General features: G+C 40.7%; 3 protein-coding genes and 1 long non-coding RNA gene across 84 annotated transcripts in view; 2 read left to right on the top strand and 2 right to left on the bottom strand.

Annotated features, from left to right (window-relative positions):
- Positions 1-23,546: 23,546 nt before the first annotated feature.
- Positions 23,547-26,515, bottom strand: LOC310751285. Its single transcript, XR_014542445.1, has 2 exons — positions 26,378-26,515; positions 23,547-24,214 (listed from the first exon to the last, which is right to left on the bottom strand). It is a non-coding gene; the product is annotated as an uncharacterized lncRNA (long non-coding RNA).
- PLEKHA7 (pleckstrin homology domain containing A7) lies at positions 26,153-185,653 on the top strand. 37 transcript variants are annotated; one of them, XR_014542206.1, is made up of 31 exons: positions 26,153-26,429; positions 26,591-26,667; positions 27,007-27,064; positions 112,000-112,083; positions 121,286-121,397; positions 124,703-124,807; positions 126,632-126,704; positions 127,608-127,708; positions 138,111-138,289; positions 138,585-139,061; positions 143,814-144,336; positions 145,349-145,435; positions 145,821-145,940; positions 147,096-147,149; positions 151,998-152,078; positions 155,131-155,199; positions 155,300-155,380; positions 156,002-156,151; positions 157,931-158,032; positions 160,569-160,677; positions 161,168-161,406; positions 161,976-162,164; positions 162,350-162,467; positions 163,322-163,401; positions 163,990-164,190; positions 171,278-171,430; positions 173,578-173,711; positions 176,839-176,978; positions 179,763-179,865; positions 181,815-182,435; positions 182,547-185,653. XR_014542206.1 is itself a non-coding variant. In XM_083589227.1 (30 exons), exons 1-29 carry the CDS (start codon positions 26,344-26,346, stop codon positions 179,852-179,854), a joined length of 4,074 nt encoding a protein of 1,357 aa, XP_083445353.1. In that variant the 5' UTR covers positions 26,153-26,343; the 3' UTR covers positions 179,855-179,865; positions 181,815-185,653. The 37 variants fall into 37 exon arrangements, 34 of the variants coding, with proteins under 34 accessions (XP_083445353.1, XP_083445374.1, XP_083445381.1 ...); XM_083589227.1 differs by having other exon boundaries at positions 181,815-185,653; XM_083589248.1 differs by having other exon boundaries at positions 173,578-173,705; positions 181,815-185,653.
- A 9,043-nt stretch (positions 185,654-194,696) lies between these two features.
- Positions 194,697-201,105, bottom strand: LOC310751220 (small acidic protein). 2 transcript variants are annotated; one of them, XM_083590433.1, is made up of 5 exons: positions 200,873-201,105; positions 198,493-198,576; positions 197,203-197,263; positions 196,432-196,541; positions 194,697-195,233 (listed from the first exon to the last, which is right to left on the bottom strand). In XM_083590433.1, the coding sequence occupies exons 1-5, from the start codon at positions 200,936-200,938 to the stop codon at positions 195,030-195,032; spliced, it is 525 nt and encodes a 174-aa protein (XP_083446559.1). In that variant the 5' UTR covers positions 200,939-201,105; the 3' UTR covers positions 194,697-195,029. The 2 variants fall into 2 exon arrangements, with proteins under 2 accessions (XP_083446559.1, XP_083446560.1); XM_083590434.1 differs by having other exon boundaries at positions 198,493-198,595; positions 200,873-201,060.
- A 15,728-nt stretch (positions 201,106-216,833) lies between these two features.
- The window catches only part of SOX6 (SRY-box transcription factor 6), a 443,885-nt gene continuing 372,360 nt past the window's right edge, over positions 216,834-288,358 (top strand). For 13 of the 44 annotated variants that reach the window (XM_083589548.1, XM_083589517.1, XM_083589508.1 and 10 more), the window contains exon 1: positions 237,416-238,276. The gene's annotated coding sequence lies outside the window, so the exon portion shown is untranslated. Of the gene's footprint in view, positions 216,885-229,897; positions 230,079-236,144; positions 236,886-237,114; positions 237,342-237,414; positions 238,277-240,735; positions 241,178-288,358 lie in introns of those variants that run through there. The other 31 variants (XM_083589550.1, XM_083589545.1, XM_083589526.1 and 28 more) reach the window with 19 other exon arrangements.

Consider the following 288,358-nt stretch of genomic DNA (forward strand, 5'->3'; position numbering starts at 1 on the left):
GCCAAGCCTTGACATTAAATACTATATGATATACTGGCATAGCAAAATACATCAAGGTTATTATGGACACTGCTCTGATAAAAAGAGAAGTCATTTAGTGTCTCAGTCTGTGTCATAGTCCTGGTTCTACCCATTCCACCCAGGGGATAAGATTTATCTGCAGAAACATGCTTGGTCTGCATTCACAACACTGCAGTTGCAAAACGACATGCCACTAGCGTCTGATTCTTCTTTTGCACGGACTCACTTCTGTTTCTTCCAGTGTAGATTGGGGGGGGGGGGCGTACCTGCTTCTTGGGAGAAAAAGCTATGGTTTTCCCAGTAGTGATGTATGGAAGTGAGAGCTGGACCATAAAGAAGGCTGATCACCGAAGAATTGATGCTTTTGAATTCTGGTGCTGGAGGAGGCTCTTGCGAGTCCCATGGACTGCAAGAAGATCAAACCTTTCCATTCTTAAGGAATGCTCACTGGAAGGACAGATCGTGAAGCTGAGGCTCCAATACTTTGGCCACCTCATGAGAAGAGAAGACTCCCTGGAAAAGACCCTGATGTTGGGAAAGATGGAGGGCACAAGGAGAAGGGGACGACAGAAGACGAGATGGTTGGACAGTGTTCTCGAAGCTACAAACATGAGTTTGACCAAGCTGCGGGAGGCAGTGGAAGACAGGAGTGCCTGGCATGCTCTGGTCCATGGGGTCACGAAGAGTCGGACACGACTAAACGACTAAACAACAACAACAAACCAACCTAAACTGGGCTATACTTACAGAATCTAACCTCAAATATGTACTATCCTATTATCAAGGTATTCAGTAGAAAGTCTATAATGTATATGGACACTGTCAAGAGCAGCACTAAATGTACATAGAAGAGAACTGTAAAGAGGCACGTTATTTTTTCATGCAGCTACAGGTGAAAGTGTTCCCAGAGGCTATTAGCATAGATTTTCGCAAATCACCATGAATTCATGTTGTGTATTCTTGCAGGTAAACTGACTTTAATTTCAATAAATTGGCTTGACTAAGTAAAAATAGCAGGTGGTATCCTTTGCTAACCTTGAGGCTGATTAGCATGGAAACTGTGTAGCTATCTCCAAAGTAGGCTGATACCCAAAATCAATTTGCATAAATACAGTTTCAACAGGAATCTCAAGACTATCTTGCTGAAATGTTCAGTTCCAACGTTATACTAACTTACAGTATGTTGTACATTAAACTCTTTATCATATTTACAGCTAGAATTGGGGTTATGTTGCCCCTCCAATTCAGATTCACACTGTAAAAGGGACACAAATGCATCAATTTTTATCGTATTTATGTGCCATCTTTTCTCAGGCAGTGTTTCACACCCACCCACATCAAGTAATCATCATACCCACATGGTGTGGTAGATTAGGGTGACAGCCCTCTTCAGGCATTCTGATGCTCTGATGTTCAGTAAACATGTGCGGGAAGCTGTGACCGACTGCACACGCTAGCTTTGTCCACATCATTGTTCCTATCGCCCTATACAAGTTGGAGGGCAAACTTGTATGTGAGGTCCTGCTGTGCTTGTGGACACCCTCTGTACATTTTACAACCCTGATTTTCAAGCATTCTAAAACACAGCCCTTTCTCATATGCCTATTGAACATGATGTCAGAATTCCTGAAGAGGGCTATAGTGAGTAGCCCAAGGTTACCCATTCCGCTTCATAGCCAAATGGAGACATGAACCCAGGACTCTCTGGTCTAAGAACAACACTATCCTTTACTGCATACTGTAGCATAGCAGCAGCAGCAGCAACAACAACAATGGTATGCTTCTCAGGCAGTTCCTTACATTGCTCCCTGGAGGCATGTCCACACACATCAGCATTCTGTGACACTGATTTAAGGTATTTCTAGATGGCTGCTTGTAAATTACACTGTGTACACAGTTACTCAGATATCCAGGCATTGGATCTTCTACCACCAAGTTGCATTAATGGCCTGCTATGCCGTAAAACTTAAATGTGTATTTGTATTGTACATATGTGTATAATCTGGAACATTTGCAGGAATTGTAATATTGTAAGCTTTGTATTTTGGACAGAAGGTTAATGGGACTGCTTAAAGTTCCTTAGCTCAAGCATGCCAGGTATATACTGTGTTAGGGAAATTCCAGGTAAATGTTCCACAGTGGCAAGGAAATGCAAGGACCTTCCAGAGATGAGAACCCTTTTAGCAAATAAACACTCCAGATCCCCACACCCTGCTGTCACCCAGCTAAAGATGATGCAGTCTATGTCTGTGCCTGTAAAAAAACAACAACCAAGGGACTGTGGTTTTGAGATGCTGTGGGCCAAATCAAACCTTTGCTTAAATTACCGATGCACAGACAGGTGATCCTTACAGGCAACACTGTCATTGGGGACTTTTTCACTGGCTCCTGTTAGCACTTATATCTTCCATTTATGGCATTAATAGATACGTGCTGTTATGCTAATTCTAGTACAGTATAAGAGATTATACACATTATTGGAATAAAAATTATACTAGAATAGATTAAATTATGATTTCTGATACTTTAAAAGGGAATCTAACAAAAGCTGATATTGGACTTCTAACAGTATCAGATCACTAATAAACATGAGCAACACCACAACTAAACTGTAATAATATCAAAATACCAATCTGCACTTAAACTCAGAACTTCTCTAGAACTCAATAACAATAGAAAGATAGAAAAAGATATAAAATAACTCTTTGAAAGTCATAACCAGTAACAGTACACTCCTGCCTTATTATGGGATACGTCAAAAGCAGTTCTTGGAAATACTTTCATATCAGAACAAAGCAGGAAAAATAAAAATAAAATACACGTACAACCACAACTTTTAAAAGAAATTGCAGAACTTGAAGCAAGGCATAAAAGAACTAATAGCAACAGAGTAAAAACTATTCTAACAAGGAAAAGAGTTGAATTAGACTATTTTTAAACCTATAAAATTGCAGGATCTTTGCAGTTCTTAAACCAAAAATACTATGAACATAGAATTAAAAATTCCAAAATGTTGGCACATCACCTTCAAAAAATTACATTGAAGTAATTACATTGTATCCTTAAAATACCAAATAAAACTAAAACTTATTTCACACTTCTTTGTGTGCCCAGGGCAAATGTAAAATTCCCAGCATGCTACGACTCTCTCTCTCTCTCTCTCTCTCTCTCACACACACACACACACACACGAGCACATAGACATGTTGTGCCCCTTGCAGTGACCCACAAGTGTCCTAGTTTTTCCAAGCATTAGCCACTTATATCTGAAGACAGTGATCTGTCCTAATTTCAATAACACATTGCATTTTTATACGGTGGTGTTTTTTTATCTGTGACTTTTAATGCATGATATGAGCAGCCAAAGTAAACAAGATAAGTAAGCGAGGGAGGTAGCATTCATTTCAACAGCCATGGGGTGAGGAGCAACAGGACCTAAACTGCACAGACCAAAGGTGAAAATGGTATTGGGCAGATGAAGCTGAGTGGAATGAAATGATCTGTCATTTGGCTCTGCACCACTGAAGCTGTAATCAGAAGTCACAACTAGAATTTCTTTTGAGATATGTGGAGACTTCAGTAAAGCAAAACCCAAGCAAGACAACTAGCTGAAGCTGGTTCCTAGGCTGTTGCACTCCTTGCAACATGAACAATGCAGCTTCCAGAATTGACATAAATATTTTTACCTATTTCCATGTACACATAAATTCCCATGAGATGGCATGCTTGTCAGATGAGGGTAAAAGTGATTCCAAAACTGCTGGGCCACAGAAAGAGATGAAATACGGCTTGAAGAATGAAGACACTATATTGGGTACATGCACCACTCTGCAGTGAGCAGAATGTGGAGAACTCATCTAACAGTGATACACTTCTCTGTGTCTGTATATATAGGATTTCTTGATTCAAACTATGCTACAGCTGACAAGCAGGCAGTGGGCAGGGGCCTCTCAGAAGTATCAGCATTACTCAGGAAACCTTCCAACTCTAAACCCTTACGGTCTCAACAAAAGGAAAGGCAGGATGTCAGGAGACATAATGAGCTGAGCTATCCTGCAAATACAAGGAGACTAACCCACGGTCTGGGAGCTGAGAAAGTGTGTGTGTGTGTGTGTGTGTGTGTGTGTGTGTGTGTGTGTGTATACTGTATGTATGTGTGTGTATTGGGGAACTCTGAGCTAAAAGTACACATGTGACACAAGAGGAGGGTTGATGGAGGCTTCTCATAGCATGCCAGCAGTTTGGCAACACTTCAAACAATTCAATTTCTTGCAACATCAAAAGCAAATTTCCAAATGCAGGCATAGGAAAATGTTTGTTAGCCAACAATTTAAAAGACTTAAGCTTTTTGCCATTACATTATTTTGCACGGAGGCCTCTTGTCCCATTTAGCGTCAAACTGAACAGTGCTGACAGCCCAAGCTGGGGCATACCAGGAGATCAGCTAATTACTGGAATAATGGAACTCTGCCTGATCCCCTGACTGCAGCTCCTTTATATTGATGCAAACGCCTCATATGTTTCAGAAAGCACCTGGTACACACAGTGAGAAAACTAGAACTGTAGCTATGCAGTGGGCACCAGGTAAAGTTAATGGGATGTATACAATAGTGCCCTCCAATAAAAGGAAGGTGTTCTTCCATTCACAGGAGATTCTTTGATTTTGCTGAGATTTCTTCTAACCTAAGGAGCTAATTTCCCCTCTTCTGCATTCTGCACCAACTTCTACACTGTTCTAGCGGGTCCTCAACCCTCCTGAGCAGAATTCAGGGAGTGGAGAAGGCTGGAAATGGCTTTGTTGCTTCTGCTATTAAATAAAGAGACTCCCATTTGCAGAAGGAACTATTAGCGCCAGATTCAACGAAGTTGCTGCGCTAGCAGAAGCCAGTGCCTTGAGTCCCACCAGCTAGCCCAAGGGAATTTCCTCTCCCCTTTATGCCCCAGTGCCCTGCCCAAATCTGCTCAGGATGGTCAGGAGAACCACCTAGAATAGCACATGCAGGGAGAAGAGGGGAGAGTTTTCCACCTGGCAAGCAGAAATGCTTGCGCTGATGGAAGGATCACCTTAGCAACTGGCCAGTAGTTATGTATGCTGTATGTTTGAGCCCTCTTCTAATTCCTGGCTCCAGCATGGATTCAATTTCTGGAATAGCTTCCTGGTGAGGTAATGGTCCTCTAAGTGTGGGCCATTAAGGTAGCAAAGAAAGTGATTCTGTGCCAGACAGCAACTGGGTGGGCCCCACTCCTTCAACTTGCTGGTAGTAAGAAAGAGAAGATTTGAGTGATTTGAGCTAGAAGCTGGCTAGGCTGCAGGCACTCACCCATTTTATTCTCACAACAGCTCTGTGAGATGGTGACTGGCCCAAAGTTGCCCAGTGAGCGTCATGACTTAGTGGGTAAACAGATGGCATTACAGTGGTACCTCAGGTTAAGAACTTAATTCGTTCCGGAGGTCCATTCTTAATGTGAAACTGTTCTTAACCTGAGGTACCACTTTAGCTAGTGGGGCCTCCCGCTGCCGCTGTGCTGCCGCTGCACGATTTCTGTTCTCATCCTGAAGCAAAGTTCTTAACAAAAGGTACTATTTCTGAGTTAGCGGAGTCTGTAACCTGAAGTGTCTGTAACCTGAAGCATCTGTAACCCGAGGTAGCACTGTATTTGTGGGGGTCCACAGCAATAAGAATATCTGACAACTAATCCTATGGCACAGGACCCATTCTGCCAAACAGTTTTTGTTATTAAGGGTATATACATAAACTAGAAGCCTACAGCCTAATAACGGACTTGTTATGTCCATTAAATACATGAAATCAGCCCCACCTACATTGCTTTTTAGTCCTAAGGGTTGCCAAGTCACAATGACGTAGCAGTGGTAAAAGTCATAATGGTCAGAATTCAGCAGTCGGTATCTAGGCTCTAGACCAAGCTTCCTCAACCTCAGCCCTCCAGATGTTTAGAGACTACAATTCCCATCATCCCTGACCACTGGTCCTGCTAGCTAGGGGTCATGGGAGTTGTAGGCCAAAAACATCGGGAGGGCCGAGGTTGAGGAAGCCTGCTCTAGACCTAACAGTTACTTCCATTAACCACCCTAGTTTTTTGACCTGGATATCAAAAGGGAGGTTTCTGTCTCTCTCCTTGGCCTTACTCCCATGGCTTTTGCTTTCATATGAAATTTTGGGGATTCACATTTTTGTTGGACATTTCCTCAATCTCTCAGCAATCACCTATCCCTCAGGTATCCACTATCAAATCAATTTCCTATTCTTTATATTCCTGCAGCCTCCTTATCTCTGGATTTCCTGACATTCCCAACATTTCAGGTTCTCTTCCAATTCTCAGCCTGCCCCCGTGGGAGGTGTTAATTCCAGGCACAGTGACATTTGCCATTTCCTCACAGATGCTGGACTGCAAATATCAGCCACCATGCTATTCCGTTCCACCATATCAGCTTAGTAAATCAGTGTCACAGGCTTCACCACCACAAACATAAACTTATTTATACAACCTTACCACAGTCTACTCTCTTGGCAAGGTCATTCTTAGCTGATGTATGACAAGAGTGCAATGAAGAGAAAGTCTTTGCCAAAAGAATGCAATGATTTAATCCACGGGATGTTTCTATGTTTCTATCTCTCTCCATCTCTGATCAAGCATGTTGGTTTGGGACCTGAATTCAACTAGTTATAGGGCTCTAAATGCAAATGCACTACAATATATTAATGGTTTTTGCTATTTAAAGTGAATTTTGAATAGTACCTGAGAAAACCTCACCTGCACATCTATACTAGTAAATAGTAAATACTGTTGCCGTTTTTATTTGGTAAAGTATCTGAGCTAAATCCAAACTCTTTGTATATTAATTGACAATTATATTGTTTTGCTTGGTCCATCATCATTTCTAACACTACCAGTTTAATTATAATCTGTGCCTTCTGTTTCCCTTACAACTGTAGTCAACATGCCAAAAGGATTGTTGTGAATATGGCAATGCATTCCATTAGAGTTCTGTTTCTTATATGCCTTTTCAGTCACAAAATAGGATTATGTATAATCTTCTCAACAGCTTTATATTTTCATGATGTGCTTGTATCTTTTCTTTGTCCTGTGTTTTGTGTATAATTATGCAGAGATCTGTCTAAGGCATTTCAAATTGTCAAGCTGGCAAATGTTTGCTCTAAGTGGCTTTGGATTCCTCCTGGAATTCCAAAGAGATTTATTTGAATTGGTCCTTTGCAGTATGCCTTGCATGTTAATTCCATGCAGCAATCATTTGGCAGCAGTGCACTAGATATTTATGTCAATTAGAGGGTTTTTATTAGATTAAAAATGTCACCAGATGCAAGTCAAAATGTTTTGCAGAGCTATTTTAATAATGCACTAGCTAACTTGGTAAATATCCCACAGATTGTCTATTCTTTTATTGCTGAATTTCCCTTGCTCCCAACACAAGAATGCCATTATTCTGCTCAGATTTGCCAGCTAGCTATTGAAAGTTGCATTTGAGGTTTTGAAAAAAATTACCCTGTGCATGGAGTATTATTTGTTTTGTTTCCTATTTTCAATTTTCTTTTCCTAGACCAAAATGAGAACAGGGTGATAACAACTGAGATACTACAGGCCTGCTACCTCATGGGTACTCTGTGCCTCCTGAAAACTCTTGTGTGAACCCCCTACCCCAGCTACTCATCCTAGAAGTGCCCCAGAAGGGACTATATAAATTTTGGCACATTATTCTTTATATATAAAGCACCTAATGTTGTCTAGGGGCTGTATAAAACCAGATCACAAAAGCAGGTGCCATGTGCAGGCATATAACAGAAAACAGTGTGCTACTTGGACAGAGCCCCCAAGTGTCCCTTTTTTCCATGGACATTCTTGATTTGATCCCAGAATGTTCTGCTTTTCATTAAAAGGTAAAGGTAAAGGATGCCTAACAGTTAAGTCCAGTCTCGAACGACTCTGGGGTTGCGGCGCTCATCTCGCTTTACTGGCCGAGGGAGCCGACATTTGTCTGCAGACAGTTTTTCAGGTCATGCATGACTAAGCCACTTCTGATGAACCAGAGCAGTGCACGGAAATGCCATTTACCTTCCCGCCAGAGCGGTACCTATTTATCTACTTGCACTTTGACATGCTTTTGAATTGCTAGGTTGGCAGGAGCTGGGACCGAGCAACAGGAGCTCACTCCATCACGGGGATTTGAACCGCCAACCTTCCAATTGGCAAGCCCCCTAGGCCCTTAGGACGTCCCTATTTTCATTGTAGAAATGTTGAAGGGTATGCTTGGAAGGAAAGTGTAAAGAAAGCTCTAAGGGGATGGTGGGGAGGATCAGGCAGGATAAGAGAGCAAAATGAGATAAGTGTAGCAGACTAATATAGGCTGTAGTAGACTGATTAGTTATAGAGGGCCTAATTAATGCAAGTAGTCACAGGGGCATAGCAAGGGGGGTGCGGTAGGTGTGACAAAATGGCAGGCGGCACTCACCGCAGGGCCTGCAGCATGCCAGAGCCACGCGTCTCAGGCACCTGCAGACTCCACGCTGGCTGCCCACTGCCTCCCCCCCCCCCCACAGCTGTAAGGCGGGTGAGGCCTCCCATGGGCACTGTGCGCCCTGTCCCATCCCTTCCTAAGGCTGCCCCGCCCCTATGGCGGTTTGCCCCACTCCTGGGCACTCCACCCCAGGTGCCCGAAAGGCTTCCTCCACCGCTGGTCACACACACTCTCACACACTAGATCAGGGGTCAGCAAACTCTTTCAGCAGGGGGGCCAGTCCACTGTCCCTCAGACCTTGTGGGGGGCCGGACTATATTTTTTTTGGGGGGATGAACGAATTCCTATGTCCCATAAATAACCCAGAGATGCATTTTAAATAAAAGGACACATTCTACTCATGTAAAAACATGCTGATTCCCGGACTGTCCGCGGGCTGGATTTAGAAGGCGATTGGGCCAGATTTGGCCCCCAGGCATTAGTTTGCGTACCCATAGACTAGATACAAGGATTTTGTAATCACTTCTCACTTGGGATGATATTGCACACCATGCCCCCACTAAATACACCATGAGCACTTCCCAGGACTAAATGGGATAGCAACTGTTTTATGGCAGCCAGAATGTCTCCCCTCCCTCCTTCCATAAGCAGCTTTCTTTGGAAGGCTCCTGGAACTGAGAGGGAGGGCAAGGCAGATGCAAGTAGCATATTTTCTCATGAAATTCCTTCTGGATCACACTCTTTCTGCATTGCTGAGATCCCTTGGCTACTGCCTGAGAGGCAGTCCCATATGGCAAATGGTCCCAACCAGACTGATGGTTCATGAGTGTTAGCAAGAGTGGTATGCCCTTGAGCTGTCCTTTGCCTTTCTCCCTGCTGCCTGCATCTGTGCCAAGCATATTTATGTGTTGCTTCTGCAAATGTGTGCATCCGCAACATGGCTTTGGAAAAAGTGATAGAAAAATTAGCCACCCTGAAATACATCAAACAGCACTGCTGAAATGGAAAAAGCCTGACTACCCTTTTTCATTGATTAGTATATGGAATAGAAAGAAGTGAAGCAGAACATTACTGCTTGTGTTACTTGTCAATCATACCAGAGTCCTTATACATTGACCATAACACTGGCAGAGGTTTACTTCCTACTGAGCAATTGGGCAGAATATTTCAGGCAGGCCCTGCTCACAGCTACAGACCTAATTAATGTTCTCCTAGCAAAAACAGCAGCTTGAAAGAACACTGTAAAAAGCAGGCTTTGTGCATGCCTGTAGTATAAAACCACACATGATTTTATCTGAGTAATAGAATACTATTAATAAATCTATAGGTCTAATTTTTGAACTAATTCAGTGAACATCATTAAATAAAATTAGTCCATTCTAAGCACTGGATCCAACTCATAGTCATTGGTTTTTATGACATTTGAGTTCCCACTATCCACTATCTTTCTTATACAGCTCACTCCTTTCAATCTGTTTCTGCTTTGTATACAATATCACAAGCTTTCTGTATATCAAGGCTTCCTAATAAGGAAAAATAAATTTATTGTCAACAGTAAATAAAATTGTGATGTAAACAAATTCCTCCCTCTTCATCTATAATAGTTACCAATCCTTCTTCGCACCCAAATGTATCATTCAATCAACATATAAATATATGTGAATCACATTCACAGTGGAGTATTTCAACACTTTTAAAAGAGTACTGTTACATTTATATGTGTATAATAACAGTCACGTCTTTCTTTTATCATTTGTTATGCTGTGAAAATACATATATGCAGTACAAAAGTACTATGGCACAATTAGTTAATATGATTGAATTCAGCAACTGCTCATTACTGTATATAATACATTCATATTAAAATGTATCTGTAAAGCTGTAATAGCTCTTTGATGGAAGTACATCATCTACTGCATAAGCCTAATGTTCAGTGGTGTCTCTAAGCAGATAAAACTATAAATGCTGAAATGGAGATAATCCTGAGAAGAGCTGGGAATTTCAGGGTAAACAAAATAAAGTACCAGCATTACGATGCTCATTTTTAGAAATGACAATGTAAAATGATTAAAATTCCAAAGAATATTTCAGCTAACACGCTCTCATGTAATGTAATAGTCACAAAGGGATGTGCCACACCATACGCTTTCAAGTCGTCCACTGCCCTGCTGCAATGTCTAGGATCAGATAATCACAACGTGTATTTTCCTGCTCTTGTTTCACATCATTCACTGTGTCTAGTGGAGTGGGGGAAATACATTTGTGTAAAACTCCATGGCTCCATTCCTGGGCCTAGCCATGAGGATTGGTTTCACCCCCAGGACCACCAATAGTTGTCCTGCACCCCTGGATTCACTTGGGTCCCCATCCCTGAGCCCCATGCAGGTACCATAATTTTGCAGTGATGTGTAATCCATTGTTCTTCCCTTGTGTGGCTTACATTTACTTCTGTGCCACACATGACTCTCATAACATGCCTAAGGTGGTATATCCTGTCCTGCCACAGGTTTGGATTGCCCTTCCTCTGGAATCAGAAAAATAGGGGGGGAGTTTTTAATAGGCCAGCCCACATAACTTGGAATCTAATCCTCATTTATTAGCTTATTTGTTTTGTGCATTTGTATCCTGCCTATTATAAAATCAAATTCACAATTACAAGTAAAAATATATGTGTCAACAAGCAATCAAGAAAACAAACAAACACATAGCAGTAAAAAACATGTCATAAACTTAATAAACTTCTTTGCCAACTCTTAAAGCCCAACCTATGTGCTTTAATGTGATATTCCCACTCTTCGCCCTATAAAAAGTAAATGAAACTTGACATAAGGGAAGACAGGGGGATGTACCTGGTGAGATGTGGACATTTATGGAGCTTCTAGTGGGGCAGTGCTAAAAACCCTCAGTCTGGAAATAATTTTAGAAACAAATGAAAGGGCATATCTGATACACAGCAAATTACACCTATTTCCTTTCCCAGGTTGCTTAGTGACAAATAGACCCACTATAGCCAGAGTGGGTATTAATATAATGCATTTCCTGCCCACCTTTACTATGCACCTATCCACAATACACTTGATATGTAGCTGTAATGGCTTCTTCTAACTCATAGCATCAGAGGATGTATTTGGATGGTAGCTTCCTATCACTTTCCCTCTCTCTCTCCCTCTGTGTGTGTGTGTGTGTGTGTTTTGGGGATAAGCTTTAGTCTATGCATTTACTGCAGCCTAAAGTGTAAATGTGCAGATAAAGTAAGGAGACCAGCATGGGATGGAGTGTGAGTGTGGGGACTGCCTGAAAAAGATGTAAGCTAGGTAATATACCTTTGTCCCAAACAGGATATTCTCAGACTGTGACATGACCTTCCCTACAGACTGTGATCAAGACAGGTGTGGGTGCCTCTCAGTCACTACCTTCTGATCATCTTCAGAATGTGTTTAGATTGGTATAAAAGGTAAAGGTCAAGGGACCCCTGACCATTAGGTCCAGTCGCGGACAACTCTGGGGTTGCAGCACTCATCTCGCTTTACTGGCCGAGGGAGCCGACATTTATCTGCAGTTTTTCCGGGTCATGTGGCCAGCATACTGAGCCACTTCTGGTGAACCAGAGCAGTGCATGGAAACGCCATTTACCTTCCTGGTGGAGCAGTACCTATTTATCTACTTGCACTTCGTGCTTTTGAACTGCTAGGTTGGCAGAGGCAGGGAGCGAGCAACGGGAGCTCACTCTGCTGCGGGGATTTGAACCACCGACCTTCTGATCGGCAATCCCTAGGCTCTGTGGTTTAACCCACAGCGCCACCTGCACCCCTTATTAGATTGGTATAGTGCACCTTTATACTTTTAGCAGAGCAATGCAGGCAGATGCGACTATGTTTGTTATATCTGCAGTAGGCCTGCATATGAACATCATTCAACTATACCTACATAGCTATTTCACCAGTTATAGTATGAATTCAAGCCTTACTTATATTATCTAGTAGAAGTCTACTTTGCTACTTTGCTATTCTTTATTAAGCTGTTATTTCTTCAATAGTTAGTCTGAACAGAATAATGTATAGTGTTATTTGATTGCCTGGATGTTTTCCTAATGGCCTGGAATCTCACCAGCCTTTCAAAAGTGACACTGCCCAGTTAGAAGGATGGGGCAGAGCACATTTTAGAGCCATTTTTAGCAGTTTGAATTCGGTCAGAATCTGGTAGTTTTTGAGTTAGGAATTCTGTTCTACAAGAATAGCTGTAAGTGTGTGAGTCAGAAGATTAGCTATAGGATGAGGGGAAAACACTTTGTAGGCTATTTTACACTACATGCACCTGCATAATAGAAAGGTAAAGAGGAAATCTTATCCTGTTACTACCTTGGCAAGAGGGATCAATGTCATGAGTCCTGCAGTGTTGTCAGGATTGGGCTTCGGTTGGAAGCTCTGATGGGGGAAGAAGAACAAGGAGAGGAATGAATTGTGGGCACTGGGGGGGTGCCCTCCCATTTCCACTTTGACTTTAGCCATCTTGGAATGGGGAACAAGGATGCCAGCTCTCTCTCCTGACCTTCCTGCAGAGTGGACAGCTGAGGGGAAAGGCTGAACGGAAGATGGCAGTGACTGAACAGGAAGCTGAACAGGAGGGTGCAGTCATGTCGCATGGAAGTTGCCACCTTTGCAGATGGGAACAGACTCATCCGCCCTGACAGAGCATGCACTTCCATTTGAATATTCCCAAGTGGTGGAAGAGTTTCATGAGCGAGCATGCCTTGCCTCATCTTTAAAAGCTTGGTGGTAGGGAAAGGGAAACTTGTAGAAACATATTTGTTACTTCCATCCGGTCCTTAACTTCTTGCCCTGCTCCTCAACTGTGACTCCTGAGCACTGTGTCTGCTGCCGAGCCTGTACTGTTACTTGCCAAAATAAATATCTCTTTCTTATAACTGGCATCCCAGTCACCAAGCTGTACTAGTGACTTGTGCCACTATAGCTGAAGCATGATTTTAAGCCCTGCCAGTCAGGAAATCCTGACCCTCTTTCTTTTGAACACTAGATGTAGCCAGTTGTTGAGCTGCAACTGAGCCTTGGCTTTCTTTTGTTAGGCAGGAGCCTGAACAATCAGGTCCCTTGTTGTTGTATTCCAGAGACAGGCCCCCGAAAAGTGGGAGTAATTCAGAAGTTCCAGTGTGGTGTTTCAGTTAGCATAATCATAAAATGCCCTTGAGCCTACAAAAGTGTATGTTTATTTGGACATTGGACCATACTTCCAAATAAATGGTTTTGCATTGCTGGCTCTATCTGTTTTTGCACTTTGGCTGTGTCTCATACACTACATGTCCACTGTAAACCTGATAGAGGTGACTTATTTTTCAAAGATGTATGTGTTTCAGCTTTCTAAAATACTTGCCAAGCACATAAAGAATATTGGAAAAACAGGATTAGAAAGGGAAAACAAATATCATGTAATTATTGTTGAGTAAGCACAACACTAATTTTGTGAAGCATAAGCCCATAAGTGATACATTGTATGTTGGGCAATACCCCCACATAATAATGATTTGATGGTATTTAGTGGCTAAACTAAATGTGCAGCCATTTTATTTGAGAAACAAATAATGTAAAAGACATCTGTTCAGTTGATAGTACAAGGGAAGAGTAATTATTGCTAAGCCTTCTAAAGCACAAATGGAATTAGCTTTATTAAATTTCCACTTGATTATTATCATTGTAACTGAATGAATCAATATGCAAAACCAAATTAAAATAAACCCAAGGAGACGCAGAAGAAATATAATATTTGATAGTGATTCTGAAGAAGTCACACAAAGCGGCAAATATAGGCAATTTGTGAGATCGTCTCTGTTTAGCAATTTCAATAAGCTGTTAAAGAACTGTGAATATGTTGTCAGGGTAGATTAAGGCTTTTTAAATATAAATCAATGACCAAAATAATTTCCAATAAGTTGTTTTGAAAAAATACAAATAAATGTAGGAGATTAGAAGGTTATTGCTTCATTCTAGTAATTTGTTACGGAAGTGAGGCAACATACTGAGCTCCTATGAGTCTCCATTAATTTCTATGGTGGAAGAAGATGGGCATGTACTGTACCTCATTGACTGCTGGATACACTATTGGCCTTGTCTGCTCAATCTTCCAGAGCCTGTCTTCTCATGCAAGGGGTAGTCCCTAACTCACTAAGGGTTTGAGATAAATCGGCTACCCTCACCTGGCTTAGTTGGCCAGTCAAAGCCATTTCCTGGGGGTGTGCCTGCTGTCACATGCTGACAGCTTCTCAGATCCACAGGTGAGAGTTGAGTGCAGGTTGGGGACCCTAGGTGGACAAACTACCCCAGAAGGAGCACAATGTGTCCCCCACCAGAGGCCCCCCTCCCCTAATGCCCCATACACCCCATTTGTCAAAATACTTCAAGATACATCAGCAAGGGAACAATGTAGTCAAAAATAGCTGTTCATTTGGAAGTTGTTTTCGTGTATGTGTGCATGCATCTGTGGATTGGTAAGTACAGTGGTACCTTGGGTTACATACACTTCAGGTTAAATATGCTTCAGGTTACAGACTCTGCTAACCCAGAAATAGTGCTTCAGGTTAAGAACAGAAATCGTGCTCCTGCGGCGCGGTAGCAGCTGCAGGAGGCCCAATTAGCTAAAGTGGTGCTTCAGGTTAAGAACAGTTTCAGGTTAAGAACGGACCTCCGGAACAAATTAAGTACTTAACCCGAGGTACCACTGTACTATATTGGTAAGTACAATATGCTTTTTAATTATATATGTGAGATTCAGGTCTTCCAGAAGCTATAAGTATGCATATATTTTAAAAGATTAACCTGCACTATTTAAGTAGGGTAAAATACCATTTTAATTCAAATAAAACAATACAAAATTTCTCTAGGACCCAGTGTTCGTATTAATAACCCTATTTATTATGTTGTCTGCATTGTCAATCAGCTTGACAAACCTCTGTTTTTTAAAAGTAGGAATGAAAGGTGAAATATATGTATAAGTGCTTTAAATTACAGAATAGAGTTCTGCACCCCACTGACTTATTCTATTGTACAAAATGCTCACACATAGAATCTATTTTAAACCTGTTTTATGGAAAAATAAGCTGCAGTTTGAAGAAGAAAGTTTAATATGATGTTTTGGAAGTTTCTCTTTAACTCCACCTTCGTCAATTGATTCACCAGCTTCTGTACCCATTCACACACATACCAGACTCGTCATTTACACACTGCTCCACACAATTGTCTGAAGACCGCCCAGATGCCCCATTCCCACACCCAGCTTAAGAGGTGACCTTCCTTGCAGTATTTCTGCCTCCTAACTTCTCTGCATCCTTTATGAAGAACAGGTGAAAGTTCTATCTACCTCTTTGACCTTATATTATTATTATTGAGCATTCCATACCACTACAAAAATTCATGTTATCAATAGTGTGGAGACTTACTGTATTTCTCTGACCTCAGTGGTATCACAGTCACTTCAATGGTATTGAAATATCTTAAGAAGTGGTTGACCAGGAAAATGTCAAAGACTTCAGACTGCATTTACCTCATGTTTTATAATTCTTTTTGTGGTGTCTATGACCTTTTAGAACAACAAAAAATACTAGTGTGCATTCAAAGCAGGGCTTGCCAACCTTTTGGGACCACTGGACACATTTCAAATTTTTAGAAAATCCTAAGAACTCTAGTTATAAAATAGCTGTCATGTAGGGTGGGGTGAGGGGAGCCAGAATGGCATAACACAACATGGCTGCTATAGGAGTCCTGCTAGTTCTGGTTGTGGAGCTCACAAAATATCATCTCCACCCACTGTCTAATAACAAAAGGGAACATTTCTCAGTACTCAGAAAATAACACAAGGCGACTACACTCACCCTCTCTCTCCTTCTCGCACACACAGAGACACACTCACCACAGACATACCGAAGGCAGATAGAGTATGCATCTTTTGTATACACACACTTCACATATGCACAGCTGCACATACATCTCTCCCTCTTTGTCTGTCGAAATGCATCTCTGTTTGTCACAGACCACACAAATAGCTGCCCTTCTCTCTCCCCTGCCACCTCACATATATCTCTCCCGCTCTCTCACATAAAAACCACACATTCATTCATAGATGCCTCTCCCCCCTCCCTTCTGCGCTCTCTCTCACTCTCTCACACACACACTCTACACATCACTACACACAACATGACACATGGCACAACACTACACTACACAGAAAGAGCATCTCCCCCGTTCTTTGCCCAAGTGCATCTTTCCCCATCAAACACACACACAGCCACCTCATCAGGTGAACAAGTGCTTGTTGCCAGGTTCACATGGCTGGCGGGCAACAAATAAGCCAATGGGGGACCAATAGATGAGTGAGGAAGCCAGCCCTGTCACTTCTTCCATCCTCTCCCCAAATGCTTCAAAACTAAACACAGTGCGAGGAGGCAGGCTCTTCTAAGTTCCAGCAATTGCTCTGCACTGTTCTGCATTTAAAGAAAAGTTGTTGTTTTCATAATATTTGGCATCCCACCTCTTCCAAGTTAAGGGAGCCTACTGAGGGTGCAGTGCCAAAAGGGACCCACAGGCTTTAGTTCCAGGAAACTTATCTATAACAAAAAGAATAGTTCGTTGTGGTACAGTAGACTGGGCTATGCCACAGTGGTGCTTGTTCACCAGCAGTGCTTTACTACAGCAGACCATTTCTGCCCAGGAAATCCCACATCTTGTAAACAGCACAGGAATGTGGCTGGCTATGATGGTCAGAGTGATAGATAGATATAGAACCGCCAACGGGAAGGGGAGGGGGTTGGCTACATATATACCAACTTTGTCATTCTCTCCTCAAGACGGATCCCGAAAAGGAGCTGCTCTAGGCACCCTGTGAACACAAGCCAGGAGAAGAGAAACCCCAGCCAGCCCTGGAGGGGCAAGAAGGCAGCGTCTCCTTGTTGTCTGGTGTAATCAGTCGCTTATAGTCACTTTGAACTGTTTGCCCTTGTTTCTATCTTTTAAAGTTATGTATGATATAATCACCTTTTAATTACTAGTTTTTAAATCCCTTACCTCTTTGAAGTCTTATGTGTTCAGTTTATACTGGTCTGTGACCGAAATAAAGTTTGATACTGATACTGGTGTGAACAGCAATGCAAGGAGACAGCCTGCAACCTTTCATCTTCTGGGCAAAAAGTAAGCTAAAAAGTGAGGCAGACATAGAATTGAACTTTTTTTTCCTTTTGGGTTTTCTCTCTTCCTGTTGTGTTGCCTCCCAACTTACTTATTAAAGAGCAAAGGTTGTGCTCTTGCTGGGGACTTGGCAAAAGTTTCTTTTACTATCCACACACTGCGGGACCTCAAAGGTTTGGTTGCCAAAGTAACTTCAGGAATTCCCCTTGGAGTGGACTCCTCCTCTGTACTTTGAGGCTGCTGGCACACCTGCACTTTTACAAATCGATTGTGTCCGAAAGTAAATTATTTTTGAAATAGTTATTTTTTTTAAACCAAGAGTTCTGAATTCCTAAGCATTTGCATGTATGTTTCATGGAGCTTCATATACATTCAAGGTTGAGGGATCACAAAGGATCTAATTTTGCTTACATTATAAACACTGTTTTTGTGGCATTTCCACATATTTTCATTTGAATACACTGCAACCCCTCTAGGCTGACCAATGTGTGGCCTCATCAGTCAGATTGCATAGCATGTTGGTGCTGTATTTATGATGAATATCCCTGATAATATTGTTATGACTTTGGAGGGGGGAAGGCTGTATGCCTGCCCCCCCTTTTAATTCCTGGATACAGCACAGATTAATTTCATGGAAAAGTAATGGCTCTTTAAGTATGGGTCATTAAGGTAACAAAGGAAGTGGCACTGTGCCAGATAGTGTTTGGGTGCCCCCCCCCAGCTTGCTGGTAGTTAGAAAGTCAAAGGCCAGAGTTGATAGCTGAGTGTGTGTAAGGCAGCAGGCTGGGAAGGTAGAGGCAGTGTTATGCCTGATTTGTGTTGGAATCCAAGGCTGTGGCTATGGAAAAAGCAATACCCTATTGTGGTGCTGATGCTGTGAGGCCCTCCATCGTAGCTCAGTTTGTGTGTGTGTGTGTGTGTGTGTGTGTATCCGTAAATCAACAATATATCCTAAAGACATCACAGTCTCCACTGTCCCTCATTCCAAATAAAAGCCCTGGAACCCCTGGATTTTTTCACTGCTCAGATGGGGGGGGGGGCTGCAATAATATCTTAAGCTTCTTATGTCTCCTTCAGATAAACTACAAAAACATCTTATGTATGTGTATTTTTTCCAAATATTTGAGGGGGGAAATAAATTTTTAAAACCTTAGAACCCCTCTCCCTGCAGTAACCTACTTCCATCTACTGTACAATCCTATGCATTTTCATGTTTTCAATGAGGTGTCCACCCTAGTAAGTGTGCTTAAGATTGTAGCCTAATCCTAGACATGTCTGCTCTGACTTAAGTCCTGTGGAGTTCAATGGGACTTACACCCAAGTAAATGGGTGTAGGATTGAAATTTAAGGTGATAATCCTACACATACTTAACTGGGAGTAAATCCTGTTGAACTCAGTTGGACTTCTGAACAGACGTGCATCAGATTGTGTTAATCTTAGGTTATTAGCTGAAGATATGCATCTTTAGATAATTGTGTAACCATGGCATATTCCTCAGAGTGTTTAATTCTGCCCAGTATTTCAAAGGATCCAATATATATACAAATAAATGGCAAAATTTTGTTATTGGGGTAGCCTCTTTATGTTCTTAAATTAGCCTTTGCTTTGTATAAATTTGATAAAAGATTTTGACTCTTTCTTCTTTTGTATATGTAGGCACAAAGGCAGTTCTTATAGTGTCTCTCCTGAAGGTGATTGTTTAGTTTATTAACCTCCACTCCCTTTTGCAAAGTTATTACAGATATATGAATAGAAGCTGTGACCAAACTATACGCCCCACGTTTATTAATATTTCCATTCAATGCACTGAATGGAAGTCGAAGGAAGCAGTCTACAATGGAGAAAAAGGAGAAATTTCTGTAATGAACATGAAAGGTATTATTTACCAGTTAATTTGCATGCAATTGTTTGTTGTCTGATACTACACAAAGACTAGGTGCAGGAATGGCACCCTGCTATCAGGCTTCTTCATGTTAATCTTTGAACCTCAAGGGAAGAAGTACTAACTTTCCCATATGTCTCACAATGTCCTTCCTCTATTCATTGATCTGCTCTTCCTACTCCATTATCATTCTCCTTTTAAAAACACTTTTAGACTAATTCTGTGCATATGTGTTAACTATGGTCACCAACAAGGGAGAGGGGAAATGGAATTTTGTAGCTGGCCCCCTGAACAGAAACCAACACATACACTGCAAGTACGAACGTCTCATATATCTCTGTAACATCCGATGTGGAACTATTTCATATTCCCCATCATGTGCAGGTATGAGTGGCTTGTGCTTCCTGTTCTACCTGTATTGCTTATGATCAAAGTGACTCCAGGCATACTGTTCACATCATGTCCCTCATAGTACTCTGAAAAACTGGACTAATTTTTATTTGCTTTTGTAACTCAATGCCAGAACTCACCATGGACGCCTCCCTTTGTTCTCTTATAATGGCAATGGCGGCCACCTGAGAGGTGTCAGAACTGAGTTCCGCTGAGTTCCAGCTGAAAGAAATCCCTGCTGCAGCTCATTTGGAGATCTCTGGATGCTGATATGTAGTAATGACAAGTGGGGTCCTATCAGGACCAGATTTTGGTTTGATGAGGCCCTACGCTACTGGAGGTAATGGGGCCCTTTATATGTCCAGCTGTCCTTTGTCAACAACAAATTATGGTAATTTATGGACCTAATAGGTATCTAAATCCATTTGCACATATCAAAATATGTATTTTATCAAAGTAATTGTTGAACTGAAATACAATTAAGAAGTATATTAATAGTGAAAAACAATTAAGAAGAAATATTAATAGTGAAATACAATTAAGAAGTATATTAATAGTGAAATACAATTAAGAAAAAGTATATTTTGGGCCCCCCCAAGAGAGTGGGGCCCTAAGCTATAGCTTGTTTAGCTTACACATAAATCCGGCACTGGGTCCTATAGCAAAATGTTTCAGTGTTGAGTGCTTCTTTAAAGGTACTATCTAGCCACACAATTCCATCCCCTCCCTAGGGTTTCCTTCACCACAGTAGTAAGTCAGCGTTCAGGACCCATGAGCAGGCTCAGTTCTCATTAGCCTGTTTGAGTGTTTGCCATTGCCTCTTCCCACATTTTGGTTTTTCTCCCAGCCACATTGATGTCTATGGGCTGCTCTCTTTTCTAACCTTGGGGACGTTTTAAAACAGTGTGGAGTAGGAAATGATCTATCCAGATGATGAGATATTTCTTTCTATCCCTTTTTATGTCTCTGTGTTGTTTCCTCCCTTTCCAGCCACTCCACTCCATCTCCCCCTCCTGCCCACTTTTTTGTTTTTCACTCAGTTTCTCAAAATTCTTGGTTTTCATTGGGCTCTTTTCTGCTTATGTCCTCTTAAAGTTTTTTTTTAAATAACTTCTGCAATCCTTGGGTTACTCTGAGTCTGCTGACTGTTCTCTCTTGTGTGCAGTGTTGGCTATACAAGCACAAGCAAGGAAATTTTTTGAATTGGTATTAAAAAGAATATTTATTTTTATATATTAAGGATATTTCCAACCCACCCTTTCACACAATGGATCCCAGGATGGAGCACATTACATGATTATAAAACACAATCCAAAATGTATGTATTTTTATTGTTTTTGTTTTTTATTGTTCTGTTTTTTCTGTTTTATATAAATTCCTAAACTTTAATAAATATATTATAAAAAAAACACAAAACAAAATGTGATGAAAATACATTACTGCTGAAAAGCCATCCTTATGGTTGCCTATAATTAAAAATATATAACAGAATGAGCTCTGCAAGAGAGGATAAAATTAATGTTAAAATGGTTTCTTCAGCTATGTTCGAAGCAAGAGGAAGAACAAGCAAGTGATAGGTCCTCTGGGTGGAGAAGACGGAGAAATGTTACTAGGCGACAGAGAGAAGGGGAACTGCGCAACATATACTTTGGAAGACATTCTACATTTGTAGGGCAGCCACTGAGAATACTTCATTAGGCATTTTTCTGTTCATGTTTGGAGCTGTTAATATTTATAACTAGGAAGTGTTCTATAGGACAAAAATATTGTCTTGTATTATCTCTGTGGAACAATAGGAAGACACTACAGAGGCCGCTAAAGATAGCTTATATGGTACAGCACTACATTCTACAATTTCACTACTTGTTGTTGTTTAGTCGTTTAGTCGTGTCCGACTCTTCATGACCCCATGGACCAGAGCACGCCAGGCACTTCTGTGTTCCACTGCCTCCTACAGTTTAGTCAAACTCATGCTGATAGCTTTGAGAACACTATCCAACCATCTCGCCCTCTGTCGTCCCCTTCTCCTTGTGCCCTCCATCTTTCCCAACATCAGGCTCTTTTCCAGGGAGTCTTCTCTTCTCATGAGGTGGCCAAAGTATTGGAGCCTCAGCTTCAGCATCTGTCTTTCCAGTGAGCACTCAGGGCTGATTTCCTTCAGAATGGATAGGTTTGATCTTCTTGCAGTCCATGGGACTCTCAAGAGTCTCCTCCAGCACCATAATTCAAAAGCATCTATTCTTCGGCGATCAGCCTTCTTTATGGTCCCGCTCTCACTTCCATACTACTCATTTCACTACTACCACCTCAAAATTCCTCATTCTTGTACTACATTGAACAGTTTCATTACTGCTAGTTTTCACAATGATTCCATATGATCAATGGACTACAATTTCATTTTCTGTTCTCTAGACAAATATTCTAAATATGCTGTTTACAGAGAGAAAACTGTAAATAAATTAATAGGAAAGGACTAGAGATTAAACCTTGAAGGTTATGTAACTGAATAATATATCATTACAGTCTTCTCTTTCTTAAAGTTACCACCTGAGGTTAAAAAACACTACTGATTCAAAATGTCAATACCAATATAAGAAGCTATTACCTCTGTGCGGGTGCAAACAGCATTTTAATGGACGTGTTAAGGTTCCAGAATCAATATTGGCAAGTAATTATCTGTGGCAGGATGAGTAGCATTCAGTGTGTTGTTTTTTGTTTTTGAAAGTTCGGAATTGCTTACACACCAGATCCTGAACTGTATTATAACTTTAAAAATCCATTTCTTTTGCACTTCCGAAGATATATTCCAACAACAATGACAAAAACCCTTAAGGGAGATCCACAAGAAGGCCCGATGTTTGTATCCGCATGCATAAGTAAATCCAGAGGACATACAAGCCCCTAGAACTAGGAGAACTGCAGGAGTGAAAAGGGCCTCAACATGTGAGTCAGTGATAAGTAGTGGGGGAAAGTAGGGAGGGGAGCATGGGCATGGCTAGGATTTTTGTTATGGGGGCAGGCCTTTTGTTTTGGGGGGAGCAGAACCTCAGTTAGCTATGCATTTTTTTATTGATGGGGGGCAGCTGCCCTTCCATGTCCCTCCTTGGCTACGCCCATGGAGGGAAGAGCAATGGAAGCAGAAAGTGAATTGGTCAATTGTAGGGAAGGTGAAGAAAATACTACAGGGTGTCATTGTTTTAATTAGGAGATTTAAAGGCTAAGGCCTGAGCCAGTTGCGACATTATGAATTCAGGGTATGCTCATGAAGCAATATAAGGTCAAGGTTTTAGACTTGAAGTTACTCCAAAGACAACAATATAATTACTGCATATTTTAAATTTATAGTAAGGAGAAGAACAGCCATCATCTGAACTTGGTTGTATACTGCTGGTACTCTAAGCTAAGAATTAATTGTAGAAGCTGAAATAATTGGAACGGTTCATTTTTGAGCACCAACACATACTGTATAGGCAATATTGAAGTAAATGAGAGCCGGTACAGACTGAAGCAATAAAAGCTTTGCACAGGTTGGACAAGTGACTTAGGATATGTCTACAGAGAGCTTCCATATTTAAAGGAATTTTCTTAATCTTTGAAGTATTGAAATGACAGTCATGATTTTATACACACAGATGGAGGGCCTGTATTTTGCAAAAAATACACTTGGAGGTTGTGTACAGTGTTTCTCTGTTTCTATGCAGGCTGTACAGATTAACCTTCAGGAACAGCTTTGTATTTCTTTTCATTTTGTTAAAAAGGAAGAAATATTGAGGAGTTTTCTTTTGACAATAACAAACAGGAACACAATTGCTGGAAAAAGTAGAGATTTGCCCTGCTACTTTCTACAATATCACTGTTCTATTGACATAAAATAGAATTTCAGTAACTAGAAATATGCTGTGGATTGAGATGCACTATTTATTTTAGGTAGGTACACACTGCATTGTTACATGTCTACCAAAATAGTATTAGCTAAAAATGCAACAAGTCTTATATTTAGAATTTCCCCTACAGTAATTGCCAATCTCAAAACATCAAACAATTATGATCACATCTCTGATTGGTTCTTTAATGTAGTTCAGGGCTGCAGAAAATATTGCAATCCCCACAGCTGACAATCTCCACTGACGTGTGATTTAGCCTGTGCAGCAATGAAAGGAACAAAGTTATCTTCACTTTGCTTGCTGATCCACTCCAACAACTCTGATTTTGTCTTCTTCCATGCCCTGCTGGTTTCTCTGTAGATTGCATTTTTCAGCAGGAATAGAAGAGAAACAATTTTACAGAAAGGAAGGAGTAAGACACTGTATCCTGGGTAGACCATGTGCAGAGCTGGGTCAAATTACATAGAGCGAAGAGACATGTATCCTCTTGTATGTTTGTTAGGAGTTTATGTCTGACAGCATTCAAAGGAAAACAGAACAAGCGAAACAAAGTTTGCTACCAGACTGCCAGTATTCTGCAAGCAGGATTCAGCTGCACACCAGAAATTTAGTTTGCACAATAAAAGTGAATTGAATGTTTTACTGCAACAAATCAAGGTTTTAAACATTGACATTTTTTGTTTAGGAAAGTGATGGGGAAATGCACCAAAAAGTGTGTGATAAATGATTGATTAATGGGAATACATAAAACTTCTGCACAAGATATCAGAATGAATGCTCATTGTTGTATAACCTCTCTGTAATAAATCAGAATAAATGCTCAATATATACCACACACTGCATAACATCCAAGTATGCTTTGTGCAAGCAAATTAGGATAAATGCTTGATAAAATGGGTTGTCTGGAGGAGCCCAAATTCTGTTTCAATTAATGAACTGTCCTTTTATTTCCACTGATGATACAAAAGAGTACAAATTGTATTAAAATGAGGATCCATTGTTTCCATACAAATCAATTTGTAGGGTAACATGAGTTGCATATTCATATTTTTGGAAGGAAATTCAACTTGAAATTTGGCCTATGGGTGATATCCAACTAAGTCATACCCACTGAAATTAATGGAGTTCAGTACTGAAGTTCATTGATTTTAATGGGTCTGCTCTCAATATAACTTACCACTGAATATCACCACAGAAATTCTATTCATGTATAGGCAGCATTCTCACATGTCAAACTTTATTTATCATTGATTGGTTAAAAACATGGAATGTAGAAAAAGCAAGTGTCTTTGAAACTTCTTCACGTGTTAAATTGCCGTTACAATAGCCTGTTGTATTAATTACTAGATAAACTGGGCCCCAAATTTATCCTCATGATAGTTGCATATGGTGGTAGTTCTGGTGTGGTGGACAAAGAGCTGTGAGAAGAAGCTAGTTTTGGTGGCAGCACCATTAACAAAGTACAGTTCCCAGGATTCTTTGGGGGAAAGTGGTGTAAGATTGCTTTTAATGTATGGTGTGGATGATCTATAGAGGGCAGCTTAATTTCTGCCATGTGTCAAGGGTGGCAAAGTATCCCACAAAGCCTAACAGTGCAGACACTGAAAAGTATCCTATGTGTTCTTGCCTATGCAGTTAAAACACTTAGCTGAGCCACCACAGTTAGATACAGTAGGAGGGTTTCATTTAGAGACGTGTGTGTGACTTTTATTATATTTACACTTTAATTAAAAAATAATTCAGGAAAAGTTTGTGTTTAAGAAGTGGAAAAGATCCAGATCTTGAGTCAGGAAAAAAGTTCACAAATTGGCGGGAAAAGAAGTAGCCTTGCTCATGTGTTGTGAAAAATGCGACGTTATTTCAACAGTTGGAGCATTCAGACGCCTTCACAACAAGGAGTTAATATCTGTATCTCTGGAGCTCTGATTGTCTGAAATTGGAAGTGCGACTGGGAAGTTCAGGTAGCATATTCTTCATTTCTATTTATTCACCTACAGCCCTAAGCGTAGCTGTTTAAGGGTGGCACCTATTAAGTCCTAAACAAGGAACAGCGGACTTTAGCTGGGCTCACACAACCTGTTGCCCGGACTGCTATTATGGGATACAAAACCACAGGCTTGTTCGAAATAAAGAGTTCCCTCTCTTCCTCTCCTCCTGTTTCCAAACACGGGGCAACGAGCCGTCTGCCCAATCTGCCTGCTGGGCTTAACTGAAAGGGTGGGGGACACACACATACACACAGAGCGCTCTTCCCCACCCAGACGGGGGAGGCGAGCCACCTTGTGTTGCGTTGCGCCGCGTTGTGCGTTGCGCGCCTGCCCGCGCGCCTCCCGCTCTCCGCTGCCGGCCGGTGGCGCTGCTGAGCAGAGCCGGGCATTTGCGGCGGGCGCCTGCCTGCCTGCCTGGCCTCGCCTTGCCCTCCCGCTCCCTTGCACCCCCTCCGCCCCCCTCCGGCAGGCGGGCTGGCTGTGCGCGCGGCGAACATGGCGGCGGCGGCGGTGGGGCGGGACACTCTACCTGAGCACTGGTCCTATGGCGTCTGTGGAGACGGCCGCGTCTTCTTCATCGAGTAAGGCGCCGGGCGGCGGGAAAAGGAGGTGGCGGTGCGTGGGTGGGGGCGGGGGCCGGTAGCGCTGCCGCTTATTCCGCTCCTTTCTTTCCTCTCCCCCCCCCCCTTCACGACGGGCTCTAGTACTAACAGGTGCATGTTTGCCGCTTCTCCCTCCTTAGCGACCTGACCCGCTCAACTACTTGGCTGCATCCTCGCACCGGGGAGCCCGTCAACTCAGGCCACATGATCCGCTCAGGTGGGTGCCCTAAACTCCCCCTCGCCCTCCCCAACTACACTTTCCCGCTAGGGCACTTGTGGTGTGGTGGGGGCGGGAAAGAAGCGGGGCGGGAAAGGGAGGCTGAATGGGACTTTTCTGCTCCCCCCCCTTCGCCCCGCGCTCGTGTTTGCCTTTCTCTCTCTCTCTCACGGGGGGTGGCGGAGGGGGGGGGGAGGATAACGACCTTTGTGTGACTGGGATTTACGCTCGCCTATCTCCAGGGCACTGAGATCTCGCTTCCCTCGTCTTTCTCTCACTGCCACTTTCTCTCTCTCTCTCTCTCTTTCTCCCCCCTCCTGCTTTTGTTCTTTTTTTTAGATCTTCCCCGTGGATGGGAGGAGGGATTCTCGGAAGAAGGAGCCAGTTACTTCATTGAGTGAGTATTTCCCACTCTCGAGATATACTCGCTTACTTAACCCGGGGTGTGTGTGTGTGTGAGAGAGAAAAAGAATTAATCTTCCGTATCAGAAAATGGGATATATTCTTGTCCCCCCCCCCCACTTTGCTTTCCCCCTCCCCCTGGAATTAACATCACCTTATTTTGGGTCCCGTATAAATGAAGTAAAGGAGACGTTTGTCTCGTGTGTGTGTGAGAGAGCATGAATTCTGATACTCTCTGCTGTGTGTGTTTTTTTTAAATCACTGGTTATAATAGTGCATTATATTGCCGTACTTTGGTGTTCTCTTGACACTTCCGTTGTCTGGCAAGAGCAACAGGCTTTTACCTTTGTAGCTTGTTTATATTGCTTCGGGATTTCGTGCCGTAGTGAACGGTTGACTGAATGTCAGCCAAACTTGGCTGAATGTGTTACTAACACACTGGCTGGAACCTGTTGCCTGCTGCTGAATTGAAGTGTAGCAATGAGGTTGTTTATAAGGCAGGCTAGCAGTGTTCAGTATGTGAAAGATTGTCACGTTTTTCTGCAAAAAAGAAGTTTAGATCAAATTAATGGTCACAGATCTGTTGAAGCATGGAATGGGTCATCTTATATATCACATGTTACATATTGAAAATACAAACAGCACTGCAAAAAACAGAGAGAACATCATTTATAAAACACTGGTGGTGAATTAAAAATGATTTAATTTGAACAGTAGTCTGTTTTGGATTATAGTCTTCTTTAATGTTCTTAATTTTTCTGTTGCAAAAGGGGAGGCTGTTGTCTTAACATGGGGCAACATTTTGCAAGATACATTTTTCTTATTTGTGCCTTTTGATTATTCCATTGCTACTGCTGTATTTGAATAAAAGAGGAATGTTGCTATAGATCAGTAATAAGTAATGCCTAATCTGATACTATACAGGATTGGATCTGTGGAATTCTTTTGGTTCATAACCTTTGATGAACACTGACATCTGATATTTTAGGATCCACCCTGTTCTTGTGATTGTAATGTGTTTTAAACAGGTTTTACTGTTGTATCTTAAATTATTGTGACCCATTTTGGAATGAAGGATGAGTAATAAATAAAAGTAATAAATTTATATATATTGCAAGAGAGTAGAAAGATAGATTTTTGCATGACTAAAATACTAGAAAAGTTGTCTTACAATATTACTTGTAGGAAATAATTCTTGCCTGAGCACTTAGTTTATTGTGGTTGGAATGTCACCACAAGAAAACTGCATTCACTTTGAACAGTATAGGTGGTGCAGAATTACAATGGCTTTGTGCACCTGTTCAGTATGTACTACTTAAAAGACGCGATCATATTCCCAGGAGCTATAAAAGAAGATAGTCTGGGGACATTTTAAGAATACATTGATGCCCAAAACAATGGAAGGTGTTTTAGAATGCAGTGTAAGTGGAATTTTGGGGGTGTTGAAGGAATCTGGGGTGTTGAAGGAATACCAAGAATATGGACAATTTTTAAAAACTGGCTGCCATTTCCCCACCTCCTTAGCATATTCCATTCAGATATTACATACATATGGTCTGTTGTTGTGCAGGAAGGAACATGGTAAATTGAAGAGTTTGATCTGGATGGACTAAAGGGAGGATGGGTGGTATTGGTAAATAATACGAGTTACCACCAAATGTAAAGGCTTTACATGATATATACTACTTCTATTTTTTTCAGATTGCACTTAGATTGAACAATTTCTAGGTTTTTTTAATTAAAAAAACCTGCCAGACAAAGTAAACATGGCAGAACATTTTTAATGGACTATGTGTCACATGCAGAACCAATTACAGAAATAACGAAAATACATCAAATAATTTTAAATCTAGCTTTATTTCTGGAAGGCCAGCTGTGGTAAAGAGTTACTTTTACAAACTTCAGCTGGTTTGCTAGTTATACCCTTTCCAGGGGAATAAAGAGTTTGAAAGAATACATACTAATTTCTTGTTTAGACTACTGCAGTGTGATCTATATGGGGCAGTCTTTGAAATGTGACTGCCCAACTGAGTAATCGGGAAAGCGGTTGCCCAGTTATGAATCAATAATACAAAATTTAGATAACACGTTGCATCTGAAGTAAGCGACAGTGACTATCAGTTTCCCAATGAAAATCCTTGTCATTACATATTTTACATGGCTGTTTATTTGTATTTATTTCACAATTTTATATATGGATGTTTTATGATACTTGTAATGCCTAATATGCCTAATAAAGGTTTGGCGAAGTAGACTGTCATTTTCAAGATGCAATTCAAAGACCTGGTTTGCATGTCACATTAAGCCACAGGGATGATGGGAGTTGTAGTTCAGCAAGAATCGGCATGGTTTGTACAAAGGTATATCCTGTCTTACCAACTTTTTAGAACAGGGGTGGGGAAGCTTCTTCAGCTCAGTGACTGCATTTCCTTCTGGGCAGAATACCAAAGTCTACATACTGGTGGTGGGCAGAGCCAGAGGCAAAAGTGTGCAGAGCAGCAAATGTAAATGTAACCTTTGTACAGTAGTTTAGTTTCTACACACACTTGCACACCACCCCTCTGTATCCAGAGAAGCAAGAGGCATTATCATAGTTCAGAAACACGTTCCAAAAGGCAAAGCATCCAGAGTGTGAAACAGGGATAGTGAGGCGTTTGGCCTAGGGAGAGAGGGTATGTTTCTGTGGGAGAGTTCTGAGGGTCAGGTGGTGTCCTGGAGGGCTGTATTCATCTCCTGGGTCTGAGGTTCCTCACCTATGTTTTAGAGTTTGCTGAGAAACGTCAATAAATATGTGGATAGGGATGATATGGTAGACACTGTATACTTAGAATCATAGCACTGTAGAGTTGGAAGGGACCCTGAGAATCATCTAGTCCTGCAATGCAGGAATCCCAACTAAAGCATCCATAACTGAAGGTTATCCAGCCTCTGCTTCAAAACCTTCAGTGAAGTAGAGAGTCTGTTCCACTGTTGAATAGCTCTTACCATCAGAAAGTTCTTTCTGAAGTTTAGTCAGAATAATAAAAAATACTGGCATGCCACTGCTATCCTTTTTCAGCTGGCTCCCAAATTGTGGGACCAGAATCCTGACAGAGGAGTGGATAGCTGGTAGGAAACAAATGATCTCCTTCTTGAACTTTGTACAATTTTCTCTGTATTTTTTTAACTGGACTTTAAGGCACTCCTTTCCCCCCTTTATAGTTTGCCCACCTATATCACATGAGACTCACTGTCACCTTTTTGTATGAAAGTCAGTGAAGAAGTTTTAGGTTTTAAAGGTTTCCCCCCTCGCTATATCCCTTACCATGAACTCAGGCTCTCTCTGTTCTCCCATTCCACCTTCCTGGTTGCAGCTATTTATTGGTAGAGAGAATGAACAGTTTGCTTCTTGACATTGAGAGGTTTGCTGTGATAAAATAGTTGGGAATAATGACACACTTTGTTGACCTTTTGAAAAGTCCCTCACCAAAGGCTCCTTAGCAAACTTGATAGTCATGGGGTAGTAGGATGTGTCCTCTTATGGGCCAGTAAGTTGTTAAAGAACAAGAAGCAGAATAGGAATAGGAATAGGAATAAATGGGCAGTTCAAATAATGGAGGAAAAAGCAAGGTCCTTAAGGATGTGATTGGGCCGACGTCTTAACTTGTGCATAAATGATCAGGAGAAGGATGAACGGAGAGGTTTGTTCACAAAAAAGAAAAAGGGGTCACATTCCTGAGCAGTCATCACCATTTCAGACACCATTAGTATATACAGTACAGTGGTACCTCGGGTTAAGAACTTAATTCGTTCTGGAGGTCTGTTCTTAACCTGAAACTGTTCTTAACCTGAAGTACCACTTTAGCTAATGGGGCCTCCCGCTGCTGCCGCACGATTTCTATTCTCATCCTGAAGCAAAGTTCTTAACCTGAGGTACTATTTCTGGGTTAGCGGAGTCTGTAACCCGAAGCGTATGTAACCTGAAGCGTCTGTAACCCGAGGTACCACTGTATATGAAATCAGGAATTTTGTTTGCCCCAATGTACATCAATTTACACTTGCTTGCATTGAATTGCATTTGCCATTTCACTACCCATTCTCTCAGTTTGAGATATCCTTTTAGAGTCCCTTTTTGTTTTAACCACTTTGACCAATTTGTTACTGGCAAACTTGGCTATCTTATTGCTCTGCCCTAACTATAGATCATTTATGAACAAGTTAAAAAGCACAGGTGCCAATACTGATCCTTTGGGGACTCTACTTCGTTCATCCCTCCAGAGAACTGTCTAGTTATTCCTATTATCTGCTTCCCATTCCTTAACCAATTACCAGTTCATAAGCGGACATCTCCTCTGATGACATGAATGCTAAGTTTACTCAGGAGTCCTTTGTGACAGACTTAATCAAAAGGTTTTTGAAAATTATAGATTCAGTATTTAAATATATGTGATAAATTCAGCATTCCAGTTTTCACAGATTTTTAATTTTTTCTTTTTGCCCTGGCAAAGATCAGTACAGTGGCAAGGTGGGGATTATTGGAAAGTGATGAATAATGACTGGAGGCCATGAGCCTTGAACACGTAGTCATGCAAGACATTGAAGCACTGCTCTCTGAATACTGGAACTTGTATAGATGCTCTCGCAACATTTTCAAACATCTCTCAACAACTGTAACAGTTAGAGCTCTATTTTTAATAACTGTGTTTTCTAGGATTCTGTGTAATTTATTAAATTTGCAAAATTCCATGCAAAATTCCCTGTGTATTGAAAACTTTCAGCTGGAAAAAAAAACAAACCTCAAGGAGAAAGCATTGTTTGAGTTCTCTGTGATGGCACACCTCTCTTTTATTACACACTGCAGCAGGGGTGGGTAACCTGTGGACCTCCAGATGCTGCTGAATCACAACTTGCATTTCCTCTGACAATTGGCCATGCTGCCTACAGAGCTGATGAGAGTTGGAGCCCAACTACACCTGGAGGGCTGCAGGTTACCCATCTCTGCTCTGCTGAATAGCTGAATAAAAGCTATTTTTGAATGGCTCCTCTTTTGTTCTTCTTTCTTACCTTATAATCTATTCAGTTTTCTAATCTTATTGCTATATTTCGCATTTTACATTTGAAGTCTAAAAAGCTTGTCATTTAAAAATTAAGATTTATTTCTTATTATTACTCAACCATGATTTAAAATGTTGAACAGGGTGCCAAAAGAGGTGGTGGACTTGGTGGTGGAACCTTGGAGGTTTTAACAGATTGGATGGCCACCTGCCATATAAGATCTAGTTGAGATTCCTGCATTGCAGGGGGTTGGACTAGATGACCCTAAGGTTCCCTTCCAACGATTCTGTGATTCTGTGAATTAATAAAGCAACTTGTTAAAACTTCCTTCCAACATATCTGGCTCTTTATCTCTGTTCAGATGTGAAAATATGTGATTTGTTCTGATGCCTTCTAACTTTTTGGATCTACTTTAGAAACTCTCTAAGCAGTGCTAAGAAACTGTGGTGTTAAGTGGTATCTTAATTGTAGAAATAAAGAGGGGCAGATTCAATTAACAACAACAACAATCTATACCTCGCCCATGTAGCAGAAGCTCATACAAGGACTTCCGTCAGCACAGTGGGACTTAGCCTTCTCTCCTTTCCCCATTGGCTCATGGTGGGGGGAGTTGGGAGAACCCCCAGGGCAGGGGATTTCATTCTATCTGGGAAGCGGAAATGCTTGCACAGACAGATCAATTGCCATAGCATTACACTCAGTGTAAAAAAGAGATGCCAGAGCTCACCAGGAACTTCTCCTTTGTTCTCTTAGAATGGCAATGACACCCACTTGAGAGGTGCCAGATTACACTGGATTCCTCCCACAATTTGGGGAAAATATATTTTTTTGTTTTTATTGTATATATCTGCCACATATCAAACTGGGTTTTATATTTATTTTAGAGTAGATTGGTTATTGGTGGCATGCAGATAATATCTCTAAAAATTCAGATACAACACAAGTTTCAAAGTAAACATCAAACAATTTATTACTAACACTCTTGTACAAGATGAAGAAAATGTTGTTTTTATATCAAGGAAGGGGTGTAGCTTAGTTGTAGAGCATCTCCTTTGTATGGCAAAGGTCTCTGGTTCAATCTGCAGCATCTCCATGTAGGTCTGGGAGATAACCCTGTCTGAAGTCCTGGAAATGGAGATTTGCGGTAGAATTCCAAACATGTGATACATAAGTTTAGGCTTAATAAAAAATTTATCAACATAAAATGTCTATCAGCAGGGTCTATGACCAAGCCCTGGGAGACGTTACTCTGACACAGGTTTGCCCACCTGGGTACTCAGTCCAGCACCAATGCAGGTAGGAGGTGTTTTTCCCATAGCATATAGGGATTCTGTTGCCCTCAACAGAAGGTCCTCCTACTCCAGGACAGGATTCAAGGGCTTGTATCTGTTGTTGGGTCACAGAGACAGTAACCAGCTATAGATCTGCTTTGACTATTTAGTCTTTTTCAAATGTCTCAATTAGTTCCAAGGGATTGCCAGTATTTGCAGAGTACTTTGTTCTGTCCGTGGCAACACCAGTACATGATCAGTAAGTAGGCTACAGGTGTGATGTCAGCACACGTAGCACCTTTTCAAGAAGCTCCCATTAGTCTGACAGTGGCGTGAACAGGCTGTGTCGAGTTCTATGCCTGGATGCACATGTTCTCATGAACTGATACAAACAGGTGTTTGTTGGAGTCCTTCCTTGTCAGAATCTCATCTTTTCAGCATAGCACACTGTAGTAAGTTGAAAGAGTGAAATTCTGTGAGGGAAAAGTTGGTGCCTTTGCTATCAAGTTTCCTTTAATTTTTACAAGCAATTCATCTTTAATAAAGCAAAAGTACAGACTCATAATCTTAGTATTTAAAGAGAGATTTAAAATGTTTGCAACTAGACTGATGATCAAGTGAAGGTTAATAAATATTGAACTGTAGGAAACAGCTTCCAGTTTGTGGAATCTAAAATGCTAAGTAGCCTTGAGATTCAAGCCTTTGAAATGTTTCACTATGTTCAGAAGATCTAACTATGTTGGGTTGTAAGTTTTCATTGCTCAGACATAATTACTGGCTGAAATACTAATATTCATAAGAAATACACTACTAAGCGTTGATGTCCCAGACCATTTCTAGTTGGGTGTGACTAGTGATGCCAGAATGTGAATAAAAAGGTAAAGGTAAAGGACCCCTGACAGTTAAGTCCAGTCCCGAACAACTCTGGGGTTGCGGCACTCATCTCGCTTTACTGGCCAAGGGAGCCGACGTTTGTCCGCAGTTTTCCCCAGTCATGTGGCCAGCATGACTAAGCCACTTCTGACGAAACCAGAGGAGCGCATGGAAACGCCGTTTACCTTCCCTCCGGAGCGGTACCTATTTATCTACTTGCACTTCATGCTTTTGAACTGCTAGGTTGGCAGGACCTGAGACCAAACAACAGGGGTTCACCCCATCGTGGGGATTCGAACCGCCAACCTTCCGATCAGCAAGCCCAAGGCTCAGTGGGTTACACCACAGCGCCACCCATGTCCCAAGAATGTGAATAGGGGTGCGCATTTTCTTTGAAAGCAATGTAGTGCAGATTAAGAATACTGGCATTTGTATGTGCCCCTGTCTGCTCATGTGCCTAAAGTCTACAGTTCTTTAGAGGAGGTAAGTGCATGGAAGGATGCCTTCTCTGATAAGGCTGTGAATGCACATTAGAAGCGTGAACCAATATTAAAGTAACTACAGATAATCTGTTGGATTCATATTTGTGATTTAATACAAATAAGCACTTCTGGTATCCAAGCAGCATGAATTAGAAAATTTTGTACTATCATTTCTGACTAAAATAAAATGTGTTGGAAAGAGCTAGTGGCTAGAAGGGTTGAGCTTTCAATGCTTCTCTATCTCAATCACTAGCCATTTGTGAAACAGCTTTGTAGTTTCTGGATAAATGCTTTCCATTTTGCATACAAAGGTATTATTATGTTAGTGAATGATTGTAATTGTATTACCAGATAAATACAGTTGATATTGCAGATTTTCACATATACAGTGGTACCTCAGGTTACAGATGCTTCAGGTTACAGACTCTGCTAACCCAGAAATAGTACCTCGGGTTAAGAACTTTGCTTCAGGATGAGAACAGAAATCGAGCGGCGGCAGCAGGAGGCCCCATTAGCTAAAGTGGTACCTCAGGTTAAGAACAGACCTCCAGAACGAATTAAGTTCTTAACCCAAGGTACCACTGTACTTGGAAATAGAGCTGATTTCATGAGGAGATGGTATGGGTTGATAGCTGGAATGAGAGAGTTGAAAAACAGTGCTGGTAAAACCAGAAGCATAGTATCTTTTATAATATACCTACTTCCTACCTTTGTGAATGTCAACCTTTGTGAAAAATTTATACAATTTCTCAAAATAAGAACTTTTGATGCTTTGTGTGTGCAGCGTTTGCAAGAACTAAGATTTTATATATTTCACACTTCAAATGAAACATTTATCAATTATTATTGTGTTAGAGCCTCAACCTGCTGATCTAAGGCAAATACTGATTCTTTCAGAATATAACATAAGACGTAATGTAATGTGTTATAACAATGAATAATGTTTAAACCATGTGCACATTTTAGTAAAAAAATGAAATATTATGTGACAAGAAAGCCACAGATATAGAATGCTTTTCAAGTAGCTACTTTATTGTATCTTCATATTTAAAATGTGTGTGTTAAAAGTTTTCTGCTGATGATTATCATTGTTAACTGTTCTGTAGCTTTTACATTTTCTTGTTTTAATGTTTATGGAAACTTCTGCTTTAAAGTAATAGTGGTAAGTTCTTCTTGATAACAGACACAGTGCATGTCATCTTAAGGCCATTTTGAGCACTTATTTTGCTGCCTCTTCTCCCACTCCTATTTTCTTGTATGAACACTACTTATTGAACAAATTTTAGTGGGGAAGAAATTGTCACTTGCAGCTTCTCTTTGAGTCTATTCAGGTGCAAGCTTGCTTAAGTTTGTGGAGAAGACTGATCTGAATAGTAAATCTACTTCTCTGCTTCCATTTCTCATCCTCTCATTTTCCTAGGTTTCCTTCTGTCTCCATAGCACAGCAGCTTCATGGTACATCAAAGGCACTGGTGCTGACTATATTTGCCAGTTAAGGCATCATAGTTAGGACAAACTCACTTCAAACCATGGTTTCTGGATTGCCAATTGATTGAAAACCAAAATCTGTTAATTCAGGCATCATGTCAATTCATAGTTAGGCAATGGTTTGAGATAAATTTGTAACTACTGTAAGTCTATAAAGTGCAGTGTATATATTTTTAAAAAAATCCGTCCAATCTTTTCTATCTTTTCCAAAACCAGGAAACAATTGCCAGTGCTATGGATGACTTCATAAATGCGTCTTGTTTAAGAGCTGCTAGATATGAACTACAGATACATTCCAGTTTTTCTGTAGCTGCAAATTAGTAATTGGAAGCAATATATTTGTAGTGGTCAGAGAATCCTGACATATACCAGTATATATTGACCTCTGCTTAAGAAGCCTGTTGCGTATACTTCTATGGGTTTGATTCAGAGCTTTCCTCCAATGCCAGTAGCTTCCCCTTAGGGGAGTTTTGCTCAGGATGCTCCTAGCAGCAGAATGCAGCTTATACCATTTTCCCCACTATCCTCCACTGCAAACTGGAGGATCACCCAATCTGGAGCAATTTTTGGGAGGGCATCACTAAAAATCACTAAAAATCTGATCCTCTCCCATTCCACCAGCATGATTTCTTCATTGAATCAAAATTATTCCATGGACCGAAGAGGCCTTCCATTTGTCTTGACTGGGTCTGACCCAATATGTGTATGCACGTAATATTTTCTTTTCTAGATTTGAAATCCACGTGGTATCTTTCTTTCTTTCTTTCTTTCTTTCTTTCTTTCTTTCTTTCTTTCTTTCTTTCTATCTTTCTTGATATCTGAATATATGACATTATCAGGAGTTCATTTGAGAAAATAATAACAAGGAAGAAAGAATGTTTTGGCTTATTGGGATAAAATATTGTGTTGATAAAATTATTGAACCTGGAAAGGTACTAGTCCACACCAACACTAGATGTTATGATTCCTGCAGTCAGTTCTACCTGTGGCACTAGCACCCCCCAATTTATTACAGCAGTATTGCTTGCACTGAAAGTATGTCTTTCTAATGCCCATGTAAACACATTATTGCACTATCTTCACATAATGCTCTCATTGGAAAAGTAACTATAGATTTTCCACAAATGGTCTCCCTCCCCAGCATTCTTGCTGAAGATTAAATGGACAGTTAACTGGCTCAACAAGATGTAAATAAATGCTAATAGTTTTAAAACAGCTAGTTTTATTCATTAGAAAAATGTCTACTATGTGCTTTCATGCAATTCTCTTTATTTAGGTAAAGGTTCCCCCCCCCCTTGCTTCAGTTGGATTTGTGCAAATCATTTCTGATATATGGATTTGATGGTTATTCAGCTGTGGGCAGGATTCTTGCATGCCCAGGGGTTGGACTAGATGGTCCTCGGGGTCCCAGCTCTACAATTCCATGATTCTATGATTCGGAACCAAGACAATCTCATTAAATAGGGCAATAAATTTTATTATTAGTTTTTCTTCTCACAAAGAAAAATTTCATTTTATGCAGAGAACCCTTATAGTGTGTTCATATCTGATATGCAGTTAGAACCTGAAGCACAGAAAATATTTCTGCTTCATGTTATCTGTTACTTTGCTTTTGTACATATTTGCTCATTTATGTAATTTTTATGATAACTGCAAATGTGTATTCTGTTCATGCTTTTGTGTCTGTTATCTACATATTGAGGAGATTAAATACACAATTTTTTGCGTTCTAATGAGTTTTACTTTGAATATGCTGATTTTGAATATGCCTATATATTGTATAATTGGTTGATACTCCATACAAATCAATAGTGAGCTACTTATTTCAGGAAAAAAATGACTAGTCTATCAAATTTTTTGTCCTTCTGCATACATTGGTATGTCTGGGTATGACATGAAAAGTATTTTTGACAAGGTATTTTCTCATAAACAATTTTTGATAAATAAGGAAAGGGCACAAATGGTTTTTATTTATTTATAAAAATATTTATATATCATCTAATAAAATATCAGGATGGTGTGCTGCAATTAAAAACCAATAAAAACCAATATGATTAGTTGCATACCTATTCATGAACAAGATTTATAACTTGTAACCCCATTCATAAGAAGAGCTTCATGAATCAGACCAATAGCCTCTTTAGTCCAGAAATCTGTTCTGACAGTGGCCAGCCTGTGGGAATCATGCAGGCATCTCCTGTAGTTTGCAGCAACTGGTGTTTAGAAGCACAGTGCCTCCAACAATGGAGTTGGAACATAGCCATCATGGTACAATTCCAAAGGTCTAGGATATGTAACAATAGACTTAATAACAAATATCAAATATCAAATTAGAATCGGATTGAAATAGCTAACATATAGATGATACTAAGACCCCTAACTTGTTATTGACTTAACCCAGGCTTCAGGGCAAGTGCCAAATTGGATGCCAAAAAAGTCTGGCTACAATGCTTCACTGGATCTCCATGGGTTGGAAATTTCAGAGCCATAGAGAATAATTATTTACATCCTAACTGTCTTGAATAAGCCATGTTAGTGAGGGCCTTATCTTGGCTGTGCCATGATTCACATGTACTTTGCAAAAGCAATGATTCTTATGCCAATGCAATATTCATAAATAATGCTAAATTTATTTTGAAATTTTGTTCTGATGCATGGGAAATAATGCAAAAATTAGCCCCAAATGTGCTACTGGTTTTGCCCAATGCTGCTCTCATTGTTATCCTTGTACAGGAGAAGAGACACAATTCAGTCTTTTGGTATTAAGATTGTGGCATGTTGATGAGCCATTTCTGTAATCTGTTAGCTTTCTTGTAAACAGTAGCAAAAGCACTCAAGAGTGTCTGACAGGTCTCAGTCATATCACCAGCATCTCATGGTCAATGCTAACAAAGGTCATGGAAAGATCTAACAGGATCAATGGAGTATAATTGGTTTTATTGATCTTTTGTAGTAGACTTTTCAGCCAAGGTCATAAGTATACCCCCAGTGCCATATCTATATACAACCTAGACTGGCAGAACTTCGAAAAAGATAACAAACAGGTATGTTTGAAATAGTTCAATGGCCAATTTCTCAATAACCTTCTCTCTGTCGGTACCTGTTTCATCCTTTGTAGAGTTACCTATCCACTGAGAGCAGTAGAAGAAGCCCTGCTTTGTGTCCCACCACTATCTGAGGTTTTTGTATAATAAGACATAAATAATTTTTGACATCTAAAACCCCAGGTCTCCTTTGACCACTTTCATCAGCCAATATGAACAGGGTTCTTGTGAATGTGTAGTGTGCCTTGCCACTATAAGGATCTTATCCATGTCCTCAGGTTCGCCTAAACATGAGAAATGGTTCTAACCAGAACCAAGCTGCATTTAAAATGTGGAGTCCAGGTTTGAATGGATGATATTTTATTATTATTTACTAAAATGTTTATAAATTGCTTTTTGGGACCAATGTGCTCAGAGAGTGGCTTCCAGAAGAGTAAAATGCATTTACAAAAATTTTAATATACAACCCTATGAATATCAGTTGGCATCACATCATTTAAAACCAGAAAGTGAGGAGGAATTAAAGAACCTTTTATTGAGGGTGAAAGAGGAGAGCGCAAAATGTGGTCTGAAACTCAACATAAAAAAAACGAAGATCATGGCCACTGGTCCCAACACCTCCTGGCAAATAGAAGGGGAAGAAATGGAGGCAGTGAGAGATTTTACTTTCTTGTGCTCCATGATCACTGCAGATGGTGACAGCAGCCACGAAATTAAAAGACGCCTGCTTCTTGGGAGAAAAGCAATGACAAACCTAGACAGCATCTTAAAAAGCAGAAACATCACCTTGCCAACAAAGGACCGTATAGTAAAAGCTATGGTTTTCCCAGTAGTGATGTACAGAAGTGAGAGCTGGACCATAAAGAAGGCTGACCGCCGAAGAATTGATGCTTTTGAATTATGGTGCTGGAGGAGACTCTTGAGAGTCCCATGGACTGCAAGAAGATCAAACCTATCCATTCTTAAGGAAATCAGCCCTGAGTGCTCACTGGAAGGACAGATTGTGAAGCTGAGGCTCCAATACTTTGGCCACCTCATGAGAAGAGAAGACTCCCTGGGAAAGACCCTGATGTTGGGAAAGATGGGGGGCACAAGGAGAAGGGGACGACAGAGGGCGAGATGGTTGGATAGTGTTCTCGAAGCTACCAGCATGAGTTTGACCAAACTGCGGGAGCCCGTGGAAGACAGAAGTGCCTGGCGTGCTCTGGTCCATGGGGTCACAAAGAGTCAGACACGACTAAACAACAACAAACAAAGCCTCAATATAAGTTGCTGGGAATCATATGTGGACAATGTGCTGCTGAGCTCAAGTCCTGCTTGTAGGCTTCCCAGTGGCATGTAGTTGGCCACTGTGAAAATAGGATGCTGGCCTCATTGGGCCTTCAGTCTGATCCAACAAGTTTCTTCTCATGTTCATTTTGCTGATAGACATGCATGAAAATAATGCATCTGTCCCAAATGCTGCACTGAAATGGGAGAACTGCAGTGTTCTAAAAGGATATTCTTCTATTATGTTCTGAATGCTATGGAAAATGACCTGTGCTTTTCAGCGATTCTGAATTCAGGGTTGGAAAAATATTTCAGATTCCTAGTTTCCAGCAAAAATGTTTAGTAGCTGTCTGGGGATAATATTCATAACTAACTGCAATAATTACGTGTAGGATCTGGTAGAAACAAAAAAAGTAGTCTACTTTATGAGACGAGTCCACTGTGTAATTAGTTATATTTACCATGCAGTCATTAAGAAAAAACAAGAGGCTGCCCAGAATAGTTGTGCTTCCTAAGAACAATGGCTGAGCTGGGAGAGCTGCTGGACTCTCCCCCCCCCCCCTTTTCATATCAGTTTCCACATTTGGTCTTCTGTGGTATTTGATTGTCACCGTGCTGAAGTTAGGTTTTAACTCTTGATCTTGTTTGTGTATTCATCTGTTGCTAATTCTTAAAGCATAATTTGAGTATTGCAGATCAAATGCTATCTGATCAAATGCTTTCATACCCTTAACAACCTTTATGAATAGTACTACTGCTACAAAAAACTAACTCTTTGCTTTATTTCAGCCCCTTCACAATTGTCAACTCCTCGGGAGCTGCTACCCTTCCACCAGTTATCTTGCCTTTATGGGGTTTCCTCCTTCACGTTTACTAGAGTGCTTATATTACCATTTAAAATGATTGTATTTCAGGCTAGTTGAAGTACAATATGTCTGTGCCAAATGAAAATACCTATTGCTGGGATAGAACTATTTTTTAAAGGCTGTTAATTCCTTGTCCACATATTTTCTAATGTTTTTGGACAAAAAATATTAGGCTGCTGCGACATTCCATATAATCCAAAAATTGCAGTTTTGGGTTATCTGAAAGATCTGACTTTGGTGGATAATTTGAATTAACCATATGCCTGCTGACTTCAGAAGATGGCTGTATTTACAAGTAACCATATGTGTTTCATGCATGAGCAGGAAGGAGTTTGTGCAAGACTTGTGCCCTCCCGTCCCCTTCTCCCACATGACCAGGAGAAGGACTTTGCTAACATTTACTTTTAGTTTTAATGAACGTTGGTTTATTGTGTTTTCTGGCTCATAAGCAAACTTGAAATTGTAGTTTCTGAACCTGGCTTATGCACAGAAGTCACTGTTTAGTGTTGTATCCCATGGGTGGGATTTTAAAAATGTATTTCTCTTTCATTTTGGTTTCATCTCTGTGGGGTTTTATTGTTTGTTTGGTTGTAAGTCATTTTGGGTTGCTCTGGGCAAGATAAAGCAACTGACAGATTTACTTATTAAAAATGAATAAATTTGAGAGTGTGGCCTGTATATAAAGCCTTATATTGAAGATTTCTAAGGCCATCTCATTTGACGGACTGCTACAAACTGATTTGTTCAATAGCTTTAGACAAGTAACTAATCTTACAAATAAGTAACTTATAAGTAATTTATAAGTGAGTCAAAGAAGGAATATTAGTTATTTAGAATTTCTTGGAGATGAATATTATTGTAAATTACTATAACAGAAGGCAGTGGAAAGAGAGGATTGGGAAAAGTTGTCACTTCCCTCTACTTGTTAGGGAGAGCATTCTAGCTGTTGGGAGTGAAATATGGACCCAATCCAGGCAAGGCAAACTCGACCCTCCAGATGTTTTGAGACTACAACTCCCATCATCCCTTACCACTGGTCTTGTTAGCTAGGGATGATGGGAGTTATAGTCCCAAAACATCTGGAGGGCTGAGTTTGCCTAAGCCTGACCCAATCCAAAGTGTTTTGAAGTGTTCTGTTGAAAATTTAGTGGCTGAACTGTTTTCTGGACTCCAAACCAATATACATTTTTTGCTGGGGGTGGGGGGCTATATTTTGGCAGTGTATGTGGTACTAACAGGTTGTTATAGGAGCTTGACTAATCTGGATGCTTGCTTTTAACCGTGTTTCTGTTGAATTTAACATGGTTCAGTGTCAAAATAAGCTTTCTGTTACTACTTCCCTGTCCACTTGTGCTGTCTTACTGTCTGACAATAATACCTTTTTGTACCACAATCAACCAGTTTTCATGGTTTGCTGTCTACTGTTGAGGCAGCTCTGTTGCTTAGACACTTCCTTAAAAAAATCTATTTTATTGATTTTTGAAAAACAAGCAGTGATGACTTGACATATGACAGGGATAACATTAAAATGAAGTTTAACTCTCAGCAAATGTTGCTGGTATATTTTCTATAACAAAAGGAAATGTTTCTTATTAAATATTTTGAAACAATCCTTAAAAAAATCAACATTGCTTATTGCTGGATGTGTTGAACTTATAGTTCAGTAGTACTAAAAATATCATTCAGAACAAATTAGAGGCCCTTATCTGGAATTTGCAGGTTATCAGTGTGCATTCCTCCAGCACATTATTTTAGGAAATTGGTAGCAATGGTTTACTCTGCTATGAAAAGATAACTAGAGCTGCAACCCTACATCTAATTACCAGGGAGGAAACTCACTTTAACTTACTTCTGAACAGGTATGCATAAGGTTGTATTAACACAGTTTACAAACAGACCTTTTTCTCACTTTAAGCTGTGTTTTTAATTTGCAGATAAACCTTTTAGTTAAACAGTAAAGGGACATGGTTTATAATAATCACCCATTGAAGATCAAGATTGATTGGTCTCATTATATGCAAGTAGCACTGAAGAGTGTAGTATGAAGTACACAGCTGATATTTCAGTGAAACTGCTTATAATAAAAACCCCTAAGACCGGTATGTTTATGGAACTCCCACTCAGGAGACATTCAGCTGACCCCCACAGTAGAGGCCTTTTGGCATAAGCGGAATACATTCTTACTTGTTCAGGCCTTTGAACTGTAGAAGGAGTGGTGCTGAGAGAATTGTGATGCTATAAATGTTCATCACTGCTCAGTTATGTTAACTGACTGTGGTTGTGTTTTTAAGTCCTGTTTTTATTGTACTGGTGGTTTTATGTATTTATATTGTAAGCTGCCCCAGACTCCAGTTTATAAGAATTGTGGGGCATAAAAAGTGTACATGTATAAAATATTATAATGTGATGGGCACAAGAATTTCAAGGCTTAATAAATAATGAATATAATGGAGCCATTAATTTTTTAAATGTATATTATTCAGTCTTAAACGTTTGCCTTTAAGAAATCATTTTATTTTTGTATTCAATTTTGCAAAAGTGGAAACTGATATAGCTTCTGCAGTTAAGGGGTAAAATAAAATAATCACCATAAAATTATGATATCAAATCAACCAGAATGCTTTAAACATTGCTCCTACTTGTAAAAGCCTGCTGGTATAAGAAAGCTTCTACTCATTTTCCAAAGAAGCCAAATGGTTACTTATCATTTATGTCAAGTTAGGGCTATAGGCTTGAAATTTTGTTTTTGTTTTTTGGTTTCTATGCTAGATAAATCAAGAGTTTTCTGTGCATTGGGGCACACATTGATCCGTCAGTGTTGATGGGGCGCATTAGCTTTGTTGTTGTTGTTGTTTAGTCGTTTAGTCGTGTCCGACTCTTCGTGACCCCATGGACCAGAGCACGCCAGGCACTCCTGTCTTCCACTGCCTCCTGCAGTTTGGTCAAACTCATGCTGGTAGCTTCAAGAACACTATCCAACCATCTCGTCCTCTGTCGTCCCCTTCTCCTTGTGCCCTCCATCTTTCCCAGCATCAGGGTCTTTTCCAGGGAGTCTTCTCTTCTCATGAGGTGGCCAAAGTATTGGAGCCTCAGCTTCACGATCTGTCCTTCCAGTGAGCACTCAGGGCTGATTTCCTTCAGAATGGATAGGTTTGATCTTCTTGCAGTCCATGGGACTCGCAAGAGCCTCCTCCAGCACCATAATTCAAAAGCATCAATTCTTCGGTGATCAGCCTTCTTTATGGTCCAGCTCTCACTTCCATAGGGTCAAACCCCAATTTGACATGTCAATTCACATGTGTGGATGATGGCAAAAAATGGGGTTGTGTGGCACAAAACATTGGTATAGTGGGGTTTTTTTATAAAGCAGATATTGGGGTTCATAGTAAGTGGAGCTCTCATCAAATATCCAAATAAATACCTGTCATATAGAAGACAACAAAGTACTAGGTTTATTGTACTTAAATTGCAGAACAGTATGTATTTAGTTGAACATTATGAGAAACTTGATAGTAAGTGCAATTGGACAATGGAACCAATAGCCTAGGGAGGTGGAGGACTTCACATAGGAACTGATTTTGGTAGTAAGGCTCCCAGCTGGATGGGATGAAGGGCACTGTAGTATGCCTTCTTGGAACAGTTTTCACCCTTCACATACATAATAGAAAGCAGGGTTGAAAACAAAAAGAGAAATTGGAAGCCCCAGTTGGACAACAGAATCCTCCTTGCAGTAGACAAGAACTTTGTCAACCCACAAAATATAACCCCCCTGGACAACTAAGACTATGTACGAAGTTGCTAGGTGTCCCAGTTTATTTTTTAATCCATATATGTTCTGTTCCATCTGTTTATTATGCCCAAAGCGCCCCCCCCCCCAGTTTAATCATACATTCTTTAACTTGTTCTTATTGCATTTCAAATTTCAACAGTAATTTGTACATTTTTGCAATGACATGATCATCATTCATACACAACTGTATTTCAAAGTCTGTCTATTGTTCTATACCGAAAGTCTTTTTATCTACTGTAACTTAAATCTCTCTGTAAACTTTAAGTAGGAAAACTGTTGGAGACTGTGACCTTCCCTTGCTAGTTGTTCCCTTGTTTTAACTTTACAGTCTCCTTGGTTCCACGCTAATAATTCTTGGTACTTTAATCATTTCTCTTTGCCTATCACCTCTTTTCCATGAAACACTTCTAGTGTTGAGATTCATCAAGGTATCTTCACATACAAGCTAGTTTTATATCTATTCTAGATTATCAATATAGTACATCTGATAAAATGGTTTTTAAAGTCCACGTTGAGTTTCACCTTAGGTAAAGGTAAAGGGACCCCCGACCATTTGGTCCAGTCATGACCGACTCTGGGGTTGTGGCGCTCATCTCGTTTTATTGGCTGAGGGAGCCGGCGTACAGCTTCTGGGTCATGTGGCCAGCATGACTAAGCCGCTTCTGGCGAACCAGAGCAGCGCACGGAAACACCGTTTACCTTCCCACCGGAGTGGTACCTATTTATCTACTTGCACTTGGACGTGCTTTCGAACTGCTAGGTTGGCAGGAGCAGGGACCGAGCAACGGGAGCTCATCCCGTCGCGGTGATTCGAACCGCCGACCTTCTGATCGGCAAGTCCTAGGCTCTGCGGTTTAACCCACAGCGCCACCCGCGTCCTACCACAAATATTCATGCCATCCAAACCTTAAGGCATAAGCTTCTAATTTCAAAAGTCTCTTGTTTCACAGACACCCACTCCTTCAGCCACACTAAACAACAGGCTGCAAAATACAGTTTCAAAATAGGCAAACATTTACAAATGTTTATGAAACGTTGATGGAAAATTACATTTCTTTTGACAGAAGAAAATGTTTACATCTCTCATTTGGAGCATGGAATAATTGCTTCCCAGGACCTAACAATGTTGTCTTTATGGAGAATGATGTGGGTTGGAACAGATGACTGTTACAGGAGCTAAGCACTAAAAATCTTGAATGCAAGCCGCTTTCTTGGTTTTGCTTCTGTGTTTGCCTTCCTGTTTTACCTCTTATGACCTCACTGTGATGCATTCCTACTTTACACCTCACAGATGCCATAACTTTCTGTAATTTATTGTAATTGACTCAGTTTATACATAAATTGGAGTAGAGATCTTGTCAGAGACCAATTAAGATTAATTATGTGTGCCTCATGAATTCCATTCATGCAACTGGGTTATAATCAATGGGAGAAAACATAGAAAAGACATTCTGGGCTGGAACTGTCCACAAGAGATGTTTGGGCCAGATAAAAAGCATTTTGCATTCAAGGCCTGTGAGACACTATACAAAAAAGATCCACTTGATGAAAATAAATAGTTATTTGCAAGGCATTTCTATAACTAGAAAAAGTACATTCAGAAGTCCATGAGTAGTTGTGCCACAATTGAAGTAGAGAAGGACTGAAATTTTTTGCTCCAAGAGTCTGAAGAGACGGAAGCACTTGTATGAAGAAACATTCATTTTTCAAACGGTAGTATGACTGCTAATTGGAAATGCCAAACCTCTGGCATACGGGCACAAGGTACAGTATAATCTGCTTTTGTGAGGTTTTAAAAAAAAGAATTAGACTACTATGCATTTTTGCTTACCTGAGATTTATTAAATATACAAGCTTACATCAGTATTGCTGTTCTGCTCCTACATGAATTCTGCAGCCACTCCCTATGGTAAGTTCCCTCCATGAGAGCGGAGGGATTGTAGGAGAGAAAACATAATTGATAGAGGCATTTATTTTGGCACTCAGAGAGGAAAGCTTATGCAAATTAGTTTACTGGTCGTTGTGAGGCATTTCTGATAAAACATTAAAGGTGTTGTTAACCTTTAGCTAGTCCTTTGAGCCACTTCTGTCTGACTCAGTCACGATGCCTGTTTCTGTCCTTGGGTATCCTTTGAGACAACTGTTCAGTAGCCTTGTATGCTTCCGTGTAAGAAGCCATATTTGAAAGAACAATGTTGACCTTTAACTTTTCTTTTTAAACTGAAAACATGCTGAGGGAAATATGGAATGCCAAGTAATGGCTTCACAGTTAACTATTCAAGAGTTCAATGACAAATACAAAAGTCTAACCCTTTAGCTGTAATTTTTAATGAAACTCACATGCAGTATCATAGAGTATGGTTAACGTTTAACTTGTTTGTGCAGCATTCTTAATCCTTGTAAGTCATTTGTTCATTTGCTGATGTTAGTGTTGTTGACAGTAGTTTTATTTCCCTGTTTAACAGCAACCATGTCTTCTTTCCTTTGTATTGCGGCAATGGTATGTTTTATGAGCTATGATGACAATGTATTTTTTTTAAACAAAAAATACAAAACAGTTGCCTAGAAATAATAAGGTAACTTATTTGTGTTTCTGTTCTGAACTTTGGGCTTAATGAGCAATGAGTCTGTAAGTGAAAGTGCAATGTTTCATAAAGCACTTAATATTCTCAGTATATTGAACTTCTTTGGGAAATTATGAGCTGTCTTTCTTCATAATTTTGAGATTATATAGGTCAAACTTTTAAGGGTAAACTTGTTTTCAAATATAATCTAAATATTTGCATCACCAAAATGCTACAAAAGGAGTGTGATTTCTACAATTAGCAACTAAAGTAAATCATAGGAATTAGAAAAAGAGAAATGTATCCTTCTGCAGTGCTTTAGAAATCTTGCAAAATTGTTCTCTTACATATAGAGAAGCCTGGAATCGATTCTGTTAGCATGTTTAAAAATGTAAAAATGTAGTAGTAAATATAACTCTAAAAGAACCTTCCATCTGTCTAGATTAGAGGGCTGGGTAGTGATGATACAGATATTTAGTAAGACATTAAAAAATAATGGTGTTCCCCCAAATACCAGCTTTGCTATCATTGGAACAACATAGTTCATTCTAGGCATGACTGATGGATAGATGGCCAGTCAGCAGCAGGCACATGTATGAAAGTTCAAACTAAACATGGATCTACCCTCTGACCAGTCTATGTATTGAACCTGAGTCTTGTTGGATGGGGTGACCAGCCAGTCACAAGAGTGATCATAAAATATTAGCTCCAACCCCTTCCACGCAGTGGTCAGTTCTAGTTTTGAGGTGCCTCCTAGAAGTGTGTCCTGTAGTTGCCTCCTTTCTGCAACTGTACCCACCATGGACTTCCATGCTTGTGATGGGTAGCAGGAACAGTTTTGTATTTTTTTATCCTCAGTATAACGGTTTAGCTTATTGCAGTGTGTTATATGTACAGTTGCCTCCGAAGATGGTTCAGAAAAAATTTGACAATGAGGTTGCTCACAGGGGCAAGACAAGTTCAGCTTCCTATCATGGCCCGCCGGGGCTGCCGATTAGCATAGTTTCCAGGCCCAATTCAAAGTGCTGGTGCTATAAAGACCTATAAAACCTCACATGGCTCAGAACCTCAATACTTTAAGGACTGCCTTTCCCCATACAAACCAACTTGTACCCTGCATTTGTCATCCAAGACCCTTCTCTGTATCCCTCCTTCCCGAGAGATTTGGCGTGTGACAACACAAGAACGGGCCTTTTCTGTGGTGGCTCCCTGTTTGTGGAATGCTCTCCAGAGAGGCTTGCCTGACACCATCATTACTTGTCTTTAGGCACCAGGCAAAAACATTCCTCTTTACCCAGACCTTTGGCCACTAAACAATCTATGGCCTTTTAAAGTAGGGGACTGTTATGATTTTTTTCTGTGATTGTTTTATTGTTTTTAATTATTATGCTATGTAAATTATGTTTTTAATGTTGTACACCACCCTGGGATCTTCAGATAAAGGGCAGTATATAAATTGAATTATTATTATTATTATTATTATTATTATTATTATTATTATTATTATTATTATTAGCTTCAATTCTGTGTAACAATTGTTAATCTGTAAGTTTTATTTGGGTTCCTGAGCACTAAAAGGTAAAGGTAAAGGACCCCTGGATGGTTAAGTCCAGGCAAAGGCGACGATGGGGTGCGGTGCTCATCTCACTTCAGACTGAGGGAGCTGGCATTTGTACGCAGACAGCTTTCTGGGTCATGTGGTCAGCATGACTAAGCCGCTTCTGGTGCGACGGGACACTGTGATGAGTGCCAGAGTGCATGAAAATGCCATTAACCTTCCCGCTGCAGCAGTGCCTATTTATCTATTTGCACTGGTATGTGTTTGAACTGCTAGGTTGGCAGGAACTAGGACTAAATAACAGGAGCTCACCCTGTTATGCGGATTTGAACCACCGACCTTGTGATCAGCAGGCCCAAGATGCTCAGTGGTTTAGACCGCAGCGCCACCTGCTCCTGAGCATCGTGGATAGCTGCTGAACCTTTTAACACTGTTTGGATGATTTGGAAAAAAGTTGTCATTGAAAGAATTCTCCTGCACTTGCAACAACAGCAGTGTGTGTTGCAATATGACGTAGTTGCTACTGTGCCATTCTGTGAATTATGTAGTTTACAGGCACAGATGTCCAATGTGGTGTGTGGGGGGGGGGCCAAGACATTGCTGCAGGATTTGGCCCTTATACATTGTTGCTCAAGGATTCTAGGTATAGGCAAAGACTCTTGACTAAAAATAATTATTGGAATACTAGGTCCATGATTTGTTGTATTAATTTTATCTACTGATTGTCATATCCTGATGATTATGTTTGCCATTGGGTAATGTGTTCAAGTCATGGTTGTAATAGCATTTTTTTAAATTGATCTCTTTTTAGGCTCCCCCTGCACATTATAACTGCTATCTTTTTGCAGTTAATAGCATTCAGCGCTAAGTTTCAGCCTGGGAATTTCCTGTTATAAATGTACTCTATTTTCTCCACTAATGTGATGGGCAGTGTTGCTTTAACCTCTAAATTTGCACCTTGTTCTTTCCAGCAATGCAGGGTGTACATACATTAAGAAACATTGCACTGCAGTGTTGCCTTGGGTCAGGTTGTGACCCATAGAAACGGCACAAAAGCAGCTGACTAGTCCTTGTATATTAATATAAGCAGTTGTGTGGGCACACACATGCTTTTAGCTGTAACTGAATTTACATATGACCTGAATACAGAGTCTAGGTGTGTGGATCTTCTAAACCAGGGATGGGGAACAAGTGGCCCTCTAGATTTTACTGAACTAGAACTCAACTTATTCCTGACCACTTGTCATCTGGCTGAGGTTGATGGGGATTGGCATTCAATAACATCTGGAGGGCTACATTTTTCCAATTCCTGTTCTTAAGCAATTTTGTATGAACTTCAACTCCTCATTCTTCAAAACAATGGTATGGGGGGAAAGGCAATTATTACTAGATGCATAATGTGTACAATGCTACCATAAAAGAAGCAATGAGAAGAGCATGAGAAGAGCCTTACTGGATTAGGTTGAGGGTCCATATTCTTGCAGTGGCCTATGGGAAACGTAAAAGCATTCACCATGACAGTATACTCCACACTGTCATATATATTTTTACATAACTGAAATTCTAGAAGTGTGGCACTGAAACAAAATGATTGCTGAGCGAGTGTTTCTGTTCAGGGTTTCAGCCACTATGTTCCCCCTTCACCTGATTTTTCTGTCTCTACCAACAGTCAGTTGCTTTTTATGTTCACCTATTTTGCGCCCCCCATTTTGTTTCCCCAACTCCATGTTGTTGTTGTTGTTGTTGTTGTTGTTGTTGTTGTTGTTGTTGTTGTTGTTGTTGTTGTTGTTACAGCTGGTGGTCCACTAATAATAGACATACTAGTGTGCAGTCCCAGATATATTAAAATCTTGGATTTCTCCATTGATTTCAGTAGGCAGCTCTCATTATAACTCCTGGATACATTTTAAAACAGCTTCTCAGTGTGAACTAGAAAGTGATCAGTTTATACATCTGTGTCTAGCCAGTCTATTATATTTCCTATCCCATCTGGTTGTCTGTTTTCCCCTCAGTCTCACAACATTCTGTGCCATTGAGTTTTTATGGGGATGTTTTAGGGGGCCCTTTTTTGGATTTTTTTCTTTAAAGATGTTCTGAGCATCTGCAAACCTCAGAGTAACTTCAAGTCTAGTAATAGCTCTCTCTTGTGCATAGATGGTACAGGCTTGCATTTACACTTTCAATAAACATGAATAGCATAGTAATGCTTTTGTTGTATAATATTTTAAATTGATATCTCTCTAGAAAAGTCGGTATTACTTTCTCTCTCCTTTTAACTGAAAGATGCACTAAAAACAATGCTTATAAAGTGAGCAGGGGACATATCAGGGGAAATGTGGGTTTTCTAAACCTATCCATTCCCCTCAAATCTTCCTGAAGGATTTATTGAACACTCTCAATTTTAACTTATGTTTATTATTTATTACATTTATATACCACCTTTTTCTTCCAAGGAGCTCAAGGTGGTTCACATGGTTTTCTTCCCCATTTCATCCTCACAACAACCCTGTGAGTGGGTTAAGCTAAGAGATGGTAACTGGCCCAAGGTCACCCATTAAGCTTCATGGCTGAGTGGGGATTTGAACCCTGGTCTCAGGTCATAGGTCAATGCAGTCTTTTGTATTGTTAAAAACAATATTATTAGACAGAATAACACACAATGCAGTGCTTTCTGTTCACTAAAGATGTTGTGGAATGTTTTGGAATTCTACAGTTAAAGGAATAATGTACTTCTGATGTGTCATTCTTATGCCTCTCTAAATCTGAAAGATTTCACTGGGGAAACTGATGTTTGGAATACTGTGTTTTCTAACATTGTGGATGTATTCAGAATGTTAAAATAGCTGCTAGGAAGAGTCATTCAGCTACCTCTTTGTTTTCAAACAATGCTTGGTAAAATTGCCACTTTTCTGCAGACTGATCTCTTCTGAAATTATAAGCTTCTCTTGCTGTCCTCCCCCTTTCATTCTAGGATGGAACTTCTTATACAAATGATACAGCAATTCAGAATTTGTCATAGTGAGAAAGTAGGCTAGTTTGCATATCACTGTAAAATTTGGTCAAGGGTTTATTGTGAATAAGCAGCATGCTGGTGGATGTTGCTCAATGGTTCCCATTTCACTCCTCCTCTGGTTTGAGCAAAAACAACAAGCCATGAAACTTAGCTACATTTTACATATGAATTTGAGATAATGAAGCCAAGGTTTCTTAATTCACAGCAAGCAATTAATCATGGCTTACCATGACATGTGAACTGGGCCATAGGCTGTTGTTGCTAAGCATCAGTTGCACTGGTAGAAATTCATGTACCTTGATGTACCCTCCTCCGATAAGGGTGTTCTGATTATTGCATTTGAATTTATGCTATTTTGGTTATTTCACCATACATTTTACAGTGGCTTCCATTTCATCTTTTGTGCATTTTAGATTGTTTGCTTAGCATGGTAACTTGCTATACAGTGTGTTGTGTAGACTTCCTTTAATGCTCCATGCATACACACATACCAACACATCTGAAGCTCGCTACCAATTTTTCATTTGTATTTGCACTCTTGATTTCTGTCCTAATATTTTAATTTGGTTTGAAATAAAAGTTTTGTAGAAGGAAAAAAATATTCCCAACTTTTTGGTACTGTACTGTGTCCTTTTTTAGGATAGTAATAAGATACTAAGAGAATAATAAACTTCAATTGTAGAAGGGAGCCTACTAATTTGTTCTGTTGAACAAATTGTGTTGGTTGGTAATAAACTTCTTCCTTGAAGGCCACAAAACTATATTAAAGTAGAACAATGTATAAGGACAGTGTTACTGTAAGATTTTAAAGTTCCTCTACTAAGATGAAGAGTCTATTCATATCCCTTGCATTTATTTCGTTGTTTGTCTTATTGATCCTTGGTTGGGTCGAAATGTGGAACACATATTCCAAAGAGGTTCATTTGTTTGTGTAAGCGGGTGTATGAGGACTTCAATAGAACTTCTGTTATAGCACTTTGTGAGCTCTCACAGTGGCTCGTATGTAAGTAGACCATGGCTTTTCACCAATGAAAAATGTATCCATGTACATTGTTCATTGACACCTGCCCTTTCCTCCCTGTGCTGTACAGGAGAGGAAATGAGTCAGGGTCCTGGCTTGGTATTTCATGCAATCCAGCACTTGTGGTTTGTTTCCCTCAAATGAATCTTGTGTGGTAAGTGAAGAACAAACCTTGGCTTCCACTTGTGGTTTGTTTAGAGAGAAACAGGGACTGGTTTGCATGTGACAGTAACCCAACACTCTGGTTTGTTTCCTCCTGGCTGGAGACAGGAATGAGCACTGGAGGAGCAAAGCAGGCATGATTGAGCAGCATAAAGCACGCTGTTCATTTAACCATAGTTTATTTTTAAATGTGGCTCACGATGATATGTGAACCATGCCACAGTCTTATACAAGCATTTGTGAATGAGTACAATAATTTATTTTCCTTTGTTTCACAGTTCTTTACATCCAATTCTAAATTTGTTACCTCTCCTAAAAATAGTTGATTTTGTTCAGTGGCTCTAAACCACATAAAAAAGATGAAGGCCATTAAGACCACCTGTTTTTCATGTAACTCTCCAGCTAAATAACTGGTGCAAGCCTGTGCATTGTGCAGTTGCCTTGTTTATCATGTGCCTAATTATGTTAAACACATCAAATTCATGACCAGAAACTATTTCTTTGGAGATTCTCTACAAAACTTAGGCAGCAGTTTTATACCCACTAGGAGGAAATGCTAGTGGAACTTACTTTTGAGTGGGCATATAAAGGTGTGCACTGTTAAACCTATTGTTTTCAACACAGACCCACAGCAGTGGGTTGGTATAATTAATTGAAGACAAAGCTTTACATACCAGCCTTATGATGACTTGTTTCTCATTTACAAGTTGGTATGCAATGTATTTAGATTAATACAATGGAAGCTCTGTTGAAGCTTTAGTGCTCTAGAATGCTTTAATGAGGAATGGTGTGCCCTCAATGAATTCAAAATGGTGTAACATATTCCCTACTCTCCCCCTTATAGCAAACCTTTTATACGTGGTGGAGAGATACACTTTGCCGGAAGCCAAAAATGTAATTTTCTTTTTGATAAATCAGTTAGGGTCTATCTAATCTCCATATTTGGAGTGATGAATTTCTCCTCAAACCATTTGAAGAGCCCGCTGGATCAGGCCAAAGTTTCATTTAATCTTTATTACCATGCTTTATTGGCATGTATTTGTTTTGGCAGAGTTTATTGTTGTGTTTTATTCTGATTTTATTATTCTGACTTATGCTTTTAAAGGAAGTAAATGCAAATGTAGTCTCTGCATAAGTGATATGTACTCTACAGCATAATCAGTGGGGGCATGGAGGGGAGGGGGGGAGTCCTGTTGCATGAGTGGAAACCACTTGTGTAATGCTGGATTTTGCACTTTGCAAAATCATAATGTATCACAATAGTTTATGCCATTCTATCTTCAGTCTGTGAATTAAAATATATCCCTATTGATTAACATCTGCCCTAGTGATTAGTCTACTGATTAAATTGATTTAATCTACCAGCCTTAATCTTCTTGTCTTTTTCTAAGTTTAAACATAGACTTAATTATCACAGCAGAGTTGATAATGTATTTGCTAATCTATGTAGAGAGTAGAGTTCTAAAAAGTGTGAGCTTCCTTTTTATTGTGTATTAGACCACTAATGTATATTGTAAATAGAGACACATCTAGGATCCCTTGCACCCTTGGCAAGGAGCTGTATTGGCAACCCCCATCCTCTGAATAAAATTACTTTACCACACACCTTTGTGCTGTTGTGCAAGAAGGATTGAAAGGTTCTCTCACATTTGATCTCACCATGTTACTGGCATCACGTTGCCACACGTATATATCATACAATCCCTGATAGGTGTTTTTTGTGTCCCACTCCCCCGGGCCTGTGCCCCTAGTGCAGTCCGGTTTCATCAATCCCTAGGTACACCTCTGATTGTAAACTTTATTAAATACTACTACTACTACTAATAATAATTTTATTGTTTATACTCCACCCATCTGGCTGGGTTTCCCCAGTCACTCTGGGTGGCTTACAGCACATATAAAAAACTGTAAAACATGGGACATTAAAAATTTCCCAATATAGAGCTGCCTTCCGATTTCTTCTAAAAGTTAGAGAATTGTTTATTTCCTTGACATCTGATGGGGGGGCATTCCACAGGGCAGGTGCCACTACCGAGGAGGCCCTTTTCCAATAACCTTGGAAAAAATATTTGAAAGGTAATAGTAGTGTCCTCCTGGTGTCCCACAAGTGGAAGTCTGTGCAAGGACTTTGGATGGGGCTTTTCCCTTCTCTTTCACCCTCCCCTCCAAATCATCTCAGGGGGTTTGGGAGAACTCCCAGAGCACGGTGCAGAGGGAGGAGAGTGGAGAGGTCATTCCATCAGGCACGCAGAAATGCTTGTGCTGAGAGGGCAATATTCTTAGTGCTATATTGAATTGCTCCCATAATATTTTGCAGATATACTACTACTAAATATATCTGAAATAATGCCAGTCCACATAGCATACACAACCATTGTGCTAGATAGCACAGGAGCCCTTAGTCCCTTAGCTGATGGAGGGGTCCAGAGTATACAGCACTGCAGCTCTCTAGTCCCAGAATTGAGAGTACTTTTTGGAACTCTTCTGTCAGGGAATTTTTAGAAAAACAATCTTTAATTTGAAAATAGATTGATGCAGTATGTGTGGGATTGCTTTTCTCATGAGCCTTTTCTTGGCAGATTACTTTTCTTTTTGTAAATAAGAAATAGAGCAAGTATTCAAACTTACTGTTAGTGGGAAGATGTGAATTCAACATGGAACGTCACATTCTGTTTCATGTGATTATCACTGGTGACATTTAAATCAAAGTTTTGAATGCTTTGAGTCTTCCCATCATATTTCAGTATAACAGTGAGATGAATATTTTGAAAGTTTTTCTTGTGAGTGGGCAAACAGTATATTGTTGTAAAGTTTGGAAGCAACACAAGTTACATAACAACATTCCATTCTAAATGTTCTTTAGAAAGATATGACATAAAGCTCATTAGAAGAACACACACACACACAAACACAGAAGGATATTATTTTTTAAATTAAATTTCTATGTTGTTGTTGTTTAGTCGTTTAGTCGTGTCTGACTCTTTTTGACCCCATGGACCAGAGCACGCCAGGCACTCCTGTCTTCCACTGCCTCCCGCAGTTTGGTCAGACTCATGTTTGTAGCTTCGAGAACACTGTCCAACCATCTCGTCCTCTGTCGTCCCCTTCTCCTTGTGCCCTCTATCTTTCCCAACACCAGGGTTTTTTCCAGGGAATCTTCTCTTCTCATGAGGTGGCCAAAGTATTGGAGCCTCAGCTTCACGATCTGTCCTTCCAGTGAGCACTCAGGGCTGATTTCCTTAAGAATGGTTTGTTTTGATCTTCTTGCAGTCCATGGGACTCTCAAGAGTCTCCTCCAGCACCATAATTCAAAAGCATCTATTCTTCGGCGATCAGCCTTCTTTATGGTCCAGCTCTCACTTCCATACATCACTACTGGGAAAACCATAGCTTTAACTATACGGACCTTTGTTGGCAAGGTGATGTCTCTGCTTTTTAAGACGCTGTCTAGGTTTGCCATCGCTTTTCTCCCAAGGAGCAGGCGTCTTTTAATTTCGTGGCTGCTGTCACCATCTGCAGTGATCATGGAGCCCAAGAAAGTAAAATCTCTCACTGCCTCCATTTCTTCCCCTTCTATTTGCCAGGAGGTGTTGGGACCAGTGGCCATGATCTTCGTTTTTTTGTTGTTGAGCTCCAGACCATATTTTGCGCTCTCCTCTTTCACCCTCATTAAAAGGTTCTTTAATTCCTCCTCACTTTCTGCCATCAAGGTTGTGTCATCTGCATATCTGAGGTTGTTGATATTTCTTCCGGCGATCTTAATTCCGGCTTGGGATTCATCCAGCCCAGCCTTTCGCATGATGAATTCTGCATATAAGTTAAATAAGCAGGGAGACAATATACAGCCTTGCCGTACTCCTTTCCCAATTTTGAACCAATCAGTTGTTCCATATCCAGTTCTAACTGTAGCTTCTTGTCCCACATAGAGATTTCTCAGCAGACAGATGAGGTGATCAGGCACTCCCATTTCTTTAAGAACTTGCCATAGTTTGCTGTGGTCGACACAGTCAAAGGCTTTTGCATAGTCAATGAAGCAGAAGTAGACGTCTTTCTGGAACTCTCTAGCTTTCTCCATAATCCATCGCATGTTTGCAATTTGGTCTCTGGTTCCTCTGCCCCTTCGAAAGCCAGCTTGCACTTCTGGGAGTTCTCGGTCCACATACTGCTTAAGCCTGCCTTGTAGAATTTTAAGCATATAAATTTCTATACCACTCTGTATATTATAGGGCATATATATATATATGGACTTAATAAGGAGATGATGAGTGGCCCAAGGTCAGCTGAGTGGGGATTTGAACTCTGCTCTCCCAAGTCTTAGTCCATCTTTCTAATCATGCCCAGTGACGTGTCCTTTGCTGGCACCCAGGGCATACATGCATACATGCTGGTCGGGACTGGGGGTTGGGACATGGTGGGTGAACAAAACCCACCCTGCACTTGCCAGTGATGCTGCTGGGTGGGCACAAGGCATGGATGATTCATGGGGCCACACTACGCCGCTTGCCCACACAGGGGGAAGCCCAACTGGCCAATTCTACCCTTGGTAGGTGCATCCCTGGGTGGCCATTAAGTGAGGGGCCAGGGACATGGCAGCAAGGCCAGGCTGGGCTCCGGGGCCCAGAGACCCCTGGCAGCAGGCAGAGTGGGACGGGGATCCCCGGGTGGGGGTGCGTGGTTGGCACTCCCTCAAAATCATGCTCCCAGGGCTATCCCTCCTGGCACCTCCGTCCAGCAATCCCCCCCATGCTACACTCCTAATTATGCTACACTGGCTCTTTTTCTGTTGATTATTTAAGTATACTGTTACCTACTAAGGTTCCTGTGATGAAAAGTTCTGTCAATTTAGCACTGGTTCATGGTACTTGTTAATAGTGGTGTGCTTCGCATTAGACTGCTCCTGTCCTATCCTGTCACATATATGTAGAAGCATAGAAAAAACTTAAGCTAGCTAAGGGCTGCTTCACACAACCTGTTTTCTCTATGTGAAGAGAATATCCATGTAGTCAAATGACTTGTGGGAAGTGTCTTTAAGAGTGCAGAATCAGGCAAAGGAGCAGTTTACTGACAGTGAAATTGTGCTTTCAGTTCTGAAACCACAGATTAGATTAGATTTCAGCCAAGTGTGGACTTTCACTGCCTAATCACCCTTCTAATCAAGACAATGGAATGTAAACAATGTTCTCACTGAGCTAATTCAGTTCCATTAAATTGATTTGTTACTGGTTTTGAAGTATAATGTGTTTGTAATTTTTTTAAACAAATCTGCCTAGTGCTTAGAATGCAATTCACAATTCCTATGCAGTTTTTCAAAAATGGTAATAAAGTGAGAGTCGAAAATCATGTTTACAGGCACACTGTTCCGTTCTCGTGGATGTTATTTGGATTTTTAAATTATTATTGACTGAAAACTACATATATGCTTGAGTTTGAGTTCTTTGGTGGATTGGTCTGAGGTCCACAAAAGCTTATGCCAAATAAAATGGGTGAAGTTTGTGTACTTGTTTCTGTTCCTTTATATGTTATAATAATTGCTATAATTTGAGAGCAATCACTACAGTCTTCAGGTGTTTTCATTAAACGTAGATTCTGACCTTACTATTCAACATATAGATTTAGTTTTCTTTCTACTACGGCTGCATGTTTGGTGATAGTGCACTTTTGGAAATCTTAGGCTCAGCTACCCCGTCAAGGTATGGTTCAACACCATTTGGGGTGTGACTATCTCAGAGCAACTAACTGGGTTTGGAAGGGTAGCAAAAGGTGTTGTAAGGAAAGACGATAACAATTCTCTCCCACCAACATTTCAGTTTGTCTGTGGATAGGCTATATTACCATTAATGTCTTAAGAATGTGCTTGAAATGACATTACAAACTCAATGTAATTTGTGTGTGTAGATTGTATTGTATAACTAGACTCTTACCCAGTTGCTATTGTTAAAAGTTTTATTATTTTGGAAAATATTTTTTTTATTGCAAAAAACGGGGAAAAATCAAACAGAGAGGAGGGGAGATAAATACCATAAGAGACAGCTGACCACACAGTTTTTGAGGAGTAGATGGAATATGAACTGGCTCAGGTTTGCTAAAAAATATTTTACAAATATTTCAACCAGCTTCTGTGGCAACAGCAGTTCCATTAGCAGTGCTTTTTTCTAAAAAAATGTTTAGGAGTACTTTCATTTTCCTACTCCTATTGAAATACTGCCCCTCAGTGAGGCCAAACTTAGATTCACAAAATGTTTATAATAATAATTTTTTATTTATACCCTGCCCTCCCCAGCCAAGGCCGGGCTCAGAGCGGCTTACAAGCAATAATAAAAACAAGATGAATGATTACAACTTAAAAACAAAAATAAAAAACAACATTAAAATAATGGAACATTAAAATATTAAAATGTTGCCTCATCGCAGGAGGAGAAGGAAAAGAAAAAAGAAAGAGAGGGAGGGAATCAAATTGGCTCCAAGCCAAAGGCCAGGCGGAACAACTCTGTCTTACAGGCCCTGCGGAAACAAATCAGATCCTGCAGGGCCCTGGTCTCATGAGGCAGAGCGTTCCACCAGGCCGGAGCCAGAGTTGAAAAGGCCCTGGCTCTGGTTGAAGCCAATCTAACTTCCTTAGGGCCTGGGACCACTAGGGTGTTGTTATTTATGGACCTTGAGGCTCTCCGTGGGGCATACCAGGAGAGGCGGTCCCGTAGGTACGAGGGTCCTAGGCTGTGAAGGGCTTTAAAGGTCAAAAGCAGCACCTTAAATCTGACCCTGTACTCCACCGGGAGCCAGTGCAGCTTGAAAAGCACTGGATGAATATGCTCCCATGGCAGAGACCCCGTGAGGAGCCTCGCTGCAGCATTCTGTACCCGCTGGAGTTTCTGGGACAGCTTCAAGGGCAGCCCCGCGTAGAGCGAATTACAGTAGTCAAGCCTGGAGATGACCGTTGCATGGATCACTGTCGCCAGGTCGGGGTGGGAAAGGTAAGGGACCAACTGCTTGATGCGGCGAAGGTGGAAAAATGTCGCCTTGGCTGTTGCTGTAACTTGCGCCTCCATGGAAAGGGAGGCGTCAAGGATTACACCCAAACTCTTAACGGAAGGCAATGGCACTAATTGGGCCCCCGCAAGAGAAGGGAGTTGGTCTCTCATCCCCATGCCATCCCGACCTAGCCATAGGACCTCTGTCTTTGAAGGATTTAGTTTCAATCGGCTCCCACGAAACCGGGGTATGTTTAGGGGTATGTGTCCCCCCCAGGAAAAAGCACTGGTGTTAAGAGATAAGTTGGGCTTCTTTCAGTGAAGTACTAATTGAATTATTATTATTGCAAACAATTTCATGGTTTTATTACAATCAAATGGTATATACATTTTGCTGAATAAAAAATATTAAAAACACTTATTTATATTGTGTGCTTTCTGCCAAAAAACATGTTTTTGGTGATTGCGTAGGAAATCGTTTCTGAAACAATTCAGGTTAGTCAGAAGCTGTGGGGTTGAATTTTGAATTTGATGTATCTTATGGCTGATTTAAATGTTACAGTCCCTATAGGGAGGCTCTAAAAATTGTTTCGACAAAGCTTCTATAATGCTGTGCTATTAATGCCAGCAGTTTCCAGACATTTGAGCTGGCATGTGTAATGAGAGTGTTGAAGCATTTATTACACCTATAGTTGAAATATTACCAAGAAGGTATAGTTTATTTATCTGCTGGTGGTGGCTCTTCTAAATCACAGTTAATGATTTGATAAGATTAAATGGACTTTGCATTTTTACATGTGGAGTAGCATTGCAGGGAGAATCAGATCTAGAATTTGAGTTCCTGCTGGACTACAGTATCAGTGACTAGAATGAATAAACACAAAACACAAATATTGCAGGAAAAGTATCCCTGTATTCATGATTCATTGTCAGATAACTGTTTTAACAGTGGACCTTGGCCCTTACTCTGAAGTAGCATAGCTAGAATTGCTAACATTAAACAAAGTAACTAAGGAAACATTTAAATGACAAGAACACCTTCCACAAATGCTTTGCAGATCTCTGTGCAATTGCAACACATCTGCAAATGGAATGCCGTTTTGAACATCTCAGGATGTAATTATAGGGATTGAATATTTTGAAATTATTTTCAGATACCATCTTGAAAATTTAAAAGAAAAATTAAGTGAATTTATCAATTTAGACACAGTGCTAGATATTGACACAGTGTGTCTGAAAAACTACAAAGTAAAACCATCTTCAAACTGTTACCTATTATCTCTTGAATATTAATACTCCTTATCAGGTCTTATTACAGTTTAATATCAGTTATCACTTTTTATATTTTGCTGGGTAAGATACATGATGACTATCAATACATGTTGTCAGTCATGATTGCCATTTGATCTCTGTCTTCTTCCTTGATGATGGCACTCATGTTTTGTTGTGATGGGAGTAAGCCTAGATGATGAGTTCTGGGCTCATGCACTTTTCCATCTCCATTCTCTCTCTTGTGTGGCCACGAAAAGGAAACTGAAAGCTTTTTGATTAAGCACAATTTCATTTTATGTCTGAACCCTAAACTGTGGCTAATCCTAGCTATGGATTGTTTGAAACAAGCAACACTATAAGCCATGGGTTAAAGTTGGCTTGTTTCAACCAAACCATAGTTAAGATTAACCACAGTATATCTGGTTTGGATCAAAGTATTTTGAAGATGTTGCCAAGTATCTATTCATGGGAGTCAGCTTTCTGTATTCTCATTCTTTGTCAGTTATGAAAGGTATCATGCTGATAGAATTGCTTTTTAGAGAAATGTCAGAGCTTTTCCTATATCTAGTACCGACATATACTAATGGCCTTTCCCATGTTTGGTTAGACTGCTTTCAAAGTGTTAATGATTTATTTTTTAAAAAGTTAAGTTCTCTACTTATCATAATTAACCACTGAACTCCTCCTATATAGCTTTCTTGATTACATCATTCACCACATTCTTTAACAGAGAAAAATGTTTGCTCTCCTTTTTATTCCACCAGCTTTATAAATGTCATAGTCCCCCCTCCCTAACTTATGTATGCAGTAGTTGCAGCTTCATTTTCACTTTTAAAAGAGGGCAGAAATAACTTACCTTGGCTTCAGTATTCTATATTACTCCTTCCTTTAATCATTTTGGAGCTTGCTAAGTCTGTTATGAAAAAAATTAACTTAGTAAAATAAAAATAAAGGACTATGTGCTGTTTAGTCTATTGAAACTTTGACTTTTTTGAAGTCAGGACTGTGACATACTTGACATCTGCCACGCTTGGGCGCTACTGAATTCTGTTTAATACCCAGTATATTAAGCTGCTGTTGGAAAATGGTTAATACTGTTGCCTAAAACTTACAACTGTCAGTCACAAACAATGTTACAGATAACTTTAATACTTAAAACAGCAGGATAGAAAGGATTATGCTGCCAATTTAAATTCAGAATGGTTTATGCTGCCATCATGAGGAGATATATAAAATATCATTAACTTAATTATTTTCAGAACTTTGCCTTTTAAACAGAACTTTCTATCATTTCATTTTTAGTATTTTTATTGATTTGTTTAAAAGTACAAACATAGAAAAGAAAGAAAACAAAGAATAAAAAATGTGAACTATAAAGCACCACAACCTGGAAGGACCAAGGTATTCTTCACCTGTGAGTTCCATCATCATTGCAATTAAAGGTTCTATAAAGTCTTAGATGAGCCAGGTATTTGCATATACTGGTCACATAGGACATATGGGGGAGGGAGGTCTTTGGAGCTCTGTTCTTTAGTTACTTGCAGTTTATGAGATATCATTTCAAGGATGGCAATTTGCCAACCCCTAGTGTACCAGCAATCCAATTTTTTTAAAGATTGAAGGTCTTCCAGGAATAAAAAAATTGTAGAGTTCATGTTATATGTCTGTAGCAAAAGAAGACTTCAGATCAAGATGGTTCTCTCTGCTGTGCTGCTCTCTTTGCAGATTTTTTTTTTTAATACAGGGGAGCATTCGGATATGTGCGTCCTTTCATTTAACAGTGAAATAATAGAGTCCGTTCTGCAACTGCATTCTCCAGCATTTATAGATTCAACCTTAGTTTTATATAGCCATCCAGATTCTTTATTTTAAAGCTGCAAAGAACTTCAGAAATGATGGACAAAGAAATCCAGAGAGGTAGATTTGCTACAGTTTTCCAAACTCTGCCAGTTCACATCCACCAGGGTGGAAGATGGAGACATTTTTTCTTTCTTTTTCCCTTTCCAAGCTCCAGGCTGATATGGTTGAGGAGCTCATGGATTAGGCCACTATGGGGATCTCTGGAGATCTGGATCCAACAGAACGAAAGCTGTCAGTGTCCTGCCCCAAACACACAGTTTTGGGCTTTCTGTCAGCTAACTCAGATGGTAGCTTTCCACCACCTGCCTGAAGCTGAAGCTTCCATCACAGTGGAATGAAAATAGGACATCCTACCATACCCTCCAACATTTCTCCAATGAAAATAGGTGGAAAAGTGGGACTTTCTGGGGTCAAATCAGAAGCCGGGATGGCTTCTCTAAATCATCGACGTCCCTGAAAAATAGGGACACTTGGCGGGTCTGGGTACAGTATGGGGACATGCAGAGGTTCTTCCTGAGAAGCAGGAAGTGCAGCTTCCCAGTGGTGCTCAGTGCCCTGACTAGTGACAGAGGCCAGTTTCCTTTTAGTTTTCCCGTCTTGCAGTTGGGAGTACAGGGTTCTTAATGCAGGAGAGGAGGGAAGCGATATGGAAGTATGTATAATATAGGCAAGGCCAAAGTTGGCCCTCCAGATGTTTTGGGACTACAATTCCCACCATCCCTGACCACAGGTCCTGTTAGGTAGGGATGATGGGAGTTGTAGTCCCAAAACATCTGGAGGGCCAAGTTTTGCCATTCCTGGTATAATACTTGCCACCCATACTGACTGTTTGTTGCAGGGAAACCGTGGTGTACACAAAACAATCATCTCTGCTACATAAAGCTATGAGTGATTCCTGGGAAGAGGGCTGCCATCTTTGTTAATAGTAGGGTTGATAGCATGATTACAATGGTAATTTTGTCAATAAACCTTAATTCTCAATACTAATATGCATTTGACCTGAAAGAAAATGCTTTTCATGACTCATGTAGATCAGACATATGCTGCCTTATTCATAATTATATACAGATTCTTGGTTTTAAATTAGTCAATTGATTCAGACATTCAGGAGTTTATATTTTACAGCTCTCTTATGCAATGGCATCTCTTCACAAAGTTCCTGAGCAATTATTTGCTTGAAAAGTTTTCCGTGGGGAGAAATAGCCTCTTCATTAATTGCTTTAGTTTTGTCAAAGCCAAGTACAGTTGAGGTTCAAATATTATTTTCAGTTTTGCTATGCAGTCTTAACAGATTTAAATAAAATAATTTATTTCTTAGGGTACTTTGAGGCTGTTACTCATATGAATGTTTCATATTTTCCGAAACAGTGCTGAGCTAATTATTTCAATAATGCTCTATCACTGCATATTGAGATAGAATGTAATTCTACCATCTGCCTCATCTTTCTGTATTCACATTTTTAATTTGTTCCTCTTTAAAGTTAAACCTCTTAAATCTTATTTGGACTTCTTAATCTCTCCATATGGAAAGTTCAGGATTCTTTTAACCTTATAAAACATGTCTTGATTTTGGGTTGCTATCTTGGGATCTTGTCTGGTTTGTCTCTTTTAGATTATGCAACTAAACTGGAAACCTAGCAATGAGAAGGGTATATCTGCTTATGTGATTTAATAAGTGTTCCCCTTCAATATATTGTATTTTAAATCCTATTTTAAGTGTAATAAAAGCCTTTTTGTTTTGGAAATGAATTAGTTTCTGCAGCAAATATTCTTAATTCATTTGCTGTACATCATCAATTATTATTTTTTCCTCTACAATTGAATATTGACACTGATTTTAAATAAAAAAATACCTCCGGCCTATTATTTGAAAGTCTATTTCTTTGTACAATGGTGGCACATTAGCTCCAAATCCAAAATGTTAAAACAAAATTCCATATTTTTATATTCATTTTTAAGTGGCTTCTAGACTATCAGTTATAGCATTATGAATAAAATAATAGTGTTTAGTTGGATACCTGGTTATAATATTAATTATAATCAGAAACGCTAGTTATAAGTGTGGATGAACAGTAGCAATCACATATTAAATATTCAACAGTTCACAGTGCAAGGGGTATATGCACCTTGGAGGGTTTTTAAAAAACAGATTATTCTCAAAGATATGGAGGAGAATTACATCGGGTAATGAAAATGATTCAAACAGATCTGACTATTGGGCTAAATTACCAATTTCATGTTTAGAATGGGTGGCAGAAACAAAAATGAAGGTGACACTTCCTGTATTATAGTTTTGAACTAATGTCATATCATCTTTGTTCAATGTTCTCCTCTAATCACATGATTGCAAATAATCCCACTGGAAGAGTCTCCATACACATTTTGGGATCTAGCAATATAATCCTATACATGTCTACTAAGAACTAAGACCCACTGGATTCCTATTAGAATCCTTCCTTATCTCTTAGAACTATATGAACCCAGGATTCACAACTTTCAGGCTCATTTATGTAGGCACCAACTTGAAAAAAACTATTCGGGGGGCTGCTCCACCCCCGCCAGAAGCTTGTCAGAAGGACAGAGGGAGGAAGGCTAAAGCCACATGAATGTAGCCCAGGGTGAGGCCTCCCTTGGCTCGGCGGAGGCTACCCCACCTTCCTCTTCCACTTGGCACTTCCAAGGCATGGGCAGCCAGGCTCCAAGCATGGGAGGCAGTGCTGCTCAAGTTGGGGCCGGCACTAAGAGGCTGAGCTGGGGGGCTCACGAGGGCACAATGGCAGACCCAGCCTGCGCACCCCCTCCTTTCCCTGGCCACAAGCCAGCAGACAGCGGGAGGCGAGGATGGAGGGTGCCCTGGGAGAGGGAGGTGGGTGCTTGATCGGGTGCCTTATCTGCACTCTCATGTGGCAGCAGTGGACAAGGAGGCTGGGGTGGCTTGGTATGGTCAGTTTTTTGGGGGGACACTCCCTAAACATTATTTTGGGAGGGGCAAATGTATATGGGCCCTTTAGTGTTGGCGCCCATGGTTTAGTGTTATGTTTGAACGCAAGCACTGTGTCCAAGTCTTTATGCTTCCATACTGCTGTTTGGTTTTCTAAGGATCAGTATATAAAACCTATGCTTTGTATTGGATAAGTCTAAACAATATTGGTTTCCTGGAAACACAATTATATTACATACCATTAATCAGTGTAGGAAATCTGACTCCTTTCAGGATTCAGAGTTAGTTCCAATCTATCTTGCTTACCTGTCAGATTAGGAAAGTAATTGTCTTAAACCAATTGTCTTGCACATTATTCATGAATGACGTGTCAATTTCATTTGGTTCATAAAAGCCTGAGGATGGGAATGGGAGATAAAGTGATTTTTCATTATTTTGTAGCTGTCTTTACAGTCTCATAAATCACTATCTATAGATCAGAGGAATGCACTGGGGGGTCGGGGAAACAAGACTGCTTTAGAAAACAGAAGTTTGTTTGGCTTTGAACATAATTTCTTATCAGCAATATTAAAAGCACCTAAAATCATATGAATCACATGAATAATTTTTGTTGACAATGTAGATGAAAACATATCAATGCATCGGTTACAAACTCAATAGGTTACTGAGATTTTGCAAATTGAGAGCTAAATGTAAAACTAAAAGACACCTATGCTGAGTTGACTACTGCTTTGTGCACATAACATTGCAAAATATAGCCATTGGAATTTAGAGCCTGTTACAACCTGATTGTGTGTGCATCTGGTGTGGTTGCTTTAGCTACCTGATGTCAGCAATTATAGTTCTTAGAGAGGCATCTTTTTTATTTTGGTGAAAGCCTGCGTTAGAAAGTTAAATTTGTCTTTTTCTTAAAAAGCCGTAACCAAAACCCTCTGATCCCGCTTGATTTATTTAAATCAGGGTTTATGAACATTTTCTGGCCTGCTCCCATCAGCTCCCACCCGCAGAGTGAGGTGCATATACGTAATTAATAAATCATGAGTTAAAATGTATTCCAACAGTGACATCACAAAATTTCCAAATGAGACCTCTTGTTTATTAAAATAAGAAAGACTTGTGTAACATAAGAAAGCAAATAAGACTGAGGTTTACTTGCACCATTAAGTCACTAGAGAGTTCTCTTGTAGGAGGAGCAGGACAACAAGAATGGCAGGCATAAGATGATAAACATAAAACTCTAATGAATGGATATGTGGTCTGATCCAATTCTATACTTCTGATGTGCTTGCTAATCCCAATTTTTTAAATTCAAGAATAGTTATGTTGTCTGTAAAGTATTTAATGCTCTTACAAAACAATGTCTCCTGAGTTCTGAAGTCCTGGTTTATCTCAAACCTCCCTCACCAGTTCTGGTAATAAAAAAGCTATGCAGCTCCAGTAAGTGGCTCGTGTCTGTTAAAGTGATTGCCTTCTTTGCTACCAAGAGCAATTTCAAAAAGGAAGTTCACTTTCACTGTTAGAAAGTATGGTACTATTAATTCTAGTAATATAATATGCTGCAAAAATCCAGGCACCCAAATTTATTGACCCATGTCTATGTAGGCATTTTTATAGTTTCAGCAACACATTTTATAGTTTCAGCAATATCCCAAAAAGGTACGTAATAGCCCGCTGTGGTTATTTCATCTCAAATTTATGAAATGATGTGCTTCTTTTCTGTTAGGATAAGGTATGAGAAAACAGTGCCTGTTGACAAAGAAAGTGTAATTTAAATAGAAGAGAATTTTTTCCTCTTCAGCCCTTGTATGGCTCTTGGAGTTGGAAATACACATAATACACATTTGCCTTTAACTCAACCTCTAAACCAAGGGCATGAACATGTGATAACTTATGAAACCAGTCAGCAAATATTGCATAGTCCCCACATGGAAAAACTGCTACATGACAAATATATATTCTGAACAGGAGTTATTAACATTAGCAAAGCACCTGCACCAGTGTACCTTCCATTTTATTTGAGCATCTTATTGGTAGATTATACAGAACCTCTGCTAAAACAGCCTTTCGTGTTTTCTTGTTGCTACTTCTTTTCTTCTCTAATAAATTTGTACAAAGGCCCTGGCACTAGTAATGTACAACAACTAGTGCCCTTGAATGGAGATCATAGAATTGTAGAGTTGGAAGGGACCTCAAGGGTCATCTAGGCCCACCCCTTGTAATGCATGAATCTCAACTAAAGCATCCATGACAGATGGCCATCCAACCTTTGCTTAAAAACCTCCGAAGGAGAGTTCGCCACCTTCCAAGGGAGTCTGTCCTACCGAAAAACAGCTCTTACCATCAGAAATGTTTAGTCAGAACCTCCTTTCTTGTAATTTGAACAAGCCCTAGCCTTTGGAGGAAAAAACAGGCTTGCTCCATCCTCCATGTGACAGACCTTTAGATATTTCAAGATATGAGTTTTCTCATATTGTGCCAAACTTTGCAGCAGATCGAAGTAGTCAAGTCCTCCTCAGGGGCGTAGGAAGGGGTGTGTGGCCCGTTTTGGGTGTCATCCTTGAGAGGGGTGACAAAATGGCACACGGCAGGGGCGGCGCTTACAGAGGGGGCAGGCCAGCAGCGTGTCTGAACCACACATGTCTCCTGGGAGTGACGCGGTGGCTCCGAGCCCTGCGCTGCCGGAAACAGCAGCGTGGGGTTTGCGTCTGCAAGGCAGACTCCATGGGCAGCTCGCCGCGGGGGCCCTGTGCACAGATTGCCAAAAGGCCCTGTGCGGCGCCCCTGTGCACAGCTCACCCCGCCTCCATGCGCGGCTCACCCTACCCCACCGCTCCTGGTGCCGGAGTAGCTAGCTACGCATCTGGCCCTCCTGGACCAAGTTTTTTAACTATGTGTTGTTTCATTAACATTTTGTAAATTGTCTGCAAAGGCAGTGCTTCTGAAATATCAGCAGCATGGGAAATATGTTGATAACGTGGAAAGGCCAGCACTTCAGCCCCTTGAGCTATAGGCTTGCAGGGACTAAGTGTGAAGAGTGTCTTTTAGACTAGGAGACTAAACATTGTCAAAAATCCCTGGACTGCCAAAGTTTCTTGGATATTCTGGCCATTTGCCAGTTCAGAAAGCCTTCTCTTTCGTTTCTTTTTCTTCTTCTGATCATGTTCACTATTATTTATTTACTTACAAACTGAGCCCAGAAAAGGCCCTACCTAGGTAGACAGCATTATAAGCTGACTGTCAGTAACTAGCTTGGGGAAATTCTGAATTCAAGGATTTGGTTCTCAGGTCTAGAACAAGCTAAATTCAGAGCAACACTAGCCTGCTACAAAATAACATGCCTACTACCAATATTTGGACTAGTTTGCAATGGAAATGTTTCAACATTTTATAAATGTTAATAAACAGATGTCAACAAGCCTTTGTATTTTCAATCCAAGTTAAAGGCCTTCAATGAAATGTTGCAAAGGAACTGAAATAGCTTATAACAGCTCCTGAACTTAATGGACTGATAACGAGAGAGCTTCCAGAATTAGCTTTCCTTATTAAGGCTTAGGAAACTATGCTAGCTGACATTCACTTACTATCACTTCCACAAACAATCTAAACTATTCCTGATAAAATATTTGAAGTACTGCTGTTGCTTGTTTCCAGCCTACAAGAGCAGGTTGAAGGTCATTTTTAGCCTCAGGAATAGGAAGTCTCAAATTGAATAAGGACTGAAATATTAATCTTAAAAATACAGAAAACATTTTAAGAACAATTTCACAACATGCATTGTATTTTGGCTCATGGGAATGAGAATCTTCTAAAGTCTGAATGTAGAACTGGTTTGGTAATTTTTATATGCCTTAGTATAAATCTGCTTGCTCTACAGTGCTTTTGTTTTATCTATGAAAGAACACAAGGCATTGTATTTCCTAAGATAGGACAATTCTGTATTAATGCTACATTATGAAAATAAACACATTAAACGGTACTTGCCAATCTGGTTAGTGAGTGAGTGCCAGGCCTAACTTTCCTTCCCAGCTGGCTATGCTCCACCACTATTTCTGTTTGTTTGTTTGTTTGTTTATATTCCTTGGCATCCTCAACTCTGTTCCTGGTTCACCATGTCTGCAGAGTCACTCATTTCTTTCTAAACAATAGCTCTGCTGATAGCTGCTATCTCCATATCTCTGTACATCCACATTAATTTTTGAATAATTGCTCCCAGATCTGTTAACCATGACAGCCTACTGTCTTTTCTTAGTATGAGATCTGCTGGTTGGTTGGCATGCCAACTGATCTGAGATGTGGATTGGGACCAACATAATTGGAGCTGTCATAAAGAAAAAGGTGCCTTAAAGCTTAGGAAGCTCTTATTTGGGGGGACAGTAGTAGCCAGAGATTTTACTTTCTTGGGCTCCATGATCACTGCAGATGGTGACAGCAGTCATGAAATTAAAAGACGCCTGCTTCTTGGGAGAAAAGCGATTGCAAACCTAGACAGCATCTTAAAAAGCAGAGACATCACCTTGCTGACAAAGGTCCGTATAGTTAAAGCTATGGTTTTCCCAGTAGTGATGTATGGAAGTGAGAGCTGGACCATAAAGAAGGCTGATCGCCGAAGAATTGATGCTTTTGAATTATGGTGCTGGAGGAGACTCTTGAGAGTCCCATGGACTGCAAAAAGATCAAACCTCTCCATTCTGAAGGAAATCAGCCCTGAGTGCTCACTGGAAGGACAGATCGTGAAGCTGAGGCTCCAATACTTTGGCCACCTCATGAGAAGAGAAGACTCCCTGGAAAAGACCCTGATGTTGGGAAAGATGGAGGGCACAAGGAGAAGGGGACGACAGAGGACGAGATGGTTGGACAGTGCTCTTGAAGCTACAAACATGAGTCTGAACAAACTGCGGGAGGCAGTGGAAGACAGGAGTGCCTGGCGTGCTCTGGTCCATGGGGTCACGAAGAGTCGGACATGACTAAACAACAACAACAACAGTAGCCAGCAGGTCAGTGCTGTTTACCTGGCTTCCCAAGATGGAAGTAGCTGCTAGTAACTGAGAGAGGGGGGAGCAAATCGGCTGGGAGGTTGAAGCAATGCAGGCACGTGTGAGGGGGCAACAGATTGGCTCCATTGGGCACCTGCATCACACCTCTCCCTCCCTGCCAACTTCCCTCTGCCCCTCTCCCACCCCCCACATTGGGAAGCCAGCTAAGTCAATTCCGCCCAACCAGCTGCTACTGCCAATTTTGCACTTATGCATTACAATAAGATATTCATTCTGCCAATACCAGTATAAAACACCACAATGATAACATGTAATCTTAACTTTAACAAACAAAACTTTTAACAAACCAGCAGCGATACCAAAGTGTGCCAAAAATAATCCATAAGAGAAATCCTAATCACTCATGATACACATACATTACTTTCAAATAACAAACATAATCGCAAAATCTGTTTCTAAAATTACAGCCAGAAACAAAACATAGTTGCCTATTTTCTGTATTGCAAAGATTGTATATTTGCTTTTGAGGTTCTGTGATATGTGATTTATGCAGGTTTTCATCAAGAACATTACAAAACACAAGAGTAACCTTTCAAAATAACACAAACGAATCAATCAAACAAAAAAGTTTCGTAGGTTTCAGGAATTCTAGACAGAACAAAGTGCTGAAATCAAATAGGTCAGTGATCAGAAGAGATCTGATTATAAGCAGATAAAAGTAGCTAGGAGATAAGTGAAACCTGTGATAGTCCCCTTTCCAGAAAACATGCAGAGTTCCCCGCTCAGCCACATTTTCCCTTTAAGTCCATGCATCTTTGCTGTTTCAATTTGGTCTGGGGTTGGGTGTTCCCACTTGTGATTATCGCCTCAGATTTTACTCGGGGAAAGACCCCTGAAACCCTGTTCATTCTTCCTATAATCAATAGTCTGTTTTTGATGTTGTCTCCACCCACTGGCGGAGGAACGGGGGGGGGGCCGGGGGACCATTGGGAGGTACCATCACTGTCACCCCCCGGACACGTGCCGTACACACCCTCACCGCACTGGGTGCCACGCCCCTGCAGGTGCCACACCACGGCCCCAGGATGCACACCACACCCCTGTGGGTGGTGCATCACGCCCCCGGGACGCACACCACGCCCCCGGGATGCGTGCCAGCCACGCCCCCGCCTGCTCTCCACCCCCAGTGCCGGAATATGCAGCTTCGCCACTGTCTCCACCTTTAGTTCCAACCACCTGTGGCAGAAAGTCAGCAAGTCAATCGGACAGTCAGAGAATTGCATAATCAGATAATCGGAAAACTGGATACTGGACTATTCAGACAACTGAATAGTCAGAGAGTTGAAAATAATTATCAGAAACAAATTATGTTCTCATAGCCAGACCTGCGTTTAAACAAACTGCTAAGGTGGCAGAAATTACTTTTGTGCTTATATCATACAATCGGTTGGGTTGGCAGTGCTGAGAATGGACTGCTCAGAAGTTGGAAAGACAACTGAAAAATCATCCTTGAGGGGTAGGCAGAGAAATAAGGAGAGGAGGTGAGAACGCAGCTCTGGGGAAAGTACAAGAAATCCTGTCCAGGAGCTATTTTTTGGGAGCAGTTTAGGAAGTAGGGCAAATCTTTCTTCAGATTATCCCAGGATCTCACAGAACCTGATTCATCAGTTAACATTGGGTTTTAACCCAAAGCAGTGGAATAAAAAATAAAAATAAAAGTTTCGGATGCAGCATAAGAGATTAATACAGAATATGATGAAAATGAAATGAAAGTAATTCTGCAGTGATTGGGAGGGCACCCATCAATAATGTTTGCCTTGGATGCTGAAAGATTATTATGGTTCTTAGATGGCTCTGATGGATTCATTACTCTGCAAGCATAGCTGGTAATACTGTAGAAAACATAGTTTACCTCCTGAAAAAGGAAAGTGGCCTAAGCATTTGGCACAATCACGCTTAGAATTTTCTACTGGCTAGAGCCCAAGGATCCCCTTGGTTTTCTGAGGAGCTTGGGGGCAGTGAAGACTGTGGCAGTGATAGAAGGCTCATGATGAAAACTTAACGGATCATGGCTATAGACTGTGGCAATTACGATGTCAAATATGGTATGGTGTCGATCTTTTGCCATTGGGTGAATGTAGTTCCATTCACAGAAACTGTCCTGTGTGGTTAGGAGCTCTTTGCACACCCTCTGCTCTGCTGTGTCCCATATGCTTCACACATTACAGATTAGATCATTTGCAACTATTCTGATTTGGATGGCATTTTCACTCTAGATATGGATTTGGATGTGATTGAATTTCCGCTAGTCCTTGTGTGTTTGGATTCTTGATATCTTTCAGTTTGTGCAACCTGGAGCTGTGGACAAGATTTTTGGATGTGTGATATCCACAACTAGTTTTTTTCCATCAGTGCCCACCTTGGCTAATCAGATCTGCTACTGGATAGTAAAAATAATAAATGACAGTGCAGGTGACCCCTCTGGACTAGAAAGATGCCATGCTTCCCATTTTAAAAAATGGAAGCACCAGCAAACTTTAGTCCACTTGGAGGAATCATGGAACATGTTGTGACATCTGAACTCCTGATATTCTTCAGTTATAGTGATTACTTTTACCCAGGTTTGGAACTGAAACTGCCCTAGTCCTCCTGTGGAATATCTTAATCAGGAGGAATGCATCCTGTTGGTTCTTCTGAATCTACTAGTTGCTTTCAACCGCACAAAATCATACAGTTGGAAGGGATCTCAAAGCTCATCTAGTTCAACCTGCCAATACAGGAAAACCATTGACATTATAGGCTACATTCAACTAAGAGATCACGTTATCAGAAGCCAGTACAATGAGTTCCCATAGTGCATGGGACTTCCCTTCTCCTTGCTTCATGCTCTCCCCTAATCTGGTGGAAGAACTCTCAGAACAGAACGCATGGGGGTGAGAGAGAAAGGAGATTTTTGTTTTGGGAAAGCCTTAGTGTGACTTCAAATTGTACCCTATATCTTTATGGTGGACCAACTGAAACCAGTCAAAATAAGCAGACAGAAGTGAGTTCAAGTCCTGCGGACTCCCTCAGGAGGTGCTGGACTCACCTTTCTGATGGTAAGAGCTGTTCCATAGTAGAACAGACTCTCTCCTTCACTGGAGGTTTTTAATTTTTAGTTGAGATTCCTGCATTGCATGGGGTTAGACTAGGTCATAGAATTCTATGATTCTATGACAATCTCAGCATTTAAACTAGAGCCTTAAGTACAGCAGAATCTGAGCAACTTTGCTTGTAAAGCAAATGCTAAATAGGCAAATGGTGGACTTACACCATGGTGGATTTTCAGACAGAGACTGCATGAATACAGCAGCTTTTTGTTGTATAAGTTGGTTTAGCATACTTTATAGAACAGTACACAATTTTCAGAGTACATTGACAGTGCTGGTGAAGTAAGAGGTTAAAAGAAGGAGCTACTAATCAGGAAGTCCTTGGATGGAATATTTTATTTCCTGTGTGCTCACAATATGGGCTTGGATAAGCCAATTTCCCTCAGCAGTCAGCATATGGAAAATACTACTACTTTATCTTGCAGGTTTGTTGCAAGGATTACAGTTATATAATGCATATGAAAGACTTTGAGCGCTTGAAAGTGATACAAAAACTTTGAACACTTAAAAGGACATTACAGTACTTAAGTTCAGACACTTAATTTTTTTTTATGACATATAATATTCAACTTTTCTAATTGTGTCTGAACAGATAGTACTGCGATGAAATAACTTTAAGGAAAGTGTCAAAGGTCTAATCTACAACTCTTATGGATGGCATGACTCATCAGTTGACAGTCTGGAAACCTAGTTTCATCTGCCCAGTTTAAGTTTGTGTTATTAATGCTGGCATGTGTAGGAATGTGAAATGATTTTAAATTATTTCACTCATATTCTTTAGACTGGTAGGGAAGAATATTCTGGGAGTTCACTTGCAATGCATACAGTCTTAGTTTTATTTGTAAAGAAAACTTGAAGATTTAAAAAGGTTACTATGTTTGGTCTCACTTTAATTTTTCTAAAATTGGCTTTCTGGTCATACTTTAGGAAGATTAATTTTAACCAAGATGTTTTGAATAACAGCCTCAGGCAAAAAGAGCTGTAGGCAATCTTTAAAATTTTGATATGATATCATGGATCAGAGTAGGTATAGGTTTGGGGTTAATAATAATAATAATAATAATAATAATAATAATTTATTATTTATACCCCGCCCATCTGACTGGGCCTCCCCAGCCACTCTGGGCGGCTTCCATAGAAACCAAAAATACAGTAAAATATCATACGTTAAAAACTTCCCTGAACAGGGCTGCCTTAAGATGTCTTCTGAATGTCAGGTAGTTGTTTATCGCTTTGACATCTGCTGGAAGGGCGTTCCACAGGGCGGGCGCCACTACCGAGAAGGCCCTCTGCCTGGTTCCCTGTAGCTTTGCTTCTCGCAATGAGGGAACCGCCAGAAGGCCCTCGGCGCTGGACCTCAGCGTCCGGGCAGAATGATGGGGGTGGAGACGCTCCTTCAGGTATACTGGACCGAGGCCGTTTAGGGCTTTAAAGGTCAGCACCAACACTTTGAATTGTGCTCGGAAACGTACTGGGAGCCAATGTAGGTCTTTCAAGACCGGTGTTATATGGTCTCGGCGGCCGCCCCCAGTCACCAGTCTAGCTGCCACATTCTGGATTAGTTGTAGTTTCCGAGTCACCTTCAAAGGTAGCCCCACGTAGAGTGCATTGCAGTAGTCCAAGCGGGAGATAACCAGAGCATGCACCACTCTGGCGAGACAGTCCGCAGGCAGATAGGGTCTCAGCCTGCGTACCAGATGGAGCTGGTAAACGGCTGCCCTGGACACAGATTTGACCTGTGCCTCCATGGACAGCTGTGAGTCCAAAATGACTCCCAGGCTGCGCACCTGGTCCTTCAGGGGCACAGTTACCCCATTCAGGACCAGGGAATCCTCCACACCTGCCCGCCTCCTGTCCCCCAAAAACAGTACTTCTGTCTTGTCAGGATTCAACCTCAATCTGTTAGCCGCCATCCATCCTCCAACCGCCTCCAGACACTCACACAGGACCTTCACCGCCCTCACTGGTTCTGATTTAAAAGAGAGGTAGAGCTGGGTATCATCCGCATACTGATGAACACCCAGCCCAAACCTCCTGATGATCTCTCCCAGCGGCTGCATGTAAATGTTGAAAAGCATGGGGGAGAGGACAGAACCCTGAGGCACCCCACAAGTGAGAGCCCAGGGGTCTGAACACTCATCCCCCACCACCACTTTCTGAACACGGCCCAGGAGGAAGGAGCGGAACCACTGTATGACAGTGCCCCCAGCTCCCAGCCCCTCAAGACGGTCCAGAAGGATATTATGGTCGATGGTATCAAACGCCGCTGAGAGATCCAGCAGAACTAGGAAACAGCTCTCACCTTTGTCCCTAGCCCGCCGGAGATCATCAACCAGTGCGACCAAGGCAGTTTCAGTCCCATGATGAGGCCTGAATCCCGACTGGAAGGGATCCAAATGGTCCGCTTCTTCCAGGCGTGCCTGCAGTTGTTCGGCAACCGCTCGCTCAGTCACCTTGCCCAAGAATGGAAGATTTGAGACTGGGCGATAGTTGGCCATCGTGGCCGCATCTAAAGATGGTTTTTTAAGAAGCGGTTTAATAACCGCCTCTTTCAGCGGGTCTGGGAAGGCTCCCTCACGGAGGGAAGCATTCACCACCCCACGAAGCCCATCGCCCAGTCCTTCCCGGCTAGCTTTTATAAGCCAGGATGGGCAAGGATGCAGGAGACAGGTGGTTGGTTTCACTCGTCCAAGCAGCCTGTCCACATCCTCGGAGGTAACAGATTGGAATTGATCCCACTCAACTTGACTAGACAGAACTCTAGTCAGGTTTTTTGGTCAGCTTGCTAAATCACTCCCTTCGTGTAGGCAATGACTGTTGGGCTGAGCAGTTAAGCACCATGATCAGCATCCAGAAAGAATGCCCTGGGCTACAAGAGCTACTACTTAGGGTTCACCCGCACATCCTTTTGTCCCCCCCCCCAAAATCCACAGTTCAGCACTGAATTGGAACAAACAGCAACCAGATTTGCCACAGATTGCCATTTGTTTCAATTTAGCGCTAAAGAACGGGTTTTCTAGGGGAAAGTGACAGGGCAAAGGCAAAACTGCTCAAGGCATGGGGCAAGCAGAAGTGTGGATGAGTCCTAATAAGTGATGGTATCCTCTGGGCAAATGGGTGGGCACCCTCTTTATCTGGTTGTCACTTAGAAGGACAATAGCTAGTGTTTGTCAGTTGAGCAAGAAAGCAGGCAGGAGCTAAAGAGACAGAGACATATTTGCTCTGCTGGGCTCTGGGGATCACCTGGAAACCTAGTGGGGAAGCAAGATCTGTTACTGTATTAATGTTTTGAACTCCTTAGGTTCCTGTTGTATGTTGTTGTCATCATTCTGTTTCTGGAGACAATACACCTTTGGAGTGAAGTCAAACCGGTGGACAGTAGCAGTGTTTGCTGTGGCTGTGGAGACCAATATAGGAGAGACATGTTTTGTTGCAGCTGGGGGAGATGAATGTGTTTGGTTGTGCTGCTGCAGATGCACCATGGCATTTCTTCTCTCTGTGCTCCTCTCAGTAGTCATCCCTCCTCTGGTCATTGCTATGGATGCATAACCTGACTGTTTTTCTCCAGGCACTGCAGTCATCTGCAAGGGATTCCCACAGAGCAGGGTTAAGTTTGCTAGTCTTCATGTCACGTTTGCAGACATCTTTGTAACACAGAGTTGGTCTGCCAATGAGCCTTGTGCCTGAAGCCAGCTCCCCATAGAGCACATCCCTGGTTGTACATATGTGAAAATAAACTAAACTGTGCCTAAAGACACCACAGTTTCTGTTGTCCTTTATTCCAAGGAAACCCAACCCTGGATAAGTTCCTGAACCCCCTGACATCTGTCAGAAAGGGGAAAGGGGGATATTAATTTTTGCCAGCCTGATTGGCGCCCAGTGCCAGCAGAGAATGATCTTGACCAAGTGAGCAGAGACCTTTTCCTGCCTGTCACAACTAAGGATCCAACCCAATGCCTCTTCACCCAAAAGTTGCAACATTGCTATGACATAGGCAAAACCAGTCAATTTGTCTTTAGGAAAATTCACATCCTGCCTGTAACCAGCAACCAACAGATGTCCATAGCAAAGCATAAAACCATCCCTTGAATGGACCTGGATAGGAGTTCTCACCTAGGTCCACTTTGAATTCTGCCCCTCAGGAGCCTAGCTAGGTAGGTGCTGATTGGCTCCCAAGATCCCAGGCACCCTCATCATCCCCTACAGTCACAAATTGTGGGAGAACGCCTCCCCCCACTGCTCCCAGCAAGGTGGGAAATGAGAATTTTTCACTTGTCTTGCCTGCAGTCTTCAGCCAAGCCCTTCTTGTGTGAGAACTCAATACATCCTGGGTTTCCGCATACAGTGCTGTTCAATTGACTATGCACAGCACCCTCTGTCACCTACACCAATTATCTGCATTAATTTAAAACCTCCCACAACTGTGGTATAGATCTCACAGTCTTGTAAGGAATTTTTTAGAATGGCATTCCTCCTTAGCATATTAAATCCAGCACTATTTTCAGGCATGGCTGTGCTTTCAGTTTGCTAGCCTGCTGCCAGTTCAGAATGTAAGTGCTCATAGTAGTGTCTTTGACTGTTGTGTATGTGATGTTAAAGTTTTATTGGCATTGGATAATGCAGAAGAGGTTGAAATAGACGAATTTACTATTGTTCATACTTTCTGTTGATAGTTCCAGATATGATTACTTTCCTCTGAAATGGCTTATATGTGATCTTATAGAAATCAGTAGGAATTTATGACCATTTAAAAAAAATAAAAGCAGCTAATTAAACCTATGTGCTTTTTAAGACTTTAACCCAGTGAATTCTTGCATTGCTATGATATGCAGAAACATTAGCTATGGTAGATAATATTATACAAACGGTGCCATTTGGTTTAAATCATTGCTGTTTTTAATTTCCTTTACAGAATTCAAGGTCATATATCTTTGTATTTCCAAGGGAATCCTTGTCATAGAGATAAAAATCATGTTTCACCTGCAGTCTTGATCTTCATTAGCTGATAGGAGGGATTTGCAGCATTGGCAATAAGTTCTGCTGGTTGCTGGCTGACAGCCAAACCAGGCTGCTGTTTAAGATACCAGGTCTCTCGCTCTTTTTCTCTCCCTTGTTCTCGTTACAGCATTCCAAGCCTTGTCTCTGAAAGAAGAATACAGTACAAGATTTTATATCCAGTTGGGAATAAGATGCTTGTTCCTTGCTTATGCAACCATATGTTTCTATATTTTGTGGTATATAGTATTTAGAAGACTGTTGATAGTGGGAAATTTTGCCGTTGAGGAAGAAGCAATCAGATATGCGGTCAGAATTTTAAGACCAGCTCAGAGTGCTCTTGGCTTTTTTTAGTAGGCTGCTGAACGATGCTGAATGATGCTGTACAGATGGATGTGGGTGTTTTAATACTCTGGTTTTAACGTATGGAATATGAAAGAAATGTAAGTGATTCTAGTACACGAACACAATGGGGAGTAAAGCTGGATTTTCAAACTCTGTTTCTCAGCCAGAACATCCATTCTTCCAGGTGTCATGCAGGTATGTACATGTTTAGATTTAGTATATGTATTTAGTTTTGTAAAACTGCAGTGTGGTGCTTCTCTTACGGATAGCAGTATGAACATTTGCCTGAAAAGACTTAGAACTGGAGAACAAAGGCAACATTTAATGGTAAAATTATGGTGTGCTTTTCTGTGCTAATCTCTATTCAGTGTTTTAAAAATATGTTGCATTTTAAACGGGTAGCTGATGTTTCCATGGTCAGGTATTTGAAGCTTCCTAATGTTTTGAATGGAACAAAAGTGAATCGTTTATCATTCAGTTTTTTAAAACAGTGTCTGTAGTGCATTTGGATGGTTGTTTTGTCATGCTGTGTCAAATATGTGTCTGTTATAGTGCTGTTAGGTTCCTATTAAAAGAAACCTGTTTAATCCCAGAGAACATGATCCTGGTAAATCAGTTTTCTGGTGACTTGATTATACTTTCGAAGCTATAGGGCAAGGCATGTTCAAAATATTTACATATGGGGAAATTAGTGAATGCTGATAAGAAGAATGATTCCTGCATTTTTGTATGTGGTTTCCTCTGCTAAGCAAGAGATCAATATTGCCTTTAGAAATAGTTTCTCATGTAACTTTTCCAGGCATGTTGTAACATGGCTTGAAGGTTCAAAGATTTCTGTTAAATTATGTTCCTTGTGTTGATGACTGAAGTGTAATAAAGAACAAATAGAAGTTAAACAAGTTTCTTTCTCAGCTTTCACTAACTGTCTTTGGTTTCTGGCACACCTTTTTAAAGGAATGCAGTCTTTGTTTACCGTGTCTGTATCTGAAACCTTTGCCTCTTTCTGGTGCAAGGTTGTAAAAAGAAGCGAAAACTAGAGTTCAGAGTTTCTGTAAAATTACTCATGTGTTTGAAATGCGTTTGAGGAAGAGAGTAAAAGAGGAAGTTAATAATTAATGTGTCTAAACATAAGAATGTACCTGGTGATAGGACTTGGGATGTTTGCAGTTGTGATCGCTAATATTAAATCCCCTGAAGGAATCATGGTGAATATGGTTAGCTTACACTACCTGGCATATGAGGAGCATTTTGTAGAGAGTGTGGGTCATTCCCTCTAACAGCAAACTCAGGTGATGAACTACCCACTAGTTTGGAAGCAAAGCAGGCCTACCCAAAATTAAATGCAGGACTCCCTAGTATTTATCTGGAAATATGTTTATTTATATGTATATAAAAAACCCTAAATGGCCTGAGAAGGACTTAGGCACTTTCTATATTGAAGGAATGTAATTGGCATTTGAGTCTACAGAGATAAGAAACCCATGGAAACTCACCTCATTATCTGGTGATGAAACCTATTGAAGTACATTGATAGTAAAGAGAGGAACACATGCCCATTGTTGCTGCCATTTGTCTGCGAGGGTACTTGCTTCTACCTATTTGCAGCTATACTAACATCCTGGATTTCTCCATTGTTAACATATGAACATAAGAAGAGTCCTACTGGATTAGACCAAGGCCTGTATAGTCTAACATCCTGTTCTGAGTGGCCAACCAGATTGCTTACTTTTCCTCAGCAGTCTGAGACTAGCTGATCGCATATTGATCTCTGAATAAGAATTTTGCCCACTCATGAACAAATTAGCCTTAGCAATCAGTTTGTGGTGTGGGTGTGTGTTCCACTATTAGACACTGCATGTGTGAACTTCGGAGGGCTAAGGTAATTTCTGGATGTAAATGAGGCTGCAGCTGGCTTAGCAGTGTGGGTTAGGAGTAAGATTGAACAAGAGACATTGGTAATTGAGGCACCACTTAGAAAAAGGTGGGGGACTTTGAGCTCTCCACATGATGTTGGACCTGGCCATTGGCCATACTAATGGCAGATGCTTATGGGAGTTGGGGATCAGGTTCCTATACCTGAAGGTGGACAACCACTACAGGTAGAAATCACATTTTGCTCCCATCTAAAAGGGGTGCTGGCACCTGCCCACTGATGAAACAGCCACCCAGAAGCGGGGAGGGTAGTTAGTAGGGGCACAGCCAGATCAGGCCAGTGAGGGGCCATTCTGAGCTCCTGGGTGTCACAGCCTGTGCATGATCTGGCTGCCTGCTTTTGAGATGTCCCTGTCTTCATTCTTTTGGAGACTGCTTGGCCTGGGTGTGCAGCTCTGACAGGCATCTCTGAGCACATTTTGGATGTGTGGACTCAGAAGCAGTATAAACAACAATTAAAGGGTTTTGATGCAGGATGGGGTCATCCATTTGGAGACTGGAAGTCATGTCTCACTCATCAGCTCATAGCTTTCTGCAGTTCCATATGTTAATCAGTGAAGTTGTGACTGTCTTAAACTTTAGTTATTTATCCACCACAATTATTTATATTCCATGAAAGCAGCTGACTAGGAGCATTCAGTTATGTATTTTTTTTTAATAAATATTTATTAGAGTTTTCAATTTTATACAAACAAAAAAGAAAAAGAAAAAAAATATTAAAAACAAATCAATTTCAATATCAATTTTCAATAACATGTTTTCTTGACTTCCTCATACCTCCCCTTCTTGTTTTCTAGTTCAAATTGTTTATCCAGCAAATCCTAATCTCTTAACATTCCATTTAACTAACACCTTATTTTCCAATCAACTTCTTAAATTTTATAACTTAAACAATATTTATACCAATTCTTTTTGCCATAACAGCTAGAGACCACATAAATTCAATCCAGCATCTTTCAAAGTTCATTAATTTTGCAATGTTTCTGTAAATAGTCCTTAAATTTCTTCCAATCTTCTTCTGCCGACTCTTCTCCCTGGTCGCGGATTCTGCCAGTCATTTCTGCCAGTCCCATACAGTCAATCAACTTCATCTGCCACATTCAGTTATGTATATTAAAAGCACAGGTTTGTATCTAATGTTAGTCATACTCAGAAAAGTCTCATTGAAATTAATAGACATGACTAGATTAGATACATTAATTTTATGGTATAACTTAGTTGGGTACAACATACAATAAACAACATTATGGGTCTTCATGTCTTGTCTGTGCACAATTCCCATTTTATGCAAATATTTTAGAATGACTGGACTTCTCCAGAATGAGAAGAGCACTATGATTATCTTCCCTAGTCTGGTTGTCTGGAAGTATCATAGGCAGTTTTTAACCCAGCCAGAACTTGCCGGAACCTCTCAAGTGGGCGCCTTTGCCATTGTAAGAGAACAAGGGAGGTGTTTGTTGTGAGTTCCGACACCTCTTCCTAGAAAAATAACACTGAGCGTAGGTATTTGGGACTCAAACACACAAAACTATGTAATGGATTATGCCAGTGGTTCCCAACCTGGGGGCCACAGAGTTATCCCAAGGGTTCTGAAAAGAAGTTATTCTCTCCCCTCCCATTCCGCTTGAAGACAGTCTCTTCACTGTCTTAAAGCTGCATAGTGGGTAGCTACTTCAAAGAGTGTTTTAATTTTTAATGATCAGTTTTTAGAGGAGTGAGGCTGCTGTGAAGAGTTTCTTCAGAGGGCTTTAAGACAGCGCCCCTTGCTTCTGTTTGTGCTTTTGGTGTTTCAGATGGGAGTGGAGGCAGGCTGTCTTAACACATTTGCTAAGTCTCTCTGTGCTCCCTTTTAATTTTAGCAGAATCCACACTGAATCCTTGTCAAGTTTTCTGCCTCCTAATTACTGATTGCATTCAGGTTTCTTAGTTTTTTCATTATTGGGGATTACTTTTGGTGCTTTATTGAGATGAATTATGTGACCGAGGAGTTGCCTAATTTTTTTTGGGGGGGGGGGGGCGGGTAAGACTTTTATGGCATTGTTCATTTTGGGACAGACATTTTAGGGTTGCCTGTTGTTCCATGTAGTATTTGCTGCTCATACCAACTTGGTTACAAAAAAGTAAAATAAATGCAAATAGCAAATATAAAGAAAATAGAATCACAGTAATTGTATATATAAATAGCTTTCCTTACATGGTTTGGGATTTTTCATTGAAATATATAATTGATAGTCCTGATTCTAGACAGAGGAATATTATTTATTTATTTATTAAATTTATTGGTAGCTTTTTTTGCCACACCAACTCAAAGCAACTTGCACTATTTTAAGCAAAAAATGACCATATACATACATTAAAATCAGCATTAAAAACCCTAAAAGATAATTCTCTCTCTATATATATATTTTAAATTACAGTACATTAAAACATTTCACCCTCACAAAAAGGCCATAGAAAGTTAAAAGGGTCTGACTAAAACGACATTTTTGCCTGGTGTCTAAAGATATGTAATGATGGAGTCAAGGGAGCCTCTCTAGGGAGAACATTCCAAATGAACACGCCCATTGTGATGCTGCCACCCTCTGGACCTGGCAAACATTAATTTTTCCCTTGTTCTAAAACAGGCTTATAAATAACAACTCACCTTTTCATTGATAACAAGTAAAAGTAAAAAGGTAAAGGACCCCTGGACAGTTACGTCCAGTCAAAGGCGAATATGGGGTTGTGGTGCTCATCTCGCTTTCAGGCCAAGGGAGCCAGTGTTTGTCCACAGACAGCTTTCTGGGTCACGTGGCCAGTATTACTAAACCGCTTCTGGTGCAATGAGACACCGTGACAGAAATCAGAGCGCATGGAAACACTGTTTACCTTCCCACTGCAGCGGTACCTATTTATCTACTTGCACTGGCATGCTTTCAAACTGCTAGGTTGGCAGGAGCTGGGACAGAGCAACGGGAGCTCACCCAGTCGTGGGGATTCGAACTGCCGACCTTCCGATCAGCAAGCCCAAGAGGCTCAGTGCTTTAGACCACAGCGCCACCCGTGTCCCTTTTGATAACAGGTATATATGATAGAAAAAGGCAAAAAACTAATTTCAAGACCAGTAGTGTGTAACTAGAGTAATACATAGAGCTTTGCAAATACACATTTGAATCTGTATGAAAATGTGATAATCGGTCAGGGAGGAAAGCTTGAAGAAAATGCTTGAAGGCAAAAATACCTCAAAAATACCTCAGTGAGGTCTGTGCATACTTAGTTGTCACATAATGTTCAGTATCAGTTGTGGGAGAAGAGAAAAATATTTTTGGGTCACACTTCAGTAAAATAACCAGACTGGCATGTGAGAAGATAATAAAAACATCATCACAATGAAGAAGTTTTGAAAAACGCCACAGAATTTTGAAAGATTGTATAATTGGCATGATTTTTCATGCATTGTGTTGGAATATGTTGTTAAGATGAATGAGACTTTTTAAACATGGTTTTTCAAAAGTGAAGTCATTCCATAGTTGGGGATAGTGGACCTGTTTCATGCAAAGAGAAATTCCCTTGTTTGACACTGACATATTTAGATGAAAAATAACTTATATTCTTTCTGTGTTCAGTAGACTGTGACCTGTTCACTTTCTGACTTTTGGTTCTGTCATAGTTCCTTTTTCTGCTATTCTCAGCAGAAGCTAGAACAGAAGTAAATCTGGGAGTTGTGTCTTTCTGCTTCTGACAGAGGCAGGCTCATCAGCCTTTATTGACCCCACTGACAGTGCTATCCATCTATGCAATTGTCAGAGACTGCCTCTAGGTCCCGGCTCACAAAGGACCAACGCTAGCCGGTAGAACGGAATAAAGTCTTTATTGAAGTATAGTTTCCATTTCCACATCTTAGCGTGCGTCTCTACGTCTATTCCCTAGATCGGCGAAGTCCCATCTGAATCTCCGCCTCCTGTACACCAGTTCAAGACCCTAGCCTTGCTCCACCTTTTGCGTCTCTCCTTTCGCCTCTGGGTCCTACCACCCCCCGGGGTTCCTTCCTTCCTGGATGCCTCGGATGCGGACCCTTCGGATTCCTCCCCCTCCCTTCGGCGGGCTTTAGGACCTGGCTCCCTTTCCGGGCTGCTCATTGCGCCTCCCTCTGGTACATTTGAACTTGGCGCGCGCGCGCTGTCTCCGACCCTCCTCTCTACCGTTTCCTCGCTCTCTGACGCAGGCGTGGCTGCTGCCGGAGAGCTGCCTGTCGCTGGTGCCTGGAACTCCTCCCCCCTGCTGCTCTCTGGTGGAGTAGCTGGTCCGGATTTCCAGCTGCTGCTCTCTGAATCCCCTCTGGTCCCTTCTTCCTGGGGTGCCCCTCTTGGTAACCCCCCAGCTCTGCCCACGGGAGCCCCTTTCTGTGAATCCTCCGATTCGCTGGACAGACTTAGAGATCTCGGACGGCTATCATCGCTAACCTCTCCTTCCGATTCCTCGCCATCCGTTCCCTCTGCTCCTGAACCCCTGACATCCATCCCCCCCTCGAAGCCCCCCCTTCCCCCCTCCCCTCCTTCCGGTGTGGGTTCTGGGTGCTCCGTCGTGGCAGGGGTGAGTGCCGGATACAGTTCTTCCCTCGTGTCGTACATTACATCGGGCAGGTCTGGCTCGTCCTCCGTGCGCTCGTCGACGTCGATCTCCTCTGCTTCCATCTCCCTGCCTTCGTGTTCAAATCCCACGTCCTCCCCCAACACGTCCATGTCCATCTCTCCCCCGTTCCCCTCTGAGGGTGATGCCTGCCAGGGACCCCCCAGCCACTTCCTGCGCCACTGCTCCTCTGGTTGATTATCCCACCAATAGGAGCGGTCTGAGGCAGAACCCGAGGGTGAACCTTCCGGAGAGCGTATGTGTGGTGCCGTCTCCTCGTCCGAGTCGAACCCCTGGAACGTGCTGCCTGAAAGTGTGGGTGTGAAGAGCCAGTCATCGAAATACTCGGCTGGCATGGGCCTGTGTGGGAAAATGGCATGGAACTCTTCCTTGAGAAGAGGCTCGTCCAAGGCATAGCCCGGCACCCAACTGTTGGCGCTGGCCGGGGTATCCTCTCTGGCAAGAAGGTATTCTACTCCCTCTTCCCCCCATCTCGAGTCTAAAATCTCTGTGGCTTCGTTGATGCGCTCCCCTCTTGGCGACCCCCTTTCCCTGGGTCCTTCTCTGGGCGGATCTGGTGCTGTGCCTGGCTCGTGAAATCTATGCGGTGCTTTGTAGGGCGTGAGCACCGATCTATGGAAGACCGGATGCATTCTGGAACCCTCCGGAAGCGCTAACCGGAAAGCCACTGGATTGACCTGTGCCTGGACTTGGTAAGGCCCTAGCTGCTTATGCCCTAGCTTCTTCTTGGCCAACGATCTGGTCGGCACTGCTTGCGCTGCTAACCAAACCCAGTCTCCCACCTGTATGTCTTCCCCTACTCTCCTGTGTCTGTCAGCCTGCAGTTTGTATGCGTGCTTTGCCAGTTCCAACTGCCTCCTAAGCTGTTCGTGGACTTCCTGCAACTCTGACGCTAATTCTTCCGCTGCCTGCGGCTCCCCCTCCCCCACTCTCTCTAAACCTGGGAAGGTTCTGGGATGCCTCCCGTTGTTGGCGAAGAACGGCGTCACCCCCGTCGACACGTGCTTCGTATTGTTGTAAGCGAACTCTGCGAGGGGCAGGTAGTCCACCCACGTGTTAGGCTGCTGATTGGCGTAGCATCTCAGGTACTGCTGCATGATGGCGTTGACCCTCTCCGCTTGTCCGTTGGTCTGCGGGTGTCTCGCCGACGCTAGATTGATCTTGACGTTCAGGATGCCCATCAACTTTTGCCAGAAGTTCGAGATGAACTGCCGCCCCCGGTCGGATAGAATAGATCGTGGCAGACCGTGGACCTTAAACACGTGGTCTATGAACAGTTTGGCGGTCTGTTCTGCCGTGGCCACCTTCGCACACGGAATGAAGTGTGCCATCTTGGTAAACATGTCCACCACCACAAGCACTGCCGTCTTTCCCCGCGAACTGGGCAGATCCGTGACAAAGTCCAGGGCCACCCGTTCCCACGGCTCAGACGGCGTCTGCAACGGTTCCAGCAATCCCGCCGGCGGTTTGTGCACTGACTTGGCCCTTTGGCAGGTGTCGCATCTCGAGACGTAATCCGCTACTTCCCCCCGCATCTTGGGCCACCAAAAGTCTCTGGTCACTAGTTCTACAGTCTTTTCTCTGCCAAAGTGCCCGGCAGTGGGGGCGTCGTGTAGCTGCTGCAGCACCCTTGCGCGGAGGTCATTCCCCGGCACGTAGAGTGCTCCCTTGCGGATGAGCAAACCGTCTCTGATCTGGAACTCGTCGTCCTTCACCGTGCCCTTGTGCACCTCCTCCATCTTGGCTAGCGCGAAGGGGTCCTCCTGCAACGCTCGACGTACGGCGTCCAGATCCACGGTCGCCGAGGCGCAAGCCCACGCTTCCGGTGCGAAAATGTGCTTGGCTGCCGACGGTGCCTCCTCCTCGAGGTATTGCGGCTTTCTGGACAAGGCATCCGCCATGATGTTGTTGTCACCCGGGATGTACTCTATCTTGAAGTCGAAGTCCGCGAAGAACTCTGCCCATCTAATGTGCCTCTGATTCAGGAACCTCGCCGTGCGCCAGTACTCTAGATTCTTGTGGTCCGTGCGGACCTGCACTGTGTGTCTGGCTCCGATAAGGAAGTGCCGCCACGCTTTGAACGCTGCATGGATGGCTAGCAACTCCCTGTCCCAGATGGTGTAATTCTGCTCCGACTTGCTGAGCTTCCTTGAGTAGAAGGCGCACGGCCTCCAGTCCCCCTGCTGGTCTTGTTGCAACAGTACAGCTCCCACGGCTCTGTCTGAGGCGTCCGTCTCCACCCTCATCGGTCTGCTGGGATTCACATGCAGCAGCTGCTCCTCGGAAGCGAAGAGACGCTTGAGTTTCTGAAAGGACTGCTCCGCTTCCTCCGTCCAGATAAACTTCTTCTTCTTGGAGCTGAGCGTGTCAGTGATGGCCGCCGTTTGCATAGCGAACCCCTTGATGAACTTGCGATAAAAGTTGGCAAAGCCGACAAACCGCTGGACTTCCTTCCTATTGCGCGGGCTTTTCCAGTCCAATACTGAGCGAACCTTGGCGCTGTCCATGGCGAGCCCCTTGTCCGACAGTTTATAGCCCAGGAAATCCACCTCCGTCACGTCGAACTGGCACTTCTCCAGCTTGGCGTACAGCCTGTGCTCCTTTAGTCTCCGCAGAACTTCCCTGACATCCCTCTCGTGCGCTTCTCGCGACTCAGAAAATATCAGGATGTCGTCCAGGAAGCATACGCATTTCTTGTAAAGGAGTCCCGCCAACACGTGATGCATAAAGGCTTGAAAACAGTGAGAGCCATTTTGTAATCCGAAGGGCATAACTCTGTATTCGTAGGTGCCCAGTGGTGTGAACATGGCCGTCTTCCACTCGTCGCCCTCCCGCACACGAATCAGGTTGTACGCGCCTCGCAGATCCAACTTGGTGAAAACGCGTCCTTTCCTTACCGTCGCGAGCAGGTCGTCTATTTTGGGCATGGGGAAGGACGAGGGCTTGGTTTTCGAGTTCAAAATTCGAAAGTCAACTACAAGCCTCTTCTGGGGCGTGTCTCGCTTCTTCACAAAGAATACTGGACTGCCCCCTACAGCTTTCGACTCCCGAATGAACCCGCGCTTCAAATTGTGGTCTATGAACTCCCTAAGTTCCTGCAGTTCGTCCTCAGACATGGAATACAGTTTCCCTGTTGGCAGCGTTGCCCCCGGCAGGAGATCAATCTTGCAGTCATAGGGTCTGTGGGGGGGCAGTTTGTCCGCCTCCTTCTCGCAGAAGACCTCCAAAAACTCCTTGTACTTGTTGGGCACCGCTTGCACCATGCCTAGGTGTAGCTGCGGTGCATCCTCTCGCCCCTCTCCTTCCTGGCAGGTCTGGATGCAGTGCGCTGCGCAGTAGGAAGAGCAGAAAGTCAATTGCCGCTGGTACCACGCTAATGCCGGGCTGTGCCTATCCAGCCAACTCATGCCCAACACTATGGGCGTGTCCGACAATTGGGTGACGTTGAAGCTGATGACTTCTCGGTGATTCCCAATTTGCATCACCATAGGTGGTGTCTGCTGCACCACCTGCCCCCCTAGCAGTTCCCTGCCATCCACTGTGACCACGTTCAGGGGCAGTGTGGCTGGCAGTAGCGCTATGTTGTGTTGTTGAAGGAATTCCAGTGCGATAAAGTCCGCATTACTGCCAGAGTCAATCGTAATCGGCACTTCTAAAGTGAGACCACTGGGCAGCTGGAGCGATGCGGTGAGCTGCACCACTGGTTTGGGCGGGAGGGGATCCGTGGGCTTCAAAATCTCTGGGGACTTCTTCACTGACTCGCCTGGCTGGCCCCCAGTGCTTCCGTTTCCCTGCCGTGGTTCACTTTGCTGAGTTGCTCCCATTACTGTCATTGAAGCTGCAGTGTGCTTGTGGAGCCTCTGGGGACACTCTTTCGCCATGTGCTTCGAACTGTCACAGATGTAACACTTCCTGTTCCCTCTAGGCTGCTTTGTTTTGACTGCTCCCGGTGTTAAGGCTCTGGTGGCTGAATGAGCTCTAGCACCGCCGATCTCCATTGGCTCCTCCCCCCCTGCTTGCGGAGGCGTTGATTGCGCACGCGCGACATCCCTGGGCAAGAGGGAGGGCACTCTGGCTGGTGTGCGTCCCCAACGCCCTTCTCCTCTGTCCCAAGGGCGGTCCTCCAGCCTCACCCCCACTGCAAGCGATCTGTCCACCACTTCCTGGGTGCTTTTGGGTCTCTCCCCCCGCGCTATCTCATCCTTGATTTGGGGGTTCAATCCTTCCCAATAAAGATCTCTAACGGGGGGGGAATCCTTGTCCCACCCCAAGGCATTGACCAATGCAAAAAGGCGGGAGTGATACTGCCTCACGCTGGCTCTCCCTTGTCTCAGCTCAAATATGTCCTTACGGGCAATGTCAATGTCTATTTTCGATAGAAAGCAAGAATCCATCGCTTCAATGAATGCAGCTGAACTCTGGAGCGCTGGGTCCATATCTCTCCACAGATTGCGCAGACATGCTTTCGCCTCTCCATGCAAATGAGACAAGATAAACCCCACTTTTTCTTGCTCATCTCTAAACTCTTTCTCCAGCAGTTTCAGCGCAAACTGCACGTCTGCTCGGAAATTGGGGTACTGCTGCAAATTCCCATCAAAGTGAGATACAATGCTGCCTCCAGTCCTTCCCAACCCGATTCCCTCGGATCTGGAACCCGTTTGTGCCTGCTTAGTAAGCACTTCCAACCTGGCTTGGAGATCTCGGCATGCAGCAGCCGCTTCATCCTCTCTTTTCCTGGAGGCGATTATCTCTGCGCTGAGCTGCGTTACCGCTTCTCGCAGGGAAGCAATTTGCTCTTCAGTAGACATGTCGCTTGACTTTTGTGAGCTCCAAAGGCACCAGTCCTCTTTCCTCCCTGCTTCGCTCCCCACACGCCGCTTGAGTCAAAGAGAACTGATGAAAACTTCTGGGAGATGGGACTTACTGTCAGAGACTGCCTCTAGGTCCCGGCTCACAAAGGACCAACGCTAGCCGGTAGAACGGAATAAAGTCTTTATTGAAGTATAGTTTCCATTTCCACATCTTAGCGTGCGTCTCTACGTCTATTCCCTAGATCGGCGAAGTCCCATCTGAATCTCCGCCTCCTGTACACCAGTTCAAGACCCTAGCCTTGCTCCACCTTTTGCGTCTCTCCTTTCGCCTCTGGGTCCTACCACCCCCCGGGGTTCCTTCCTTCCTGGATGCCTCGGATGCGGACCCTTCGGATTCCTCCCCCTCCCTTCGGCGGGCTTTAGGACCTGGCTCCCTTTCCGGGCTGCTCATTGCGCCTCCCTCTGGTACATTTGAACTTGGCGCGCGCGCGCTGTCTCCGACCCTCCTCTCTACCGTTTCCTCGCTCTCTGACGCAGGCGTGGCTGCTGCCGGAGAGCTGCCTGTCGCTGGTGCCTGGAACTCCTCCCCCCTGCTGCTCTCTGGTGGAGTAGCTGGTCCGGATTTCCAGCTGCTGCTCTCTGAATCCCCTCTGGTCCCTTCTTCCTGGGGTGCCCCTCTTGGTAACCCCCCAGCTCTGCCCACGGGAGCCCCTTTCTGTGAATCCTCCGATTCGCTGGACAGACTTAGAGATCTCGGACGGCTATCATCGCTAACCTCTCCTTCCGATTCCTCGCCATCCGTTCCCTCTGCTCCTGAACCCCTGACAGCAATATATATCATTTCCCACATGTCTTCATGACAGGCATTTCACTAGTATTTTAAATAAAGCATTCATAGGAATATATGGATTGTATAGGGAATATGTAGGGAATGTAAAGTGTAATATTAAACATAGAGAAACATTAGGCCACCAGATAAAGCTGTATTTTAATCCAATAAACCTAGAAACATGCAGTTTTATACTGGTTAGAACATGGATTTGTTCTATGTCCTTTTAATGCAGAAAGAATAATTCCTTCCTCTACAAGTATGAGTGTGCATACAGTGGATTAAATATGATAAAATCAAAATGCAAGAAGGTGGCACAGTCTAGTTTATCCACTGCTGAAGCTTTGCATACAGAAGTAATTTAATGAAAGGGTATAAAATATGATATAATTACTTTACTGGCAAATCAGAAAATTGATTTTGAGAAACGTTTTTGGCAGACAGTTAAAATGTCAGCACTTATTTGGGCTTCACAGAATAAACAACACAGTTAACAGTTGCATATTATAAAAATAACTTGCTAAGCAGGAATGTACTTTAAAATAAACAGTAGACTCATTTTGCTTGAAGGGAATAATACTTGAACATTCTCTTCAAAGGCAAAGTAATAGTAGAGGAGCATTTTGAAGCTTCAGCATGTTGGATAGACCTCCGGTTTATTTTGTTAGTCATTTGTAAATCAAAGAGCATGAGAGATCTGGATTACTGTGCAGTTCAGTCGATTGAATCAGAGTTTGAAATTTCAACAGTAGTTCTTAAACTATGGGAGTATTACAACAGTGGCTCTCCAACTGGATGGAGAGGGAGCATGAAGTTTCACATTGTATTACAGAAATCACATTATAATTATGTGAACCAGTGTGGTGTGGTGCTTTAGAGTTTCAGACTAGGACCTGGGACTCCAAATCTGCACTCGGACATTCATTCATTTTATTTGTATGCCACTTTCCCACCAAAAAAAAATCACGCTCAAAGCGGCTTACGACAAAGAAACAGTAATGCATTTCAAACAAACACTACAAAAACAAACTCATAATAAAAAAGCAAAACAATGACATAGTAACAATTTCATAATAACACAGCAAAACAAAATATATAACTCATTTCAATACATAATAACATTTCCGTTCCATCACAGAAGAACTCAAGATCTTCTCGTCTTCCTCAATTGGAGATAATGTTAGGAATAATATTTGTAATAGTCTACTTTGCAGGAAATTATTGTCCTCAAGACAATGTAAAAAGGGGAGAGGGGTTTAACCACTTGTAGAAATCCTCAGTCTTCATTCCAAACCACCTCTCTGTCTCCCACTTGGGGAACTTGAACGGTTTTCTTTCAAGAGCAATGTAATGCCCACTTCAGGAATTCACACAATATCATCATTCCTCTTTCATTAAAAGAATAATCACAAAGTTGAAAGATGTTTGGTATATTGGTAGAGGTTGAATTTTGATTTGTTTCTGCTTATATATTGTCCTTTTGGCTTTCTCCTGACTACAGTTCTAAATACTGTGCAAGCTGAAACTTACTGTGAGAATACAGTTATGATTAATGCAACTGGAAAATGCAGTGTTTTATTATAAATCATACTAGCAGGCAAAATGGGGCTTGGAAAGAAGGAACACTGAACTTAATGCCTTCTGTTCACACTCCTCTTCAATAAAATAAAGAAGATTAATATAAAGCAAAGCAGTATTGCTGTAGAGGGTATTGCTCTACACTCCCATGATTAATTAACTAACATTATGGATATATTTTTTCTCCATGAACTTATTGTGGGGCAGCACACATCTAACACTCTTTTAATAGGAGCTATAAAACTATATTTTATTGCATTTCGGCTAACTAAAAATTTCAGTTACAGTTACTACAACATTTCCAGAACAGTTGGTCAAAACATTTCTTAAAAATTTGTTTGCTTGTGCAAGAAGAAAAGAAAAGAAATCTGAATATTCCTTTCATTTGCTTCATGCATAGAAATACCAAATGATGACTTTAAAAAATCAGATGTATTATTCTGTTTATTAGTGATATATTGAATTATTTGTTGTTGTTGACTTAAAGAACTAAGAAATAAATAAGTTTTCAACACTGATGGTTCATTGAACAGAAATATCTCAAATTTCTTAACCTTAATTCCTACTCCGTTTTATGGTCTTTGGGTCTCAGAGGCCCATAACTGTTCATGCTCTATCATTTTCTTGAGTAGATAGAACAATCATTGATTTCCATACCATATATAGTTTCTGATACTCCCACTTAATCCCTGGCTCAGCCCTGCATTTAAGTAAAGTTCCATTAAAGGGCAAGTTATAACTTGCTTGATTCATTTTTGCTGCCTGGAATGGGGTCTCCATTAGTTATTCTACCTTAGGCACCACAGTTTCTTGGAGGAGACCTGTTTAAGCCTAACAAAATCTACATAAAGTTCCTAAGTCCTGAAAGTATTGAAAGGCTAGGTTCTGCAGTTACAAAGTATGAAAGTGACTCTGGTATAAGAATAAAATGAAATTTTAATGAAGCTTTCTCTCTACCCATGGTGTCTCATATATGGCACACCTGCAAGTGCAATAGCGACCTCGAGGGCTTGCCCAGGTTGTCCATGAAGCCCCCACTGTTTTGTCAGAAATAGGATGTTAAAAGACCATCTCTTTCCCTCTTCCTATTTCCACTTCCTCTTTTCAGCACTCAGATCAGCAGGCAAACAGCTGAACACAAAGTGGAGTGACAATGAGAACAGGGGTCGGTGGAAAGATAAAGCCTCCTTTGGGGTTGCTTGGGACTATTGTTGTACCTACAGAACTCCAAGTTTTTGGTGAGTGTGTGTATTTGAACTTGAAACATTGCAGCCAACCTGACCTTACTTGTGACTCATCAAGCCACACATAGCACACTAGGTCACCAGAGACTCAATGCACCTGGTTTTTGCAAAATTATGGTGGGGTGAGGAATTGGCAAGCACCTATCAGACCAAACTGCATTTGGCTTTGTAAATAACTTTCAAAGGTCTGATTTAAGCAAAGTTGGCTAAACACTAAAAGCACAGATGGGGAACCTCAGACCCAGAGGCCAACTGTGACCCTCCAGGCCTCTCTGTCTAGCCCTTTGGACTTTCCCCAAGCCATACCCCTTATTGGCTCTGCTTTGCACCCTTCTTGAGTGTGTCTGGTTAGAACATGTCCTTAAACTTTGATAATGCCTCTAAGTTGTTGAGCAGTGGGATAGAGGGGTGTGTGTTTGCGTGTGTATAGAATCTAGCCTGCTGCACAGAGGTAAAAGTAAATTTTTTTGCTCCACGCACTTTTCCCTCTGGTCCTGCCCACCACTAGCCTAAAGTCCCAAGAAAGTTGCCGAGATGAGAATGTGGAACTCAGGCTAATCCATGTGAGATCCAAGGTGTCCCTTTTTTCTTCATAATGATTAAGAAGATTGAAACACCGTTGAGAGTTTCTGGTATGGAATCATCCTTTCTATAGTCTTGTTGTCCAGGAGAAAACAAGCATCAGCCAACATGGCTGTGTTTCTCCATTCTTTAGCTTCACATAGAGTATGTGGAAGAAAAGATGCTGTAGAATAGCCCTCCGTCACTGCCTGAAATATCTAACAGCATGAATTGGTGAAGGCTCCCCACCTCCTGGCTTTGTTAATGAGACACCTGCATTTCTGATACACCTGTGTCCCCTTTGGTGACAGTGCCCGAGAACCAAGCCATGAGACCTAGTCGTATTCTACATTAATGAAGGATATATCAGTTTCCTCTGTTTCTGGACATGACAGATCATACTCCCCACCCCCTTCATGGATTCAGAAACAGAGAACTGTTAAGTGAAATTTTAAACAAAAGGGAAGAAGGATCAAGGTCAAATAGGAAGAACAGTTTTGTGTGTGGATCACTTGTCTATGGGCAGAATATGTACATGTGTAGCCTTAGAAGTCCTGCTTTCAAGTTATCAAACCTGTCTTCTTTACAGTTCCTTTTTGCAGTCCCTCTGCCTATGAGTAGCAGTGGTCAGCGGATGGAAGAAGCAGACTGCAAACTAATAGATGCTTGCTAGGGGATCCTAACACTGACTCATTGGAAGGCAGCAACCTGACAAAGTGCAGCCACAAAACCACAGGAGGAAGTGGTTTTTACCTGCTATTTAAAAAGAAAATTACTCCTAGCAGGTATTAATAGATCCTAACTTTCACCAATTTTCAGTTCAGCGCTGAGATTTTTCTGCTCTTTCAAAAAGCTGACTGACAGATAACACCATATACAGAGTGTCCTGCATTTTAAAAGCATTCATTAGTCAGCTGTAACATCCAGTGGAAAATAAATATTTATTGCAGAGGAGTGAGCAAACAAGCTACTTTTAAGAAGAGTGGAGCATTCCTAGCAGTATGCAGCTACATCCAGAGAAAATATGAAATTTTTGCATCAGTATGCAACTTCCAGAATGCAGCAATATTCGTCTCAGTTAGTGATTGGCATGAGGACAATGCTGGGGTGAATATGATTTACCACAAAGTAATGTATGCTGTCGTTATGGGCAATACACAATAACTGGTAGGCTCCCCATAAATAGTATTTGCACAATTCAAACTCCACCACATTGGAGATCTGATAGTGCTCCTAATAAAAGTTTACAAAAATGTGTGGAGGACATCCAGGAATTGATTATTTTGTCTGGTTCAAAGGATGATTGCATGCGACAAGTCTTTTATTCCACTTGACTTGCTGAACATGGCAAGACAAAGAGCCTGTTACTGACACTGCATATTTATCTGTGAGATATGGCTTTTTTTCCCCCCTGAACAACCAAACCGCATGCAGCATGGGGCTGGATGCTGACAGTGAGGTCTAAAGCCACCTTGGCTCATGGAACTAGTTTCATGGTTGTTTAGTTCGATACTTCAAACAGATGCCTCCTTAGAAGATGTAATATGGTTTATCGCGAACACAACACACATGTTTACACATTTATATAAATTTATATTTATGTGGCAATAGATACTGTTAATGCAGCAACAGAATTTACTGCATAGGCCCAGCAGCCAGGAGACCTTGAAAATGTAGTTCATGGAATTTGGGTTGTGTCATGTTACAGTAGTTGTCATCTGGCTAACTTGGCTGCAGTGTGGCCTTGGACATAATGCTGAGATGCCAAACCTCCTTTTTCAAGCGGAGAGGTAGGAGCCCATGTACCAGTTGATGAGATGAGATCACTAGAAAGCGCTGCATGAGCTAAGCCATGGTTTCGCTTGGTGAGCTGTCCAAACTCTGAATCATGATTTAGCTCTCTTCAGGCAAGGTTTTTCCTATGTTTTACAGCTTGTGGTTTGTGTGAGAGAGCTAAACAGTGACCGAAGGTTTGGACGACATGCTAAGCCAAACAAAGGCTTAGCTCATCGCAGCACAACAGCAAAATGGGGAGAAGCAAAGAGGCCACATTATCCTTTTGGGGAGTCCACACATTTATTCACTTGCACTAAGCTATAATTTAGCTTGGCATTGCATGTAAATGAGGACAATGTCTAGTTTGTCCCTCAGATGTTAACAGCCAGCAGATCATATCCACAGTAGTATTGGATACAAATTTCTTAAAAGTCGCAAAGAATAAAACTATTAGGAAGAGTACAACTTTACTTTTTAAATCTTGATTAGTATTTACTGCCTCTTCATTTTTGGCAAACTTTTGTTCAAACATTTTCATTCAAATTGCAGAATGGATGGCAATAATCAAAATGTCCATTGCCTTGTTGATCATGAGAAGATTTTTGGGTTGCCATGGTGATATTTGAGTGGCAATATAAAAATAAGTAAGTGCTAATGAGAATAATTAAAACTTCATTGAGAATAGTTTGCAGAATAAAATTGTAGACTTCTGTATAATGGGCACTTTAAAATGTCATTTAAATTTGCTTATTGGTATACAGTACTGAGTGGAAGACAGGAGTGCCTGGCGTCCTCTGGTCCATGGGGTCACGAAGAGTCGGACACGACTACCGTATTTTCCCCTCTATAACACGCAGATTTTTTCTCCTAAAAAGGAAGGGGAAATGTCTGTGCGTGTTATTGAGCGAATGTGTGGTCCCTGGAGCCAAATGGCAAAAAAAATCAGGCAAAAATCAAATCGCGCGTCTCGGAGAAGGGAAACCTGAAAAGAGGAAGTGGCTGCTTTCCTGCATTCTGCCTCAGGGTCTTACTGCCCACCCTCCTCTGTTTCCTTGCTGCGTTTGCTCAAACGGAACAAAGAGCAGGGAAAGCCCCTCCCCTCCAGGCAAGCAGAGTGTCGTCTCTGTGCTCCGGTGCTGCTGAAAACATGCAGGAGGGGAGAGAGAGAGAGAGAGAGAGAGAGAGGGAGGGAAAACTTTTGCCTTCCTTTCCTCCCTCCCGTTATACCCCTCTCCTGCATTCTTAGCCAGCTGCTTCTCTGCACACCCCTCTCGTGCTCCTTGTCCATTCTGTATTTTTCCTTCCTTCCCCACTTAAAATGTGGTTAAAAAGCATGGATCCACATGGATCCTCAGGATCTTTGCATTGGGTCACCCCAAATTCACCATCAGATCACATAGCATGTCCATGGCTACAGCCTGCCCCCCCCCCAAATCACGCACCCACTGTTGCCTGGGGCTGCAATGGTGCAAAAACGTGGTTACAAAACATGGATCCTCAGGATCTTTGCATTGGGTCACCCCAAATTCACCATCAGAGCACATAGCATGTCCATGGCTACAGCCTGCCCCCCCCCCAAATCACACACCCACTGTTGCCTGGGGCTGCAATGGTGCAAAAACGTGGTTACAAAGCATGGATCCACAGGGATTCTCAGGATTTTTGCATTGGGTCACCCCAAATTCACCATCAGATCACATGTCTGTGGCCACAGCATGAAGCACAAAAATGATACATCCACTGTTTCATTCAGAATGTTTTTTCCCTTGTTTTCCTCCTCTAAAAACGATGTGCGTGTTATGGTCAGGTGCGTGTTATCGAGCGAAAAATACGGTAAATGACTAAACAACAACAACAATATACAGTACTGAAATATGTGAGATTTTGTTGTTAATTTGCTGTGATTAGCATGATAACATTTTAAACTTTTATGCAATTGCTTCCTAACATGCTTGCTGTTGTTGTTTAGTCGTTTCATCATGTCCGACTCTTCATGACCCCATGGACCAGAGCACGTCAGGCACTCCTGTATTCCATGGCCTCCCGCAGTTTGGTCAAACTCATGCTGGTAGCTTCGAGAACACTATCCAACCATCTCGTCTTCTGTCGTCCCCTTCTCCTTGTGCCCTCCATCTTTCCCAACATCAGGGTCTTTTCCAGGGAGTCTTCTCTTCTCATGAGGTGGCCAAAGTATTGGAGCCTCAGCTTCACGATCTGTCCTTCCAGTGAGCACTCAGGGCTGATTTCCTTCAGAATGGATAGGTTTGATCTTCTTGCAGTCCATGGGACTCTCAATAGTCTCCTCCAGCTGTTCATCTAAACACTTTGCTTTATGGGACATCACAAGAACCCTGCTGAATCAGACCACAGGTCTATCAAGTCCAGCACCTTATGTCCTCATAAACCGTATGGGAATTCAGCCTCAACTTTCTCTTGAACTGTGGGATTTTCCATTCTAAGGACATACTAGATGTGTATCTTAACTTGGATTTGATCTATTAAATTTATATCCTACCTTTCCTCCGAGGAGCTTGAAGCCTATGCTTTTTCCTGCTGGTTTTATTCAAACAGCAACTCTGAGAAAGAGCGACTGGCCCAGGGTCACCCACTGAGTTTCATTGCCAAGTGGGGATTTGAGCCTGCAGTCTTAGTCTGATATGCCATGCAGCCTCTTCAAGGATTAGGATTTCTTTTGTCAACCTTCTTTCTGATATGGAGATGACATGTAAGATGTTGCTTAAAATCAATTACCTTGAAATAACTTTCTGTTTAAATAAAATGAAATTTATTACTATCATTTGTAATTTCTAAAAATTCTATTCAAGTAGAGTGCAACTCCTTGTTTTAATCAACCATGTTTTTTCTAATTTATTCTTTCATGGCTACATGAAAATATCAACTTAAAAAAAAATATTATAGTAGGTCAGCTGTGGAGAGTGACACTATCTTCTTGTTCTGGATGTTTTATCATCATCAGTCATCAATCTTTATTATGGTCTAGAGACCCAATAAATCGTTACAAAGCAATGCACAATTCAGACAGCCTACCTCCAGGTTAAACAAGCATTTTGTTCAGACTTAAAGATAGGGATCATTGGTTCTTGCAACCACCGATAAAAGCTTTGCCACTGCTAATGTTCTAGCATTTGTCCGGTCTTCCAATAGGAACCTAACATAGTGAGCCTCTGATTTTTCCGGGAAAGGTACCAGCAAGGGTAATATCAGTTCAACCCTGGCTTGCTCATATTTTACACAGTGCAGCAAAATATGTTTTATACAATCGATGTCTTGAGCACACGAGCAAAGTCTGTCCTGGTAGGGAACTCCTCTTCACCTGCCATCCAACACTGCAGAAGGAAAGACATTTACACTGGCTTTGGTGAATAACCTTCGATAATTTGGAACTGTCAGGTTTTAAAAGACATGCCCATATTGTACTCCTACTGCCAGCGGACTGCGTTTGATCGAGATCGCAAGTCACTGTGTGTATTATCCCATAATCTTTGCTTTAATGTCTTTAGGGCACCTTTATAACCCAGGTAATAAAGTTTTTTGGGGGGGTGTGACAGACCAATAGAGGTGGCTTTTCTAGCCATGGTTTTCTGCCATTTGCTGACAAACTTCTCATTGGTCAGGTGTTGGTACAAACCCTTTCCTAGATCAAACACTCAAATCCTGAGCCATTGTTTTAGGGCAGCAGATGTTTTATGGCTTCAGCGTTGAGAAATTTATTTTTTCACAGTTACCTTAAAGCTATACAGAGAAAAGCTGTGTTTGGAAACCATGTATTGGATTCTTAAGCCCGTTATTTAGTCAAGATGTGCATGAGCCTTTTACCCATCTATGTAGTCCATTTCATCATCCCATTAGATGCAATTAAACAGAAAGTTTCTAAATAGCCATGCTTCGTCATCCATCTTAACGGGGGAACCAGGGTTATGAGCCTTAGAATAAGCCAGGATCTCAAACCCCACAGTTCTGAAGCTGATTTAAATTCCTGGCTTGTTTCAAAGTTAGTATCCATAGGTTTTTGGCTTGAATGAAGTGGGAAGCTATGGTTGAGTTAGCATTTCTGGTTTAATCACAGCTTGCTTGAAGGCAGTAGTGAAGGGGTTCAGTACACAAGCAACTTGAGATGTCTTGTAATTAGTGGTATATAAATACTTTTATAAATAAATATAAACAAATAAAAACTTGTGCATGCTTAGAATAATAGAATTGTGGAGTTGGAAGGGATCCAGAGGGTCATCTAGTCCAACCCACTTCAATGCCGGAATCCTTTTGTGGGGCTCAAACCCAGAGCCCTGAGATTAAAAGTCTTATTTTCTACTAACTGAGCTATCCAATGGAGGCTTCATTTTAATAAACTGACATATAACTGTCCAAACAGGGTCATAGGGATTAGCTGGTCTTCCAGTATAAGAGGAAAGCTAATTTATAGATCATTCACCTTTCTAACAGAACTGATTTCTATCTACTTTTCCACCTTCTGGTACTTATTGAAGTTGTAATTCATAGCTAATGACTCGTGCATAGTGGTTTTCCTTTTCTTTTTTCTTTAATCTCATTGTTGAGTTTGAGTATTTTACAAATATATATAGGATTAAACTGTGTTATGTTAATTGTATTCAGTGAACACGATGAATATTTCTACTAAAGTGTGATCAGAGTGCACATGAATTTAAACATCTGCTAATTTTAGGAAATGTTAACGTTCAGGAACTTTTTCAAGTGTAGAATTTACTTGATATTTCTAGAATATATTTGAAAGACTATTTAGTGAAACTTAATTTTGTTTAGAGTTCAGTGCTCTATGTTTTCAGTACTTGTGCTCTCAAGTATACATACCGTACTTTTTCTGGAAAGGCCATTAATACAACAATGTTGGATAGATGAAAACACAATATAAGAAATTGTCGTTAGTGTTGCATGATCTGCATCAGGGCCATCCAGTTCCCCATTGGTCACATCTGGCACTTGAAAACTGTACCAAATTGTAATCAATACATGCTTTTTTTAAAAAAATGATCAAGGTAAAGAAGTAAAGACCCTTTGTATTTCATATACATTTGTAGTGTTTCTATTTCACAAATTGGAAAAACAAGCAAGCATTGCCATTCTGCCTCTTAGGTGAAGTTTCACACAACAACTCAGCTTCTATTTATTTTTTATTCTGGATCCATAATTTCTGGATTATAAATATTTATAGGCTAGTGTTCTGTGAATCTGAAAGCAAACACTAAGAAGTTATTCTCCCAGCTGTGCAGGAGTCGGGGAGCTTCACTGAGGTTCTTCCCTGTTCCTATAAACCAGCTCACTAATTGCATGGTTTGTTAAGAGAAGGACTTACCTGCATGTGAAAGATCTGTTCACTGTTTAAAACAAATTCATTTTCTGTTTAATCTGAATATGAGAGACTGTGGTTTCTGCAAATAAGAGTTAGTTAACAAATCAGGATATCAGACCATCCAGGCTGCACATGCCTTAATCTTGCTGTGATGATTTATATCTTCTTCTGCATTCACAATAAAAGTTTCCTGCAGTTTTAACACAGGCACTAATAGGTTCATGAAAACATGTAAGACTTCTTGAGTTAAGAATATGCATATATATGCATCAAAACTCTTAGTATGTCAAAACGATGGGCTACCTTTACTTTCGTTAAGAATGTTTATGACATTTAAGCTGTTATTAGAAGTGATTGCAGTCAGAAGAATATATCTGAAAGGCATTTGACTATCTTAATTGAGTATAATTAATTAAGTATATTTAATTTGAATAGTCTTACTAAACCAATAAAGATTAATAGGCAATTAATATAAAGACTTCCTGACACAATTGTATAATTCTAGTAAATTTAGGGCTATAGTTGAAAACACAGAGAAGGCAGAGAGTTATGCAAGGCTATCAGCTATTTTCCACTACTAAACATATGGAGTTCACAAAAAAACACATGATGAGCTTTTGCCCCCTGACTAGTACAGAAGCCTTCCAGCTCATGGGCTATATTTATACTTGAGCTTAAATTTGTTTGTCTGGTATATTATCAAGCTTCCCTATCACTGCTTGATACTGAAGATGACAAAAACTGGCATAATATAGCTGACAGTGCAAAGTATGCTCAATAAATAACTTTTAAAATACCACAGTTTATTCCCAACTGGTGCTGATAGAAACCACCTGCCAGTTTGATAAGTGTCTGTCAATGCCAGGTTCATTTGCTTTATACTAATAAATAGAAAACCTTACAATTACTGTATTGCATATCTTCTTTTATGGCATCAACTGGAGTGATATCCATCACGAAATATGGCAAACAGTAACCCAACTTGGTCAAGTATTTGAAGGCAAGTTGTTCATCCTAAAATACTATCCTAAGGTTATTAACAACATTAATATGCTACTGGAAATTCCAGTACTGATAACACTTCTGCGGCGGTAGAGCCTGCCCTATTTTAGGTTGTTGGTTGCAACAGAAGCAATGGGCACCATCTAAAAGGCAAAAAGCAAAAGACAAAAACATCACAAGAGGAGACTATAGAGCTAGAAATGATTCACTGAGAGCCTGAAACTAGGCAGCAATACTCGCATTCACAGAGAGGATGTAATCAAAAACTGGCCATACTACTGAGCTCAACCATCTTCAAGCCAATAGCCTTCATTTCTTAAATGTTTTCTTCATTCATTCATTCATGCACACACACACACACACACACAGAGAGAGAGAGAGAGAGAGAGAGAGAGAGAGAGAGAGAGAGAGATTTAATCAGTCACTAAAACATTGATATATGACACTTGGCTGGTTGTGAACTAAGTGGTTCTGCGTAGTGCTTGGTAAATGGTGCTTTGTTTTGCAAATCCAGGGTAAGGGATATATCTTTTGTTGCATTTCTTCCATGAAAATAAGTTTCTCTCATTTAACAACCACAGTGTCCAGAAAGTATGGTCTGATAGCCAAATTCTAAGGTTTATTTTTTTAAATAGTGATACAAATAACTAAAATGGCATTATAATCCTGGCAAATAAAGCAGAGCCATCCAGCTCTAATCCACTTTCCATGGAAAACTGCTTGCAAACAACGTTCTCTTTACAACTCCCCAACATTGTGCTGAACCAATAGTTGAGATCTAGACTATAATGACTATTCCACTGATAGATAATTTCAAAACATATGTACAGAATGCAGTTGTAGTAGACTGACACTAATTCCATCCCAGTCTTTGACTTTGCACTCATCCACACCACAGAGAAACCGCCAGACACTGTGCTTTCCAAAAAAGGAGATATATTATTGTAGTGACCATGATCATAATTCTTCTGGGGTAGAGGACTGGAAAGTTAGGAATTTCAGGTGTTGGGATGGGGCAGCAGGGGAGAGGAATAGTCACTGGTGTAAAACTGCCCTACTCAAGGCAGTTTATGATAACCACACTTTAAAGTAAGCGACCGGTAGTGCTTTGTGCTATCCAGTGTTTCCTTTCTTGACAAAGCACTTGCTATGCTGCGACTTTTCATCCTGTGAATTTTCCATTCTGGAAAGCATTTTTGTGGCTTTCAATAATTGCTTCTGTCTCCCCAGAAACAGCAACTTTTTCCTTTGAAAATTTAACTTCCCAAAATTATTAGTGCTAGCTCAAGAGAAAGAAGGAAGACTTCCTTCAGGTCTCTGAAGTAAGGAGAGTGAAGAAACTTCAGGGAGTTCCCTTTGCTTCATTTCTTTTGATTAGCTCCTTATGATAGACAAAGGCACTACTCTGTAGCTCTAACAAGAATACTACCTTTGGAAAACTTAACCCATCAAGCTGAGTTTTAATTAACTTCCTACGCTTGCACCCGCAGCTGGTTCCTTTAAAATATTCAGAACCTCATGAAAACAGTTTTCAGCTTCCACCATCTCGCATGGGTCTTAACAATCATTACTTAATACATATATTTCAATCTGTTAAGCAATGAGTGGGGCTTCCTCAGTTCCGTATATAAAACCCCAATGATACCTGTTTGCCACCAGCATGAGCACAACAAAGCTTCTGAGCATGAATAGGCATGGAGGGTTTAAACCGACAACCCCATAATGTGATAACATGGAAAATTAGGTTTGTGCTTAGGGGATAATCATATGGCATGCAAATGTACAATGAAAGAAGTATCACGAGTCTATGAGAGCGTGGGGATTTAGTACAGTTCAAGGTTATTTTCTATCTTCTCATTGGAATTGTTTTAATTTAGTCCATGAAACCCTTTGTAATTATAGGCCATACATCCTTTCCCTCTTGGTATGTAAATAACATACCTATAACCTATACTTCTTTATTGGCAATTACGACAACTTACCTTTTTAAAACTATTTTTTCTTTCATTTCCTTTTCTGTAACTTGTTTGCTATTAAATATTCCATTTTAAAAATTGGTGGGGAAAAGAAATATTGAAATGTGGCTAATAAACCAGACTGTTTTTATCCTAGGGTGGTCTGAAGGAAATATCATGTACTTGTACAGTTACAGGATTCTATAAGTTAAATGTCTATTTTGCAAAGCCAGATCCAGGCAGAATGGTAGAGACTGGTTTTCATTTTTGCCTTTGTAGATGTTGTTCAGAACAAGGAAGCTGGAAACAAGCAGTTACCCCATAGCAGGAAAAGTCCAATTGATAACTAGATCTGCAAAGCTCATGAATCTCCTTGATCCCATTCTTTTAACTGAGAAAAACTAACAGAAAAGCTGATTACTTTTTCTTGTAAAGCAAACTTTTGGACTTACTTTGGACTTGCTTTTCTGCAGAGGGGAGGGAATGTAAATTATAAGGCCCTATGTGTACCTTTCATTGCTCCCTGGATGGTTGGAAAAAGAACTCCAGCTCTTGACCAGCAATGGAGCTGGCAGGAAGTGAATCTGGTGAGTGAGGTTCAGGTTCTCCAGCATTCAGGAAACCCCTCTGAAAGATTCCACTTCATGCCAGTGGAGCAAGTGGGCCATGACAGCTCATTCTGGACTCGTTTCCTCCTCTGCAGGAAAACTGTTCTTTTATGTTAAATGGTATTTAAATTGTCTAAGTAAATAAATCTGGGGATAGTAAAATATAAAAGCTTATGCTAGTATGAGGTGTTGTTTCTCCATGCTAATATATGGTAAACTAAGCACCCCGGGTGGCGCTGTGGGTGACGCGGGTGGCGCTGTGGGTAAAACCTCAGCGCCTAGGACTTGCCGATCGCATGGTCGGCGGTTCGAATCCCCGCGGTGGGGTGCGCTCGCGTCGTTCGGTCCCAGCTCCTGCCAACCTAGCAGCTCGAAAGCACCCCCGGGTGCAAGTAGATAAATAGGGACCGCTTACCAGCGGGAAGGTAAATGGTGTTCCGTGTGCTGCGCTGGCTCGCCAGATGCAGCTTGTCACGCTGGCCACGTGACCCAGAAGTGTCTGCGGACAGCGCTGGCTCCCGGCCTCTAGAGTGAGATGAGCGCACAACCCTAGAGTCTGTCAAGACTGGCCCGAACGGGCAGGGGTACCTTTACCTTTACTAAGCACCCCTAGTCTTCTACATCAGTGCTTTCCAAACAGTGCATCAGCTGCAGTGTGTAGGTGTGTTGCGTGAATGCTCCCTGTGCTCCTCCCGGGGCTGGAAAGGAATTAGTTTAACCTCCTGTTTGCTAGTAAAACTGAATTACTGTCACAAAATGATGCATGTCTTAAAAGTGTGTCACCAACATGAAAAGTTTGGAAAGCTCTGCTCTACATGCTTAGCTGGGAATAAGCCCCATTGAACTAATGAGGCTTTCTACTTAGGTCGGTATGCACAGGAATGCACTATTAAATGCTGGCTGATTAAGAAGAAAAAGGAAGGTGACTATTTTGACAACCCTCACCTCATGTCTTTGATGTGACTGGGAACTAAACTGGACTCTCTGCCTATTGAGATCAAGCAGGCGCCTTCACTGTGCTCTTTTTGGTGCATTCCTGTTTAGAAAAGCCTTCCCAGATGCTTAGAAAGTTGAGGTCATTTCAGTCTGTTTTAGTACTTTAACTTTTGTATGTTTTAAAGTAAGGTTGGGAATTTTTCTTGATTTTACTATTTTATCTTTTGTAAACCACTTTGAGGGTTTTTTTAAACAAGCAGTGTATAAATTTTATGAAAAAAAATAAGTAAAATAAACTGACAACTCTTTGAGATAACATGTTTAGGGAAGTTTTTAATGTTTGCTGTTTTGTCGTCGTCTTCTTCTTCTTCTTCTTCTTCTTCTTCTTCTTCTTCTTCTTCTTCTTCTTCTTCATAATATTCTGTTGGGAGCTGCCCAGAGTGGCTGGGGAAACCCAGCCAAATGGGCAGGGTATAAATAAATTGTTGTTGTTGTTGTTGTTGTTAACGTGCTGTATAGTGCACTCAAAAATTTACTGACTTGGATCCTAGCGTAAGTTAACCTAGGGAAAGTCATGGCAATAATGTTTCCCCCTTCCCCTCCCCAACAGTCACTTGCATTCCTCAAAAATTCTCCTTGGACAATGGGGAGGTCTTCTGTAAGAATGTGGGGGGGCATGGGGGGGCTGCTGTAGGGAAGAGAGAAGGGGAACTTCACTTCTGTGAACTCCATTAAGTTATCTTAAATTTTAAGCCAATGAAATCATTTTTCTCAGTAGGGAAATAAAAACTTATTGGTGTGATCTAGCTTGAAGATGTTTTTCCCCTAAAGTTTTGCTGATTTAAGTCTGGATTTCTAGACTTTACATTGTTGGTGGTTAATCAAAGTGCTGAATTATCGTGTTGTGGAAAATATTTCTTACAAACAAAGCAGTGCTGGAGTCATATACCAAAGCAATCAGTGTTCTTTGTTTATAGCAATTTTTTTTTTCATTTTTATAGTAGATATGAAACAAAGTACGTCTTTCAGTGTCTGATAAATTAACCTTCACGTAATGTGAGATGATGATTTAAATCAAGAGAATGCTGAAATATTACCTAATTTGCAGAGTTCTCTGTAAATAAACGCTAAATAATACAATACTGTATAGGGAAGAGTTTTAAATTTTTCCCATTTTTTATTCTGCTCAATTCCATCAAACATGGTGCTATAGCTAGCATGAAGACTATTCATTGCAGCATGTTATTCTCCTCATCTTTTTCTACTGCAGTGGCATCATCTCTCGTATAGCCATGAAAAAATGCTAGTCAGAGGAGAAATGGGACATGACACTAACCCTTAATTTCCTGGCCAGCAACACTTGAGCTAGTCCTTGGGAAAGCTCTGGCTACTGTTTGGGTGGGGGTGGGGAAAGGCACTGCTTGCAACTCTTTTGGTGCCTATGGTGGCAGCAGCAACTTTGATGCTGAGTAGCAGAGGCTGTAGCATCTGAGCTGGGGTGGCAGACTGTTCCCTTGTATCCCCCCCCCCCCCTTGAAACATCTGCCCTGCTGAGAACTAATGGCACTTTAAGTGCAGTGGGAACTTTTCTGACAGCTCAAGAGTGGGTATGAGGGGAAGTGACACTAACTCTTGATTTAATGAACTGAGCAAGTTCTGGGTGCTTCCTTAGGAGGGCTCTGGCTGGCATTTTGTTCGGGGACAATAGGAAATGCCACTGTGGGTGTCAGAGTGCCTAGCAGCGGGGCACACTTTTCAGGATGAGACCTCTAAGGGTATCATCTCTTTGGGTCGTGCCATGCAGGGCACTCTCTTCGTTCTGTTACCCTGGGTGAGAGCCAGGGAATAGAGGAGTTTTGGGTGGGGCCTCCCTATGCAAAAGGTGGGTTGGTTTCATATGTCTTCCTGGTTTTCTCATGGCTTTAATGGGAATTTGAGGTGAGAATCCATTGGTTCATCTCACTATTGTGTATACTGACTGGCAGCAGCTCTCCAGGATTTCAGATAGGGTACCCTTCAGCCCTATCTGGAGATGCTGGGGATTGAACCTGCATTTTATAATTTAAGGTCTAAAAATTAAGCCAGATACGCAAGTTCATCAGATTAGACATTCAACTGGATCAATTAAACAGCTGATCAATCCAGTATTGCTCATCAATACATTATTACTATATTACAGTAGCCAGTACTTTGTCAAAGATACCTATAATTTATCCATATATTTAATATATTGTCAGGCTGTGTATATTACCGAAGACAATGACTTGGATCCAGAGTAGTTCTTTCATGAATAAGAGAACTCCTTTCACCTTCCACTTTTCCCAGGCATTCAGGAGAGCTATAAGCAAATAGAAGAAGGGATTAAGTATCTCAAGTACCTTATTTAGGCAGTATAATGGAATTGCCTAAAGTAGCATATTGGATCCCAGCCCTTGTAAATTTTGAGTTTATAGTTTAAAATAATTGAAGCTTGGTTGTGATAGATAAACACTTTATAAATTACTGTTTGCATAGATTTGCAACACATATTTTGTGTGTGCTCCTGGTGATTTAATAACTTCAATACAGTTCCTACTCCTGGGATGGAAGATCTCAAAATTATGAATCTAATTACATATTTTTATGTGCATTTAAAAAAATCAAATGGGAACTTTTTTGATATATATCTGGAAAGCTAATTAACAGACAAAAGAGAAGTGTAGGAATGTGTAGAGAAAAGGTGTTTTGTGTTATGTCTGATTTAACCTGCCCAGACATGGAAATATGCAGCCAGTTGCAAGTCTTCTCTTCCCCGTACTCAGCAATCTATTGAGTCCTGTTAAAAAGGTATTTAGCAGTTAACCTTGAGCCATGCAGGAATAATTAACCAACGGGAAAGGACAGAATTTGAATAGCGCTTGCTGGTGAAAAGAGCAACAGCTGACCTCCAAAGCCAGGTGTATCTTACTGGAATGTACTTCAACCAGATTAAATAGCTGTTCAAAGTATAGGATGCTAATTGAAATATTTTGAGGACCGGTGAAGGAATTTAGGCAGAACTGATTGCCATTTTTGGTGCTTTATTTAAGAGCTATTGTTAGAGACTGTTTAAATATAGCTCTTAAGGAGATGGAACTATCTCCATTGCTGGTATTTGGAGGGATTTTACTGTTGTTGTTTCCAGTAGATACAGAACAGGTTTTGCTAGCTACATAGCGTACTTTGAATATTTAATTTCTTCTTCTATTTGCTTATAGCTTTTCTGGATGCATTTTGTCACCCTCTTAGATATATTCAGATGATCTCTATGAGCCGTGCACTCTCACAATCTTTGTTGTTGCACGAACGGAGAAACAAGCCAGGAAGAACAAGAAGAACTTCTTGTTATGTTCTAACTCAGGGAACTTGCTAATTTGTTCAAGACCAGCAAGGATATAAAGCTGTGGTTTAAAGGTGGCTTACTAAACCTGACTTGTTTAGTAACTACCAACCTTAGTTCTCAGTTACAGTCATACCTCGAGTTGAATGTGCTTCGGGTTGAGCATGTTCGAGTTGCGCTCCGCGGCAACCCAGAAGTAACGGGGCGTGTTACTTCCAGGTTTCGCCGCTTGCGCATGCGCAGACGCTCAAAATGACGTCACACGCATGCACGGAAGCGGTGAAACGCGACATGCGCCGACGCGTCGTTGCATCTTGTGTTCCGTTCGGGATACGAAGGGGGCTCCGGAATGGATCCTGTTCGCATCCCGAGGTAACACTGTATTATATGCTGCACAGCTATGATTAACTGTGGCCTTCTGGTTTGTTCCCATTTGTGCACAGGGGCTGCATACCCGTCACACAGCTCATGCATATGCTGTCTAAAAAACATGCTTCATGCAAATAGGCAGTATGGTCAGAATCCAAAGACCTACTTTAGGAATGCCCCAGAGCTTAAAGATAGCTGGTGTGATGTTCACCATTTTTTTCTTTGAAGAGTAAGCGGCCAGGCCAATTGTTTTCGAAAGTCCCTTCAGTTTTTCTGCCACAGAGAGTTCAAGAAATGCCAAAATACCAGCTCAGGGACTAGGAGATTCCTTCTTCACAAGTATCATTTTAGGGTTATATCTTTGTAGGAAGAATACAATTGTGAATGGCTATGAAAGCATAGGAGAGCCTTATACAGTACTACTGAACACTGACAAAGTTTCCCTGAGATTACATTATAGGTCAATAACACACCAGTCTCATCAGTGGAGATCATTTGTACAATAGCTTTAGCTAGTTTTAAATTTTGTTCAGTAAAAGTCAAAACTATATTGGGGAAATAAATGTTGACAGCAACATTTCTTATTGCTAGAGCTGTTTACTTTCTATGTACTGATTGTACAGCATAACATTGAGTGTGTGGTATAGAATTTATCTCTTGGAATGTCTGTTTATTTTTTTGAGACAAGACTCTGTTTCTCCTGCCTGTACAAAAAAAATGTAACCGGTGTTCAATATGGGAGCAAGCATTTGGTGGTGATGATAGAAACACACTTTTTTTGTTTCTATTAAATATCAGAAGTGTATGTAACAAATGATGTCCTTACTTTGGACTTAAATGGGATAGTAGATCTCTCATTGATTCAATAAGCCTGTGACAAAAGAGATAAAAGGATCTAATGTTCCTGCTGCACTGCAGGAAATATGATCTCTTTGTAAGATCAGCAACTGGGCAGAGCAAATATTTTTGAAAAGTTGTAATTTTCTCAGAGTTGTCCTTGCTTTGGTATTAAATTACATTCTGATTTTCCTTTCAGCCACAACCAGCAGACCACAACATTTAGGCATCCTGTGACTGGCCAGTTTTCCCCAGAAAACGTTGAGTTTATTTTACAAGAGGAGTAAGTAGATTGATCAGTCTTACTACTTTTTTACAAAATAGGATGCGTTGTAAACATTTGAATTTTTGTGTTGCAAGATAAATGCAAACATGTACAACTAAAATACATTATTTATCAACATTATTCCCAACTGCAAACTTACCTTCTGCATTGATACTAAAAAGTTTTTTAGAAATAGTAACTTTAGAGAATCAGAAATTTTTCTGAAGTCAAAGATTATGGTCAGGGTCTTAGGTTTTTGTGGACAACTTTCAAGGAGCCAAAGCAAACCCACAAACCTGCGTGCTCCTCCTTCTTCCCTCCTCTCACACAGCCAGGAAAAGAAATTCTGCCAAGTTTAGTTTCACTTTTAAGAATCCCTGCTTAGCATTGCATTCAAACCTGAGGGTCCTGGTTTAAAACAGTCTAGGTAGTTTACAGCTTCATAAACCATGAAGCAGCCTTACTGTGAAACTATGAAGTTAGTTTAAATCCAGGATGCCTGGTTTAAAATAATATTACCCCAAGATTCTTTAAAAATGAAACTAAACTCTGTGAAAGTCATTCTCCTGGCTGCACAGGAGGAGGAGAGGGGAAAGGAGGAGCTAGTAATCCTGAAGTTTGTCAAGGCTCATTGAGGTTCATTCACATAGATCTAAATAATGGCTGTGGAACATCAAGCCCAAGGGCCAAATCCAGGCTTCTCTGTCTGACCTTTGGGATTCTCCCCAGGCCACATCCTCTTTCTACAGGCCACAACACTCAACTGCCATCTTCCACATTCCCCTAAGTGTTTTTGTATGGAATATGCCTTTGAACACTGACAATGCATCTTGCTTGCCTAGATGGATGATAGCAAGGAGTGTTAGAGTGTGTGTCAAAACTCGTCTGCTGCACAAAGGTAACCTTTATTTGTATTGTGCATCCACTTCTGACTCTGGCCTTTCCCACCACTGGCATGTGGCCCCTTGGAGCTTTGCCATAAATAGAGAGAGATCATATCACTTCAATGCTGCTACAGAAACACATCTAATAACTTTGCTTGGTCCACAATTAATTGCTGAAGTTCTGCAACTTTTCCTACAGTTCTACAGTCACAGTCAATATCTAGTATTTCAGTCCAACAGCTGATTAGCTAGTGACCAATTACTTGATATAGGTCTCTTTTTTAAACCATTTATTCCAGAAACATAAGATATACTTCATATAGTAAATTTTATCCAGTCTTTCACATACTGCTTCTCACTTCACACCGTGTTCTAGTCACTTGAAAGGGCATGGAAGTGTGATAATCCTATCCAGAAGGCTTGCAGTATATCACAGATTGATAAAATAGGGATGGCAGAAGATGTTAAAAATTGATAATGAGACAATGACTGCCAGTGAACTCAGCCAGAACTCCTAGAGATACCTCTTTTCATCTCTCGGATCTCTCACTAGCTGAAAATGTGAAAGGCTCAAGGTTGCTTTTTGGATGAAGGATATCATCCTTATCTGTATCTTTATTTCAGTGGAACTTTTTGATATTCTTGCGATGAAGCTGGTAAAATTTTGGATGGACAAGGTAGCTGTTAGGTGAATTTGTAGCTGGTTGATTGACCAAACCCAGAGAGTACTCGCTTTCTGGTTTCTCGTCATCCTGGAAAGAAGTGGCAATTAGGGTTCTGCTGCAGGGTTCAATCCTAGGCCCTTTGTTCAACATCTTTGTAAATGACTTGGACAAAGAAATTGAGGCGATGCTCATCAAATTTGCAGATGATGAAACTGGGAGTAGCTAATGCCACAGAAGACAGAATTGGGGTGACATTAACAGACTGAAGAACTGAGCCAAGGCTAACAAAAAGAATTTCCATTGAAACAAACATCAGACAGGAATAACCAACTGTACAAATATAATATGGGGGACACCTGACTTGCTAATAGTGTATCTGAAAAGGATCAAACATGAGTCAACAGTGTGCTGCAGCAGTAAAAAAAACAACCCTAATGTTATTCTAGGGTGCATCAACAGAAGTAAAAGTCCTACTCTATTCTGCCTTGGTCACACCCTACCTGGAATACTGTGTCCAGTTCTGGGCACTGCAATTTAAGGACAAGCTGGAAGGGAGGGCAGCCAAGATGATCAAGGGTCTGGAAACCAAGCCCTTATGAGGAATGGTTGAGAGATTTGGGTATATTTAGCCTGGAAAAGCAAAGACTGGTGGTGAAGGTACACACAGAGGTAAAAAATGCTATAAATAAGTCAGAAATTAGATCATTATCACAAAATAAAAAAAGCTCTATGAAGGTTTGTATTCCTTTCAGCTGTACAGTTCTTTGATTTTATGATTTAGCAAGGAACTGCAGAAAAGAAACTTTTGAGTGCAATCTATCAGGAAATTTGCTGCAAAAACTCCAGTGAAATTAATTAATGGAAAGTGTGTAAAAGGTGCAGATATTCGCTGAGAAAGACAAATGTATTATCTGGGTATAGATACATCTGACAGCATAATAATTTTCAAAGTGTTTATTTGCCAAATAGAATTCTTTATGTAAATCACCATATGTATGTTCTCTCTTGGCAGTGAATGAATAAGATAGCAAAATACTAAAAATATCTTTTTCCTCTGATGTAGAGAAAAGAAGACAGGAACTGTTATAGCATATGCTAATATATAGGATAAATTATTCAAAAAGGTCATAAACTTTGTTTGAGACTATTATTAAAGAGCTCTGAATCTGCCACTTTCTGAAACTCAGCCTTCCTACAAAGTCTAAATGGAAGGCATCCATACCAATTGTGGGGTGTGAATTAATTTGCTTTTAGTGTTAGCTTTTGATCATTGTTGTAAGCCACCCTGGGATATTGTGAGAGGAAGGACAAGGTAGAATAAATAAAAATTAAGCGAATTCTTAAATAGTGCACATGCAAGCATCTAATATTGCAAAACCTTTTAATGAAACTGCCTTTTTTTGAAGGGTGGAATCAGCTTAACAGTTGGGTTCTAAAAATATAATTAATCCCAAGTAGATGTTGGAGGCCGACCTGTGCCTGTCTTGAATGAAACCATGAAGCTGATTGTCATGTTCACTAGCTGTTTTCGTCTGATAGGTTGCTCTTTTGTAGGAGAAATAATGAACAATGACCCAAGAATTGCTGTTACCTACCTATTTCGTTTATTCTTTCATTGAATATCAGTGACAGCCACAGAAACATTCAGGACAGCCAATTTGTCAGAGCTCCCCTTTGGCTGTGTTAAAGGTAGATAAGAAGTTGTAAGGTTTCTGTGCAGCAATATGTTGCACAGTATAGCCGCATTCAGCCGTGCTCTTAGACTCAACCTTCTGTTCTTTATATTGCTAATTTGAGTCCTCTTTTTCCATTTACAAATTGCGCAGGTTTTTTAACAAACTGTTCTCTGATGCTTTAAAATTAGTATGGCATGAGCACTTTGGTTTAGATGAATAGGAGTCATTGTTGGTATAAAATAAAACAGAAAACCCCACCACATTCATTCATGCATAACTACATTTTCTTCCATATTCTGACACTTTGTCTAAGCTATAGTATTTTTCCCTTTTAAAAATGGGGATAGATTCTAGCAAGCAAAGAAACTGTTTTAAATTAACACTTGTAAGGAGCATGTTACTTCTGGCACAACTAATGTATCATGTTTTTACTTGCATGTGAGCCTATGTACACCGAAAGACTAAAGTAACTTATTTTAAAATTGGTTTTGACAACTGTCATTAAATGTAAAAGAATGCACTCATCTATTCTCACATGTCTCTATAATTTGTGAAGGTAGTGAAAATTTATTCTCTTAATGTATAAAACCCTAATTAAGGTTTATTAAATAGATGTGTTCAGTTAAAATTGACTTTGTTAACTAGCGTGTTATGACTTGATTCTGCAACAGATAATTAACTTAATGTGGCAACCTTTTTCTGTTGGCAAAATTGAGCATCTTCCTTGTCCTCCAGAGACCTTGTCCTTTTAAACTGCTTTTATTCCTCTGAGTCTAAATAATACTTCATTGTTTTCTGTTTGTTTTTCCTGGCCCCCTTCTATGACATAAACAATCAAATCTCCCATGGCATAATGGCATATAGCTTTGTTCAAAAACTGCTGTGTGGGTTTGATTTTTAATTAATATGCAGAGCTAGCAAAATGTGTTTACTGATACTGACATATCATTCTTTCCTTTTCACCTTAGTCAGTTTGAAACCAACCAAGTCAAATTCAGAGTAGACCCACTTAAATCAAAAGACATGACTAGTGTAAGTCCATTGATTTCAGTGAGTCTACTCTGAGTATGACCCATTTATTTATTATGAAAATAAAGCTGCATGATATAAAATAGATCTTGAAAGTTTGTACTACATTACTGGAATATTAATCAAGCACAACCATTCTTCAGTTAGGATGCAATGAACCTTGTACTGATTCAGTCCCATTCATCCCCCACTTACGTGATGCGTTTTCCTCTTGCACTTCTGGTTTTGTGGCATACCATGGTTTGCTTGTACAACACTGGACTGAAAAATAACATTCAAACTGGTAGTTTCCAATTCTAATGTTATGGTTTGCTCAAACCATTGTTTTCTGGTTTGTATGTTACTGGCACATGTGACACTAAGTCAAGTTGTATGGTTTGTTTAAAACTTCCCCAACTTGGTGCTCTCCAGAAGTTGTTGAACTACAGCTCCCATCAGTCCCAGCCAGCATGGTCAATGGTCATGGATAATGGGAATTGTAGTTCAAAATATCTGAAGGGTGCGGGGAGGGGAGGCTCGTTTAAACCATAATGTGCAAAAGCTGTGTTCTGGATCACAGCTCAAGCACTCCCATTTCGTTCAGGGAACAACAGGTGATAGCCTTTGGCTTCGTGTGCCATCCAAACATGCTGTTTTTTTCCAAAGAAAATATGATTGGGAAGCCAAGGTTTGTCTGAACCTGCTCAAGGGCTACCTAAATGTGAGGCACGAAACACTTCTTGGCAATCAGGAACACCATGTGGGCTCATGCACTTCCACCTGTCTTGTAATCCAACTGTAGTTTTCCAGAACATTCAGATCAGACAAACAATGGTAACTGGATTTGCCTCCAAACCATGTTTTGAAACAATGAAACTCAACAAGAAATGGGTTTGCGAACCATTATTTTGAGGCAATTCTGGTTAGTTTGTCTTTCATATCCTCCAAGTCTCCCTGTTTTCCAGGGTCAGTCCTGGAATTATGAAAGCCATCTTGGCTTCTGATTTGATCCCAAAATGTCGCTATTTCCCCTGCCAGTGCTGCCGCTGCCGAGCTCAAGGAGGGGGAGCTGGCACTTGTCCCGAGCGGCGGCAAGGGAGCATCTCGTTGCCTCTCTGCTGCTGTCAGGTGTAGTGGTTAAGAGCGGTAGTCTCGTAATCTGGGGAACCAGGTTCGCATCTCCGCTCCTCCACATGCAGCTGCTGGGTGACCTTGGGCTAGTCACACTTCTTTGAAGTCTCTCAGCCCCACTCACCTCACAGAGTGTTGTGGGGGAGGAAGGGAAAGGAGAATGTTAGCCGCTTTGAGACTCCTTCGGGTAGTGATAAAGCGGGATATCAAATCCAAACTCCTCTTCTTCTTCCTCCCTTAGGCAGCTTGTAGTGGCTGCTTTCTTTGATTTTTCGAAAAATGCTTTGTGTGTCTGTATTTAATCTTGCCACTTTCTAAAATTTATTTATTGGTGTGTGTTTTTCTTTTTGCAAATCTACCAAAGAATAATAATTTTTTTAAAAGAAAAACACCAATCAATAAATTTACTCTGACCATTGTTAGTTGTGATGTCCAGATTGGACCCACTAAAGACCATACCCTCCAACATGCTTCAGATGAAAATAGGGACATTTTTCACTCCTCCTCAACTGACCCTCCTCAAAACCCCCCCCCCCATTTTGTCCCCACCCATGGAGCATTTCCTACCAGAAGAAGGGTGAGTGCCACCAGCATTACACCAACAGGACACAGCATACACACCCTCCACCGTCCTGAGAAAACCCCTTCATCATTGAACCTGACGCAGGCCATTGTTGCTGCTACTGTCTCCAGTATTTACAATGATCACGACAAAAGTAATTTATTTATTCAGTCAAATATTTTAAACAGTTCCATACCAGATAATTTATACAAACTTTGAATAAGCTTGCTCATTTATGCTGGTTTGGCATACCACCACCACCACCACCACTACAGATACCAGGTTAGATTTTAATGAGAAATGTCAGCATAACATTACTTCCCTAGTAGATTAGTGGTGGTGCATGGCAAAGTTAGTTCAGAAACGTGAGGAGCAAGCTCTTTTGCTCTGAAAAAGAAACACCCACCCACCCACCTCTGACCTTGTAAAGAGGCAGATACCGACTTTCATAGTAGGAAGTGAAATAAGAAATCCTATTTTTCTTTCTGTGCACAGCAAGGAAAACACAATGGGCAGATGTCAAAGTAAGAAGCTGAGTATGCTCATCGTGTTTAGCATATAGATGTGATATTAAAATGTGCCATTTATTAAGTGTAATGAGCTATAACAGTTAGAAAGCTCCTCCCCTACTGTGTGCTGAGTTTTCATCCTTCATAAAAGTTCATAGTATTCCATTTAAAGAATTAGCTGCTTTCATTCCTTGAACATAAAGGTAAACATGATCTTATATTTAACATTCCTTCAGTAAAATAGGGCAGGTTTGTGTTTTGGTTATTTGCATGTTTTTGTATGTCAATTAATTGTACCGTTCAGCTTCCAAAAAAACACACTCCACTATTAGAAATTGGAATAAAATTTTCTTTTAAATTAATTAAAATTCCACCCTTGCCATCATTAAGTTGGCTGGAATTTTCTTCTCATATGTCTATCCTTTCAGTAGAAATTCTTGGTTTTATATTTATTCTATAAAATGAAATATTTCACATGATTTGTCATAACAATGGGGATGCTCTGGGAAGAGGGAAGCTATAAGAATGGTTTCATATCTGCAGGAAAAATCAAGAGTCTTGATATAGTTAATGGAAAAATGAAGAGGCAACATGATCAGTCTTACAAATATGAATGTGGGAAATCACACACTTGTCTGTTATCTCCTGGCATTCAGAGACTTGGTAGCTAAAGGCATTTATTTCACTTGCTGCTTTTCCAGTTTCTAGGCTGCCCCAGTATGAAAGCTTATGTGTATATGTGTGTGTGTGTGTTCCCAGCTTTCTAATGCAAATAAACACCCTTGAGTTTTTGTAGTGGAAATTTATAAGACAGCCACCAGCAGAAAAGTGTGCTTTACTTTTTAAGTTTGACATGTAGATGATCATGTAGTCAAGATGATGTTGTGAGTCAGTAAGTCAGCTTCCCTGTTTTGTACTTGCTGGAGTTCCAAATAATTGCTAATGGCAAGAACATTCAATTTCCATGGCTCATGAATTGAACCTAGCTCAAAATTTCTTGCCCATGATAGCCTTGGTTACTGCTTGCAATGTGAAATCATCTGAGCGACCACTAACTGAAACACCTGAGTGAACTAGGTCTCATGCTGAAATGAATCCTGAATGGTTGATGTTTTATTTAATACTGGCTTTGCATTAACTAGTAGCAACAAAAACTCATGTGGCACTCACTGACCTCATCTCTAAAGTAGGCGCTGCTTACCTGCTCCTGTTCCCTTAATTAGTTTTCTTAACTTATTTAATTATTATTTTTTATAACATTGATGTGTGGTTTTAGCTGTATCTTCCTAACAATAACTACTACTTCTACTACTACTACTACTATTATTATTATTATTATTATTATTATTATTATTTCTATACTGCCCTTCATCCAAAGATCACACAGTGGTTTACAATATTAAAACACAGAAATACATACCATAATAACAAACAAAAACAATACCCACCCCCAGTTTAAAAATCACACAGTTTGTTTAATTAGCCAATGGCCTGGGAGAAGAGGAATGTTTTTGCCCGGCACCTAATAATGTGTAAGGCATCAGGCAAACCTCCCAGGGAAAGCATTCCACAAGCAGGGCACCACTGCAGAAAACACACATTCTCTGGTTGCTGCCCTCTGGACCTCTTGCAGAAGAGGCATATGAAGAAGGGCCCCAGATGATGATTGCAGGCTCTGGGTTGGTTCATATGGGGAGAAGCAGTCCTTAATGTATTGCGGTCTTCAGCCATTTAAAATTTTAGAGGTCAAAATCAGCACTTAGATTTGGACCCAAAAACTAATTGGCAGCCAGTGCAGTTGGATCAGGATTGACATTATATGCTCAAACCATCTATCCCCAGTAAGCAACCTGGCCACTGAATTCTGCACTATCTTCAGAGGCAGCCCACTTATAACGTGTTGCAGTAATCTAACCTAGAGGTTACCAGGGCATAGACAACAAAAGTTAGGCTATCCTTATCCAGATAGGTGTGCAGCTGGGCCACCAGCTGAAACTGATTGAAAACATCATCCCTGATGATTGGCCATTCTGGCTGAGGACTGATGGAAGTTGTAGTCCAACAACATCTGTGGAGAGCCACAGGTTCACCACCCCTGCTCTGCTTACTGACTGTGTTGGTTCTCATTTCAGCCTCTGCACACTCCGGCGCTCTTAACCTTGTGGCCCTTTATCTCCACACATCCTTGGCCGCCTGTGACACAGGATTGGCCACTAGGGGTACCACTATCCCCCAGAGCAGGTGCTTCATCAGGAAGGAGACTACCTCCTCCAGGTTGTTGTCAGAGCTGAGAGTGAGCTTGACCAGGAAGTTGTTGCTAGCCCAAACTGGGTAGGACCCCAGGCTTTTGTAATGCCTGAAGCTGGTGTTGGCCTGATGTGCCCCTCTTGGGTCCTGTTCAGTTGCATGTACAGAAATAACTAGATAAAAATTTCTTGCACTCTGCAGAAAATTACAGTTACTGACTGTATCAGCTTATTCAGCTCTTAAAATCATTTCAATGTATAAATGTGTTAAATGTAAGTAAATTAATGCACATCTGTTAGCTGAACTATAGAAGATAGTGTTTAGATTGCAGGACAGACTTAATGAGCATGCTTCTGTTAGCAGTGATATCTGTAATAAAAGCTGTTGTAAGCGAACAGTTTACTGCATTGGCGCAAGTGGAGAAAAGCTCACAAGTTCCATCTATCCTTTTGTGGCATGCTTATACAAGAGCAAAAAGGCCCCCTGTGGTGGGGGAGCTTAAATATGTCATAAATGCCCTATTCTTTTTTTTTCCTAGGCAAAATTCACTTATGTCCAAGCATCGGATAAACCAAAGACCCTCAAGCATGGTCAGTGAAACATCTACTGCAGTGACTACATCCACTGTAGATACAAAACCTGGCTCCAAGGTAAGACACATACCCGCCCCCCCTTATTCTGAAATGTGAACAGTATCATGGACTGAGCTTAGCCCTTGGGCAAGGTGATCATTGCACTTCATTAGATCTGCACAGATATGGCACATCAGTCATTTTGAGGTCATACAGTGATTCATGGCTGAGTTAAGATTTGAGCTAGAAGCTTCCTGTTTCTCTTAACCACTGTGGTACATGTTCTCTATTTCATTGCTTTCAGTTTTTTCTTTCACACTGTTTACCTGGACAATATCAGCTTTAAGCATTTCTTTTAAATCATTTTTTTAAATTATATACTGTATCATGGTGTTTGGCTGCACCATTCATTATATTGGACAGTGTCATTTTATAAAGCTGCTCTGGTAACAGAAATTAAAGGGAACCCCTTATGGACTAGGGAGCTCTGTATATGTATAATTGGTTGTGGTAGATTTTCTTGATGGACTGTTGTTGTTTGCATAATATGTTTGGGAGGAGTTTGAGAAGGAAGGGCACGGGTGATGCCATCCCAGTTTCAGTGATCATGGGTAGTAGGAGTTGTAGCCATGGGGAGGCGATAGGTTACCATGGAAGATGGGGACAAACCTATGTACGCCTTGTTCCTTGCTCCCACCACTGCCACGGGCTGGTTCCTGGTTGCTTATCTGCTGTGCTCACTGACCTGTTATCCATTATTTGTTCCTGGATTAGAGTGCTGATCTGGCGTGTATTACTGAGCCCTGGGTGGTTGTGCTGGGAGGAGTTGATCTGACCCGGCTGCACCCACCTGGATACTCAATGCCGCATAAGCATTGGCTTGCAGGAACTGGGGGCAGAATGGAAGAGAGGAGTGGCTATGGTCCGTAGAACTTCCATCACCAGGAACACCCTTTGTCTTGGAGCTTACTGTGAGGTCCTGCACCTGGTATCATGCCAAGCACACAGTGATCTATAGTTCTTGCTGGTGTACTGTCCACCCTGCTGTCCAGCAGCTTCTGTGACTGAGCTGGCAGAGGTGGTCTTGTATGTGGTGTTTGATGAATATCCATATTGAAGCTACCTTGGTTGTTCTGGCTCATGACTTCATAGCTTCCATGACAACCATGAGGCTGTCTCAGGTTGTCACTCATCTGACACATAGTGCAGAGCAAAGTATTGATTTCAGTTTTTGCTCCAGAGGGAGGAAGGCATGGTCTGGAAACAGGGGTGTAGATGTCACCCTATTTTCATGATGAGGTTGTACTTGTAGCTTCAGTCATTCCCTGCAGGGGTGGTAGATAGATTATGATGATCTACTCCTGGATACCAATGGAATCCAATAGATTCTTGTCATGCTGTGGAACAGCGAGATGGATCAGGCCAGCACTTTACCCAGCTATTGAAATAATTGCACCAGCTGCCATTTAGCTACTGGACTAAGTTCAAGGTGCTGATTTTGGTGTATAAAGCCCTATTTTAGAAACTGGAAAAGTTTTTAGTTGCATTTTCCTTCAAAACAAAACAAAAAACATGTAAAGATCATTACTAGGATACTCCTCCAAGTCCCACTCTTGTGTAGCTCTTGTTGAGGCATAAAGTATCATTTTGCTCATTTCCAAGCAGTACTATTCAAATGATTGTATGTTTGTGTAGTTGAAACAGCTAGTGGGGTCAAGTATGGCTTATTGTTTCTTAATTTGGTATGCCCCTGAGGTGAAGAGCTGTAAAGATTGTTGCATGCTGATATGGCTCTAGTTCCTTTCTTCTTGTAACTCATTTCCCCATGCTCAGGTTGAGAGGACAACCAGCTAAAAGAGGTATTGTCTTTGTCTGGCTGTCATGCTTGAGGATGCTTCAGCAGTTTCTTTCATGACTGGGGAGCCCTTTATGACACTGTTGGAGAATTCCTGCTACTGAATAGTTATAAAAATGTGATGTGCAGTCAGTAAAAAAAAAAAGACAGGTTTTAGCAAGCCACTTCAGGGAAATTATGGACCGTATGGAAGCCTACATTTAAGCAGATTTATTTTCTCACTATACCTCCTAACATAGACATGAAGGTAGAAAGAGCTTAACCAAGAGTAAAAGGCTTTATTCTATGGTAAATTCAGTCATAGTGATTCTGATTCTGCTCCTGAAATTAAGATTTGTGTCTATGGCATGAGTTTAAGGATTTTACTATATTGAGGAATAAAATGATATATCACTCACTAGTGCAATCATGTTATGCCACCCTAAGCTCATGGCAGAAATTGAACATATTACCCATGTATAATCAATATTGATATATTACTATGTGCTTAAAAATAGAAAAGGAGAAAGCTGCATACTTAATCTTAAAGAGGACTTTGGTAAATTTCCAGACATGCCTACACAGAAGGATGGGAGAAGACAGTGCTAGGCTCCTTGCGTCCTTATATAATCAGAGAAAGAATGAATAATGTAACTTAAGACTTACAATGGAAAGTGACTGTGATGTAGCAGATTTTCACTGGCCTAGTTCACACATCACTCTGAGCATGACTTACCATGACTAGGCAAATGTTTGGGCTCCTGCTGAGGAGCTCACACCTACTTTGCTCCTCCTAGCTTTTTAGGTCAGTGTGGGATGGCAGATAAAACAAGGTTTTCTGAACTTGGGATCATGGTTAAGGTCTCTCCTTCTTGACTATGACATCTAACCATATGACAAACCATGGCTACAGATCATGGTTAAGAAAGAATGACCTTAACCGTGATCCCGGGTTCAGACAATACTCTGAGTGTTAAAAGCCCAGAGAGGAGGAAAGTGGCTCATCCTGAGGAGCCAACATGTTGACACATTCATTCTTACGCCATGGTTTCAATTAACATAATTGATCAGTGCGGTCAGTGTGCGAAGTTAAGGAGGAGTTGAAAGAGAAGATTTGATTTCAAAATACCAGTATTTAAGCAGGAGGGGTTTTGCACAAAAGCTGAAGTCTAGTCTGAATTTGGGTTCAGAAGCCCAAGGACTTCTGCTAGCTTCCTCCCTCTTGACCAGCATAAATTAATATTAATATTCAATTAGCCCCAAGATACAAAGATAAATTGCTAGAAATACCCCCAGTTGAGGATGTTCTGTCTGCAGAGAGGAGTTGCTGAATAACTGGATTCTTAGAAAGAATTAAAAGATGTAGAGGAAATGGAAACATGTGTAATTGTGTAGTAACTGATAATACCCATTTTGTGGCAAAATCGTTTAAATACTACATTATTGTGTAACAAATTAGGGAACATTATTTTAAAAATACATTGTATGTGTACTTTTTATGTTTGCTCATGTCATGCACTTACTGTTCCTGTATTATACTTGTCTGAAGGTGGTAAAATCTGGCAATAAAATACACAGTTTTGGGAAAAGAGACCAGGCTATAAGGAGAAACCCTAATGTTCCTGTTGTGGTGAGAGGCTGGCTTCATAAGCAGGTGAGTTTGTAATTATATTTGTGTTGCAATGAGTTAAATCAGAACTGCCTGGTGAAAAGGAACCTTTTTTTGCATAGCATTTGAAAATGCTGGATTGGAGCAGAGGTGGGGGAAGTGAGTTGTGGTGGGTGTGGGCCACCCCGGGTGCCACCACTGAGGGGGGTGACAAAATGCCGGGCGGCACTCACTCCGGGGGCTGCAGTGCGCCCGAGCCACGCATCTCTCCTGTAGGGCAGCTGAGTAGGAGGAGGCAGGCAGACACCGGAGGCCCCATGGTGCACCTCGCTCCACCCTCACCCTGTAGGCGACTTGCCTTGCCTTGCCCCTGTGGGCAACTTGCTCCACCCTCCCCCTGCCCCTGTGGGTGACTCGCCCCACCCCTATTGGCAGCTCGCCCTGCCCCTGGGCGTGCTGCCCCAGGAGCCTGAGCAGCTTGCTCCTCCGCTGGAGTGGAGTTCTTGGAATTCAAATTTCATGTGATCAGGGAATCTCAGAATTGACCTTCAAATCTTCTTGCCTTGTTTTCTGTCTCTAGTATAAGTGTACAGTCTTTGTAGAAAATCTAACATAGGAAAATACATGTTTATATTATGAGTAATCTAATAGGCAGGTAGTTCTGCAAATGAGTTATCTAGATAGTGTACTAAAAAGTCTACTGTTTTTCCTTGGGCAACTTATGAACAGATCGTGATTGTTAGGTGAAAATAGACCACCAATAAGAGCTTTAACACAACTGTAATATTTGTGTGTGTGTGAATAAGTACCACAGTTGTCAAATTATATAGTGTAGGAGTGTTAGATTTATAGTTTAGGATGCTGTGTATTTAAGGCAGAGGCGGATAAAAGCTTAGTCATATCAAAATGTGAACAGTTCAAGCTGAAAGATTGTAACCTAAACACCTTTCCAGGAGGCAATAAGTATGAAATACCAGACTCTATAAATATAATTAACATTTTTTAAAAATTATCACAATGCAAATTACTGTGTCCTGCACGTATATTAACATAACTAGTTTTATTGCATAAAATTACAGCACAGCCCTGGGCAGCATGTAATAAACAGCCAGGCAGGTCAACTATCTGGAAACAAAAAGGTCAGCGGTTAGTGCCTGTCAGTGTTCTACTGACATGAAAGATGAACTCTGCCCGTATCATTATTAGCACTGCAGTCTTGAAAACCTTTCCCAAGCTATACAGAATTAAAAACATAAACATGTTCAGATATATCATACAGTTGCCACTACTGCTCCACTGATCTTGATCCATCCAGCATACTAATAATATCTGTCATTTGTGCATTACTGATGTCTTCTAACTAGCATTCACTAATTGTAATATGCCTTTTCTTCATAATAATGGTATCTAATTAGTGATGGAAGAGTTGATCCAGTGGGTGGCTCCACTAGCAATAAAGAAAGAGATGTGATTTTTGCCTTTTCTGGCTCCTTTCTGCCTCCCCCAGCACGCCTTGAAAATCAGTTCAAGAGAGTTGGGAGACTCGCCAGAGGAGGGTAGAAAGCAGCATGGGGGCTGCAAGCAAAAGTTCCGCTTTTATTAGTGGAAGTCGTTGCAGAATCAAAAGCCTTCCATGTTCTTAAGAGCACCAATTAGATTACGCCCAGTAACAAAAAATTAAGCTTTTGGGAAGTAGTATGAGAAAATCATGATACTGGGCAGGTTATGCCATAGCTTTGCATGATTGTTGATGATCATATTTTCATATGTTAAAGAAAAAATATATACATTTGAGATTCTGTTTAGTGCTGTGTTGTTTCTTCTACTGTCTGTGTTAAAAAATTGGTATTTTATTATTTGTATTTTTAGGACAGCTCTGGCATGAGATTGTGGAAAAGGCGATGGTTTGTGCTTGCTGATTATTGTTTATTTTACTACAAAGGTTAGTGAATAAAGATCTGCTTTTGATATTTTTTGTGGAACTGAGAGCTGAGCACAAATGTTGCATTTGTTTCTAAAGTCTTAGAAACTGAGCTTTTTGGTGTTCAAAATGTCTGGGAGAATGCTAGAGAACAACTCCCTACCTCCTGCTTGCATTAATGTCAGGGAGTCATTTATGGAAGCTAATCTATGCATTTCTTACCTTTTTGATTGAAGAACATCTGTGCAAACCAATTGCCATTCCCGGTTCTTGGTGACAACAGTTCTCTCTCTTCCCCCGCCCTCTAATTTGTCTCCTTCAAACAATTCTTGATTGCTAGGAGTATTTCTTTCTCTCTGCTCCTCACAAATAATAACAATGTACTGGAAAATACAGAGGCCTATGAGATGCACAAAATGTTTGTGTTGCTAAAAAAGGAGATTCACACATAACATTAATAAAGCACATGAAATTATCAGAAAAATGATCAATGTTTTTGTCTATCTCACCCAGTATTGTCTATTCTAACTTGCAGCAGCTAATCAGGGCTTCAGGCAGAGATATTTCACATTACCCGCTGATCCTTTTCACTGAAAATGCCAGTGATTGAACCTGGAACCCTGAGTGCACCTTGTCCCTCCAAGGTTTAGTCCCTCTATAACCTTTCTGTCAGCCTATATCTCAAGTGCCAACTACTGCTGTTGAACAATGGTACAGTTACTAGCTCCTGGGATTCTAAATGGCTTGTGGAAATGTTGTGTGCCCAACTGTCCCCCAAAGAACCACACAAGTTATACACATAGTGCAGCTAACATAAGTCACACAAGATGTGGGCTGTTGCACAATACATGCTTGATAGCATGAATACATTTTGTGTTTCAGTTGAAATATGGAAGTTAATTTGTTTCTTTCTTCATTCAAAAGACAGCAGAGAAGAATCTGTTCTCGGAAGTATACCATTGCCTAGCTATGTAATATCTACAGTTGGACCTGCAGATCATATAAACCGCAAATACTCATTTAAGGTAAATTTAGTAATTTCAAAGTTTGTGTTTATTTTAAACAGTAAACATGATACATTTTTGGGAAATGCCATTTCCTAGCATTTTTCATGTATATCTGGAGCAAAATGTAAAGAGCCACTGATAGTTTTTGCATACGTATTGGAACCTCTCCTTTCCACCACACAGTGCTTGTCCTCCCTGCAAAATTGGATGGTCTTCCTTGAACAGCTTCCAATGCAATGTGACATGTTGCAGGTGGAAGGGAAATCTGGAGAGTGCCTGTGCACTGGTAGAAGGTTTGGCATGCAGTTGTAGGACTTCGAACCTTCTAATTTTTTTATAACAATGTATCTCCTTTCTTAAAAGAAAATTATCAGCCCAGATCATTGTTCCACCATAACTCAATGTTATTCATTGCTTTAATGTGCGTTTTCCTATGTTAGTCTAAATTATGATTCTCTGTTGTCTAAATCATTAAATCAGTGCTACTCAGAAGTAGGTTTCAATGAGTAGAGTGGAGTTTACATCCAAATAAATGTACATAGGTTTGCAGTACATGACATGGCAATACTGTTTTTCTTTCGTTTAAATTATTATTTTGCTTCAAAGTTCTTGTTTAATTTGAATGGAGCTGTTAACAATTTGTGATAATGTGCCCTCTATATTTTTGCAATGCAAGAGTATGGTAATGTTTAAATCCACTTTTGTGACTGTATGCAGTCCTATTACTTGGGCAGTTCTTTGAACACATATCGTTACAGTGGAGCTTGATTCCAGGCAGATTGATATGGGGAAAAGTCCTCTGTTCAGTTTTATCCATCCAGATCCTAAGCCATATAAAGTTTTACATGTTGGTGCAGGCATCTTGAACTTGGTTTTGTAGCATATCAGCAGCCAATGCAACTCCTTGGTAAGCTGTGCTGCTTAAAAGCCTAGCTGCAGCATTTTGCAATAGCTGCAGCTTCCAGGCCAACTTCAAAGGCAGCACAACATACAATACATTGCAATAACCCACTCTTGAGATTACCTATTCAAGGGTCATTGTGGCCAGGCTATCCCTGCTAGCTTTTTCTGTTTCATCTCCTTGCCCCCTTTTTGTGTTTTTGTGTGCCGAGGTTGCTTTTTGTTATTTGGTGTATGAGGTGTTACTTAGGAACATTAAGGGGACACCAAGCAATGTGTTCTATTTCCAGGTTAGTTCTTCATTTTTGGAATCATTTGGAGAAGGCTCCAAGGAGGTCAACTTGTTTGTAAAAATTATTTGGTATTGCATCAGGATATTGGGGGTGAAACATGGTGTGCAGTACTGAAAGGTAGACTGTCGCATATATCCAGAGAGTCATCCTCCTAAGAAGAAACTGCCAGATTATATTCAGTGAGAAATCAGAATGTGATGTAACACGTCCCTAATAAACAGCTTCTGAACTGAGCAACCCAGTGGTTACAGCTATTTGTGCGAAGGAGGAGAAGAGCTGGGAGCATAGTCTCACCTTTTAGTGTACCCCTGTCCATAGAGACATAACAAAATTCTTAAGAGGCTTACAAATATTACTAAATTCAATCAGCCAACACAGTGTTTTGTTCCAACAGTCTTACAAGTGTCTTTCAGTAATTTGATTTTTCATTCTAAAAAACTGGCTGGCTGCGCCTGTAGAAGGGGACTTTTAACCTCAGCCCTTCAAAGAGCATCTTGTGTTCAATCCCCAAACCCCTCTGAAGTTCAGCAGTATAAGTTCAAGGTATAAGGAGTTGATTTCAGAAGAAACATGCCTGTTCCCCATTCTCATGCACAAATGCTTCCCACTTGCACTCAGAGAGGTGGTAGTGTGATTGAATCTTACCCCTGGCTTTTTAAAATATAAAGTGTAAGTTGGATTGCATTTGGTTAGTCATTTCAACATATAGTCAAATTTTGGATTGGCTGCAGCAATGCATTGATTGCCTCAGCCCAGTATTAAAATATATGAAGTTGCATGCCTACTCAATAACATGCTGAATTTTGTTAATGCTATGCATGACTAAGGCTGCAACCCTGGGAGCAAGTCTCACTAAACTTAATGTGACCTACGTCTGTCTACATAACGTATAACAGTGCACTGTGAATCCTTAATTCTTATTGGAGGTAACAGTGATGTGCAAGGTGTTTACTTAACTGTAAATTTAAAATGTCAAGGAATGTCTTGGTTTTTAGTTTCTTTTTAACTTAGATGTACTTTTGTTTTTTTATGATTAAGCATCACTTCAGTGAAGACTAGGTTATTTATATAATGGAATATGTATAGGCAATGACTGAACTTCAAAGCATGCACATTTATCATCTATACTCTGAGTAGCTGAAATAAAACCTATTTCTGCTGATGATATTTGAATGTATGTTACCCTTTAATCATCTATTAGTGCTTAAACTCTGAACCTGCTTCCTAAGCTTAATATTATGGGATCAATGAGGGAAGCTTCTTAAAGGAAATATCAGCATATTTGTATTACATCCAAAATCCTTCGGGTAAAATATTGTATTCTTTCCAGTTGATATCAGTATGCATCTCTGCATATTTGACATCATAGATGGCTTTAAGGAAATATCTACTTGATGCTGTTCCAAGAAAACCTACCATGGCCTGAAGTATTTATATTTCTTCTTGTTAAATAATTCATCTGCTTTCTGATCCTAGGTTTAAGATCAAGACCACTTCAAATTGTATATCATCATCTAGAAGGGAAGAACATATTAATATTTCTAGAAGTTCCAAAGCAGTATTTTAAAAATGCTTGTTAAAGTGCCATTGTTCGTCAGCTTTAAAGTACCACCTGACCAGAATTCTATCACTCATTAGTTTTATACCTAACTTTTCTAATCAGTTTAGTGCTGTTTAATGCAGTTTGAAATAAAAAGCATAGCAAGAATGTGTGTTATTTGAATTTGAAGTGGGGAAATCTAAATATTAAAAAGTAAGTTGAAAAATAGGTCCTATTACCCCTCTGTAAGAGGCAGAGAACGGAAGATCTCCAGGGTGGGAGGATGAAAGAAGATAGGGAAGTTCCCAGCTGAGAACTAGGAGGGTTCACATCTCTCTGTATGGCACAAGTTAAGATTTACCTGTGAAAGAAGACTGTATTATTATTTTATTTTTTTCTATTTCTGTTTAGATTGGCTTTTTTATTGTAATGTACTATGAAAGGTCTTAATACAATTTTTTTCAAAATAAAAAATAAAAAGAAGTCCTATTACAATGGGTCCCTTCTTCTGACTAAAGGCAGGGGCGTAGGAAGGGGGGCAGTGGAGGCAGTCCACCCCGGGTGTCATCCATTGAGGGGGGGGTGACAAAAAGGCAGACCGTGGGGGGCTCACCTTTTTGTCACTCCCCCTCATGGATTACACCCAGGGCTGACCGCCCCCACTGCCCCCCCTTCCTATGCCCCTGCAATGAGTTAAACATTAGGGTACATGCATAATATACTTGATTCTAGTTTTCAAACTGTAATGCTAAATTATTTGTTATACTTTGCTTCAATTACCATCATATTAATTTCTGTTTATTAATTACTGTAATAGGGCAGTATTACATTTGTCGGGGAAGCAATTCCCATATACAGATACCCAAGGAAGCATTATACATTAATGCATAAATGCTGAAACTTGCTTCCTTATCCATTGCATGTGCTACATTAAATTCTGGAATATTAGAACATGTAGTTAATTGGAAAAGGGAAATAAATGGTTGGCATTTCCACAGATCTCCATGTTTAAAATATTCTTGAATGTGATCCCCTGAAGAGAAAATGTGCTCGCTGAATTATCCTTCTAGACAGTTTGCTTCTAAGGATCTATTCAGACTTCTGCTTTTTTATTTTTATGGAAAGGCATTATAAGAGAAAAAATGGCCTAATCTTTTTATCTCTGTCTTCCCCTCTTTTCCCTGGTGAAAAATGTAATATCTGAATTGGTCCTTTGAGGCAAACAGTGTGGTTATTTGTCTCTTCTGCAGTGCTTTTCTCTTTTCTGTATCCTAAGGCGTAAGCTCAAAGTAATTCAATTCCCCACATTACTTACCAATGTTGGGTCCAACGTAACGCATGCATATATGATAAACAATTGCTACCTTTGGATTTATTATTACCACTTTGATTAAAATGTATCCTTATTTGACTGCAGTCATAAACATACGTGCTGGGCAATAAATTCAACTTAATCACTCCAACTTTCAAGAAGGATTGTTTGTCATTAGAAAATAGTTGTATTTATTATTCTAATGAAAGTGTTAGCATTGCAGACTTTCATTCTAAAAATTCTTCAGGGTCCAACTTTCCTCTGTTTCATACTTTGCATTATTGATACAAATTTATGTGGATCCTTTTCCAAAATGTTTATTGTGTCATAAACACTACTTGCAGAATTGATAAGATTTTTTTTATATTAAACAAAGCTGAAATATTATATTCTAGCTCATTATTAAATCATTTTAACAGTGCAATTCTTGTACATTATGTTCAATGTGACATGGTCCCAGGTTAGTTCATATAGGACTAAAAATAGAAGTTTGTCAAATTTAATGTGGCCTATCCAACTCATTTCTTACTTGAAAAGTAACACTCCTTTTAAAAAGCTCCCAGAACAGTTTTTAAAATAGGACATTTAGAAGGATGTACTTATTTATTTAGGGTTGGGTGGTTTGTTTTTTGTTATCTTGTATAAATCAACTTTTCCCTTTGCAAGAATCACAATGATCCATAGTGTATTGCTTGTACATTACTCAATATTTCTTAGTTGTCTCTGCTTAGCAATGCTAAAATTTAAACAGGCAAATAGTTAACTTACAGAGACGTTCAGTGAATTTATTACACATTTCTTCCTATCTAGTAAGCCTCTGCGCTGAATTAGGTTGCCTGGACTGGCTAGAGGTAGAGAGAAATCTGGAAGGCACTTTGCTAGCAATTACACAGCCCCTTTGCAATTCTTCTTAATTATTTCAATTCAAGTAGGTTGCATTTAAAAGTGCTGCTGTATTTTGACCCTGAGGGCTTGTGTGGGAGGAATTAAGGGTGTGAGCATTTTGAGTAGGTGAACTTCTAAAGAGCTCAGTGTGTAAACAGGTGTTGTGTGAAAATAAGTAATAATGTCTGTGTCTGAGGGGATGGACTTCAATTTCTTGTTTCATCATGCCAACTTTCTATTGTTTAGGAATTCTGCTCTTTTAACTTACTGAATTTTTGTCCTTGTTTTGTTCTTATTGGTATGCTCTTGGGGTTTGCTCTCCATTTCTTCTTCTGTGCAATATGGGAGAGAGGCTGCCTTTTCTTCTCCCTCTTTCCAGAATAAGGGCATCTGAATGCATGAATAGGTACAAATATTACTTTTTCATCCCTACTGTGAATGTGTATGTGTTGTCCTGCAGACTGCTGTGCTTTAGAAATTCTTACTCATAATTTAAGACATCTCAAAGCTCTTCTGTGTTTTCCTGTCACTGATTGTCCTCACGCTTACATTCACATATGTACATGTTGTTCATTTGCTACGTTGCTAAGAGATAGCTGGATATGTTTGGACAGTTTAATTTAATCACACTGGAGCTGGCCCTTCCAGTGGAAAGAATTTGCTGATAACACTGCACATGTTGCTTACTCAAATACTGTAAATATGCTTTCTTCAGCTGCTGGATGTGGAAACGTGCAATGTTCTGCTTGCTTCCATTTTAACTAGATAATTGATAATGAAACTGTACAGTATCTGCTTTTGCTTTTAAAATGAGATTGTAGCTGCTCTATAGACAGAGTTACAATGGAGAGGCTGTCACTAGCCAAAAGAACTGCAGTAATAACAGTCCACCATATATTGAGCTTTGAAGGAAGTGTAAAGGACCGTTATTTGAGTTCATTTGTATCAGGTGTGGGAAACTTTGGGGCTCCATATTATGCTAGACTACAACTCTTATCCCCCCTGGTTTTAGGCATGCTTATTGTGGTTTATGGGAGTCATAATTCAACAGCATGTAGATAGCCAACAGTTCCCCACCCCTGATTTGAATGAAAGCTATTCCCTACTCAGAAAGTTTCAGTGCTGCTGTGTAAATGAATGAGAGGAGTTCAGTGATTCAGAATATACTAAATACAGTAATGGGGGTGGGGAGAGACTTGGTTCCAAGAAGTCTGCATGTGCATATGGGGACTTGGTGGTGGATTTATGAAGCTTTGGTCTTCTAATAAATACTCAGTAATATCCAGTAATGCATGTAGTTGAGATCCTATAGGGAGGATTAGATAGATTTTGTGCTGTCAAAAACTATAATTATATTTTGAAACCAAGTAAGCATTGTAAATTATTCTTCAGTCTAATCCTTCAGCAGGGAGAAGATGGGCTTTATCCAATCTATAGCTTGTATAGAAGAGGCAGGGAACCTGTGGCCTTCCAGATGGCTGTTGCTTTATTAAAACATCTGGAGGGCCACAGTTTCCTGACCCCTGCTGTATAGGCAGCATAGGGATTGTATGAATTGCTATATCAGTTAATAGCTTACTATCACAAGCCAATATGCTCTGAAGATCTGTTGGTTGAACCCATACAAAGAAGGAAGTTATGGACATACATGGAAAAAAAGAGATTCATAATTAGTTTTGCAGAAGTGAAGACCCATGAAAATGTTTGTGTATTTTGCCCCTCTCTTTTTTATTACATTCCATCATCACCTTTTTCATTACATGATTTTAAAAAAAAAAGAATATTGCATTTCAGCTTTCTAAATAGTTAGCTGTGCTTCAAGTGTAGACCCTGCTGTTGGCATTTTTTTTTACTCCCAGAGTCACCTTTCCACCCCACCCCACCTTCCTTATTCCTTATTTAAGTATTCATAATTTGTTTTCTGGCTTGCCTGTGAATTTTTAACTGCCGGTGCATTACTTTATTCCTTTCCTTAGGTATTCTGTATAATGTTGCCTTTTTTATTCCTTTAAATTTTGGTCCCCATCTTTCTCTATATGATTTTTCATACATCCCTTTGTGGTGTTGCCTGTCTTATACAATATATTTGCAATATATTTCACCCTCAGTGTTAGATATTGGTTTCTCTTTCAGTCTGTAAATTATCTTTCTCTTACAAAGTCTGTTGTGGAATGAGCAGCTGACATTTTAAAATTAAAATATCTATCAAACCCAATCAACATCTTTCTAATCTTTGCTCTGCCAAGTTTTTCTTCTGCTTGTGCTCAGATGTAACAGAGAGCTCTGGTTAGTTTAAAATAGAAGGCATAGCTTTTGATCTCCCCCTGTTCTCGTACGCGAAAGAAATGGGGAGGATGCATGCCAGTGGCTTCTCATAACTCATACACATAACACTAAATTATGGTTTAATGTTATTTCCAAACTGGCCCTATTTTTTTCCTTATCATTTGTTCATGTTCAGAAATGCAGGCAATCCCTTCTGATATAATATTATCTCCCAAGTCCTATTTTTAAAATAGGACTTTTAAAATAATACCACACACACATACAATCTCTCTCTCTCTCTCTCTCTCTCTCTCTCTCTCTCACACACACACACACACACACACACACACACACCTTCAGTTACGTACAGAGCTTCTCTTTATGCCTTCACATAGCATTCAACCACCATTTCTCATTAGAATTTTCCAATTGCACAGTGTGGTCTATATATTTTACCCTTTTTTTCCTTTTTTCTTTTCAAAGCAACCCTCCCTCCACATATTTTGCAGTGTTTTGCCTAGGGCAACCCAAACTGACCTGTAACCCTGTAACCCAGCAAACAGACAATAAACCCCAGATAGATACATTAAAACCAAAAGGACAGAAATACATTAAAAACATCCCACCCACTTCTAAAAGGCCATAGATAGTTAAAGAACAGCAGCCTGGTTACAGAGAAAAGATTTTGTCTGGCGCCTAAAGTGAGCTTCCCTGGGGAGAGCATTCCACAAATGGGGAGCCACCACAGAAAATGCCTGCAGCCTGATTATAGCGCTATATAGGACAAGCACACCAAGATGGATTTCCCCTATTGCAAACATTGCACAGGACCATGACATGTGACCAATCTGTCATGGTCCTGTGCAATGTTTGCAATAGGGGAAATCCATCTTGGTGTGCTTGTCCCTCTCTAATAAGGGAAGCCACAACTGAAATCCTATAAATTAGTTCACCAGTGTTCAACAATCAGGAGGCAGGTTTGATATAAATGTGAGATAGGCCATGGCCACACATGTTGAAGCCTGGAGGAGATGTAGGTGTGCCTGAAGTGGTGTGTTGTCTAGTCTGTTTGGCTGTATGTTGCAGTCACAGAAGCAGTTTTGGTTCTGGATATCCTTTTATTAGTTAAGGATCCACAGTGTATCAAATTAAACTGTAACACCCTTTCATGAGGGCAGTCTCATATTAGGCTACAGGTCTGCATACCCATGGTAGTCCCTGCAATGTACAAAACAGAACTTCTGCTTTTTGTTGTTTATCTTGAGTAGATGTTGTGGTGACCTGTGGTACACACAGTCTACAACTGCAGCCCTTTGCAGATATGTATCTGCAAGTTTCATTGATGCATGAAACTCTCTGCTAACTTGGGAGCAAAATCAACTTCTTTACTGTGGATGAGCTGTTCTTTGTTACATATTGCCTTGAATGACTGCAGGTGACTGAAGCAATGGTTAGAGAGGTAGCAAAAATACATATAAAAAAGATACACTTGGTATCAATTGAATTTTCTCTCCATGCCAAATAGGAATTTAAAAGAGAAGCAGAATACTTTTCATTGTGACTGCTTGGAGAGTCCCCATCAGCTGCTGTTCACAATAAAAAGGGAAAAAGACAAGTGCAACACCAAACTAGACAGTTAATGTCACATGTAGTTTGGTGCATAGAAGGAGAAGAGGTAGGACACTAGGCCTGAGAAACTAGGCAAATATTGAAGGACACTGAGTTGCTTTCATCTTCCTTTTCTTATGCATATAGGAACTCTGAAGCTCTAATGTTCAAAATTTGCCAACAATGGCGGCAGTGGGGGCAGGATTGCTCTTGCTGCCATTGATTTTAACTCTTGTTAACTATTGAGAATTAGCGTTTTATATCTTGCTTTACATGACTGATATTGAAACCTTTGCTGCTCCTAGCCTTACAAGTAACATGCTGCCTGTATTTAGCTATACCCTTTAATATTTGGAGCACCACATATTGTTAGGGCTTTGTGAATAATGTGTTTGTGTTTGGTGTTGGTGTTGCGATTCTGCAGCAATATTTATTTATATATTTATTTCCCTCTGGCATCTGGGTGTATCCCTTCCTTGTCCATGCTGATGTGGCTGTATTGTACTTATTTTGTGCAATTTGTAATCTTCTAGTTTCCCCTTCCACCAAGCCTTTGTCCTGTGCTTCCTTGCATGTTATTACTATTAGGGGCATGCCTTGAAAAACCGCTGCAGTAGAACTCCATTCCTTGTACTAACATAGCCCCATTATGTTGGATCCCATATGATTATGCCACTCATTTTCTTTACTTTTTAAAGTAAAGACATTGTTTTTACTTTTTAATAGAATCATTATATTTTTATTGAAGCATATTTTCCTCAATATAAGCTCAAAAGTACTATTAATTTTCATTCATCTCTAGTGACCTTTCAACAAAGCTTTTTCGAAGACCAAACTATAATTAAAAGGGAAATAATTTCTTCATTACAAAATGATACTTTAAAATAACATTTATGCACCACAAGATATGTAGCCTACTTTTCTTCTCAGCTGATTAAACCTCATCCAGTGATCTATAAAATATATTCAAGTTTGTAAATTCAGCAAGGGAAATAGCAAATAAAATATCTAGTAGCTTGTTTTGTGTCACATTTGCAGTAAACAAAATGCATCAAGAGGAAAATCATGAAGAGTTAATTTTACTGGTACAAAGGCTAAATAAAATTCTGTAACAATATCACAACATTATGAAAGACACACACACACACACACACACCCCGCTGCCACAAAAATACCCTATCACAAATGTGCTTAGAGGGGAAATAAACTACAGCATGCCAAGTTGCTGCTCTGCAGTGATTTTGGTAGTAAAACTTCCTGTTTAGTTACAAGGACTACCCTGGTTATTTGGAAATGTGACGCAATCCTGTTGGGTTTTAAAAACTACCTACCTATTCTATTTTATTTTAAGTTCAGATATACACTTTATATTGCCATATAGTTCAGACATTTTAGCACTGTCTCATCATTGGTTTTTGTGTGTGTGTGTGTGTTTAGTGGGGGGGGGGTGCTTAAACAATAAAATGTTGAAAGCAAATGGGAGGAAAAGCAGCACATTTCATCAGATGTGACCAAAAACAGACAAAAAGACCTCCCAACCTACTTTCATATGTAGGGAATTTTGCCTACCCTCCTTCCTTAAAATTACCTAATTCGTCTTTCTTTCTACTGTTGCAGGCTGTCCATACAGGCATGAGGGCTTATATCTATAACAAGAGTTCTGTTATTGGCTCTCAGGCAGAGCATTCAGGGATGCGCACGTACTACTTTAGTGCAGATACTCAAGAAGATATGAATGGTTGGATCCGTGCTATGAATCAAGCTGCTCTTATGCAAACACGTTCATCACCAAAGAGGCAAGTTCAGGGATCGTTTGTATTTAGATTTCCATTGTTTGTGTCTCAGATATCAATGCAATGTTTAAAAGTACATTTTGCATTTAAAAATATATTCGTATATTAAATCTGAATGACATCTGCATAAATGACGTATCAGCCTTTAGGCGATGGGACAAAACTAAGAGCTCTGAGGCATCACTTAGCATTACAGAAGTTTGCTAAGCATTAAGTCTGTACAAAGAGAACTTACTAAAGGTACAGTGTCAACAAATAAAGTGTTGACTTTTAGTGCACATATTTTTTTTCCCCTTAGAGAAACAGGAAATCCAGATCAGCAAGCTGTTCCTCAAGCTAATCATGTGGATGCCTGCAAACAATGTGGAAAGTTAGATTCTGCTGATGCAAAAGGATGTTATAGAAAATCTCCTGAAACCTCTGCATATGATAAGCATGAAGAGATGAGAAAAGCAATAGAAGATGAGCATTATGCTGTCAGGAAGAACATGGTGGAATCAAAAAGGGAGAAATCTAAACATCCATTGATATCGGAAGTTGGCACATTGAATACAGAGTCAAGTCTGTCTCGGTCCCAGAGAGCTCAGCCTGTTGAGAAGAATGGAACACTTTCCAATTCGTTAAATACAAGTCCAGGCCTAGTGGAGCAGAATGGTATCGGTTTATATAAACAAGGATTTGTTTCCAGACCAGCTCAAAAAAAGCAGACACAGAGGAAAAACAATATGGCTCACATAGAGCATTGGGTAAAAGTCCAAAAAGGAGACCCCAAAAGGTTAGTAATAAGCTTAGATGGTCTGTTTTATTGCTTTAAAGTGGGTTGCTAGGACCTTAGCAAGGGAGGGCTGCAAGACGCTGTCAATTTTAGTGGCAGCAAAACTTATACACCTGGCTCTGTGCCCTGATAGGGATGCAAATTTCCCATCCTTAGTCATCAGATTGATCATTTGATGAGAAGGGAAGGGTAATAGCCCCTCCTCCTTACCTGATCTGCATGGATCAACTAAGGAAGGAGGTGTGTGTGTGTGTGTGTTTGTGTTTGCATGCATGAATCTGTGGCTGGGTATGTCCTGTGTGCATGTATGTGAGAGGCTTGGGTGGCCACATCCAACCTTTGCATGTGACTTCCTGGAGGCTTGGCCAAGAGTGAATGTGGCACTTGGACCAAAAACTGTTAGCCACCTCTGCTTTAAACTAACGTGTGATACTCACCCACCTCTGGCATGCTAGAGATCATTAGGAAATGGATTGAATTAAAAAATACCAACATCATAATGCCATTACACAAATCTGTGGTGTGACTGCACTTGGAATGGCTTCAAACTTCTGTCCAGAAGCCTTCACATATTTGCAAATTTGTGCTAAGCCAAGGTTTCACTTGGTGTGAGGTGCAAAACCAGACCAGTGAAGACTGCTTATAGGCTATTATATACTTCTTGTATATTAGGTCATTCCCCTTTACATAATGCTACAAAAACTAGTGTTGCTTCTTTCTTATTCTGCCAGCTATTCTTTATCGTCAAGATAAAATACTCTCACAAATAGACCAAACTTTCAGTATCACACCATATGCATTAGAGTGTTGTTGTTTTTTGCCAAAATCCAGCTTACTCATTTGAATTTCCCTTAGCATTTCATGTAGTATAGTAATTAATCTACATTGTTCATTTTCTTTTTTCTTGGTTACAAAATGCTGTTTCTGTGCAGCCATGCTTCATGACAGATCTTTGTGTATTAGAATAATGAATCCACAATAGTGATAATTGATTAGCACTTTGGGCTAAGATAAAAAGCATGATAACTGTTTGAGATACCAGGAAGATTTGCTGATTAGCTTGAACATTGCAACTGCATCCCAGCATTGTGGTCTAAATTACTATATTACTATCATTCAAAAATATTGAGAACAATGCACATCATAAGAGGCCTGATTTTGCAGACTCTGTGTATAGTGAAGCATCTGGTTTTTATTTCCTTACATAATCTCCATGTGTCATTTGAAAAGCTGCTTTTGAGATAGGTGAGATTTTAGACCAAAGGTGAGAGCCTGTGCAAAGCAATTTATATATTGGAGATTAGTAGCATATCATTGTGTAAGCTAAAACTGATTTTCTTATTCCACTGACTCTTAAAGGGGAGGATACCCTGTAAAGGCTGGGTAGGGTAAAGTCAAAAGCCCCACCACACTAGGGCCTTTGCTTAAATGTGCCTTTGGTCCTCAACAAAATAAACTTTCATTTGTGATACATGGTATATATTGGTTTGGTTGAAGCTTAATATTTTAAAAGCAGAAAGCAGCAGTGCCTATTGTGTACAATAAGGAACCGTGGAATTTTTCTTTTGTTTTCAGATCAGAAGCAGCTCACCCAGTGGGACAGAGCTGCAATGCTAGATCCCTGGCAGTAGCATCACTACTGCTTACATGTAGGGAGAGGCTGGGTCTGTGTGAGCACACCAGCAGGTTCTATGTTGACTCCACCCTTGCAACCTTAGCCCCCCTGCTACATCAATTCTCTCCATTCTGGAAAGCAGCCACATCCCCATTGTTGGGAAGTTTTGTTTCATTTAATAATAATAATAATAATAATAATAATAATAATAATAATGATAATAATAATACTTTTCAACACAGCAAAATAGAGATGTCAGCAGTGCTACCTGTCCCACCAGTTAAGCCTCTTGTCTTTAAGCCTCTTGTCTTTATTAGTAGAACAGAATTCCAAAAATTGCTTGAAAAACATTTGGGGAGGGTTGTTGGGGGGCATTGTGTGTGTTTGTGAGTGAACCAGTGGTGTTGCCAGCTGTCCCTTTTTTGTATTGGTGCTGCCCTCTGGACAGTTTAAGAACTATATAGCATTATTATATAAAGGACTATATACAAAAGGCGTTAAAGCTCACATTTCTCTCTCTCGCCTTGGTTTGTCATGTAAGTTGTGTTTTAGTATTGTGTTGCTGTTTTTAAAATTATACTAGCAGACACAAAAATGGAAATTAAATGGATTGAATAAAAAAAACTGCACAGAAGGGAAATAGTCGAATATTGTGCTCCGCAAATTCTTGGACAAGAGTTAGCACAGTAGTTCACATGTGTTATAGTAGGTTCTGTAGCATGCTTCTGCTTGTACAACCTCTTGCACAAGGAAAAGAATCATGTCAAGTTTCACTTTTCCTATGCAATACTTTCAATACTCTCAAGCTAAGGGGATATCTGTCCTCCGCTGAACGGAAGACAGCTTTTGCATCTGATCAGTGGCGTAGCGTGGGTTGTCAGCACCCGGGGCAAGGCAAGTAATTTGCACCCCCTAACCCGTGGATTTGCACCCCCTAACCCGTGGATTTGCGCCCCCTAACCCCCAGATGTTGCGCCCGGTGCGGCCGGCCCCCCCTGCACCCCCCACGCTACGCCACTGCATCTGATAGCACATGTTTGAATTCAACCAAATGTGTGCTTATTCCCAGCTATTTTATAGCAAACCTCTCAATGTCAAGAAGTAAACTGTTCAATCTCTCTACCAATAAATAGCTGGGACTAACAGCATTCTCTCTATAACCAGAAAGATGAAATGGCAGAACAGAGTTCATTCAAAGTATTCATGGAAAGGAATATAGTGAGGAAAGAAGCTTGCAAAACTAGAGCTTTTTCACTGACCATCATACATAAAAGTGACCGTGAATTTCATGTTATACAGGCTGGAAAATCGTGAAGGGGGAAAAGGAGTGCCTTAAAGTCCGGTTAAAATGTACAGAGAAATTTGTGCAAAGTTCAAGGAGGAGCTTATTTGTTTTCTGTCAGCTATTCATTCCTCTGTCAGGACTCTGGTCTCACAGTCTTGGAGCCTATTGAAAAAGGATAGCAGCAGTGTGACATTATCTTTTATGATTCCGACTAAACATCAGAAATAACTTTCTGATGATGTGGGCAGTTCAACAGTGGAACAGACTCCCTTGGAAGGTGGTGGACTCACCCTCATGGGAGCTTTTAAGCAGAAGTTGGATGGACGTCCGTCATGGATGCTTTAGTTGATATTGCTGCATTGCAGGGGGTTGGACTAATTCATTCATTCATTCATTCATTAAATTTGCATACCACCCTTCACCCTTAGCTCTCAAGGTGGTTCACAGCAAGAGAATACAGGATCAAAATACAAAATACATAATAAAAACAAAAACAAAACAAGTCAATAACCCCCTTCCCCTTCCCCTCTCAGAGTCTCTTCCAGCTCTACAATTATATGGTCCTTTGTCTTCCATCCATTTAGTTCTAACACTTAACTGATGGGCACCCTTCACAGCATGAGCATGATGAGCTTATGCTACCCAATAGCTACTTGGTTGATGCAGTCCAAGTGTTTCCGGTCCTTGCTTGTTTTCTTCCAAGAAAAAAGTGAGAATGATTTTTAATGTTAGCTTGGCAAAAGGCCCAGTAAAGTCATTTGATGCATTAAATCAATAGCTCCTTAATTGTGCAACAGATGAGACTACTTATGTGACATGATGGTTTCCTGTTAAATTGGCTGCTCAGGCTTTAAGCTACTTTTGTCATGAAGCATAATTAATCTTGTCATGAAGCCAGGTAGTCAAGTGATGTAGAACCTTGGGAGAATCTGCTTGTTTTTTTGCTGAGAATATTATTTTACAAATAACTCACTGAGGATAGAGACATTTTTAGCAAATGACAATGTATCAGAAGCGTCCTTTCTGTTTCCACAAAATGCATGTATGTTTACTGAACATATCCTGTTGCAAGCTTCCTTTTTTCAACTGCAGGTGATTGTTTTCTTTGGGATAAAGCAGGGGTTTCCAGCCTACGGTCCATGGACCACAAGTTGTCTGCAAGCTGCATTCAAGTGGCTGTGGCATGTCCACGTTAAATAATGATATTTATTTTAATTGTGTTTTTATCGCTTCTTTCATTCTTTTATTTATTTTCTGACAATTTGAATTATTTGGAATACAAATCGTAATGCAATAGAATACAATAAATAAAATAATTCATGCAAATACAATTACAAATAATACAGCATCTAGCACATCACATTTGCTGCAACAGACAGAAAATCATTAAGTGCTCTGCCAAGACAGTCAGCAAGTGGTGGTGGGAACCCTTAGGATAAACAAATAACATTTTGTTTAATAGCATGCTCCACCTAGTGGTCAACGTGTTGCTAAGGAAACTGTCTCATGTTTGAGACAGACAGTTTTTAAGAAGAGCTGAGTAACTTGCTTCACATGGTGCAAGCACACTTTTTAAAATCCAAATTTTGCCTGCAGATTTTGCAGGGTTTTGAACATGATAAAACAGAGGCAAAAGAAGCCTGAGTAAATACACCATGAAAGGGCATCACTCTTTCAAATGGCTGTCAACTCTGAAAAAACTGTTAAAGGCTATTGTGGCCTATGAGATTCTATACATACTTGTTTGCTTCAATTAAATGAAGGAATTATAAAGTTGGATTTTATGAAACCTTGACTTTAATAATAACTGCATTCTCATTTAATACTTAATGAAACAATTTTTCTCAAACAGTCTTTCATCTGATCAGTCCCTTATTCGCCAAGTGCCCAGTCATTCCATATCTTTTCCTGAGAATTATCATACCTTGCCAAAGAATACCAGGCAGCCTTCAGGAAGTTCACCACCCTCAAATCGCAATCTGCCAAGTGACTACAAGTATGCTCAAGACCGGGTTAGCCACTTGAAGATGTCCCATGATGAGAGACGAGCTAACAAAGATGGTACTGTGTGGCAGCTGTATGAGTGGCAACAGAGACAGCAGTTTAAGCATGGCAGTCCCACAGCACCTATTTATATTGGTTCTCCAGACTTTACAGACCGTGGTAAGGGAAGAAGTTCATTAGATGTTCCACGTTCAGTTTCTGTTCCCCCATCTCCTTCTGATATACCACCACCTGGGCCCCCTAAAATTTTTCCACCTCGAAGACCACATACTCCTGCAGAAAGGGTTACTGTCAAACCATCTGATGAGAGACCAATGATAGATGTTCCTTTTGCTGGATCACCCATGAAGATTCGAAGTCAAACTATAAAAGTGAGTAAATTTTGCTGATATATTTTTCAGACTTTACTAAGGAGGTGTAATAGAATTACCCTGCAACGTTTCTAAGTGCTAACCTTTAGATTATTTGATCAATGTTCACTGTCAATATTCTTACATTATCCACTGAAACTTGTATTTTCAAAGCCAGGATTTATGTTCTCAGTGCTTGGCCAGTTGCAGGTTGAGCAAAATTTGTTTCAAAAAGACACATGATGCCCTGGCCAGGTGAAGTGATTGAGATGCAGACTTTGTCATATATTCATATATATATATATAATGTATGGAATGTATGAAACATGTTTATAGTCATGTGATGATGTTTGGAAGCATCACATGACTATAAACATGTTAACTCTACATTTACTGAGTCAGTGACTCTGTGTAAATTTATTTGGTTGGATTCAGGAGGCCAAGGCACTTAGTGCCCACTGAAATCAGTAGGAACTAAATTAATCATGGGTAACTTCATATTGGTTTCAGTGCAACCTAAGTCCAACTAAATTAGTCTGGTTCTAACCCTTTGAGTTAAAAAGGTTATATTTTTCTGTATAAAAAATCATGAGAAAAATATCTTTTGGAGGTAAAGCAATATAAATATGACACTGTAGCCTTTATACTGAGTGACCCAGAGACTGGTAAGTCACCACAGGCACAAAGATTCATTCCCTGGCTCCAGGAGATACCATCCTATATATCTCTTGGAAGTCTGTCCATTGTGCCCACTTAGGTGACCCTGTTTGTTGCTCTTTTTATGCCCTTTAACTAAACCCTGCTTCATGCATTATTCACATGACAGCAGGGGAGGGCTTACATAACTATAGCATAGAAAGCTGCCTTATTTCGAGTCAGATTATTTGTTCATCTAGCTCAGTACTGGCTGCATCAAATGGCAATTTAAGTCAATCCACCTTGATGCAAGGATGGGGCGTGTGAATTTGAAGGGTTTAAGAAAAGAAAATTCCATTTTAAATTACTCTTTAATACTGCCTTTCCATTTATACAGAACTCAGCACACGTAGATAGGCGTTCCATGCCTACAATGGGATATATGACCCATACTGTAAGTGCTCCAAGTTTGCATGGGAAATCGGTACGTATAAGCATTTCTAGTTTCCTTCCCCTTCTATGTACCAGCTGAATTTACTAGAACTTCTAAGGATGTCTGAGTCCAAAACACTCTTTATTGATTTTTCATGTCTTGTTAACGGAATCAAGTAACTTGAACTTCCTGGCTCTAAATGTGGCCTACGTTCAACTGCCATTGAAGTCATTATAAGCGGAACTGTTCATGGAATTTGCTTTTGTGTTTTCTGACATTAAAGTACAATATTCCAATCAAAGACAAAAATACAAACTGGTTGCTTAACTGTGTCAAATATACATTTTCTGGGCACCTTAGGTGAAGAATTATAGCTACAGTGACTCTCCCTGAAAACTGCTAATTTCCTCTTTACAATGTGTCCAAATACCTACAGCCTGAAGAGCTAACATTGCTTCTCATTCGATTAAGGAGACATCAGGCTAAGTTGGCTAGTATACGAAATTACACAATCGCCCAATTACTACAGCACTTGCCAACTAATTCCTCTTACCAGGTCAGCTGCTGATTGGCTCATTTGTGCTGTATATGATATTCTGTGACTCTGCAAGTGCTTCACTGGTACCATGCTCAAGTCTGTGCTTTCTTGCCCATTCTTCAGTATGTTCAAGTCCCCAGTTCATTCATAGTTTTACTTTGCTCTGGCATGTGCTGGAGATTGTAAGCATTTTTTTAACTATAGGATGCTGTTGCATATGAATAACTGCTATTATTTTGCTTTGATGTTCGTTTTTGTGATTGTTGCCTTAAAAATCCGTTCAAGAGGCAGGCTTACTAACTTGCAGATTTATTAATTTTGGCTGAAAAAAGTAAGCTTTTCCACTCATTCTTGATGGAAGTGGCTTAATTCACCACATGCTGCTTGTCCCCACCCCACTCCCCTTCAAACTGAAATATATTAAGGAACTAGAGAGGGTATCTGTATTGGCTCAGCATTGTGTCAGCTATTTGTGTGTCCATTAGTTTATCATAATCTAGTTGTCTTTTTGCACCATATACCAGTAACAATCAAAGGCAGCAGTATAACAATAACTCTACTTTGAATGAATAATTATCAGATTTGATAGTTTTAAGCTAGGAGCTTTAGTTTGTAGTTTAGGATAAAATCATTTGTGTTACAAAGATGTGCCTCATGGAGCATGAAATAGTAGTCATCTCTGTATATTATTTGAAAACTAAAACTAAAAATATTTTGTCCATCAGTTACATTAATTAGATGAAAGTGATAGATACATTGATAAAAAAAATTAAAACAAACAATTAATACTTCTATCAAGGAAAAAATTTACATGGTGAATTTAATGAAGATGTTTTCATATCTTCCTCATAAAAATGTCTTGATAATTTAAAATAATTTTAAATGTACAAGTGATTTTGATAGCCCTGCATGTTAGCTAACTGCATAGAAAGGAAAATAATCTGTGATCTTGATGTTTGTAAGGTTGATGAAGATGATGTGCTGCCATTGATGCACTGTATTCATTTGTCATTCAACCATAAACATCAGTGTGTTAATGATAAGTCTTCCTAGATAGCTAGTTTATCATGTATATGCTTTTGCAGAAGTTCCCAGAAGTACTTGCTAGTTAGTTACAGAGTTCAGTATTGCAATAGATTGTTCTATATTCTTTTTTTGTACTTCCATTTTCAGGCTGATGATACCTACATCCAGCTGAAGAAAGATCTTGAATATTTGGATTTGAAGGTAAAACATGTTCATATAAAATATTCTAGTATTTTACAGTTGATCTATCCTCTATATACAACCTTCATTAGTGCATTTATGTTATAGTATCAGTTATCAATCCTTCGATATTCTGATTTCTTTTTTCTGTAACTGGAGTAAATTTTAAATGTAAAATACACTGGATATACAGTATAACATGACATCAAAACAGCCTCTTTATTTTGGAGAAAATCAGAGAGCCTCATGCACTACTTGAAGGCACATCCACTCATGCAAGGAAATGTATTTTTGCCAGTTCCCCCTTCTACTGCACCCCCATGTCACAACAGATTTGTGCCAGGGGCTCAGTATTATCAGCTGCTAATAAACAGATGGTAGTGCTTGCTTCTTACTCTTTAATTCTATTTCTGCTAAAAACTGCCTGTTTTACTAATAATTATTTATTCCCTTATTTGTTTACAATATTTGTATTACCTTATTTGCTATCAATTCCAAAGTCAGCTCCTAATAACTCAAAACACTAACAGTGTAGTTCACATTAATAATAAAATATAAATGCCAGCATTAAAATATTTCATTAAAAATGGCAGCAACAGTAAAACTAGCAACAAAAAAAAGCAAAGCAAATAAAAAGCACCAATTTGACAAATGTTTATCATGACATTCTGGTACCTTCAATAGTTTGGTTTAGGAGTAGGAATAAAAATTAAATATAACAATGTTAACTAGAGTTAAATGTGAATGCAGATACATGTTAATAATACTGTAATGTTTTACATGTTTAATCAGAAATCAGAGTGCTTGTATTTAATGATGTTTACTCCCAGATATGCGTGCAATTTATACACTCACCTTAATTCTATTAGGACAGAAAAATAGAAATAAGTTTCTGAACATACCTTAACCTAGGCTATGTTTTCTGTTAGGAAATGTTTCCAAAGCAAATCTTTGGGGAGATGTGATTTCCTGATACTAAAAATAAAGGCTGTGGTTTGTGAAACAACACAACTATCATTTGAAGCTATTTGTTTGCAATATGCTCCGTACAGACCTAATTAAAACCCACAGTTAAGGGTGGCAGGGTAAAATTGTTTGCAAAGGGGAAGAATATAGAAAATAGAAAAGGCACATGCCTATAGCCTGTTATTAGTTCCCTAACCATAGTTCAAATGTAGTGTTGTATCTGGGAACATAGTCATAATGATATTTGCCCCTGGTCAGAGCAGATGGAGGCCCCAAAGCAATACATTTTCTTAGAGTTTCTGGACTGCACATAAAATACAAAGACATATTTGAAAGGTTTATTTTTTAAAGTATTCCAAGATAGAAGGTTCCATTTTGAAATTGTTGTTCTCTGCTTGAAGGTAAGTGGATGAGACATAGCTTTTTATTTTTATTTTTTAAAAAAAATACAGTTCAACAATACGATATGAAAGAAACGAAAACATAACATATATGAATTAAGCAGAACAAAACAGATACAGCAGCAGTTAACTAAATAGTGTTTAAAGGTAGTAGGAAAACATTTCCAAATTTATTCTCACCAAAAAATTGTGTAAACAAAACAGATTTAACTTGGTGCTCAAAAGACAGCAGAGTAGATGCTATACAGATGTTTCTGGAGAAGAGTATTCTATAGAGGTAATCCTTGGTAGCTTCCTATTTAATCTGTAGACACGAGCCATTAACACCCAGAGAAACTTCACCAAACAATTAAATTCATACCTGAGAAGGCAGTCCTTTAGATCTTGGTCTTTGACCACATAGTGTTCTGTGGATCAACAGTATTTTGAATTGTGCCCAGAAACAAACTGAAACCCAGTGAAGATGTTTAAGTACTGAAATAATATGTTTGCTATAAGTCTCAGTTAATAAACTGATTCATTTTCCGGACCATTTAAAGTTCTGAAAATGGTATTTATGGCCAGATATACTTTTCATCAATTCCTGCTGGTGTGGCTGCATCACCTTCCACGAAAAGCTTATCTTGCCACAGTCATCTATGCCTTGTAAACCTCCAGGCTGGATCACTGCAGTGTGCTCTGTGTTAAGGATGTCTCCAAAAATCCTGAATACCTAAAAATCCTAACATATCCATACCATTTTGACTCTCAAGTAGAAAGCAGATAGGCTCAGGAAAACCATGTCTGCATGATAACAGATTGTAATGATCTGATTTAGACGACCATTACTTTTCTAGTGCAACCTCATACATTACCACTCAGAAATAAGTTGTATTGAGTTCCATGGAACCTGCTCCCATGGAAGTAAGCATAGGATTGCAGTCTTAAATTCTAAAGAAATTTAATGTTAAATATCTAACATTCACCTCTTTAAAATATTCTATATATTTTGTATGTATATATATATTGGATAGCATAGGCAGCATTTCATGTAACATGCAGTTATTCCGATGATGGAATATCAAGGTAACTGTTGAGTCTTGTAATGGTTCTTGTTTTCTGTGTTTATGAATTAGGTACAGTCAGTGCTTTTTTCTGGGGGTACACAGGGGTACGCATACCCCTAAACATTTTGTGATTCTAAGTTTGGCCTCATTGAGGGTCAGTATTTCAATATGAGTAGGTAAATGAGAGTACCCCTAAACATTTTTAAAGAAAAAAAGCACTGGGTATGGTATGTTTTGAAGAATGTTGCTTTAAAAGCAGCTGCAGCATGAGTGATCCTGTAAAAGTTAAGTTTATAGTTCCTTGGTAGCCACTAATTTTTGTTGGTGGAGTTTGAAATAATGCTTTGGATGATATGCTGCATAGAATAAATTCAGTTCCTACTTTGTGACCAACAGTTGACAATATTAAAGACACGAAGGTGTGGAAAATAAAGTGAAGGAATTAATGTATATGCAGCCAATCAAGATGTTAAAAGAACTGTCATAGAATGCTGGATGGGAAGTCAAATAGAATTACTGTATAAGAATAGAAAAAGGTGCAATTGTAAAACTTGAAAACTTTTTAAATAAATAAATAAGAATAAATTCAGCTCCTAAATCAAGGCAAATTCAGGTTAGCCTGAGATATTCTCTTGAGCTGTTAATCTGAGGCTTGCCTGCTGTATCTTGTCATCACAGCAGTATCAAAGCACTCAGAATGTAGAAGAGGAAAGGAAAAGGAAGTAGAATATACAAGTAATTACCTACAAATCATCTAGAGAGGCTGCAATCACATTTTATCTGCAACAATATCCTTCAGGTTTGGATGGCATGCACCCCATGGCAGTCCTCTTGCTGCTGAAGGGATCCTGGGGTGATCTGGGCTTTGATATGGTGCCATATTCTCCAAGGCTAATAATTCTTCCTTCCAGGATCCTTTCAGTGATGAAGGGCCACCAAAAGGGTCATTTGAAGAGGAAGACTAGCCTTAGAAGCCCTGAGAGTCCAGTTCCCTTTCTCACCTTTGCATTCAGTCTGTAGGGATTGTGGCCATCTGCTCCCTTTCAGCCTGTTCTTCTTTCATCCTCTCCCTCTGCAAGTTTTGGATATTTGGTGGAAGGAAGAGGGAGTCCCCAATATTTGTATGCACTGGTAGTAGGAGGTATGTTTTGTTGCTAAAGACTCTGTGCTTCCATGCCTTCTCAGTGTTTAGACACAAGGACACAAATAATGCACACAAATCATGTTTTCTTTATTCATTCATTGGAGGAGGTTGGTAGATAAGCCTAATGCCCTGAATTTCTTAACTGTTATGCTAGCAATCAGAACATACAGATGCAAGCAGGAGTTGAGCAAAAGAGCACACTCTCTGGTTTCTAGAGACTGGTATTCAGAACCATAGTACTTCCTTTGACCATGAAAGCAGAGAATAGCTTCCATTATGGCTAATAGACATTGATAGACTTATCTAAGAATTTTGTCTAACCCTTTTCTAAAGCCAACCAAGTTGATGACTATCACTGCAAGTTCCAGAGTTAACTACGTGCTACGTGAAGAAATCCTTTCTTTTATGTGTCCTGAATCTTCCAACATTCAGCTTCCTTGGATGTCCATGAGTTCCAAGGTTATGTGCGAGAGAGAAACTTTTCTCTCTCCACTTTCTCCATGCCATTCATAATTTTATAAACTTCAACCATGTCACTACTTATTCACCTTTTCTAAAGTCCCATATAGTGCAACCTTTTCTCTTGGGGGAGCTGCTCCATCTCCTTGATCTTTTTGGTTGCCCTTTTCTGAACCTGTTCCAACTCTACAATATCATTTTTGAGGTGAGGAGACAAGAACTGTACACAGTATTCCAAAGGCAGTCACACCATAGATTTGTATTATGATATCAGTTTTATTTTCAGTTCATTTCCTAATGATCCCTAGCTTGGAATTTGCCTTTTTCACAGCTGCCACACACTGGATTTACATCTTCATTCAGCTATTGACTATGACCCCAAGGTCTTGCTCCTTGGCCATTCACTACCAGTTCAGACCACATAAGTGTAGATGTAAAATAAATATTTTTTGCTGCAAAGAATCTTTGGAGCATTTACATTGATTTGCATTTTCCATTTTGACACCCATTCATTCAGTTTGGAGATGTCCTTTTGGAGCTCTTCACAATCTGTTTTTGTTTCAATAACCCTGAATTACTTAGTATCATCAGCAAACTTGGGAAAAGAGCACATGAGAAGCAAAAAATGCTTTTACGTCTCCCCCACCACCACCTGTCCTTCCCACCACTCCAGTTTCCAAGAAATGTGTGAAAGTCAACTAACTATGGAGTGTTGAACTGCAGCAAGGAGAAGTAATGCTGCTAAAAATAATAGTATACATATATTTTTATTTTCCTGTTTTGTTGTTTATTGGCTTCTAGTGTCAATTTTTCCTCTATAACAAGATATGTATTAAAATTTTGTTTGAAACAGATAAAAAATAATGGACCTCTGATCAACATGGTTTACAAAGTTCTAAAGAGCTCAGCACAAGGGTTACTATCCAGTATAAATGTAAGAGTGCCTGTAACGGAAATGTAACCATTCCATTGCTTTCTTCAGTGGCAGTTAATGTTTAAATGGCTAAGCATCCACAGGTGTCTCATGATACATACGACACCACAGCTTTCTGCAAGATGTGTGTTTTTGGAGGCTTTGTGCAATATTATGGCTGGCACAGTACTGCTTGATTTTATTTTCTCATGTGTTGGAAACTAGTGGTGATTCCATTTCTATAATTATGAAAATACAGAAGCATGCTAATTTTGTTTTGATTTTGCTGCTTTGACAATGAGTTGATTTTACGTGTACTGTTATATGATATAATTGCATATTTTTTCCTTGGCTCACTGTGCACTGTATACCTTTTAGATTTCAGATCAGTTCCCTTGCTTGCATATTTGTTGTTATACTGATTACTTACATTCTGTTATACCAATATATAGTATGTGTTGCTTATCTTAGAAAGTTTTAAATCCACACAATATTCTAGGTGGCAGTTTAAAAGGAAATGGTGCTTTACTGCAATAAAAAAAACCTAAATCTAAATATTGCCAAAAGGCAATAAGCCCTCCTGTATTTGATTATTTGGTTTCCATTTTATCAGTTTACAATGATGGGAACTTGAAGATGGAGCTGTGACAAATAGTCATGAATGGTAAATAGAACTAATAATAGTACTAATAATAATTCCAGCTTTTTTATAGCGCCTTCTGAATGTTCAAAGGCTTCACATACATTTTTCTCAGTAAACTTTGTAACGATCTTATACGGAAGGTCAGAATTATTACATCACCTTGCAGTCACATGGCTGCAGCTGAAACAGTACCTTTTATAAGGCTACCTAGTGTAATAATGCACAAGGTGAGTTTTGAACAAGACATTTTCTGGCTGACTACTTGTTCTCTTAGCCGTTATACTAACTACTATCTTCTGCCTCAAGAGTTAAATACCATTTTCATATCCTTTGGGTAAATCATGATGGCTTGGCCTCTGAGGTGATTTCATGTGGTGAAAATAAAAATATATTTCAGTTGTAAAAAACAACAACCCAGTAACATTCATTATTACATTTCTTGTTTGGGTTTTGTATGTAGCATTCGTGAAATATGTAAATATACATATATGTACATGGGTGCATGTGCTGAGAAACTGGGAAACACTTCTTGTAGCACCAGATTTGTTACAGATGAGGCGCGAGGAACCTCAGACCTGGGATTGAATGCTTCCCTCCAGGCCCTCATATCTGACCCTTGGAAGTCTGGCCCTGTTTCACGCCCCAAGTATTTTGTGTGGCTGGAATGTGTCCTTGAACTCTGATAATGCCTCCTGCTTGCCTGGATGGGTGATAAAGAGATTGCCGGGAGGAGGGGACAGGGCATGGGGCTAGCCTAGTGTACAGATATAAAATTAACATTCATTGTTCCATTCACTTTTGCCTCTAGCCCTGCTCATTACTGCATGTCTCCCTTGAAATGTTGGCCAGAAGGGAATGCAGCCCTTAGACAAGGGCTATAGGGCTATAACCAGGTTGTAGGCCAAACATATACACTGGTACCTCGGTTTAAGAACAGCCCTGTTTACGAACTATTCAATTTACGAACTCCGCAAAACTGGAAGTAGTGTCCCAGTTTGCGAACTTTACCTCGGTCTAAGAATGGAAGCCGAACAGTGGAAGGGCACCAGCGGCAAGAAACCTCATTAGGGAAAGTGTGTCTTGGTTTAAGAACCGTTTCGGTTTAAGAACTGACTTCCATAACAGATTAAGTTTGTAAACCAAGGTACCACTGTATTCTATTCACTTGAGAATTTTGTCTGATCTATTAGGATGGTTGCACATTCCACTCCTGTCTCTACTACCCCCCCTCACTTTACTGTGGGTCTGCTCACAATGCTGGGTCCATCCATCCATTCATCGCATCCATCCATTGCTCTTTTTATCCTGTATAGTGCAGGAACATAACACCTTATAGGGTCAGTATTTCTCTTCCAGCTACCAGCAGCATATTGCAGGTGAACATTTTTTGCATAAGGAAGTTTATCATTTGGAACCCAACCAAATTTGAAAGAATTGTTGTGCATGTGGATCCTCCATGAAACACTTTGGATCAGGGTCAATATATCAGGCTGCTATACCAGCAAAGAACTGGTGACGTTTATGGGTATTAAAACAATTTAAAACAATGTGTTTTTGAAAAAAAGCCCAAGAAACCTAACCTTTGAAATAGAACCACGGATGTTTAATTTTCAGCATTAAGAAATCAAAGAATTAGTGCTGGGAGGATGTAATCCAGCAAAATCTGCTGTGCTGTGTTAATATAAAATGGATTTGTTTAGAAATTTTGTATAAGAATCATAGAATGCGTGAAGATATAAATAATGCTGACTTTGCCCCGTTTGTTAAGAATTCACATTGCTGCTATAAAACTTTAAAGGTAAATTAAACAACCATATTTTAAAAGATCCCAAATTTTATATAAGATGTTTGTAATACTACTAGTGTAGGCAACATCATCATATGGGGATATATCTGTGGTGAAGAATCTGCTCCTTCCTAAGCCCTACCAGGCTTGTGCTGGCTGCCCACGGGAGATGATAGTGGGTGGCTTCTTTCTTTTCCCCTCCCTTCATTTTGCTATTAAAAAACAAACAAAACAAAAATTTCTATTGGTTTCAATGGGCAGGAAAATAACTGTGGTAGCTTCAGGGCTGGTGTAGTTTTTCTGTCTTATTGGGAGAATGGGAAATCTGTAGATCCTATGTGTCCAAGGCCTCTTGGATCTGTCTCAATAAGCTCTTTTCTTCTCTTACTACTGTCAAAGTAATGGCGACAGACCTTGCTGCTTCTGCACTAAGGAGACCTCTGGTTGCAGTCCTCCTCCTCCATCTGCAGACTACCCTCTAGGTCCACAGCATCCAGAGGCCCTTCTGCTGCCTCCCAAGGAGCTTAGATTCCTCCTTAAATAATCTTAAAATATAGAGGGAATTAGTAAAGTTTTCTCCAGACCGTTTTTGTTTATGACCAACTTTTAATTTTACTTTCAAATCTTTATTTTTGATTTTTTAGGTAACAGGGCGTGATACAATAAAAGAACGAAATGCGAAACCCATCAGGATTGGAGAAAGTGATATTGATGTAAGAATAAAGCATAATTTTACTGAGGATGCAGTTGTCCTGATGAATCCAGTTCTGTTTTATTATTCTAATCTTTTTTTATATACATTCTTGTTTGTAGGTGAAACTAAGTGTTCTGTGTGAACAAGACAGGATTCTACAAGACCTAGAAGACAAAATAAGAGCCCTGAAGGAAAATAAAGTAAATAGTATTGCAATCCCTCCATTGCCTTGTTTCTCTAACAGGTTTTGCAGTAAAATATGGCAATCACTGTAGTTACTGCAATTGCTTATTTTGGATAGTATGCTCAACTGCTGTGTTCATTGATGGGAACAGGGTTGAGGTGAAAATAGGATGCATTATTAAAATACAGTGATTTGGCAAATAGATGTCACACCATGTTTTGCTTGCAAGCCCCGCTGCTGGGTATGGAATTGGAATTAGAATGATCAAGGCAGAGGTCAACAATGGTTGATAACTGCTGTCCATAATCAACTTTTTGGAGATGAGGTCTGAAATTTCCCATGTTGTAATATTGCATTGAGTAGCTAAATTCTGTTTTCTGATACTTATCTAACCAAATGAGGACGATAGTAGATGCTGGTAGCATCATTAATAACATAGAATAAAAGTGAACAAGAACTAAGGCTGATTTGAGGTTAATAATATGGTAAAAAGAAAATAACAGCTCAATCCTATGCATATCTCCCTCAGATAATATGCATATATATTTCCAGGGCTAAAGGTCAGTTAGATATGTGTATAAATTTGTTTAAAATTTGCTGATGTGTTGCTTTTCAATATCTTTTAAATCTTCTACAGGATCAGTTGGAATCTGTCCTGGAAGTGCTGCATAGGCAGATGGAACAATACAAAGAGCAACCACAGCACACAGAAAAGATTTCATACCAGCAGAAACTTTTGCAGGAGGATCTCGTACATATTCGGGCAGAAATATCCAAAGTATCTACAGTAAGTAATTCCTAGAGATACAAAAGTTAACTTATAGACAAATATTTTAGTGTTCAGTCATTTTAATTCTATTTTCATGGCAGACCCACTGAAATGGGTTCGTTTTTTTAAAAATTGCTATAGTACTTCCAGAGTTGAGCTCTTAAGGGATCCTCACGGTTTTGGAGCCAGTGAATCCAAAGCCATAGTAAATTTTCTTTAGGCCCAGTCTTTTCTTATATGCTTAGAATAATGCCTCATCAGTTTCAGTGGGTATAATTTCCAAGTAAGAATGCATAGTTTTGTAAGCTAAAGTATATTTGTTTTTGGTATAAACAGCATAAAGTAGTTGCTTTAATGCTTAGATCAACCTGCAGCATTTTATATCTTTTATTGTTTGTTTGTTTGTTTGTTTGTTTGTTTGTTTATGTATTTCACAAGATGTAAATACAGTGGTACCTTGGGTTAAGAACTTAATTCGTTCTGGAGGTCCGTTCTTAACCTGAAACTGTTCTTAACCTGAAGCACCACTTTAGCTAATGCGGCCTCCAGCTGCTGCCGCACCACCGGAGCACGATTTCTGTTCTCATCCTGAAGCAAAGTTCTTAACCCGAGGTACTATTTCTGGGTTAGCGGAGTCTGTAACTTGAGGCCTCTGTAACCTGAGGTACCACTGTACTGCTTAATTGTACTAAAACCTCAAAACGGTTTACAAAAAGAATGAAACAATAAATTATCAGTGAAAAGCAGTTTAAAACAACTATTTAAAACATTGAAAAAATAATTAGAATCAACAATAAGCTAAAAACCAGATTAAAACTCATGTCAGCATTCTAGTTTTCTGAATAGGTTTTCCTAAACAAATATGTTTTTAGCAGGCACCGAAAACAGTACCATGAAAGTGCGTGACTGATGTCAATAGGCAGGGAGTTCCAAAGTTTGGGTGCTGCCACACAAATATCTTTCAAGGCATTGGGGAGCATCATCTCACACAGTGAAGCATTAATGATGCTCTAGACCCAACCAGTCAGACCCCCCTCTGCTAGATTTAATAAGCCAGGAGGGATAGGGGTCCAGAGGCCAGCTGAAACTGAACTCACAACACATCATTGATTCTGGCACTGGTTACGTCAACCAGAGTGGCAACAATTGCAGAGTCAATATCACTCTGAACTCTAGAGACTTTATCTTTAGAGTGTGTAGCCAGTTGATCCCAGTGGGTCCTCAAATGTTCCAGATGTCCCTCCCCACAATGTGAGTCAGTAACCTCTGAACTGTCTAAAAGAATTCCATCAGCCGCCTTCTAGAGGATGCAATGCAAACTGCAAAATGAGCCTTCTTCACAGCTGATACTGCTGCATGGTAAACACAATTATGTGCTCTGAACAGTGTCCCATCAGCTTTAAAGTGAGGCGTGCATTAGTTGTGCTCTAGTCTTTGTCTGGCTTGTTTCATATCCTGGAGCTCCCCAGAATACCAAGATGTTACTCTGGCTCCATAGTGCTGGAGAGGACATGTGGGAGCATAGCGAGATCAGGGCTTTGACAGGCTCATTAGCTTTATCCACTGGGAAATATCATCATCATCCTGCCTTTTTCTCTGAGAGGGACTCAAGGTGACTTACAGACAAAACTGAAACAGCTAAAAACATAGGTGGGGGGCATATTCAGTCTCCCAGAGCATTCAGGAACACCTCAGGTTCCATCTTTCTCTAAGGGTGGGGAATCCATATGGACCCACCACACACACAGGATGGTGGGGATGAAAGGATAAAGCTGAATATTTTGTCTTTGCCAACAGGAAATGGAAAATGCCTGGAATGAATATCTGAAACTGGAAAAAGATGTACACCAGCTGAAGCAAGCCTTACAGGAACAAATGAACAGATCGTTTTTTTCTCAGGTGAGGCTTATTCAGCTTCATGATTCAAGCAGCTTTTGCACAATGTGCCCAAGCCCTTTGGCAGCATAGCCAGATCTTGTCCCACTATGTGAGCGAATCTTGAGGTAAATGCAGGGGCCAGGATTCCACTTGCACAGTGGGGCTTTCCCCTCTCTCCTCCCTATGCCCCACATATCCCCTGAAATTGTTTAGAGGTTGAGAGAATTCCCAGAACAGCATGCAGGGGCAGAAGAGGGGGAATCATTCTATTTGGCAAGCCAAAATGTTTGCTGTGACAGAACAATCGCCTTAGACCAATATTGAATTCCTCACACTTGTGGAGAGTTGCACGTGTGTATTCCACCACAGTGTGCTGTAATAATGCACCACCATGATGTCTGCATGCACAGTATCTCCTGTAAGCTATCAGAAAGAAAACTGAACCGCCATGCAGGAAGCTATATTTGTTGTTGTCCCTTAGGAAAACTCTGAGGCTGTATGCATTGTGTAAGCTCTCCTTTCCTCTCAGTTCTGGCTGCTTTTTCAACAGCAACCTACGTGTTATACCAAAAAGCATGTATCAGTAGCCCAGTGACTTCCTTTTTTGCTCTTGGGAAAGCTGCTTTAGGAGTGAGGGATTGGCAATGAATAAGTGAAGGAAATGGGCAACTAGGCAAATAACAATTTTCACACAAGGCCTGAGGTCTGGGAGTGCTGCTGCCAGTCAGCATAAATGGTACCACTGGTCTAATTTAGTATGAGGTAGCATCATGTGTTTCTGCGTTCATTTAGACTTACTACATAGAGTTTCAATATTCTCATTATTTATTTTCAAATTCATACTTGATTGCTTTTAGTAATGAGACACAAACACATGTATGTTTGGAATGTAGACCAATTATGCCAAGCAGGCTATTGCTCCTTTTTGGTCACGGGAACCTTCATTCAAGGAATTAGGATTTCTTAAATTGCATCTCATATAATCTTTTTTTAAAAGATTATGCACATTCCCCATTTGCTGACATGAATTGATCAAAATTGACCTTTGTAATTTCATCTCTCAAGCAAACTCTTAAAATGTATTACAAAGAAAAAGTCTGTATTACTTAAAAGGAAGTTATAATTAATTTTGAGATAAAAGTAAGATTTCGATGAGAACTTGGGAGTGCTCCTTGACATTTTGCATTGTTATATTAATAAGCTCTTGGAAAAACTGCAGGGGGGGGGGAGGTTTGGTATTTGAATGGAAAAAAGGATGTTCAGAAGTTGCACCCAAGTTAAACAGTATATTAGTGTTCATCTCAAGGATAAAATGGCATGGCTTTACAGGTTATTAAGCAGATTATTTCTGCTTATTTAATGTATTAACTTTTTAATTTTGCTGCTTCTGAAAAGTGTCATGCAAATAAATAAAAATATTAACCAATAAAACATTCCAGAAATTCAGATTTAAATCAAACTGTTACAAATCCATATCAAACTGGAATAGAAATCCAAATGCCTGTCTGGAGAGATTTTTAAAAATTTCATTTCTACACCTGCACATATAAAGAGAAGAGGGTTTACTCACTAACAACAGCAAAAAAAAAAAAGGGAATAAAGCCTCTCTTATCTTGATTTTTGAGTTTCATTCATTTTAGTGGTTTGAACCCCAAACAGAATGTACACATCAGGGTTTTATCACACCCTTACCTACTGTCTTCCCATTGCCCCGTGAAAGACTGTGGTTGCAGTCCACAGACCCTCTGGAACAGTGTACGGTGAGGTACAGGTGGCTATTGCTTGAGGGGCAGGGTTGGTGAAAACTAATGCTCCCCGCATACATAGGCAGAAGTTATATCCATTTACACATGGATCACTGCATTCCCAGTGGATGTTTGTTTTCCAGAAACTCACACTTTGTCTCTTTCAGCCACACATACATCATAGCACTTACAATCTACCTAACTGCCCAGCACTGAGAAAAAGTGTTTTACTTGCCATCTGTCTTTAATACCTTCATTGTAGCACACTACTATACTGGATAATGACATTATCCAAAATATTGTACAACTAGCAGAGAGCATAAATGAGCAAAATGTATTAAGTTAAGGCAGAGCTTCTTACCTGATTTTTAAAATTGTTTCTCATAGATAAATTCCATGTGTCAATCATCTTGTAGGTTGGGTTATCTATTACTATTCTTTATTTGTGCATGATAAGATAAGCCCAGTGTTAAAGATGCTAACCACAATGCTGTTTTTCCCACACACATATGAGAAGAACAGACTTGACAAATCAGGACCAGCATTGTGTGCGTTGGTTTGTAGCAGGGTAGCAACACCAGTGGTTGCTGCTGCCCTTGAGTTAGACTTTACTGTCAGGACCATTGTCCCTTCATGCAAAAATGATGTAAGAGATCTCTCATTTTCAACTATGCTGTTTTGTAGCCAAAGCAACCATATACAACATTTTATTTAAAGCAAAATAAATGGAAAAATATGTTTTGTGCTTATGTAACTATTGTTCATATTTTTGCCATTCCTTCACCATCTTCCTGGTCTTCATTGCTTATTAGGAGAAAGCCCAAATGCAAAAAGATTTATGGAGAATAGAAGATGTTACGGCTGGCCTAAGTGCAAACAAATCCAACTATAAAGTCATCATAGAGTCTATAAAGAATCCAGGTAAGTAAAATGCACACATTTTAATGCATACATTAAAAGCTATATCTCCTTATCCAGATCTAAGCTTGAATTAAATTTGGCAGCCACATTTTTTTCATTGAGGAGTTGCCTCTGTTATTTTAGGACAATGATATCTGCATCACAGAGGAATCTCCTTGGTTCACTTCTAATCCTGCATAATGATGGGAGATTGTCCAACATTATGCATTCAAATTGGCTGCTTATCATTCTTAACTTTTCTAACAAAAGCATATCCCATCTTGCACTGCTGGCAACTTTTCTCTCACCTTCTCATTAGCGTTACCATTCAGGGCCTGCTGAAATCTGTCAGGTTCATACATAGAAAAGTATGTCTTTTTATATTTCCAAAAGTAGTTCAATAAACATTAAGGTGCTGTGTCTAAATATTATATTTAGGTTCATATTGTGCATGTGGATTCCTCAGTGTTTCTGACCTACATCTGTGTGCATTATGTCTTCCTCTTTGCAGAGAGAAAAACAGTGCCTTCGTTTTCAAAACCTCTAGTGCCTTCATTATCATCTACTCTCATGTCAGGGGACAGCAAACTTTCTACTCAGCAAAGTTCACCATCTAGTCCTGTCAAGCCCTCTTTAGAAGTCAGACTTCTTCCGCAGCCTTATACGCAACCTAGAATGTTCTCGCCATCCCAGCAAATGAAAAAAGTTGAGCCTCCAGTTCAGTCACCTGTAAAATTAACGCCAAATGTTGTAAGTGTCATAACTACGGTATCATGTAATCAGTGGGCTAAAAGCAGTTCTTTTTTCTGGGAGAATGCAGGAGTATGCATACCCCTAAACGTTTTGTGAATCTTTGTACTTTTGTCCATTTACTGTATTTATTTTTCCCGATTTGAACTATAAAATGGTAATTCCCTTGAGTAAAAATGAGAGTACCTCTAAACATTTCTTTTAGGGGGGGGGAAAGCACTGGCTAGTAGTATCTGGGAATGGGTTTTCTTTGTGTATACAACATACAGTAATGAAGCCTGATACCAGACAGCATATTATTCTGACTCTCTTTACCTCAGTTTTGCAATGCTCTGAATTGAGATGTAATGCTGTGACTTGTTGGCGCTGCTTAAGAAAGACAGGAAACAAGACTGAAGAAATACCCAAAACACATTCTTGAAGCTGTGTTCAGGCCATTTAGTTTGAATTCATGCACATTATTTTCTTGGATTTAAACAAAAGAAATGTCAGTTTTACCATTTTGTGCCTGTTGAAATGGCTGAACACCGCAGGCTAAAGGACATGTTTGCTTCTTAATATTGTGTCAGGAAGACGAAGCGCCACCAAGACCTCCTCTTCCACAGTTGTACAGCCCTGATGACCACCCACCAGCCGTCCCACCTCTTCCCAGGGAAGCCACTGTCATCAGGCACACCTCAGTGCGGGGCCTGAAACGCCAGTCAGATGAAAGGAAACGAGACCGTGAACTAGGGCAGTATGTCAACGGAGATTACAGGGTAAGCACGCAGGCCCTGGTTTTCCAAATGTAGTTGTATTGCTTTAAAAAGTATGTTTCCTCAAATATGACCATTATGAAACATAATATGATGACTTCAGGGAGACAGTATATGACTCCAACAAAATTATGAAAATGTGTCCTATATTTTTGCAATCTGATTTAGTCAAGTGTTTATCTGTACAGGTAGAACTCCGCTCATATGTGAGTGAACCTGAACTGGAAACAATAGGCAGTGATCTGAGCCAACCTTCTGCTGGTTTTCTAGGTACTGACAGTAGATACCAAACATTACCTAGCAGAGGTAAGTTAAGAGATTCACCAGTACATATAAATATAGATTCAAAGCTGTTTAGTTCCATTTGATACATGGGTGTGTTAGAACTCCACATGATTCTAGAAGGGACAGGGATAGAAGGATCCTATCCAGTCCTATACTAAGTGCTTAAGCTTTCATTGTATCCCTTTCCCTGGCAGACTAACCCACCTAACTGAGACTGTGTTATCCCAGAAGCAGAGCTTTTAGTGACTCACACCAGAGATGAATGAACAATTCAGTTAAAAGAATCTACATAGCTTGAGTCTGAAGCCACATCTATCCATCAGCAATAATGTTATCACTAATATTTACTTGTAGATTCTCTGGGAGCTAAATGCTCTAAATAGATCTTTTTAAAAAGAAAATCGGGTGTTTCATATTTGAGCTCTATAAAAACTGTTGTATGGATACTATCTAGACCCAGTGATTTGTTAGTTTTTAATTTGTCAGTACACTGCTGTGTCATCCATACACCGATAAATCCTTCAACTTAGCTGGCCCTTTGCTTAGCTGGTCCTTTGTATGGGACAGATAGCATTGCATTTCAGAGAAAGTTGCCTTGCCTTTCAGCCTCCTACCTAGCAACCTAAATTTAGCTTCCAGGACCTCATAGCTGCATTTCTTGTTCCATTTCAAACACCTCTTTCTTGAAATTTGCTGTTAGTTTTGAGCATATAGCCTGTTCACAAATCAGGACAGCCAGATCTTTTTACATGTAGTTAATAGGACATACCTGGATAGAAAGAAAAATATATATTAAAAAATAGATTTAGAAAGCACTGAGTACATTTCTTCCTAAATACAATTTTGCTTTAAAAGCACCTTTTTCCTTTGTAAAGGATTATCTGGCTCAACTTCCAGACTGCATCAGTCATCAACAGCTTCATCATATGCAACATTTCGAAGAGATGGTTCCAAGGTAATTCTGCACATATCTTTATGGATACCAAATCTAATCAACAGAGTTGCTTTTTGCTTTAATATATAACAAGTTCAGCCACAATATAAGATAGGTGGGGTTATATAATTCTGTTCAGTTTAGGGTTTATAGTTATTGCAACTCCAGTTGTCAGAATTGTTAATTACCTATGCCTCTTGTGTAAAATTAGGTGCTTGCAGCATAGGGACGTATTTACTTTCGAGAAAGAGGTTACAATGTATGGGAAACTGACAGCTTTTTTGTTTCCATTGAAAGAAGAAAAGGATTGGTCACTGTCTTTAGCCTTTTATAGTGACATACTCTAAACAGAATTGTTCTAGAGTATGTGCATTACAGTTTGGAAATAAAAAGGGAAATCCAGTACAGTGTATGGTCTAGCAGGTGCATCTACTATTATAATAAAGGGGAGGCAATTTTTGCTGATGCTTCCATCCTCTCCCCTTTTAAAAAAAATAGCAGACACCTCTGATGGATCAGAAGCCATTCTGTATGTAGAACAGGAGCTTTGGATTTCGTCCCTAGGATACAGCTTTAAAAGTATTAAATATCACACGCTCTTGTTAACAGGATAGACCGAAGAGTGCCTTGGAACGTTTATACTCCGGAGATCACCAAAGAGGCAAGATGAGTGCCGAGGAACAACTAGAAAGAATGAAACGACATCAAAAGGCATTAGTTCGTGAACGCAAGAGAACTCTTGGTCAAGGAGAAAGACAGTCTGTCTCGTCACGATCATTCGTCCGGCCTGTTTCTGCAGACGTAGGCTCAGTATGTTAGACATGCCTTAAGAGGACTAGACTAAAAATATGATCTGTAGCTTCTCTAGTAAGCACTTTTATTTGAAAGTGCATTACACTTGTATTATTTAATTATAGTGCTATATCAATTTCTGAAGTGCAAATAACAGAATATGGCTTTTAACTCTAAATAGTCACAGCTTAATGTAGCAGGTGCAGAAGTAACGGCATAAGAAAAGTCTAGCAATGAAAGAATTTTGTGGAAATGGATTCATATATGGATATTGGGTTGGTCTTGGCTTATCCCCCCCCCCTCTATTGCAGGGGTAGGGAATCTGTGGACCTCTAGATATTGTTGAACTCCCAGCCAGCATGGTCAGTGGTTGGAATTATGGTATTCCAGCAACATTTGGAGTGCTACAGCTTTCCCACCTCATCCTATTGGCTTAAGCTATGCTATGAAAACAATAAGTTTGCATTTTTTTCTGATTGAACCATAAAAGAATGAGCTCTGTAGATGTAGGTAGTACATTAAAGAAACTATATTGCAAGTTTAGTAGACCATAGTAGCTATGGTTCTGTCAAATAAAGATTTTTTTAAAGAAAGCATAGGATTTGACAAATTTTATATATTAACTATAAAGTGTAGAAGCTAATTTAACAGATGTTTATACAGCTGCTAATGTCCATTTATAAATTATTATTCAGATTCCTAGAATAGTCTAGCAAGTATCTGCATTCAGTTAGCAAAAATTAAGTTATTTCAATGGTTAAATGTTGGATTAAATATAAACATAGGGTGATTCATTTTGGGTGGTTAACCACAGCATTTCTTACTGGTTCAGTCATTTCTATTTTACATAACAAATCTTAAGTAATTTTACAAAGAAGTATATCCCATTATAATTAGTAAGATTTACTTCCAATGAATGGGCATGATCTAAGAGTGATGTGCACAGAACAGAATTTCATGCAGAGCAAAGTTCCATTTGCCATTTCTACAACAGCAGTTATCATTGCCAAAGAATGAGGCTCTTAAAAAATGAATAGTTTGTCTCTTTAGTTATGGTAGCTATCTGGGACAGAAACAGCGAGCAAAGCCTTTTTTTACGGCATGTGCTGGTTTTGCTTATGTGTGCACTGCATTTTGGGATTGCAACCACCCTGCTTAGGATCCGGGTGCCAGGCTGCTGCCTTAAACATGTTTACATGGAAATAATCTCCACTAAACTAAATGGGATTTACTTTCAGTATTTGGCCTCAGTCCAATGCACAGTTAAAAGTACAGAGCGCCTGTTGAAATTTTGTGTTTTTAGTATTCGTTGTGCATTTTCTAAGCATTGCTCAGAATACTTCTTTCTCTGGAATGTGTCCGTTGTGAATGTTGATGTAAAAAAAAAGCAGAAAAGAGCCATTTTTAAATGAAAGTAATACACCACCCAATGTAGATTTTTAAATATAAATTTATAGTTGTGGGACATACAAAACCTTGCTGAAGTGTCACTTCTGAAAATAATGTTAGCTTGTGGCCAATGTGTTGAGGATTATGATAAATTTCAGATGGGTAACTATACTAGTCTGTTGCAGCAAAACAGATTTATTGTAGCTCGATCTATGGCCCAGATGCATGAAGTGGTAGTCTAAGAACCAAATTATTTTATCTGTTAAATAAGTAAATGCACTTAATATGTCTGATTTGAGTTTTTTGAACTGCAGCTTCTTGGGTGGGAGCGATCAAGACCATGGCACAGCGGAGTGGAGAGGTCTAACCCCAAACGATGATTTGTCCCAGTAGGGCAGCTGCATAGACAGTAATGGCAACTTCCCTCCTGGGACACAGCAGTTTTGGAAAGTGTGCCAGAGTCCCAGCATGCCAAAGTCCTCATTCTAATGACACACACATACTGTGACTGCTATTTAATAACAAAAGTCAGAGAAGTTAAGTGCATTCATAAATTTAGAATACTGGCACGTCAAGCCAAATTCTGGCTTGTTACTGGCTGCATCTTATAGTTAGCAAGGATAGATAAACCCAGTTTCAGAAAGTCCAGGTTCAGTTGGCATGCTAAGCCTAACCTTGGCTTAGCTCAGTGCCTGGGAGAAAAATGGTCAGGGAGTAGCAAAGCAACTGCAGGTTCCTATCTGGGAACCCATGTGCTCAAGCAGTCCGATACTTTGGCCTACCATGATGTGCAAATCAGACCATTATGTAGTTTGGCTCTTAGAAGTTAGGTATAACTATAACAGTGCTTTGGGGGGGGGGAGGTGCTCAAAGGTACACAGTACTGATACTTTCCCCCCCCCCAATGTTAAAAGTGTGGCACTCACTGTAATAACTTCATGGTGAGTACTGGCACCCCGTTTAATGCGGGGAACAGTCATTCTATTTTTTTTAAAAAAGGCACTGGGTGTATAGATCTTGATTGCAGCTGAGGAAGGAGGATCAAAGTGAGTCCAAAAGGTCAAACAATGCAAGAGATAATGGTAGGTGAATTACAGTGTTATGCATAGCACAAATGAAAAGAAGATCCAATGAATATAAGATCCAATCAGTGTTGATGTGACCCTCCCCTGATTAGCAGCCACTGGAACCGTTACTTTCCATAGCAAGCTAGCCATTTCCATTATTTCTGGAGTGTCACATTTGCTAATGAATTCACATACAGTGGCTTTATATTGGAGTGTCACTTTGAAATCTTTTTCTTAGATTTCAAGTCCTAGAAGGTTAAAATGCTCTTCCGCTGGTTTTTATGACTATTTTAAATGTCTGATTTCTCTCCATATATTCTTGAGCATAGAGACCAGCCTGATTAATTTTTTAATGGCATTTAGATGTGAGTGAACAAGCTTTTGATGTCAGACTGACATCGTTTGGTCTAACAGAATGTTGCTCTTAGCTAATACTTCTATAATTCGTTGTTAAGAATTTTCCTTAAAGATATAGTATCCTTTCCTGCTTCCTGTTCTTATTTGCAGACAGACACATCCCCAACCTTAAGCAATAATTGGTCGCCTAAAAGTGTGTAACAAACTCCGGTGTCAACTCTGGATGGTATCCTACAAAGGGCTTCCAGCAGTGCAAGGGTTTCCTCTTGTGCAAGGGTTTCCTCTTGTGCAATGGAACTTCTCCTCTCCCTGCCTACACCCTTCCCAAATGGTTGGGGGAATCTCCAGAACAGTTCTGGGGGCCAGACAGAGAAGAGGGAAGGAAAGTTCCATTGCACAGCCAAAAGCCCTTCTGCTAGCAGAAGCACTTTTTTGGATACCACCCTGCTTCCATATTTGATTAGGTGTTGCATTCATTTTGATTGGGTTCTGTAATAATTTATAATAATTTAATAATTTATTATTTATACCCTGCCCATCTGGCTGTGTTTCCCCAGCCACTCTGGACAGCTCCCAACTGAATATTGAAAACACAATACAACATTAAACATGAAAAAAGTCCCTAAACAGGGCTGCCTTCAGATGTATTCTGTATTCACTTGTGCTCTGCATAATACTGTAACACTGCTACAGGTGTAGTCTTTGGCCCCACTTTGTAAAAAAACCCAATATCTTAATTTTTCTCTCTGTATTTAAGGTGGGCACTGGCCTATGAAAGCTTACATCGCAATGAATTTGTTATTTTTTAAGGTGTCATGGGAATTTGTTGCTTAGGATAATGATTTCATTATAACACTGAGAGATTTACACAATCACAGTAACATTAATTCTTTGCATTGCCTTCTCCTCTTGGTACACTAGAACTATGTAATGCTCATCACCTGCCTAATTCATTGCACAAGGTCTCTTGCTTCTAGAGTTGCCACTCACATCATACATAATGGCTTTCATGTTTGTTTTTAAATTTTCTAATTATTTAAAACAATTTCTAACTAGACCACTCAGTTTCTGCCAGGCTTAATTGCATTTTAGTAGCTTTTTGTTAAATTCCTACTGAGTTTTTCATTTTTGTTGTGGGCTTTGCCCTTTAACCCTTTTTGTTCCCATTTTAAATAGTTGCTTAGTAGCACTAATTTGCAATTCATTTATGATTCATTACTTTACTAAATACACATTTGGACTCTTAAAGGGACCTGGTGCATTCAGATTTATATATTTGCAGTCACACTTTAATTGAGTAACAGTATATATCTTTTAGGAAAGGTAAAGCCCTGCCATATTCATGTTTTAAGTAGCAGGTTTTAAATCTTTTTAAAAAATGTATAGCTATTGCACACATACTTATTTCAAATGCAAACATTTCATAACTTTTTAACAAGTTAAACAAATAACTTTACATATTTGCATGCCATATTGGTCTGTGTTCTTGCTGTAAAATATACAAATGGCACAGTAGGGCCAAGAAGAAAATGTTTCATAGAGATCTCTTTCTTGTATGCCCAAACTGCTCCAGTGCACAAAAAGTAACATTTGATAGCACAATTTACAGCAGGACACTAATTTAGCAGCCAAATGGTGAACAATGGAATATGTAATTATTGTGCACAGTTTATAACATTGCATACATTGTATGTGTAAATCTACTTTTAATACAATGCACTGATATTTTTTTAAAAGATCACTTTTTAAATGTAGTATGACATTAAAAATGTTGAGCAGAATATATGGATTTGTCATTTAATTTTGATGTAAAAGACTCCGTATCAACACCAATAAACATACTTCCTAATACTGAATTCACGTTTTTCTTCAAGTATAAAATTAATTCAGAATTAATATTGTGTTTCTATTATACATATTCTGGCAATCAGGCCTGGTTTGAATATTGAGATGTCTGGTTATGGTGCATTTTAATGGTGAAGAAGATTGTCCTTTCTCCTCTTCAACAGTTTTAAAGGCTCCAATTTTTGCTTGAGAAGCAGCTGCCTTTAAATTAAGCAATATTTATCCTATTCCTAATACAAATACTTGATATGTTCTGAGTGAAAATCAAGAGCTTGTGCATGAATGGTCGCCCCACCCCACTGAACTCCCCCAAAACCCACTATGGACTATAGATCCAGAGTGTCCCCTTGGTGAACAGAAGGGCTTCTGTTCATGAAAAGGATTAAGATCTAGCAGGTGCTTTCACTGAAGTAAGGGTGGGAGCCATTTTTGTTGATTCCCCTTTCCCTGGGCAACTTCCCACACTGTTCCAGAAGCAACCAGGGGCAAGTAGGGATCAGCAAAAACTACTCTCCTCACTTCTTCCAGCAGTCACTGGAACTCTTGACTCGGCATGAGGTTGGATCCCATGTCTTACAAAGTGTAAATGCAAATATGCTGCTGTGACATCCTTTCTTTGTTGAAGTTAAGTCCTTGAGGGGAGATTAATCCCATAAGCACACTGAGAGAAAACTGAAATGTTCCTTTGTGAGTTGAGGTAATGGGTGAGAACATAAACGATCCAATTAGGCTGGTGAGCCAGAGGGCTGCTTGGTTTCTGCAAAGACTAAGGGAGGGTTAATTTTATTTTTCCTCTGACAGCAGGGCCAATTGTATTATCATTAGCTGCATTATCAAAACCTATCTGCTACATAGCAACGGTTTGAGTAATGCAGGTCCAAAGGTCCACAGCCCCAGTAGATGTGTGGATCTCTGGATTGTAGCCAATGGATCAAAATTACATATTAATTGGAGAGGAAAATACAGGTATCATATTTTCACATTTGCATTCCCCCAAAGTAGGTACTCCATTCAAGCCTTTCATTTTGTAATAGTAAAAACTTGGTTGTTTTGTGGGGAGTTGTATGAGTAGAGTATGCTAGCTCTAGGGCAGTTTAATGAGGTGCACTAAACTTTTCTTATATGAAACATATTACGTATTTTAGAGGTACTTAAAACATTTTCAGGTGTCCAGTTAAACCAGGGTGGTCCAACTGAAGGTCTTTTCTGGCAGCTCAGCAACATTTGACTCCCTCCTGACCGCCACTGCCGGCTTTGGGAAGGAGGTATGAGGATTCTGCAGGGTCCTAGAGTCCTCCTCCCCATACCTAGTTCGCACATTCCCAGCTTTGAGGAGGAGGTGGGAGGGTCAAAGACCCAGCCAGAGCCTCACACCTCCTTCCCAAGGCCCAGGGCCTTGGTCAGCTGGCTTTAGGAAGGCAGTGCGAGGGCTGGTGGGGGCACATCTAATTTTGACCTTGGCAAGGCAACGTGTGACCTGCAGATTCTGTGTTGAGGTAGTCTTGTGACCCACTTGGTGTGAATAGTTGGGCTTCCCTGCGATAAATAGTAGGATTATTTTCATTGCAACTTAGAAGAACATGCATTCAGTGCTTTTGAAGACTGTAAATTGATCAGAATACATAGTGTTCAATTTTTTGTCGTTGTAAAAGGTACTCCAAAGGGATTTTGAACGAATATGGAGTGTTCGTAAGAATTAAGGGATCTAATATATAAACATGGTTTGTTATAGTGGACAGTTTTCAAAACAGTGGAATTTATGGAGCACATCTGTAAAGCAAACACATTACCAGAAAGTTGTGCCTTGAAAACATTGTTTTGGCTTATCATTTGTGCAGGTTGTTTAACAGAGTAACAATGTGTATTTTCCCCTAGATGGTGAACCTACATGGGGTACTCACTCTCTTAAGCCAGCAATTAGCTATATCATCTCTCAAGACAGGACCAATTTTTAAAAAATGATAATAATAGGCAATACCATTGGAAACAAAACCATACTTTTTGATCCTAAACACTTGTACATGGAAATAGGCTCTATTATATGAACTAGCTGAGGTCAGATTTTTCCATCTGATCATAGCCTCTTATTAATTCCAAAGAATACTTCCTTTTCCCTTGTACTTTTGGTGCATTTAGTTCTTTGTCCTGCTTTCCCCATGTAACCCCCTATCTGTGCCACTTGTATGTGGCTCCTGACTGGTAAAGTCAGATTTAACCCTGGTCTATTGGCAGCTTTTTTTGCTGAGATTTTATTGCCATCTGCTGGCTGAACAGGATGAGTACCTCATCAAGGACAGCCATCAAGCAAGCATCCAGAAGCAAATGTTATGGTAAGTCCTAGCTTCCCCTTGTATCAATCCATAATCTGAGGTAATGGGAGTGAACATTTCTACATGGTGTTTTAGTTGGAACGGTCAAACTTGTAATTGTTTCCTATCTGTTAATAGTGGAAGCGGGAACAAGAATTTGACTTGCAGCTACTGGAAAGAGCTGTGCGCCCAGAACACAAAGAGGAAAATAACTGGCTAAGAGTTGAACCTGTGTTGGTGACAGAAGCAGACCTAGAACCTCAAGATTATAATTTGGATATTAGCAGAGAGGTAAGGCTAGTTGTCTGTTTTTGCATTGCTACATATAGTATAAAGCGGGATAAATATTAACAACCAGAAAGGCAGCTTTAAGTGATGAAGTCTACAATGTAGAAATGTGTTATGTTTTCAGAAAAAGGGAGATACAGTGGTACCTCAGGTTACAGACGCTTCAGGTTACAGACTCTGCTAACCCAGAAATAGTAATTCGGGTTAAGAACTTTGCTTCAGGATAAGAACAGAAATTGTGTCGCTGCGGCAATGGAAGGCTCCATTAGCTAAAGTTGTACTTCAGGTTAAGAACAGTTTCAGGTTAAGAACAGACCTCCAGAACGAATTAAGTTCTTAACCCGAGGTACCACTGTAATGGTCTGCTGCGCACATCACATTCAACCATATTTAAAATACTGTGGTTTACTGTGAACGAGCAGCATGCTGAAATCATGGGTGCTTCGCTTTCCTCCGTGCTGCCAGGGAACAAGCCATCATCTGGTTTGTGTCATCTGAACCTGTTTCTCCAAACAAACCACAAGCAGAAGCCAAGTTGCTTGGCGTGCCACTCCTCTAGGGTTGCCATATTTCAAAAAGTGAAAATCCAGACACAAAAGTTGTGTCTGGACTAAAAAGCTTTTTTTTATTTTTTTTTTAGTTTTTTTAGTTTTGCCCTATGGACATTCAAGCAATTTCCGCCCAGACGGCCGAATCTTGGCAATGGCCAGGAAATTCTACACACCTCACCTGTTTGTGGGGAAGCAAACCACTATGAGTCCAGGTTCAGATAACACAAGACATACTATGGCTGTTTTCTGTCAGCACAGCAGGAGTGGGGAAAGAGTGAAGCACCTGCAATTTCAGCAGCACGCACCAGCATGCTGCTTATTCACATTAGACCAGGCTTCCTCAACCTCGGCCCTCCAGGTGTTTTTGGCCTACAACTCCCATGATCCCTAGCTAGCAGGACTAGTGGTCAGGGATGATGGGAATTGTAGTCTCAAAACATCTGGAGGGCCGAGGATGAGGAAGCCTGCATTAGACCATATTTAATCAACTAATGTGATGTGCGAACAAGGCCAACGAAGGTCATGCATCCCATAAACAGATTGAATTAACATTACAAAATTATTGAATCACTCGTCTTAAAATAAAGTCAAATAGAATTCCTATGCTTTCTCATTACCTATCAACCACGATGTCTATGAAATGGTGATCTATGAGAAAATGGTGTCAGAGATTAAGATTCCATTGTGTTCTCCCCAAAAGGTAACACATAATCCCCATGGCTATTGGAAAAGCAAGAGGGTATTAACGTTTTTTATGCATATATTTGAAAAGCTGTAGAGCCATCTGGTGGCCCAAATGAAGTATATTATGCTGTCACTGAAATATGAAGGAACAGGGAGGAAAATCCACTGAATGCAAGATCAGTTTAAAAGCAATAAAATCATTAAATGACTTTAAGAATTCTGTTATTTTTCTTTTCTTATATATGTATAGCTTAATTTTCTGTGTGATTTACAGCTTTGAAAATACATGATGCTGTGTGTGTGTGTGTGTGTGTGTTTGTCAGTGTCACACACAAGCACACAAACATATACACACACTGCAAATTACACAGGGCATGTAAATCCAGCATAAATGTAGCAACATAAAAATAAAAAACGAACATAAAAACACTAGGGAGAAAAGAATGTGGTGCAAGAAATTAAAATCAATAAAAAATATTGTTTTAAATTAAAATTCTTGGGAAAGTAAAAAGTTTTTCAACAAAAGACTATAATACGGGCTTTCTCCCTCATCGCACCTACCTTATTTCATTAGATGCAGAAGGATTTCCAATTATGAACTCAAGAACAGGATTAGGTGCATATGGGAGAAATTCCATCATATTTAATTCCGTTTTTCTAACATACAGCTAAACTTTGTTGTCGTTTGTGTTAGCAATTCAACATTGGAATTACTGTTTTTATCAAAACATTGTTTTCAGAAAAAAATTGGCCCACAAGTATATTATGTTACGATTTTCATAAGGAAGTGTTAAAATTCTTGTTTTGCCCTGCTTTTTTCCTTTGGTTGATTTGAACAGTTTTGTTTCAGTTGAATGTAATATTCTATATGAGCTACATTAATCACTTATGATTCTCTCTCCCTGCCACCACCAGTTGTCAAAACCTGAGAAGGTTGCAATTCCAGAGCGATACGTTGAGCTGGAACCTGAGGAACCCCTTACTCCAGAAGAATTAGCAGCAAGGCACCGTAACGCAGAAAAAATAAAGAATATTCTTACAAGGTCAAGGTCAGATTCTTATAAACATATTACTCCCATTCATTTTTAACATTAGAAATGGGGGGGGGGGACCTACTGCTGCAGTCTTGGTAAAGTTATATGCATTTGATCATAGTACAAAAACTTATAGAAATATATAAATACTACAATTAATACTAATTGTACTTTTCGCATTGAATCAATTGCGGTATGTGAGGTGGGGAGTAGTGCTGCTTGCCAGGCAGAGCTAGAGTGTGGGATACCAGGTTGGCAGCAAGTTCAGATGCCCTCTCCCCACTGCTGCTACCAAGATGGTGCTCTCCTGCCCTCCCCACCACTCCAGTTCTGGCAGGCAGCACCACCACCACAGTTGAAACAGCAATGCAGCAACACCACCCACAGCACTACTGCATATAATGAAAATGGTGAATCATCATCACCATCATCATTTTATTTATGCTGAGCCTTTCCATAGTTAAAGCAATGCTCAAGGCGGCTTGCAGCATGACAAGATTTACATAATTACCAACATAACAAAAGTCATAAGCAATAAATAAAACACATCCAAAAGTACTCAACCAAATGGGAAACAATTTCCACATAAATCATAAAATCTAACACTAAGAATGCAGTATTAATATCAATCACAATTTAAAATGGCATAGATAAAAAATAAAAGCAATTTCGAAAACAAAAATGGAGCCCTTTCTGCCCAGCAGCAGCAGCAGTCCTTTATGGAGCCTGTCTCCCTGGAGGAGAGAAGGTGGAGAAAAGCAGGGCAGGGCTTTATTATTCGTTATTATCTTTTCCTCTCTGTATACTCTTATTTACAGGCTGAACACACAGCCCAGCCCAGCCCTGCTTTCACTGACACAAGAAATGGCAAGTGCTGCTGCAGCTTAAATCAGCGTGTTCTGCCCTTGCTAGTGAGCAAAGACATGTGGCTCAGCTGCCTCGCTTTCCCACCACTGAACGTAGCATAGCATAGCCTCTTCTGCCACATGGAGGTACAGAAGCATCAAGAGCTGTTGGAACCCTGGGAGCAGAGGCTAAAACTGTGTCCAGCGCCACTACAGGGGAGAATTTCCATTGCTTCAGATATGATGGGATCACTGGTTCAGAACAGCAGCTCCTAGGATCAAGCCATTAAAACTCATATAACACGTTTAAGTAGTCGGGTTCTCAGCTTTATTTATTTACAAATATATATAATACATTCAGTTCACTATCTTGCCCAGATTACCACTGCAGCCCCTTCTCCAAGTTGACAAGAGATAATATTAAAGAAAGAATTTATGTCAGCCCACATAGAGCTTAGACAAGAAGGCAATTGGTAGAAGCTGACTTAGACAGGTATTTAGGTGAATTGAGCCAACAGTTTGATGGTATAATTCAGCAGAATAAAAGATTAGACTGCTGTTGCTAAAGAGGAAGATTAAAGTCTCAACAGAATGAACATCCTAGACAGGATATGTCTGAGGTTGAGATCTCCTACCTGAGTGATAACCTTTCCCTAGAATATAGGAGGCTAGTGTTCATGGTCTTGAATTTCCTAGGAACAATGCCACTAACCTCAAGTAGGCTGATTCTATAATAGAGCCTTGCCTTGCTTTGACAGTAAGAACAAGGCCATTCTCCTTATTTCAGCCTTTTTGATTATAAAAATATATTTTGTTGTATATTAATTAAACAGGGCAGATCAGAGAGGTCAAAATAAGTAATGATGGATTAAAATGTAATAGTTAATTAATTAATTATCCTTCTCTTCATCCCAGAGGTTTTTTAAACTATTCTTTAACCCCTAAGTCTGAAGAGTTGCTGAGGAGAGATGGCCTCCTTTTCCTGGCACAGTTTCCAGTTCTGGGCTTCTCCCTGCAGCTTACACTGCAGCAAAATAGGCTAATGAATACTGCTATTGAACTGCTCATCTCCCTCACCTTCCTGCATGTACAGCCTGGAAGCAAGGCAAGGCTCAACTGCTATGATCCACCCTGGGCATTGCTTGGCAATGCCCCATTGCCCCATGATGTTCTGAAGCATCTCACAACAGCCATGAAATGGCCTCCAGTAGCATCCAGAACCCAAAGATGCCAAGAGAACAATGCAAGAACTGTGAATTATAAACTGAAAGGGTTCCCTGGAGCCTCTCCTGTGTTTAAAATTTAAGTGTAGCCAGAGGTAGTGGCTCCCACAGACTGGTTTTTTTCCTAGGAAGCTAATGTCTCTCACTTGGTGGAAGCTGGAGAACACATCTGAAACTTCATTGTAGTACATGAAGTGCAGGGTTGAAATGGGACAGCAAAGATTAATTACTACACTGAGACTCAATTTTTTAGGCAAAACAAAATAAAAAAGAACAGCAGCTCTATTCTCCTCCTCTAGAGGAAGCAATTCTCCAGCTCTACTTTCTGCTGAGCAGAAGAACTTTCTGTTTCAGGTCTTTGAAAATATATCTGTACATTTATTTATTTATTTATTTATTTATTTATTTATTTATTTGTAGCACCACAGAGCCCCATGCCTTAGCTGTCCTGGCAGCGCAGGGCTAGTTGATATACAGCCTTGCGAGTTGAATGTTTTGGCTCCCAAACGCTGAGTGTTCTGGTTTGCGAATGTTCTTTGGAACCCGAACGTCTGATGTGGTTTCGCAGCTTATGATTGGCTGCAGGAGCTTCCTGCAGCCAGTCGGAAGCTGCTGCTTGGTTTCCGAACATTTAGGAAGTCAAACAGATTCCATTCAACTTACGAGATACAACTGTATTGTGCATTTCCACTGGAATTTGGAGACTATTCAGCAACTAAGTATAACGTTTCAGCTCATATCTGCTCCACAGTTGCTAATAACCAGATGTTGGTTTTTCAGTCAAAATAACAATAGAACATGTTTCTCTGTATGTGCTAACAAGTCCTTTTATCAACTGAAATCAAATGAAACATTCAAACATGATCCAAAGACTACAGTCTACTGTTGGATGCCCAGCTTCAAGAGTTTCATAATTGCATCATGATCCTGAGGACTTTGCCATTCTGGAAATGAGTGTGTTTGTGGATGTGACCCTTTTATATTTTTCTACAATCAAGCAATATACCAAAATGTTTGCATACATGTGTAACATATGCCTTACAGTTAATGTGGTGTTTTTGTATTTTGCCCTAGTATGCACAACCTCCAGCCTTCAGCTCAGGACAAACACAACTCTGCTAATTTAGATTCACAGTTGCAAGAGCAAGAACGCATCATTACCATATCATACGCACTGGCTTCTGAAGCCTCTCAGCGGAGCAAGGAGGTGGCAGGTATTGCTCAGTTATTTATAAAGCAATGGCTTTGACAATATGTTCTTTTAATCCTATGGCTGCAAACTTCTAAGGTTTTGTGTTCCTTCTGGACTGCAGTACATAACCAGGAACAACAGCAAGGCCATATCTACCCTTTGGGGTATACCCAGGCAAGTGCTCTTTGAATACACTCCAGTGTAGTTGTGAGACACTGGATTTACACCATAGACTCACCTGCACAACATAAATGGGTTGCTATCAGTGTTGAGCACAGTGTTACCTTGAAGCAATCAGAAGCAATGTCATGAGTGGGGGGGTGCAATTACACGCCATATAAATATATATTTACTGGGAATCGCTCTACCATGGTTCCATATCTTCTAAAGCAGTAGCATGACATTGTTGTCTTAATACACTAAATTTTTCCTGCTCTGATTTAGAACTGAAATGGCAAATACTGTATCAAGTTGTTAGGGACACTATTTTTTTAAACAGCCTGGAAACTTATTGCAAAAAGCTGGATAGAAGTTTGACGACTGGAAATTAAATTGCATTATTCAGCATGATGTCAAAGCAGCCCCTGTGTGTACAGCTGTGCTGGCAGGTTCTCTCTGTACTTGCCTGCACAATACGGCTTCGAAATGGATCAGACTGTGCTGAATGATTCGTTACTCAAGGGGTAAAATTCCATCTTTGTTTCCCATTCCCTGCAAGCCTATGTTTAACTGTTATATCTTGCACTCCATCTTCTCATCTGTTTCTCTGCCCATATATGTAGAATGCTCAAGTAGAAAAGGCATAAAAATGAAGTAGTGAATCTGGACTAACTTATAGTACTGTTCCAAGATTTAAAATTTGTGAATGCATTTGATTTTTCAAATTATTATTGATATTTTAGTGGTTTTAATTTCCGTAGAACCTAGTATAGTAAAACCAAAAACTTTAATATTTGCACAATGTACATTAGACAAACAGCATGAGCCAGAAACAGCAGATGAAGATGTTACTGCTAATTACGTTTTCCTTGTAGCTCAGTGCTTCAGTACATTACTAATATAGCACATTCTTCTCAGTTTGTCTAGCAGGGCCTGCAGCCTTCCCAAGTAGCTTTATGTTTTATTTACTGATTTCAGTTTCTATCCCATACTCAGGAAAAGTAACAATTTTGAATCACAACACTATAAAATCACCAAAATATAATATCCAGTTTTATTTGGTAATTCCTGTAAATATTGACTGACGAGTTGTTTTTTTGTTTTGTTTGTTTTTAAAAAACCTTGTATGATTGCAAAGTCCTACTGCCTGCTTTACATCAGCCATGAAAAGTCGAGGCACAAAACAGTAATTCTGTAGATATTCAGGTTGAGACTTTGATGCATCACTAGGGCAGGGGTTGCAAAACTGCAGGCTGCACCCAACCCACAAATCTGCTTCTGGTGCCACCCCCTCTCTCCCCATGCCAAATTGAGCACATCTTCCTTCACTTACCATGCAGAAGCACTGCTGCCTCATTTGGCATAGTGTCACTGCAAGGTTTTAGAGCTCAGAAAACAGTTCCTCCCTACTCCAGTGCCAAGAAAGGAAAGGTTCCTCCCTCTCTAGCACAGCGCTGGGGTGGAGAGAAAAAACATTTTTTAAGGGGGGGCAGTACTGAGCAATATTTCTGCAGGTCAGGGAGTGGAGTTCCCCATCCTCTTTTTGTGCAGGCAGAAAGCTTAACAAGCAAGTTGGGAGAATTTTCAGCCATTTTTAACATTGCAGGAACTGGCTTTTTTGTTGCAGAATTTGGCATACCTAGGCACAGAATTTATTTACTTCTCAGTGACCTTTCCCCTCTGCAGGGAAGTGGGACAGATTCGGATGGTCCGCCCACGCCACTTAATGAATCCAAATGGTTTCCAGAGAGTAATAGGGGGTGTTTTATCCCATGCTCGTGGCCTTTCAGCTGATTCCCTGGTGGCCCACTGGAATGCGGAGTTAACCAGGGCTATTGACTGTCTGGCTCCGAAGCGCCCTCTCCGATTGCATGGAGCCCGGACAGCCCCGTGGTTTTCCCTGGAGCTGAGGGCAATGAAACAGTCGCTGAGACGGCTAGAGTGCCAGTGGCAGAAAACTCATTCTAAGTCAGACCAAACATGGGTTACACACCAAATCAGAATGCAGCAGCTGGACTGGTGACTGGGAGTGGCCACTGGGACCATATAACACCGGTCCTAAAGGATCTTCACTGGCTCCCAGTACGTTTCCGAGCACAATTCAAAGTGTTGGTGCTGACCTTTAAAGCCCTAAATGGCCTTGGCCCAGTATACCTGAAGGAGCATCTCCACCCCCATCGTTCAGCCTGGACACTGAGGTCCTCCTCCGAGGATCTTCTGCTTGTTGCCTCACTGTGAGAAGCAAAGCTACAGAGAACCAGGCAGAGGGCCTTCTCAGGAGTGGCACTCTCCCTGTGGAATGCCCACCCTTCAGATGTCAAAGATATAAAGAATTACACAACATTTAGAAGACATCTGAAGGCAGCCTTGTATCGAGAAGTTTTTTATGCTTGGTTTTTTTGTTTTTAGATATGCTGAAAGTCGCTCAGAGTGGTGGGGAAACCCAACCAAATGGGCGGAGTCTAAACAATAAAATTATTATTATTATTATTATTATTATTATTATTATTATTATTATTAATGTACAGTACTAAAAAGACCTAGCTGCACTGGCTGCTGACCCTGCTGTCTTGTATTCCAGCCCACGTGTCTGTTGTGTGTGAGTGTAAAATCACAGTGCCTAATTCCTTTGTATGATCCCTTCTAGCTCCGCAATTGACCTATCCATCTAAAGCACCCTCACCTTCTGTACCTCAGCCACCCCCCTTAAGCAATGGATTTCACTACACATTTGTCTAAGCATCTTGAAAGTAAGAACTAACTGCTCTTGGCTGCTTATTTTGTCATTAATTGTATGTTTTAACATTGTTGGTAGCTAACTTGATATTTAAGTGTAAACGTAACCCTAATTAATGCATGCAGACTTTAGTGATCTAAAAGATTCCTGCCACCTGCTATTAAAAATTACCTTATGAAATATATATGAGCTCATAGAAATGTTCAGTAATTGCTGTGAGTTTGGGATTTTGATTGCCTCATAACTATGATGTAAAATTTAAAGAGAAATGTTTAGATGTGGCGTTTCATCAGCAACCTACTAAAGATTACACCTTTAAAAAGGTATCTAATGCAGCACATGTGCTAAATGGCACAAATAATCCCTTCCTGTATTAAATGGAAAATTAGAACCATTTGAAACATACTACTGGTGGGACGCAGGTGGCGCTGTGGTCTAAACCACAGAGCCTAGGGCTTGCCGATCCAGAAGGTTGGCGGTTTGAATCCCCGTGATGGGTTGAGCTCCTTTTGCCCGGTCCCAGCTCCTGCCAACCTAGCAGTTCGAAAGCACGTCCAAGTGCAAGTAGATAAATAGGTACCGCTCCGGTGGGAAGGTAAACGGTGTTTCTGTGCGCTGCTCTGGTTGGCCAGAAGCGGCTTAGTCATGCTGGCCACATGACCCGGAAGCTGTACACCAACTCCTTTGGCCAGTAAAGCGAGATGAGTGCCACAGCCCCAGAGTCGTCCGCGACTGGACCTAACGGTCAGGGGTCCCTTTACCTTTACTTTACTGGTGGGCTGGGTCTAGGAAAAAGCCTCCATCAAATGACAAAGTAACGGAATAGCTGGGGGGGGGGGAAATAGTTCTATGTTAAATGATTTCTGTCATTTTCCTAACCCGTTGATTCCATAATTTTCCGTATGAGAAATCTTTGCCATGAATTGAGGGATCTATTTTTGCCACAATTATAGCCATTGTAATTATTCTACAAAAGGAAATTTCATTTCCCTCTGTATTCCCATTTCTTTACCATGGTGCAGTTTGGCATATAACTCCTCTTTAGTTCCACCTACAATTTCACAATTTATAATTTTAAGGATTCCTTCTTATCAGTACAGAAAGTATAAGATTTCAAAAGAACTTTGTGTTATGAGCACTATTTATAATTTTGAAGCTCTTTACTGTTAAATCTTAGGAAAGCATCTGAAGAAAATATTAACAAGGGCCCCGAAGTCACTGTTTACACTGTCACAGATCACTGTCCCAGACTTAAACTTCTCAATTTCTTCTTTTAAAACGCTTTGTCAAAATGAGATAGACCTTACTTTCAGGAGGGCAATCATAACTGACCTATTTGTCCAGGCCTGAGGAAGGAATTTTTCATTGTTGAGGATGTTTAAATGCTTTTGTGATTAATATATTGTTTTATGACATTGGTTGCTCTGTGCTCCCATTTGGGAGGGAGGGGAGGATATTAAAAAGAACAAATAAATCACTGTGACATTATTCAGGAATTCCTCAAGCTGCCATGGGAATGAGATGGGCATTTCCCCCCCTTTAGTATACTCTTAATCCTGATCACCAAAACCCACCATATTTAATCAAAATGGTTTTAAAGCTTCTTCACATAATATAGACATATCTTAATGAGTGAAAGTACCCAAAACAAGCCTTCAGCTTCACTGATAATATCCTCTTTCCTTCGTCAAAGACTAAGAAACTTCAATTTAGAGGTGAAGCATAACAATTAGTTTGAACAGGGAAAGTATTGATTGCATTCTCCATTGCCTACATAGTATCAAGGTATATTGTAAGCAGTATGCTTATCTGGCTACATTTACAAACTTTCTGAAGCACCTAGTGTTCATGAAACATCCATTAGCATGCCGTTAAAAGATATTGATGGATTCATCCTTTTGTGGATGTGTGTGCTAAACCTGTTGGAATAATATCTAACGTCATTGTTTCTCTTCAAACTAGCCAAAGCAGTAAATGAACGCTGATCCCTGATACAAACCCGTAACAACCACCTGAAGAAGAGAGCAGCGAGGAGGAAGACTTCCCTACATTAGCTTTCTCTCCTGTTTGTTTTTTATTTGAACACACATTACAAATAATAACTGCACAGAAAAAGTTTTGTACAAAAAGAACAATTGTTTATATAAACAGCACTTTTAATATACTATATTATATATTGACATTGTATATTGGCATTGGTTACAACCCTGCACAATCAACTGCATTCAATTCCTGTTGATGTTAATAGGCCCTAATGCTTTAAAGTGCCAGATTGTGAGCCAATGTATTTTTAGAAACTATATATATATATATGATTTGTGGTTGGTTGGGTTTTTTAAAGGGCTGCATTCATTTAAAAGTTTGGATGCATGCAATAAAGGCAGGTGGATGTTTTTAGCTTCTTTTTTAAAAAAGGAAGATTTTTGGAAGCACATAGCATTTAGGTAGGAATAATGAAATCTTTTCCTATTTTTTCAGGGTTTATAATACATTTGTTACTACTGATTATCAGTCAGATAAAATTTTACTGAAATATTCAAAATTTCAATGGTTCTGGAATCCCGTGCAAACAGCAAAAGGCAGGTACAAAACATTGCTAATAGTTGTATGTCACTGTCCTTTTATGATGTAGCTTAGTCCAAGCAAACATTGTCCAGTTACGATTTCAAATATATATTTTTCTCTTTAACTTAGGGTGTGGGCACTGAAATATTTTGAATGTGATCTGGTTTCTATCCCACTGCAGATGAAGCATCTGTGAACTACAGCGGATTATCATAGAGGTCAATAGAGCCTCTATTCCTACTCCCTCCTTAAGAGCAAAAACATGACTGGCCATTAAGTGGAATGTGAGATCTGGAGCACCTTTCACTCTTTTTGCCTAAACATGAGTTACTCATGCTCTGAGCTTGAGTAACTTGTGTCATACAGAGAGGGAGAGCAGGAGGTATGCACAAAACCTCCAATTCCCTATAATAGTTTGTGCAAAGACAAGAAGAGGGAGTGAAGAGAAACTGGTCTTTTGAGCCCTTTTCTGCACATGGGTGCTGCACCTGAGATGGGACTGGATCACCCATGGAAACTGAAATATGTAAAGTGAGCAATGCAAATATTAATAGAATGTATAATTTTACATCTATATTCTTTTTTAATTAATGTTTTCAACAACAAAAAAGCAAAAAATGATTTGCTATCAGTTGTTGTTAACTTTGTATAGTAATTCAGCTGGTGCCCTCAGTTTTGCTAAAACTTTCAAGTATATTTTCTTGAGTCTTGGACAAAAGGCTGGCACAACTGGAGAGAGAGTTCATGAGATGCTGGTGGTTTTTTACTTGAAAATGTGTGTGTGTGTGTGTGTGTACTCAACAGTGTGTGCTTTGCAGCAGCCAATGCGCTGTTCATACTGAGTGAATTCAAAATGAATTCACACATAATTCAGTGCATTGTCATATTTACTGCGGCATTCTGCTTTAGTGCACTCCTTTTATACAGAAGATACGCAAGAATGATATCAACTCATTTGAAGTATTTTGTAACAGTGGTGTAAGCCATTAGAACTGCAAGTAGGAGGCCGAGATAGGCTGCCTTTTATTCCCCAGGAGCGGACCTGGGGGAATCCGATGTTTCCACAGGCCCACCCACAGGGAGGTGTCCACCTCACAGGCCTGCCATTGATTGGCTGAATTTGGGCAGGCCTGAAACCAAGGTCCAGCCAGTGAGACTAGGCCTGGCTGCCTCGCCAGCTGGGAAGCCCCCAACAAACAGGGCTTCCTCCAGAGTGTGGCGCAGCGCATCAAGACCCAGCCACAACACCGCCACACCCAAAGGGTGAGCGGACTTGTCTTACTGCTGGTCTATATATTACACTTGCTTCATGGACTTTGCTGCAAACCACCTATTCATTTTGAGGACAGCCTACATTCCATCCCCCACCTACCACTAGGAATATCCAGCAGCAGTGAAGACTCATGAAGATCTCCAAGCAATGTTAGATATGCACATTGTAAGCTGTTCTAGACCTGCAGGTGCAGAACACTTGCAGTGTAGAGGCTGTCTGAGTGGCCATGCTGTGGAGAGTGTAGTATATAGATTGGCAGCTAGTTGTTGCAGTACTTTGCCATGATGCAGAAGTCCTTTCCAGTCTCTTTTCTGAGAAAATGGAGAACTTTGCCTTCTCGTAGATGAAAAAGGGGAAAACCCAATGCTCATGAGGTTCCATAGTCAGTTACAGGCTTTCTTAGCATTAGCAATTATTAATGAGTTTTACAGTATATGTGGGGTGTGCTGTAGGCATTAAATGTGTGCAGAATTTGTTTAGGATGTCACTGCCCTGTTAGCCTCCCAGATAAGAGATTTAGACTAACTGGAGATAATGGGTTGTAGCCAGTGAAGTTGTTTTGTTTGTGGAAGGACCTCCACTGGTGCAATGCACTTCCCTTCCTTTTCCTCTCCCTGTTTCAGAGGGTTGGGGGAGTGTCCAGAAAAGATGGGGAGACATGCAGGAGAAGTAAATGGAGGGGAAATTCTGTTGCACTAGCAGAAGTCATTGTGTGAACAGGACTTACTTTGTTTTTGTACAGCAGTTCCCTGCACCGCATGGCAAACTAATGAGGTGATGCTGCCATTCAGTGAAGTCCTCCTGGGGAGCCTGCAGGTCTTTTGGTATGGTCAGATAATCTCTCTGGATTCTGACCCACACAATTGATTGGGATGGAATGGTCAAAACAAATGTGACAAATTCAAGTGTTCAGGAAGTGGTGGGTAGGGTTAAGGCTGGATTAATTTGTTAATACTTTGAGAGAAAGAGATGCAGAAGCTAGTCTGAGGAAGAGATTAGATATGATTACGCTAAAAGCAGGTTTGTGTTAAAGAACTATTTTCTTTTGCAACTTTGTGTTTGTCGACCTGTGTATTCAACCTGTATACTTGTGGGGAAATGACAGGGTAGATCATTTTTCCTACTCATAAATTCTCTCTCTCGAAGACAAACCCACGTGTGTAGTGGCTTTAACCTTTTTTCTCAAACTCATTCTTGTTATCTGTATCTCTTGAAGTGGTAACAAATGCATTCTAATACAATTCCAGTTTTCCACTTCCTTTTGTTAAGGGCAGTTCAGAGATGGATTTAGGTATGTCTACTTCAGCAGTTGCCATTTAGCTTGAAGAAAAGTTTCACAAAAAGAAAAGTCCCACCCACCCCCGCCTTTAGTAAGATATTGGGAAGTTATTTAAAAGTGTTGGATCCAGACTTCGCTTCTCCTGTTGAAGATAGAGATGCTGGAGACAAATTTTGGCAATTCCCTCTGCAGCCCCCAGTGCCCCCTCACACTGTTCTGGAGGGCTGGGAGACCTTGAGGAGGTAGGAAAAATTGGAAAATGTCACCTGCCTCTTTCTGCTACTGGGATCCATCGGATAGATCAAAGCCTTCCATATACAGAAGCCTTTCCATCTGTGGAAGGTAAAAGTCTAGATCCAATCCTCAGTCTCCACCTAACTTATTGCTCTTATCAAAAAAGTAACTGTGATGGTGTTTAAAATTATCAAATAAAAAAAATCTTACTCTATTTTGACTATGCTTGGAAGCTATTCTTGAGAAATGTATTTAGAAAATGCAGTCTATTTTTTACTAACCGAATACTGCCTGTGTCAAGTCTGTAACATTTTGCCAAAATGAAATTATTTTATTTTTGCCTTTATTAAAATGTAGAAATAAATATTTTGCCAGAAAACATTAATTTAAATAAAATGTAACAGTTTGGGGAAAATGTAAATGTACATATTAAACTATTAACATAACACTGGAACTGCCTTTGGGTGTTCAGATATGGTTCATCTAATTTGGGCTTGGTTTGGCTTGACTTTTAGTTACTGGTGTTAACTAGCACTGATTGAAGTCCACAGTAAACTCAGTGAGAGGTTTTCCTGAACAGTAGGATTTGAATCCATCCCTAATACTGTATGTTCATATACAATGCTGTAGTTCTTGGTGAGTGTCTCTAACTCCTGGCTCATTCTTTATCACCACATCATAGAGATTGGACTGCTGGAAGAGAAGGTGATTCCATAATACAAAATAGCATTTTGGTGCAGTAAATTGGATTTGGATGTAGGAGCCCCAGATAGAGCCTTGCTGAATGGTCTTGGGCAATTCACAGGATGGCTAAGTGCATACAACAGGATATGCTATAATTTACACTGAGCTTTCGGGAGTTCCAGAGTGGCTTTTGGGTTGGTTGCAGATACAACTGAATGTATCACTGGTTATATTTGTTCAAGTATAATCCTATACTGTCAAGCTGTTGTTTCTCTGTTCTTGGTCACTGTGGCGCTAAATAAATTGCCCTGAACCCTGGCATACCCAGAGGTAAGTTGTGATAGTGCACACAGTCCCAAGGGCAACGCTAGATAGGCAGACAGTCCAAATGGTCAAATACAGGTCCAAGTCCAATGCAAAGAGCAAGTTCCAAAGTCAAACCATCAGGCTAGGTTCCCGCCTTTGCAGAAGATCCAGGGTTGGAACACCTGGGGGTCAGTCCAAAAATCACAGTCCAAAAGCTGCCAAGCTCTGGCCCATCAGCAGAGAGAGCTGAGCAGACACAGAGGCTTTTGCCTTGCTTCCCTTTTATCCTTCTCAATCTTGATTGCTGCATCTGTGTTTGCTCCAGCTGAGCAGCTGGGCCTCTCCACTTGACGAGGCATGTGATCCTGCACTGAGCCTGATGCAGCTGAGGGACCACAAACCTCCTCCCAGACCTAACGAACCTCATAGTCCTCACCTGCTCCACTAGTGTCCTGGGCTGGGTTCCCTTGCCTGCCTCAGTCTCCTAGAGGGCACCTTCCTCTGGCTTCCATGAACTGCCAGCTGCCCCTTCGATGTCCTCCAATGTCCTGTGAGTACCTCCTAAGTCCCCAACCTCACCTTCCCTGTCTTCCTCTTGTCCCAGTTTGTGTCAGTCGTGGCTACACGCCTCATCGGTATCCTCCTCCCCTTCCTCAGTGTCCTGCCAGTTTGTGGCATAAATACTTAGTATGCATCCACAATAATTGTTTTTGAATTATTGTGTTAATTTTCTGGAAGATGTGAAACTTTGCACTGCAGCATTCTGTTCCAGGGTGCATATCAGTCTTCCCCTACTTTTCTTGTACTTATCAGTAACACACACTTGTGCATGTGAATACGGTAATTGCTAGAGTCATACCAGGCATAGTTTTAGAATACAAACCTGCAAATGTGTTATCTGATGCTTAACAGAGTAATCTTATACTCAGATGTAAGGGTGAGTTCAATGGGGCTTGTTCCCATGTGAATAAGGTTGCAGTCCAAGACTGCATCACAGGAAAGTACTTTATTGTGTCTAAAACCCATAAAATTTGCTTTAAATAGCCTTACTTCAGCCTAAACATTGCTGCTTTTCTAAGTTGCAAATATATTTTCTCATCTACCATCTTTTTGACACTTGATTTAATGTGAATTTTAAATAGTTAGAATAACCGTGCATATTGTGTATACAGAAACTTGTCAGTCTTCATTTGTAATTGTGGCAATGTGTTACACAGACACTCTTGTCCTGTAATAGGCATAAGGCATTAACCAAAGAAATGTCTGGCAAGGCAACCGGTTGGAATTTTAAATACGTCAGTAGCAAGGGACCCACATCCAAGTTGCACAATGTCTTGCTTCACACTGTGGATAATTCTGACTTTGATCAAACTCAGAACTGTTGAATGCCACAATATGAATGAGAAGACCGCTTTATTTGAGAACTAGGTATGCGTGTAAATGTTGTTACCATTAAAAATCCAGAGGTGGTGAAGGGAAGCTCAAAGTTAAGCTTCTTAGAAAATATTCTCTGTTTTATAGTGCCATCAGGTGAAACTTAAATTAAACTGGACAATCCAGCCGTGGGAATTCTGTGCCATGACACTGCAAGCTCACAATCCAAAGGGCAACAGCAGGATACATTCCCTGGGCTAATGAGCCAAATATATCATAATGCTTCCCCAAAACTGGTCAAAGTTAGCAATGGATATTACCTCAGTGGAACTTCCTTACCCTCTCTTCTAATGATTCCGCTCCAGATCTGCTCTCAAGCGTTGGGGGGAAAACACAAAACAAATTTAGGGTGTTTGTGAGAAGAGGAATTTTTGTTGAATACCTGATGATAGATTTTTTAAGCCCCATTGCTTTCAATGAGTGTTAGGCAGCAATCCAAAGTCCTGCCCAGCCGGAGTAGGGCGTAATGTAGCAGTGTAATGATCACTGCATCCACAGCCCAACCACTCGCAGCAGCCAGGGTGGAAATTGGGGAGGGTATGAAAAAGTGCCTCTTTGCTATTCTGCCTCCTAGCTTGGTACAGACTCCGATTGGCCCTCCTCTCTTTCTTTCACCTGGCATAGGTCATGGCCCAGGCAGTTTCTGCATTGAAACCAAGTACAATGGTCATCCAGATGGTCAGTCTTATCCAATATATTCTTTAGTGCCTTACCCAAAAGAGTCTGTAGTTATAAGAATACTTGGGGTCCAAAGATGCTTTTCAAGAGCTGACTAAAATTCTCCATCAGTCGAGTCATAGCTACCTATCCCCTCTTCCAATGGCCATCTTTTACTGTTAGGAAAAGCTTTATTTGGCCCAACGCCAACTCAAAGGACCTACAGAGTTCAGAAGCACACAGCAAATTCTTGAAGTATTTTCCTGTTTCCCATCCACTCACAATTTCACCCACTTGCGAGATTGGAGAAAAGTTGTTTAGCGTTTGCAGAAACTTTCTGGCGCTTGCTCACTCCCCTCAGAATTTTCTATCTGTCGTTGCTTTTCTTAAATATACTTTGTGAGTTATGGGACCCCCAGTTACTACCATTAGTGTCTCTTATTTACACGTAGTCCAGGTTCAGACTAATGTGTACTGCTACTTAATGGTTCTTGTTTCCACCTATTAGCAACAATATGCTACTGGAACTATGGACAGTAACACTTGTGGCTTTGATCATTGTTAACTATGGTAAATGAGTTCCCGGTTCTCTCTAGCATGTGTGCCAGTCCCAGGAAAACAATATTAATATTAATATTACAGGTTTCAAAATAAACAGCGAATGTATTGATAGTTAATAGGTTAGCTTCACCCAGGATTTTTTTCTCACTTGAATGGCTTTCTCAAAAAATGTGTGTGTGTGACTTTCATAGCAATTTATTTTGTACACTTGAGAGATAGTATCAGTACTAAGACACAAACTTCAGATGTTGGAAAGGCATGCTTTTGAGGCTCCAGTTCTCTGATTTCTGTTTGTCTTTCTGTATTTGAAAACATTTGCTAATGCAGTTTGTGTCTGAATTACATAGTTATAAGAAGTACAGAGGAGGCATGGAAAAATTGCTGTATGTTTTTGCCCAATATGCATTGCTATTGGTTGGTTAGCTGCATTCAAAAGGCTAAGACTTTTATTGCCTACTAGTGAAAGCAACCTTTCTTCATAGTGGAACAGTACAAAGGAAGAGCACAAAATGTACATACATCACAGTGCCTGGAATTCTGTTTGAACAAGTGTATTGATTGGGTCTGACCTCTTTACACTTTTTTCCATTATTTGAAAAGGTGCATCTAAGTGTAGCTGAATTGAACCAACTGAGATGAACTTTCCATGAAAACTTCTTGAGATATTTCTTTTAGTTCAAAGCTTTGGGATTTTTAAAGGGCATTTTTAATACAGTTTGTTGAGGTGTTCTGCACTGCAGCCACACTTTGAATGTTTTAAACTACAGGTAAGTCTGAGAAGAAGGAAGAAAACTGAGGTGTTGCAGGAGTATCATGGTATGGAGAAATAGTAACCTTTTGGCCTATGGAATAAATAAAAATGTCAAATAATGCTTTGAGAGAGAACTTTATACTCCTATGTGCCACATTAGCATGCTGCTTTGGAATCACAGAAAGGTATCTGAAAGAGATCAGCCACTCCAATTGACTATTTTGACAGCTAAACAATTCATGACATGCTTGTACTGAACTTTCCTCAAATATCTCTTAACAACAGATTTCACGACGGCTGGAGCGAATGTTCTTCATGGCCCATTTAGTTAGCCAGTGAGCTACACTGAGTCTCATAAAGGCACAAGACAAAGGAGAAAAGCATTTTAACATGTCTGATTTATTTAAATAAGAAGCAAGAAAAAAACGAAAAACTAAAAAATATGTTAAAATTGGAATGTGAATTAATAGCACCCCCATTTTTCAGTGTACCGGAAAGGAGTAAGAATGGAGATATGGAGGGGAAATGTGGAGTCTTTGCAAAAAGTGTCTCTTAAGTTGCTAACAAAGATATTCAATATGTCAGGTGGTTCTTGCTAGCATGGTAATTACCCATAATCAAAATATCCATGTTTTTGATATGACAAACTACATGGGGCAGTGGCTCTGTGGTACAGCCATAGTTCATGGGTAACATAAATCAGATAAAAGGGCAAACATAAGAATGAACTGTGTCAGTCCCTGAGGTTTGTGTTTTGTTCTGGGGAAATCTTATGTTTGCTTTGGGCATATTTATGTGGGAAAGCATACAAATGGAAATAGTAATAATGATGATGATGTTGTTACTCTGATCCATATAGCTGAAGGTATCAATCAGTGAAGTTGGTAATTCTTAGCTAATGTCAGTAGGATGCCTGTTTGTGTGAAGCTAGTATTTGGAGCAGGGAAGCCAGTGTCATGCCCTCCAGATATTATGGACAAGTCCCATAATTCCTGACTATGGGCCATGCTTTCTTGGGCTGATTGGAGTTAGAGGAAATTCATTTTGTCTTCTTTTGGTTTTATAACAAAGCAGAACAAGGGAGGTACAGCAATAATAGCCCAGAGGTTGCTCCAGCCCATCAGGCCCCTATGGACAGGAACATAGAGGAGCCAAGGCTGCAGGCAAAGATGCCACAGCCTGATCAAAGTCCACTTCCCCAACAGAGCTATCTTCCATCAACTGCCCAATGCAAAATAACAAGGTAAAAAGGCAAGAATATAAATAAAACTCATCTGTATCAACTGGACTGTTCCACAGAGCCAGCTGTGGTGCAGAAAGCACCCTAAAAACGTATTGTGTGCGCGCTGAGAGGTAGGTCCTGAAGAATCCACAAAAGCAAGTCAAGGAGGGCTGCATTCTCAGTGGCGATGGAATGGTGACAGATTGTTGGGGTGGGGGAATAGCATACACTGAATGGAAGATGATTCAGGTCTCACTTGGAACAAGCTAAAAGCAAATTCATTTCCCAAGAGCTTAGCCTTATGTAGCCAAAACACCACCACAACCCCTACAAACAAGGCGGTGTCAACAACCTCAGACCCCAAAGAATACAGTAATGCCAAAAAAACCACACACAAAAACCACAACCCAAGGGATCAATGCTTTAAGAAGGGGGAGGGAAAACAGAGGATCAAAAACAAAAACACACACTCTGAAATAGCCCCTTAAGTACCCAGTATGCTCACTGGCATGGAATACTGTCTGTTTGGGGGTGGGGTTGAAATCCAGAAAGGGGAGGGAACTGAATGAAGTAAACTGGAACATGCAGGGTATGGCTGGTTGACTGGAACCCTTCATAACACACTATGCTGCACCATTTTGTACAGGCCTACTTGCATTGTTCTATTGTGATGTTATTACTGTTATTTTTATGTTACTTGGAAGTAGCCTTGGAAAGAATTTGTATTCCAAAGTGCAGAATAATTATAAGAGCTAAACTTTCAAACAGCCTAAACAGTTTGAAACAAATGAGTGACACAACCATCATTACTTTGCAACTAGTTTCAGTAATTCTTTTTTTTAAAAAAATAAAAAAACCACCTAATATAAAACCAGACTAATTACTATAATATCTATTTATCTAATATATAGTATAATATATTTTCATAGAATGTACTGTGAAATAATGGATGGGGAAGATTCTTAAGACCACAGATTACGTATTATTCCTAACACTTTTCCCTGTGGCCTTAGCTATAAACCTTTTTTTCAATTCTATGTCATCCTTCTGACCTCAAGTATATCTTCAATGTGACTATCAAGGTGGGTCAATAACTGTATAAAGTGAGCCACATATTTATCAAATGCCATATGCAAAGGACTTTTAAGATTCAGGGGAAAGTCTGATAAAAGTAGATTGCTTTTTCATACCACCTGGCCTTTCCATGTTTCCTGAACACTTGGTTCCTACTTCAAGTTTCTCCTGACAGTTCATAAGGACTCAAAGCAAACCATGATGTGAAGCTTTGATTATGAAGCCTACCAGTGGTGCCGAGTCTCTTTGTCTGCTACATTTTATAGAGGCAGCTTCAGTGCATAATTTAATCTCTTCTGGGGACTAGCATATCCACAGGAGATTTCCATGGAGCAGTCCTCCTGCCATGAGAACTAACGTGTGCATACAATCTTTTGATGTGAATTCCCCAACCCTAGCCTTAGAACGACCTGTGGCTTTGATGCTGCCCTAAAATTGTGCTTTCTGAAATAAAACTTTTTGAGGATCCTTAGGAACAGTAGATAGAAAATTCTAGAAATGTTGTGTGAAGTCAGAGCACCTTCTAAAACCCTTCCTTTTTGACCACAGGGTCTCCTTCACAGTGAGAACATGTTTTCCCTTGGCAATTGGAAGCCTTTCTTCCTTCCTTTCTTTTAACTGAGATACTTCTCTTGGGAGTGAGAATGCTGAGAAAATTAGGTAAATCTGTATCTGGACTGTAGTCCTCCACACTAGGTTCAGTAAAATGACAGAGGCAGCCAATTATAATTGTTATATTTTTACTGCCAGGAGGAGGAAGAGGTGCTTGTAAGATTCTCAGCCTCTGTACCAAATTAACTTGATCTGTCTTGATTACTATGTATTATGGCAGGGAAAAGGCATTTGCTGCACTGCCCCAGGCAACAAATTGTTTCAGGCCAGCCCTGACTGAAGTCTCCCCTAAACAGGATTCATTCACTCCCATCTCGAGACTAGCTAGAAACCCAGCTTGAGTTCACCAAGAAAAATAAGAACCAGAAAGTTTGAAAATCAGTTGTCAGCAACTTCCAGCACGGGGACAGGCAAAGCAAAAAAGAAATTCCATGAGAGGTCAAATTAAAAACTAAAATGTTTTGGAATCAAAAAGATAAAAATTATTCAGCCAGTAAAAATTCAGGACTTGCAATGCTGCTTGTAGACAGTATCTTCAAGAGTAACTTGAAATTTTTAAACAACTCATTCATAAAATGAGAACTCTTCTCAATCATAATTTGTCATCTTTGGTTGCTTGATTTATTTCTATTTTCTTACTATTTAAATAGGAATAAAATTCAGAGAGTGATAAGGAGTGAAAAACACTAAAACAGCATCATTAGTGCTATTTGAAGTTAGGGATAGTTTGTTTTTTTCTGATTGTTGAGGGGCAGGGAGACACATTTCTTTCCCTACGATTGTTGTTTGAAGGCTTGAAAGACATTCTTTATTCATCTTGAAAATGGAGAAAGGCACCCAGAACAAAGGGTGAATTAGATAAGCAGCACTAACCATGAATAATCAGTTCTCATTTTATGCCAGAAATACGTGCTTCAACTTAGTTTTTCAGACTACAGCCACTTTAATCCTTGATGTGAACAGCTCCTTCAACAAACACCCCTTTTAGTTCTGTCACTTTACCTACAGTACAGTCATACCTCGGGTTACAGACGCTTCAGGTTGCGTTTTTTCGGGTTATGGACCCGCCGCAACCCAGAAGTACCGGAATGGGTTACTTCTGGGTTTCGGCGGTCGTGCATGCGCAGAAGCGCTAAATCGCGCTTTGCGCATACAAAGAAGCGCTGAATCACAACCTGCGCGTGTGCAGACGTGCCGCTGCGGGTTGCAAACATGCCTCCTGCACGGATCACGTTCGCAACCCGAGCATCCACTGTACTTTCTGTAAAACACTGGATGGGTATAACTCATTTGGAAGAACCACAGCAACAGCATCAAACTCTCTTTGCAGGCTCTAGCTGGAATGGTTATGCAAAATCAATATAATGTAGGTAAAAGACGAAAACAGTATCAAGTTCTGAGGAAAAATGGTTTCACACTGAAACCAAGCAAAAATGATTCCAATGTACCACTAATTAAAATGCATAATTTAGATACAGTGGTACCTCGGGTTACATACGCTTCAGGTTACATACTCTGCTAACCCAGCAATAGTACCTCGGGTTAAGAACTTTACCTCAGGATGAGAACAGAAATCACGCGGAAGCGGGAGGCTCCATTAGCTAAAGTGGTGCTTCAGGTTAAGAACAGTTTCGGGTTAAGAACAGACCTCCGGAACAAATTTAAGTACCTGAGGTACCACTGTAAACATAGTTGTTAGTTAATGTACTTAAGAGAAAATTGAGGCAGGTTGTTTTTACTGGAGTCCTGAAACTTTTCACATTCAGGTACCTACTCTCCTTTCAACCCACTCTGTTGAAGTCTCCTTAACCATTTCAGGGTTTCTGCCAGTGAAGCTTTAAAGATCAATAACGTATACACAGATACAACACAGTTAACTTACAAATGTGTATGTTAAGGTTACTCCCCTCACTGAATATTTTGTCTGTTAATTCCTTATCCAAACTTCCTTTGGCTAATCAGTTTCTCTCTCATACATGCATCTCTTTCTCTCTCTTTCACATGCATGCACAGCTCTAATATTAGAAGTCCACCACAGTAAAAGCCAGTGCTGGGCACATCCTAAAATGCTGTTCCCTTTTGGGATGCCAGCAAGACAAAGGAGCTCCAATTCTCCCTTTTTAATAATTATATCATTCAAAACACAAACTGTGTGCTGCTTTAAAAAATAAACCACACTTAAAGACATCAAGTATCATTTCGATAAATCATTTTAACAAGCTTAAGAAAGGTTTGATAGCCATCATGGAATAGGAAGGGGGACAGAAGAATAATGTAAAAGGGGATCGAGAACTAACTTGCACCCTCCCCACAACCAGCCCAATTTTATTTTCATACTTTACAAAACAAAATGGATACAGTCATGCTGATAAAAATAGTTTCATGGCGATGGAAAAGCAAACACTATTCTCTCTCTAAAAGGGCCTTATTCAAACCATAATAGAAAGGTCTGTGCTGTGAGCAGTCCAATACTTTGCACTGTAACCATAAGGCTTACTTTGCTTAAAGGCAGATTTGATCTGTAGTTATGTACCACTGGATTTAACAAACATCATTTTATAGTTGCTTTTTGAATTTTTCTTAGCTTGAGGATCTTCAGCATCGCTGTGCTTTTCAGTAGATTCTGCAGCCTCTTCTTGCTCAGACTCAGAATCACTTTCCGAGTCCTCTGAGCTTTCTGGCTCCAGAGAGTCTCTTGTATCCTCTGGATCTCCCTTGTCTTCTTCAAACTAAAAGAAAAATTCAGATTACAGAAAATGCAAAAACTTCCCGTCCCTTTTTTTAAAAGTCATACTGAAAAATGGATGTTTCAACGTAACAAACAAAGCCCATGTACAAAACCCATGTGAAATCATCTTGATGAGCTTTTACATCTTGGCTGAGTCCTGGAAGACCTTACAGGCCTTTCCCACCTGGCCCTGATTTGACTCCAGCTACAAAAGCTGAGGCTGATGAACAGCATTTCTATTCATGTTGTAAGCCGCCTTGAGCCGGGTTCAAACTATGGAAAGGCAGCATACAAATAAAATGATGGATGTATCATTAAGGAAACAAAGCAGCCACGTTAGGCCCCTTCACATAGCAAAATTTTGAAGTATGCTACAGCGCAATATACACGCACTCAGAATCCCATGTAAGCAGGTAGAGGGTTACAGCCTCGTTTCACCAGAGATAAGCCCCTAGCCATGCAAAATCAGGCATTTGCTCTAAGCTAGGGATGGCCAACTTCTGCATTTTGGAAGCCACCAGACTTAACACAGAATGTTTCGTTGCGCAACCTAACTAAAGAGTGATCAATCAAGCTTCACGATGAAGTTATGGAATAGGCAAGAGCGCCAGAGCAAATGGGAAAATGTGCATTTTGGCATGGCGAAGGCATTACAAACAAAACCCAAAGAAAGTGTGGCAAAATGTTGAAAACCATTTCTTCCTGCCTTGCGAGTAAAACTTTGGGCAAAACCTTTTACCACAAAAAGGTAAGAATTTGGCACAGCTCCAAAGGTCAAGTAAAGTAGTTTTGTGGGCTTGATTTGAGTTAGCCATCCCTGCTCTAAGCTGTATCTTCTTATGAATTCAAGGCAGAAGCAAGGGAATGCTGTGGTGATACTAAATTATAATGCCTCGTCGTAAATGTGGGAAAACCTCCAGCCCTCTGGACCTCCTACAATTCCAGTGGGCAAAGTTTACAGACTGCAGCAGCTGACTACACTGGCCCATTGGCAAAAATACAGCAGTTGTAAGGTGTGGCCTGAGTTCAGCAGACAGTGGCCTAAGGAATGGATAGGCTTGTGTGTGTGCCATGCGACAGTTTGACATACTTAAGCAGCATCCACTGTACAAAACTGTGCTTCTGTTGTGTTGTCTGTGTGTTTGGCTTCTAGAGAAACACAACTTCTTGAGTCACTATTTCAAGTTAAACATGATTACCTCACTGAAGCCGAGTCCACAATGCCGCCGGTTCCTTCCTGACATGGTGCTATCCATGCTTTGCTGGAACTGAGTTTCTAGCTCATCATTCATCTTCTTGTCTTCTTCCCCTATATGTTCATACACGTTGGTTACCATCCAGTCAAACTAACAAACAAACATCTAATTACAACACAAAAGCAGGAGCGTAAGGCCTTTTAGAGTCAGAATACGTCATGCGAATCACCATGCCTTGCTAGTGCTTCATTACAGACATGTGCTAAAACAAAGGGACAGAACAGCTTCAAAAGCCTTGAAAGCAATTGTCCCAGGGAAAACTTTGCTCCCACCAATGGCAGAAGATGCGTAATCCCAATTGAAAATTACTAATGAAATCTCAAGTGAGCCAAAACAGCACAGCTAATTAATTTAATCCACGAAGCTTATTTGATGGCAAGAGAAAAACATTATCCAGAAGCCGGAGCTCCAGGCATTTGTTGGTAAAGCATGATTTGTTCATGGCATGCCTGTGTCCAGTAAGTAGGAGACAATGTATGCCTTAGGCCAATGGGTTACACATTGTGGGGTGCTCCTGCTCTCATTCAGCTTGCCACAGAGCCAGTGTGGTTTTAGTGGTCTGAGAGATGGTTTTGAGTTCAAATCTTTGCTTTATAAAGCTTTCTGGGTAGCCTTGAGAAAGCTGCTATTCAGCCAAAAAAAGGGGACTTCCTGAAAAACAGCCACACTTCATTAAAAGATACATAAACTTACTTCCACTTAATTTAGACTGACCTGTTCTAAAATGAGAAGTTGATCTGTGGTCTCCAATAACAAGGCGGCCAGTATGCTCTTTCTAAAAGAAAAGAAAAGCTATTATTTGAGAACAACTGCTGTCTCTTGAAGCAAATCACAACAATGAGTTCTGCAGAAACTTTGTAAGTTTTCATGCTCCACGGGCCACCTTGCAATAGACATTATTTGTAAGTATCATAAAATTATTGTGCCAGCTTTCAGGGAGTTACATTCTGTTAATGCCCAGCATTAACTTCGTCATATTTTTAAAATCAGCTTTTTGTTTGTTTAATATCAATGTTCTAGCATGCAGATTTCATATGTCCGAATTGATAAAATGAAACAACCAGATGCTGTAAGTAATTATGGGGGAAATCAAGAATAAAAGCAAAAATAAAAATAATCAGAGATTCAAATATGGAAGTCCAACATAGAACCAGTTTCATACTATATGAGAAGTACAAGTATCATAAAACACATTTTTCTTCTTGAGGACATTAGCTTCCATCCTATCTTCTATGAAGCACTTGGATGTTTGCTGTGAAAACGCTGCATCAGCCTACCTCTACAGAGCCCAGTTACCTAATAACATAACGAGCACTGCTGGATGAGACTAAAGGCCCATCTAGCAGGACCAGAGTGAAACAGCACTCTCCCCATATTGTCTCAAGCATCTTACTTGAAAAACTATTCAGCTGTAACCTTGACTGGCTGCTGCATTAAAATTTACAGTGGTACCTCGGGTTACATACGCTTCAGGTTACAGACTCCGCTAACCCAGAAATAGTACCTCGGGTTAAGAACTTTGCTTCAGGATGAGAACAGAAATCTTGCTCCAGCGGCGTGGCAGCAGCAGGAGGCCCCATTAGCTAAAATGGTGCTTCAGGTTAAGAACGGACCTCCGGAACGAATTAAGTACTTAACCTGAGGTACCACTGTCTTCTGTTCATCCTTCAGAGTATCAGTTAACAATCATACTAGCAAAATATTTGTTCCCCTATGTTCAGTGAAACATAGTAACTTGCTTGTTTAAACAATAATAAAATTCAACAGCATTATTCCCAATACATGAGTGCCACAGCTCAACTATTTTTTTCTTTCTGAGAGCAGCCATAGATAATGCATGCCTTACAATAACATCAAGATGAATGGATTGCCACCCCTTGTATGCTTATCAAAATCAGTGAAGTAAACCAAGCATGATCAGTGAAAGAATAAGTTTAAAAGGTTCTTCTATACAAGTTTCCTCTGTGGAACAATGAACTGTTTAGATGGAAGATAAAGCCTCACCTTTGCAGCACCCATAAGTCTCAAGAACTTTTGCTTTCTTTCTTCATTACCCAGGTCTGCTGCCTCCCAGCTGCTAGATCCAAGCTGCAAGACAGAAGGTGGCCTGTGGTCACGTTAAAAAGAAAGATAAGTCGATTGCATGCATACATTTTCAATTACTTTATCATATATTCTGAACAGCTTTGGTTTTAAGGGTACAGCCATGATCTTTCAAGTTCAGAGTCACACACTGTTAATGGGGATTGTTAAGCCCCAATCAGCAAAGCTACTACCCACACGGCAACAGCTTTTGAAGGCACCCATTAATGGCTAGTAGCAAACTACAGCCCTAGAAGCAGGTTGTGGAGGCTGTGGAAATGACCAGCTCCTTTCAAGGGAAGTGGAAAATTTATAGCTGCGTTTAAACAAGATCAGGAAGACTTTTTTTTAAAAGGAGGAGGCTAAAAATGCAAAGCTTATTTAACCACCTGTAAAGTAAGCATGATTTCCAGGAAAGCCCAGTTAAGTAGTAGCTGGCACCATATGAAAATACATGTTGACAATCTGAAAAGTGGAGTGAATTAATCATTGCAGTTTACTGGTTACTGGGATCAATAATACAATTTCAATTAACTGAAAGAATATGCCTATTTTCCATCTTGTCACTGTTTGGATGTGATCAGCTCCTTCAAAAACCTACCATATGAGGCTGCAGCACTTATAGCACAGTCAAACACACCAGCAAATGGAAGCAAGCCATCACCCTCTCTACCAAAATTCTCTTTTGAGAAAAGTTAACCATAGAATTAAAAGCTGCTTCAGACAGCATAGAATTAATCAAAAGTTGCCCACAATGTACAAGTGCTGCATATATATTAAAAAGTATGTCGACCATCAGCAGGGAGAAGCAGCTGTGGACTCTAATGGCCAAAATATGAATGCTGCTGGTGTCATATCCACTGTGAAGCTGCTGAAACACAGTTGAAAAGGGTAACAATTGTGGCAGTCCTCCAAAAGACATTCCAAGCCTGGGGATGCAAGCTTTTTGAGAGGGAGGGTCTACAAAAGTTAATAATCGGTAAATATATATATTATGTTGCATTGAATTTGACTGTCCTGCTTTTATCCTATCATTAATCAAGTCCTCCATGATGAACTCAGAAATAAAGGCAGCTATTTGGCTAATAGAAGTGCCTTGCAGGTGGTATCCCAGTAAATCCCATGTCCCCTTTCATGTCTGCAGATACATTTTTTGTGTGAATTTTATTAAGCTGTTTAACTCCCTGTAGGCTTTAGATATCAAGATTTTTTTGTACTCCCATCACTTCCCACACAAGTGGCTTGGATGATTATAATATAAAGCATTGCCCTTGCTTTCAACTCACTTTTAGGCATTGGGGAACTTTCTGTTTACACAGGTTTATGTAATATAGGTAATGTTTTATAGCATATGTGAGCATACAATGTTGTATTTTGTTCTCCCCATGGAACCTTGCTAACTCAATCAGGGACATTCAAAGCTATTTCACAAATGATTTAGTTGGGTATCATTTCACCACCACACCTTGGCCATGTTTATGTGGACAGAAGGTTAGCATTCCAATCATTCCTCCATTTCCTACCTAACATCATTCTTAGTGCTCAGGTACGTTTTACTTTATTTTAGTTGCTCTACCCACTTCTGAGCAGTAGCTGGGACAGGATCCACAACTGATGTACACACAGAGATCAAACCAAGGGACCTCAGGGTCGCTTTGATTTTACAGGTGCCCTTTAAAAAGTACGGTTGGCACACCTGCGTGTGCAATAATGTTCTCCAGCTATTTCCCCTAGATCGCTTGACATTAAATATCTAGTTAAATATTCACACGTGAACAACACACACAGGCCCAATACACGCCTTTCCCCCCCACCTCCTCCAGACGAGACTGCTACACGTGTTACAACTTTTCTGCATGCCTAACCAGGGCCTAAACTTCTATGAAAGCGCGTCTTTCGCCTCGGGGTTGCTTAGGACATGCCTTTCCCCCAAAACTAAGGCGGGGGACCACAATATGTACAATCCCAACATGGAGAAAGGGGGGACGGGGCTTGCGGGAACAAGGGCCACCGAGCAGGTCAGTCACAGTGCCCCTTCTCTCTGCTAAGCCGCGAGGAGAACTTCCCCGCACTTGGGGCACAGGAGACGTCGCCGCGTGGCAAAATGCGCGGCGAAAGGGGCCACAGCTGGACGAAAGGATCCTGACCTCCCGGCCCACTTTGCAACTCTCCTCGGGGCAAGGAGGGGGCAAGGGCCCCGCAGATGAGCGGCGGGACAGGAAGAAGCCCCTTCCCCCTCCCCTCGCGCCTCCCCTCCCCCCACTTCCCAACCCCGCTTCCTCCCCCAGCCGCCCTTATTCACATCGGGGGAGGCCGCTCGCTTCACTCCGTGGCCGCGCTCAGGCTGGGACTCCCTGGCGGCGCTCATCTTGCAGCCGCCCTGATCAGCAGCCCGCCCCGAGGGCCACTTCCCGGCCCTGCTCGCTCGCAGCCCGAGCTTCGGCGGCTTCCTATTCCTCCGCCTCCTCGAAGAGCTTCCCACGGCGCAAGCGCGCGAGGCAGAGAAAGAACTCCCGCTTAGGTCAGGCGGCGGGTCTTTCTTTCTCCCTCCCCGTCTGTCTTTCCCCCCGCTTTCCCTCTCAACCTTTCCCTTCTTGGGAGTTGTAGTTTTTATCCTGCTAACCACTTGCTGCTATTCTATGGGAACTCTCGGAAAGGGAGGAACTCCAAATCCCACAAGCCTCTGCGACATAGCTACGCGCTTCTCTCTCTCTCTCTCTCTCTCTCTCTCTCTCTCTCTCTCTCTCTCGTCCCCTCGCTGGTGATTGGCTGTCGGCGAGATGGGCGGGGAAAGGAAACAATTTGATCGATGGTTGGTCGCGTCTGTATTTTCTGTGTTTCCCCCCCTCATTCACGTTTCCTCCGGTGTTGAGGGGGTTTCCTTTTGCATTTTGCTCTCCCTCCCCATCAAAAAAGAGGGTAGTTTACTGAGTACGGATTCAACTGATAACATTCTCCGCTGGCACAAATTTTATGGGTTAGGCTAGGATTCCCTGTTGAGAAAATGTAAGGCAGCAATCCTGTGCACATTTACCTTTGTTAGTAAGCGCCATTGAACACAGTGGGGGTTACTTTTGAGTAAACATGCAGAACATTATCTCAAAATCCGTCCTAAACGCTTGATGTGGCAGTAAATCCCGTTAATTTCCGTGGCATATTTTGAAACGGCTTAGCTATCGGCTTGATTTTTGTGTGGTCCAGTCTTACCAGTTTTGTGCAAAAGTAATAAGGACTGCCTGTTGCTGAAATAATAGCTGTAAAAGGTTCTGGGGTGAGCCCAGGACCAGAATACAGCATGGCCCAGGAGGTGTGGCTTGCTGCTGGGAAGTGGGAAGGACTTGCTTCTTATTTAAATATGAATACTGTACAGTATTCCGCCTTTTCCAAAAAGTTCAAGGTGACTAATAAAATTTGGGGAGGGTACAAATACTGTACAGTGAAAATAACAAGAAAAATTATAAATATAGTAACATTCTGAAAACAGGAAAAGAACTAGCGGATAAAACAAAAGCAGCAAGTAAAATCAAACAGGCTACAATTAAGCCACTAAAAAGATTCAGAAATTCACTTTGTAAACTCTTATCTTTCTCAGAGCTGTCTTTGAAAAATAAATCAAGTAGTCAGACTTAATATAACTTTCAGTTATGATTGGTATGGAACCCGTAGCCCTCCATCAGCCCCAGCCAGCATGGCCAAAGGTCAGAGATGTCCAGCAACATGGAGGGCCACAGGTTCCGCACACTGTCCCATCTGAATGAATACTGAAGGAAGGAGAAAGTTTATATACATTGTTGGAGCAGATAAAAAGTCTCAATTTTTTCCGCTGTAGCTCAGGCAGTAATGGCATACCATCAGTGTAGCTTACGGAATTGTAGTTATTACCAAGCAATCATATCAATTCTGTAAATCGCAGTAGGAAAGCATTTTAACTCAAAATGCAGCAGAATGTGGATTGTTACATTTTAGATTTATTTTCAAGCCAGAGTACCTCTAGAGTGATGACTCTCTATAGCCTTGAGCTTAAACAAATATGGTGCATATGCTGTGACACTTTGGTTCTGGCTTATAATTTCTGAGCATTTGTTTGTGTATGTCAGATTCTGCCCGTATATGAGTGGACCTCGCAGCAAAGCTGGGGCCCAAATCCCCAAATCCAAAATAAGCTGGGGAAAATGGAGTTGCTCTGCAAGTCCATTGTGGGGCAGGTTATTTGGGGGGGCAGCTTATTTTATTATTATTTTTGTGTGTGAACACACACACACACACACACACACACACACCACTTTGTGCCACATCACTTGTCCCATACCTGATGAATAAAATAATACCCAAGTGTCCATTCCTGCACATGTGTGATGAATATGTAAATTTTGGAAGAGACATGTTTTCTCTAAAAATATGTATATGGCCCGCCCTACCATGAAAGTGAGGCAGCTGCCTCAGGTGACATGCTGAGCATGGGAAGCAGCAAAAAGAGAATAGGCGTGTGTGGGATTTCAGGTGTGGTAGAATACTCCATTGCCACTGCTTAAAATTCAGCTGCCAGTATGGTTAGTTTCTGTACAGTACAGTGCTTGGAATTAGGGAGTGGCCACATCTTGTCCTACACCTCAGGCAACAAAATGTGTTGAGGACCATGCAGTAGGCCTGCAGTAAGGAGCTGTGATTGGTCTCAGGTCCTTAATTTTTGTCAACTGTGCTTTGCATATATATATATATATATATATATATATATATGTGTGTGTGTGTGTGTGTGTGTGTGTGTGTACACATTACTAATGGCAGCTGTGAAAAGAGGAGTGATTTGGATCAGGACTGGAGAAAGGAGTTAACCCTTCCCTTCATTCCCTTGCTTACTTACAGGTGTGCTCATATGCTCTCCCTAGAAGATTACCAATACCAGGGGTTCAGCACAACCCCTCAAGAGAGAGCCAACATGCATCACAGTTACTCCCCTGTCATTTGTCATAAACAAACCTTCCCTGAGTGTTCCATTGCAGCTGAGGAAAGTCCTTTTTGCATCCAGGATGGGGAGAGCTCACCCTTCAGTCTAGGTAAGCTGCCTTAAAGCAGAGCCTGCTTCAGTTTTCCTGTGTCTAATAATGTTAAAAACTTGAGAATTTTCTGCAGTTGATTTTATTAGAAGCTTTTGTTCTCGGGATTTGGAGTTGAGGGAAAGGAGCCTGCGCATATGCTCAAGCACACTCATTTCTTGATTTTTACTTCGGCTCTCCAGATGTTGGCTGAGCCCTGATAAGCTCTGGCTCATATTCCTTGGCTAGATCACATGAGAGATTGAAAGCCATTTCAAAATTTTCTCCTATGCTATTTTAAATAGAAATAGTGATGGGCCCCTACATTTTCACTACTGTACTGAAAGCAAAATCAACATGGTGGCCTTGGTCTAGAGTTCACTGACTGACTGACTGACTGCAGTATTTGTGTACTGCTTTTCAAACAGCGGTTCTCAAAGCAATTAAGAGTAATAGTAATAGATTTATAAGAGGATGGTATTTCCCATATGGTTTTAAACAGAAGCTTTTATTTATTTATCACAATTTCTGTATACAGCTATTCACACAAAAAAATCAAAGAAGTTTACAACAAACATATTACACATATAATAAAAACCATATACAAATTTTAAATCAGTGTTGCAGACAGATACTTTATTAATTGCCTGTGTATGTTTGCCATCATAAAAAAAAACAAACAAACAGAAGGCATGTAACAATTAAAACAGTAGGTGCCTTCAGTTAGAAATTGAAGGCAGGAAAATGGTGCCTCAGTCCCACCCCATTATCAACTGCTGCTTGTTGGAGATTACATTGCTTCATGGGGAGGATAGCCCTGAGCAGAGAAATTTGAAGACTACCACTCTCTGTTTAATCATATAAGTGATATATGGATGTTATATAACAAGGACCTTCTTATTTCAGCAGGCATATTAAGATAATTTTATGCTTTTAGGATGAAATTTAATTGTTCTAATTCTCTGCATGCTTTTGTTAAAAAATGCACATGCTTAGATTTCCTGAATATTGAGTGGTATTTGAATATCTGAAATAAATCTGACTTGAAATAATACATTGTACCTTTTTAATTGGGTTATGCTACACATATTAGTGACATGGCAGTAATGAAGAAAGATTCACTTCACTGCAAATGGCACTGAAACGAGGAGGATGCAAATAGGAATTTAGCTGAACATCCACCGTGAGGTGATAACTCTAGTTCTGGTTTCGGCCTAATTTAAATATCCTAGATAGGACTTTAAGAACTATTGCCTACTTCCTCTTAAGCCTGCCTCGGCATTAAAATCAGCTTTGGGGTCCCTGTTCCAAGTGCCATCCCACAATAGTCTGATGAACAAGAAATGGGTTTTCTGTGGTAATGCCGTAGCCTTGGAATACTCTCTCGGTTGAGATCTGTGAGGGCCCCTCTTTGAGCATTTTACTCCATGAACAGGAGCCTTTTATTTTAGTGGGCTTTTTTTACTGTCTGATGTTTATGTGATTTTATTATGTTGCTGTATTATCTGTTTTATATTATTTAGTGCTGTGATTATTGTTTATTTGCTGTAAGTCACTGAGCGTATCAATGGAAGAGCAGAATAGGGAAAAAAATTGTTATTGCTATTATCACTTGTAATAGTCAGTGAGACTGACCATGTGAAAGTTCCCACCTGTTCTTACTTTTCTTTTATTATGAAACAATAAGAGTGTGTACCATAAAGAGCACCAGTCTGAGGAAAACTGCCTTGGCTGTTAACATTTAAAGGTCCTTTTAAGGCTCAAGAATGTAAAGAACATACATATTGTCATTCTGAAATGGCTTTCATACTTTTGAAACCATTATAAAAACCTTTCTTTAAAATGCTCCCCCATTTTTACAAAACGGTTTTGAACACATCAGTGTGAAGACTGCTGCTTTCACAAATCTTGATTTCTGTGCTAGCCAAACTACTTTTTATTAACAGAGGAAATAAGAAAGGATTGCTATTTTGCTTTCGTTTATACTGTACAGGGGAATGGCAGCAATAAAAAAGTTAGGAAAGATTTATCTTTGCAAAGTGGAGTTCACAGCCCTTATGAAAATGGTTGAACATCTCATGCTTCTTTTTTCTGCTTCTTCTTTCTTTACATGCCCACACTGGGCTGGTTCACACATGCATGTTCAACACTTGATGGCTACAGCATCAAGTAATCACTTGCACATGGGAGCAAACAAACATACAGTGGTACCTCGGTTTATGAACTTAATCCGTTCCGGAAGGCCGTTCTTAAACCGAAACCGTTCTTAATTTCCCTTATGAGGCATCCTGCCGCTGGTGCCCTTCCACTGTTCGGCTTCCATTCTTAGACCGAGGTAAAGTTCTCAAACTGGGACACTACTTCCAGTTTTGCGGAGTTCATAAACTGAATAGTTTGTAAACAGGGCTGTTCTTAAACCGAGGTACCACTGTAGATCAAATATCACAGAGAAAGCTTCCATATGATTTGGTCTCACAATGCTTTTCAAAGGAATCACTTCAAGAATCCAACTGTTGGTCATCAAGGCCTGGTTCACAGGTGCACATTCAACAGTTGATGACTACAGCATTCAGTGATGGAACCATTTCATTGTCTGTATAAGTCAAATCCTGGTTCACACCAAGAAGCTCTTTTAAAGTGCCCTCAAGAAGAGAAGTGACTGCTGCCAAGCAGAAATCAATGGAGAAATCCAGTATTTTTATGAATCGTAGGACTTGGCTATACAGTGGACCCTCAGGTTACATTACCTTTGGGTAACATAAACTTCGGGTTGTGAACGTGGCAACCCCGGAAGTGTGTTTGCACTCTGCACGCCTCGCGCATGCACAGAACCACTCTACAGCACCGCGTGCATGCGCAGAACAGGCGCCTCTGGTTACGAAATCCTCGAGATACGGCCGGGCCTCCGGAACGGATCCCGTTCGTAACCGGAGGTACCACTGTATTAGCCATGTTACAATGCTATGACTGCGCTATAAGCAGCCGTCAACAGGTTCACCACACCTATCAGCCAGTCACCCATTCTCACCACCCTTCTGAGTAATGCCCCTCCCTACCCTCTCACTATATATAAGGGTCTGGTGACTTCTGTTTCAGTGAATCTGAAGAAGTGTGCATGCACACGAAAGCTCATACCAATAACAAACTTAGTTGGTCTCTAAAGCGTTACTGGAAGGAATTTTTTTATATTGTTTCGACTACAGCATATCAAAACAGCTACCTACCTGTAATTATTAACATGTGCCACCAGATAGCGCTGTAGAGCACAAAACTTTGTCTATGCAATTTTACATAGAGTCTTTTTTACTTTTGTTATAACAATTTAATTTATGACTTATTTATAGCATTTCTCCCCTGTGCATAGAGCCAGCCTTGGATTAAATACCAGTATCTCTACCCTACTCAACTCCCAAAATAGCCCAATAGGTAGCAGCAAAGTGAAGAGTTCATGCTATTTCTTATTTAGTGTGAAACAATGGCTTTAAAAGCACTGTAAAACTGGAGATTCCAATCATTTCATAGAATCGTAGAGTTGGAAGGGACCCTGGGGGTCATCTAGTCCAACCCATTGCAATGCAGAAATATGCAGCTGTCCCATAGCTGTTCATTCCAGGAGTATTAGAACCCTATTGCAGGTTGGGCTGAAGTGGAAAGAGTACATGAAATGTTATCCATTGTTTTATCCCTACACTACAGGATGAGCTGAATGAGTAGTATACCCTGCTGGGCAGCTCATGGTTACACCTCTATTGCAGCAGCCCTGCAATGTAGCCCATTGTTAATATTGCAGATCAGAAGGGGATTTGGATTCCCAGTAAAAAAATCTCAGATAATTCTCAGGTTGCAATGATCTACTTCCATTGTCCAGCTCAGAGCTCTTCCCAGTTAAATTGAAACTGGTTTAACCAAGTACTCAATAGCAGCCTGAGTTGTATATCAACTCCCCTTAAAGGGAATCCCCTGCCCCGCAATAAGACTAAGAACTAGTAATTTAAAAGAATAACATTATTACCTGTATTCCCCACCCAACTTGCTTTACTCTAACTGCAGAATTGTGACTTTGGTTGGTCATAACTTGCAGCCAATCAAGCAGCTGCAAACACATTACTTGGCAAAATCGTTGTCATAGCTTTGGGAACAGCAATTCCACGTGCAGCATCAGGGTACTTTTAACTTGGTGAATCTGAAGCATAACAATTTGACATAGTATTGGACACAGAAGAATAGCATTATCTAGAACTGTGAAGAAGAAGATCTATGCCAAGATGGAAGGGAAGGGTCATCAGGCCACAAATGGCTCACCCTCTTCCTATTAGCTACATTTCATGCTGCGCCTCCTCTGTCTCTCTGACACATCCCTGGCTCTTGTGCCTCCTATAAATCGTGGGGAGGGGGGGGAATTAATTATTGACTTTTTTGCATCCTTGATAGCCTGAGCCATATATTACTTCACTTCTGTGTATTCATTCTCAGTGTACACAGTTTTGTGTGTACAAAATGGTGTGTACAGTTCTGTGATGTCAACCTGTTTTTTACTAGGTTGACAATATGTTCAGGGTTGCCAACCTTTTGGGGCCCATTGGGAATTTTGGGAGAGTGCTACCGGCATCACCCCATGCAGCTGCTTCTCTCTGCCCTCCCCTAGGCCAGTCTCTCCCCATCCCCACAACAGACAGAAAAAGGGAAAGCGCACACACATATCATTTGTTTTTCCAAATGGTCTGGATAAAAGTCAGATCCAGCTGACAGATCCTCTTGAAATTGTATGATTTTACAAGGGATCCACCCCCACTATCAAATTAAACCATACAATGGCAGATTGCACAGTAACAATCCCTAAGGTAAATGTAAAGGGACCCCTGACCATTAGGTCCAGTTGTGACCAACTCTGGGGTTGCGGCGCTCATCTCGCTCTATAGGCCGAGGGAGCCGGCGTTTGTCCACAGACAGCTTCTGGGTCATGTGGCCAGCATGACTAAGCCGCTTCTGGTGAACCAGAGCAGCGCACGGAAACGCCGTTTACCTTCCCGCCGGAGCAGTACCTATTTATCTAATTGCACTTTGCCGTGCTTTCGAACTGCTAGGTTGGCAGGAGCAGGGACCGAGCAACGGGAGCTCACCCCATCGCGGGGATTCAAACCGCCAACCTTCTGATCGGCAAGCCCTAGGCTCTGTGGTTTAACCCACAGCGCCACCCACAAAAACATTGATCCACGCCACAGATTCTCATGGATTTTCATGATTTTGACACAAAATGACAACATAATTACAACAAAACCACCAACAAACCACAGAACAGATCTGTGGACACAGAGGCGACCTACGATTTGATGGTGGTTTTGAGATGATAATTTGTAAAAAGATTTGAGAATCCACAAGGATCTATGCTTTGGGTCCACGTCTTTATGTTATGGCAGTGCTAGAAAGCACTGGATCTATTATTTTTTAAGGTTCAGGTAATTGAGAAAATGTGATCTGCATTTTGACTTGTGATTTGATTATACTATTTCAAGAGGCTCTGCTTAGATCAGAGCTCTCCAGACTTTGGGTGACACACTTTTTAGACATGCATCATTTTGCAACACAGTAATTCAGTTTTTCTAGCAAACTGGAGATTAAACTAACCCCTTTCCAGCCCCAGGAGAAGTGTGGGGAACATGTGCACGACACACCTATACACTGCAGCTGGCACACTAACATGTCGCAACAATTTGGAAAGCTCTGGTTTAGATGGATTGAATGTGTTTTCATGCATGTGTACCTTCTCTTTCTTTCTCTCCCTCCCCCCATGACTCCTATGCTACCCTTCTTTCTCCCACCTGGCTGCTATGTTTTCCTCCCCACAAGCTTCCCAGATTTCTTCCTTTGTGCTCCTGCCCTGTTCATTCACTCCACTTTCTGTTCATCTACTCTGGTGTTCATTTCACCCTTGGAAACACTCCACCCACTGCCTCTTTCACCTTTAAGTGCTTTGTGGCAGATGGTGGGGTGGAATTACCATGCTTACCACCTTATGACCAAGAGGACAGTGAGCCGAAGGGAGGCCTGGGGTGCTTTTTGGGCACCAGGGGAATTCCTCAAGAGTAGCACTGTATGAACAGGCACTATGTTGGTGCCCTCAGCTGTAACTGTTCTAAAATCCAGTACAACTAGCGGAACTCCTTGTGAACCTCACAATGTGAGATTTACACTCCAAGGCAGAAGGGCCTCAAGCTAGATGACAATGTTAAGAGTGGTCATTTCTCAGTGAGGTTTTCAATGGCAAGTCCTTGCCACCCTTTTCTAATGAAGCATGAATCCAGTTTGGCAGGAGATGCCATTTTTCTTGCAGGGAAGTCATTTGCTGCATTTTCTCAGGGTTTTGAGTTAAGCATATATTTGGCACCTGTGCTCTGTAACTGGTGTAGTGCCACGTGAGAAGGCACAGTGCCACTCTGGACAGATGGGGTGAGGTGCTGGCATGCCAGGGAGCCTAGTATAGGCACCGAGGGGGTCAGATTTCTCTTCAGGAATGTTGAAACATCAGCACATGTCGATCTTTGGTATCCGAGGCACACGTGTTTCTTGGCAATAAGGCTTCCTGCTGAATATCTTGGCATGGACCACAAGGTGGCTTTCCACACCATGGGAACACATCTAATTTCTGCCATCATTGCCCTAAGACAAGAAACAGAAAGGGAACTGTATTTTGCAGATTAGACTTTTTAAAATAATAGATGAAGAGCTGTTAAAATGCCATCACAACTTTCATGGACTATGACTCTTTTATTAGTTAATGGCTGGTTTATTCTGATCAGAGAGCACTAGAAAGTGTGGCTTGGCATCCAGCAACAGCAAATGTCACAGTTTAAAGTCTTTGTTCCAGTTTTTTCTCCTGATTTAATTTAATTTTGTTTTATTCTTCTCTTCAATAAATGATAGTGTGCTTTTTTTGTCTTCCCATATGAGAGAGAGGAGAGAGAGAGAGAGAGAGAGAGAGAGAGAGAGAGAGAGAGAGAGAGAGAGAGTATACGCGTGCACACACACACGATACAAAAACAACTTCAGGGCACTGCTCTATTTTTGCTGAAGGCAATTCTGCATGGTTTATTTCCATTTATTTACTTTTTTTCCTCAGGAATTACAGTAAAGGTTTTCTATTTCATCCATTACAGCACAGTGTTTTTAACATTTGAATAGCTGCATCAATATGAATCCTTTATAAGAACCTTAAAAAACAAACTTTGCCAAGTCCCAGAATACAGAAGCTAATTCACAACCCCAGTCCTCAGCTGCCTCATGAATAAGGGAGACTGTGTGGCTGACACTTTGAAGCTGTAGCTGTTAAACCATACAGAATATTTACCTCAATAAATCATTATAAGAAACTAAGGTACAATTATACCCACAGAGAAATAAAATTCAAAACACTGATTTATGTGGTTCAGTTGCCTGTTCTCTTTTCCATCATGTTTTGAATTTTATGCATGTTTGTCATCTTTGGCTGTTTCCATGTGTCTTTTAACTAATGGGTCCTGCCTTTTTTAACGTTGCTCATTAGGGTTGTTACTTTACTTTGACATCTAGGCATGATTTGCACAGCATACAAAGTTTTGCATCTAAAATTAACTGTACCTTAATGTATAGACCCAAAAACTAAATGGGAAAAAAATGGGAGAAAATGAGCTTAATTTATTTCAAGTTAAATGTGGTGCTGCTCAACTTAATTTCAGCTGAAATGCCATCTTTGTTGAGGACTTTGTTGGGGAAACTCTGAAGTTTCCAAACCATGGCAGTTTTTAATCAAAGAAACTACATTGTAATTACGTGCTGCTTTGATGTTATTTTGGAAAATGAGACAGTCCAACATTCTTATTAATTAATTCACAATATTTTTACCCCACCCTTCAATACCTAGAGCAGCTTACATAAAAATAAAAATGTTATACATACAAAACATCTAAAACAGCAGACATAAAACTACAGCACAATGTAAAACAATTTCTAATCCAATAAACTAACAACAGTTTAAAATATTTTGAAAGATTCAGCAGATTTACAAGTGAAAAGATATAATAGCTTGGGAAAACTGGAAGGTCTTCACTTAGTACCACATAATAAAGTGGGTGCCAAAGAAGACTCCCAGGTGGAAGCACTATTGCCACTCTCTTCCTGGAGGCCGCTTGCCTTACTTCTGATGAAAGGGCTATCTGGAAAAGAGGGCCAAACTAGGTGAGCACTTAACAGGTAGCAGGCAGCTACATATCTTGCTTTTCTAAACACACCAACAGTGCAAGAGCCCAGTTCTCACTGGGAAAGCAGCACACAGGGGTGGAGAGGATTACCTTTTTGGTTCTCCACTAATTGGAGATTACCTGTGGGGCTTTGAATCTTGTGGCGGGGGCACGGAGGGAGACTCCACTGGTACAAATGGGGGACCTTTTCTACTAAGGTTCCTAGCCATGGCAAGGGGCAATCTCCATTCCAGTCTAAGTGGGAGAGTAAAGAAACAAACCTCCCCTTCCTAGGTGCTGCTTTCACAAAAAGAATAAGGTTTGTTATGTACTGAAGTTCTCACCCTGGGCCAGCAGGGGGATACTGTAGATAGTTTTCACTCAGGTCCGCATACGCAAATAAGGAATTGAAAGTGATGTTCACTGATTGGATAGTTACAGAAAGTTGTTACTGTTGCTTTGTAGTTGAGCTCTATATAAGCAGGTTGGCTGAACCCTTCAGTTCAGTTCTGTTTTGGCCTGTGAATAAACAAGAGCTGTCTGAAGAATTGCTGTGTCGTCTGATATGTTCACCCACAACTTAACAAGGTTCGCTTCCTATGTAATTATCTAAGGAAAAACAAGATGTGTTTTTAAGTAGACGTCAAGTTTATGAATTATTACTACTACAGTGTGTATATATCAGGGGTAGGCAACCTAAGGCCCGGGGGCCGGATGTGGCCCAATCACCTTCTCAATCCAGCCCGCGGACAGTCTGGGAATCAGCGTGTTTTTACATGAGTAGAATGTGCACTTTTATTTAAAATGCATCTCTGGGTTATTTGTGGTGCATAGGAATTCATTCATTTTTTCCCTTCAAAATATAGTCCGGCCCACCACATGGTCTGAGGGACAGTGGACCGGCCCATGGCTGAAAAAGGTTGCTAATCCCTGGTATATATAGTACATGCTGCAACAGATAATGTTTTGTTCAATCGACAGTCCAAAAGCTATAATTAACTGCAAGACAGTTAACAGAGTCCAGGAGGCAGGATCGCAGCAGACATTTTTTTAAAAAAACAACTCCATTAATTCTCTGTTCACTTCCAAGCTCAATTCAAAATGCTCATACTATCTTTTCATAAACATGTTCCATTTGTGTTTAAAGCATACAATATCCCAATCCTAAAATGGCATTGCTTCTTTTCCAATTCTCAGTAGTTAAAGAAGGACAATTGTTCACTCTGCTCCTCTGTTCAGAGAAAAGGTTAGTGAGATTCCTGTTTCTGAACTGGAAATCTCAGATGAAGGAGAAGATACAGAAAATGGACATAGACACTGGGGGACAAACAGCAAGATGGGGGGGGGAGCATGAAAAAGATGAGCTTTCAGTCTTAATAAGTTTTCTTTCTTCCCTTGAATTCTCTGCAGTGTTCCATTTTTTCTTAGAGAAGACAAATCTGTAATACAGTAATTGTTCATTCCTAAGAACACTTCCAGACTGCCTCATTGTTCACACAAAACTTGGTTGTTGCCCCACACTTCTGTCACTTTTCTAACCACAAAAAGTCTGATGAGAAAAGTGATAGAAAATTCCACTGGATAGCAGTGTGGGATAGCAACCACTAGCTGGCAATGTCATATAACCTCTGCACGAACATATCTGAATGAATGCTCAATAAATAGGAGATGTTGTATAACTTCTGTGCAAGTTTTGTGCAAAGATCAGCATGAGTGTTCCATAAATAGCTAGCCTGGAATCTCCTCGGGTTACTTCCAGGGTAGGCAACTGCAATGAGTTGCCTTTGAAAAATAGTTTGAAAACTGCAGATAGTATAAAATACAGCCTGGTGATCAATTAAGATCACCAATGAGGCTCACCTTCACCATGAAGTGATCCAACTTATGAGTATGTGCAAAAAAAAAAAAAAGGCCTTTTCAGCACTGCAGCCAGAATTATTGGAAACCCTTCCTGTAGAGGTCCGCTAGGATCCTTTATTGTTGGTGTGAGGCATGTTTAAAAAACCTTTTTGTTTTAACAGACTGTTATTAAGTAATTTTTAATCTTCTATTTTTAAAGGTTTTGCACCAGCTATTTTCAAATCTTTAAAATTGTTTTAGATTCTTATTCTTTGTTAGGTTGTTTAGATTGCTTCATTGTAATGTTACTTCCTTTTTTAATGGCAAAATCCTCTGGTCCCTTTCGGTCCATTTAATTTTGAGGATCTCCTGCTCTGTGGATGAAGGTGGGTTTCATCCTCAGAGAGAGATGTATGGTCTTCTAAACCCTCTCTGAGCCATTTTGGAAAGCCATTTTGGTATGGTGTCAGATAACAGAAATGTGTGTGCTATCTGGCCAGATGTGCACACCCTAAATTAACTTGTTGCCCTCAAATGTGCTGTCTCATCTCCAATGCTGAAGTAAAACTTAACTACCCGTCCAGTTGTTTTGAATACTTGGAAGAGAGGTTGCCTACCTCAGGCAGCAAAATTTATTCAGCCAACCATCCCATTCCATTACACCAGCAGCTCTGCCAACACAGATTCACTCTCCCTTGCCCGTTTTGGATTGCTTTGTTCTTAAATATTTATTTTAATATTGGGTTTATATTTGATTTTTAAAATTTATATTGACCTATAAGGTGTGGTTTTCAAAGTCTTGTCTCATAGTATCCTAGACATTCCCCGGGTGCCCAGTGGAAAGTGAGATAACGCCTTTACCACCATCTTCCATCTTTGCTCCAGTAGTAGAAGGTATAGGGTGTTCTCATTTTGCCAAGTAAGCAAAAACAGTGTGAGTTAAATGCACACTGCTTTACATTTTTTGGTCAGGCAAACCCAGTTAAAATGGTGGTACAACTGGCTCAGTAGCTCCTATTTCTGTCGGCTTTTGCACCCTGACATTTGGCCAGTTTGGCCAGCCTCTAGCACCGGCATGGATAACCCATATTTTCTTGCAATGTAAGTACAAGTTTCTTTGCAACTTGGTTGCAAAGAACATCTCTGCAAGAACATATTTTATTGTGAATTCACATACCTGCAAAGGCCTTCTATAGCAACATGTGTCCTTTGTGCAGCACATATATTTTAAACATATAAAAAATGCAATACATAGTTCAGCCTAACTGGGATGGGAGCAGTGAGGAACGTTGCATCCTCAGACAGATAGGAAGAAGATAAGGGAAGAGAAGCATGTCTAGAAACTGAGAGTGCTTCCAGTTTCCCTTTTTTTCAGGAAGGTTTCAGTCACATACCTGTGAGTCCAGGTTTCACATTTATAATTGATTAGGAGGTCTTGTGCATCAAACCCACTTCCCCAAAAGATCAGACATTTTGTGATAAGAAAAAGTTATGGAGAAAAGTGCTGGAAGTGTGTGATAACACTTGCTTCAATGCAGTGTCATCCAATATTTTTGTAAACAATCAGAAATAATGCCCATTAAATAGCCAATGTCATTTAATTCCCCTGCAAACAAACCAGGATGCATGCACCCCAACAATGCAATCCTACGCATGTCTACTCATTTATTTCAGTTATGCTTACTCATAGGAATAGAATGTAGATGTAGATTATATTTCACATATAAATATGGCACTGTGGTCTAAACCACTAAGCCTCTTGGGCTTGCTGATCGGAAGGTCCCTGGTTTGAATCCGTGCAACGGGGTGAGCTCCCATTGCTCTGTCCCAGCTTCTGCCAACCTAGCAGAAAAGCACAACAGTGCAAGTAGATAAATAGGTAAATGGCAGGAAGGTAAGCACTGTTTCTGTGCACTCTGGCATTTGTCATAGTGTTCTGTTGCGCCAGAAGCGGTTTAGTCATGCTGGCCACATGACCTGGAAAGCTGTTTATGAACAAATGCCAGCTCCCTCAGCCTGAAGTGAGATGAGTGCCACACCCCATAGTTGCCTTTGACTAGACTTAACCGTCCAGGGGTCCTTTACCTTTATTTCTCATTTGCTACTTCTGGTGTTTTTTTTCTGGTACATATGGGAATATGTTATTATCTTCTGATTCTTGTTTTTACTGCAGTCATCTTGACAAACTAAGCCCATTTCATAAAGTTCTGTTTTCACCTCCTTTGAGCGTGCATTCTTTTGTGTCAAATTCTTCCTTTCTGAATTATTGACAGATACAAATTCTATATATTTTGAACACTAGCAAAAAAAATGCTTATAGTAGTGTTGCCATATTTCAAACTAAAAATCTGGACAGAAAAACCGGCACTGCCAACATGGGCTGCCATATGTCCAGATTTTCTTGGACATTTGACTGATTTCCACCCAGGGGTGGGTCTAACACAAGTATAACACAATTGATGGCTTAGGATTGGTGGCTGGCCAAAGTTGGCATCTTGACCTTATGAAGAGTAGAGGCTGTGGAAAGACCATGGAGAATATGCCGTCCTAAATAGTACTATTACTTTGCATTTTACCCTTAAATGACAATCCTTGTTAGATGGGGTATGTGCTACAAGAGGCCCTCCCAGCCTCTGCAGTTAGGCCACCAAGTCTCTGCCTCTTCACCACTACTGTCTCCATTCCTTCATTTTGCTGCTCACTCTTGTTGCCAGGACTAGGGTGCCATTTGCTTTCAGTGGCAGTAGCACACACAGAGCAGATTCAGCCCCTTGTCCCCAAGGAGGGTTAGTCTGCCTGACCCTTTTACAAGTAACACTGTAAAATCATTTAAAAAATTCCTTCCAGTAGCACCTTAGAGACCAACTAAGTTTGTTATTGGTATGAGCTTTCGTGTGCATGCACACTTCTTCAGAATCACCTATTGTAAAATCACTTATTTATATTTTATATTTTGACTACAAAGCTGTAACTTTAAAAAGAAAGTGGTTTTCAACTTTCAGAAATACTAAGGGTGACTTTTTATACCAGGTAACTGTAGTCTAGCCACAAGTTGGGGAAAGAATAAAAATGGGTAGCATTCCTAAAGCACTTTCAAGTGTTTACAGTTGTTCAAATATATTGTTGTGTGTTGTCATCCTTACATCTACCTTAAGTTATTATTATTTCCATATTATAGATGAACAGATTGACTCTGAGACTAAGAGGGAATGGCTTGCCTATGACAAAGGTAAGATAAAAAATTGGCATTTCTTGATTTGTATCTCAATTTCTTGCACCTTTTCTCTGAAGTAACTCCTACTTTCTTCACTGAGATTTCCTCCCAGGTAGGTGCTCACAGGATTGCAGCCTTAGTCACTGTGCTACATTTCAGAGGACAGGTTTATAACCTGTAAATTGATGTTCATATTATGGTTCCTTAACCCAAGTGCACCACATAGGTGGAACTCCCACTCCGTGTTTCAGACCACATAGGATTATTGCTCTGAAGCTCATATAACTCTTGTTAAATTGCAGCTTTCCACGCTGAAGGGCCCTGGTTATAAATGAAATATCCTTTTGAGGGGAAAAGATTGACTATTTGTCCTATGTGAATAAGGTTGATTTGGTTATCATGATTTTATGATTTTGAATTGTGCCAGTGTGTTGCATTTGAATTGACTTTTTTTTTCTTTTTTGCTGCCCTGGGAACCTTGGATGGAAGGGTAGGATATAAGTAGAACAAACAAACAAAATAAGTTAATAAAACATTAGTTTCCCCCTATAGTTTCACCTTAAGTGAGTCCAATAGGTTTTGGAATTTTCTGGATCTTGCTTCCTCTCATTGAAATCTGAAATGGTATCCCTGCCTGTTCACTGCATTTTACTCCATCACACATTTTTCTTTCTTCTAGTACTTTAATAGGGAATTTAAGGCTTGCAGAGTCTGGCTCCCCCAAAAAGAACTTTCACGCAGCAATGAAAACATCAGGAAAAAAACATTATTTTTGAGGTTTCCATATAAAACCTAAAATGAAATGGTGCCAGATATTTAACTGCAGTTTGGTAATATTCCAGTGACTACATATAGAACTGTTTACTTTGTCTAGCACTGGTGCTTGAAAATCTAGTTAATTCCTCAAAATGAATTTTAGCAAACAGGGCCATATATTGCTTTGCTAAGAATAGGTGACCTAGGCTTAAGTGAAGTGAAATGTGAATAACAGAGAAGCCCTACGCTCAATACTTGTTTCAAGAAGAAGAGATACCACTGGGGTGCATATCTGCTTGGAAACACACCCTCTGATGAGGAAGCCCTTCTCCCTAATGTGTAAGAAGTGGCTGCTTGATGGTTAGAAAAACGCACTCTACTCCTGCTCAGGGATTTTTTTTTAATTTTCCTATATTAGGTGTTCTAGAGTTAAATCCTAGCATTGAAAACACCTGTAGGGGCTCAGATCTCAGAGGAAACTGATCCCTGCCCCTACTGAGCTCTTGCGACATTTTGAACTGGAAATTAAAAACTGAAAGAGATTACTCATGTATTAGTTCCCAGCCGCACACTACTCAACACACAATTATTTTGTTTCTGCTGGAATCTTAACTGAAACTCACAATGCAGCCTCAAAGGAGTCCCCTGCTGCTGATGATTACAGAGAATCCCACTTCCTGCCACCTAAGCCCGTGCAACTCCCTCATTTTCACCACCCTGCAGAGATAAATAATGTATATTAATGTGAAAATATCAACAGCAGAATCTCTTAAATAGTGTTTGCAAAAATCAAACCTCTCTTCAAATCAAAATGATGCACATCTATTAATTTTGACCAAGGAAAGAAGAAAAACTCAAAATCTCCATGAAAAGGCTTTTGAAAAAGTGTTAGATCCTCTCCTTGGAAAAAAAGTGTAAGTGGGCTATAGATGGGATATATTTCTAAGAAAGAAACAAATAAACAGCCTCAAGGCTAGACCAGAAAAGCCTCTTTAAGGATGAGGCTATAAAGTGAAAATTGGCAAGGCTGGATCTGTTTTGCTTGCTATGCCCAAGTCATTAAATTGAGTAATGTAGAAAAACAATTATTTGCATCTTAATTATCTGAAACTTCTTTATATTCCAAGGCACATTCCACAGAATCTCTGCCTGCCTGGGTTTTTTTTTATGCTGCAGCAACAGCAGTGGGAAGTTTGCCCAACTGGACCCTGTTGCCAGAGAGAGACAACATCCCTTGCCTTTGGGGTGGCATGGATTCCTCTTCTGACTCTGCTTGCTCCTTTCCCTCATGCACTACAATGCAAGAGGATCAGCCCATAAACTGGACAGATCTTGAAATAAATAGCATTGCTACTTTTTTTTTTTAAATGATTCACCTCATAAATTCCCAGCAAGATTTAAAGAAGTGAAAGTATACTGTTTTAACTAAGTCATTGTGGTGTAATGGATTGAATGGAGACTTAGACTGGGATGATGCAACTTCAAACCTCTGTCTGGCCATAAATTTCACTGGGTGGCCCACTCTCTATATCCCAGACTAGCCCACCTCACAGATGAAATTGGATAATCTTCTGGTTTGGGACCAGGGTATTTGAGGAGCCACCTTTTTCTGTCTATTGATTGCAGTCATCTTCTGAGACCCTGTCCACCAAGGCAGGTGCAGTTAGAGGGGATATAGGACAGGGCCTTTTCAGTGGCAGTGTCCTAATTGTGGAAACTCCTCCCTAAGGACATAAGACTGGCTTCTCCTGTATTGTCTTTCTTAGGCAGATGGCAGGTTTTAGGCAGTTTTCTTCCACCAGGTTTTTATGTCCCCTGTTGCTTCTATTTATATCAAACTAATACCTTGATTTTGATTCTTCATGTTATGTAGACTCAGGTCAAAGACTCTGATGAAGTTGCACTACAAGTCAGTGGATTTTAAGCAGTGATGTAGTTTCTCACAAAAATGGGGTATATAGTACAATTAATCATCTATTTTCTTGTTTTCTTTTTAACGAACCTCATGTGGCCACATCTAACTATATCAAATACCTCTGCTCAAGTCATATAATATTAATAATATTGGCGCCCTAGTATAGACATTTTTTTTTCAGAGAAGTGATCCTGCATTCTCTCACTGAAGAATGCTGAACAGGCCCATAATTGTATAAATTAAATAATCCATAACATGAAAGCTTCTGTTTATATCCGGTAGGCTTTATTTTTAATCTTACAATCCATAATCCTGTAGATAGGTTTTACCTGCAATGAAGTCAAGGAACTTCTTCTGACTCTACTATGGCTAGCATACAAGGTTCTAATATTCACATATCAAAAAAAGCAATAGGATGCCTTGCAGGGAATTGGTGTGGCGGGCGGGGGTTCGCTGGTACTTCTCATTTGGCAAATTCTGCTATGCACAGCTGCTAGACGGTAGTCCGGCTATTGCAGCTGTGCTGGAATGAGGTCCCTGCACTGGGGCAAGGGAAAACATTATTCCATGGAAGACAGTTGATCCAATGTTTGGTGACACCACTGCTTTCCAAGGATGTATTTATTTGGACCTGGTTTGTCATAACTTCTCATCAACTTGGTTGCCGAGATACCTGTCAATCATGTTAAGCAGGCACCTTCATGGTATTGTTTTTGGTGCTGATTTTTAAAAAAGCAGGGTTGGCTAAAGACTGAGGGTGAGTTAAGCCTTTTGCCGATGGGTAGTCCTTAGCAAGTCACTAACTCAGCCCAGTTTACCTCGTAAGTTTGTTGTGAGGATAAAATGGGATTTCTCCCATTCATGTTGTACAGCAGGGGTGCCGATCAAAGAGGACCAGATTTGATGAAGTGAGCATGGGTGAGGGCCGACCAAAGTTGTTGACCTTTTTTTTAGAATTGAAGTTGTTGACCTTTTATTTTACCCCAGAAAAGTGGGCTTACCATGGAGTGACATGGAGCAGTCCATTCAACTACTGGATTCCAGACAGGCTGCCATTTCCCTACATCTTTGTCTTTCCCAACTAGCAGCTTCAGCCCCCTCTGCAGCTGCCCAAAAGCATCCATGTATGCTCCTGACTCTGCTTCTGTCTCCTTTGCTCATTCATAGACTTCAAAGGAGCCAAAATTACTCCTTAAACTACTGGGATACCCATATTTTATTGCGTACAGGAACAATGAGATTGCAAAAGGCAATATCAATTCAGATTGCAAGGTTAATTTTTTTTCTGCTGTTCCCAAAACATGGTTGAGGGAAATGTGTAGACCCGGCAGAGCTGTGGTTCTCTACAAGTATATTTCTAGGTGCTATATTATTGAGGTGGGAGGTAGAAAGCTAGGAAAGTTGTTCCCACCCAGTACCTGCAAGTACCTCCACCCGGGCTTCCTGGGGCTGAGATTGTCTTGCCTGAGCTCCTGTGTCCCTATGTTGTTTAGGGATTTTTCTGCCACAGACTCTTTTGTGCCTGCCCCTGCCCCAGCTCTAGCTCTGTTGTGGTTTCATTGTGGGCTCTAATTCCAGTCATTGTCTCAGCTATCCTTCTCCATCTGTATATGGGAACAGCGACCTACATGTTTGGGGAGTTCTGATAGTGACTGAAAGGAGCATCTCCTTCTTTTGAAGGCAAGCTTATTCTATCTTTCTCTCTGTGGGTGAAGTAGAAGCAGGGCCAGGGCCAGGTAATGGGCACTGGGGAGCCAGGGAGGAAGGCTCTTTCTCTCCATCCTCAGCTTTTGTGTGTGGAAATAATATGAGGCTGGTTCACGTTTATCTAATATACAAATAGTGTATGAACAGTATACAGTGCTGTGTATTAGTAAGGTATATCTGCATTGAGCTAATAATATGAAACATCTAGCCTCAAAATATTTCTACCCCTTTGGACCTTCACTTCTTTAAGCAATTCCAAATTCACATGTATATGTTTGTCATAAATGTATTCAGATGTGGGTTGCATCTGCTCACATGGCAGAATGCATGTGGGTGAGGCGGGGGTTGAGAAAGTAGAAAGCATACTTATAGAATTATAGATTCATAGAATGGTACAGTTGGAAGGGATCCCAAGGATCATGTAGTTCAACCCCCTGCAATGCAGGAATCTCAGCTAAAACATCCATGACTGATGGCCATTTGACCTCTGCCTAAAAACCTCCAAGGGAGGAGAGTCCACAACCTCCCGACAGAGACCATTTCATACTTCTTGAAACCCAGTCATGCCACTTTAGGGGCAGGACCGTAACTCAGTGGTAGAGTACATGCTTTTTATGCTGAAAGTCCCAGGTCCAGTCCTTGGCATGTCTAGATAGGACTCCTGATTGAAACTCCAGAGAGCTGCTGCCAGCCAGTGTAGACAGTACTGAATTAGATAGTTCAGTGATCTGTTGCAGTATAGGGTAGCTTCCTAGGTAAGGCTTGTTGAAAAAGGATGAAGTGGGCAGATAGACAGGAGACCCAGCTCAAAATCTCTTATCAGTCACGAGCCTCAAAGCTCCTGTGCACACTGAGAAATTGCTTCTTAACATGTGGAAATTCATGTGGAGTATTTTAGATCATAATGGGTATTTGCCCTATGTTGTACTCAGGGTTATAAACCCACCTCATAGTGTGTAGGTTTTGTGTCGATTCCCACATATGTAGGAAGCTGATGGCTTCAAGTGGCCTCACTGAGGCTCAGTAAATTTGAAGACACTTCTTACTATGAAAAGTACTACAGATCTGACAACAACAGTTATTTGAAAACAACAGTTAAGGTGAACATTGATTTTCCATCCTGCCTCCACCCGCACTCTCTGCAAATGACACTGAGTAAAATAACTGCCAGCATAATTGCTTTGCTCTGCCCTATATAAGGCAATATTATCATTTAGATGATCGTGCACAGCAAAGGTGTGGATCTGAATGTGAGCTTCATTTGTGTAAGCAGCCAGCACCTGGGATCCAGGCACAAGCTGTTCCTACCCCCACAACGCTCCCCCTGTCCATGTCAGAAAGAGAAACATGACACTCTCATATTGTTTTTAACGTGCAGAGCTCAGCCTGCAGTTTGCCTTGCTAAGAAGTCCTTGTCATTATGAATGTGCATTTATGAGTGCATTGTACACAATCCTGGTATGCAAATGTGGAGCATTCAGAGAAGTGAAATCATTCTGTGTTATTATTATCTTTGTAAATTACATCTTAAGAGTTGCTTGGTTGTGTGTGCATGTGTGTGTGTGTTTTTGAGGACTTTATGATGGCAGTTTAGTCTCAGCCATGTAGCACAAAGTGTTTCTTTCATTATTAACAATAACTGAGCCAATGAAAATGCTTTTAAAAATACACCAGACAAGCAGTTATCCGGCTCTTCCTTTTCAACATCCACAAACCATCTTTTAGCATCTTATAAACCAGCATATAAAACAGCTTTGTAAACATCTGCTTTTCATTGTTAATTGTCAGGAAAAATTAGAGGCTTAAATGCTTCTTTTGCAGCGCTTCTTAATCCTGTAAGAAAAGCGCTAGATTCTCACCACTCTCCCTTTTCTAGAGCAGGTCCTTCAGACTGTTCCCCCACCACCACCTTTGTAAAATAAATAAATGTTGGCTCACATTTATTAATGGACAATTTAACATTTTAGATTTCTAAACATAACAACCCATTTTGCAGTGCTATGAATGAGTCACAGTGAATGCAGAATTTTGCATATTTCCTGGGAGCTATAAAATGCAGTTTCTTTTATATTTTGATGCTTGCCCCCCAAATGCTTTTGAGGGTTGCTTCTATCTTTTTGAGGAAAACTTCAATGAAGTGCTAATAAAAATATGAAGACTTTCAAAATTCTCTATAAATGACTCTTCCCAGGAGCTGGTGAATGATAGCTAGCTGTAGGAAGCTCATAAATGAAACAGACATTTTACGAAAAAGCGGGGATTAAAAATTGCAACAATGCTTCTTTAGTTATTTATCTAGCAAGAAGCACAATAAAAACAATCTTCTTACAGCATCATAGTGTTTTGTTTTTAAATATTTTTTCCATTTAAAAATTTTAAAATCCCATTTGCTTTCCCCCTTCAACCCTATCCTCAGAATGCTGGTGCAGTCTGCCTGGCAAAGATTTGCTTCAGGTACTGTTCACAATACACAGTAGCTGTATTATAGAAGTGGGTGGAAAGGCAATCTGTTCACAAAATATGTTCTACCTTTAAAAAACTATTACCCTTACTCTAGATTTGCCACATTTAAATCTTCTCCTTTTGCTCCTCTACTCATATTGGGGGGTGGGGGGATATCTCACAGTTTAACAAATATATGGTTTGCTCAGCTTTAAATCATTTTCTTCACTTACAGTCAGTCAATTAAACATTTACTCAGTGTATTTATTTTAATTTCAGACTCTTTAAAATATAAATCCACCCAGCTGCATCTTAACAGAAAGAGGTGTCTCAGAGTTAGAACCTTAAAAGGCAATGACAACAGGCAGATTATATTTTTGTTTGTTTTTTTCTCTGCCTTGGAATTACTGCTTTTATGTAAACGTTGACTTTTTATTACAAAAAAAACTTTAATGAAGAAGGAAAGAAAGAAAGTACACAAACAACAGTATTGTAAAACATAATATTGCTGTGATTTGCTTACAGCAGTCATTGCCAGTCTGGTGCCCTCCAGGGATTTTGGACGCAACTCTGTGCCAAGGCTGCCTGAGGCTCAAGAGCTGTAGTCTAAAACATCTGGAGGGCACCAGGTTGGAAAAGGCTGTAATACTGGAGCTAGAATCCCATTACTACCTCCTGATGTAATGCTTTCAAGGGAACTGATTATTGTCAATGTAGTCCATAGGGTAAAATTACATAACGCTGCTTGATGCATTTGTGTATTAATTTCCATAGTATCATAAATCTAAGAAACTTTAACATTTCATATCGTATTAGGATGTAAAGTCCCTTGTTGTAAAGGCTGTGTGTTTACTGTGCAAATAAAAATGCCCCTGTCTTTCAAGAGCTGTTGATAGAAACACAGGAAGACGCTACCTGTAAAATGACTTCATTCAAGTTAATCTGTAATTAAACCCTGATAATATTTGAAGATTCTATTTAAGAATGTTTTGCTGTTGCAATAAAATATAGTCTTCATTTCTAATGTGCTAATGAGCACTTTTAAATGTTAATGGATAATTCTTAGGTTCATTTGCTAATTATTAAGATAAAGAAATCAACACCGCTGGCCAATTTCTTCAAACCTTTCTCGCAGCAAGTCCATTTGCTGTTTGCACTTCCACAACTTTCAAAAAGTTAAGCATAAGTAAAAGTTAAAAGAATTATCACATTTAAGCTGAAAACTGAATTCATTTAGCACCCCTTCTAATACAATAAAGCATTATTAAATACAGAGGAGAATGAGAGCCCTTCTTTTGACCAAAATCTACTTAATTTACATTTTAGAACAGATGTTAGCTAAGCATTTTACTAATTTTAGCTGCTATCTTGACTGGGTGATATTCCTAATTACAATGTTTAATCCTTTACACTAAAGCATGCCACTGTTACTATTATTCTCTGACTCCATAAACCCTCTTACTTGCCTTTTTTTACTTCTCTATGCAGCTTTCAAACAATCTTATTGATTTGATATCTTGCTTCTAGAGACATCTACTTGGAAGCATTTACCAGCTTGTAATGGGGAAAACATTGGTTCTAAGAATATAACTGCTAGCTATTAAGTACTATGTTATATAGTACATTTTTCTTTTAAGGTAATAATAATAAAAATATTAATAAATAAATTTGTAATTATAATTATAAGCATTATTATTGAATGTGGGCAAAGTGGGATCAATATGCAAGTATAATATATGCACATACAACCAGCATATAGAAAGTTTATATAAATCAATCACTTCTGATAATGTTTTCCCATTCAGGCATCCACACGCAAGTGACTTAGACTACTCTTGAAAGCATGGGAATTTGGCTAGAGCACAGATGTTCTTGTGCTCCTTTTATTTGTTTAAATGGGGCTTGTGCAGACAAACTTTCCAGCAGGTTGTGTTTTAAGCCCTTGCACACTGATTTGCCCTATAGATGTGTGTGGAATGAAAGGCAGTTAGCTTAATTTAGCTTTATCCTGCTCTTGACATCACTAGTGCTTTCTATGAATCATCTATATGTCATCTATCTGTAGATGCAGCTATAGCTTAAGGAATGAAACAAACACTGTCTCTACACAGGTACAGTATCAATTGATTTAGGAGTCTTAGAGACTTCACAATTTGACTACTGAACTGGGGCAAAGTAATAATTTCATTTGTGTGACCACAGGCCATAACAAGCTAAACTTGGCTGACCCCATAAACAAATAAGGAATGCCCTTTGCCAGCAGTCCAGATCTACACCAATCAATGGAAATTGTGTCATTGATTTCCCAGGCTTGCAGACAGCAGCCTGTGATTCAGTATTCCTGGAGGCGATAAGCACTTAAGATTTTCACATCTGCTTTGGGAGAAATGTTTTTTCCTCTGCACAGGCACTTTTTTTAATATAAGGAAAGACTCAGAAATCAGGGACATTACTATGTACACTAGAGTAATCATCAATTAGCTGGCTTGGCTTCAGTAAGGAATTATGGTTGCTCAGGGCCTTTGCTGCCCTACTGCAGAGCTTCCTTAACTTCTACTTTGCAGCCCAATCCTATGCTTGTGTACTCAGAAGGACTTTCTTTGCAGGTACAACATTATCCTATTTTGGCAGAGAGACACAAAACTTCTTTAGAAGCTCTGGGTACATGCACTGGTGGCTGCACAACTAGAGATGATTAGAGAATATGAAAATCTGAGGCAACATACCTGTAAGCCCCCTGGAACTCAGCTGGACTTACTTCTGAGTAGGCAGTGGATAGGAGTTCTCAAGTTTCATATCTGAGAGCTGTCAAGGACTTGTAGTACTATTTTATTTTTTAAAAGACATGTTCAAAAGAAAGTTTTCAAAATAGTGAGGTCAGTTTTTCTTCCAGAGACGTATCCAGAAAGATCTAGCTAGTGATGGCTGGATAAAAGAGGACAAATTTTGTTTTGTATTTTCTGAAACAGCACCTTCCTTGTTCACCATGTTAGCTATCCCAACTTTCACTTTTCTTTTAACTGTTAGCGATTTTTAGTCTCCTTTGCATTGAGGTACCCACCAACCTGATGTACCACTTTTTGCTCAGATAGCAGAGAAATGGGAACAACTATTTAAAAAAGAAGATACTTGACTAATCTCCAAGTAAATAGGTTGTCTGTTAAGGGCAACCTGCAGAAGAAAAGTGAATTGTCTCCAAATGAGAATGTTCTGTCAGGCAGGTGATAAGAGGCTTTGTCTACAGGTGGTGGTGGGGGGTCAACTTATTCAGAAACAACTTCCTGTACTGCAGACACAACCCCTGGGCATTCCTAAGTATTTCTGCTCAACATAAACTCCCCCTGGTATTTGAAGCTAGCATTTGCCTTTCATACTAACAGATCTTACGTGATAGCATTATATGAGGAACCTGTCAGGCCACAGTGTCAACCTGCACCACCCGTAGACTTTCTAAGTTAAGGGTTCTGAGAGTAAGGCTTCTATTTGCATAGTTACCAAGGAGTAAGTCCCATTGAACTCCTTGGTACTTCCGAGTAAAAACATACATAATACCGCGGTATGAACGGTTCCGAGGCCATGCTTGTTTTCTTTGGGGTGAAGTACCGTTGAACCACACAGGGGGTCTTACTTCAGGATAAACATTCACAGGATCGGGCTGCAAAAAGCGTCGACACCCTTTGAAGCATTTTACTTCCCCGAGACTAATTTTTCTTTTCCCTTCTCGGTTCCACATTTTGTTGAAATGTGTCTAAGAGCAACAAAAGGAACTTTGCGCGAAAACTCAGGAAAGAGCCCCGATTCCTCCTCAGCTGTGTGACCTGAGCGCGTCTTCCTAGTTTGCACTGGGCTCTTGAATGAGTTGTAGCTTTCATTTTCCTTTGCAAAGGGGCGAAAGAGAAATCTCTCCCCGCCCACCCGGGCTCGTTCAAATCCCGTCAATATCAGTTCTGGTCTCCCGGATCACATGGCTGGGCAAAGCTAATTGATATTATCCGGGAGCAGCCTGAAGAATCAGGATTTAAGTGGGCGGAGATGGGGTAGGAGGGAGAGAAGAGGATTATCAGAAGAATTTCCCTTTCTTTTATTTATTTCAGGGTTGATAAAGCGTACAGAAATTAAATGTTGGGAAATGATACCAGATCCTAAAGCAGCGCTTAGAACGTATATATATATATATTTAAAAAACCCGTCAGGAATTAAAAAGCTGCAGAAATAAAATAAGACTTAGGAAGAAGCCTCGTTGTGTAGCTCTTCAGGCATGTACAGCCCCGAAAGGAAAAAGCAACTCCCCTCGGAGTCCGAGAGATCCCATCACAGAAGGGAATCCCATTGGCCGCTTCCGCGCCCTCATGATGCTCATCCTCCGGGGTGATCTGATCTGATGCCCTTCTGTTCTTAACTGCCTTCTGCCATTCTCATTAGAAAGGTATTCAACTTCTCTTCCCAGTCCTTCCATTACTTTCGCTATGTTCTTATCAGGACCTTTTTTTAAAAAAATGGCTTTGCAAAGCGGTAATCCTTAACGCTCCATTGGCAGGCTTTGGATCTGTCCCCCCCCCATCCGCCCTCTATATTTTCCTTACATGCCGCGGCTGCTATTCGGGGGATGGCCTCGAGGTGGCGTTTTAGGCACATAAACAAAGGCTTCTCCAAAGCGGCGGCGGCGGAGCGCGCGCGTCTTTTCTGCAGTTTACCTCTTATTAGGCTAACGGTGCCGCTAATGTTTTGGTTTTGTGATCCGTCACGTCTGCCTTGTTAGGGGGGAGAGGGGGAAGCGCGCGGCTCCAGAGAAGCTCCTGACTCTCCTTGCACGCCGAAGAGCGGCACGATTTCACCAAAGACCGGGCGCTCAGTAAAACCCACCAGCCCCTGCCCACTTTCTTCTTCTTTTTTTTAAAACTAGGCTTATTATTTATTTTGTGTCAGTTTGTAGGTGCGGGAATTGACACCGCAGAAGGAGCGTCTTAAGACTCCCTGCTCAGCTCCACCTGGCGCTCCGTGGCGGAGCGGACTGCCCACCCGATGTCTGAAGGCGCGATCGTAAATAAAGAGGGAGCCCCCCACACAGCCCAGCTTACCTCCCAAGAGCGAAGGGCAACCTCGGGGGCGGAGGAGGAGGAAGAGGGAGCCATCCGAGGCATCTGTCACTCGATCAGTCCTTCCCGTCTCTGCCTGGCGGTGACAAACTTGCAGGACGCCTCGATCGCCTCCCTCCCCTCCCCCTCCCTCCCCTCTCTCTCTCCATCTGCCCCGCTTTCCTCAAGTCAGCCTTAACCCATCCACAAGTCAACCAACGGCTCTTCCCACCCTTCCTCCTCATCCCACACACCTTTCACTGGAGGCTGGGGGACCAGCAGTCCCTCGCGTTTCCTTCTCGCCGCCCCCACCCCCTCTCTCCGACACCCCCCCACTCCACCGCCCCAGTCAGCGTCCTCCCCTAGAGCGCGGAGCAACCAGCCGGTTGCCAAGATGACATTTCCCCTGTAAGGCTCTCTTTTTGAGACCCAGGAAGCAGGTAAGGATGCCAAGGACGATCCCGGCTGCGCAGGGCTTGGAGCAGAAGGCGCGTGAGCAGAGCAGGGAGCGAGAGCGAGGCGGAGGGAGTCAGGCAGGCGGGCGGAGGGTGGGTGGGACAGGGCGCCCCGGAGGGGAGCTGCCGAAAACACGTCTTAAACACAAAAATCTCCGCCGGCTCCTTTGCTCTTCTTCTTCTTCTTCTTCTTCTTCTTCTTCTTCTTCTTCTTCTTCTTCTTCTTCTTCTTCTATTCTTCAATTCTTTAATTCTTTGCCTTTGCGTTTTGGAAGAGCTCGTGAGGTCCCACGCGCACTTCCTGCACTTTTGGTGGCCCTTTCCCAGCTTTTGATCCTCCCTCTTTTGGAGAGGTGATGGGAGGGGGAGAGTTACCCTATGATTAAAACACACACACACACACAATAATTACGAGTGGTGTTGTCTTGACCCCTGGAAGTTTGCAGAGCCCGGGAGCAGCCCACCATGATCACAGTCACCACCATCATTTACCTTCTTCGAATACCTTCGCGGTAATAATTATTCTCGGTTGCTCTAAGTGCAATACATTTTATTGCCTCAGAGACCATCTACTGTTTGATTGAATTATTCATATCCCCCCTCTTTTTTGGTGTAGAAGACTGCATCTGGGGACTCTGATGTGACGTGTATATTTTTTCCCTCCTCCCCCCCCTCCAGGAACAAAGGGAATGTGGAAATGAAAGAGAGAGGGGAGAGAGGCTGGCAGATGTGATGAGCTGCGGCGAAGGTGTATCCAGTTTGGCACTCCCCCTTCCTTCTCTCTCTCTCTCTCTCTCCTTGTTCTCTCTGCAGCCTCGGTGAATCACAACCTTCCTCAGGCAGCCTGCCCTCTCGTACTGTAAGTACCCCCAGCCTGCTCTCCGTAGCGGCAGCACCGGCAGCATGCAAATCCCAGCCTCTCTCCATCTCCCCCCGCTTTGCCTTTGCGCTGCACGTGGAGCGCGAGAGGGGTCTTCCCAACCAACTGTCCCAGGCAAGGGAAGAAGAAGTAAAGATTCCACGTGCAACTTTTCTTTCGAGCTGTCTTTGGGCGTGGGGGGGGGGAGGAGGACTCCAGCTGGCTTGCCAGGTTTCTGTTTTGTTTTGTTTTCCCTGGGGGAGGAAGTGTAGCGGGGTGTTATTGGCTGGTGGAATTTCAGGCTTTTGTTGTGGTCGATCCCTCTCAAGCGTTGTAGATGAACTCAAAAGTGCCACTTCCGCTCAAGGGACAATACCTCGCATCCTGTCAATAGCCGACTGGAGGGATGATTAGATTTTGTTGTCTTAGGCTGTGTGGATGCAGAGGGGATGCGTGTCCGGTGAGTTATATGGGGTTGGGGTCCTTCTGCTCCCACAGATGCAAATCGCCTTGGGGAGGGAGTTTTGCACTGTCTGGGAATTCAGAACAACTTCTGGGTCGGCCTGTAAGAGAACCATGTGCTCGCTTTTTGCCTGACGTAACTTTATTTTTGCCAATCGTGCGATTTTATTCCTAAATTTGTCCATGAAAATCATTCTCTTTTAATTAATTAAAAAGTTGCTTTTCCTTATTACTCCTCCTTCTTCGAGTTATTTTCCTCAGCCTGTAAAAAAGAGAAATAAAAAGAGAGAGTAGACTTTACCAGTGGGGTAAGTTTTCCACAAAACTTTACTGGCAGCTGAACCCCGTTGAGTTGCTCCCAGTCCTACTTACGTTTACTCCGACATGTTAACCTGAGCTCAGTGGAAAATTGCTGCCCTTAATAAAACTGTTTAGGACTGCAGCCTTTCTTCCAAGCAAAGCATCCTTGCCCAGTTAGCCCTGCCAGCTTCAGCGGGATTTACTCTCAAGTAACGGGGGAGCGGTTAGGATCGTAGCCTCACGCCTTGTTGTGCTTTCATAGAATGAACGTGGTTTTAGATCAGCCATGTGCTTCTAGACGGGCACCGGAGATGTTACACACCTGGACTTGGGAGGCCTTCGGTTTTGGGGAGACTTGCCTGTGAGGCAGCATGTTGAGGGTGGTAAGTGTGCCTCCCTCAGCTCTCCTGTGTCAGGGAAGAGAGAGTTTCTGCACCATTTGTAGAAAGCCTTGCGAGAACAGAACATCTCTCCCTTCCTAACCTTGATCTCAGAAAAGTTGAGGGTCCTGCACAAGTTTCAAGCGGCATAGGCGCTCCTAACTGTGTGCATAGGATTTGGGCCGCACGTGGTAGCAAGTCCGAATCTTGCTCGTCTCCTCTTCATTCGATTCAGCAGCCCAGCACTGAGACTGTGGCTGGATGATCGGCATGAAATCGCCTGGTAGAGGCACTGGGGTTTTTAGTTCTCCAAAGCCCTGCCGGGATTCCTTCAGCTTCCAGTAGGGGAAAGTCCCGTTCAGATCAAAAAGCCGCCTTCGGAGACCGGCATCCGATTCCTTAGCAGCTCGCAGTCACTTCGCTGGGATGACTTTTCCCCCCTCCTTAAGTTTGACACAAGATGAGGCCGAATAACGGCAATATGGGACTTATTCCCATTGCGCAGTGTTTAGAGTAGGGCTCAGCCAGACCGGCGTGTTGAATTCTACCCTGAGGGCAGCGCAGTGCCGGGATACGTCTATGTACCTCTTGATCTGTTTAATCCTGATTTCCGCACTTTGATATAACTAAAAGAATCGTCACCCCGGGGTTGCAAAAATTCCAAATGTCTCCCGCGGGCGAGTTTTGTTCTCCCTAAGTTTGGAAATATTTGTCGTGCGCTCTACGCCTCCGGCGCTGCAAAAGATGCTCCCCAGTCGCCTGCATGGACATGAGTTTGGTTCCTGGTGCATCTCCCACCTGATGCTTCTTCCGTGCATTGATTGACACAACACGCCCGACAGGGCTCAATAATACAGGCATCCGAGGGCAGAGCGTCAGGCAGCAGCCGGCGTTCTCTCGCACGCATGCAAAGTGCGCATTTGGGCCGTTTTCTTATAGATCTCGCTGCAAGGCAAGGCTAGCCGGGTTGGAATCGGGGTGTTGGGGGGGACACCGCAGGTAAAATTAAGTCTCTTCTTAGACTTTGCGTCTTTTGGGTGCAGGAGTAGGCAAGTTTACGAATCACACAAGTCTCTTCAACAGCTAGGGATTTGTTTTAGATCTTATCACTCGATGGGGGAAGAAATGTTGCTCCGTATACATCTTAATAATTTGTGTGTCGATTTATTAAAACAAGATTGGAAAAAGAATCTCAGACTTTATGGCAATTAAAATGTGGGTTTTTAAAAATGCACGAGGCTCCCTCGTGATAATGTATAAACTAAACTAGGAGAAATAAGTTTAGTGAAAATCGTGGAAGGCGCTAGGCGCAACTTTGTTGGTAAGAAAACAATTTGAATGAAAGGAAAGGAATAGTCAAAATTAGGATGTGTTGTAGATGTGCAGTTTAGGAAATTTTGAGGAAAAAGGCTGTCCAGAAGAACCGGATAAATTAAAACGCGGGAAGAGAAACAGGAATGCAGGTTAGCAAAGGACTGCCTTTTTAATTGGGGAGGAATATCAGAATTAAAATGTAAACAAGAACCAGAAAATTTCTAGCGATCCTGACTTTTTCAGAGCAACCCTTTATATGTCTACCCAGAAGCAAGTTCAATTGAATGTAAGTGGAGTTACTCTAAGGTAAGTGTACATAGGGTTGCAAACTTAAAACTACTTATTCCTCCGAAGCGGGCATTTAAATGGGCCAGAATATCTTACGTGGTCTTGTTAGCGGATGAGAAAAGAAGAAACGCTTTCATTAAGTTTTGAAGGATCAATCTCCCCACGTGAATTGAAATGAAACCAGATTAGGGCAAATTCGCTGTTTCGCTGTTCATCCCTAGGATTTGGGTGGCTGTCTATATTGCGCCGAGCGCTCTGCCCAGGTAGGTGCTGGGATCCCAACCAAACCCGCCCGTTTGGGGACTTCAGACACAGCAGTGATGCTACCTTCTTGGCCTTTTGGAAACGCGTGCAGCTATTTTGGAAACAGAAAAGTTCCCCCGTCTTGATCTGCGAAAGCAGTAGGTGGTGATGGGACCGGCCTGGCCCCCAAGCACAAAGGCGGACCCACAAAGCGCCTCTTCTGTTTTGGGGGCCTGGGGGGGAGGCGGCTGCCCCCCGCGCGCCCTCCGCCTCGCATCCCCTTGCGTCGAGGTGCGAAGAATATCAAAAGGGCGAGAGAGGCGCGCTAAGTTTTTCCACTGGTGGTTGCTCACATGATCCCGGCGCCTCCTGGCACTTTGAAAAGCCTCTTTCAAGGTTTGACTGCCCCACACACCTTTTTTTAAAAAAAAAAAATTCCTAAAAAGAAAATGATTGAGAGACTTTTCTCTTTCATGCAACATTAAACACCCACACCCCTCCCTCTTTTGGATTTATTCTCTCCATCTCTTCACAGTTCTACTTCTCTTCCCCAGCCTCGGCTTCTAATTAACACTTCTAAGGAAGTGAAAGTTCCTCAAATGCCTCCCCCCGTTGGTTTTCGGGCAAGGCACCCTCAGGAACAGCAAACCAGCAGTTCAGCTTGAACCCATAACTTAGGGTCCTGTTCTCTTGGCCCGCTTCGAGCTATGCGCCAGTGTTCCTTTGCGACCGCCCAGCACCCGCGTATCAATTCATGTTTATTACTCTGTTTACAATATCTCCTCTTTCCTCCATCGCGGAACCCAGGGCGGCGTACACGTGCTTCCCATGCGATCTCCTATCCAGACGTTCGCCCTTTCTCGGTCCTGCTTAGCTTCAGCCCAGCGGGGGCCTTCGAAACACATCACAAGTCGCGATTCCGCCCAGCGAAAGTCGAAGGGGCCACTTTGAGAGAGTTGAATTCAGCGGAGTTCTTCAGCTCGACCCAAAACTCTAAAAAAACACACCCCTCTTCCTCCTTCTAGTGAACTGCCGCGTTGCATCTCTAGCGCACCCCGTAGTTGATGTTAAGTAAGGGAATAGGAAGCAATACCGCAATCCTAGCTAACCGTGTCTACTCAGAAGCAAGTTACGGGTAAGTTAGTTTAGGGTTAGTCGGAGTAAACTCTTTGGATTTCTGTGACCAAGTGCGAGTGCGAAGACCGCAGCCTGCCACCTGACCTTGCCTCCTCCAGTTTCGAGTGACTTCTAGCAGCCTGCTGCTGTATGTACTTACTCGGGAGTAAGCCCCACTGTTGTCAACGGAACTTTTTCCAAAGTAAGAGTGCGAGAGAAACTTTGCAGCCAGCCTAAGTCTTCTTTTACAACTCTCTCCGCCGCCTGAGCATCCTGGCCAGCATTCTCAGGAAGTCAGTCCGTTAAGCTCACTCTGCGATTCTGTGCAGAGTTACTAAATTGTGAGACTCACCGAGGTTGGCGAGACTTATTTCTATGTAAACCTGCGGGCGAGCGGTCCGCAACGGGGTTTAGGATTACAGGCCGCATTTCCTATATGAGCCTTTGTATCTTCCCTCCTCCTAATTTCTCTGCTGACCTCCCTCTTATTCCCGGCTCCTCTCCCCCTTTCTTCTGTTCTCGCACCCTCTACCTAGTCTTCCCCTAAAAGTTCCAGTACATAATGCGCGGGAAGGAATAACCCTGCAGTCACTTCTCTTGGGAGGAAGGGTCCTTCCCCCCCCCGCTCCCCCTTTTAACCCACTGGGCCACCCCCTTCCCCTCTCCAGTTTTCCATTAAGCCTTGCTTTACCGGTCAGTGTTAGTCGTGCAACCCAAGTACGGTAAGTAAGTCTACAGGATCCCATTCTTAAGCACCATGGCTCGATAGATTCACAAATTCATGCCGTATCCTGGCTTTTACGCACCTCCCTGCGAGTAAGCCCCATTGATTTCAGTCAAGGGAACAACGCAGCAACTCTTAAACACATTTACTGAATGTCCAAAAGAACTCAGTGGGACATCCAGGTAAGTTTGTGTAGGAGGATCGGCGTGCAGTTGTGTTTAAAGTCAATGTGGGTTCCTTCCTATCCCAACCTAATAGCGCCCTCCTGTATACGTCTACTCAGAAGAAAGACTCATTTGCTTCAAGTAAGTAAGGGGGGCATAGGATTGAAGGCTAAACATCAGTTGCCTTGAAAGTAATTCCTATTGATTTCAACGGGACTTACTTGCAAGTGAGCGTGGTTAGAATAGCACCGAAGGTTAAAAGCGCGCGCAGCATGACCTAAGTAAATCCCACTGAAATCAGCCGGAAGCTTCTGAGTAAATAAGCATAGGATCTGGCAGCGCGGCTGTAATCCTATATAGTGGGATTTACGTCTGCATAAATATTCTTAGGATGGAGGTTTAATTAACCCATCTGCACATAAGATTCAGATAAATCAGTGGAACTCAACGGAAGCAACCAGGAGGGCACGATGCAGCCAAAATTAAGCACTTGCTTAAAGCTCTCATTTAAATGAATGTCCTTACTTTTGGCAGGAATGTCCCCCACTTGCTTCCTTGACAGGAAGTTCTATTGAAATGAATGGGTATAACTTCAATTCTTCACACATGCGTTTGGCGGTGAGCGTCATTGACTGAACATAGCGGGGCTTACTTCGAAGTAAACACGCACAGAATGCGGTTGCGCGGCTGACAGTCCGACTGACACATTTGCCACGGGAGTCTTAAGTTCCTTTAAAACCAAAACCCCCAAGAGGGTGGCTGCAGTCCTAGGCACGCTTTTTTTTTTGGCCGGGGAGGGGCAGGAGGAGGTGAAGCGTCACTAACCACTGAACACGTTTACTTGGAAGCAAATCTGATTAACTTCAGCGCGACTTATGTTCAGAGATGCGCGCGTAAGAATCACGCAGCCCGGAAGGCTGCGGATTGTCCCGCTGTGCCCCAAAGTGTTTACTCCCAGGAAAGAGCGCGTAGGACTGCAGCCGTCTGCCAATCGTTCTCTGATGAGTGGCGACTGCGAAGGAAAGGGGGAAGCGGGGGGGGGGATTGTGGTTAGGAGTGCGCGCGCGCGCCTGTTGTGGGGTGGAGAGGGGAGAGGGAGGGAGAGAAAATGATATTTCACTTTCTCTTTTGTGCTCACTTTCTCTTGGGTCGTTCGGTTCCACGCTCCCCCCCCCCGACTTTACCGCTCCCTCCCTGCCTCCCGGCTGTGTGCTTGTTGGTGTGTGTTGTTGCCTCGTCTTGCCTTGCCGTCGGGGGTGGGGGTAAGAAGAGAGAAGCGGCGGCGGCGGCGGCGATATAGCAGCCCTGCCTCCTTTCGCCTTCCTCCGATCAATGCCCCTGGCCACTCACTTTCTGATGTTGCACGACGGGAAATGCTTTGAATACTTACGACATGGCCGCTCACGTTGATTGCCAAGATTGACAGCAGTAAACCAGCGCCTTCGCTTGTATCGGGAGGGGAGAGAGAGAAAGAGAGAGAGAGGCGGGGGGAGCAGGGAGGGGGAAGCCAAGCCCAACAACAAACAATAATGAACCCGATTGTAACTAAATCTCCAGGCAACCCGTCAGCAAACTTCTCCTGACGATCTGGATCCTGCGCATCCGTGGCCCGAAGAAACGCAGCCAGCCAGTAGCTCAGTGAATTTATTCCTTTAGTTAGTATTTCTGCAGCTTGTTTACCCAGCCCTACAGACACTCATTCACCTTTTCCTTCCTTCCGTCCGGCTACGGCAGTTTGTTTGTTTATTGTTGTTATTGTTTTTAAAGGAAGGACCCCCCCAAGGCTTATAAAACGCCACACTGGATCTCGAAGGAGGTAACTAGGAAAAGCAAACCGGCGCAGCGCTCGTTGTGTTGCTGATACCTGTTGTGGACTTGCGGTCGTGTGTGGTGCGCAGCCTGGTTGAGCTGGGGGGGGGGGAGACGGCGGACGCGTTCCTTAGTCGTGTTTTGAAAAGGGGCTTCCACGTTTTGTATGTGTCGCTTTATTCCAGAGAATACGGTATTGTTTCTCTCTCCCCCCCCCCCCCCCCGCTGTCTTTTAAGGGCTTGCTGGTTGCAATTGACCAAAGCAGCAGCAGTATTAGCAGCAGCCGCAATAGCGGCGTCCGGAGGTAGATTGTGAAGTTAGGGAGATTTCTGAATGAATCCCCGGCGCGGCTGCTTAGTGCTGGACTTTTTGGGGAGGGCGGTGTTGGTGGCGGCGGCGCCGACTGGGATGGGATGGGAAGAGGCGAACTGGTGGAGAAAGTCCTTACGCTTCTGACCTGGGGTGAGTTGCTCTGGGGAGGATCCTGAGGCTGCATAAAAAAGACCCCGCTTCTCTCTGAAATCACAACACTGCTGCTGCTGCTGCTGCTTCCCACCCCCTTTCCTTTCCGCCCTCCAAGTGGTGTGTCTATTTTAAAACGTAGTGACAGATCAGCGTTGTATTTTAAGATCACCCGCTGCCTGCGAACACATGGCGCTCTAGAGATACTGCGCGTAAGAGTGATACCAACAGAGGCAGGCGAGCGAGGAAAAATATAAAGCCCTTAAATCAATCTTTGGGAGCCTAAAGCTTCTGCCATTCCTCCGAAGTCCTCACCCTTGGAGATAGTAAGGATGAAGGAACGAGGGGGCTTTGCTAGCGCCTCTGATTTCTCTGTTAACTTTGTGGTGGTTAAACTTGCCGAGAAGTTCGCTGCTAGTGTGCTTATATATCTGTAGAACAGATCCTTAAGAGAAAGGGGGGGGGGAGTATTATACCGCTAGGTGGTAATGCTGGATTTGACCACAGAGGGGCAGTGTATCGAGGATTTGCTGTTCCTGTGGCGCCTTATCTCTCTGCAGGCAGAGGCTGGGATAAAGTTATACTGAAAACTTTAAAATTGATATCACACCCTAATTTGTGTTCCACAGGGAGGGGGAGAGAGAGAAAAAAAGAGTGAGAGCCCAACAACACACAGGGCTCTGCTTACACCATGAGAAGGGGAGCTCTTGGCTGCATTGTGGGCTCGCCCAACATTCAGCTGGGGATTTCTTGCTGTGTCTTAGCTCTCGCCGGAGGTCATGCAAATCGACCTTAAAAGAATGCATAAGCCATAAATTAAAATAAACCCCGTAGCCACGGGCTGATTCATAAGTAGACAATACCTAACCTGGACAAAACGGCTTCCTTTGCGAGCTGGAAGAAAAGAAAAGAATAGTGCCTAAAGTAAACGCAAAGTAAGTTCCCAGAACGTATTTTCTTTTGCATTAATGTCGTTGTTTTCTGTTGTTATTTCGCGCAACTTTAATCTCAGGGAAACTGCCTTCAACCGCAGTTTTAAGCATACTTTGCAGAGATGGTAGGGAGGCAGCAAGGTGGTTTGGTGGGAGCGCTAGCCCCCCCCTTCATAAGTGGTGCTTCTTGTTTGTCATTTTTGAAGAAGGATCTTGTTTGATGTAATTTATTTTGAAGATCTTTCAATCTTCTGTTGTAAATCTGGTTTGTCTCTGAAAAATTGCATGTCACTTAGCCAGGCATTGTGATTGTGTGTGTGTGTGTGTGTGTGTGAGAGAGAGAGAGAGAGAGAGAGAGAAATCACCTGGTGCTTTTATTTTGCTTTACGTTGTATTGTTGAAATATTGTTACAAATACTCCTAAAGTTATATATGAGAGAGGGCGTTTGGCAGGAGCTAAAAGTTCTCTGTTTGATCCAGTGGTAAAACAGGTGTGTATGTCGTATGTATGGGACAGAGTACACGAAGGTGTGTGTGTATGGATGTATACAACATGACACTGTACCACACACACACACACAACTTGCACGAGTGTATATAACGGGCTTTTTGTTGCTGCGGGATCTGAAGTCTTCCAGCTCTCCCCCGCCACCTTTGGGAGCGCCTTGGAGCCGCTTTGCAGCCGGGGTTCCTTGTGTGCGCGCGCGTCTGAGGAGCAGAGCAGGGCCTTGGGGTCAATCAGAGGCGCAGATCATATTGATTTGATTGCCACCACCTCTGCTTTGCGGAGGACTCGTTTCCCGGGTGCTTTTTTTTTAAGCACGGCGAGAAGGGAAGAGGTGGCAAATGTGAAAAGGCAATTGAGCGTTGTTGTGTCTGTGTGTCAGGGTGATCTCGCCGGGGCTTGGGAGCCTGCGGTCAGGAGATTAGCTACGTCCTCCTGGGTGTTCCCCCAAAAACACAGACAGGGAAACTTTCCGAGATAAACAAGCGTATCTGCGCCTGTTGTTATGCAGATAAAGGAGACAGGTTGCATGTGGGTTTCTTTTTTTTTTTTAAAATAGCCCATCGTAGTAGGGTGAGCAGCTTTGAACCTAATTTTAATTTGAAAGGGGAGAGGAACGTACATTTAAAACATATTTTCATTTTTAAAATGACGGTGTGATTGAAACTGGTGGGCATCTCGGTCTAAAGTGACTTTTTACTTTTTGAAAAACCCTGTAGCTGGGTGGGTTTGACTGTGGTTGGGTGGGCAGGTGGTAGTGTTGCAGAAACTGCTTTGAGATTGCAGCTAGATTGCACTTATACTGACTCCCTTGTGTGGGCTCATTGCATCAAACCGCTCTGCCACAAAGCAAATCGTTTTTAAGATGGACACAAAATTTGTCCTGCAACGCGAACCTCTGTCTAAAACGTTTGGAAGCCCTGTACAAGATGATGTATCTTAAGACTCTTCTCCCTCGCTTTTTGGCATCCCATTTCTGTATGTATGATATCTCCCTTTTATAATTAGTAACCGTATCTCGAAGTTAATCTTTTTTAAAAAATTAAAAATAAATCTGATCCTCTCCTCCAATGTATTTTTAGGGAGGTACATATTTGAATGAAAATAATTAGGTTACTTGGATTACGTTTGCAGCTTGAAGTAGCTTGACACCTGGCAGAGAACTGCTTAAGCGTTTTCTTTAAACTCTGCCTCCTTCTCCATAACTGCGTTTCTTATAATACATTCTTGTGTTAAGTGAGAAAGGCTGTTTGTAAAACAATCCCCTGGCTAGTCCCAGTGTTGGGTGAAGCTGATCCTGTAATGGCATTTTGTTTTGAACAGTTGCTGTAGTTGAAGTTCCCTCATAAGGTAAGGTGGCACTGGCTCTCTGAAAGGAGGTCCAAATGCCACATTTATAATTAGACTGCCAATTCAGCACATTGTATCCATTGCTATACAGGGATATACTTGCTGTGTCTGGCCTCTCTCAATAGCCTGTATTCAGAATTAGCCAATTCAACTACTTCAACTTCGGCATCAAATTTAGAATAGGCAATGAGAGAACGGGAGGGGGGCCGAGAGAGAAAGCAAACAATAACTCTGCAATCTCTCCCCTCAGCTGGCCATGAAAGGCCAAAGAATATAAGGAGAGCAATTCATAACAATTGTATTGGGGAATCCATACATCAAATACAAGAAGTTTGGCGAGAGGAGGTTTTTTTTCCTTTTTAAAGAAAAAAGTTATTTGGGGGAGGGAACTAAAATCAGCCAGTGTGGATCAGGAGAGGGGAAAAAAGATGTTCCTAGCATATATTTCTTTCCTTTAAAAAAAAATGGCCAAAGGATATAGGACAATTACACCTGTGCTTGCAACTGAACACAGGTCCCTGGGAAAACTGGCAGGAAAAGTCTTTAGCCCCTCCTGAGGACTATAAGAAGAAACTTTGCTTGCAGGCAGCAGCAGCTCTCCCGCCCCCTGTGCAGTCAGTCACAAGGAGCAGAGCTTCAGGCAAGCCGTGGTTGCTGCTCCTGCAGCCGCCGCCGCCGCCGCCGCCTCCTCCTGCTCGACAGAGGGGCAGTTGAACGCTCTTCAGCGGAGAGCGGAGGGAATTGGCTGTCGGGGAGGGAGAAGGAAGAAGGTCATTTGCATTCTCAGGCCCTTCCTCTCAATCAACGACCTTCTAATTCCCGGGGAAGGAAGGCGCTGGCTGCTTTAGGGTTAGCTGGCGATCCTCGCGCACGCGGCGGCGGGGGGGGGGGGGAAGGGTGCTTCGCCGGCCGAACTTCTTCAAACTTAACCCCCCCCCCAGCCCCTGCCCCAGCTCTGCTCTGCTCTGTTGGAAGCGACCGCTGAGGAGGGATACAGAGGCGGCCAAGTGCGCCGTCGGCGGCGGCAGGGTCCGCAGGGAAAGTGGGAGGTGAGGCGTCCGCAGGGGGTTTTGGTGGTTTGTCTCCAAAGTTTCCCCACAGATTCCGCGGCGGCTCCGGCTCGGTGGGGGCGAGTGGCAGCCGCGGGCCAGCAGCGAAGAACACGCGCCGCAGCGCCTCTGCCTTGCAACACCCCTCGCCGCAGCGGCGGGACTGGGCTGGGGGGCGGGGGAGCCGCCGCCGCCGCCGCCGGCCACGCTTTATCTTTCTTTCAGTGCTCCTTCTCGCTTCTCCAGGCAGGCTTGGCTGCAGAGTTTGTCTGGGCCTCGCTCCTTCCCCCTTGGCTTGTGCCAGGAGTGCCGCAACTCGTTTACACTGGATTAGCCCCACTGATCTTAATGCGACTGCTCTGGGACAAATGAGTTGTGTGACTGCTGCCTCCCGCCACTGGTGTCCCATGTAAACATGTCCCCCGCGCTGAGCAGTGCAGACGTTGGCATTATTGCACCGCAAATAGGCTTGTATGTGTGCTTATCCATCTCTCTATCTCTCACACACCTCCACTCCAAACTCCACATACACACGCACCCCTCAGGAATGTGTTAGCTATGCAGTAGGCAGTATATTCCAGGAGTATATTGTCTCTTTGTGTAGTACTATATGGCTATTTGATTGCGATTTTAATTATTTATGTTTGTACACTTACGTTGAGTGATATCTTCTGAGAAGAGCAGTGTGAAAATGCCTTAAAATTCTCCTCTTTCCTAAACACATACTGGAGGTTGGACATTTGATAGTATGTTATGTGATAATATGATGTGGGTGTATATTTTGATCACATAAGAGTGTAACAGTTTAGGTGAATGGAATGAATATTTCCATAGGGTGTCATGTGGCCAGCTATGAAGTTTGATTGACTAGGTTCAGGGAATGAGAATAAGGATTCCGCTACAGCTATGCTTATAGATTGGCCTTATCAGAAGCAAACCATTCTGAATTCATTTTTATTACCAAGTAGGTTAAGATTTGTCTTAATAGTGTATATATATGTTTCCATCTATATCAGTTCAGTGTTTGTGGGCGTTGCATACATATGTACACAATCCAATGTTCAAAACTATATAGCCTTCAAATAAGGGCAAGCTTTAAAAAATAATTGAAGATACTTGTATGATGTGAATATGTTGCAGTGCTTCATACTGAGGTATTAACCCAAAACAAAGGTCAGTTTTTGTGGCTTGGGCATGTCTATCTCCTATAGTTAGTCCATTTCTGACATTTTTACCAAATATGTTTTAAAGAGGAAAATAATGGTGTTAAGTTCAGGGTAACCTCTTTCTGTGGGGGTTGGAGAATCAATGAATGTGTAGGAAAAGCTGGAAGAGGGATGGAGATCAGGCCTTCGTACATGAGTAGAAGTAACTGTTTTGCTTCTGGTGGACATAAAAAAGTTTCTTCAGTGAAAACCTTATTATATTTGCCAAGCACTTTAATCACCCTAGGGAATACCTCTTTATAAAGCATATCAAGGTAGTTAGCTTTTTATGTGAAATATCTGAAAAATAATTCAATGTTTAATCCCGTCGCCAATTCATAGTGTGACTGCACTGGGTGTGTACCGCTCTTGGCAGATAGAAAATTCAATGTGTGTCTGTATGAATGTATGCATGTATGTAAGCCAATTCACAGTCAATTCTGTACAGAGCTGTTTTTAATGCTAGCTAATAACAATATTAGATTGTCATTGTAAGGTAGATTCCAATTAGTGGTGCTTCCCACCATGAAAACAGAGACTGAGTTTTTAGAGTAGCACTAAATTGATGAGATGTGAATTACAGTACTAATTCACCTGTAGTTTATTCCAAGAGTGGAATGCCCAGAAACAAACCTCTTCAGCATATTGTCTATTTTCCTTTTTCTCGCCTTTTCCCCAGCTATAATAGGTTGCAACTATATAGTAAGTATGAAGCTCTTGGCCAGCTCCTAAATAGGTATTTAAATTTTGTTGTTGTTGATGTTGTTATATAGAAATATTCTCTATACCTCTATAAACTGAGGCAAATGAATAATTAATCCCTGCCCCCAATTTCCTGTGCCTGCTTTTCGACACATCTTTTAGGTGATGTTACAGTTTGTCTAGTATTTAGCATGCCCTATTCTGAAAACGTGTAGAAGTTATGTGGTATCCATCAGTAGTACATCAAGAATTGGGGTGTTATTTCCGGCACCTGTGCAGTTCACTCCTATGCATGCTTACTAAGAAGTAAGCGCCACTTAAATTGTAGTGTTATTCGGAAATAAACTGAATTCAATGGGACTTGAATGCGTATGCATACTTAGGATTGAGGTGCCAAGTTATATAGAGGAGGTGAGTTCATTATGTATATTTGCCAGACCAGAAATCCACTGATTTTAAAACGGTGATGATATTGCAATTATGATAAATTATCCCTTTCATTATAATTTTGTTTGGTCTAGAATTAGCCTGTTTTGGACATTGCCATAATGGATAATCGTGCCAATTTCTGGTTTGTAGCTATCTTAGAAAGTCATGAGTTATTTGACACTGATGAAACTGCTACACATACCCATCAGATATTCAAGTATTCAGTGAAGTTTTAAATAATTCTCTTTCAATTAGTATAACAGGAACTTGAAAAATGGATTTCTGTTAAAGAAACAAGAATCGGTACATAGTGATTTCTTCCCTCCCCCTTGCATACTTGACAATTCTTCTATCAGTTTTAGCCATGCATGCATTTTTAAATAAAGAACAACCTCTTCACAGTTTAAAACTCTGTTTAGAAGTACTTATTTAATAAGTAAAAAGTCAATTAGAAAATGTGGTTGTTTGGTTATTTGTAATATAAATGAATGCTTTTATGTTTCTGAATACAAGTGAAACACACTATCAGGTTACTGTGATTAGGAGTATCATGCAAAGCACAGATTACCTACAACTAGTTGATTTACAGGTATGTCAGATCTACCACAGTGATGTAAACCTGTATCATTGTTCAGTATAAAAAGAATGTTAGAAACAGGAGTAGACATATTTGCATATTTTTATTATTATTAAATATTTAGTAGAATTTGTTAAAGGCATTAACAAGCAGCAATACCGGAATTATTGTCTTTGTATGCTGTGTTTATTTTTTTTCCAAAACTGCCTTGTTCGTATGACAGTTTTTACTGTATGGCATTCCAACAATCATAATAACTAATAGTTTTCTTCTGTTGTATACAGATTGTACCTGTTGACATGCAGCTTTTTTTGTTATGTGAATACCCCTATACAAAATAAAATTAAATACAGCAGTATTTTGATTGTGCCACAAGAATTTCATCTACTGTGTGTGTGCCATGAGGAAATAGTAGAAGAGCTTTGGTGATTGATTTTTGGTAATTTACTGTACAAAATCCCACAGGTTTAAAATAATACACAGATAATTTGCAAGCAAAGCTACCTGGAAAAAATACGGACATGTTTATATAGTGTAAGTGTAGGTTATTCCAACTAAGGCATTTTTTTTGTACTTTGGAAGATGGGATAATATTGGAATACCTGCTGTTTGCAACTTCTACAGAACAGATGTATCTAACCCATTGTTTTTCCAGTACACCGAAAGAAGACCTTCCCAAACCTGTACATCTCTGAAATGCAGTATTGACTTGATTCTTAACTGCAGGGCCTTCGTATCATTGCTCAAAATATCTAACTTTACACCAATATTAGCCATTCTTTTTATAGTGACACTATGCTTAGTAAAAAAACTTCTAAGCACTGAGGTCAGGTGTTGAGATTGGATTCTAGTTTATTTTTTATGAATCAGATAAAGATTTCTGTGCATGAGACCGTATGTGAAGATGAGAGAACAAGAACATTTCCATATCAAAGGCAATATATCTGAGGCTGCATAGTAATTAAAATGCAGTGGTTTGGACTCTGCGCTATCACTTAAGCAGAGCATTGTTGGGATCTTGTACAGAATGCAGCCGGTTGCCTCTTGCATACTTCTAGAAATACACTTGCAATTTTGCACAAACATTTATGCCAGTCCACACTTTTCTGTGGATAATTTGTATTTCATCCAAGCCATTCAAAGCCAGAGCTATTTTATTTTTTTTGAGCAACCCCCTCATTATGGCTTTTGTGCATCAACTATTTTTATTCCGGTTGTTTGTATTTCCTCTTACCAGAATGATGGCTTGTTTATATTCACATTCACTTTATATTTCCTAAGACTTCCCCCTCCCAACCCTGTCTCACATTTGTATTTTGTGATTGGAAAAAATTCTTTAATTTTGAGGTCAGAATGGGACTCTTTCATAGCCTAATTGAAGAGAGCACAAAAGGTTACATGTTGCATTTTAGGGTAAATCTACTGTATGATAAGGAGAGTTTTTCTTTTAAATATACAATGCACATTTCCTAGTTATGACTCATCCTTACACAATGTAAAGATGAACAAATTCCTCAGAAGAATGCACTGCGCTCTAGGCACACCTTTTCACAACTCTGCTTTCCTCGGGTTATATTTGTAGGGGGAGTTAAATCATTTTGGTTTCTTATGCTAATACTCAATTGATTTCAGAAGTGAAAGAAACCAGCATATTGGGTATTATTCTTGTTTCTTTTGGAATTTTTTATTATTATCACCATGCCTGGTCTTAGAGATTGTTTTTAAAACTTTAAGATTATAATTGAATTAAGAAACTGGTGCTTGAATAGAAAACAGCATTTTGGGTGAACTGTTAAAAGTAAGCAATCTAAGAAATTTATAATATAATAATAATATAATATAATAATAATTCTTATTTGCAGGAGTTGGTGTTTTAAGCTTCAGAGTCATGGCCAAATCTTAGCATAGGCAGGGTAGGATGTATCTACTCATCCACATTCCCTGGCAGTTTCAACTGGCTCACATAATCCTAACTTCCTCTCCTAAATATATTTTAGTGGCGCATCAGTGGATTACGTGATGGACCTTGTCATCCCGCTTTTTAAATTCTACTGCTGTGTGTAAGAAATACAATAGAAATGAAAACACTCTTGAAGTGCAGCTGGGTATTTTTCTTCTCTTTTCATGATTCAAATGTCTTGCACTGAGCAGTGTTGTCAGCTTATACTATATTCTGTGTTACCAATAAGGCAAAGTTGGGTTCACACAACCTCCCGCCCCCCCGAAGTGTTTTCCCAGTGACTTCTTATGCAGAGCTGTTTGGAACTAGGTCATGTAAAGGATCAGAACTATATGTTCATGTTGCAAAATAACACACATTTGACAAGTGGCCTTTTTGAGGCATGCTGAGCTTGCGTTGATCTTGATGTGTGTCAGATCTTTCATGTGACCTCTTTCTCCATGAAGCACATGGAGGGTGATTGTAAAAATGAACTTGTGATGAGAGTAAAATAGTTAAAGTCATTTGAATCCACCTTTAGCCTCAGTTAGTGTGATGCCTCAGGCTATGTGGTACACAAAATACTCTGGGGGCCTTCTGGATGGAAGGTGTTAATGTACAGAGGGGATTTTGTTTTTATAGTACCAAATAGTTGTAAAAGGTTACATAGATTCAGTCTCATTTTATGAGCTATTTCAGAAAGCAAGACTGGTCTTATGGGGTACAGTAGATAAACAGCATTTGAAGCTTTAAACTTATTCCTGGAATGTTGGGTGCTTATTTCTGGAATGTTGGATGCTATTAAAATAATGCAGATTGCCTTAGATATTCCTTAAGGGTTTTTTTGTGTGAAAACTTATACTGCGTCAGACAATAAATAAACTGTTTATCACAGTTCTTTGTTACTTGGCTTTCTTAAGCAAGCTATTATTCTGTTACAATTCAGTTGTGATTATATTATTCTATTACAATTCAGTTGAGACTTGTATTTAGTCTTAATTCTTCACATTAAAGTTTGGGGTTTTTTTTGTCCCTTTGGAACACTGAAATTGTTGGAACCATAAGGCTTCTAATTTTCCTTCCACCTTCTTGAGGTCTGTTGGGATCCAATAGGCCCCATTTGGGCTGATGCTTCTGATGTCCCCCCCTCCCCCCTTCTAAAGGCAGCACAGCCTACTGTACTGAAAGCTACTCAGGGGACTTTGGGAGTGGTCTTCAAAGCAGCGCAAGAAGTGGCAGGTTAGCAGCTGAAAACAGGAATTACTTGACCACCACTTGCATGTACCTAAGGACCTCTTTGGATTCTTGCTTTATTATTCAGTATAGTTGTGAGACAGCAACTCAGATTTCATGCATGCATTTGGGATAACACTGCGTCCATAAAGTTCTATCCTACAAAAAGCAAATGGGCCATAGAATAAATGAACTGATCTTTGTTTGTTTGTTTCAAAAGATGTGCCCTTTTGTGCTCTGTGGGAAGAGTTGTACGAACAGATCCAGGTAATTGGACGGAGGTCTAGGGTTTTCCTTTCACCATTTCCTTTTGTGCCAAAAGTGCATACAGTGTTTATTGCCAATGATAAAAGTGATTCCTACAACAGGCCACAAGCTGCAACAGCCTGTAGTCGAAAAAGGTATTTATGCATGCAAACAGGCTAATTTACATGAATACATTTTTTTCTTCTTATTTGCATTAGTGTGTAGTACTAAGGATAAATATTTTGATTTTAAACTTAGGCTTGCTACTTTAAAATGTAGTTTGTTAAATAGTTTAAATTCTCTTACTAAGTTTTTTTCAGTATACAGACTCTGGTAAAACTTTGATCCCACTCAAATCTATAATTTTGATAGTTGCATTGAGCTACTGAGTGTGTTTCCCTTCTTTTCTCCGTTCTAGTTTCAGAATGAACCAGAATGATTTTGTACATTTTGCAGTACATGACAAAGAGCATGCTGTTTTAATATTATTGTATAGAAGGCTATGAGAAAAAAGAATGAAGGGAGAGACAAACGAATGTTTCTACTTCTCTTCCTTCTCTCTTTGTAAAAGAATTAGGAAGAAGAAGGTGCGGAGGGACAATGCTGCACATTTTTAACATCAAAGAGAAAAGTTGCCATAGTTGCAGCCGTAAGCATGAAGTCACTAGTGTACTTCTTAATTATGGTACAAACCTGCGGCGCTTGTGTAGAATTGGGCTCTGTGGATTGGATCAGTCATTTTATATGGAGCTACACAATTTCTGCTCAGTGTAATATGCCTATTCCAAATGACTGGTATAAATTTGGGTTGACTATGATTCGCCTTTTCCTTCCCTACTTGTCTTTTTTTTTTTTGAGAGAGAGAGAGGTAGGAATATAGCAAGGGGGTTATATAGAGAATGTTAAGGACGTTATGTGTTCAAAGCAAAAGGTGTTAATAGTTAATAGTTTATGAAACAACAAAAACAAAAAAATGTATGGGGAATAGCAAAACGTAACTTGCATTCTTCATTACTCATTAGTGCTGGTTATGATTTATGGTATATCTTCCCAGTGAACAGAAAATGCATATATCTCTAGACAGCTCTGTGCTTTTTCACTGAATTCCAAGCCGCTGTTTTAAAAAAATGCAGTGAAATCCTATACATATTTAAAACTTCGTCTCACTTAGTTCAATTTGGCTTATACCCAGGTAGGTGGGTATAGGATTGCAGCCTTAAACAGTGCTCCAGGAAATAACACTTTGCTGTCTTTGACACATCCAATTAATGCTATTTTCCTTTTTTTTTTTTTTTGAAATTGTGAGTAGAACAAGGGAAGCAGGCATCTGAAGCCAGAACAAATGAGAACTTAGGAAAAATAAGAGATGGACTTGTTTAAAAAGAGAGGAAAGCGGGAGAGAAGCTACAGGGTAGTGATAATTTTTATCAAACACGCCAATCCTCAGCCTGTGGCTATATTTGCTGAAATGCCAACAACACTGATTGTTTCTGTAGGTATCGCTCAAAAGAGTTCCTCTTTTTTTGAACTGTTTTCACTCACTCACTCAACCCTATATGTCCTCATCTACATATTGTTGGAGACAGGAACACATTTAGCTCTTTAGCCTAGTCACTGCACACTGTGGGGCAAGGAACCAGACAAAAAACCAGTGCTTAAAATAAGTGTACAATTTATTGAAGAATAGCAAAAAAAAAAAGAAAGAAAGAAAGAAACAAGCAAAGTTCAAACTGGTCTAGCAACTTTGGGGTGAAATATAAAGCAGATAGAGATAGAAGGGAGCTGATACCAAATGTGGTGGAGGCAAAGGCAGTGGTTGCCTGGTAGACATGCATGGAGCTGAATTAGGTTATGGAGAGAAATTAACATGCAAATATATGTTGTTGCAAAGTAGATAGGTACCTATGCAAGACCAAACAGAAACCAAAGTTTAAATATTACTTATTTCAAAGTGGGAGGGGTAGGCAGTAGCATTTAATTGGGGGTTGCAGTAAATTGAGACTGTCCTCAGGATAAGGATGTTGGGAACATACTGGATGCCTCTAGTTGCCAGCAAACAATGAGAGAAACAGCTGCAATAGGAGATGCACATGTTTTGTGCCTCTCCTGCAGCACTGGCTAATCCAAGTAAAATCAAAACAGTGTATCCAGTCCATATATTGAAAACAGGTGTCAAAAGAGGAGTTGCTTTTGAAAAGTTGAAGTAAATATTAATCTTCTCAATTTTTTTGGGCTCAGGATTGTTACCTTGCAGCCAGTGAGTCACATCCAGCCCACCATGCTATGGGATGTAGGCTGCCAGACCTTGCCTGCAGCCTTAGCTCCTGTTCTGATTGGATGATTAAGTCTTCTTCCTTGATTAGAAGATAAAGTGCAGGAAAGGGCCATAGCTCATTGGTAGAGTATCTGCCTTGTATGCAGGAAGGTCCCAGGTTCAACCCCAGACATCTCCAGGTAGTGCTGCAAAGACTCCCAGTTTAAAATCCTTCAGACAGTACTGAGCTAGATGGACTATTAAACTACTGCAATGCACTCTATGCGGGTCTGCCTTTGAAGGTGATGTGGAAACACCACAAAATCAGAATGCAAGCAGCTGGACTAGTGACTGGGAGCGGCCACTGGGACCATATAACACCGGTCCTAAAGGGTCTACATTGGCTCCCAATACGTTTCCAAGCACAATTCAAAGTGTTGGTGCTAACTTAAAAGCCCTAAACAGCCTCAGTCATGTAAACCTGAAGGAATATCTCCACCCTGTCATTCACCCAGACACCAAGATCCAGCTCCTAGGGCCTTCTAGGTTCCCTCACTGCAAGAAGTAATGTTACAGGGAGCTGGCTAAAAAGGAAATTGCAGGTATCCATACAACCCACCCTCTTTCCCCAGAATAAGGGTCTTATGCGTGAATCCTTTGCTTGCTTTTCTATTCGGTGTGTTGTCTGCTTCTTTTTGTATGTTGGCATGGATATTGCCTGGTTTTTGTTGTTGCTGTTTATTTGTTTTGGGGTACCGTGCAGGTGACTTGCTTGTTTGCAGGTGGATGGGCTCTGAACACCACCTGTTTTTCTTCTGTGGCTTGGGTATCTTGGCCCCTGATTGTTCCTTAGATTTCCAAATGTGTCCCCGTGCCCCAAAACATTGTTGCCAAGCGTGGTCTGTTGCAGTATTTATAAAATTAGTGAAAAACTTTATTTCCCACCAGGCATTTTGGAATAGTCAAGCTAGCAGCTGTTTTTATACTGGACAGATATTTTCACTGCTGTTCGTAGACTTATAGTGCATTTTTATTTATTTACCATGTATATATTTAAATCATTTATTTCCCTCTTTACCAAAAAGTTAAATCTTGCTAGCAAAGGATTTACACATACAGTAAAAATAGGGAAGAACTACAAAGACAACAAAGACACTTAAAAGCACCATAACAACAGCAACATGACATAACCAGCTGAAAACAGGGAAATAAAAACAATACAGAACAACAGTTTTTATCTATCTTGTTCTATGTCTTTTTTGTTTCTGTTTTATATTTTATTGTTTTACAGAAATTGTGCTCAATATTATTTCATAAGCCACTTTAAAGGCCCTTCAGACTGATTGGTGGGGTAGCAAATTTTAAATTAAGCAAGTAAACAGTTGGTAAAATTTGGAGCTTGATTCTGAACACACTCTTGCTCTGATGCCTGCAAGAGTGTGAGTGGTTTGCATTGCTCAGGTCCATAAAGCTTTTAGCACATACTTAATCCACTTGCTAGCCTGTGCGAAGTTCTGCAAAGGTCTGAGTGTATATCGATGGAAATTTCACTTTTTACTTTTACTCATTCCCCCCCCCTACAGTTTTAATGGCAGGCTTGTTAGGTATTTTAGGATGCACACTTTAACTTGGAGTAAGTTATGCTAAAAACAATGCAATTTACTTCTAAGTAGACATGCACAGGATTGTTCTATAAGTCTTTCAGGTCTTGATTTGTCAGCAGATTGGAGCCGGGTGGGGTATGTTGCAGTAGATATGTCTCTGGTTGCATAGTTATTGCTTAAGTGTGCTGTTAAAATATGCTTGGAATGTGGCTCATTGTGCCTTTGTTTATAGAAAATGAGGTATGCCTATGCAGGTATTGCTGGATATAACTAGTTTGAGTAGGAAGGAGAACGGACAAGTGACCAGAAACACAGGAAGATAAAGGTTTTATCCATAATTCTACTGCTTTGTTTTTGGGACCTGCTTCTTTCTTCCCACCTCTTGATGTCTTTATATTAATACTCAATATCTGAGGTACAGAGACCTTTTCAAAATGCTAGAGTTGGTTCCCGCTTCATCACCACCAGTGCTACTTCTATAATATTTGCCTTGCCACTTGAATGGAGAATAAACCACTGCCATTCCCCTTTCTTCTGCCACACACACACGGAACGTCCCTTATTAACTTGCATTGAGTAAGGAAACTGAGCTTACTGCTTTGGAAAATGATGCTATCCAGCTGCTTCTGCTTAGGTGGACAGATGTGGATCTAGTCCTTACTGAGGTTGTTCACGTGTATCTATCTAGGCTGTAGCACTTCAGATCACAGGCAGAGGCTTTTGGGACTGAATATACTTCCATACAACAACAACAACAACAACAACAACAACAACAACAACAACAACAACAACAACAAAAAACATTTAAAAAGAAAAAGAAGGAAGGAAGGAAGGAAGGAAGGAAGGAAGGAAGGAAGGAAGGAAAGAAATTCTACATAGAAAACTGGGATGTCAGGCAGAAGTTTTAATAGTTTACTACGCTGTTTTACTGCTAGATTGCTATGTGCAGGGAGGTTGTTTTTGTGTGTGTGCACATTGTGGAACATTCAGCCACATGAGCTGCAGTCCACACACAGCCTTAAGATACCAGCGGTAACTGGAGCTCATTCACTTTATTCACTGTTTTTGTCAAGCCTTCCCTCAGAAGCAGCATTAAATTTCTACTGGATCTCCTAACATCTGACTGCTGCTGGTCATTGGCTAACCCTATTGTAGTACAGACAAGCTCATTGATAAATTGCCAGTATGAATGCATCCCTGTAACAATGCGAGTTCTGCAGATGGAAGTGATTGAGTGAGCATACGAGGGCTAAGGTGATCTCACAAGTAAACTGGTCCCAAACTGTTAAAGGCTTTCTGTAATACCTTGAAGTTGGCATGCTAGGAAATTGTCAACCAGTGCAGGTCTCTGAACAGGATGCAGAGTTACACCAAGACTGTCAATCAGCTCCTTTAGCAGGAGTGCAACCTTATACAGGGTAGGCAATTGATGAGTGACACAGGAAACACTCACTCACATTGCCTCTGCCTTGCCAGGGTTGAAGCTCAGCTTGTTTCTTCCTCATCCATCTCACCACTGCATCCAGGCAGTCCAGGGCCTACATGGCCTCTGCCAGTTCAGATGTTGAGCTGCTAGTGTTATCAGGATACAATGGCAGCTTGACCCAACACTCCTAATGATCACCCCCTGTGGCTTCATACAGATATTAAATAGCATTTGAGCTAAGATGGCAGAACCATCATGACACTGAAAAACATTCTCCCGATGCTTTTCTCTGGACATTCAGACGTAGAACTGCAGCCACTGTGATGAAGTGCTCCCAGTTCCCATTCCTTGGAGCCAATCCAGGAGGGTACCATGGTCAATGGTATCAAAAACCAAAGAGAGATCAAGAAGCAGAAGCAAAGTCACACACTGCCTGTCCCACTCTGCAAAGGTCATCTCTCCAGATGATCAGTTGTGGACTAAATGAAGAAACCACAGGTTAAGGCTATATTACAATTACAACATTTCATATATCAGGGATGGGACACCTATGGCCCTGTAAGTGATGGTGGACTCCCAACTCCCATCAGCCCCAGACAGTATGGCTGGTGGGAGGTAGAGTCTCTAACAGCATCCGTGGGCTGCAGGTTTCCTATCCCTGCCACACATGAAAATAAGGACAGTATTGTGTTTGAATGGGAAGCCTAGAGGCGGAGACTGACAGCTCTGTAGTGCAGCATTAGTGGACAGTAGCGAAGTGTTATGTATTTAATACAACTTACTGTCTCCTAACAGGTTTCTAAGCAACCTTCATTGAATACCATATACATACAAACGTTATAAAATAGAGTGGGGGACATTAACATCCCATAGAACACATCAGTGATAACAACACTGGATCTGGTCCTTTAGCCATCTTGTGGGCAGGTTCTCTTGTGGAATAGATTTGTTGAGATTCTACCTGAGCAAACATTTGTTCCTTCAATAAACATTACAAAATCGTCTTTCGATCTTTGGTGGATGCTTATTATGGTTATGGAGTTCTCCAGAGAGATTTGTATCAGCAGGTCTGGTACCTGCAACCGTTACAGAATCAAATTTGCTTCCCTCTCTGGACTTCTGTTAGTATATATCCTACTCCATAATATATCTTACGGAGACCTTTTCTTAACTCACCAATTTCCTTTCTTACAGGGGAACTATCTACTCCACTCCTCCTTACATCCATATAACTTTCTTGTTAGGTTGTCTGTCCTAAGCCCCAGGTTAAATGTAACTTCAGCTTCATGTCTCCTTGTCTAAGGAAAGTGGCTGCTGGAATCAAAGTTTTACTAGGCAATACATAAATCCTTATCTCTTGACCTTTGGTTTAATTTACTGTTTTTGACACAATTGTGAGTAGTTTAGATTTTTGGTATGCTAGGACGTTTACTAAAGCTTGCATATTAATATCCAAAGATTAAAAAATGAAACTAACAGTTTCCGGAGAGACAGCTGTGAGCTGTGTTACTCTGTTGCAGTATTGTAGCACCTTAAAGGCTAATAGATGTATTTATAGCATAAGCTATTGTGGTACAGTCCACTTTTATCAGATGCAAAACACACTGGGTTATCCAGTGGTGTCCATCCACTACAGAAGGATTCCTTCATCAGATTGGTGTGTATGTTGCTGTTTTAAGTGATTCCCCTTACTAAATGCACCCCCTAAGATGTTCAGGAGGGCCAGGGGACTCCCCGAAACAGATGGCGGGGAAGCTGGGGGCTGTATGGTGGAGAAGAAATGACCAAAAAAAAAAATGCTCCCCTCACAGTTTTGTTGACATATTCCCTCTATCAGTGGGCAGAAAGTGTTGGATACCACCCACTATGCTTGATGAATGCAAATTGGTCAGAGGCTAGATTTTGGAAACTTTAAAAATTGCTTTTTTTTGCTCCAAATCAACACGGTTTAATTCAAGCTGTATTTGGAATGACATACTGGCTTTTGAAGAAAGCAAATAAATTTAGCAACCTAATTTTTCATGACCTAAACTAGTTACATGTGAGTCTTCAAATGTTTTGAATAGAGATGAACTCTTCTATGCCAGCTGCAATCCTTGCCTAAGTTACTTATGCTGTTAAGTTACATCCAGACTTGACGGTTGTAATTTGCTCTACATGAGGCTGTCTTTGAAGGAGGCTTGGAAGCTTCAGCTAGTACAGGATACGGCTCCCCAAATGCTTGTGGGAGCATATCACTCCAATAATAAATATTGGCTGCACTGCCAGCCTATTTGCTTCTGAACTCAATTTGAAGTGCTGGTTTAAACCCCTAAACTGTTTGGGACAAATTATTTGATGGCTCACTTGCAACAAAGGAGTGCTTCTGCAGCTTGATTTTGGCCAAGGAGGCCCTGCTTGCAGACCCAGCAATAGATACAAATGAAAACATAAGACAGATCTCATTTTGATCATGACCCCCTTCTATAAAACTCCCTGTTTACTTTTGGGTGCTAAAACAAAATCTTTTATTTGCCTTCATCTAGGAAAGTTGGGTGCCTTATTTAGTCTTGCTCTTGTTTCAAATTCTTTTAGCGTATGGACATTTTGTGATGTGATACTGATGGCTTGATGTTTGATGCTCCTTTTTTAGTTTCTGTCTTTTAGAAACTTTTAAATTCATTGTGGTTTTAATGATTCTTTATAGTTTTATAACAGAGCCACTTTGGGGAGTCCCTGGTTTTTGAAAACTGACATGAAAATGTATTTAAAAAATGAAATATTTCTTTCTGGAAATAAGTGCACTACAAGAGTCTGTTCAGAGTCAAACCCATGTAAAAATGCTGTGCTCCTTTTATTTTTATTTTATTTATTAAATATGGATATCACCCTTCATCCATAGATATCAGGGTGGTTCAAATCTGATGAATGTTTCCGATACTGCATTCGCTTTTGTTTAGGTTTATTACTCTGGTATTTGGCAGGTGAGAGAGATGGTTATAAACAAGCAGGTTGTATATTGTACATAATGTCGCTATAATCCAAATTGGGGTAGGGAAGCTATGGCCCTGCAGATGTTGCTCCAGACTTGCATTATCTCTGACCTGAGCCAGCCTTGCTGGATGGGGCTGATAGGAGGTGAAGTCCAACAACATTTGGAGGCCCACAGTGTCCTAACCCTGTTCTAAATGATTGTCAGTATCAGTAAGAGTAACATCAATAAGAGCATCATTTCCTGTTGTTCTGAGATCTCTATATAGCTTGTGTCAGACTGAAGAAAATTATTTAAGTTAAGCTACAATCTGAAACGCCCTTCCTTAGAAAGACTTTCTAAATAAATGTGACTGAATTCTTGGGAACTGCTCTTAGAGTGAGGTATGCTATTAAAACTATTAATAATGTGTGAAAATCTGCTTAATATTCTCAGACTTTGTAATGTGGAGTGATTCAATCTGGCTCCCCCCTCTTTCCCCCCCCCTCCAAAGTTGCAGCTGGCGTATTTGCAGTGACAATATTGAATCTTCTCTCTAGTGACTCTAGTGCCAGGTCTCATGGAAAAGTCAGGAAGGTACAGCCCTGCTAGGTCTCAATCCTTGTCACTTCTGGGGCACAACAGTGAAACTGTTTGTTCCTGACAGGAGACAAGCCCACTGCAGGGCCTTGGTTTCATGTTACATTAAGTATTACTGCTGTTCTTTCAGGAGGCATTATGCTATGACATCAAAGATTTTCTGACAGGCCAGTTGCGGGGTTAGCACTCAAGCTGTCTACTGAAATTTTTAAGGATGGGATTAAATATATATGATTGGATTTAATATGAGCTGGGAAACCACAAATAAGATATAACTGGTGGTTAAGAAAAGTTGAGAGGAATGATAATTTGGCCCTGACCTATTTGTCCATGTGCTGGATAGTTGTAATTTGTTAGGATATGTTAGCTTTTCAAAACGCTTATACAGCTGTCCTCTCTTCCTAGAAAGATATTGTAACAGAAGCTGCTTCATAGAAATAATCTTTAATGACATGATAAATACTTGTTGTGGTAGCATTAGTTATGAATTAATGCAGATCATTAGACTATTAATTTATTAGAATGAGCAGCATATAGACTGGATAAGGAGTTACACTGGCTTTAAAGGTGAACAAAATGTTACCTGTAAATTGGGGCAGCTATCCTGGGTGGTCCTCCAGATTTTGCTGGGACCCAGCACCCATCATTCCTGTCCATAAGCCATGCTGTAAATAGGGAAATGGTTTCTTTTTATACTTCAGCTTGGCAACAAATTACAAATATAAGGCACAGCATAAGGCCTCCTGACACAAAATGGATCAGTGTGTCTACCTGTCAACCTTGAATTTATTTTGTTTGTAAACTTTGCACAAGTTTGCAGAGTGTTTCAACCAACGGTCTAAACAAATTAACTTACTAACATTGCTGTGCTCTACATGTTGGCATATTATAATCAATGGGATTTATTCCTACATAAGTACGCATGGAATTCTAGCCTTTGTTATTGGCTGTAAATTAAGTCATAGAATCACATAATTGTAGAGTTGGAATAAGCAATAATATAACTTGTTTTAGGACAGGATTTTAATCTCTTGCTAATAACCAATTCACTTTAATGGAGGAAATTATTCATTATTAAAGTTGAAAGGAAGCAAATTCATATCTATGGCTTGGATCCTAACTTGTCATTCTGTGAATGGGAAGGCACTTACATTTACAAATGGAGAGTTACAATCATGGAAGAGATTGTTAATGGAGTAAAGTGTTGGGGCCCATTTTCCCCCCACTTTCTCTCTACAGGTACTTACAATAGCTTGTAGAGTTTCATAACCAGAGTCCAGTGAAATATGACAATTTTGCCCATTGTCACTTTACATTCTTTCTTGCTACCCTAAATGTAAGACAACAAGAACTCCTGATATTGTTGTGTAATTCTTTTGGACAAAAAGAAGACTATCAGTCTCAAGCTCTAGTCTAGCATCTTTAAGTGTTACCTTAGATTCTTAAATAATGAAATCAGTCTTTCAGCACCAACAAAATTGCTATTGTACTGTTGGAAGTAGGGCTTTGCAGCTGGAAATATCAACATTCCTTTCAGAAACTACATTTGGCTCTTTAGACTATGCTACAAGGCACTCACTCCATGTAGTATCAAGTGAGGGAATCATCTTTAAAATGAAAGGCACAGCAGACAATATGTTTTCCCCCCAGAAAAACTAATATGAGGGACTCCGGATTAATCAGAAGCAAGGCACCATCAGAAAAATCTTCTGAGGCTGGATTCCTAAATGCAGCTACTAACAAACCCCACTGAATACATGCCCTGCATAGGATCAAGCTGCTGGTAACATGATTCAGATAACCAAGAAACATAGGATGAACAATGAAATGGAAGTTTATCCATTGCTGTGTAGAATATAAATTTTGTCAAAATGAAAAAATCAAAGGCAATAATAGTTTTAGATAAGCACTGATATAATTGTTATAGCATCAAGTGTGAAGCAAGAACCATTAACTATGAGAGGAGGTAGTAGCATAAATATTGGATAGCTTCTCCATGTACAGTATAAATACAATGGCTCGTGTTGCACAGTGTATTTTAGGTAGGTAACAGGACTTTAACCCTAACCATATTGACTCATAAGTAAGTATTGTTGAATTAAATGGAAGGTAGGCCGGGTTAAGATTGTTGCCTAAACAATCTGTTTCTGCTCTGGGCTGCCTACTTCAAGAAGAGCTTTCAGCATCAGGTTCTGAAATGCTGTTCCACTGTTAAATACTTTAAGCATGCATAGTACAGAAAGTGTGAGCACAGAAAAAAAGAGATTTCTTTAGTTTGGACTTGAAAGAAGAAAATAATTCCTGACTCCTCCCCCCATCCCCTGATTGCAATAAGGCTAGCGTGTGGCGCAATATTGCTTAGCTGCCACTATGCCGAAAGCTTCACCATATACCTGCCTGCCTGCCTGCCTGCCTATTTTCCCCACCGCTCAATGCATAACGCGTCTAGCTCAAATCAAAGTCAGCATGTCTGGCTAAACAGAATGGAACAGAAATGGAAAATATCACTTGTCCTAGGGTGTGAAGAATCAGGGATTGTGGCAGCATTCCCTGGGGATATTCCCTGGCAGGTGGCAAAAGTAGAAAACTTAAACTTGAACCACTTATTTTTACATCCTCAAATCACATTTCTTTTTTACATAACCAAATTGAGATGTAGAAGTTACAAGATATAGTCTGTGAATGCAGTCTCAGAGTTATTTTGATCTCTTCTTTTACAAAAATGATTGCCAATTACTGTGACTGCTTATATCCATATAAAACACTAGTTAGAGGAATGGTCATTTTTTTTAAAGGAACAGAGTCTACTTGGTTATCAGAATTGTTAGTTTATGTGAATATTACAGCTTGTGAAATTTAGTTTATTAATATAATGGCAACCAACTTCACTGATCCCACCATAGGAAATTATGTTGCTTTGAAATATTGAACACAGGGCTCTGAGACTGTGGTAAATTTTTTTTAGCTAATATTTTCAAACTTAATAAATAGTCCAGCATGTACCATACACTTTGGTGTGCGAAATGGTCCAAGAGGCATTGGTGCACTAATGCTTAAGGAATGCAACTCATGCTGTTTAATGTCATTTTGGAGGGGATTTTTAAGGGATAGTTCAATGGCTATTAACAGTTGTAGTTTTCTGTTGACTGTTGATAGTTACTACTGTGTCCCCCCTCCACCTTGAAAGCTCTTTTTGTTTTAAGGAGTTAATATTTTTACAAGGGCAGTGGCAATTATTAATGAAGACTATAACCACAGGAAAAGTACATCCTGGAGGCAGTAACATTAATAGAAGCACTTGGGAATTAACAGAGTGCCAATCATTTAAATATATCTTGGCTTTTCTAATATGTGTACATTTTGTAGGGTGTCTTTTTCTTCTGGATGCTTACGATGATTATTCTTCAGAACAGGAAACTGTTTAGGAGACCTTGTCAAAAGTTCTCTCATTAGAGGGGGGACCTAGAGTCCTTTCAATTTCCTGTGTGGAATGCCTGGTGTTTGCTGGCTAGCTAATCTTTCAGTTTCCATTTAAATAAACAGCAGCAGAACTGACTCGATAAGTGTGCCACTAAATGGATCATATTACCGCTTAACTTGGGGCTAATGCTCAACTATGTGGTTTGTACACCAAAAAAAGGCAGTTCACAAATTAGTTATGAAACAAAAGCCAACAATATTGCTGTCTTTGTGTCACTCCATCAAATCTGATTAGTCTGTTACAAGACAAAAGCAAAGAATTTCATGCAGAAATATAAATTGTGTTGGCAAATTTTACACAGTACTCTGGAAGGAACGCATTGTTGATAGTTGTTCCATCCCTAAGATTTTACTTTTGGCTTGAATTGGAATTCCTTACTTTCATTTATTTCAATCAGGAATCCCTGCAAACTGTTCAATCCGAACCCATTTTTGTTATGAGCTGTGGGAAATAAAAGCCACCGGGGACTGAGGAGCCCGTTATCACTAATTCAAAATTTAGGCTGCAATCCTAACCCCATTTACCTGGGAGTAAGTGCAGTGTTAGAAGGACCACATTGGTTTTCTAATGAAAGTGACATGAGCTTACTGTCGGACAAATGTCAGCTGTCATTTAAGCCCTTAAGATGGGATGTGGTCTTGCAGTCCCTCACACCAGGGTCCTTCACATTCCATCCCTCTCCAACCATCAGAAGGCCCTGCAAATGACCTTTGCGCACATGGTGTTACTCATCAGGAGACCAGCGTGTCTGTAACTAACTGGTTCAGGATAAGCTAGATTGGAGATGCATGGCGTAGCCCGGGGGGGGCAGGGAGGGGCAGCTGCCCCCCATCAATAAAATTCAATAAAAATACATAGCTAACTGGGGGCCTTCTCCCCCTAACAAAAATCCTGGCTACGCCCATGTTGAGATGTAAGAGCTCCTTTTATTTTCAAACTTGTTTCAATATAGTGGTACCTCGGGTTACAGATGCTTCAGGTTACAGACGCTTCAGGTTACAGACTCCGCTAACCCAGAAATAGTACCTCAGGTTAAGAACTTTGCTTCAGGATGAGAACAGAAATTGTGTGGCGGCAGCGCAACAGCAGCAGCAGGAGGCCCCATTAGCTAAAGTGGTGCTTCAGGTTAAGAACAGTTTCAGGTTAAGAACAGACCTCCAGAACGAATTAAGTTCTTCACCTGAGGTACCTCTGTAGTCTGTTTTGTCCCTTTGTTCTCTCCCTTGCGCTTTTCACCCCTAAGAAATGTTATATATTTAACAAATTGGCTTTACTGCCAACTCACAGGGTTGAAGAAAATCTTCCCATGAGCCTAAGACCCTTGGTGTTTATGCTACAAAGCTATAGAATGAGGGTTGACAGAGGAAAGCAGGCTGCTTAGATCTCTGGGAGAGACAGGGAGTCGGGTGCAGGCTCTTCTCCCCTTGAAAACGGATAGGGATCTTGGCAGGGAAAAGCAAGGGGAATGATTAAAATAACTAGATGCTATCATGGGGCCCATGTTTAAGAGTTGGCCAAAGAGCCCCAGAGCCCCAGAATTCCCGTTCCCCTGGGAGCTGTAGGCAAAAAGGATGGTCTACTTTGCAAAGCAGTGCTATAAGAATGGGCCTTCTTTCTTCACAAGTGTCACTGAATTCCATAGGAATTACTTCTGAGTAGACATGGGTGGGATTGAAGTGTTAGTGGTTTTTATCAGAGTTAACTTTACAATGCTAATTAATGTGTGCTTTGAGGAGGGGCAATAAATGTTATAAATCATGATGCTTACTGGAAGAATAAACCAGCATTGACATGTATCATGCTGGAATCAAGACATAAATATTTCTTCAGACAAAAAGGTCAAACCATCTTTGGTTGAATAAAAATGTCCTTTCAAATATTGATGTATGAGGGGTTTATTTTGGGATAGAGTCTTACCTTTTAAAGTTGTGATGAAAGTAACTAAAGAAATACATTAATTTCATTAAATTGTGAATGGAGTTGAAAATAGAGAACATTCACTGTTATATGACAGATACACTGTTTTATGTAGTCTGGTCTAAAGGTCTGTTATGTATTTCAATGATTAACATGTGTTGTTAAAATAAGTTGCATGCTGAAAATAGCAGGCACGTGTGACATCGGGTTTTGACTCAAACTGAGTGCTTGGAAAACAAATTGAAAGAGATCACAAGACTGATGGCAATTAATGTGGAATGCTGGAGAAGTGTTTGATAGTTATTGTATTTTTATTTGTTTAAAAAACAATAAAAATTGTTTGTTTTTTAAATTAAAAAAGTGCAGTTTGGGAGCATAATGTAAAGCAGCCTTACCCAATCTGGTGCCCTTCAGATGTTTCTGACTATAAATTTCATCATTCATGATGGGGCTGATGTAGTCCAACACATCTGGAGGGCACCAGATTGATTATGCCCTACTCTTTCAACCTTCCCCAATCATACCATGGGCTTGAAGGGAAAGAGACAGAAAGAGATAGTACAGAGAGGGGCCCTCAGAGGCATTCAAGCAGTGGTCTAAAGTGGAGAGGGAATGCTGGGGAGCCTAACTCCAGCTGCTTATTTCAGGCTTCATCTAGATTACTGATCTTCTTGCTCTGGTAAATTAAGCTTTCAGGTTTGTCTGTCACAAATGAAAGCAGAGAGAGAGAGAGAGAGAGAGAGAGAGAGGAAATTGAGCAAATGCTAGATACTACTTTTCATCGATGGAGTTTCTTCATCCTACCAGTTTAAATAGTAACACTTACTTCCAGGAAACTGTATACTGTTTCAAATTGTTGTTTACATTGTCTTTGGAGACAGTGGAAGAGTGCACCTTCAGGGGTGAAGTAAAACCTTTGGAGAATTACAGCGTGTGCTGTGGCTGTATTGTTCACTACAATAAATCGGGAATTATGTGTACTGCAGCTTTGTGTGTGTGGTCTATATCTAGGGTCAACACAACTCGCTGCATTTTTTCCTCTTTTGGAGGTGTGGCTGTGGGTTACACTGCACTACAGTCTTCAAGTAGAGAAGTTTGAGAGAGCTGAGCAGCAGGAATAGAATGAAAAGGTTGTGTCTTCCAGAAACATCTGAACTCGTCCAATCAGAATAAGCTGCTGCAGTTTGATTTTAAGACGTCCTGTGGGATTTATCTTTGCTTCTGTGTAATCTGTAGAAATGTAAATCCTGGGTAGCTCTCCAGGCAGTGTTTTGATTTGTCAAGGAGGCCAATATTACAGTGATCTAGGCAGGCAGTCTGGTAGTACTGTAGTTAGAAATGTATTTTCTGAATTGAATTCAGATATAGAGCAAGGGCAAAAGAGAGTGCTAATTGCACACTAATCACCTTGAACTAAACAACATTGCAAAAGTTGTTGATTATTTATTACCACAGAAACCCCCCATATCAATAATACTAGGCAATTTGTAATTGTTTTAGTTAGTGGACCAAGTCCATTTAGAATTTTTAGCAGCAAATGCCAAATTAACAAGGAGGATTTGAGGTGCGCTGTGTGTGGCATCTTCCAAACCACATGTGGGATGGCTGTTATGACTCTTGTTTGGGAAGGGTGAGTAACTGGCTGGCACATCTTTTTTAAAAAATATAATTTTTATTAAAGATTTTCCTCGTTTACAAAAACAAACATTGTCTCTTTCTTCAGGTTGTATTTTCTACAGATCAGTTACATTTGTTGTGAGACATTGGTTTTATATCCAATATAAAAGGTAAAGGTAAAGGGAACCCTGACCGTAAGGTCCAGTCGCGGACGACTCTGGGGTTGCGGTACTCATCTCGCTTCATTGGCTAAGGGAGCCAGCATACAGCTTCCGGGTCATGTGGCCAGCATGACTAAGCCACTTCTGGCGAACCAGAGCAGCACACAGAAATGCCGTTTACCTTCCCGCTGGAGCAGTGGCGTAGCGTGGGTTGTCAGCACCCGGGGCAAGGCAAGTTTGCGCCCCCTAACCCGTGGATTTGCGCCCCCTAACCCGTGGATTTGCGCCCCCTAACCCATGGATTTGCCCTAACCCCAGATGTTGCGCCCGGTGCGGCCCGCCCCCCCTGCACCCCCCACGCTACGCCACTGCGCTGGAGTGGTACCTATTTATCTACTTGCACTCTGACGTGCTTTTGAACTGCTAGGTTGGCAGGAACTGGGACCAAGCAATGGGAGCTCTTCCTGTCACGGGGATTCGAACCGCCGATCTTCTGATCGGCAAGTCCTAGGCTGTGTAGTTTAGACCACAGCGCCACCCGCAACCTATAGGGTTGGGAATAAAAGGAGGGGGGAGACAGCAGAAGAGCGGTTGGGGTTGTAAAGCTTATGTTCTTTACTTAGTGCATGCATGGGTTTTTTGTGTCAGCATCACTTGAGAAAGTTCTCTTTCTGTTTGCTTGTTATGTTTCCTTGGTGGTGAGAGAAGTTGGGGTAGTCTAGGGTGTGGTTGATTATCTTTGGTTGGCTGCAGTGGGATTTGTTTGTTCGTGTGTGAAGGGGGCTGGAACATCTTTAACAGGAGACAGTTATAGGATTTAATGAATCCTTTGTGCTGATGGGACAATTTGCGAACATTACTTGGTCTAATTTATAATGGTTTTTTTTGGGGGGGGGGAAATATATCTAATAGTTCTAAGTTTGGTTATATTTTTCATTCTAAATACTTTGTGGTACCTTGAGGATTTTGGCTGGAAGACCAAAAACTGGATGACTATTATGAGCCAAAGTTATTCTTAAATTACTGCTTGTGATTTCTGACTCCTTGTTCTTGATATGGAAAGCTGTGGCCTTAAGACAATTTGCAAGATGTGGGCAAGGAATTAAATGTTATACTGGTCAAACAGATACTGGTCCATAAACGTTCTCCTGCTGCTTTGTCAGATGGGGATGATAATTGTACCACACTACTTTTCCAGGACATAAATCTAGTCTGGAAATTCAGCCTGGAAGCCCAGAATGAAGCAAAAGGCGCTATGTGAACAAAGTTCCAAGTTCAGTCCTTGGATACAGTCCACTGAGGGCCCAGGGACATTGCTGATAAGGAAGATAGTAGCAGTGGTGAATCATGACACCTCAAATTTCAATGGTGCTGTGTGCAGCGCCAAAATCTGGCACCTCCCTGCCTCTCACATTCCATTGGATGTCATGGTTTTGACACCCATCGTGGCACCCTGGAGGCTCAGCACCCAGTGCGACCCCATATCTGCTTTTGATAGAAGCAGCCACCTGGTCTAGGGCTTCTCTGTACCACAGTAAGCAGTTCAAAGAATGGTTTTTAAAATGACAGAAGTTGGCATGGCAGGGAATATCCAGCTGGTGTATGGCTCTTGTGCATTAAGTTCCACTAGCGGCAAATACACTACTTGTGTGTAGTGCTCAAGAGTCTTGTCACCAGCTGGATATTCCCTGTGTCAATGTACACATTGCTGGCGGGACACAGAAACTTTGGGTGTAGGGAAGATTATAGTGGTAACTGTAGGTGCCTTTTCCAGTGCTTCTCCTATACACATCTTCTGCAGTTACAAAATACTGTATGGTTGCAATGCTTTCAGAAAAGTAGCTCAGTTTTGAAGAAAGATACGCAGATTGCTTACAACTTTTTAAAATGTAAATGCTGATTATGTGGAAAAGCCCGCAGATATCAACTGTAGCCTTTTGGTAGCCCAGTTCCTAGTGGTACTCCTGCTCAGTCAGCTCAGCCTAGTTCCCATCAAAAGGACGTCTGCAGCTCTTTCCTGCTTCCAATTAGTTCAACAGTCAGTGAGATCTTGAATCTCTTAACTTCTGTTGGATTATTATTTTTTAAGTATAAAAAAATGCTACAAAAATTTAAACGTGTCTTTTTATTCTTTCCTCTGAATATCTTTCCACCATTTCTTTCATCTTCTTTTTTTAAAAATAAAGCAAAAACCAAAACAAGACAAGAACTTTTTTGGCTGTACTACTCAGCAATATATCCCCTTCTTGAAAACAACATAAAGTGGAGTTGTGCGCACACATACTGAGAGGAGCCGATTCCCCCCACCGTGTTTACAGCAACACCTCTAGGTGACGGAAGGCTTCTTCATTTTATATAGGGCTCCAGACTACAGATCATTAGCTTGATATGGTCGCTCGATGGTGCAAAGTCATTTGAATATTTATTACCCTGCGTAATACTTTTTTCCTTTTCAAGTGGGAAATAAATGTGCTAAGGCCGGCTTTCCTCTTCCTTTGCCTGATATGCTAACCAACAAATATGTGAGACTGGCTCTAATTGTATCTCTTTGGAGCATTGTGCTTGACAACAGCTGTTTGTACGTAGAAGGCAGAAAACTATCCTGAAATTGCTTCCAAAGCCCAAAAGTCTTATTATTTCTATTTTTTAGAATAAAGCATAAAACAGTGATGACGATGTTAGGAAGTCCAGCTGAAAACAGCTCTCTAACTTTTGAGTAGATGGTATGTTTGAATAGTGTACTGTTCATTAATCAAAGGAGTCTCATGACCCTGAAAACTCACCTCCCCCCCCCCCCTTGTCTGCAGACCTGCAGAAGTGGTAACAAATACAAACAGTGTGCAAGTAAAGTTTTGGAAGGAAGATTATTACATGACATGAAAGCCAGCAGCAGGCAAACCAGAGAATGAGACAACTGTATTTGAGACCTGTATTTATTTTCAAGGTGGAACATTCTGTTTGTATGGTTTTTTTATTTGCTATTTTAAGATCTCTGTGTTTCACTTGGTACATTCACAAAGTCCAGCTGTGAATAATAGGAATCATTATATGGGTGTAAATGGTATATTGACTTCATTTTTCTGAGGCTCTAACACACCTTCCTTGTTGGCAGCAGAAAGCAATGAATGAGGCATTTTATTAAAACTGGTGCTGGTGGTTATAATCAAAGGTCACTGGTTAGCTCTCACTTTTCAGTCTCAGATTTGTCTAGATGTTTGATCAGGGCACTGCAATGAAATTATTATGACAAAGACTTTGTACTAGGCGGTATCTGTCTGCCGAAACTTGAAAGTCTTTGCCACAGTGATGCTGACAGCATGTGAACGCTGAAGGAATGTGCAAGAAATGTTATGTCTTAAAGAAACCTTTACTAAGTATCATCTTCCTTTTGTGTTGCGTTTGAAATCATTTCAGTTGCTATTAAGGTACCAGTGAAAAGGTGTTCTATTGATTAAAGGTGGCGTGTTTTTCCCCCTTTTCAGAGTGCACTGTGTGCTTTAAGACAGTCTTCTCCATACTCGCTCAGCTCAGTCCCTGCTGCACACAGCAAGTTCATTAACATGCAGATATGCAGCGATTGAAGTTGGGCAGCCTTTTACATTGGAGTTGTCTTGATATAATGAGCTTCTCTTTAATGTTCAAAAAATGTTGTTACTTTCTTAAAAGGGGTTGTTTGTGAATTTCATTAAATTTAATTCTGTCTTCAAACAACTTCAGTATTGTTCATTTTACTACAATTAACATGCTTTCTGATGCTGAGAAGTATTTTTTAAAAATATATAAATGGGCACAGTGCAAATTTACACATTTCTAAAGTGGATATCCCTCCCCCCCCCCTTTGAAAGAGAGAGGCTGATGTTTAATGGACAGATTCTATATTATAATTGATGCCCCATGTGGAAAAGCTGTAGAGTAAAAGTAGGTTAGGTCTGTCACTTTTCCTCTTGGACAAAGAGAAAGGCCAGCCATGCAGGAGGGAAGGAGCACTTGCCTTCCTTCCTTTGTTTTAGGGGATCGTGTAAGGCCAGAGAAGAAAGTAAATGGATGAAGTAAGCCACTGCCAGGGCAGAGTAACAAGAGCCTTTGTAGTTCATAGTCATTCTACTTTGAAAAGCTGCCATTTGTAAAGTTAAACCAGAAAGGCAAGCTCATGTTCCCTTGGGGAAGAAAATGTTACAGACATTATTCTATCATCATCATAATCATTAGTAAGGTTTGTTTATTGAATAACAAATATACCTCCTTACCTACTTTGAGGCCAAAATGTGGTACAAACAGCATGATATAGCGTGGGCTGGAGAATCGGAATTGGAGCCTTGAGCCATTGCACAGAACCATTTAAAGCAGTCTCTCTGTGTGGGTATAAGCTGCTCCATTAAGGTGCCAGAAAATTTGAAAACCCACTGAGCACGTGGATCTACATGATCTGAGAAGCTTCTGCACAAGGAATGTGGTCCATGTTCCACATGGTTGCTTGTGTGGAGAGTGAGTCTATGTGACCAAGGCAATCCATGTTGAAAAGGTTCAAGAATTACAACCAATATGGAGCCACTTTGGGCAAGTCAGTGGAATGTTTGGGAATCGATCTGTGTCTGGGGGTTAGTATCTGTTTCCCCAGAGCTTCTTGCTCTGGTTTATGTGGACTTGCTACCACCTTCTTCATTAACAGAGTTAATGTTACCAGCTGGCACATTTTCAGGAAATTCTGCTCAGTGCTAAGAAGCCTTTTGGATTATCTTCATATGTTGAATTATTAAAATCTTATACAGTGGTACCTTGGGTTACAAACGCTTCATATTACAGACTCCGCTAACCCAGAAGTAGTACCTCGGGTTAAGAACTTTACCTCAGGATGAGAACAGAAATCGCGTGGCGGCAGCTAAAGTGGTACCTCAGGTTAAGAACAGTTTAAGAACGGACCTCTGGAACAAATTAAGTTCTTAACTAGACGTACCACTGTATGCTGTGAAGCTTTTGAGCCCCTGCTCTGGAAACAAAAACTATTCATGTGCAGATGGAGTAACAAGGGTGATGCCAGTTCCTGAGAATAATCTGGAAGCCATGTAAAGCCTAGTATGCTGTTGAGGATGCTTTTGCATAGGTTTTAAAATGGTACCATTTAAAAGGCCCTTTAGGTTGTATACCAAGCTGTATTCTGCACTTTGAACACTTTGAACCTGCCAGACAACCATGCAACAAGTTTTGTACAAAATCATGTTCCAGAGTTCCTGGTTCAAAGCCAGCCTCAACTCTTTAGGGAGAAGAATATTATATAAACATAATAAATAAATTTTGTATCCAATTCTGTTATCTGCTACCAACAGTCATCTACAGATATTCCCATCTGTAGCTGAATGCATATTATGCATTGCATATTGGTGCGATTTCCTTAAAAGCTCTGCTACTAAGGGGACTCAAGAAGTAATATTGTCAGAGGTGCAGGAAATTGCATCTTGGCTTCTGAATTTCTTCTCCCAACAGCAGTGTTCCCTATGATAATTGATAAGTATGCTAAAATTCAGGGCTGTATCACAAGCATCCTCCAATACAGTACAAGTGATGCTCTCAGGAAAAAGTGAGACACCCCATTGGGTATACACAAGCTCTTATGCACATTTAATTTTTTTAATTGATTCTTTGTATTCCAGCTATTAATTGTGTTGAGTGAAGTTGTTTTATTGCATCCATTTCCAACTGTGATGCAAAGCGTTTGCACTTGAAGGCCTGATTCCTAGTCTATGCTTTCTTTTTTAAAAATGCATAGATTTGTTGTTTGAAGCAAAGAAGAATGCATAAGGTAGACAAAAATGGCCAGTGTAACTTAATGCAGCTTATTGAAATTCATCAGATGACAATATACATGTATCGGATTATATTTACATTCTGTCTGTCCTCCTTAATGCTTAACTATTAAGCTTTGTCTGAAAAAGTAGAAATTGGAGATTTGCCTTAATAAAATATTTCTGGACGAAATTAAGCTAAAAGTGGATTGAATGTGCTGCTGAGTAAATGTGCACAGGATCAGGCTATTTAGGATGTTTTAGTTACCATTACCTTTCTTCAGAGTCCGAGGCTCCTGTTTACATCTTGGCCCTCAAGGAGGATTGCTTGGTAGCTCACTGTGACCACTTTTGCAGATAAACACCCATACCTGTTCTAACTTAGGTGCAGCTAGGGCAATATCAGCAGGTATATTTTTGGTGCATCCTTGTCCAGTTGAATATGTTCCAATTTATGAAGCCTTAGGATATGAAGATTTCCAGGTGAGATGAGACCAGTCACATGTATCAGGAGCTCGTCCTACACTCAAATAGGACCCTGGATGTTCCCTCCCTCCTGGTTGATCGTTTGGGAGCTTCAAAAGCTTTCTTCTGCCCGAACATCACAGCAACTGATGCCAACAGACATAAGCACACTTAGGGATCCGCAGAGTTTACACAGCTTGCGTAACAGACCTCAGCAACTCAGCATTTTGGCTAATCTACTTTATTTACATATAAACACACACGGAGCACTGCAACATGGCTCCCTTTTTCTCTAGCATCAGACAGCAAAGAGAAAGAACAAAGGACAATAGTCCCACTTCACGGAACACAGTAACACAAACATCCTATCTCCGTCACTTCCCACTCTGTGGTGTCAAAACATATACCGCCATTTGAAAGACAACAATCCCATGACTGCAATCATGGAGCAGGAATTCTAACAACATATTCACTCAGCTCTTACCCATCTAAGCTAATAAGAGCTGCTGGAGGAGGTTTGTCTGAGTGGGTAGTAGCATAGTGAATGCTGTCTCCTGGAAAGCTGTGGTCCCCAAAAGTTTGAAAGAGGTGGTTGAAAACCCCTACCTTAATCTGATCATATTGGAGAATTTCTACCCAATCTTGTAATATTCCATTGGAAGGCAAAGCACATGCCGGCCTTTCAGATCTAGTATCTAAATGTCTTGATCTTAAATGTCTTCATCTGGTCTTAGACCCAGTTTTGGTATGGAAACAGCCTTGGTCACCTTTCTGATTATGCCAGGAATAGGATAAGAGAAGTGTATTCCCGTTGACTATGCTGGACCACTTGGTGGCTGTCAAGAACCATTATCCATGGTATCTTTCTGGACTGGTTGTTGAGGATGGGACGTGGTGCTATGGTGGCTCTAGTCCTTCTTGGCATGGTCCCAGAAGATGGAGCTAGAGGCACTCCATTTTGAAGCTTTGGCCATTGGCTCGAGAGTTCTGAGGGTTCAGTCTCTGTTCCCTATGCTGTTTGTTTACTGGAATTTTTTGAGAGAAATCATCAAGGGATTTGGGAGTTCAATATAATCAGTATATGGAAGACACCTAGTTCAATTTCTGCTTGCCAACTCATTAAAGGGAAGCTGTAGAGATCCTAAACCAATGCTCGGAGGTTGAAATGACCTGGATTTGGGCAAACAAAGTGAATAGAGAGGTGTTCTTGGCTACTAAAGCTGGTCTAGAAATAGGGGTTCAAACAGTAATGTATGGGATTACATTCCCTTGAAAATATAGGCTTGTAGTTCTTCTGGATCCAACTTTGACCTTGGGTGGGTAGATACTAGCTATGGACAGGAGTCCCTTTGCATATCTTTGGCTGGTGCACAAACTACGTTAGCTCTTGCAGATAGCAGCCCTGACCATGGTAACAAATGCCTAACTTACATCACATCTGGATTGCTGCAATGTGCTCTTGTGTAGGGATGTATTTTGATGAGTTCTTGGAAATTACAACTGGTCCAGTGACTCCCTGATTGAAGTGGTTCCGCTGGCTTCTAATTTGTTTCCAGAACCAATTTAAAGCACTGGTGATGACCTTTCAAGCTGTTTGTGATTTGGGAGCAGTTTGAAGAGCTGCCTTCTCCCAAAAGAGCCTGACCACCTACAAAAACTATCATTGGGTAATTCTGTGAGTTCTTAAGTTCCTAGAAGTATGCCTAGTTGGGAACAGGGAGAGAGCTTCTTAACAGCTGCATCCAGGTTCTGGAGCTCCCTTTTGAAGGCAGTGCATCTCATTCTCATCTAAATGTTCCAGGAAGACCTCTGGACCTTCTGATTTCTCCCTTATTGAAATAGTTTCACCCGAATGAGGCTGGGTTAGGGCTGGGAAATGACATGGTCTGGGCCACATGGATGCAATGGTAGGGCCACTCTGCTGATGTCTCTGCTCTGCCTTGATGAACTCACTACTATCTTGCCCCTCCTCAGCCCTCTTAAAGTAAGCTGCAGTGATGTCTGTGTCAGCAGAGAGGCTTTGCAGCTCTTCCTCATCACACCTGTTGCTACAGGGTTGCCCATGGAATTGTTATTTATGATCATTAGTAATCAATAAATGGCAAACAGTTTTGTGGAATCTTAAAGACTCATAGCTTTATTGCAGCAAGAACTCTTGCCCACAAAAGATCATGCCATGGTCAAGGTTTTTATTACTTAAGATGTCAGATTTTTGTTGTTCCTGTTTTCACATGCTCATTAACGTCTGATATACTGAATCCAAAGAAGGCAGGCAGGAAGGCAGGCATATTTTTGTGATAAAAGGTCTTTGGGAAATCAGTAGCTTGAGGCTTCCCAGTTCTATATACGACGAATCACATATTACTACAGTTGTGCTATGCTGGTGGTTTTTGAACTTCTGCAAGATAGGCAATACAGGAGAGGTTTAGAAATGGTTCTTTGGACAATCCAGGAGCCTTTGGGATTGAAATGATGTATTAGTCTCACATTCCAGCCTTCCCTGGAGAAACTGCCATGTATGTGGCAGAAAAGGATATACAGAGTTTGTTGTATGTATAGAGGTAGTTTTCACGTTGGACGAAGAGTGATGCATATGTAAAAAAAAAAGTTTTGGCAACACATCCCACATCCAAAATATCAGTTACAAGAAAACACTGTAATCCTTTAATCACTGTAGTGTTATGAAATGGATTTCATGTGATACATGAACATTCAAGCTACACTTTTCTCACCCTACAATTTGGGATCAAAGCCCTCAGGATGCTTAACAACGAAGCATGTGAATAATCCACCCAAAGTTAAAAGTATTCGTGGTTGAATTTACAGAATTAAGACCTAGGATTTGTTGTAGAGACTCTGCCAAATCATTATTTTTCTAAATACAACATTTCAGTAGCACTGAGATCTACTTTGGAAGGCAGGAGGGGTGCATAATCTATGCCACTGATAGCTGCTTCCTTTATGTCTTGTGTGCCTTTGTACGTAGGTGCAATCTGCATCATGACATTTTAGATGCCTTCACAAGATATTGATCATCTTTGGTGTCAAGAACAAGTAAAGCCTTTCCCTTTTCCTGCACCTCAGATTTCCTCTTGGAACCTTGAGTTTGGTCTGTATGTATCAACACATTTTAAGATAAATTGGAAATGTGACTTTTTTGGATTTTTATTTTAATGAGAAATTTCATGTTTAAACCCATCACAGCAGTCAATACATAGGAGCCAATGTAGTGTAATGTAATGGATAGAGTGTCAGGATAGGAGCTGGAAGACCCAGGTTTAAATCCCCACTCAAGTCATGAAGCTCTCTAGCACAATCTCTGTCTCTCAGCATAACCAACTTCACAGGTTGGTTGTGAAGATTAATTAATAATGCTATAAATGCCTGAGGGGCATGATGACAGAAAACCACAGACCATCCTCTGTTTAACCAAAACCTTGTCAACAAATACCACATTCCAGATGCCATTTCAATTCCTGCTGTTATAACCAAATCATTAGCAGCCATATGCATGCCCCTGTGAAATATGTTGATGACACTCATTTCTTATTAGGCAGAAGAGAGCACAACCTAACAGGGACTGGATTTCTGTGGCAGGCAAACCTCTGAAAGAAATGAAACTTGCAAATCCTGCAGGCAAACAAGGAGAGGGTTTCTTTAAAGTATTAAATATCCAATTGAAAAATGTGGGAAGTGGAATTATAATTACAGCAAACTTTTCAAAATGTTATAGTGTTGTCCATAAGCTTCCTTTATCTTTATAAAGTATTTGTGCTCTGTTTGCCTGAATGCATTTGCTTTCTTTCCATATTATAAAACCGTTTTTTTGGGGGGGGGAGTCAAGACTTACTGTTGTCTATTATATATGAGACCACTGGGCAGGATGGGAGTGGAGAATCCCATAGCTGCTTAAAAACTACATACACTCGGCAATTGCTTGAAAAGTGCTAATTTTATTTTAAAGTACCCTGCATGCTATCCAATCTAAGTGTTCCAGATATTAATGTCAGTGCACAGCGTGGCACGCACAGGTAAGGATGTGGAAAAAGAAAAAGAACTGATTTGCTGAAATGCTAACCACAAATTTGCCTACTAAACTACTTTGACTAATTCTGCAGGAGTCTTTGGAATTTTTAGTATAAACATAATTGAATAAAATACAGTTTGTTTGGTCAGAACCTGCCTTCAAGAGAGATTTATCATGTCAAAATTATTTACATGCCACTGCTTTTACTATAACACTTTGTAGATAGGGTTTTGGCATGCTTTGTAAGCATGAGGGCATCACCTGCTGTGTGAATAAGTTTTGGATGAAACAAAATAGAATTGTCCTTGACTTCAAATATCTGACATCTCCCTCCCTGTCTTTTGCTTCTTGCAGCAAGGAACAAATCTACAGATGCATGTTATGTTTGATTGAACACCAATATATTCTCCTATTTCCCAATCTTTTTTTTTTAAAAAAACCACAAATTAGTTATTCAGTTGGACTTAAGGACATGTTTGCAACTTTCTGGGTTTGGGACTTAACTCATTCCCCATCCCCTATCTCACGTGAGGAATTTGATTTGTCAGCGGAGCCTATATATGGATGTTGGAAGGGACAGGCTGGCCCACAATATTTTGCTGCCTGAGGCATAGGTCAGAATGGCACCCTCTCCCATTCTATGAATAAAAGACTGACAACTGAACCTTACTGGTGAAGGGGCAGTGTCTTCCTGAGAGTAGCAGTCAGGTTTAGGGGACGAAAGCCAGGCCATGTGGTAGAAACAGCTATGCTCTCCACTATCTTGTTGCTGCTCCCTATACCCAATGTATGCCACCTGGGACAGCTGCCACACTCTGTTTAATGGTAGGGCCAGTACTGGTATGTCATGACATACTACAGGTTTGGGAATCCTGGAAACAATGGAGCTTCAAATTGCCTTTGTTCCTGATCAGATTGTGAATTCTGTTGAATCTTACAGATGTTTGCCATGCTCATGGCAAGGAAGAAGGAAAATGTAGAACGAAGAATGCTAGTGCTATTTGTAATTTTGGCTTCTTAACATAAATGTATTTAAATGAGGCAGCATAGGGTTAGCTCTCAATGATACATGTAAAAAGCTTTTTTTAAAAAAGTGTACAAATATATGACATCAAAACTGTAGAGTTGTATTATCTTAGGTAAAGGGACTCCTTATAGCATGTGCTGAGTAGAATGTGAACAAGCTGATTTCTCATAACTTTATGCTGAGATTAAATTTCTGGGCTATTTTGCACCACTACTGAATTATGTTTCTACTTTAGCTTAGTATTGGGATTTGAACATGGCCATTAATTGCTCCTAGGTCATCATAATTTCATATTGCTCTAATGACAGGAATTGCTAAATAGCTCTCTTACCTTATTGACCATCTAAAGTGCTTAAAATTTTGAAGTGGACCAATATATTTTAGATCCGTCTAGACCAACGTTTTAAAATGCACTTCAAAAGGACTGTTGAGAAGTTGAGCCATGATTTATAACATTTATTTTCTAAAGTAGCAACCGCAAAAATAATCATAATACTGAAGGCAGCAGAAGTATTTTGAAATACTAGGAGCTAATGTTTGAGGTTATATATGGCCTATGAATGGAGAGATATGTTCCTGCAGTGATATATTTTTATTGCTTGCTTCTGTTTTTATTAAGGATAATGAAAACCTTGTGTCTGGGCCTGTGAACAAAACTAATGTGACCTTCCTCGTGACCCACCTGTTGTGCTTTCACAATTGATAATAGTAACCTCATGTTAGGGTGATCTTAGAGAGTAACAGTTAGCCAGCACTGTTGAAAATAACATTTGCATTTCTGCAGCTTGGAACTGCCTTTGCTTTCCACTTGAAATGAAAGGTGAAAAGTAACATATCTAACAAAATATTGTGAACAAAAGCAAATGTTAGCCTTAGCAGTGCAATTTTTCATTTCTAGGTTTTGGATTGTGGCAGACTTCAAATACAGTGGTACCTCGGGTTAAGAACTTAATTCGTTCTGGAGGACTGTTCTTAGCCAGAAACTGTTCTTAACCTGAGGTACCACTTTAGCTAATGGGGCCTTCTGCTGCCGCCATGCCGCCGGTGTGCAATTTCTGTTCTCACCCTGAAGCAAAGTTCTTAACCCAAGGTACTATTTCTGGGTTAGCGGAGTCTGTAACTTGAAGCATCTGTAACCTGAAGCATCTGTAACCTGAGGTACCACTGTACCAGAGCTTTAGATTCAGTGACCACTCACATCATTGTTTTCATATTGGAACTAACAGAGCTTCACTGTTGTTGAAAGACTTTAAACTGCCCAATTCACAGTTTCAGTAAATGCCAGAAATTGCTAAAGAAAGATAGAAAGTACTTATAAATGGGTGTGGTAGATGCAGACTAGAAATGCACATTTTAATAAAGTGTACCCCCCATCCATGAAAGAATATTTGGTGTCTTTGATCTACAGAGATCTTTGAATTTAGGGGGTTGCTCCTATTCTAGGTGTGTGTCCTTGCCACCCCATTGATTTGGATAGAAATAAGATAAGCTAAACTCTGGCGTCAGTGTCCCTAAAGGAAATATGCTAGTCAGTATTGAAGCCTGGTTGGCCCAATGGAACAAATATTTTGTATCTAACTCCAGTTCTGGTGGTCCTAATGGCATTTAGAAATGACTGACATTAACTGGACTGAGGCCAGGGTGTTTTAAGATGATTTTCAAGAGTCCCCATCCTCCCCTCTCTTGCCTTCTGTTAATCTTTGGGCCAAGGAATAAAGGGGTCTAGGAATAAATCAATTTACATTTGTTTTCAAACTGTAAATTGTAGCAACTGATCACATAATAGAACAGTACATAAGACAGGAAGTCCATCTTCAGGCCAGAGGGCTGCCTCTTTAAGAGCCTGCAGTTTTCCAACAAAGGGAGCAGAGCAGAGTTTAGGAGAGGTGGACTAGAGGCAGAGGTGCAAAAGGTCTCAAGTTTGCCTCTGGACCTCATTGAAGCAAGCTGCTCACTAGGAGCTCTTATGGGATTGTGACAGCAGCCCCACCTTGCTGTGCCCTTTTAGATTCCTCCTCAGGACCAGGGCATGACGGGGTGATGATGTTGATAATTGAATCTATTATTATATTTATTTCCTTCCCTTCATCAGCAGGTCACAGGCTGGGTTACAACCATTTAAAATTCAGTATTAAAAACACTTCTGACACTTGCTTGAAAGTGCTCCTTTGTTTGTCATCTTGCTTTCACATCAGTGTACACCAATTGGGAGGTAAATTCAATAGGGCTTCCTCCGAAACCTTAGCTGGATTGGGGCCACATTATTTATTAGGTAGGACTTAAATGTATAATTGTTTGTGGGAGTTGGGCATTGAAAGCTACTTCATTTGCTCATCAGACCATAAGGATTTTCTTTCTATTTGGAACCCTTATGATTAGCTGAGCTATGGCCTGCGAGAAAAGAAGGATTTGAAAACAGTGGTCAATGATCCATGAAATAAGGGGGATTTTCACAATGCCTTTCAGTGAGGAGTTATGGCTCATTGGTCAAACAATGTGTGTTTTCAGAATCAACATGTGCCAAAATAGACATTTGCTCAAATGTAGTGCAAGTTATCAGTATTTTTTAATATTGGCTGAGTTAGAGATCCTATCATTCAATCATAAAGGAACCCCCCCCCCATTTTGAAGTTCACTGTGGGATAATTACTTATGCTGGTAGTTGAAACCAAATAAATAAATTCACTCAAAACTTTGACTGGGTAAAAGTCTACCTTCAGTATTTATGCCTCTATGGTTTTTTTTTTAAAAAGCAAATCTTTTTTGCTCATATCTAAGAAATGGTACACTCAGAATTTAATTTCAGGGGAGTATACATAATCATTTAAAATCTTCAGTATTATTACCACCTACCTGTGGCCCTGTGAATATTTTCATTCCTGACTCACAAATGCACTGCCAGCTTCCTTAAAAGCCAGAATATCCAAAGCAGATTGATTGAAAACTTGCATGTGTACATCACATATTCTTGCCTGGTTCAGTAGTAATGAGAAACCGTGTTTTCCTGTTACAGATAGGTAGCCGTGTTGGTCTGCCATAGTCAAAACAAAAAAAATTTTTCCTTCCAGTAGCACCTTAAAGACCAACTAAGTTAGTTCTTGGTATGAGCTTTCATGTGCAAGCACACTTCTTCAGATACGTGATATGTGAATGACCTATTGAGTTGATTTCCCACACATACCTCTTCTTTTGTATTCCAGAGAAGAAGATTAGAAACATTTTTTTATTTTAAACTAACCAGAGTTTCCTGTGACAGGAACTGTGGTTTGTTTAAACAATAGTTTCACAACAAGCCAGGACCTGAAACCAGTTTGATTGTGGTTTATTCTCATTCAGCACTGTTTACCAGTCCACAGTTCCCCAAGTTCAGATGCCACGAGGAACTCTCTATCTAACATATGTTCTACAAAATAAAGTTCTTTCCATATAAATACTTTCCTTTCTGATGTTCTTTACAGAAATTATCACAATCACTTAGAAGAATTACAATCCACAATGAAATGGTTCTCCATAGAATAAACAGAGCAGCTCACCTGTGAAGGTGATTACATTTTAAAAAATTGTTTCAAAATGAAGGACTTTAATAAGACCCAAAATCATGTACATCTTGAATTCTTTAGAACCATAATTTTTATATTTGTGGAAATGTTGGTTGCAAACTTTTTATTTTGTTGCAACAAGGGAGAAGAAAAATAATAATTTATCCATACACAATAGCTTCTGGGTTTGAAATTGCTCTCAATAACTTTGATAATACACAGATACATGTACATGTATTAGAGGACCTAATTGTGTGGGAAGTGCTTATGTATGGTGTCTTCTCTGGCTACTTCATTCTCCATACCATGGACCTCTGGGTGATATATTTGAATCCTGCTTTGCATCTTATGTCATAAGCAAGGAACCAGAATAAGATGTCATGGAAGAATCATGTTTGCTGCTGTTGGAAGCGGTAGATCTATGTCTCCACCCTCTCCCTGGTGTCTAGACTCACTATTCAAGAAGGCCAGCGAAGTCCACTTCTGATTTGACAGTAAAAGTAATATAAAAATATAGTGGTGCTTGAATATAAACAATAGCTTCGGACTAAAATGACTTACTGTAACCTGATCACTCATAGATCAACTGAGTCTATTGTAGTTTAATTTGCCATATGATTGACTTGATGCTAAGTATTATAGGAAAATTTCCTCACTAGACATTAACAAAAACTTTATTGTCTGAGTAGAGAGTGATTGATGGGCAATAGTGAATTATAATGTTGGTTAAAGGTATTTTGTTGCTTTACAGAAACACACACACAAAAATAAATAAATAAATTCTACAGCACATTGGAAAAAGCTTTGCAAACTTTGAATTTTGTGAACCACATTTAGGCCCAGTCAATGCATGCAAAATAAGGTGCAGTAGCTGATGGAAACACAACTACATAAGTGCAGTTGCAAAGGGCAAAGTGTTGTCCATTTCTCCCCCACCCCCACTTTTCATCTTTTAGGATGTGTTACTTTGGAATTCAGTGCTGTCCACTCATGAGTGGAATAGACTTCTGCTTGCGTAGTGGGACTATAACTTTATCTCCTCCCCACTGTAGTTTTCGGTGTCTCCCTTGAGCATGCTTCAAAGCAGATTTTGGTGATGTGGGAGAAGCTGTGAGGGGATGGGGAGGAAAGAAAGGTGACACCCAATTTCATGATTAGATGTCCACTTCCACAAGATTCCTCCCAAAATGGATCTAAACATTAATCTTCCCAAAATTAGCAATGGTGGGATTTGGGACAATTTTTAGAACATTAGTCTACAAATCCAATGTTTGCAGATCTTCAGATATTGCATTTTAAAGCTTTTTCCAATTTACAGTCTCCAATATCCTTGATTTATAGCTTTGATTCCAACCTGGCATTTATTTTCTAAATGGCCTGATTTTGCTTTTGATGAGCATTTAATTATTGAATAACACTATAAATTCTGTGAAATGTTATTGCTGTAAACTTGCATTAACAAAGGGTATCAATATTGTATGAGAGTTACGCAGACCATTACATGAGTGGAAGCTTTTGTTTGGTCTGAAGCATGGATTCAGCCTGCCAACACATCTGTATTAACCTCCAATATTTAACAAAATAAGGATTCGCCTGTAACACCCCTGTTCCCATTTTAAAGATCACTGCTCAAGTCTGTCCTCCCATTCTGCATTGCTGAAGGCTGTACTCTGTTATTGTTGTTTATTAATTTATATACTGCTTAATGCCTGGGTGGCTTCTAAGCAGTTTATAAAACATAAAAACCAATTGCACAACATTGTTAAAATGCAGAATAAATTGTAAATACCCTATAATTTAAATGCACCATTAAACAGTCCCATTAATATATTTAAAACATTCATGATCACAGTATGCAATAAAACAATCCCATTAAAACAGCAATTAAGATAGGAGGTCCAAATCAAGAGATCAAGAGAATGACAGTGTAAACAGATGCATCTTCAAAAGTCTGGAATGCCAATACAGCAGGGAGTGCATTCAAGAACACTGGTGCCACCAGTGATGAAGCCCATGTCACTAAAAGCCAATAATCAACAAGCTATGGTAAGACTAATTGTGTTCTTTTTGTTGGTCTAAGTCTTCCACCCACCCTCCCTTGTATTTTTGCCTTGTTCGATGCTTAACCTTGCTATGGACATTGTATTTGGGGCTGGCAAGGAATTTCCCCACTAGGGCAAATTGGCTTACACCTTGTGGTTTTGCCTTCCTAATAGCAATTGTCACAACTTTGGCAGTTTAGGACTGGGTAAGCCTTAGTCTTGGCTGGAGGGGAGGTTATAGCCTCTGCCTGCTCCTCTGAGGAAAACGGTATTCCATTAAAGGGATTTGGGGGAACTGCTTCTGTCCAGATGCCCAGGCGGGTGCTAAGGCCATAGCACTCCCCAAGATGGTGATGTCAGTAGTTGTGGTCTTATTTGCCTCCAAATACATTGCATTGCCTGGTTATTCTACGAGATGGGGCGGGTGGTGGTGTGGCACCCGGGCACCCGAGAGAGTTTGCAGCACATATACATTGAGAGAGAAAAAGGGAAAAAAAACCATTAAAAGGAAGGAACATGCTTCTATAACACCTTTGGCACCAATAAAATATGATTCTTGCCTGCATAAATTATTATTTGTCAAGCTGAGCTCAGCCAGAAGTTCAGTCAATCTTCTATTTTGCGGTCTGCCTGGAATTGCAAAATGTGTGTCCACTGGCCTGCATTTGGTGTCGCCTGCATGAAGGTCACCATTTCTGCAGTTTGGTAAACGGTGTTTCCGTTGCACCAGAAGCAATATAGTCATGCTGGCCACATGACCCGGAAAACTGTCTGTGGCAAACGCTGGCTCCCTCGGCCTGAAGCGAGATGAACGCTGCACCCCATAGTTGCCTTTGACTGGATTTAACTGTCCCTTACCTTTACCTTTGGTTTAATATAAAATTTGGGTCAAAAAGTTCATGACACTGTTCAGTTGAGAAAAGACAAACCCCCTCTCCAAAGCACCACTGTCTTTGACAGTGCTGATACTTGCAGCGTCTTGAGAATATTGTGTGCTTAGAAAAAAGCTTGTCAATTAGTGCTGTGAAGTAGCAGTTCATTTATTAGAAACTGACTTTTTTTCCTAGCAGTTTAGCCACCTACTTTCTTGCTCCTTCGTCACAAGCTTTTTAGGTTTAATTAGCAGCTAATTCAGTGACTCATTTATCAAGGTGCCCTTGATTCCCCCTCTCCAGTTCACTTCCAATTCCCTGAAGCAGAAATAGGAATTTGTGTGTGTACATGTGTTTTCTGGGTGTGTTGGTGAGCGCTCTGCATAGCACTATAACTTAATTTGTCTTCTCTTCACTCACCTTTTATGTACCGACCAGAATTTTATCCTGATTATAGGCAATGATAATGTTGCTGCCATTGATGTCCTGGGACAATGTGAATCCCACAGTTACACATTCTTCTGGGTAATTCAATAGTTCACACAAATAAGATCCAGGTTACTCCATTTTGGATGCTGTTACTCCATTTTGTTTTGTTTTGTTTTTGGTCTGGTAAGACTGGTAGTTATATTTAGGGCTGTGAGTAGAATCATATAATTGTAGAGTTAGAAAGGACCCTGAGGATCATCTAGTCCAACCCCCTGCAATGCAGGAATATGCAGCTGTCCCATATGGGGATCAAACCTGCAACCTTGGCATTATCAGCACTGAGAGCACTGAGTAATCTAGGCTCATTCACTGTATTCTAATACTGCCCCCCCCATGATGTGCTCTGATGTTTGTATTACCCAAATACTTTAAATAATACTTTCATAGGAGAAATATAAAAAGCAGCTGTTTTTGGGAAGCACTCCTGTACTTGTGCAGAATTGAAGAATATATAAGCCCTTGTTATATTTTCTTTTAAACTCACACAATCCACTCAGTGGCATAGCGTGAGTTGCCAGTGCCTGGGGCCGTGAGGAGGGGTGGGAGTAGGTGGGTGGGAGGCACATACAACTGCCTAACGGCATCTGTGTCACCCAGCAGATTGCAGCCGCAGAGTTACGAAGAGTAGAGTTGTTCCAATGTCTGGAGAGGTCATTTCTTGGTTCACGTGGAGAAACCGTTTTCAACGGAGCCCAACAACATAAGCATGCAGCTGTATTGAGGCAGCAGCACTGGGTGTTGACATTTTGCACCTGGGGCAACTGTCCCTCCCCCTCCAATACATATAATTTTTCACTAATTTTATTTACCAATAGATAATGTATCTAGTTACCAGTAGCCTTTATTATACTTGTGTTCCTTACCACATAGTTACTTGACATGCCACTAGCTGTACTTTTAAAAACTCTTTTTCTCCATCATCTTCTTTAGAATGAACCATACATTAAGTTGCTTGCAATAAGTTGGAAAGCTACCTAACCTTTATTTAGCATGAAAAATTGGTCACTTGCAAATCCGGTAAAAGGAGGCGCTAATCGGGGCAGTGTTGCCTATATTTAACCTTGGAGTGCACATTCAGGCATGCTTACGTATCAGCTGGTGACCTTTTAATGTTATGCATGTTTGTTACTAGAGGATGCTATGTAGAAGGCTGTATTTGGTGTCTTGCCAAGCTCTTTTTGTTTCTAGCTTTTAAAGTTTCATTGTTTGTGATAGCTGCACTTAGATTTATTTGTGAAATCAGTTTTATTTCATTTTTTAAAATTCATTATCTGCAGAATCCTTGAAATTTAGAGGGTTCAGCCAACCATATTTGTTCAGAAATTTTGGCTTAAAATAAAATAAGATGTGTGCAATATACACTGTGAACCTGGAAGTGCCCTTAGGAATCTAGCCCATGCTGGTGTGGCTAGTTTTCTCTTGTACTATTTATTTTTAGGCGTCAATATAAAAGAATGAATTTGCAGTGTGAAGTGCCGTTTTCCGATGTGTTATAAGCTACCTTTGGGATTTTTGGCATCTCTGGTGTTACTAACTCAACTTGGTATTTTAAGCACACTCATGCAAGTTGGAAAAACAAAACTGCATAGGCTGTGATGATGCAACGGCCTCTCTTCTGATCGTTGTTTTGCAATTCTTTTGGCATCTGTTGCTTTGGTACTCCACTGGCTTGACTGGAGGGATCAGACATCATCATGAAGTGAACATAGTTTCACTGCTGAGCAGTTGCTTTCCGTTCTTGTCACTGGCTTTGAGTCACTAGGCTTTGTTGATTCACCATCTTAAACAGATGATGAAAAATGACCAAACTGGCAACAGGAATCAGAGGTGAGGACAGTATTTGACTCACCAATGTCAAATTTGCCAAGTACTCAGTGCAGATGTCTGTTTTTATGGGAGTTACAAGCAGGGGTCTTGGTCAGTTGAAATCTAAGTATCAGAGGATCCTATGGCCACAGAATGTCGAATGCAACAACAGCTCTGCATTGGAAGCATGCCAGATACAAGCATTGATGGCTGCCTTATAATAAGCCCTTATTATTATATTAAACTTATTGCCTGCTTTTGACCAACAAGTCCCAGAGTGGGTTTGCAATTCAAAACTCAGAAATTAAAAACAGTTAAAACAAATAGGGATAAGGTGGTTCCTGTTGCTTCAGATGAGTGAGAATATGTATGCTTACTGCTTTAGGGAGTAAGGCATGCCTAGTTAAAAGAAAGAATTCAAAACAAATCTGCAAACAGAGAATCCTACACTTTAGAGTAATTTGTACTCTAGTCATTTAGTGAGACTATTTATTATTGGACTAGATGACCCTCGGGGTCCCAGTCCAACTCTGCAATTCTATTTTCTGTTCTTTGGTATTTCATTAAGTTCAAAATGAACTAAAGCATCCTACAATACCAGGTGTACAGAACAACACGTTTTTTAAAAATAAAGGAGAGTTCTACCTTAAAATAAAATTAGCACTTAAAATAAAATTAGTTGTTGACGTTAACCTTACTTAATAATGAGGATCATTAAGTTAATGTGGATAATTGGTTAAATTATATCAAATGATTTAAACTACAACTCTTCTTTGTGTTTTAAAATGGGATGCTGTGTTAACATTCTGGGATAAAAAGAGAAAAGAAACTTGTAACATATCCCAGTAGCCATCCCTCTTGTTATCAGCTTTGCATTTTGTTTGTCTGTTGTAGGGGGTAGTGGGTGGTGGCATCCCAGGGTACCCATATGTAACAAAAAGTTCATGTAAAGAATCTTTAACTTTAACTTGCTGCTTTCCAATCATCTACAAGACAGAAGCAAAACATGCATTTTAACTCGTGACCAGTCTTTGCAGAGAGATTTAAAGTACAAAGCTCTTTCTTTGTGGTTAAATGCTGACACATGCTCCTTCCATGTATTCTGTACATGTATGCTGAAGAGCACATCACAACATACCATCACATGGTAGCAAAGATACATTGTGGACATTTCCTTTATGGATATTATCTGCCATCAACTCACAGCAGCACAACATCTCTTCCACCAGCAGGATAGGCAATCCAACTTCAGACTGGCCATCAATTAGAGCTGGAAAGACACACAGAGTATGAAGTGATCAGTCCTTATTACAAGTACCCAACTGGCAACCAATGCCATCCACACAGAATGGTAGGAGTGAAAGGGACCTTCATTAAATTCAATCCCCTGGACATGATAGAGACTGAAGATGTGCTTATGCCAACATGATATTGTGCTGCAGTGTTGTGTGCTGTAGATTCTGAGCAACATTGTGGCAATTGTTTTCTTTGCCAGGGCCCAGGTTGTAATATATGAACCATAAACAGAATAACATTTGAACATGTGCAGAGTGCAATTTCCTCATAAATGAGTCACCAGAACTTTTTGTGCAGGCTTTCAGATGAGAGAGGGTGTTCCTTCCTTGAAAGGTTCTGAGCCTCAAAACTCTTGTTATTTTTTTTAAAGAGCAGTTGCACCATTTAAGAACAGAAAACCAATTCTGGTGTACTGCTTTCACTCACCCTTATCATACAAATAATGTGTGCATATATTTATGACAGAGTCCTCATATGATCTTTGTGAATTATGAGTATTCTTCAGAAAACCCAAGAGAAAATAAACAGTCTTGTCATCATAACCTTTGCACAAGAAGTGGGGTCTAAATTCTTAACACTGCACAGTTACCTAGGAGTGAACTCAGTGGGACGTCCTACTGAGTAAACATGATTAACATAATAGGATTGAGGTAGCTGTAATATCCAAAGACCAAAGCATCTGGCATGATAGATCACTCAGACTTTCGTGATTTTAAATCTCTCTTTCTGACATTTAGTAAGGTGGTTGTAATCCAGTATGGCAGCAATTGTTGGGAGTTCAGAGCTCAGCTTCTTTAGAATGTATTTACAATCTCAGTACTAAGAAGTACTCGTCAGAGTACCTAGTATTGACACTTGGCTACTGTGAGAGAAAATGGCACCGTCCTTTTTGGATCATCTTTAAAAATAGACTTGTATGAAGAAGTAAAAAAACACCAGAGTCAACTGGGGACATTGTGAAGCCAAGCCAGTTCTTAGTTTGATTGTCTGACATTCATCTGAAGCAGCTCTGATAGGTGATCCTGAGTCCAGCATTGGTTTGTGCTGCTTTTTGTTTTTCTCAAGGGTAGCTACTGCAGTAGTTTCACATTAAAGACATAAAATGCTTGAAGTACAAACTTGAAGTTGTACATTTTTTTTTTGTACGGAGTAAAATTTTATATATAATTACAAACATCTCCCCAAGCTTCTTGTGCTCTCTCCCACAATTCCAGTTGCGGGCATCAGAGATTAGGGATTACTCATTCAGAAAGGTCTTTATGTGAGGGTGCAACAAACTTCTCCTGGGCTGCTTACTGGCCAAGCAGTTTACAATCACTGACATCTGTCAAACCTTTTTCAATATGTTGGCTCTTGGAGAATCCTGGAGAAATGTCAAGATGTCCTTAGGTGACACAAGAAGAGATGATACTCATACCATGGGGGAAATGTCTCCCAAGTGTTTGGTAAATTGACAACTCTATGCAAGCAGCTACAACTGTAACCACCATTTAAGATTTCATTTGACTGGTGGATTGTATTCACCATTTGATTTTCAAAGCTAAAAAAGTGCAGAGAAGTAGGAAAAGAAGAAGACCATGCCCACCTATTTTGAAAATTCTATTTTTTGTAGGAAGTTTCCTACAACTTGGATACAGTTGACCTGTAGTAGTCTGTACTATGCAAACTGGAAGTAACTGTTCCAGTTTGCAAACGTTTTTTGGAAGCCAAACATCCAATGCAGCTTCCACTTGAGTGCAGGAAGCTCCTGCAGCTAATCGGAAGCCGTGCCTTGGTTTTCAAATGGTTCCGGGAGTCAAATGGACTCCTGGAATGGATTAAGTTTGAGAACCAAGGTACCACTGTATTCCAGTGGATTACTGCTGAGCAAGAATGCACAGTATTGCACAGCATACCATATAACTTCTAAAAATACAGTACATTTGCAGTGAATATCCCCGCAGTTTTATTTAATATCTAACCTCTAAAATAAAATGTAATATATACCCTTTTAATAATGGTAGATAAAGTTGATATGAAGTAGACTGTAGTGAATCAATATGATTCTTTTCTGTTATATAATTGAATTTTAGTTTACTTCAATATGGAGTTCATTAAAAAGGCTTGACTGCATGTTCAATTACAGGGTTGAATGGGATGTTATAGTCTTCACGATTAAGCTGCCACTTATATCTGTGCTTAATATAACAATCACTGGGAGAAAGAAATCTGCCTTTTACATAGAATGATAGTTTTGCATAGAATGATCCTTTAACAAGCTTAATCTGAGCATTATTATGTTAAATATAACATAGTGGGAGAATTTGTTGAAATGTACAAATCTGAATACTAGAGTTTCATGTGCCTTGCATGTGGAGATCTCTCTCCACTGAACAGATGATCAGAACTAACAGTGGTGATTACATGTTTAGAAAGAGGAAGTGAAGCGTAGAAAGAGGGAAGGCAGGAAAAACATTCTGGATCTGTTCATTACTACAGTCGTCTGTTTGTGTGTGTGCGTGCGTGCACACTTATGTGTACATACTGTTCAGCAGTGCCTAATACGTATGCCGAAGGGCTGAATTATTTCCTCCTCACAGCATGTAAGGGACTGGATCCAAAAGTGCAATTAAAAATGGAAATTTATCTTTGTGAACTGCTAATCCTTGCTGGGCTAGAATGCCTTTACATATTTTTAATTGATCTGTATAACTGCTGTCACCAATGAAATTATCTGTGTTTTATTGCTAAATTGGGCACTTGGAAATGAAGCTGGGTGTTGTCCAGGTGGTGACAGGACCTTCTCAGTATTGGGCCCTCATTTACAAAAATGCTCAGTGCAAAATAAGGTGCATCAGTCTTCCACATAGTTAACATTCAGGTGGGCTTTTTAAACATTGCTGATCACCTGGGCATTTGATAGCTGAAATACTTTTCTTTTTTGCAGCCTTGAAATCATTAGCTCTGAGGCAGTTTTCTTTAATGCATCCCCTTAATTGTATTGTTTTGCTGTTTGCTACACTAGGCTCCTTTTGGAAGAGCGGGATAGAAATTCAAATAAATAAATAATAAAAACTCACTGTCATTTGATAAGCTTGTTAACATTTTTAGTGCAATGGGGCTGCAAACTCATATGTAGCCTTTGGGTATCTTATGGATGTGAAACTACTTTGCTTGCAACCGCTAGCAGCTTTTATCTTCTCTCTCTCTTTTTTAGAATAATACAGCTAGACAGATTTTATTTTTAGGGTAGGTGTTGGGAAAACCAGTAAAATGCCAAGAAAGTTTTAATTCTGCTGGTACTTCTCTGTACCCATGATAAATGTTTGGGAATTGATTGGGCCTGCAGAGGAGAGTGTGATTTACAGTGGTACCTCGGGTTAAGAACTTAATTTGTTCTGGAGGTCCGTTCTTAACCTGAGGTACCACCTTAGCTAATGGGGCCTCCCGCTACTGCCGCGCCGCCGGAGCATGATTTCTGTTCTCATCCTGAAGCAAAATTCTTAACCCGAGATACT

Source organism: Podarcis filfolensis (genome assembly GCF_964270895.1).
Source record: "Podarcis filfolensis genome assembly, chromosome: 1".
Taxonomy (NCBI): Eukaryota; Metazoa; Chordata; class Lepidosauria; order Squamata; family Lacertidae; genus Podarcis; species Podarcis filfolensis.

What these genes read in the sequence shown, in the direction of transcription:
- PLEKHA7 (XM_083589227.1), top strand. Translation starts at nt 26,344, where the DNA reads ATGGCGGCGGCGGCGGTGGGGCGGGACACTCTACCTGAGCACTGGTCC. An exon ending in TTTCTGCAGACGTAGGCTCA is followed by an intron (nt 164,191 to 171,277) that starts GTATGTTAGACA and finishes ATCTGTTAATAG; the next exon opens with TGGAAGCGGGAACAAGAATT. An exon ending in AATATTCTTACAAGGTCAAG is followed by an intron (nt 173,712 to 176,838) that starts GTCAGATTCTTA and finishes ATTTTGCCCTAG; the next exon opens with TATGCACAACCTCCAGCCTT.
- LOC310751220 (XM_083590433.1), bottom strand. Translation starts at nt 200,938, where the DNA reads ATGAGCGCCGCCAGGGAGTCCCAGCCTGAGCGCGGCCACGGAGTGAAG. An exon ending in AGCGAGCGGCCTCCCCCGAT is followed by an intron (nt 198,577 to 200,872) that starts GTGAATAAGGGC and finishes TCTGTCTTGCAG; the next exon opens with CTTGGATCTAGCAGCTGGGA. An exon ending in GTGGACTCGGCTTCAGTGAG is followed by an intron (nt 195,234 to 196,431) that starts GTAATCATGTTT and finishes TTTTTCTTTTAG; the next exon opens with TTTGAAGAAGACAAGGGAGA.